The following is a 252,833-nucleotide window of genomic DNA, read 5'->3' on the forward strand; positions in this document are numbered from 1 at the left end:
TCATTCACACAACATTGATAATTGATGTTAATGTTAAGAAAGCGAGAAAGGTTCATGAAATGAACGTATATATTTCTGTATAGAAAGACTTCGACGTAAAAATATTATTTAATCATCTTTGAAGTAATGTAATGCTTATGAGTATTATTCGATAATAAATATTATAATGTTGGACGTGATATGTATATTTGAAAAAAGAACATTATTTTTTTTTGTAAAGTAGAACAATTTGATAAATGTGTTGTATTTCAGCAGTAATCCTAAGCTAAACAGAACGATGATAAAATTTAAAAATGCCTCTGCCGTCAGCCTAGAAAGCATTTACATATTTCGCTTGTAAATATACGCAGGGTATAAATAAAGCTGAAAATTCTGTAGCAAAAGAATCGAACCTCACATCCCGTGGCGGCCTCGCATGCAAACTTCCTGTTTGGCACGACACCACGGCTACTTTTCTCAATACCGTAGCTGTTTTATTCAAAAGTACGTATGTTTATACCATGCCAATTTGCCTAGCGGATGGATATGTTATTACTTTATTGCGTTCAGTTAGGTGTAAATGTTTGAGCTGAGGGATGCGGGTCATTTTGTCGCCGCAACGGATTTACTCATAACATGAAGCTGTATCTACTGAAAACAAAACTACTTTATTATACACAGAATAAAAAATAAAATTCATATTGATATTGTGTTTTTACAGTTATTGAAGAAAATGTAATGTTACAAGAGATTCTATGTTTCGTATTGTAAAAATGAAGGCTGTTGGAACTGTCGTTAGTAGTAGCTTTTTCTCGCGGCTCCGCCTGCTTGAATTGTTTCCGGGATAAAAGCCGCCTTATATTTTCCAGGTATAAGATGGAGCCTATATTTTAAGTTAGGCTTTTAACAATACAGCGGTGAAAACTGCATTAAATTCCATTCAGTAGTTCTTGCGTAACGCGTGTACAAACATACTGACAGACAGTCCATTTTTTTTAAACTGTTTTGCCCTCTATTGCTCTAATAAAGACCCTTCGTTTTTTTTTTGTTTTTCTTCAATATCTATAATGTACAGACATCGGCCTGTTACAATTTTATGACATGTATAAATGAGTTTATTTTATGTAATAGTTACTATAGTTGTTCATTATACATGTTTTGAATTAATTTTAATTACGTCAGTTGTGATAGTTTCGCAGTTGAATAAAAATAATTAATAATCATGGATATTTCGGCCTTTAAAATTTCGTCATATTAAATTTTAAAGGCCGAAATATCCATGATTATTAATTATTTTTACGTTTTTCTTTCAACTGCGAGAACTAATCACTAACTAGACGTGAATTTAAATTCTTTACTTGCCAATACTTGTTTAGTTACCCAGATTAAAGCCGAAACAAAATGTATGAAAATGGACCTTGAGGTATCGCCTTAATATGTTTTGTTCATTTGAGTTGAGTATAAAAATGTGTATCTTATAAAATAAGGTATGTGTAAATGTGTCATTAAAAATATAAATAAAAAATATATGATATTGTAACAGAATTTTATTTAATGCAGATCCATGTCGCACTATAGCCGATATTGTACAAAAAATTATAATATCGCTTTCCATTCATATATAGGTAATGATAGGTTATATTATATTACACAACTTTTCACACAAATACAATCATGAAACACAAACATTTAAATCATTTTCTACGCTAGAATCCCTTGAGGTTTTTAAGTATTCCATTCGTATTACTATATAATTATTTATATTACATTACAATAAATTGGGCCTACCTATTTACGTATGTCAAATGCTTCGTTAAGGACAAAATTTACGTATTACATTCATGAGCATGATTCCAAACTAAATTAATGTATCAATAACACAAACCACTTGTTATTTCAACATGAAAATTGTCAACATGCGACACTATCGTCCAATTGTTTAAATACATATAACAAAATTTCGTATCAGCGAAGAAGCTTTATAAATAATATAATATTTACAATATGTAACAATTTTATAAAACTTAGGCCAAGATTCTTTCAGATGTGCGGTAATAAAGTGCAAAAAATATTTTTTTCATTAAATAATCATTAAAATAATCAAGGAACTATACAGAGGTAATACGATAAATCGATGATATATAAAATCAAAATGAATTTGGCACTTCGAAAGGCAACAATAAAACAACGTTAACCGAAAGAATCTCGACCAAATTTTACGCGCACACCTCTATTATAATGAAGAAAAATTACGTATATGTTTTATAGGAATCCAAAAATATTACCACTACTTGTATCTTAAAATAAATTACATTACATATTAAATTTTAATTAGCTATTCGTATACTGGGCACAACTAGTTTTGATTCATGTCATTTTTAAGTGACTATAGGTAAACTATTTGTCTAATAATAAGTTACGCTATCGACTAATAAATGGAATATTTTTTCGTACTAAAGCTTTTGAAGTTACGTATATAGGACAAGACATGACGCGGGCTGGACAGCCCTGAATATCCGCCGAATCGAAACATTGCAATAACCGAATTGTATTTACTAGCTTAATACATAAATGGCGCAAGCACGTCACGTTATCAAAATTAGTCTGGCGGTTATTACGCAACGAAGGCAATATCACTTTCGGTTTAAACTTTAAGACGTATACAGACGTTGTACATCAGATTTCTGTTACAAAATACATATACACTAATCTTAATCATATTTACAATATAAATTATATTCTTATATCTCATGGATTTGTTTACGCACGACAAAATATACTGTTCGTTTCACAAATTTCGACAAAATTAATCTCATTTGTAACCGACACATTTTTAGGTTATGCGAATGTAGTGTCAAAAGTTTAGTTAATTACTTTATAATTTACTTTAAAAGGATAATAAACGATGTTACATCACTGGCAAGCGTGTCAAAACTACGCGCATACATCGCGCTCGCGATCGTAAGTACGGATTTACAATAAAATAAACAAGAATAGTAACTATAAAGAGCTGTAAAACCCAGGCCGGGTCGACACCGCGTTTTGGCAGATAAAGTGCGATTTCGAGTGAGCGATAGTGGGGCACGATTCGCACGATAAATAAAAACACAATTCCATTTGAAGCTCGGAGCTGCGGCACGGCGGCCGCGTCCCGTGTACCTCAGCAGGCGTTCAAGATTTATATACGGAGATGCGGAACAATATATCACGGCACAGAACAACGTGAACTCGACCTATTCCTAGCAGCCACCGTCCCGATGCAACATGATAGCAGATCAGTCCGACAGATAGCGACAGCCTCGCAACTAACGCCATGTTGCCTCGACGATAACCGTGCGCTTCTAATGGTGCCGGCCGCCCGCCGCCCGCCGAACTCACTCTGTCCCCGATTGCGTAACCCACGCTAATTAAATATTTATATGTTACGAATTAACATAATATATTCATACACAAGTGAAGCTAAGCGATAAATAAGCAAAGATCGAACAGGGTATTTTTCATCCGAGCTTCATATAATTTATGGCCGACGATGATATCGCGACTGGTTCTTTTATTTGTGAAATAGTGATGCGCGGAGTGTGCTCGGTAAGCGTTACTAACGGGAAATTTTGGCGATAAATCACCGGCACTCGATTGCCTAAGCGTTCGTGTGGGCCAGTAAAAATTTATTCGACAGTCGATTTTGATATCTTGATCCCGCGACGTGTACAAAGCATGCGGAGTCGAGCGACAGCGACGTGAGCGAAACACTTCGACACCCGTGTATCGCATGGAGCGCTGACTTACGGACCGTCGGCTCGAGAAGTGGTTTACCATATTCCGAACTTATTGTAAAGATACAAGTCACGTCGCTGGCAAACCGCGGGGCACTTGCGCTAACTCATCTCCCCTAACACCTACCAAAGCATCGACAACGCTCTACACGCGACGGCGACCTGAAACAAAAGGAAAGCGAAATTAATTAAAATGCCAATCACAAAACAAAATTAAAGCTGCATTAAAGGGAAACAAACAAAACATCGCAAACTCGTTCGTATTTCAAACGGTTGTAACAAATCAATAAATTGCGCCAAAGCAGATCTCCTGATATATTATTGACTGGATAGTACGCATTAGAAATCTGAATGCACGGCGATAATTCATTACAACGAAAACGTAGTCATAAACGAAGGACTTCTTGAAATGCAAATAATTTCGCGCGAGCCCCATGGGCATGTTAAAACAAACTCTGTATTCTAACATCCTTGCATTATTTATCGTTCACGCTCACGAAACGGCGATTTCTTTTTTGTACAATTTAAGTTAATTTCTAGCGTAATGCGTATTTGATAAAAGGCCGTATCTCTGGCAGGCAGGCTCCGTCGAGCCGGCTCTGAAATTAAGATGTAACATGATGCGAGAACGAGCAAGAGCTGCTAGATTTATTGCTATACCACTTTGCATATGCTGATTTACAAAGATGTTGGATACAATATGGAGATGTTGCGTGTGTGCCAACGAATATTTTTGTGTGACAAGTAAATAAAAATTTAACAATATGAGTTAAATTTTTGCAACTTGTTAGTTTTCATAATTTAACGCTGAATAAATTAGTTTATGTAATCTTGCTGTAGAAGCCGCATAATAACAAAACATGCAATTAATATTATAATTTTAATGAGGTGCAATGTTGTGTCATTAATAATTATGTTAATTATCTGAACTATATCACGTATCTGGATTTTATATATTATCGTTTATTTGCAATTATTATCATCATAAAATTGTAGTACTGTTAATAACGTATGAAAAATACTTTTAACAGGTTAAAAGGTTGCATCTTTATTTTATAAAAAGCCCTCAATATTTATATGAATGACTTCTTTTATAAGAATAGTTGGTAAAGAGTGTCAAAAGTAATGTCATAGTTTTAATAAATTTTAACAACTACTTTACATTTCCACACATTAAATATAATCTATCTTTCAATATAATGATAGCCCACTCAGGCTGTGAAAACAATGTTGTCTTAAGCTAGATATTTAGAGTAGCTTAGTAGGTAATTAAGAGCATTTACTTTTTAAAAACAAATCCGTAATTAAAATTGTTGATAATATATTACCATATACTTTAACGACATTGGAAAAAAATAGGCAGATCTCGAATAACCTTATTACCCTACTTTCTAACTCTATTGAATTATTTACTGAATTGCAGTAAATATCGCTAGAAAATCAACTCAAAGTATGTTTCCCAAGAATAATTTTGAAATTTTAAAATACACAAGAACAACTCTATAGAGATCCGCGGTTGCTGATGTTGCCCATTCGCGACGCAGCGGGCGCGAGTGGGACGACTGTCTGGCGGTCCGCAGTCAGCAGAAAGAAACATAACAGAATCTCTCGCGGCTACGAGCGCCGCTTAGCTCAGCTATTGTACGGCGCTATTTTAAATCTGTTTGATTCCGTGTTTTTAATAAATATTACTGTATAAATATTAGGTCAATAAGTATTTTACACTCTTTTAAATGTAAATTTAGAGCTCATTATCGAATAAAATAATTTTTACACGAGGTAATGAATTTCGTTACTATTTGTTTGGAAATTGATGTGAAACATAAAATCACAGTAACCAATATATTATTATTAATAAAGCCAGAGCTTTCTTACTTTTTTGTTTCCACAACTGTACTCGACTCTGGAAATAGTTTTCATATATAGCTTCATTAGCCTTAAGAATCAACTACTTTTTATCCCGGGCCCATATCATAATGAGGGCGGATTCGCAAGCAAAAGCTAAGAAACTAGTATTGTTTCTACTTCCTTCGTACTTATTAATATAAAAGCTACGAAGCTAGTATAGCTCCTTAGGTTGTATACTAATAAGTACGTAAGTCAATTCTCCCATCATATTGGTATGAGATGATCTAATTCTCCGTGGTATAACATTTCATTAAACTAGAGACCACAAAGTAGAGACAATGAGAAAGATCTTATTACGGAGACAAGAATACGTTAACATTATGTAACGAGCAATGTAACAAAAAGTCAGAAGCACAAAAAGGTTCACGTACGACTCCTAGTCAAGGAAAGTAGGTAATAAAGAAAAAGGACGCCAACCGAATAATTGATACGATTATGTGTTACTTCTCTAGACGACGTAAGGGTAACCCCATAGTAAGAGAATTTAAAAAAATAAATTAAAAATAACAACCCCGTTAAGATAATTTTATGATTAAATCAGAATTTATTTCATACAGAGAATTATATGTTCAACGAATCGTTTAAAAATCGAAGGTTTCAGAACGTATCTTATGCAGTTTAATAAACATCTTAAGGAAGACGTAATTAGTGTCGGTCAAAGCCCGACAAACATTCTGAAACCTATTTTCGCACGTGGATCAGTATGAACGCGGCTCGAAGAACAATGGAAGAAGGGCGGCGGGCGCTCCGTCAAGTGCGAGAGGCCATAAATCCAACAGGACGCGCAATTTGTTGAATTACAACATGCGCCAGCCAGCCACCGGTCCGACGCAAAATTAGCTCCCACAGAGATAAATTGACGGCGGCCCGCTAAATAAATTATTTGGGAAAACCGAGAAAAAACGGGCGTCTTCTCTTGATAAGGGTTGAGGCTACGCGGTGCAAATAATGAATATCGACCGCTGAATTCGTGCCGATATGTCTCTTGTGATTATTGTACATGACTCGCTCTTTACATGATACGGAATTGTGTTAGGTCTTCTATCGATGCTTGAGGATTCTGTGTTTAATCACTATAGTAACTGTGATTATATTATCATACTTAATGGTATTGCTATAAAGTCTATTACGTACTTTTGGAACATGTAAATTAAACCAAGTATAATTTAATTCCATTTTCGTCAATAAACAAAACTCGAGCATTCCGTTTTTTTATAAGTATAATTGGCTTCTCATTATCAATCAAATAGAGTACCTATTATGTATAACTTAAGTTTGAAATTCGCACACTATATATAGCTTATCAGTTTCTTATTCAAGACGCCTAAAGCAATTTTTCATGCAAGGGTTGCATCACACCCTTTCTTTCAGCGGGATTAATCTTAGTTGTATATTCGAGATTTAGGCGGCAATAAGAAAGACGCATAGGTAGGCTTACAAAGGGAGCGGAGTGGCAAATTGTCTCAGATTTCAACCCTCCGCATAAGGATTTTATTACATTCGTTAACGCAAAAAAGATTAATGTATAAATACTTTATTTGTATGCATTTTAAGGGTTATACTATTAACTCCTATTGTTCTTCAAAAATAATGTAAAAATCGAACTTCTGTTATTTTATTTTACTACTAGCTTTTGCCCGCGGCTCCGCCCGCGTTATAAAGTTTTTCAGGCTAAAGTTTTCCGTTATAAAAGTAGTAGTTTCCCGGGAGCCTATGTTCTTCCCAGGGTCTCAAACTGTCTCCATACCAAATTTCATCTTAATACGTCGGGAAGTTTTTGAGTTTAACACGTTCAGGCAGACAGATGCAGCGGGGGACTTTGTTTTATAATATATTTTTTAGATCTTTTTAAGAGGAACAATCCCGTCATACATCATTGTTGCATAACTTTAACCGTTTACGCAGCGCACGCAACGGAAGCTCTCAAAACTAATAATTTTTCCTCGATTTGCAACATGTTTCATTACTGTTCCGCTCCTATTGGTCATAGCGTGATGATATATAGCCTATAGCACTCCAGGAACAAAGGGCTACCCAACACAAAAAGATTTTTTCAGATCAAACCGGTAGTTCCTGAGATTAGCCATTACTGCTTCGCTCCTATTGGTCATAGCGTGATGATATATAGCCTATAGCGCTCCACAAATAAAGGGCCATCTAACACAAAACGAATTTTTCAGTTGAAACCGGTAGTTCCTGAGATTAGACATTACTGCTCCGCTCCTATTGGTCATAGCGTGATGATATATAGCCTATAGCACTCCACGAACAAAGGGCTATCCAACGCAAAAAGATTTTTTCAGTTCGAACCGGTAGTTCCTGAGATAAGACAATACTGCTCCGCTCCTATTGGGTATAGCGTGATGATGTATAGCCTATGGCACTCCACGAACAAAGGGCTATCCAACACAAAAAGAATTTTTCAGTTCGAACCGGTAATTCCTGAGATAAGACATTACTGCTCCGCTCCTATTGGGTATAGCGTGATGATATATAGCCTATAGCACTCCACGAACAAAGGGCTATCCAACGCAAAAATAATTTTTCAGTTTGGACTGGTAGTTCCTGAGATTAGCGCGTTCAAACAAACAAACTCTTCAGCTTTATATAATAGTATAGATAAATGATTTACTTAACTGCATTTAAAATTCAACTTTAAATCCAGCACCAAAAAAGTTATTTCAAAACTGTAAATTGCCACTGATGTCATCACAAACCCGCGATGTAGAGTACTAAAACATTGATACTTTACTCAGAACTGCGCATTAAATTCGAATGCACTATTTTTACAAAACCCATTTCGATTTGACGTAAGTTTTGGACAGCTCACGTCGGAGTTACCAACATTTTTACTAAACTGCCGTTAAAATTCGCATGATTTTGTAACTTTTGTACGTTAGTTGCCGTACCGCCGAGACTGCGGCCAGACATTTAGTTCCTATATTTGAATTCAACGATATTAACGTCTATGCATATTCAAATAGTTGGTTTTTGTTTCGCGAGTGAGTTGCCTTAACTCAAGTGGAAGCGGTTAAATCAATCTGCTTTTGTTGAATATTTTTGCGTCTTAGTCCATTTTTAGTTTGGCTTGTTTATTTTGTTTTGAGGTATTATTTTGGTGAACACTCGGCTGTCGAGAGATATGACGTGCTTTGTTTATCATATACAAGCTAAGAGACTACAATTAGGTTCCCTATATTTTAATTAATCCAAATTCACCCAAAGAAAATATTCCTTTATGTTTAAGTGTAAAGTGTAAAGTATCTTAAAGTGATTATTATTATTGACGTGTTGATTCTTTCCATATTCATAGAACTAGCTTCCGCTCGCAGCTTCGCCCGCGTGGATTTCGGACTTCAAAAATGGAGCCGGTCGCGAACGTTCGAGAATGTTCGTTTTACGAAGCTACTCGCTAGGTGATTCGCTAGCCTCTAGGTGCCAAGCAAGCCGCCTGCGTGTGCGTTCGCGACCTTATATATATACAAAAATAATCCTTATAGCATGATTCAGTATTCACGCGTGATGGCTTATTATTAGCGTATTTCATGTATAACATTGGTGTTTCTATACCGATTTCTATGATTCTTTTTTAATGGAATATTTAATAATGTTAATTTTTTTAATTAGGGATGACTGAGAGTGTTATAAACGTAAGAGTAGACAAATATAATGAGAAAGCCTCGAACTGCTAAGCTATCGGGAGTTACACGTGTTATTGTGAGTCAACCATAAAAGATAGACATATGCTGTCGTGGGATATTATTACATAATTTTAAGGAGAACATTTCCGTCATACATGATTTCTGTGTAGCTTTAACCATTAAGGTTGCAAACGCGACGGAAGCTTAAAAAATGGAGTAACTTTTCCCGTTTTCCCAACATTTCCCTTCACTGCTCTGCTCCTATTAATTGTAGCGTGACGAAAAGTATACTATAACCAGCACAGGAGTATGACAAATAATTGTACCAAGTTTCGTTAAAATCCGTCGAGTAGTTTTTGTTTCTATAACGGTTATACAGACAGACAGACAGACAGACAGACAGACAGACAGACAGACAAAAATTTTACTAATTGCATTTTTGGCATCAGTATCGATCCCTAATCACCCCCTGATAGTTATTTTGGAAATATATTTCATGTACAGAATTGACCTCTCTACAGATTTATTATAAGTATAGATAACTGTAAATCATTCAAGGGTTGTGAAAGCTTTATGGTTAGAACTATTGCATATCCCGGTTTGCCGAGTAATAAATTCAGTCAAATCCTTGCGCGGTAACCAAAAATTTAAGCGGTTTGGCAAACAAAGGCAAATTATCTTAAAAACCCCGTATTTTCATCAGAACACTAAGTTAAATTAAATTTCAATAAAAACTTATATTTAATTTTAAAACTTAAGGCATTCATTTTTATTGCATATCGATTTTTAAAATTTCAAAAGAATAATTTTGAAATTTTAAAAATCGAACGAATATACAAACCGTCAACTACTCAACACCCCACATACAAAACTATAATCGGAAGGAAATTAAAAAAATCGCCTTAGCGGGGTGTTCCCTCGTACCTGCGCGCTACGGCCATCAATTCATCCCCACCCAGACATGTGCTCGATACGCCATTACAGATCCTATTGTTAGGGGATGGAATTCTCTTATCAAAAAAATGTCGGCCATGATGATTTGGTTGTTAAATGTGAATTTAATGATGGCGCACGGAATGGTTTTGCTATGGGTAATTTGTTTAGCGTTTTGAGGAATCATGAGGTTATTTAAAGTACTACTTAATTGATATAAAATAATAAAATCATAATAACCAGATAATTAGAAGCGGAATAGTGCGTTCAAGTTTAAGCCTTTTAAAATATATAATTAAATACATTTTCCAACAGTTTACTTAACAGATGATATTAATATTAAAAAGGGTGTATAGAAGATATTTTTTGCGCGCCGCTCTGCCCCCCGCTCAGGCTCATTTATCAGGATTTTGGACGGCACAGGCTAAAATTTTGGACGGTTTAAGCTGCGCGTAAATTTCGGAAAACATGACACAATGGAAAAAATTTGACCAAAAAGTTACACTAAACATTTACATTTATACAATTAAAAGTAAGTATAAATTCGCTTCACATATGCGAAATTCTGTTAAACGACTGCTTTAATTCGTGTCGTTTGGTAAATAAATATTTTGCCGTTGCTTACAAGGAAAATATATCCTTACGATAAAATTAAACTACATGCAAAGATAATTCTTATTCCTATTATAATATATTATAGAATAAATTAAAGGAATATACAATTTTCCAGCCATTTTTCACTCAACCGAACACCTCTAAACATACGCAATTAAATCTATTACTATTCAAAATGACACGTATTTCTAGCCTCGACTACATCCCCAACCATAAATTCTCACATATCTATCAAGTGCTCACAATTTACACGGAAGTTTTTAACGTAACTCATTGCGCGCGTATTTTGTCGCCATATTGAACTCTCACACTGCTATATATTAATTTTATTTTTGGGATCGACTAATGCGGTCGACGTGCTCTGAGTAAGTTTTTGTGCCATTTATTTCCGTAACACTGTTATGTGCCACTATTAGTTCGAGTATGCAACTGTACAGGCTATTTTAATACGAGTCGGAAATGACTCCTTTGTAGATTGCATCCATTTGTGCTGATACTGGCCGCTATCAATTACCATGTTTGAAAAAGGAATCAAGTTTCTAAATTTAAATTTCAAATTAACGGTAATGGGTTGAGTAAATATTCTTTTTTTAACACAATTTACGGCCTACACGTATGTACATTATTCGCATAATTAATGTACTACAAGGATAGAGAAATATCAGGCCATCCTATGAATCTAAATAATAGAGGAAACTTTTAATTTTTATTTTATTAAGCAGTAGTAAATTTAGTTGTATTTACCATATTTTACACGAAATGCAAATACATCTAAATCACAATATTATCTTGAAAATATATAATAACTAAAATACGGTAATAAAAAATCTGTGGTTATTGCAAGGAAAAAGTTGATTAAAATTTTATATACCATACGAAAAATTAATCCATAACGCAATAATTTTGTTGGCAAATATCAGAGAAAAGAAAAAAACTATTTAATCCGTAAAGTTTTGTAGGTTGGTACAGCACGATAAATCAGTGGGTCGTCGCCGCGTCGATGCCAAACAAATAAGATGATACCAACTTGGCAACAACGTGTATGGGAAGGGACTTACTAATGTAATCAAAAAATAATTTTCAGTCCTTATTATGTGTTAAAAAGTAATTAAAATCAGTTTCTAACACACATACAAGAATCTCAACAACATTGTCCATTGCAAAGAAAATGGAGCTATTATTTTTAAAATAACTGTATTCTAAATTCGAAATTTAAATTTAGAACTCAATTTTAAAATTTTCGATCGATTCCTTACCAAGTGTTCTCCGTATTTCTAATATAAGATTGTAAGTCGTTATTATCTCAAATATATTGCGAGTGCCAATGGTAGCGGCGTGCTATTGAAATCTTATATTTCAGTGAAGGTGCAACTCCTTGGCTGTCGTTTGCGCACACCTCGTAAATCTCAGTATGATTTGTAATAAAATCTGGACGCCGCGGTACAGTCACGTCCGTTCACTTGGACAACGAATATCTTCTTCATATAGATTACACTGCGTTTATAACTTTAAAATTTATAGCGCTGAAAGTGGAAAATGCGATGGCAAATGTTTCACTTTACTGTATTCTAGAAATTACTTTTACTTCAATATTGCTATCATTATTATATTGGGCATAAATTTTGTTAGAATTTTAACTGAATCCAAAGACTAATAGATATAATTTCCGAACTAAAAGCTTAAGCTATTTTGTTTGGCGAGTGTGTGTTGTTTGTCTTTAATTAGTGTAATAAGTAAGCATTATGAGATTTAACATTTAACGGTATACGGTGAATTGTGCAGTGCTGGTGGAAGGATATATATCCGCCCGGATAGCGACCACCATACACAAGGTTTTAAAAGCCGCTATAGTAGTCTTCGTAAGTGTCGCGTTTCATGATCAGCCTGTGTATATCCGCTTCCCGGCCGGCATAATTTTGTCGATTGCCGAAGGATAATCATTTCGTGTCAGTCGACAATCTATTGGATCCCACGCTATTCACCGTTAGGTGCAGTTCTAAAGATTTTAATACAACAAATGGCTTGTTTTTTTGTCATTTAAAAGCTAATCTATGCATATAAAAGTACTTTGCTACTTAGATTTTAGTAAATCGAAGTTCTGAAGATACAGCAAGTGGCTTCTTTTTTATTTTCAAAGCTAATATATAATGTGTATGTTTACAAATAATGTACGATATTATCAAATTACATTCCGACAGAAAATTACAATCCTTCATACGATAAAAGATGAGGGCGCAAGCGAAAACAATTTTCTGGAGAAAAGATTACATGATGCCTTCTTTATTGCTCCTAATCACGTGAGCTGACAATAAACTATTTCTCACTTATTATTTAGTGAGCTGCTTATTTTTTCTTGTTTGCCTTCTTTTGTCGGCATGAAGTAATTTGGTAATGAAAATGTTTAGTTAGTACTAAAACCAAGAGATTTTCTTTGCATATTTAACTTAAAAAAATATCGATTAAGTCAACTTTGAAGTTGCTCAGAACTACTTAATTATGAATCCGTTAGAATAGAAGTATGTGTAACCACAAAATGTGAATACGCGCAATTACGCGGAAAAACAACAATAATTAAATTTGTTTCATCAAAATATATAAATAAATATACCCGGAACACTTCCCCGACTCCATCAATATCATGACCCAAACCTAGTTTTTTATTTTGGTTAGAAAATAACCGCGGCCATCGATCAACGTCGGCAATGCTCGTTACCGAAATCGCGTTTATCATAGATCACATTTGTCTAAGGTTTTACTTTTATATCCAGCCGGAACGACTTAATGTATTTTAAATAAATCACAAATAACAACCCTAAAATAATAAGTACAGGGTATAATTTCCCCTGGCGGTGCGGAAATATTAAAGCGTTGTTAGGAAAGTGATACGGGGAAAAGTCGCGAGCCACACACGACGAATTACGAGTGAACCCGGGACACGGGCCTGAGTTATGTGACCGCGATATATAATGTTTATGAAATATGTTTTATTCTTGGTAAAATCTAGTTAAGTGTTGAAGAAGGCGAGGGCGTAGAAAGATATCTTTGATACAAGAGTAATGCGTGAAAGTTATCAATCCATACGTACAATTAATTATGGTGTAGAGCTGAGGTTATACAGTTTAGTCTACAAAATGTTTGTTAGAAAAATAATTTCTATTGCACATACAACCTGCATGGGATTTTCTGTCAATAAATGCTTTTTCTATTTCCTATTACAATGCACGCACACTTCTTTTAACAGTAAGTATGGGTATCTATGTACAGAGGTCATTACTTACAGTATACCAGGTGATTTACTAGGCATTTTGATTTACTTTTTTAATAATATGGGGAGCTAGTACATGTTCCACATGGTCAACAAACGAAACGATACATCGGAAAACTAAAATATTAAAACCGCGATAAAATCCGAAAAATAGTTTAATTTTAATGTCTAACATTCGCGTTAACATTATGGTCAACAAAGATATAACGTGTTTTTGCATTAAAACCACTTGATTCAGATCTAATTGTAGTGGCGTCTTTTAACGCTTATCTTTAAGCGTCTTCTGAATGGAATGCCGCAAGCCAGCGGTGGGCGACGCGATTTGTCAAAAGGAAAACAAACATCCCTGAAATAGTTTCAGTTGACAAGTTTATAGCGCGCCTCGCTTTCGTCTCCGGCGTTCTGTTACGAAATTATACTAACAGCTACGCACAGGGCCGTTTGGGGGTCCTGTGTCCCACCAGATTTTGTTTGTCAAATTAGAATGGTTTGGTCCAATACGCTGAGTTTATACTGACATAGGCTATTTTCAGCATTGCAAAATTTTACAATGGTTAGTTTTAAATTAATAAAGTCCACCGTGGCCATGAAGGCTGGAGACTTTGAAACAACTAGAGAAAATTATGATATTAAAACCGCGATAAATAAGAAATCATTAATAAAGCCCGCTACGTCGCTTACGTATATACATAGTAGAGTATAAAATTTGGTATTTCAAGTATATCCTTTATATAAGCCTTTGTTTAACAATACCGTAGAGTTATACACAATTTCAAAATTTTATATCATACCAATTCAACTGTCCATTTCAAATATAATTCAGTACAAATTTCTCAAAATGTTTGCAAGATAAATACCTCTTACTGTATGATAAAACAATTGTTAAATCGAGAGCAGCCGGCTCTGTGCGAAGGAATTTTATACAACACTCAGAACGTTTCCGCTCACTTCTTCACAGATTTACATAGCGTGCTACCATTTTGTTTGTTCAAATCGACCGAACGGCGATGGTAAAAATGTTTCTTGTAATCAGGAGATCTTCGATTTACAAATATGTTCACAATGTGTTGTGAGGCGCCACATACAGATGAATTGGATCAATGAGTTACAATTAATTGGTCGATATAAGGCCGTAATTTTTATGAATAGATATGAGGCGATGAAATCATACGTTTGTATAAACTAAAATTATACAATACAATGGAAATAGTATTTAAATAATGTGTTACATGCAATTAATGTCAGTGAATTACTAAGCATAATCTACCAATATATTCTATATTATTGTGTTATAATGAATAATTTTAGCCCTGTATTATATAATGTCTTACTGCTGGGCACGGCGCTCCTCTATTACTGAGAAGGATTGGGCGTTAGTCAACCACACTGGTCTAGTGCGGATTGGTAGACTTCAAACATCCTCAAAATATCTAGAGAACTTTTGAGGCATGCAGGTTTCTTCACGATGTTTTCCTTCACCATTAAACCAAGCGATAAATCACAAAGAATACACACATAATTTTAGAAAAGTCAGAGGTGTGTACCATTGGGATTTAAACCTGCGGACATTCATCTCGGCAGTCATTATAGTGATGACTAGTCGAAATAAATGTAATCCAAGTATTAAGTATCAAACGTATGCTAAACCTAAAAACAGCTGTGTTAAAACAGACACCAAACATTAAATCATCATAAACTCAGCGAATTTGGCATTATGATATTTTTTATAACTCAACCGATGCAATCAGGTAATACATTAAAGCCTAATCAATTAGTATCGAGACAGAAGGTACCGATAAATATTAAACAGCTGCAGAGTCCGGGCACGTAACTAGTTTGTGGGTATTTGTCTAAGCAGAAGCTTGGCAACAGAGGGATGCTCTTAGGCTGGAGGAACTCCGACCACTGCTGTCAGCGATTTATTTGTCGCACTCCTTTTAATGTAAGATATATTAGATTTGTTATGAGTATATGATGTACTTTTTATCTTATCTTAAACTCACTAATATTATAAATTAAAAAGATTGTGAATATGTTTGTTAAATTATACGCAGAATCAACTGAATGGATTTGGATGTAACTTCGCATGTGGATAGACCCTGCTATGGAAAGGCTTTTTAGCCAGCAAGCCGAAGCCGCGAGCAACATCAATATTTTTTTTATCCGAAATCTAAGCGCATACGTTTCGTAAACTATATTATTATTACTTTATATCCAAACTAGTGAACAAAATTAAATCCATTGTTATGCTAAATCCGATATACCATGTTAATGTTATTAAAATTTTAATGACTGGATTAAAATTAGTACTAATTAAGCAATCCTTAATTGTAGAAATATTACCGCGTTGTACGAATTATTATTAGTGTTAATTAATCTATGAGGCTATTGCACGCACACTACACATTTAATTATAAAACGTATTGTTATTTATGTGACGGTAAAAAATCTGTACATTCGAAATTCAAATGTTATATACTTTTGAATTGGTTGGTTTCAGAACGCTACTTATTAAGTTACAAGCAGATGCAAGGACTTGATTCAAAAAATAATTACAAACATAAAATCGATTATAAATACTCTGTTAAAATTATTTTATATAACGATTAAAATAACCAAAGAAATCAACAATCGCAGATGTGAGTCCTTCAGACAAGACCAATGTTCAAAAAAATTACTTCATACATAAAATCGATTATAAATAGTCTGTTAAAATTATTTTACATGACGATTAAACTAATCAAAGGAATCGACAATCGCAGGTGTGAGTCCTGCCTACAGAGGGTCGTTGGAGTTACGCGGGCAAGAGCGCAACAAGAATAATACAAAATGTTTTTCATTTTCTTTATGTCACCCCCGGTAGTCGTAAAGGCATTAAGCGTGACCAAACTTTTGTTTGATACCAACGATATAAGTATGAACGTGATGTACCTACTGCGCTTACTGCAAATACCAACTTCAAGCATTTCGCAAGTTAAAACTGAGCAAGTTTTCGGAATTTGGCAGGTTAAAATTGAGATATTTATCTTTTGCCTCACGACTAAGTTATTATGGTTTTTTTATTAGTTCTAATAATTAAAGATGGACGAGGTATACGGACATATCGTAAATCAATGCATCGTCTTTATCTTGTAGTAGAACGCTTTGCTATTGTTTGTCTCTTTCATATAATATTTTACTACTTAATATAACTTCTTAGTCTGACAATATATTATTTTAAAATGTTTTCATATGTAAAAGCCCAAATCGCCAGTTCAATGTTACAGGGTGCTGTGTTAATTATTATTTATGTTGGTAAAACTTGATTTAAAAATTTCATGTTAGTAAGAAAGAGAAATGATAATTCATGGTACCTCCTTTGGTTTCGGTATTAATATTTTTTTAATGATCTACATCTAGGGAGATGTAGAGCTCATATTTGTAAATTTTTGAAAAGATACTCAAAATTAAACAACTTACGATGTATCTTACAATGGCGATGTGTAAGTAACTTGTATAATTACTTTAAAATTATATATATTTATGATATAAACTAGCACATAAGTCCATGTTTATTTATTTATAATTTACGTTTAATTAACAAATCATAAATATTAATAAATCGCATAATATATTACATTATTTCTGATGGAATATTAGCAGTTTAAAATAATGATGAATATAATAGCAGGTTATTTTTGATTATTTAAATATTAACCTACCACTCTATAGATATTTACAGCATAAAATTATATCACGCGAAGACTCATGTCATGTTTCCGCTACAAAGATTAATTTTCAAACGTTTCTTTTATAGAAAAACGTATCGAATTTTTTCGTTCACTTTACTCCACAAGAAGCGCAATATAATCTCCCCTCGGATACCCTAAAAATCAAGATTCGTGACAAAATTGGTAACGTCCCCATACATATGTTATGAATCAACCCGGCGGAGAAGCGAAACTTGTGACTAATACATTGTCTGAGGAAGTTAATACGATTTGTATTGTATATCCAAACGCAGTTATAATATATTCGAAATAATAATGAAATTATTTTGATATTTACTTTTCTAAATCTATTGTTTTCATATAAATTGCGAGCTGAGAAAAAGTGGTTTTGTTTTATAATTATCATTCATAAATTTTATAATTTATACTAAAATATATAAAGTTTAATGAAAATTAACCAATCATTGAATGATTTTAAATATTAAATTTATTTAAATACGCAATACCTACTACTTATGTAAAATTTGCTGCTTTAAATAACTTAAAAACTAAAAAAATATGGTCATTACAATCACTAAATAGACAACAGGAGTCAACCCTAATTCGAAGTTGGTAGAACACGGAGGCGGAGAGTTACCCAAGTAATTACTTTATTAGGTGATACCGGAAGGCGGTTCGCTGAGAAATATGCCGCCGTGACAACCCTGCCGAGAAACGAGCGCTTCCACACCGCCTAATGTAACGCAAATAACACTTAAAAATTACTGAGATAAAAAGGATTTTTAATTGTTTATGCCGCGGTTTTATATTTTGCCCCACATTTTATGAAATGTTACTTTGCAAATAGAACAATATAAGTCAGGAAATTGTGATACAGTAATGTAATTAAAAGTAAGTTGTAAATCTGTTGAGCCAAATAAAGAAACATAGGTGATGTTTCGATATATTACCTTCTACTACGATTTACATAAATTTTCCGATTTTGGTCAGCAAAAATTTTACGCCAATATAATTGAATATATAGAATTAATGTGCCTACCTTGCCCAACTGTCGCAAAGCACTACACTCAAACGATTAGCGACACAACCACAACGGCAATGTAATAGCAACTGCAACCCGAACCTACCTGTGGGTACGTTAATAAAACAAGTCATAAAATTTTACGACCTCCTTTGTAAACACGAGTAAAACGGTCTTGTAACAGTTTTTGTCAAAAAACTGTCGTACAATTGCGTTAACAGTATTCTTTTTTTAAATTTGACAATACAAGGACGACGAAGGTATGTTTTAAAATTGGAACAATATGTTATTTTTTTAAATTTAAGTGCCAGAGTTTTGTGAAATTGCTTTTGTTTTTTTAAGATCGTACAATAGTTTTTTGTCTCGTAACTATACTTTCTTTACGAAAATTTTAAGCGTGTTATCGACCCATTTTTTTTTATTATTGGGACAATCTCAAATCCTATTTGCACAGGCTGATGATGCAACATTCTTTGAACTATAATTGGAACCTCTGTAACAATTGATTTGCCAATTAACATTTCAAATCGAATGCTAATTAAAAAGATTAAGCATTAAAAATGTGCTATTATATTATTATCTTATTTTGTATATCGTACAAGGCTGGCTCTACGAAGCTCTACAAAGAGCGTTTACTCTGCACTCGACAATGTATCGGTTATTTTTAATAGACACGATGCCGCGAGAGGAACGTTCTAGGAACCCGCCGACGGGATGGGGATGTGCCAAAAAGAGATAAAGTAGTTTTATTGATCTACACGGACGTTCGGGTGGCGCGAGTGTGAGTTGAATGAAACGAAGATAACTTACCGCCCCAAACGTTTTTTGTCCTTTTTGCACTTAGCTGTTTTGGTTGCATGCGTCCCTCTCGGGCCACGTGACCTAAACAGGGTGTAACTCACCCCACGGCGGCCATAACTTACTCATACCGATAGGCGGTAGGTACGGTTGAGAAAAACATGTCTGTTTATTTATAATTTTTTTACAATTAAAATTGCTTTTCATAAAAATAAGAATGCAAATGCCCAATTTTTATTGTATTAAAATTTATTTTCCTTTGTTCAAATACAAGACCATTAAAAATATTATAATTATAACTGTAGTAATATCCCTAAAAACTGTAGCGTTTGATATATCCAAATTAAAAAAAAATACAAAAAAAATCTTTTAATAGACCGTAACAAAAAATGTAATAACGTAACGTTACCGGGAAATATCTTTTTGCTTGCTGTTGAGCCCAAATGTGCATCTCATAAATTACACCGTTCCTTCACTATTTCTTTTCTCTTGATTTATTTTTCGTCTTGTTCCCCCCTCCGCTTTATTAACTGGCTAGCTTAATTCACCGGGGAATTGTATCTAATTTATTTTTATTCCATCTGCAATAGTATAGCAAAATAATAAACCATTAAAATTAAATATGAACGACACGAGTTAATCGTAAACTTTCGTATGAACCACTAAATCCTTGAAACAACCCTTAATTTCTTTATTCAAATTTTTACTTTATTTCTCACTGTGTTGAGTTCAAAATTAAGTATTTAAAAAATGTGAAATTAGTGACCAACGGTTTGCAGACCTTGCTTTTGTACGACAAAGTGATAGCCCTTATTACTGCGCTATAATCAATTAATGCTGACTCCCCGAACAAAATATCAAAACTAAATTCTCGCCGGCTACTCAAACAAAATTTACAAAACCGCAAAATAATAAGAGTATGAAACATATCCCAAATATTAAGACGTACAAATTTCCTTCAATAAATTCAGATACTTAATAACCAAACGCATGTAAATGAAAATCATAAATGTAACAACAAAAACACCGCAAGATTATGATGTTTACAATATTAATTTAAAATGCCACTAAAGTAGAATCGTGATTGCTAAACAATCACCGTCGGTGGGTGTTAACCGATCGTAAACGTCAACTTAACGATGACTATAATCGTAAAGTTGCCGTAAAACAAATAATTAGCCCGCCGCAGTGCAAGCGGCTTCTGTTTCAGATAAGAACGTTTGAGCGTTTAAAACAGTAGTTATGATTGATTTTTGTTTGTAAAGTTATAATATAAAAAATATATATTAATTATAATATAAAAAAATTCTACGGTAGAGTCTATTGAAAAAAAAAATAGAGTTTTTAACACAAAATTATGTTTAAATTAATTTATAAATAATACATACTTGAATTAGGCCATTGTTGACAAATTAAATAGAGATTGCTGAATTATACGCCTCTTCAAAATGTTAATTGGAAAACATTAAGATTTCAAATTGATGCGCTTGCGCACGATATCAGAGCGCCATCTGTTGGTGAATAGCACTACTAATAACATAGAGTACTCATCGGTATTATTTTGTAAGACGATCGACTATAATAAATAAATTATATTAATTTCCATCGTTTATAATAGATAACAATGTGAAGATAAAGATACATTTTATAAATATGATATACCAATTCAGAACTCGTACCAAAGATTCAAAAAGAACAGGCGAGAGACATACAAAATCAAAACATGTATTCTCTAAATGAAAACCAGTAAATTTATTAAGCTATAAAACATCAGAGCATCAACTTGTATCGCAGATCTGCAGACAGCTAGGCGCCCATTTGAATTTATCTATCTTTATAGCATCGTAAACCGCCACTTGCTTCAATAAAGTGATTTATACCATAAAATAACAGCTGATCGATGTGATTGCGTACAATAAGTGCGAACTCATTATTTTACAGCTAATTTACAAACAATAAAAGTCATTCTCTTGTCTTACACGCTCATTCACCCTCCGATATCTCCATATTCGACGGGCGAACGTCGTAACTTCTAACTTTTATAACCCAATAAAACCATAAACCTCAAAGATTGGAGGCTTGAAGTTGACATGGTAAAGCGAGCGGTTATAGGTGGCGCTAGTCGTTTAGTTGTACAGCGCCATCTGTGAGCCGATGAACGAAGCTTTTTACGAGCTATTTAAGATCATCACATCGTAAAGTAGATGTTTTACGACTTCGTTTGAGGCCGCTACTGCAGCGTAGTTGAACTTTCACTGTTGATACAAGTTATTTATTAGTTAACTGAATGTTGCAAAATATTGTTCGATATTCTATTGCTTTTATCGATGCCTTGGTTTTATCAAATATGTATGATTCAATTTTAGCAATATTATGATTAATTATAAATAAAATACATTTCGTAATCTAATAACTAGGAAGATTCGAAAAAAAAATTTAAAGTAAAAAGAAATCTCTAAAATCCAAATCATTATAGGAATTTAGTATCTAGTATATTTTTACAATAGCGTAAAATTGTGTTTATATTGAACTATAAATATTCCGTCTAGACAAGTACTCGATGGCTTTCCCGCCTTTTGTAGTTACTCAGAACACCGCATCCCTAGCGCGGCGCTAGTACGCACCGCCTAAAGATTGTATTTGGCGCCATCTATGAGACTTACGACGAACTTTTACAGCGTCAATGAAATACGGGGTAATGTTGCAAATTTTATTTTATTATTGTTATAAAAATACGTTAAAACCAATACAAATAATTATGAAAACGAAAACTATTTTGAGTGACTACTATAAATATGTTTTATGTAATTTACCGATAGATGGCGCTACTGTCATTTTGGAATGTTTTCAATATGGTATGGGGAAGTTGATTGTCCCTTTCTGTTATACTAGATATTTTATATTTTAAGAGAAGACATTATTATACAAACCGATTTTTGTTAATTGATTTAATAATATAAACATAATATTTATCTCCTCAGTGTTATTTCCTTTTTGTTACAAGACTTTGATACTTATTACACTAACTTATTAGTCAATTTCCCATGCATTACAACAAGCTCGGTCCTTTAAACTCCGCTATTTGGGATCTCGAAGCCGTATTAAGTAGAGATTATGAACAAACTGTAATATCCAACAACTTCCGAAATCCACACAATTACGTTTGCAAACCAAACACTAATCCGACCAGAGGCCCGGCTAAAGCCTCGTTACAAATAAATTCCGTCTAAAAAGTTACTCCGATATCTAAGTGTAATTATAAATGCGAGGGTGAGTGACAAATCCCCGAATAAAACAACAAGGAAATAATTCCGGGCATAAATCGCCCTCTTAGTGTGAATAGAATAGCAATTATTTGGTTGAGTTGGTGCTATAGAGGCCGTACTATTGGTTTTGACAACTCGAATGCCTTACGAAAAGTATGCATGGGGAATTGTTTAGGTCTTATGCGCAAACTCGAATGAATTACGAAAACGCTTTTGTAGGTTATCTTATGTGTTTGTTCGCTATCTTGTATCTTAATGGTTACTTGAGGTTTGAGAGTTTAGAACGAACAAAATTTAATAATGTAATAAAATAATCGTGACCAATTTGATTTATTGCGCTGTTTTGACGAATTAACTAATGAAAATTTCAATTTTCTAGATTGAAATAAATTCTGTAAAATGATAAATACGTCAAAGCAAAAACTCTACAGGAGTCGCAGAATGCTCTACATATTTTAAATAATATAGTCAACTTCTAAACAGAAAATCATACTTAACCTCTAACTGAATTCTAACCAGGATCTTATAAGCATTTCGTATCTACTTTGATATAATCAAAAAAGTAAATTTTTCGACGTCGGTAACAATTACTCAACTTTTAACAATGGTAATATCTACCCATGGAACAACCATTATTATAAGAGCCGTGCCACACTTCTGTGCCTGAACATTATTTGTCGCCAATAAGTATTTTATGAACTACTAAGAGATCACCTTATCCTGGTGGGTTGTAAGGGGCAACGGTTGAGAGAAAATACCGTTATTTTGTTTAATTAATGCAGTCACGTCTTAAATTTTCCAAAGGGCCATTGACAACACTTTCGTGCCGAGAGAATTTTGAATAATTATGTAAATAAAATAACCATGAATATTTTTTCAATGGATATATTCATATTGATGTATGGCGGGCCTACATACATTAATGTTCTTGATTTTTAATTCACTTTTGCGGAGGTGTTTGGTGATGTATAAGAGTATATAAAACAGACAGATTCTCCTAAGATGTTAGTTTATTTTTTAATTCTTCCAGACGAAATAATAAAAAGCATCAAGAGTTTATTTTCTTAACAATACTCAGTAACATTCCAATATTTCAAAACGTTCCAACTAAAGGACTAAAAAACTTATCTAATTAATGTAAAGCTAATTACGTTAATTAGAAGTTCTGGAACAATAGAACATGTAACCGCTTTTCTAATCACGAAGACAATACCGCGAGAAAGGCATCTCGCAATAAAGAAGTGGGATAAAGATAAATTAACGTATCGGAGATGGATCGGGGTCGCCCGGGCCCCGGGAAAACTTGAGGGGCCAACCCTTCCCTGGCTTTATTTACTTGCAACCCTAGCGTTAGTTTTTATTTAAATATTCACTTGTAATGAAGAAAAAAATTTAGGTGTGCTATTTGGTGGTTGTATGATCGTGATAATTGTTAATAACTAGCTTTTTCTCGCGGCTTCGCACGCGTGTTTTCCGATTTTTTTTCCGACTTACTTAATATGTATCGTTATATTACGACCAAATTACACAATATCATAATAAATTGTAGCCTATGTGTTATTCTGATGTATATCCAATATAACTGTAAAGTTTCATCCAAATCTGTTCAGTAGTTTTTTCGTGAAAGAGGAACAAACATACATCCATACATACATCCTCACCAACTTTCACATTTATAATATTAGTAGGATTATACAGAATTTTAAAAATATTCACGGAGTCAACTGACTTTTGGAATGCACAATTATTCTATTTTTGAATTTAAAGTACGGAAATCTTATTGGATAAGATTATTGGTTTTTCTTACGTGCCTCAGGTAAGTCGTGTAGTTGCCAATAAGAATAATAATAATTAACAATACCACTTCGTATTCCAACAAGCTCGGTTTAAGATAGTAAAAACGTGTATAATTGAAGTGATTGAGGCGGTTTTCCATCCAATTTCATCCCCTATTTGCGTGCAAGAAATGCAGGTGTGAGCTCGAAACGTGAGCTGGCTAGATAAATAGGCAGAATGGTGATAAATCACCGACGACGCATGCGCAAAACACTCCGCACACTGCACTCAATTAACTGCTACGATTTCAATTAAAACGCCTCCGTCGATTTACGACATTTCTAATTTACACACTTTTGTTATTCGGACACGCTGCGATTGTTCAAACGTGTTTATTGTATGTATCGGGTGGGCTGTGCTTGTATAAAATCCATACAAAACAAAATAAAAAATAGCTTTTAAATAAATAGCAGTAAAGACGGTTTTTAGTTTTATGTACCTTCCTTGCGTATAATGAAACAAGTATCTGTTGTATTTGTTTGTCTGAACGCGACAAACTTAAAATCTATAGAACGGATTTCGATGAAATTTGGTACGGAGAAATTTAGGAACACTGGGATGATTATGAGCTTTGTATATCGGGAAAATATATAACGGAACTTTTATCCCGAAAAATAAAATCCTTCACGCGGGCGAAGCCGCGAGCAAAAGCTAGTAAAATTAAAATAGTACATAAATAATGTGTTCGAATAACTGAATTACAGTCGTATTGATCAATAAACTCACTATGTAATAACGATAGAAAGGTATTGAAAATTTAAAGTACCTAAGATAATATGTAAATATAAACGGATTGAAAAATATTTATTCTGCCCCAAACAGTACAAAAATTACAAAAATTTTACTAAAAGTAGTCGTATTCATTTTAATTCTAATAGCATTCTTTCTCTACGGGATGTGAGCATTAACGTAAACGAAGAATTCGTAATTTGATTTTGTTACTTAATTTTATAATTAGTTGTTTTATTACCTAATTATAATGTGGCAGGAACAAGGTATTTGCATTATAAAATTTTGGTTATGTGAACAATCTTCAAATGTCTAACATTATTAAATCGTAGAATTAATTCTTAATAACGTAGAAAATGAACCTTTTATGGTCTAAATAGTAAATGCCATCTATTTACCATACCTACAGCCAATACATGGACAATAATAAACTTGTTATGGTCTAATATTTACCGTCAAATTTAGGAACATATTTACTGCAAATACATAAATGATAAGTAAAGTACTAACTCCTTAACCAATTATGTATGCAATAACTGCGCGTCGACTAATAAAGACTCGGTTTGAGCTGACCACTATGAGACGAGAATCAAACTTGCATAAATACATGACGCCAATCAAGTATCACTTAGTCACACACACACAGGCTTCATACAATCTCAATTTGAATAATTTTAGCGACTTAATCCATGATTTGATGTCTGGTCAATGCTTGGTTGGTTGAAGAATTTCCGTAAGATTCAAATTTGTTTAATGCGTATATAATATTTTAATTTATTCGTTTTACAAATTGATATTATCGGTAAAGTTAAATGTCAAGTTGAAAGTGATTTCTTATTCATTTCTTGGTACTTAAAGTAAATTGAAATTTTAAGGTTACTTATTATAATTATGAGACCACCTACGAAAAATTTACTTTATAATGACATATCGGTAAATAACAAGACATGAGATTATATGAAATCATTTGTTTTTATAAATAAAGTCTGTACCAAAATTGTTCCCACAGACATACAAGCAAAAAAATCATTAAAAATCCAAGTCCATAAATCGATTTTCGATTTAACATCTTAATCAGTACTCCACAAAAAACAACCTTGAATCAATTCACAAACATAAGAATATGCAATAAAAACATAATTCGAGCACAATCACAACTAGTTAGAGTTTTACGATAGTTCGGATGTTGTAAACTCATAAAATAAAAGTTGGAAGCGCGAACAAGCCAATAGATAATGAACTTTTATTGGTCAGTTTTACAATGTTCCCTGAGTGATTGTAAAGCGTGAACCGTGTTAACGCCTGTTAGGTCGGCACTGTAGTGTACGCAACGCCCCTGCACTCTGCATCACTGTTCTATTGTTTGCACCGTGATTGGGTTTTGTAAACGCTGCGATTTCACTAGAGTCGATTTTTGCATGTACAATAATAAATGTTGTATTTGGATCTTTTTAATAGGCTTAATCTATGTTTTGAGTATCTGACTATTCCATGCTTTGTAAAATCGGATTAATTTATTTTTATTTATTTATTAATGCCGGCTTTCCTTTCGTAATTCTTGTAAAATCTAATTAATAATAAATAAATTTTCTGACCGCATTTATACATATTATTAGTACCCATATGAGTAAGTCGGGTTGTCTAAAGGAAAATTTTATTCTTCGCCACGGATGCTTAAGAATGTCATTGTTATTTTAATATATTTAAAACATTATTTAGCAGTTTTTAATACTTCGATGACGGAACAGTCAGAATTTTGAATGTTTGGATTGAGCCGATATTAAACTATAAGTTAACGTTATCAAAAAAATTAAAACAATACTATCTGAATTACTATTTACTCTACTAATTAATAACTGAATATTATTACAATATCAAAAATTACAACGACCGATATACGGACGCGTGACCCAACATTAAAATTACAATCGTAATCTTGTATGACAGCAATTATTGTAAACTGTCCATTAACTTTGGGCCCGATAGCACTTGTTTATTGCATCTAGTGTGCTCCTCGCTTTATGGCTGTATGACAATTAATAATTGTTGTGGTAACCGAATATTTCGTGCGAATCGTAAATTCCGAATTGGCTGCGTAAGGGTTAACTCTGTTAAATGTTTAGCGAACTTTATATGGTAGACGATGTTATTATACAACATTGTATAATGGTTTTATTGTTATGTATTTTGTTGTGGCCATTGACGTATATTCTATAGACACGAACGTCCATATAAACTATTTGTTCAAAATCTGAACTAAAATGGCAACCAAAACGTCACTGTTATAACCTATTTATTAATTTTAACAACAAATAATTTTACTTATTTGACAAATATTTTTCATTCAAATCCAGGTTTACACTTAGACTCGAGTTTTTATATCATGAGCGCCACTCCGTACACAACCAAAAATTTTCAATATTGACCATACTAAGGTTAGTTTGAATAGATTGCAGTTCAATTCAGTTAAACACAATGAATGTTCGGAACGCCAAATCGTAGTACATACATATCGACGGTTGTGGCCCTTTTATGTGTTTTACTATATTTATATATGGATTGATAAAAGAGATTACAATCTCAATGTAAAGACATAATTTAAAGGTTAATTAAGTATATAAATTGCTAAGTAATTTTACTTATATAAACAATATAGGTTTGGGTATATTTATATCATCGTATTTAATATAAATCGACGAAACACTTTTCTTTTACTCAAATACATTTCCAATCAATGCGAGGGTAAACCCGGAACACAACAGCGTATTCTCAGAGGTTACATTGCATCATGTGAAAACAGCTACTCGATACCATCGCAGTCCTAGGACAGCGACTTTTGAACACGGAACTGTTACGTACAGCCAACAGAAAACATTTACTGCTTAAACTTAATAAATAATATTTTAAATATTTAGTTTTAATATAGAATTTTGTTTGCTTGAGCTGGTTCACTGATAACCAAGTATTAATCAAGATAATTGTTATCTAAAAACTTGTATAGAATTAATCTACAAAAAAATATTGAAACTAGCGTCCTTGTTAGTGAGTTGTATGATATATTAATAAGTATTTGATAACGCTTCGATAGAGTTAAAGGTTTTAACTCACCTTTTAGGTTTATTGGTACCAGTAAAACGAAATCCATTTGTTATTTGTGCCGTAAATGATTTAATAAATAAAAAATAATATTACTTTAACAATAAATCTATCTAAATATTTTGATCATAAAATCATCATATTGAACGAATACTTCAACATATATAAATGTGATGTTACTATAGAACATTTAGAACTCGTTTCACAACTTCTAAGTAGAAGCTACTCGTTTCATAAATGTCGAAATACAAAATACTATAATCTATGCTCTCAAATATCGATACTATTGTATAAAGCTGAGGAGCTTCTTTGCTTGTTTGTTTGAACGAGTTAATTTCAGGACCTAGTGGTTCGAATTAAAAAAATCTTTTAGTGTTGGATAGCCCATTGAGGAAGGCTGTAGGCTATATATCATTAGGCTATGCCCAATAGGAGCGGCATATATTTATGGTAATAAAATGAGTCTATATTAGCTGCTTAATACGATGTCAAAAAAATACTTAAACTTGTTAAACAGATCATTAATGATTAATTGTATAAGAAAATATTAAACAATTATATGATAGAAATTTCCGAAACTATAACTTGACTAGACTATTATGTGATTTAAATTAACCCATATTCAGCGGATTTCACATATAAATCTGATGGTACCGTATAAATCTGTTTATATATCGTAAGTGTATAAGCCGGTGAGTTGGCGAGTCGTGGGGACAGGGCAGGTCGAGCGATACTATCACGATCCCGGGCGGAGACCGAACAAGGAGCAGGCCGCTGACTTACGTACACTACTGCTGCTCACAATATGTAGAAACGATATTTGGTACATTTTGTCAGATTTTTAATACTTAATCATTTGTATTTCTTAAATATGTTAATTGTGTAGAACTAATTGGATAGTTAGTTCCTATGTAATAAGGTTGTAATTGGCATTCACCGGTCACAATTCCAGAGTCCGGACTAATGCGCAGAAAAATGAAATGTCAAATTTACTCGGCTTTAATCATTTTATTGGATTTCTTAAATATATTAATTGTGAAGAACTAATTGGATAGTTAGGTCTTATGTGATAGGGAGAACCTAATAGCATTTACCGGTTACAATTTTAGAGTCCGGGCTAATACTGAGGAGAAAAATAAATATCAATTTATCGAGACTGAACCTAAGACCCGAAACTTCTAATACAATATTTAAATGCTGGCAGCGTGGAAACAAATATTTAAAACATGTCCTAAATTGTAGAGTTATTCTTAGTTAATTAAAATTATTTTAACTCATTCCTAACTAATTTAAATATAATTCAAGACTAATTGTAGATTCAAATAAACATTCCTAAATTAATATGCAGTAATTTATAAAATAAAGCAAATATTTGAGATCCCACGAAAATATTTATAATTCTAATAAAAAGAGAATTATAACACAAAAAATGTTAGTACATAATTAACCGATTTAATTCACAAAATAATTACAAATTTTACAAGAGCTCCTGCGGTTTGAAATACCTAAATACTGGGTAATTAGCAATGTATTTAAACAAGTCCAAAAAGTTGAGTTATTATGTAGAAGTGAGCTTAGAATGAATAATTAAATTATAGTTATACTAGTCATTACTACATTTAAATTGATGAGGAATATTTTGTTTTTAATCTTAAATTTTATGTTTAGAAAAGTAAAGATAAATAAATAAATTAAAAATAATATGCGATGAATAATAGAAAAAAAGAATCGATAAAAACTTTAGCGATAAAAATTTATTTAGAGAAAACGTTGTTTTTACCAAACGTTTAAAAGAAATACGGCTTCTTTATATTGAAATCCTATATCTCTCGTATTCTATTAAGTATATAACCAGTATATAAAACTTCTACTAAAAACCCAACCAACTAAAACATTCCTTAAACGATAGTGTACAAAACACTCGCATAAAATGCTAAACTCAAGCCTTCCTGCAGCTGGGCTCGTGTCGACTAGTAAAACTACGTACAGAGGGAGATCTCTCATCTCACAGCTGCCGCGCTGTGTACAATAATGTATGGCTAGGGTTGTACTTATCGGATGCGACGATTCGGACGGCCACCTCCCTAAGGTCCGCTCGTAAAGAATTGCTTTGACAAATATTACGATTAGAAATCCTTGAGATTTTTTAACTTTTGACGGAGGGAGGTGACCGATATTATGTATTTGGAGGTCCAAACACTCATCGAAAACTTGGTGATATACTTATCAATGGCTTTCTAGGTCCAGCTGCCTATCAGAGCTTGGTCAGTCTATATACACTATACATCTTACAAAGTAGATAAACATAGTTATTGCGACCTTAGAGATATAAATTTTCTTAGTAACCATTACCTATAAGTACATATATAAATTGTATTGTATGTTAACTTTCGTTGCACTATAATCACTAATATAAGGGGAATTAAAATTCACAAGAGCTAGTAAAACGTATTATAACATTAGAAAAATATATTATTGATACTTAATATAAAAAAAAAACAAATACTATAACTTAAAGTATATAATTCCTTCTCAAACACTATAGTCAGACTTTATAATTTTCCTTTTATGAAGGATAGTGCGGGTATTTCCTTATTTAAAACGGCAACCCTGCGCTTTTGCTTTATGCACACTCATATGAACGTCCGTGTAAGCGCAGTCGTTTTATTTAAAAACAGGTCCACAGAAGCCTTATATAATTGCAATATTTTAATAAGGAACGATCACTGAATACCAATTAATTAAAATAAAAATAAAAACGTCAGCAGCCTGTATTGATTAATCTCCCATGCATTATTCAAGTTTCGTCCCAATTAAAACGGAGAATATACGCGTCTTGCAGGCTCCGAAACGTTCATATTCATTAACGGGAAAATGCACCTCTGTGCTAGTTCAGCAGGACTTCACTCTTAATAAACTATAATTTAAGAATTATTTAGAAACAATTCAAATTCTAGTTCACCAGGACTTTAAATAAATTATAATTTTAGAAATTCTTCAGAATTAATTCAAGTTGATAAATATATTAAAAAATAATAAATTACATGATTCGTATAAATTAAGTTTAAATTTAAAAAAGAAGGATAGTAGATTATCTATTGTTATATGTAGGAAATAAATAAAATGTTAAAGAAAAAATACATATTCATTTTCTTTCTCCTATCTCTGGATATTGATTATAATAATAATGAATATAAGTTACAAGTTATTTGTGTCCACTAATTATGATAAAATTGTAGTAAATAGCAAAACTATATAATTAAAAGCGAAGCAATATAACAGGCTGATTAAATTGAAAGACCTCATAATTGGCACTGAAAAACATTATTATTTCTTAAGTGTGTAAAAAATACTTGACTTCGTTAAAATACGGAGGCCGTCTGCGAACTGAAATGGACGAATTATCAATATAGTCTTCGTACAAACATCTGCTATTAATGTGTTTAGTACATGAGTATGTATTTATTAAGTGAGAACCATTGTTGTTATTGTTAATTGGCATCGCTCATTGTATAATGGATGTTTATTTTTGAGTTTTTTATGAGTCAAAAGCGCGTTGGAAATTGAAAAAATGATTTCAGATTATACTTTAATATTATGTAAATGTATCAAAAACATAAAACGTTTGGACGTAAAAGTGTTAAGAATTTAAACACATTTTAAAAGGCAGTGGTCTGCATCATATCTCCTTTTTGTTGCTGCATGTTTATAATATATAATGTTGCAGTTAATAATGTAATTTTGTCAAAGTAAAATAAAACTTACATGGTTCGGTAAAATTGAGATGTTCAAAAGGCCCCCCGATACGTGGACGTCGGGGCAACCAATATTTTTTCGTATCGGCTAAATAATTATCTGTTATCGTCGAATTGGCGGAGTAAGGTCGAGGACCGTAAAGATGGCCGTCGCGTGTACTGTCCGCAAAACAAGGGGTGTTATAATTTTAGGTGATTTTATGTATTTTTTTCAATGTTGACTCGACGATGTTTAATAATTATATTAATATTTGGGTAAGTTTTGATATACTCTGTAAATACTCTGGAAGAAAAGTACAGTCAAGAAAGAAAGTAATATAGCATGAAGAAGAGATTTTTGAACAAGAAATAAATTTTACGGTTGAGTATCAATACTCGACGTATATTGCAAATTGCGACCAACCAATAAAAAACTAATAAACCTATATATCATAAAATTTATCGTGAGAATTTCAAACAAATTGCATCTCTACATTCAATAGTCAATCAATTACATCCGAATAATTCTGACCAATGAAAACAGTAAGTACAGGTGAGCATGAAATTTTGATTTGTCCATTACTTACGCTCGTTTATTTTTAAAGACCCAAAGCGTGAAAATACTGTTCTGTATTCCACGACGCTCACAATACACACTCATTGATTTTTTCCAGATATGCTCTTCACGGATTATTTACTAGATAACTATAGTCAGACATTTGTTTCTCGTTTGTAAAATGCCATATAATCTTCGCCATAACTTACGCGCTTCTCGGAGCGCAAACTACGTGATCTACTTTTTACGCTATTTCAACTCTCGAGTAACGTGTATTAAATCCCAATTGATCGAGTTGACACGTACGTATATTGCTATCCGACATTTTTCAACACGAATAGCAACGCCAAATAGGTACGTAGGTATTTGAAAATTTTTTCTTTTGCCGACCGTCCGGTCGAGTGAGGCTCGGAATTTAGTTTTTAGCGACTGTTTGACTCTTTAGATGCCTTATCCGGCGTCGGAGATGGAACGGTCTATGGTCAGTTTAATTAATAGTTCCCACCGGTGGTTCGCCCATAAGTCGATAAAGCCATTATGCATACTTACGAAATATTAAGAGATACATGCCACTAGTCTCCTTTATTTTTTAACACTTAGTTATATAATTCGTTCCTATTCAGTGTTCATTATTAAGAGTGTTGGTAAACGCGTGAGGTGTCATTATTTACAATATAAAGAATAATAAATAACGTTTAATCGTTACGATGCATGATTGAGCAGAGGTTCAGCATTCTACACGTCGCAGCGGCAGACGGTCGGAAACATCAAAGGAACATCGGACTTAGTGAATTAAAACATTGTACAATGGCCGTGCGGCTGAAGGCTCGCTAGGGCTTCTTCAAAAATGGCATCGCGCGTCGACTGGTGACGGCGAGTCAGTTTTTCGCGACTGTCTCCACTCGATAAATAATGGCGGTGACTTTGACAAAAACTCACCTAGTCCTGTTCGGTGGCCTGCAGCGCGCTCCCCTCCGCATGCGTGCCCCCCGCACGTCCCTCGCTCTCCCCTCTCTCGCCTCGCACTCGCCTCGAAGCTTTTTCTGCTCATTCCACGGCGCCGGCGCAATCGCGAACCGCTCACTTCCATTAACGTGGACGTTATCCTAATTATTTACACTGCTACTGGCTAAATAATAACTACTTATATTTATGGCAATTTGTTTAACTTCACCGACTATTAAAACTGCAGGAACACGATCACGTTTACACTATACTTATGCGAGAGTATTGAAGGATTAGATGGCGCGGAAGATGATTCTGTTTCACTCTGTCCGTCATTACATTAGCGGTTAATTAACTTACGACTCTTTATTTACTTAGCGTTACGGGTACGAGACCGGGTCTCTTTGGTAGGCATATTAAATTTGTACAATGTAAATATAGTTCGTGTCGCCATTGGTGTCGAGCGGGAACGCCGCACTTTATATATAAACGCTCTACGATACACCTACGCTATCATACACAGAAATGATTTCTACAAATTGCACTGGTTTCCGAACGCGATCCTCTTCGATGATTACGCGAATTAAAATATTAATAAAAAAAAATCAATAACTCAACAAAAACAAAACATCCGAAACACAAATAATACGACCCGTTTGCAGTCTATACCATTCAACAGTTTATTGTTCGCTTCAATGAATTAAAAAACAATTGCGTCTAATTAATTAATTTAAAAGTAATCACAACAACCGAACAACACTTAAATAACGAAAAAAATAATAATTACAAACAATTTACAAACACAAAGCTAGAGAGTGTTTAGCGAACTGCGATTGTATCACTGGACGACACGTGAGCTAGGCGGTTTAGTGCTCGGGGTGGCCTTGGGCAGCAGCCGCGGCCGCTGCCGCCGCCGCCGCCGCTTTCTGAGCTTGCGCCTGTTTCTCCTGCTCATTCAACTCTTTTATAGCCTGGATCTCTTTCTTTAACTTCATCCTTCGGTTCTGGAACCATATTTTTATTTGCCGCTCTGTGAGACATAACGCATGCGCCATTTCGATGCGTCTCCTCCGCGTGAGGTAGTGATTCGTGTGGAACTCTTTCTCTAACTCTAGCGTTTGATATCTAGTATACGTTTGTCTTCCTCGTCTTCTAAGGCCGTTTGCTCCTGCAACAATAGAAAAAGAAAATTATTAGCTTTTAGATTATTGATAAGAGAATTACAAATTGCCTATTTTCATTTATTAGTGTAATACAAAAGATTATTAAATAAAAAACTTATGACTAATACATTTACATTCACAGAATCTTGTCCTAAACCCTAGGCAATTTTTTAGAATTAACTAGCTGTTGAACTTTCTATTCAAGTACCGGTCCAACCAATCCAATTCTTACTCAATAATTGTTCGCTGAATTTCAAAAGGCTAGGTGGTTTGAAAGCGGTGTCAGCGCCTTCAGCAAAGCGCTTGAATACTGAATGGAATCGGTTGTCCCACGCAGGTTACTTCAAATGACGGTACAATTGAAGGTAACGACAGCTTCATTCGGTTTCAACGTCAATATTGATAAACAGCGCTGGATTCAGCCTTTGAACGCCCGCCACCGCTTGAATTAATACTGGCTCGCAAACTTGATTAAGAAACGCAACCAAGTTTGCAGTCCGTGCAAATTTGTTTTATGTAAAGCCGATACGATCTTAAATGGTTAATTTATAAATAATATGGATTAGGTGTCGGCGTATACATATTAATGTAATTGAAAAAAGTCGTATATTCTGCTGGAGGCATGTCAGTAATATTAATCAACATCGTACCTCCTCGGTACCTGCATGCTTTTTGAATTGCTTACCAAGAACTCGATATTGAAGCATGATAACAGAATAAAGAGGCCAATACCCGTGACTCGTGAAAAATCGACCAACGTAAGGGTTGTCACCATTGATGACTTGAGGATATAAATTTTTAAATATTTTATTTGCGTAGATATTTTTTTAACAATAACATTTGTTGATTCCATAATATTTTCTTCCTTCAAAGGTATGTTAGTTAAAACGATCCATACTTTTTGATATTTTAGATTATAAATCCTATAAATCTACTTATTATTTTTCCGATAGTCTCAAATGGTAAACCATTTACCACATTCTTACACAAATCAATTCAAAATAATTATTTATCTTGAATTCATTACATACTAATTAAAGTAGTGACATCCTTAGCAGTTATATACTGAAGGGCCGAATTGCATCGCTGCCGTTGCGTGCCCGACGTAATGTATAGGTTACGCAGGCTCGTGTTATTTTGTCTTGCTTTTTTATCCAACTGCTTTCCAAATACCTCATCAGATTGAGACGCGTAAGTCTTAATTTACCTTTATATAACGCATATTTACTTGTTTAACTTTGGTTAGTGCATTCGTGTGGATAATTTTGCCAATATTTAAAGTTGTTTTATATTTAATGTAACTGAACATATTTGATTATTGATACTATGTAGGTATCAATTCTTAATGAGTTTCGAAGGGAAAATTCAATACAATTATGTTTATAAATTAATAGAATTTCGAATGGAATAAACAAATGTTTCAACACGGAAAAGAGTTATCCGCTACACATAAAACCTTATATAAAACAATAGTCTATTCAACAAACAATAAGTGTCAGCCACTCCAACGCTGAAACACATTGCCAATGATACAAAAATAAACCATTTCTGTTCATACGCTCATGCGCACTTCTCACAGCGTAAAAGGGTTACCAACCAATTTAATGGCTTAATTATCTCAAGTACTGAGATCGAAGCATTAAGGACCACGGCTTAGGAACACGCGGCTTTCTACATACGGCTTTATCTATTCGCTTTTAAATTATACAGTATACTTTAATCGGAATCGTGAGAATGGTCAGATGAAAAATATGGCTATTGTTTACTTATATGTAACACAATATAATCGTTAAGTTTCTAATCTTAAACCGTTGGATCGTGCGGGACAATTGAAAACGTAAATTAAAAAGCTTGGTTTTTTACTTAAATCTTATTTCATTATTGAACGTCGTCAACTAATTACAGATTGTGCTGATTGTATTGTAAGCATGAAGTAGAAGTAGAGATATTAGTATATTTCTAGTCATATTTTAACTATGCCTTAACATTTAGTAATCGAACTTTTATGGCATAAGAAAATAAAAGTAAAAATAAAAACTGGCATCGAAAAGTGCTTAAAATTAAAATTAAAAAAAAGAAGGTATTGACGATCAAAGAAATTTGAAATCTTTGGATTAAAAGCACTTTGAAAACTGATTGTGACTTGAGTAAAGTGTTCGTTTACTCAGTTTGAAAGTTTCGTTGAAAAATTATTTTTGACCGTATGAACGAGAAGATAATAGACTGAGAAGATAAATTCCGAAGTTTTATAGGTATTAGAGAAAAGCCATAGAATGACGAATACGTAAGCAACTTATTGATATATTATTTAAACATTAGCAATAAATATGTATCTATTAGTAAGTAGTAACTTTACAATATATGTACAGTTAGCCTCAACTTTTGTGACTCCGAATACATACGTAATTAATTAAAATATAATATGTTGGTAGACATTAATTTCAATAAATGAGTTGCGTTCCATGACTGGCAGTAACTGCCAACTAAATATTTAAGAAGTATAGTTTACTTTATAAAAGGTGACGTTTTAAAAAACTTTAATTACAATTTTTACTAGCCTTAAGGTCGAAACTCCAATGAACATCATACCGTAATAAAAAGCAGTAAACAACATACCTAAACGCGTATTTCACTCGAACGTCGTTTATTTCTCTCCCTACCACAAGAACTTAAGTGCAACCTTTTTAATAATTAACAAAAATTCTCCGAGCCCCAGCAAGTAGTAGTTAATTGAGTGACGCTAATTACCTAAGCCGTAAAAGCCTTCTGAGGGCCTTCTTACGTGGGTAAAATAACTTTTATTTTCTTTATGTATTTTATATAGATCAACAGTTTTCTTTTGAGCTTTATTACGAGGTGAGAGAATACTTTTTATTCTGGCTTGAAAAAATTATAACCGAACTTTTTTTTGACAAACGATGTTCAGTAGATTGTTCTCCGACAATTGACCTTACTAAACTTCATCTGCCATTTTTTTATCCTAGCTTTAAATAATTAGACCTAATTATGCAAAAAATGTACGAGCTATTTTTAATCAAGATTTGGAGATGATTATTAGATAAAGCTGGATTTTTTAGGTATAAAAAAAATTTGCGGTAAGATCACACATACTTTTTTGTGTCAGATAAAAATAGATCTTGGCGTGTTTTGCTAGACAGTAAAGTTTTATTTAAACAGTAAAGTATCGTTATTAGATGCATGTTAAATAATATAATATTATAGATAAGATAATTTTTGGCATAACTAGATCCTATTATAAAAACCAACCTTTAATATAATCTATCCCAACTTGAAATTGGCATAAAGTACAACAATTGGCACAAAAATAAATCTATAATAGTGACGATACTCTCAGCAGTTACAGAACTACGTGTCTTAACCCGGCGAGCATGTGGTGAAAAAATGTAACAAGAAGTATGAGGCAGGGTATGACATACCCCTTAAAAAAAATGGCTATAAAACTTGTTTCTGAAGAAGTATTATACTATTTATTTTTTGGTATAATAAGACAATACCATCATAACGCATTGGAAATAAAACAATCGCGCCATTTTAACAATTTTATTTTTTACCTCGATGGAAATAAGTCACTTTGAATTTCAAACAAACACTTTCAGTCTCTTAAAAACTAAAAGGAACTAAAGTAAAACCAGTTTTATGATAAAAAAACTTAATGGTATGATAGAATATGAAATAATTTTCTTTATAAACTAAAAAAATCACAAAACAATTTAGGAACATCTTAGGAACTGGAGATAAAATCTGTGCAGTTTTTGCAAAAAAACATTGCATGCTCCACACTAATAGCCTTTCCTCAGCTTGTTCATGAGTATTTTGTCTTATGATTATTTTTGTTGGGGTAATCTCTACATCTAATAAAATGACCAGGAACATTTTGAGTCGATGAAAGTGATTCGTTGATCTGGGAAGAAATTCTCTGACGTATATAAATCGAAATATATATTTTTTGTCATTTCTTATCTTCAGGTGTTCGTAAACTAAAGCCAAGCCTAAGTTACGGATGAAATCGGTCCATTTAGTGTCTTTGCCCTGATTTTCACGAAACATAGGACCCCTGGGGGCCCGTGGGCCCCTCTCAGGGGATCCGCAAGTAAAATAAAAGTTAAAAGAAAAACTATAAAGTGCACGCTTTTGCACTCTTGTATATCTAAAAAATAAATACAGAAGTAAACTGCTAGTAAAAACAAATTTAAGAATCAGGAACAACATCAACCCAAACATTACGACTTTGGTCGCAAAAAAGGTCGCATAAGGTGGCATTAGTGGTCCGCACTAAATAAAAGTTTGCGAAACCCTGTTCTAGTAAGTACATCTTCTATCATAGACCGAAGTTGTTTTTTTCTATTTTCAACATCCATTTTCTATTAAAATCTACAATTAAACAAAGAAAATAAGTTAAAATAGCAGAAAAAGCAATTTTAGTTTTTGTCACACCAGCTATGAGGCGGGGTATCACGTACCCGAACTCAGTTTGCAAGCGTGTAACTCGAATGCAGGTTGCCGCGACACTGTGATCACCCCACTATTACCTTCCGCAACCCTGTAACTCCAGCTACTCAAAGAGACTATAAGTTTGAAAGTCAGGCACAAAAAATATACGCCAGTAATTAACATGGGGGGTATGACATACCCCGCCACACGCTCGCCGGGTTAAACTTGACTGGAAAATTGACCCAAAGCAAATAAGGTTTATTTTCATACGTTTATGAACATCGTCATACCATTAATAAAGTTTACTGGTTCATACTTAAATTACGTTTAAGTGGTCGAAACCAATACCCAGAATGACGAATGAAACTCGGTCTCAATTCCGATAAGCGAACGCCTTTTAAAACTCATTATAACTGTTCAGGCATCAATGTTAATTTGAGAGCTTTCTCTTTGGGCGGACGGTTATATACTTACATACTACTTACAGCAGTATATAGGAATAAATATGTATATAATACAGCCTCAATTACGTCATTTTTTGTTTATATATTTTGATAGTAATATATAGCTGTGTACTTTTCTATATACTACATAACCAGTGAAATAGAATTATGTTATAGATATAACTACTATATATTATAGATACTCATTGACCTATATTTGTATAGTAGAAAATATATTCTATTTATTAAATTCTTTCATCTCATAAATAGTTATCGTATTCATCACGCAGTTCCGCGAAATACATTGAATTGTTAAAATTATTCGTTCATTGTTGAATAATTTTACGCAGTAATTGCATTCAATGATAAATTATTCGTCATGTGGAATGCGCACTGCTATTGAATGTATAATTTATTTGGCCAAAAATTAAACCTACAAGATACATGATTTAAAAGAGATTATATAAACATCAATGTAGTGTAATTAATGGAAAATAATTTATAGAAATTACTGACATTATAAAAACGTTCGGATACAATGGGAGAAAATATTATGTAAAAAATATAAAAGTAAAAAAAAAAACATTCTGTTTGACAATCATTTTAAATTTCGAATTCGTTTTAAAGCGTAGTGACCAGTACTTTTTAAAAATATAGCGCAGCCTCAAAGAGTAAATACTCTTTGAAATTTATAACCAACGTATTCCCCATAAATTCTTTAAAAATTAAGGTATGACAAAAAGAAGTCTAAAAATATTGCTTCCCAAACCAGTAGCACTACATCCATAATCTTAAGGCAGTAAACTAATCTCTTAAATATATATTTTGACCTTTCCGACCGCACAACACATGTGCCAACTAATTAGACCGAAGATGATTTCGGCGTCAATTTACGCCCCGTAAATTCAATACAAAATCCTAAATGCGCAGTTAAAGCAATAAACATGACATAAATAGCTTCATTAACTCCGAGGGCGGGGTTTTGAGACGCAAAAAAGACGTCACTCAGACCCTATCACATATATAATGAGGGTAAATATTTCCGCTGTGTGATTTTCAAAATACCATCTGCGTAGACGCATTACATGTTCCGGAACGGGAGCGATATTTGGATGAAATGACGCCATTGATGATAAAAATGACATTTTCCAAATCATCTTGAGTGGCCATTTTGATGAAAACTGGAATTAAACTCACGAAGTCGTACACAGCCGTAAGATTTAATAACAAGTTTCTTTTGTAAAATTACGCCACTTAAACACCATGTTTTGAAATAAACATAATGTCACTATGCCCATATTAAATGTCAAATTTCTCACATTACAACTGAGATTTAAATTCTCTAACGAGTCTAGGAATTTTTCTAACTTTAGAACTGAAACACGCTCTTACAATGTGGCAAAGCATGTGGAGAAAACTTGTCAGCAAACAACAATTTCTAACACGTGCGTTACGAGAACATTGGAATTTAAGTACCGACTTCGATGATGTATTTCTCGTAGTCACGTTCAAAGATATCGAAGCCAGTGTTTATATAAGGCGTATGGTAATCTCCGAAGAAATTGTATATAGAAATAAATTGTAAAATTGCTCGAAACACGAATAAATTTTCAAAAACCAGTAATTAACTTGTGACAATGTAAAGCGGTAAGTGTATCGGTTCGATGTTGATTACCCGAAAGGCCCGAAGCGTTCAAAAACAGGTTGCACGAATTTGTGTCCGCAAAGGCGGAGCGGAATAAGAGCGCAAAAATTTTCTGTGAAAAAGGACCAAAGAAAATTACAATAATCTGACTCTCAAAAATTTGTGTTCAAAAGAAAAACGACAATGAGCACTTCCAAGGAAATCGACGTGGCACCGTTCCCTTCGAGTGTCGGTCGCAACCCGTTCTGCAACACGTGTCGCAAACAAAAGAAACTTGTCCAAGTTCCCCCCCTCAACCCGGCCGGCACCCCCGGGGCGGCAAAAGGATTGCGCAAGTTATATTAGTCGTAAAGAATTTCGGACTAAGATCTATAGGTTGTAAACCGGCAGTATTTCACAATGGTCCCGCAATTGCGGGGGACATTTGCAACAACTGTTGTTTGCTTCAATGTTTTAATTGTTCCTAATTCGTGAAACTTTTCAGTTTGATTTACGATTGTTGTTTTAGCGGATCGGTGGCTTTTTGGTTGTTTTTTTCGAAACCAGAAAACATGTGGTTGACAACGGGATGCTTGCATTTACGATGGGATGTGTGAATGGATCTAATGAAAAAACGGGCTTCGATTTAAGTGCGGCTGACACAACACGTGTCTTCACACCCCTTGGTTCTCAAAGGACATTTAGATATGAACTTGAAACGACAATCATATATTAGCCTTACGTACTCGAATATTGATTCAAATCTTGTAACATACGCCATATGTATTCGTTGCGTAACAATGGATTTAACATATCACTTATACATCTACTGAAGACGGCTGATGTAAGCGAGAGGTTGCAGACACAGAGATCGGAGCACCGTTTTTGCATATTTCAACAGAAGGGATACATTAAAACTCTCAAGTAGCCGAGTGTGGTCCCAGTGTACGATTTACTTCGATAAAATTATGTAAAATAGATATTTGCTCGGCTTAATGAAACTTATTAAGATAAGACAGTGTACAACTGCACATTACGTGTTTAAATTCATAAATGTTTACGGCTACTATCTAGAATTGATCCGTGTGTTACAGTTTCGCCTTTATAATTTTCCTGAGGTTCCGTATGTTAATGTTGATTCATGTTTTATCGCGCATATAAATCGCGCCATGACATAACATGCAAAATTCTGTGTCGCTTACATGCTAAGCATGTGCTTTGTCCGAGTTATGTTCTACGGTTTATCGTAAGGAAACTTTTGGATAAGTGTAATATATTTGAAGTATGAAACGCTTATCAACGGTTTGACCCTTTTTTCTAATCGTAACTCAGTGTGTACGACAGTATGCCTATAATTTTCTATTATAAATGTAACTAAAATTGCTCTGATAAGTATTAAAGTGCATTTGAAATTATTTTGACTAAGTTCTTTAAATTATTATTTTAAATTAAATAAATTAAAGATTATGCAATATGCATCTCTATTTACATGCATTATGTTATGATGATTAAAGGGAATCCAATTTTTTTACGAAGCCAAATCACTCACGCCCTTGGATGAGATCACGACTACTTATCAAACGAACTAAAAATAAAAACCCATAAAAATATACATGCACCGTTCCAAGCGAGATGTTTTTAATTTCGTGACGCTATAACACTAACGAATGCGCCAAAACATGTCCAAGGCACATTTTCTTTACATTATCATCTCATTACCCGACGCCATTGGCCGATTTTAAATAATCCCGGCCACTTATTTAAGCGAATTTCCTTATTACATATTCTGAACGGCCGCGGCGAAATCACTCAAATTGGTATTTCGAACCGAAAATTACAAAATTGCTATGAAAAATATGTTAAGGTGGTAGCTCAAGGTCCATTTTCATACATTTTGTTTCGGCTTTAATCTGGGTAACTAAACAAGTATTGGCAAGTAAAGAATTTAAATTCACGTCTAGTTAGTGATTAGTTCTCGCAGTTGAAAGAAAAACGTAAAAATAATTAATAATCATGGATATTTCGGCCTTTAAAATTTCGTCATATTAAATTTTAAAGGCCGAAATACCCAGATTAAAGCCGAAACAAAATGTATGAAAATGGACCTTGAGCTACCACCTTAAGATGAAATTCGTACCTACGAGCGCGCTCCTGCCGCGTTAATATATGTATAGATACAGGCAAGAGGCCGGACCAAACACCTGGGTGGTCCACGGAATCAACTTGACCGATTATAAAGTACATAATGCTTTGCAGGCACCGCATATTGGTCGATGCCGCGCGCTTATTTATAATAACACAGCATGAGTTATTGTTTTAAATAAAAGAATCGTTCGCATGATATATTGTCTCAATGCGCGATGTAATTAAAGAGTGTGGTAGCGTTTACATAAACAATGCTTTTACGTATTCGATAAGGGACTGATTAAAAACCAATTAAGGAATGCAGTTAGACATCCCCGTTGACTTCGAAGCGATGTTTACCCATAAGTTGTTTGCAATTTCTATTGGAAAGGAGGATATTTTTCGATTTTCCAAAGGTGGAAATTCCGTTTCGTAGAAATCAAAGATTCAGTGTCCACACTAGTGCGTAATTTTAATGGACTTTCCGAGGCACAAGCTAAAGCGGCTTTCCCGCTATCTCCACTGCCTTCCAATCAGTCCGCTAGATGTGTATCGACTTGAGAGCCTGCTTGTTATCTCAAAAACACAATATGAATAATACATTAGTGGCCGGCACTGTACAGTCGCGCACTCTTAAATTGGCGAAGCTTAATTGACTCAAAGGTTGAAAATGAAACAGAAGGACTTCGGTGAGTCTCGGAGGTAGGAAATGTCGGAGGCAACTTTTTTATGCAATCTTCACTGGACGGACGGCATAACGGAATCAATTTAAATCGGTTATGTGATTGGGTATAGAGTGGGTGGTAAGGTCGGACAAATCAATTAAATGTATATATATGACTGTTGTCGAATTGTCTATGTTTATTGTATTCATAAATTCCTCGCATTCTCGGCGTATCGAGTAAGATTAGAAGCTTATAAATTTATTTTCAAATAAATGTTTGATTAGACAAGTTAGGATACCGGTGTTGATGTTAGCGAAGTACTAAATTGATTGTTATTAAGCTATGCGGTTGGCCGTAGGCGGGCGGGTCACTGCCGCACGCGTTCCCGCCTTAGCCAGTTTCAATTTCTTGCTAAAATTACTTGTATTAGCTCTAGGTAAATTGAAAATCGTGTACTATTTGCTAAGGGCCTATGAAAATGGTATGCTATTGTCAATAACGAGATAACAGTTATGCCGGCTTTTAACGATGTTTAAAAGTGGGTTGGTTTATAAACGCGCTTATTAAGCATTATGTTGATTAGGTACATAATATTATTTAGAAATGAATAATAGGTTTCTTAAAAAATCTTCTGCTATTTTAATTGACTAATTCAATTAATATTCCGTTAGATGATATTTCTTATCATTAAAATAATGCTAATTTTATTTATATAAACCGCAACTATGTAATCTCCCGTAAAGTATGGAAAACAAAAGCCCCGGTGTGAATTAAATGTGAATATTTAGTGAGTAACCTTTGCTCACATTCTAGCTAACGGTGAGGGAAGACATCGTGAGAAACATTCGTGTAAGCAACTTGTGCCAAACACGACGATTCACGACCTTTCACGTCTATTCTCTATGACCAAAACGGATCGACGTAAGAGCCACTTAGTTCATCATTATTTTGCTTTATCTTGGCATATTGAATCTATGGAATCATATATTTCATCCATCATTAATGTCTATTAGGATTTTAAGCATATGTAGTGTTATTTATGTATAATGTTTTTAATTTGAATAACTGCGATTTTGATAAAGCGCAGTAAACGTAAAAAATACGTTTCATAATTAAAAACGTAAGGGCATTTCATACCTTACATGCGACTCTTTAATTTATAAATACATTATTATCTGAAGGCTGTTATTAAAATAATTACAAAACATTAACTACATGAAAAACCAGATGCCGCGAGTGGCATTTTACTGAGAAAATTATCGTATCGCGCGCCAAAATGATGTCGATTTTTTTGCTTTCCAACCGAGACCCTAGATAATTTCGAATGCTGTTGGGAATTCACATCGCTAAATTATGCTGTTTAACACCGCTGGACCTTTGTAAACGTGGTGTCCAAGCATTTTCTCTGCGTGTTTTTAATCGACGATCGACGTATATAAATAACATTGACTAGGTATTCACATTAAAATTGTTTGTACAGAACAATATCAGTAAAAAGTCTCAACACAAAACAATATGTAAACCCTTCCACTAGCGGTCGTCGATATATCAGACCGATATTAGCTCGTAGATCAGGGTTGAAAGCAATAAAAATTGGACGGCCCAAGAGGATTAAGCAAACCCTGACGTATGTGACATACGAAAGCCTCAGACAATTTCTTTTCTGAGGGGTGGCCGTTCGATGTTATTTAAAAATCAATTTTAGATACCACTTAAAACATCAAAGTGCTTTAGCGACTTTTATACGACGTTCAGAATGGGCGACATGGCGGACGCGGCGCACGCATTATGATGAATACATCAGCTGTTACTCAAAATAAATGGCACTGTAAATCAATAATAGACTGATATTAAATACGAGGTCATGCAGCGTATAATTTGCACAATGCTCGCCCATCAATAATGTCTATATCGAGTAAATTCAACGAGGGCGCGACATAGGTAGAACATTCGCAAAATTCAAAAGTACAAATATTCATTCACGCAAATAATTATAACACAAAGAGCTCTGCTGAAATCGTCGCTAACAAGATGCAGCTGTTGCGATCTCTCAAGCGGACGACCATTTTGAAAAACTCGTTAGAGTTTTCGAAAATAGAATATAAAATATGTCACTCCTTCTGCGATAAATCAGTCGTGATTAATGTATCCAAGTTAGGAGCGGATCGCGCCGCGTGACGGGGCACGCTCTCATTGGGTGGCGCGGTCGCCATATTGCTCCGAGCTTGTACCTGTCAAACTTTGATATATTACTGCTGGCTTTCTCTAGTGTGCGCCTTGTCTTATAACATCCAACTAAATTAAGAAGACCATTGACATCGTGAAATTGCCAACGGATCGCCTTTTTCGAAGGTTTCATTCTTTTGTGCGTCGAAAAAAGGTAATCTTTGATTCCACGGGACATTTTGAGAAATTGATGTTTTGTTCTGGAGGTGTAAAATATAGCGAGCAGACTACCGAGAAATAAAGCTTTTGATTTATATTTTGACACTTGAAACCAAAACATTCGTGTTTTTATTATAACTTTTTGAATTTATTGTCATAATAAATCTGACAGGTCCTAATCTTAGGGCATTCGAGTGATTTTATTCGGCATGGAATAATAATCTCCTTATTTCGATCCACTGAATTCATGTGTATTTCTGTTTGAATGCACTTAATTACCGAATGCAAAAAATATAAATTTACGTTTACGTTAAAAACAGAGGCGATCGTAAATTACTTTTAAATAAACATTTTCTTTGTTCCATAATACGAAATAAGTGAATTATATATTATAAACGTATGAGTTTCATTTGTTTATCAACACATTATAGCGGCTTGTTCACACAATCGGCTTTATTAGCTCATAACTTTTCAATTATTAGTTTATTGAACATTATCTATTACTGAGGTAGGCAAAAGGCGGGGCCGATCGGCTCTCATCGGATTCACAATGAGCATTCACTAACATAATATTGCGTATCACAAAACACGGGATTCGCGATCTTATGAACACGTGGTAAGACGATGAACACTATCCAGTGTACGAACCGTCAATTTGCCATTTAACTTGCAAGCGAATCATACACTGTTGGCAATTTTAGTCAATATCATGTTATTACCATGAAACATCTCGAGTGTGTAGCGTTAGCAAAACTATGAATGAGAAATACAAAATTGTCAGAGTAAAAAAAAACCTGTTTTAATGTCATGACTAAAATATTTTTTCCTTTAATAAAACTATTCATCTTTTTGTGATACGAAATCCAATAAGAAATGTAGAACTTATTTCATAGATCGTATGTGTGATAGAATATTTGATACGCAAAATAAAATAATTATTAGGCCTGGTGTTAATATATAAATTAAGTATATTATAGCATAAGGGATATTGGTAGATGGTAATAATCATTTATAAGATGACCTACATGTCTTCATATTATGTCAACCTAAAAAAAAATAAAAAATAAGTAAATTATTACAATTTAATGTTATTTTTTTGCTATCCGTACCGACAATATGTATTTATAGTGAAATATCAGAACTAAATCGTGGAAGCGCAATCTTTGACTGCGGTTTACTAAATTGATAGTCTCGTATTCTCAATCCATTATGTTGAGTTCGATTTCATTAAACTGCAGTTGAATTTATTGATTTTGCGTATGTGGAGGCTGCAGACGTTAATATAATGTTCTGAGTACATTTATTGTTTATTATTTTCACCGATATATCATTCACATGCACATTTCTTGAGAATAGCATCAATAGCATTTCAAATGTAAAATAACACAACAATATAAATCGTCAAAAATCCTAAACCTGCATTTCGTATTCAGGAAACTTTAAATCCGCGAGCGTACAGAAATACGTTGAAAATTTTAAACACAACAAAACAAAGTCACCTGCAAAGGAGTTGTATTCAAGAGCTTCGGTTACCGAAGTTGGGCGTAGCTTCGTAAGTTTAGTTAGAGTTAAGTAAAGAAACCACACCACCGCAATGTCTGACGACTAACTTAATTCTCTACCGATACTAGGCTTTGAATACAATATTTAATTGATTTATATTTCATTTAAAGTGAAATGGGGATAAGTGACCTATATTTATATTTATATGCAACCTGCGGGAATTCATAGAAATGGCTCATAGATGTTTTGAAATCAATTGTTAAGATTAAGTCTGTATAACATCGCATTAGTATTAACTATTATGGTGTTATAATATAATATGTATAAATAAATAAATATTGAAATATGAAGAGCTTATGATACTATATTATCGTAGCAATATTTTAATGAGTGTAAAATATTATAAGCCGCTATTGATGCGTAAAAACTAGTTGAAATAGCAAGCATAAATAGTCACGATAGTAAATATAAATAATGGTTATCGGTTTACCATATTATGACAATCGAATAAATTAATTTAATCCTCAATATTTTAGCGACAATTTTAGTAAATGTTATTTAGTGAATTGCCAATAAGCAAAATTATACATATTATAATGAAAATATATGTGAAATATGTACTATTTTATGGTATAATGACATGAACTTAAACCACAAAGTAAAACATTAGTTTTTAAGCCCGCAATGTGAACGTAGCTTAAATGCAAATTTCACAGTTGAGTCAAGTATGCACCGAGATTTTACCGGCATTTGAAATAAATATTCTAGATTTGCAGTCAAGACTTCTGTGTTAAAACACTGTTTCATTCAAGACTTACTGTTCGGAATACAGAGAAGAGGCGCAGTTGTAATATAGTTGAACGTTATTGCGTGGAAAACTTATGAGCTGGATTTGGTATAAAAATATTTCAAATATACTGCTATTTTGGCACGGTCATAACATTAAAATGTCGATAACGGTTTTTATTCTGCAAAATATAGCCCTTATCATAAATTATATTTCTGTTTATTCTTTAAATGTGAATAATAAGCTCGTTTCAAAAATAATTATTGGTTAAATACTACAAAACGATAAGTAAGCCTACATATTAATAAAAAAACAAATTGAGATACAATTCCCTGTTATCTATATCGTTTATTCAGCATTTTTAGCATACAAATATCACGACAAAAGTAAATAAAGTTCGCGAACGATTCAACGCGTCACTATACAACACCAATAAAAATGTTCCCTCCTGAAACCTGTGTCAATAAAGATAAAGGAAAACTAATATCAAAACAGGAATAGGTACGTGATAAGAAAACATTTATTCCCTATGTTTAATGCATGATTTGTCATAATTCCCCTGCCTCCCCGCCCTGGCCGTTGTTTTGTTGCTGGCGAAGAAATGGGCGTACATGATTTATTGTTTATCATATTTATCTCGGACTCTCAGAAAAATCGTTTGAAGGGGAGACAGGGGTACTTTCAGGTTTATTAACAACAGCGGGATTGTAAGCGGTTAATTGCACTTTATTGTCTTTGCATATGCAGATTAATAGAAATTGTCTAGACAGATATAGAGCTTAGAAGAAAATAGAATAACCAATAAATAATACTAAATTCTATAAATTATGATATTAAAATAATATTATAAATTCAAAACAAAAAATAACAAATTCATAAACACTTCAATAATGTGTATCAAAACAAAATAAAAATTTTATAAGGTAACAATTCGAACAATTTATTGCCCAATGCACCTTCAATTTTTTCCCCTGCAGTTTCATTGCAGCAATAAAGCCGCGAATCAAAAGTTGCCCGTAAATCACAATATGGCGTCCGCTGCCCCGTGTTTGCTCTCGCCCACATAATCCGTTCATAAGGCGGTAAATCCATCCAACAGTGTCGCGTATACCACTAAATCATCATAAGAGAATCTAACATGTTCATACGTATACGCAACACGTATTGCTTATTGCTTGATAGACCTTTGTGTGACAGTACGCCAGTGATATTTGTAGGAAAGTGGATTAAGATCTCTAAAGTTAATGTGACCTGTCCATATTCAGTTATTATTTTAGCGAACTGGCTGCTAAAAAACACCCGCCAATTTATACAATCCTTTTTTATTCGATTTACGCTCGGCGCACGAGCTACTGAAAAAGTTTGCATCGTAATGCAATCGCGGGGCATTAGTTTTGCCGTTTATCACACCGATCCCAGCGCGAAGCTTTGAGGGATTAATCTGACAGTGCGACGAGGAATGTGGCTGAAATTCAAAAGTTGAGAGCTGGCAACGTTATTGTACTGTACAAGTTTTGTTCTGAATTTAGATGAGCACTCTAAATCCTAATCCATAATGCATTATTAGGCTCCTGTTTTGTTTGGCGTAAGCCCAACACAAAGTTGCACACGAGCCTTTCCGCGAATTGTACGATTCCAACTAAATGGTATACCATTACACAACAATTAAATAATCTAGTTTCGGTTGTAAAACAATAAAACGGTAGCTAAACAACGAGTGCTCATGCAATATTTGTTTTGTAAAACATAACAATTTTTAGTTGAGTGCTGTGCGTGAACCATTGCCGGCAATTTGGCTTTTTCGCTCGATTTATGCGTGTATCACCGGCCGCGGAAAGCGAACAAACAAGCGTTGTAATAAAACTATGTTTTGGCCTCACTACGTTTATATTCGTCAAATGGGTTACTGCAGTGACTGTGGTTTTATGTGGACGTTGCAACATTAATATTGCGTTTGTTGCGTAAGTAACAAAATTCACAACATTCCGTTGGTATGAACTACAGTTCGGTATTCTGCAATGAAATTCGTATGAAACGTACGTCAGCGGTTTTTAGACACTGATAGTTGCACAAAGAGACATTGGTCTGAACGCGTTCCCGATACCAGGAGACATGCGTGCCTGAACAATAGCGGCGGAGATCAGTTACGTTTGTTAAGCCCTGTCTGTCCGTACGTCAGCGGTTTATTGGACACACTGAGATTGAAGCGATAGCTCGCGCACGCCCGCCAACGTCGAGCTTCGAATTAGGAGCCGAGCAAACCGATGGGCTTTCAGTTGTTTTGATTTCATTAAATATACGGGAATTGTTTGTTAATCCAGGAATTAGAAAACAGATAGAAGTGTGGCAGGGTATGTTTGTATGTAAACGTGACAGTAAATGTTGTTTCGCTGAATATTTTATAGCAAAAAAGCTGTTGTACAGTTTGTATGCAGTATAAACGACTTGCCTAAAAACGAGCGACGGCGAAAGACACTAGACATACAGAAATGACTACTTTAACGTTGTTTTGTACGGCCGGTGAAGGCTAAAAACCTGAAATCGACATTCATTTAAGGGTCGGCGTGGCAACTCAAGATTCCTTTGGCTTTTAAGGATGCATAAAATTAATTTACTATCAGTCAAACTACAGTCGAATCCGTTTATAATGACATCGAAAGGAATTGACAAACACGTCATAATAAGCGGACGTCATACAAAGCGTTTTGTGAAAAAAAAACATTTTTATGTAAATGGTATGCATGTATTTAAGTACTTTAATAGAGAAACATAGTAACTTATAAAATGTATGTATGTATGTATGTACATAAAAGTTGTATTTTTTTTAATGTAAGTAATCTGTAATTTTTGTCTGCTTTTGTTTTTTATTTTATTGTAAAAACAGTCTCTAATACTATTATGTATAGAAGACATCGCTATGGTCAAATTATCGTTTTCAATATTGCTATGAACAAATCAGGATAATAATTGTGCAGCTTTTAATGCCTCTTCTGCGGTAGGTAATGGTTCTTCCTCGACTTCTTCTTCCCCATCACTGAGATTCAAAATAAAAACGAGCCACGTGCCGAACGTCGTCGGGCATCAACGAACATTACCGAAGGCGTAAAGAATCATGTCGGTCATTATAACCGGACATAATTTATTAAAAGGGGTCACAATAAGCGACATGTCACTGTAAGGGAAGTCATTATATCCGACTTTTTTATAAAGAATCTTATATGAAAACCAAACTTCGTAGTGTAATTACGTCATAATAAGAGGTTGGTCAATATAGGCAGAGTCATAATAAACGGATTATACTGTACTTGCATACTTTACAGCCCTCTTCTGGAAAAAACCTCATTCACGTTCTTATATACCACGACTCACATTTAATTAATAATATAGGAAATATTTCAACCCAAAATAATTTACATTCTTAAAAAAGATTACAATAATGAGGAAGTATTAATTATATAAAGAAAATAAATAACCAGTCATTTTACCCTCAGACTTTGAAGACGAAAATCATTAACAATAAAGCATTAATGAAATAAAACCTTTCATACTGTTACACCGTCTAATAAGAAATAAAATTTATTATATCTATGTAGTTGTATGATTCAGCAGAGCTTGTAAACAATGCTCCGCATAAAATATTGGCTTCAACCGCGCTCTACATCAAGCCGGCCCGTTTTAACCCCTGCTACGTGTATAGCAGGCTTTATTGATGCTGTATTCACGATACAAATATTACAAAGCATATTTGCAAATGGTAACGTTCTGTTCTAAAAATTGTATGGTTTTGTGATTTTGACTATCAAGGTAAAATAGAGCGTGTTTTTAAGTATATAGGGACCGTTTTTGATTTTTATTTGCTGCCAATCATCTATCTCACAACTGTATTAATTGATAATCTATATTATTTATAAACCAATCATATATTTGGTAAGCATACATTTAAGCAGCCACAAATGATTAAAATATATATATATATCGACCATACTCTTAAACAATAATTAAAAAGTATTGTCACAATACCGCTCAGTTACACGAATGACCAAGTAAATTAAAAAGATAAACAATCTCTATTGGCATAGGACGGCGGACATAACGAAAAGCACGACTCACGCAAACTCCTTCATCGATAAATGGTTTAGAGTATACACTCAGACTGTATCCGGTTTAGACTAAGTACAAAGTTGCTTCAAGTCGCAATGTCGCGATATTCTTGTCTGAGACCTACTAGGGTTGCCAACAACACCCATTGATTGATAATGATTTCAATTGTGTTATTTTTGCAGAGATTGTATTGAAAAAAATCGCTTAAATATTTTGAAAGGTATAGTGAGGTCATCGTCATCTGATGATGAAGTATACATATAAAAATTGGAGACTGTCTAAAAAAGCGGTGGATTTATGTATGAATTATTATTACGTTAACGGTAGTTAAACTTAATTCCATTACTGTTAATTATCTTTATATTCAAGTACAAATTCATCGTATAATTATAATAAGGCTAAAGTATAGTTTGCAGGTATGAAGGAACAATTTTACATTTGTGGTGAATTTATGTGTAAAAAATTACATTTCAAACATTAAATAACCGAGCTGCAGGCAATGCTTATGACTGAAGGTAAAGTCAAACTCAATCTACCACTTATTTATTTTCACATTTCAAAGTTTTGCCAACGTCACAAAATTAGTCACGCCATCATAAGTACACTATGAAATATTGCAAAATTGTTCTAAAATTGACCTATTTATAGGTAATTTCAGAAGTTGCGGAAAAAGTCGCGTGTGGCAACCCTAGCCCACAATACACAAGTACAGTCGAGCGTAGCTTTACTCAGGGATAACGCCCTGTTTCAGAATGCTTTATACGAACATTTCTATTCTGTTAGTTAAGTTAATTGGAGAATATATTTTATTTACATCGACTATTTAGGTTCCGTCTTTAATTGTTCAGATAGCGTAATTACACAAAATTGTCGGGGTTCGTGTAATGAAAAAGAACCTAAATAGTGAATAGAAATATTCCAAGTATTTTTATAAATAAACTACTAATTTAAAGGAACGTGGTCTTATTGTTCTATTTTTAAAATACTAAATAATTCATCCCACTGTGCCTCAGAATTCTAAAACTTATGAAGCCATTATTAAAGTACAATATACAACTAATGCTCTAACATCTAACACTAACACCAACCCAGATTCATATAAAGTCCCAGTAGTAACAAGGAACAGCCTGTTCCCTGCCCTGCACAGCTGTTCAGACATATGTGACACGAATTGAAACACCAATGTCAATGTCTCAATGTTCAACACGGAAACTTGTGAGTATGAACAACTTTTCTGTTTATCGGTAGGGTGTATCGATCAGTACTATCGTTTCTATTGGTGTTACGTTTAAAACTTTGTATGCAAAATAAACAGTAAAAAGCAGAGTAAATTTTATAGCAGTTATAGAACTACGACCTAACATATGTACCTATATACCTATAGTTCAGTGATACGTAGCGCATAATTCTAATCGTGTTGCTACCTTTTATGGTGATAATGACGCTTATTATTAATCGAGGGGGTTGTTCATCTCATTATTTAGTTTTATAAAGGATGAGATAATAAGAGAGGAAGCAATTGCCTCAAAAGACCAACGAACACATTAAATCGCAACTGTCAGATCCTTTGGTTTTGTTTAATACAGTATCATTCTGATCCAGGTGATTCATATAAAGAATAGGAGACTACGACGCTACCAAATTAATATCCAGATGAATTCGAAAGCATAATTCTCGAGCAAACAACTAATATAACATATGCGCACCAAGTAGGCAACTAAACTCGAGGGCCCGAATTTAGCCGTTGTTAATTTGTCACAGTGAATTAGCCATGGACGGGGTAACTGATAGCGTTAGCATGTTGCACCCTGCATGCCGCCAATATGCTCGTAAATGTCGCTGCAGGACAATTTAATACCTAACTATGTATCTAGATGCTTATCTGTTGAGATGTACGACGCTATTCTGTATTGTAAAACAATTGCCGACAAGCAATTAGTGGAAACTGGAAAAATATTTGTACGAAATTTCGTATTTCCGACTGATGTTTAACGAATATATTCTTTTCAAAAATCTTGTACTGATCAATAAAAAAATATATATTTTTATTATCATAAAGATAGTTCGAAGGCATGATTTCTTTAAAAATGTATTCAAACATTTCTTCACACTAAAACGTTATTCATAAGGGCCATAAAACTATTTAGTTCGAGCGATTTGCGTAACCAAAACACACATAAAAAATTAGAAAGTTACCGTAATAAAAGATGACCGATGTATTATCTCAAAATTCATAAAAAGAACACAATACATTTAATGTTTATTTACCTTTGTCCAAAGGATAAAGGGAGAAAGTTGCACAAACGGTCAGCTTTCTAACATTCGATATTGTTCGTCTATTGTTCGGTACAAAACTGTTTCTGGAAAGAAAGTTAACTGTATTTTGAGTAATGCTCTGACTTGAGTTGGCCATGTGTCGTAAATGCGGTTTGAATGTACTTAAAACTTGAAAGAAAAGATGGATTTTATGATCCATTCATCTTTCAGTTATTGTTGTTTATAGGTAATTCGGTTTACATTGAAAACGTAATATAAAGTTGTAAACATATACTTTCAATATGTATAAATGGTCTATATTCATATTTCTTACTAGATTTACAGTCATCAAAGATTTCTTAAAATCACAGTCTGTATAAGTTACGTTTGATATTTTTATAAAAAATGGACATTTGTATCTATACCAAATAATTATAAACTTACGCCATTGATACATTTCATTCGCCATAACTTAACTTAGGCAATACGACATATTAATCAATAATCTAGAATGAAGTAAAATTCTTTAATTATTCCGACATGAGAAGTTTGTACTTATAAGTAAGATCGGTTGTCGTGCCAAGGCGCGGTTAGCCTGGCTTGTTAGCGAACAATGCTGAGGACACAGTATGTACACTATAACGTCTAGATAGAGCTTTCACAGACCGCTGGCACTGGAAAAAGAATGTCTCTAAAGTATTTGCATTTTAAATTACGACTGCTGTAAGAAATCAAAAGCAAACTTTGTAAAGGGAATTGTTTATGTTTTATTACTTTAGACTTTGTGCCAGTGAATTTGTAATCATTCCAGTAGAAGTTCAAAACATTTTAACTTTAGTCCATGAATTATTTGAGCGATTAAACATATATTTATCAACACTTCAATACATTTTGGAAATCATAAAACATAATTCAGACTGAGCAATCTATTACGCACCATGTTTACATGAAGGTATTACTTTAGGAACAGCAGTGTGTAACTAATGTACTAGAGAATACGTGCAAACGGACCATCAACAATAATATAGCACTAATGCAGACATTTACGATGTCTTGTCATAATAATAACACTGTATCAAACCTCATTGAACTAAACACGCTCCATGAATCAACGAATCATATGAAGAAATCAATTGGATATAGCCATGTAAAAAATTGAATACGAAAACGATTTTAAACGTTTCCAGGCGGTGCGGATGATTTTTATTCATCGATGTAAATTTTATTGACATTGTGAAATTTTTATTGCGTCTTCTAACGCATCGTGTCTACATGTTTTTGTTTGTTTACCAAAACTTAAACTTGTTTGACATCTTTCCAGTTGTAATAAAATGATAAAGTGTTTTGGTATCGTTTTTTATACGAACAGTTCGAATGCGTATTTAGTTATATAAACTCAATTTTAATTGGTTTCTTTGAAACTTGGGCGAATAAAGCATAAAGCTCGCATAAATTCTGCAATCGACATGTGATAAATGCTGTAATACTGTATCTACAAAGTTAGTAAGCTTGTTAAAAGGAATCATTTGAATACTGTTTCAAAAATGTAGCAAAGATTGTAATATAAATCAAGCTGAGTGTAGTTCATAAGTTTCTCGCTCGAATGTTGTGCCGTATACAGAATTTCCACCTAATAAAAGGCCATGTTACGCGCAGGGAACGTTAGACACGCAATTACAAGGTAACCAGAGTATTTAGACCCTTGTCTCCCTTCATGAAGGTGTTGTGTGAGATGAAAGAGGGGAAGATATATTAACTGCCGGAGATCTTTGTTGATTGGTGGAGTTGCACGACAAAGTTTCACGTAGAACGTTAATTAGTGCGTGCTTCACGTTCTCGAACATGTATGTATGTTCGAGAGATTACTATGTCTTTCAGTTTAAAAAAGGCGCGACTGAATTTACCAAAATTGTTGAAGTTTGTTCATGCCAACAATAACGAGATTGAATGAATTATTAGTCTGTTGTGGATTGAGCTCATACTTTATTGAAGATATTCTTAGCTCCCGTAGTAATTGATAACGTATGGATATGTTTGAGAGCAACATCGTTTTGTTGTGTTATATGTGTATGTAGTAATAGTGTTTGAAAAATACACTGAAATCGAGTAGACTACTGTAAAAAAATATATAATTATATTTTCTTAACTAATCAATAAAGAAATACTTTTCATAATATATCGCTAAGTTAATTATCTACAAACCAAACAAACACCATTAACTAGATCCAATTTAGACAACTTTACGCTTAATCCGTATATCAAATCGAACGTTCACACGCGCAGTAATTTGATGCAGAGATCTATGTACAGAACAATTTATAGACAATTATAGTAACGAACAGCGCCCAGAGATCAATTAACACAAAGGCGCTATTGCAAATTAGACTAACTGGACACCAATTTAGACGGCCATAGATATTAGATACGCAAGATTGTGTCGGTGTTTATTGAAATTGCTGATTTGATTTGATGATTAGTCAATTGTGATTCTAATGAGTCATTATTTTGTTTTATGCTTGGTATATTTATAAGTATCAACAATTCGTAATGCGTGAAGATATGCTGGTAACAAATATTCAACGTAAACTGCATCTTATAACTCAAGTTTAATTACATAGTTAAAAATTGTACAAATTTTGTTTGCGTGAACGAAAAAGCGAACGTCATGTTCATTTAATTGAATGTATAGAAAACTAAGTTCAAAATTACCGTACCACTCAACAAGCCATTGAACAAGCATTTCCAACCAAGTGGGAACACTGAATTCTTTTATTCCATAAGCCGGACTTCGGGCAGCTAGATCTCTTGATATTAAGTTATCCAACCAATCATATAAAGTGTTATTTTCAATAATTTGATGACTTTTGTTTTTAGCATTTGAACTCAGATTTAAATTTCGAATTGACTAACCCAGTCGCAAGTCGCAATTCTTGAGTTTACCGCTACAAGCCCTTACGACGCACCATTATCTAATTGGTTAATATATTTAGTAAAAGCTTAATAGAGGGCTATCTATCAGTCCATCCCCAGAGGCTTGCGCATCGTAAATACGTCGCTCTGTGAAGTCACCTCGTAGGGGCGAAGGCGTTTTATTTACTTGTAAGTTAAATTCAAATATGTGGGAATTGTGGTGAGCTGTGTATGATTAGGAAATGTTTGTTTGAGTTTTCCATTCATTTTACTACACTTTGATACATATTAAAATTGAAATAAGTTGTATTTTAAGGGCATTGATGTATATATTTATGTGTTCTTTTTCTATATCGTTTAAGTATGGAATTTTATATTATCTTATTAATATTATAAATGCGAAAGTTTATAAGAATGTTTGTATGTTTGTTGGAAATAAACGCTGAAACAGCTGGACGGATTTGGATGACATTTAAACTATGCCCTGGATTAACACGTGGGCTACTTTTACTCATTAATTGGTCCCCATGGCAGATAATCGGGTTTTAAAAATCATTGTAGCGGCAAAAGATTTTCACGCAGGTAAAGCAGCAAACCACGTTTACCTAGGATAGATCAGTATCAAAAAGGAACTAGTAAAAAATGATATACATATAATAATTAACGTTAAAATAAGCCCACTTAATAAATTCCTACGACTTGTACAATACGTGATAATTAAATACTTTAAAGGTGTAAATATACATAAACTGAAGTCATAAAAATAAAGCACATCATTAGACGACAATACAAAGCGATTAGCAATGGTAATATGACATAATGTTGACGTATTCAATAATAATTTTTCCATAACTCAATTGAATAGAATGAGTTAATAACTGACCTAAACGACGTTACTCAATGTCGCAAGTATATTGGACAGGAGTTTCTGTAAAATGTCTGGACTTTATCAGTATTACTTATAGAATGTGTTGTGTTTTCAATTCTTTGTTCACTGCTGCGACAATAATTATTTTTTTACACTTTCAAATACTAATAAATTATGATCATCATTTTTATATAGAAACTAATACAAAAGCAACAATATAAAAACATACTTTTGTTTAATTTTTTTTGTCATATCGGTAAAGTCAATATGCTAAGTGAATTGACATATTATGTAAAAGCGACAAAACTTTAATTTACATTATAGAACTCTTAACATCCGGCTCGAAGGACCACCGGACATTTCGCAAACAGTCTAACCTTGCTCTACACCGGAACATATACATAAAATTAAGAAACAAGACGTGTCCAAGTTAGTGCTGTCACTTCATTAGGATCATTCCACGCGAACCCGCCCCATGGTTTATGTTACACGCACTATCGATCCCATTGTAAAGTCTTACAGCAGGTGATTTTAATTGAGTTTGTATACGAGTAGACTTATAATGAAGTCGAGAATCAAGTTTATAAGTTTCATATATTGTGAACGATGAACGATATGATGAACATCAGTCAATTATAATTTTTTTATATTTTAATATGTTTTCGAAAAGCTTACAGACGCCGTAAAATATGTAAACGCTATAGTGTGGAGCGGTTTTCAATGTGAATGAATACCTGAAATGAACAGATGACCATCTTAATTAAGAGCTACATGCCCTTTCTTCTGTACCATTTATATCATTTTTTTTTCAAACTCTACCACAGTGAATCTACTCTATCATACGATACGTAAGTAATCTTGCGTTTCAGTGTTAATTTCCCAAAACTCAAGAGGAATAAATGAAGTGCAATTGTATAAAACCCGTATTATCTATACAAACTAAATATAATAAAGATGTAAATAGCTTGTAAAGGATAACGTGTCCGAAATGCATACTTGAGGCATTTAAACCCTTGAAGAAAAACAATCGGCATACTTTAAGCCACTGAATCTTAAGATAACATTGAATTTTTACGCGACGAAATATTTCTCACAAAACATTAAAATTCAAGTGGAGAATTAATAAAGAGATAAATAAATTTAAAAGCAGCGGGAATGTGGGTCTGCCGTTACGGAACCAGTTCGCTTTATGTGCATATCGAAGATGGATGGCGCTGGTGTGCGGCGCGGCGCGGGCAAGACGGGCGGCGGGGCGGCGGAGGGTGCGCGCGGGCCGGGGGGCAGCAGCGCTGCTACACCGCATACCGCCCCCACCACACCCGCATTGTAATGGCCGCGACCACTCGAGCCCCGTCAGACGACAAAAATGCCATAATAATGGCCCCTGAATAGTTTTTGCTGCACCGCTCCAAATACTCCCTGAGCCCCCGCCAAGTACGTGACGACACGCCGGTCATCTCTCTTTTATTGAGAAATTCGTCAGTTTTATTTCCTTACGGAAAAACGTACATATCGAAAGGGCCGGAATCCGGTTGTGTCATTTCAAACACTTGATAAGTATCGCTCGGAATTTTTTTCCTTGCAGAATTTCAGAGGAGCTCCACTCGTTTAGTATTCGCTGAATGTAAGCTTTTTACCCGCCTTTGGGATGGCACGGTCACCTTAAGGACCCTTTAATTGTACGCCAATAAGAAACACAATGCCTTATTAATGGCGATTCAGTTTAGAACTGAAGAAAAACGATTGTGAATGTAATTTATTGCCTGAAATAAATCAAATATTTATTAAGAATTTAACTTTCTTACATAAATTTATCTCGCCAAATGCAAGAATCGTTAATGTTAAAATCAAGCGGGTAATTAAATAGAACGATCTGCTAAAATTGATCGTGTTATTATAAAGGCGATATTACGGTAAGCTACAAAAGGTGAACCAATTAAGAATTTCCTCGAATGTCCAAGCGAAAAGTTCAGAATGATAGCACCGTCAATTATGGCTCGCGGACTCGTAGCCCGCTCGACCAATTACCAGCCAACCAGATTGATAAAAAACAGTTTCGAAAAATTCACCCAAACAAATTTGAGTTATCTCGGAAGCACCGTTGCCCGAGAACCTTCGAGTACAAGTGGACCACCAATCCTGCCCCTGATTACACATGTAATTATAACCACTACAAAATTATAAGTTAATAAGTCTCTTGAAGACTTCGGAGGTAAAAAGTCTCCACAGAAATTTAACATTTTGCGAATACGATTTTATTTACGAGCCGAGGACGAGTGGGACTTCGAAAAACTAGTTCGCGCTTCATGTATGAACCATGACGCGACCGCAAGAACAATCACCAAGAATAATTCATATTCCGAGCGCGCTGCAAATACTCGCGTAGATTTACGACCCGCCCGTCTACGTCTCTCTCGATTGGAATCTTAGTTACTTTCAGAAATAATTGGTTTTCGATTTGTGCGACAAAAAGGCATCCGCTCGGCACGTCATTCATTACCAATGCCCTTTTGCAGTCTGAATAAATCGTAATTGGGGATGTGTAGCGCGCTATCGATGCATCGGCCGTGTCTAACGCTTCAATACCAGGCTTAAGGAGTGCTGCCTCTATTTAATTTCCATCAGCGGCTACTGCAAGGGGCGCTCGATCGCGCGACACCTGTATGCATTATTTTGTCGTATGCATTCGATTCTATTCACTTTATACGTAATGGACAGTTCGCAGATTATGGTAAAAGTTTCTTTAATCGTCTTATTTTGCAGGCTTCCATGCATTTCTTGTAGAAGTTCGTGAACCAGTCCTGCGCTCCTCATAATTAATTCAATTCATATCACATCGGTCACGAAACCTGCTGATGCTCCGTATTTGGAACACGATTGTGCTCCAAGATTTTTTCTCACATCTTATACATTTAATATTCTTGCATATTTAAACTTATATTTACATTACGAGTGGAGTAAATTATAATGTCGACGTATCGTATGTGAAATATGTGGCTAGATAGTACGATAGTATTAGCACACAATAAAATTTATCTGAGAAGAATCTCTACTGTTTGCAGCGGCTCTTCTAAAACATCTATTTTGTGTGTTGGCAATGGAAATGTCGTCTGGTCTGGATAAACGGGCGTAAGAGCGCAAGGCGGGAGCGCAGGCGCAGGGGAAGGGCGCTTGTTCTAATGAGGCGCGCCCAGTGTGCGCGGGCGCTGCACTCACGCGCGCGCGCTCGCTATTTATGCGGTTAGGCATGAATATAAATGAATACTTACGCCCATTTCAATTATGCAATACTACCGGTGTATATTGTTTTGTTATAGTATCATGTATTTCAGCTACCCCGCCATTAATTTAAATAGCCTCACGTAGGTGTCCGTAAATTCAGCCTACTCTCAGTAAAAATACTAAAACCTTTCAAGATTTACGGCCAATTTGCGAACTCGTATAAACATTAAGTCAGTTTTTTTCGTACCCTAACCCTATGAGGTGCTTTCACTTAATAAATATTAGCAAAAAGCACTTGGAATACCACCGTACCACACTAGCTTTTAAACGAATTGCTTCGCATAACAATAAAACGCGTATAGGCCCTTTCACACATTCTAATGTGCCCAATGCTCCTTCATTTGTCGGGGGCCAGCACGCAGAGGAAATATTTTCCCAAATCCATACAGCCTTAAGGATCTCATAAAGCAGTCGTTTTCCCTACGCGAAAGTATGGAAGTGAGATTTATATACGGGACTTCGGTCTCGAGCCCGGGGCTTTACTATGATGAATTGACACTTTTTCAGCGCCGCGTACAAATTTCAACTCCAATATACGCACTCTGAATGAACAATGAGAGTAAGAGTTACAGCGGTTATGGCTTGGAAAGTTTTAATGTCTCCAATGAGGTAAGGCGTCCATAAATACTACCATTCGTGAGATTAGTGACTCTTTTAGAACTTGAGCAATGTTAAGTAGATGCTGTTAATTAAGGTTTCATGATTATAATTTATCAGTTCAAGAATCGTTGGATTTTTTAATTTAGTTACCGGAGTAAATAAATGGCAATTTATATTTTAATTTTCTACTCATGATATGGTTTGGAGAGGCATGCTCACGTGTACAGCCGGCCGGCAAAAAGTATAAACACATTATAAACATGAACGGCCCACCGCCATAGCTCCGCGTCACGGAATCTTCTTGCATTTTTGCATACCAACGCTGCTATGATTTGTTAACTATGTATTATCGCGTCATCTTCCCTCAGGAATACTTGAAAAGTGATTTAAATAATACATTCAATTAACAAACATTCAGATTAAATAAAGGCATAAAGCTTTACTAACTATATTAACGTAAGACAAAGTTGTTATTCCACTATAATAAAATCGAAAGCAAAATGTTTCAAAAATGATTTTAGATCTACATATTGTGATGACTTCATTCATTCACCGCGTGCTTTAGGCAATCGTCTAAATTATTATAATAAGCGGGCGTGAGCTCACTCGATAGCTTGTCTTAATAAAGCCATTATAAATATCTGATTCTTCCTTGTACGTCCAGTGTTCGGACGCCAAATGCCAAAGGGTTACCGGTCATAAATATTTCGAGACAACGAATAATTTAAATGTGACTTTAGGTATCTCCACACTTATCGAACACCGCACTCAAAATTGACATGTAATTAAATAATACTTAAGGTGCATCTTCATTTTCTCGTAATATACTGCTTGTATACCATTTACGTAGCAGTCTGTTGGTACGTTCGAGAAATATCGGTCCCTCTAGCGTGCAGTTAAGTTCGTGTCACTACATTCAAAGTTTTTCATGCGACTTATAAATTCTACGAGCGTTTCGAAGTAGTTCCTCTTTAATTCAATAATTTAAATTGACTGCCTTTATACATAAAATGTGGTCACGTCACATAGTCTACGTAAATAACGCTCGGCACTAAATATTTTGATAAATAAATTCATTAAAAACGTGATATATTAACGTGTGTATCTTAATGCGATAGATAACTAGATCGATATGACCGCGGGAGAGTCGTGATTTAAATGGCCACAAGATAACAATAGTCGCTTATGAATAAAACGTATACAAATTTAATCAAAGAGAAATCTATTAGTAAAATGAGAAGTACGGAAGGGAGCGCACCTATACATATTCAACGAGGCATTGCATCACGAACGGGCCAATTTATGCGGCAATTCTTGGGAGTATCTTTACTTTAACCTCCGCCATATGTAAAACTGGAGTATTTCTTTGAACGATCTGATCATCACCTGACTGTGTTTTGCCTTTATGGCCAGTTTGATTCGCATTAATTCGAATTTTAAATATTTAAAAATAAACTAAAATATTTGTTACATTATGATCACTTATTGCATTCAGTACATAAATATTATGTTTTTTTTTTTAATTTAAAATAAGACAATTATAATAATGTTGAAATGGCATAAAACAATAAATAATATGATAACATCACACCCTCTATAAGCAGTAGTATGTGTTTGTATTGCGCGGTATGTGGGGTTTAAGGCTCTCGCCGACTGCCTAGTTCGGTCCGCAGCGCAAGTTTCCTTTAAAGTATTAATCAAGAGCCATGTCGCGTTTTACCTTTCCTTTTTTATTTCGCAAGTGCATCTGCCCTTCTTTATATTGCAACACACTTTATAAAAATATTTTATTTATACGCAACTTCACTCGTCTTCGATGCCTCAGAATGGTCTGAATTTTAACGAATACAATAAATTGATTATCTAGTTTAAATAATTTTTTGTGGGAATATTTTTATACTTTTATTAAAAAATAAACAACTTTTGTTGATCACTGTATCGAATTTATAATAAATTTAAATGTGAATTTCAAATAAATTTTATAGAATCAATAAGAATATAAATTATAACACAATAAACACCGTTATAACAGATAAACATCTGGAGTCACAAAAGAGTTTGCAGACCTGAAATGGAAGGGCCATAAAAATAGCAACTACGGTAAGTACATAACATATTGTTAGAGCGACCTTTAAAGGTACTCCGATAGGCATTATCGACGATCGAACGACTTTATCTACTCACGTTGTTATAAACAGTTAGTTCTGGAAACCAAAGCCGGCTGAAACGGTTTCAATTTTGCTACTATTATGTATTGTCGGATCTTTTAGGGTTATTTTATTTGTTACAGGAAGTTGAATTCGTACATTCACGCCATTATCACCGAAGCAGTAGGTAGGCGCAACTAGTGCACCTACTTTGTATAATATATCGGAAATTCTAAACTCTGGACTGACTAGGAAAACCTGATATCGCTTTGCCCGACCCGGAGATCGAACCCGAGACCTCAGCACTGCAGTCGTTAGTTAAACATTTTAAAAATAAAAACAAATTTAAATTGCGGTGTTATAATAAAAAGTCGGAACGTTACGTGAATAAATGAATGCGACGTATTTTAAAAGTTTCTTACAGTTGCGTGAGACGCCGTAGGGCGGAACCGATGTCCCATTTCGGATCTTAGTAGTGTCGACAGAATAACGTCTACGTTTCAGTTGTTTGATTTTAATTTATACTTTGCGTGGTCTTCGAAAAATACTATAGAAATACGTGTTCGTCTATAAATTTTACCTTAATAAAGCGTTTTGGAATTAATTTCGTACTAATTAAGGTGCAAATTCAACACAGATATTAATAGTTAAGATATGTTTTGTATATAAATTTTGTGTTTTATTCTATACCTATTTATTTTTAGGTATCGATTATTAATTATTTATTAGAGAGTTGACATATTCAAGGGTCACATTCGATCATAAATACCATTTTAAACACGAATCAATAAAATCATTATTATAATTAAATTGATTTATCGCATTAATTAATTCTGTTTATTTATAATGCTATTTTCATATTAATATTAATTAATGATCACCATATTTTTAATTTCAAAAACGTCTTGAATCTTCTTGTCTTCAATTTATTAAAATTAAAGTTATAATAAAACAACTTTAAATAATCAAATTTAATAATTTTTCGTCAATTTTCACTTTAAACATTAAAATGAATTCAAATTTAATAATAAATTTAAAATATTACGTTCATTTTTAATATATTAAACTAAATAGAATTTAATAAACAAGTTTATCATTACACCAAAGAGCGTATTCCGATAAATGTACGCAATATAATAGTGGCCTTAGACATATTTGAATATCTTGGCGCGAATCGGTCGCCGGCCATTGTTGTTGTACCCAGTATGGACTTAATTAAGGAGGGGTATAGGTGGGAAGATCTACTGGAATTTAGAGGATAGCCAGTGGCCGAGGTGACCAAATAAGTATTTATGGCGGGGAGTGGGGTGTTGAATAATTAAGCAGGAAATTCTTCGATTCAACTGTTTGTGAACTAAAGATCGTAAGTAATTCCGCCATTGTCGCATACCGACCCGACTCGGCTTACCCCCATACATTTCTGAGTGATATGCATTTGTGTAATTAAAACGAGTATTCGGTGCAATTAATTAACATCTGCTCGAATTCTTTTAAATAATCGTAAAAGATTTGTAAACGATTATATTTGAATTTACATATTATTATATCGAGCAAAGGCTTTAATTATTAACTCACGTGCCATTTCGTATCGCAATGTATTAATACAGCTTCGTGGTTGTTTATTCGCTTTCAAATTTGGCTGTGGGGAAATCAAGATGGTAAACTTGCAGTACTCGTAGTGGTGACCACTACGACCTTTGGGGATAACATATTTCGCAGTTTGAGAAACTCAGTTTCAGACGTACAAAGCATTTGTATCTACGTATATATCAGAAGACCGACATTTATCGCACATCGTTAGTATAGTATTCCGTTGTAAATAAAGGGAATTAAATTCAATGAAATATAATTCAAATACATTTTGAAATTGAAATAATTCTATGTTGAAAATATTCTATTTTTAAATAAACATCATTATAAATGTTAATAATACGTATCTATTCATAATAATTGTGTAGTGAAATGCGAGCGAAACTAATTAAAATAGTTCATTCTAATCCTGTATTCACCATAGTGAGTTTTTTCACGACTACGCAACGAAAAGGGAATGGCGTTTTGCATAAGCGATGGGCGACAGATACAAAAAAGTGGAACGATTATAACATAGTTGTATAACGTTTCTTGTATAACGTGGTTGAATTTTTATTGAGGCATATCTTAATAAAAATCTTAAAAAAAAAAAACAAAAATATTTTATTTACGTGAGTAAAATTTTGATAGGTATATAATATATTTTTGTCGCTTGAAGACAAAAAATAACAAAAGTTTCTATTGTAATTTATAACTAAAACGTCGTGTAAATTATTTATGATTCGCCACAAATATTTGTTGACATAAATAATATTTAATTGACTATTGAATATAGCAGAATATATAAAAATCATGGTTGAAAAAAACAGCGCCATCTTTCCGCATTCGCGGGAACTACTCTTCCTAGCTCTACACCTACTCTTAACAATTGCACCAGCACAGAAGAACCCGTGGAGTTTACTGCACGGGTATAAATTAAATGCTTGCGTTTCGCTTGCCCCGCTCAGCTAGTTTAATTAAGCGTCTTGCATGCGTAAGAACGGAACATGGGCCGCCGTTGTTCTTCCAGACCACTCACGCATTGTCCCTTAACAGATATGAAATGGGTTTGTTAATTGTATCCAGCAGTGTATTGCGATAACTCAGTGTGCTCCAATTAATTTAATTCAGATTATAAATGCGTTAGTTATTTGCAAGTGTGATAAGCGTCCATTAAGGTGGATAATCATTTTATTTGTATTTGAAAAATTTAAATTAGGAACTCTGTATTGTTAACCCTTCATTAGACTTTTTTAAATGAAGAACTCCTTTTTTATTTTTAATTAGACTATGTTTTTAGTAGTGACGCTAAGAAACATGCGACAGAAAATTTTATTTATTTAGTAATAAAACTTGTCATAACAGTTTGTTTCAACAAGTCGCGCTATTAGAACAGCGACTTTACGTTTTAATTTGAACTCTAATGTATCGGTATTAAAAGCAAAAAAGAAAATATTATCGATTCAAATTGGATATCGCGTATGTACTATACGAATACATAAGTATACATATCTTCTTATTTACGATACCGACGTCCCATTCTAACACAAAAACACAACGATAATTTGTACACACGGTAAGGTACATGGCGGTCGGATTAAATTTTCAAATGCGTCACACTCAATTAATTTTTCCGGAGAACTCTCGCTTTTATCACGTACATGTTTAATCAGGTCGGACGGTTTTAGTTATTTAGGTTATTTTTTGGACGCAATTAATTTTGCTGGTCTTTAGTTGAGGTATAAGTAGTTGTCCATATAGATATAGTAATTATCTCAGTAAATTAAAAAAAAATCTGAGTGGTAAACTCAAGATTTCATGGTGCTCACGCATATATATTTTTGAGTTTAAAAATATAGATAATATTTATGTATAATTCATCTGATTAATAAAATTACTAATAAAAAATCAATACCTGACAGTCTTCAAACGCGATCACTTCACAAGCTCAACGTAATCTAAAGAAACGTTCTACAACAAGGACAGACGAATACTAAAAAACTCAAAACCGTTCGAATCCTTTGCAGGTACAAAACATTTTTAACAATGGCTACTTTCTCTCGAACAATAAAACAAAATTTGTTTTTTAACAGAACAAAACGAACTTTCTCTTTACACTTGCACAATGAGCCGTTACTTTAAAATTGAACAATAATATCTTACATTAAAAACTCAGTCACCTAACACAGTCCAAGCTATCCGAACCACGGCACAATCGTGATGATACTGAAAAACGGTATTCTTTTATCCAGAAATCTCTTAACAAGGTTAGTTTAGGCAAACTTTTGTGATGTGATTTTTTGTTCCGTTTTGTTTGGGTTCATATGAGTATTTTATATTACCCTTTGGAAGCCGATAGCCCCTCGCCAAAGGGTTGCACCGTTCTATCGCATTTTCGATGCGCAGGAGTGAGCGTGATGTAGCGATTTTGTTAATGGCCCTGTCTCAGGTCACAGAACAAGTTTGGGGAATAATTTGAATACCGAAATGCAGATGGCTTCTTTTAACCAAGGGGCCGAGGGACCGCTGTCAAACTACAAGTTAATTAAGGTATGCTCATCAATTAAATATTGGTTTTGATTGTTTTCATTTTGCAGATTAAGTTGTGCTCGTGATTTATACATTAATTGTGTTTTGTTAATTAAGAGATACATTGCGTGTCCGTGAACTGGTATAACCGGCCTGTTTTGCAATGCAAAAAAGAGTAGCCAATAATGAACACATAAATCAGTCGGCGTCCGTCGACTGGATTAAAGTGAAGGACGCGATAGATAAGTTTCCTCAATAAGTTATAATCTCGGCCAAATAAATCGATACAGATTCGTATATGGGACGGTGCATTCGTTCAAAGTGCGGATTCACTGAGCGAAACACCAAAATTTATTGGGTTAGTAGTTGCCATAGGTCGATAAAACTACGAGCGGACGCGAAAACGTCGTAACTCTATAAATCGAAAGAGAAAAAATACGACCTACAAGAGAAAGGAACAGAGTGAACTTTCGTCTGGTGCTTTTCGAAGGCTGTATGACTGAAAAGAGCAATGCGCAGTGCAATTTTGTGATATCTTTTTCGCTCTTTCAATGGCGTAGCCGGGCGACATACGGACGTTATAGTGTTAAATTAGCATATTTATTGCTAGTTACACAGTTACACGACAAACTAAATTTATCTTAGGCCATTGGGCCTGAGCCATATCGTTTTTTTATTCGGCCTAACATAATTCCGCTTCCGTTTCACTTTGGACGCTGGGTACTGCTAAAATTTAAAGGAATTTAGTTACTAACATATCCTTGACGACTTTTTTATATACGCAGCGTGTTTTATTAAAATATATTGTCAAAGAGACATAGATGGTCGTGCAAATCATATATGCAAATTAATTAAAATAAACTTTAAATAAATCTTATTTTATATTATTCGATGAGATTATTCTTACAATGATAGTCGCTTTATTGTTCCTCTGAAACAAGTGAGCTTTATTGTTCCTCATAAATCGAAGAGTTCCATCGTAAAGTAGCTAGCAATTACATCATAGGACGGAAATAGCTTCAAAAATTTTGACCGCAGTAGTGATACTTACAATTATCCTTATTTTGATAAGCATAATCTTATAAAACGAAGGTAATTTAACAACAAAGAATTCAAGTATCCATTTCGGAGTTGAACATTAATTACCTTTATCATTAATTTTGTTTGTTCCGTTGAATAAACTATCAAAATATTTTCAAGGAAACGTTGACTAAGGGCAAATCAGTCGATGAAGCTTTTTTATTGTCGCAGAGAAAACGAGTTATTGCTTCCGTCCAGAGGTTGGCCGGTTGTAGGTGTAACAGGCTTTTATGCCAGCATTTAGTCACCGAGGAAGTTGTTAGCACACCATTTTTGATTTTAATATTTCAAAACTAATTTTGGTACCTAAGTGTCTATGAATCAACTTTCTTCATAGACATTGTTATGTTTGTAATATTTTCAGAACATATATTTTACTATTAATCTATAGAATTGCATTGAAAAGTAATTCCCTAGAAAAATATAATGTAATCAACTGAATCGTGATTTTAATGTTATCTATAAAAATAAATTATTCAGACACACGTTGCGTTACCAAATTAAACCAAATAAAAACCTTGGCGTCGCCTGTGATTCGTTACCTGAAACAAAAAGTAATAAACATTAAAATTGTATTTTTAATACATTGCGATACTCGCGCTGTTCAATCCATCATCATAAATAGGTGGCGCGTTGTACCTGCGGGGCTGCGGCACATAGCCCGCACATACGCACACTCAGTAAACGCCTCTGACAAAACCGGTTCGAAACGCCGCCGGCATACAAATGTACTCCCGTTCCAACACATTCTCCGTCTTTCATCGGCGCCAAAACATCACATAAATCTGCCTCGCTCCCTCATGCTAGCCAACTTCACGGTACTGCGCGCACGGGCCAATCAGCGCCCGGCAAAACATCGCCATATTGCATCGCGCGACGCTAGCGCCCTCTATGTAAACTTGTATACAATGTCTTTGTGCTTTACGCAATGTTTTTTGTGAGTTTTTCCCGGTTTAAAATGAGTTTTCGATTAATTTTATCTATGAAATCAGTGTATTATTGCGTGCTTTTGTTATGGTAATGTTATTTTGATGGTTTTTGCGTAGATTACATGTGAAAACGACAATGACGCCACCGAGCTCTACCTAAAGCTAAGTTCAGTACTCATATCGTGCAATGTTATGATTCCGAATTCAAATAGTATTATTCTATAAATTATTATCAAATATATTGTTTTAGTTTCATTTAAAGTAGTGGTTTGTAATGTCGGGTAACTATAGATACCATTTGTTTTACAAAAAATAATATCCAATAGGAAATTCATTATAAAGCCCATAAATATTTTCCTGGGAGTATTTATTGAGATTTGAACTTTCTTTGTGAATTAAAACATGTTTAAAAACATGTCAAATTGAATGTCAATAAAAATATATCTGTATTTAAATGTCACTCAAGCAGATTTCAACCCAGATTCGTTTTTTGTAAGTTGTTTAATTGAAAAGTTTTTGAGTGATTTAATTGATCAAAATTACCAAAAAATATATTTATATGTAATTATTTAGTGTCTTAAAATATTCTATAATAGAAAGCTTTAAGGTTTTCAGTAAAAACTTTATGAAATAACCGTAAAACCAGCTGTGAATAGGCTCTATCACAACTAAAGAAAATTTGGCCAAAAACATAGGAAATTAGATAAAGCGATATATTTACTATAATTAAAAGAAACAGATAATCTTATTCCAACACTTTTTATATAAAAATGTAACCTGTAATACATGAAAACACAAATCCGTCGGCGCTACACAGAAACGCTCCGACGGCGCATGCGTTAACTCAGCCCCCAGACACGAGTAGGTATTCAGTTCATAAAAAAATATTTATTCAAATATTTTAGATTATATATTTACTTATTTGTGATTAATAAGTTATTACTTGTAATGAAATGTGGAGAGACGACAAAAAATTAAACCTTGTTAAATTTTATAATCTTACAGCACGGGTTTTGTGTATATAATAAATTGAACAAAATTTTATAGTTTTATTGATTTATAATTATTGTCAAATGCTTCTGTACTAGGCGTGGTATAAGATGTAAAAGCATAAAATACTAAATGCGTAAAATTCGTTACATCATATTAATTTACACATAATGCATGTGTATTGCCTATCATTTTCAATTCGTATCAGTTATTAGAAAATATATACTCGGAATTACATTATTTTAAATATTGACCAAAAAAATTTCCTTAATATAAATGTCTGCGAATCTTCCTTTAAAGTTTTAACTTTCCTCGCAATATACAACAATACTTTGGCAATAATTTAACTCATTGTACGTGCAGTATATATTTAGTCCCATTGCAATAGCTCGCGTTACACAGATAAAATACGATGCCAAGTCTTCCGCGGCCAAAAGAAGCGAAACGAAAGAGGAGATTTAGTGTGGAAATTTTGGAAGTCAGCCGGCACTATGTGGCTTACATTAATCATTTGCCAGAAAAATGCTAGCTTCTACTCAATTCCGATTGCTTTACAGTTGAAAATAAAAACATTCCGACATAACAGCTATTAAATAATCCGTATTAGCTAAACGCGTGTAAATTCTAATTTAAAACGGACTTACGGCCTATTTACACAAATTTACAACGATCCTTTCTTCTAAAGGTGACCCAAATTACCATGAAAAAAGTTTAACAGCCCTTTATTTCAGAACAAACAGAGTGTAGGTGGAATCCTGTGTAATCCTGGCCACTTATCACGCGTGCAAAATGCAAATTCAGACCGAGCGTACGTAGTATTAACGAAAACCGGACCGGGTAGGCACGTCACTAAAATTGACAAAGTTTGTAAGTAATATTAACAAAGGCTCTACGTTACCTTGTGATGAACTTGTTGGGAGAGTTATGTTACATATGAGATTATGATGAAAAAGGATTTATAGATTGTATAAAATACAAATTCTTAATATTATGTAAGTTTTTTTTATAATAAGTGTAATGGAAACCTCAAAAGATAACTGTAAAAAACAATAATAATTATACATTTATACATGGATATGGAAGTATAATGTGCTAATAAATCATACAACAGAAGTGATGCAACAATAATTGAAAGCGAAACAATAAACGTTTCCGACGATCTAATTAAATTAATGAGTGTGTGTAAAGATATATTCACATAAAGAACAACAAAGATATAGCGTGTGCAACAGCTATACATAATACTGCCTTTTCAATACCTCTTCACATTATTGATTAGGTTCTGAGAAAAACTTGGCACAGTGATACGCCGGCATACGTCGCGTATGCGCGGAGCATTATAGAGCAATTATTAGAACGCTAGTGCCATTTCATAGATTTCTGTATGGTACTGTGTTTTAGTATAAAATAGGCATTTTTATTACTCTATTATCGAAGATTTACGATCTCAGCTTAATTATTGTTACGTGAGAAAAGTTCCTAACACGCTAAAGTAAACTGAGAGGTTAAATCGTTATAAAATTTCCTGTAACATTTGACATTGTATGTAACATTAATTTGGCAGTACGAAAGGCTAATCTTCGCCGTTTTAAGCGAGCTATGGTCTGCCGAATCCCAAAGCTTAACGCCTGTTTGTTAGCTCTAATACGCTTTTAACACCTGCGTTTTCGGAGTTATGTAATGCGAGCACGAGATAATGTAGCTTTTGTATAGACTGCTGAGTGAAATGTGTGGGCTACGTAAGCTGGCCGGGTAATGCGAACGAATACAAATAGTTTTAGTTGATTGACTGATGCGTATTGATTATTCGAGGAACGGCGAATGGCCGATATTAATAGACGTACATTTGATCGTATCTCAGCAATGTTCTAGAAGAGTTGGATAAAAAATACGTGTACATTACGACTCTTTATATTGAAGATATATTTGTATTAGAATTATTTTCAGTACTTAACTCAACAGATGCAGATTCACATTGAATTTTTGTAGAAATATACGCACTTACTATATGTATAGCTATATACATACTTCATAAATGTACTTAAATTTCAAAACTTGATCAACGAAGATTAGATTAAGGTTTTGCAGTCGTCTTGCCGCAATAAATCATTAGGTTACATACCCAACATTACAAGCAATCCATTTCTGAGAAGTAAACCAGTCTCTCAATTATCTCATCTAGTTACGACTATTTACTTTGCGACATCAAACTAAATACATTACCGTATAGATTTATAATTAGATAATTATCTAAATTAAATGGTAAAACTATTTGAATTAATGTAACTAACGTTTAAGGCGATACCTCAAGGTCCATTTTCATACATTTTGTTTCACCTTTAATCTGGGTAACTAAACAAGTATTGGCATTAGACGTGAATTTAAATTCTTTACTTGCCAATACTTGTTTAGTTACCCAGATTAAAGGTGAAACAAAATGTATGAAAATGGACCTTGAGGTATCGCCTTAATGAATTTGGAGTGAAAGTATATACGAATACAGCTTATTTTAATTGGAGGGGGAGGGTTGTGTACTTCTTCATACCTCTATTTATAGAGTGAAGAGTACTTCAGTAAATATTGTTGTTATAATATTATATGCTATAGTCAAAGAGCAAAATTAAAGTTGTTAACCCGATATAGCGACTTATTGCTTGGATTAAATGTTATACCTACCTATATATTATCTATTATTTTAATTATAGCTTGTGGCCTAGTACGTATGCCAAATGAACAAGGCATCTGGCGTGTGACGGATACATTGTCGAGAGTATTAGTCAAGACTGTTTCCCTTCTCAATATATTATAACGAACCGTTGTGTGCTTGTAGCTATGCTATAGAATAGTGCTGAGATAATAAATGGGTTACAATAACCTACTGTAATTTTTGTTGAAAAGGTAATATTAGTCAGTCAAAGATATGGAGGTATTCTTTTGAAAAACTTATATGTTTGTAGTAAAGTTTATACAGCGATCCCAGAAGATATTTTTAAAAATGTGAGACAATAATACAACCAAATATATTTTTATTTTATTTTACTGCTTATTTTTCATTGTCACAAAAAAATTATCCATCAAATAAATTTTAACGAAGTCAAATGAATATTCAAAGTGAGACAAAGTAAAAACTTTTTACACACAAATGTAATTTTTAATTAATTTATATTGCTCTTTATCCTTTTTTATTTTAATTCATTTGGAACAACAAACAATTGTGTAATAACACTCTGAATGAAAATAATAAATAGGCATAACAATTACACAACTAATACCGTCCAATGAATGAATGAATGAATGAAGATGTCCAATGAATAATCCACTGAGTAAAGTAAAATCCAACGAAGACATTTTATTTGATGTTTGAACAATCAACCCTTAAGGACGCAGTAAGCCTCTGCCTATAAATAGCGAATCGTATATAGAAAGAAAGTCCACAATTCAGAGATTCAAAAGGAATTAAATACAACATTTTTTAAATAACATGAGATCTTTGAAATGACTTAACGACATGAATAACTTATTAATTTCCAATCAATACGATAGATATTCATGCAACTAATTAATTATATTAAACAAACGTAGCCATTTGTCATTAAAAGTTATTTTGTATGTGGAAATATTCAAATTATTCTTTTTATTTATATTTTACAATTTAATAACTTCATGGTAATTATAGCTATAATTTTATATCGTGATGTATAATTTAAATGATGAATAGAATTAGTATGCATTAATATTGATAACTGCCATTATAGCAATACAGATTTATTTTTACACTTCGTATTGTCTATTAAAGAATCAAACAATTTCAATTCTTCAGTTAAAGCTTTGTAATATCAGTGTTTTTATGTATTTAACATAATTAATTTTAAGTATTTGATACTACAAATTTATAATGTGTGAGTATAAATGTTAAATGTTTGACTCATCCAATTTGTTCTTTCAACAGCTCTTTAATTCAAGCAATGCATAAATTACACATTTAACTTTTACAAACAAGTTTATAAACAGATTTGAATTAATATACTTACAAAACAAATCGAATTCATTTACATTACACAATTAATTGTTAACGTTGATTTAATGTGTTTCTCCACTTTTTATAAACAAAGTTTTGGGGTCGCTATTATCAAACAACCACAGAGTATGTAAATAGTATATAGTGAACAGCCACGTCCATATTTTTGCCGTCATGTTAGTTAGCCCGGGACAGAGTCATTATCAGTTAATAACAAATCGTTTAAGGGCCTACGTACACAAACGCGAAATGAACGCGCCACCAAAGCTGCTTATGCAAGGCCATGCCGCCACACAAATCTACTTAAGCACGCGCGATTTATACGTATTTACAATATTTCTATTACGATAAATTGGAACGCTAAATTTTGAGGCTTTAGCCCAGGTGAGGGCATATCTGCATATTTATGGAAACCGCGGAAGCCTTAAGGGGAGCGTCTCGGCTTTAAAAATGGCGGAAAATGTAAACGTTTTTTTACCCCGCAAGTTTTTAACAAGATTCGCCTTATTTATGTTGTACTAGGGCGGGTATCTGGCTCGATTTATTGCGGAGAACTGTGACTGATCGGAGAACTTGCCTCCACCGGTACGGCTGAATATAAATTGGCTGTTTTATCTTTACTCTCTTACCTATTGTCTTTAAAATTTCTATTCATCGTTATCTCCATTGAGTCGGGTGCAATGTTTACAAACAGTTTCTTTAATTGTGTATCATAGGTTATCGAAAAAGTATAGCATTTTATTAGTTGTAGACGAATCTGTCGGTGCTTCATTAACAATGTTTTGGTAATTGTTATCAATATGGACATTTGCAAACTATACAAAGCAATGACCGTGATAATAAAATAGCACCATTAATGTATTCAAACAAGCTATACTCAGACTGGGTTACGCATTACATAACAATTAAATTTCTAATATTAAACGTAAACACTTATATCACAGCAATTAACACGACAATAAAACGTCGGTCAACTAAAGATTACAGCAGTCAGTGCATTTGATCTGTCACAATAACGCTTACTCCATTATACGTTGACCTGTCCTGTGCTTAGATAGTAAAAGGGCCTAGGAAGAGGGGTGAGGTCTGAATTGTTTGGTGTTTGTATCGTAATGTAAATCAGCTAAAGGTGACGAGAGTTCAGCGGTTTGATAAGCGAATGCGTTGACAAGACTGTTGTTGTATGAAACAATTTTGCTATCTCTTTGTATCTGAGTGGAAACTGCTGATAGGATGCAATTGGATCTCAACACATGTTATCCGTGGACATTAATACTACAATTTAAATAAAAAAGACAATATTACAAATGAAATAACGAGAAATTATGTTTAAATATTTTCTGTAAAGTGTCTATGATATGATAAAAAATACATTCTAAAACTGAAGCTGTAAACTAAGAAAGAAAAGAGAAGATATCCAAAAACTTTCCGAGCTAATGAGCGTCTCATAAATAGATTCATGTATAATTTATTAGGAGCCAGCTGCATTTTTTCGGCTTTCTTCGCGTCTAGGGGATGAACGAGACTATTTACTGGGGCTTAAGTTAAGCGCTTGCACTTTAAGGAGAATATACTACGGATATAGATTGCGTTTAAAGATTTGTTAAGTGTACATTAATATGCATCCGACGTATAAATGTGACAGAATCACTTAAAACGTTAAAAGAGTTTTGAAGTGATGTAACAAAATGGAACTCTAACAGAGACCAAATAGTAACAAGAATTAAAGTTAAATACTGCCAAATGTTTGCTGCATTAAACTAACATACGTTTATGCAAAATATATCTAGATTAGAATAATAAGTCAAATCTCTATCTCTATATCAAAATGGTACCAGGACAAAACCTTAAACCCGAAACATAAATCAATGATCCAAATTTCGCCGCTCTTTATCTCGTATATTTTATTTAAAGCAGGTAATTTTTCACAAGTGAGACAATCGTTCGATACAAAACACATGTCACACGTGTCGATATGCAATGAGATTGTGTATGAATTAAAGATTCGCCAGCTGCCGGCATTAGTTGCTGCACAATGAACGAAATGGAACACAACCATACGCCTTTTTAAGTCAATGACACTTCAATTGTATTTTGTCTACGTTAAGAACGGTAAAGCCGTGTTTTCAATTCGTTTTTAAATGTTAGTTCAACAGCTGACCGTTTATAAACATCTATTGAAATATAGAATTTATAATTCAGTTAATTTAATTTATAATATCGGTATTTGTTTTTGTTAATTATTTCTTGCGTTTGTGAGTTGTGTTACGTATAAATGTTTGTATTAAGAATATTAACTCTTCCACTATCACAATAATTTAAAGACAAACTTATCTCGTATTAGAGAGATGATACGTTCTCGAGTGTTAGATTCGCAATTTGAATTTTAATAAAACACAGCATGTTCGTGTATTCATACGTCACATTAATGCTTGTATCCACGGCGTGTACTCGCAATTTACGTCTCTCGCGGGAGACGAAGAGTAATGTCGACGTAGGGTGAAAAAATAAAAAAAATCAACCAGTCGGTCGACAAGTTCAGCCAATTATAACTGACAAGCAGCGCAGGCGCGGCCGCCTGGTCAATTTCAAGCCTCCAAGCTACAAAACACAGTACCTACAACTATGCATGTTTCTCATTATTAGCCGACCAAAAGGGACGCATAAATATCGACCTAATTATTATTTCACGGGTGGATTCAACGTGATCAAACGCTGTTTAATTAAACAATTAATTTAATTGTAATATAAACAGATTTATGATATGTGACTTTTAATTTATTTAACGCCAAATGTGAACTTGAGAACGTAAAATAAAAGAATGAAACGTAATTTATTATTCAGCTTTATACATGCCTAGCTTTGAATTTGTGACGCTCTTATAAATCATTGTGTTAATTTTATAGTCTCTAAATTTTATAGGTATTTATAAATTTATTTTAATCTTCATAATATGTAGGCGTTTTAGAAAAGACAAAAATATTAAATTTTCCGTTCAATAAATTAATAGGGTACGTTCGAAATCAGGTCCAAAAATACATCATCAGCTGTTTTATATTCTATCAACCGTCCACATTCATTACAGGTACGTTCGAAAACTTAAAAAGTGCCTCGGAATGAATCATGGCGTGCGATCCCTAAGAAATATTACACACAAGCTGGCACCATAAAGCAAACGGCGTGGCACAAGCGATACAACGATAGCGACACTGCGCGCCCCGACAGACACCAGAGAACTGGCCTGTCTGGCTGCCACAGGGTGTTTGGATACTGACGATGCCTTTTATATATTATGCGGTATTAAACTTATCGATATATATATTTATTCGGTATTCAACCTTTATGTTTTGCCTAGCTAGGTAGTGAAGACTAAACCACATAGTTTCTCCATCATGCAAGAAATCAGTGTTCCGAGATTGAATTAGATTTAGCGCAGATGGGATAATTAAATTGATAATTAAAATCGACGATAATGCATACAATGATTACTAAAAAGGGTAAACTGTTTACCAAATATTCTGGTTGGTCCTGATATTGTACTCTTGGAGACAAATGACTATCTATCTAAAACTCCCTGTCATATACTTAAAACCATACACGGCTTAAAAAGTCTTATGGTTTGATAATACTTTATCATTGTCATGTTCACAGTAACTACCGTTGAACGCAAGCCATAATTTTATAAATAGTAAATTAATAAACAAAGCTACGTTCCTTTATTTCCAAATGTGATGAACGACTACGAGGCACATTAAAATAATGCGTAGGAAGCATTGCGTATTGTTGAAGATCATTATTATTCCGTCGTAATATTTTTGTTAGTTTTGACGTCATAAATAAATAAATACCTAACTTGCGACTCGTATGTAATATTAAATTGTTAAATTATTAAGTGAATTTAACTGTGATTCGAATAAAATTATTAATCTATGTGATTTCCTATAATGATATAGTAACAGTGGAACTCCTAATAAAATTTTAATTAGTTACATTATTTACTTAATTAAAAGTCCGGCAACATCCGAAAGGGAACCGCCTGTGTATGACTCCCACATATTTTACTCACCAACACAGGGACGTAATGAAGCAATTATATATCGATATTTTTATGCATAAAATACTTGGCGGATATCTGGTCGGGCCGCGTCGGAACGTTCGCAAATAAAACAAAGCGTGAGGTTATTGTTGGCGCGGGTAGGTGTGTGTCCGTCTCGGTTATCGAGCTTTTAACCCGACGCGCGACATTTCGCGACATCGACTCGATTTATCGCCTCACTAGCCCACCACTCATTCGTATTTCCCCGGCAGAATAAATCCGAAATGAACAACCTAAATGAACGAATGCGGATGCCTGGCAGTCCATGCGGATCGGATTCTCGAATTTTACTCTATGCTTGTAACGAATGGTGGAGTAGCTTGAACGTGATATCGGCGGCGCGTCCCTTGTCAAAATAAGGGGCATTTAGACACCCGCTGTGGGCAATTTTCCAGACCGTTTCGGCTATCCTTACCGTACGGATCTCAAAGCTCGGTCATAACGACTATTAAATTTAACACATTATATTTTTAATGCTCTTGTGTACATAATAATGGGTAGGTTAATGGTTTTTTATGCATTCCGTTATGAACATGCATGTTATGAAATTGTGATATGAAAATGTTTGCCTAAGTAAATTATGGTTGGTGTGAATCGTTATACACGCTAACGTATGGCTCGTCATTTATACTATATGAAAGCGTCACTTGTATGTCCGTGTTGTGTTCCGATTCTGAATGATAAACAGATGTAGATTTTATCAATGGACATTTTATAGCTGAGAATAATATTCACTGTATCAATAAACGTACAAAATAATCTTCTAAAGTTGAACGGTGTGAGGAAAGATTATAATACGTGGTAGTCAGTTTAAAGTTTGTTTCGTGAGTCTATTCGCTGTGAATTATCTGTGGTAGTATGTGCATTATAATGGGGATGAAAAGTTTTTAATAGTGAACTAAAAGCCATTCAAATCCATTTAACCTGTAGGTATGTTAAATTTACCAACACATTTAGATTTTAAAAATCATAATTTCTATGAAATAAGCGAAATTGTTGTCGAAAACGGATCTCAATCCTAAAGAATTCGTATTGAATACGATGTAGTCCTTAAAATACAACAATGTAATTCAAATCAATATCTATTGTTTAAATGTTAGCTAATATTGTATGCGTCTTTTTGCCTATATTATTACTGCGTATAGTCTCCTGGTAATCTGAAATAATAAATAAATAAATAAATTATAAATATTTTAAATTTAATTTCATCTGTATTTGTAAAATAAACCAGTACGTTTTTCACTAACAATAACTATGATGTATAAAGTAAAACTTGGCTCAGTGTGCGTGTGGCGGATCTTGGCCGAGTTTGTTCAACTCCTAGTCTTCAGTTAACTCGTTCCCCTGGATTTATGTCTAGAACTTTCAGCTCACAGCTCTTTGCGACACTGACTTCCTTTTGTACGCGATTGTTTCTTTAAAATACTGTATTTTCTTCTTAATTTTTATGCACAGGTAAATGTTCGCGTTCTGTGGTTATAGACTACGAAAATAATAGTAAAAAAGCAATGATTCCGCGCCGTAATGTGTAAGTAAATAGCAAAAATACAGAACCGGAATCTGTCTATAATTAAAATTGATTGCGAAAACATCTACTGGAAATAATAAAATAAAATAGAATGCGTTGTTTTAAAGTTTGTAATTTCACATAACAGTTACCCACCGACATCATTAAACACATTTTGCTTATTTTACTATACGTTCTAAACGACGAAGATGCTTTATTTTTTGTAAAAAATGGCCAATATACGTCTTAATTAAATGTTATATTTATAGAGCTTCTGTTTTAATGTTTATCGATGTAAATTCAACGTTTTATTATACCTACTCAATATGAAAATAAATATTATCTAGCCGGTATCGTTTCAGAAGTATCGTTAGTCTGTTAATAGCGGAACATAAATGGGGAAAAATACCAGCTCTCATACTGAAGTTATTTCCTGCAGTTTTAGTTTGAAGACAGCGTTCAACAACCTTGCAAGTTGTCTCTTGGGACACGTTGACTGGATGTCAAGTAGACAGTAAAATTGGCTGTTGTTATATAGCCGTTTTTAATAAATGATTCTAATTTCAATATTTAATCCGATTTCGAGAATGAACCAATCAAAATAACGTACCTATTTGTACTCATTAGAAAATTTTCGTTGTGATTGGTCCGTTTTTGAGATAGATGAAAGCTATTCGGATCATTTATTGATAATTAGTATTTATGGCGGTATGTCAAAGTACAATACTGAAATTAAAATAAATTTCCCATTGTTTAAAAACTTGAGAATTATATAAATATTAAAAAAAAACTTAACAAATAGAATACTATAGATTTCAGGAGATTTACAGAACAATTTTATTTATTTACTAAAATCTATCTTAGGAAACTTTGTTGGCACAAAACATAGCTACACACAAAAACACAAAAGACTTCCAAAATATAATGACCATTTAGGTATACAAAATAGCACATCCATTCATTCCGTTCTGATAAGATGGGCCGAATAGTGGCTGGACATTTATCTTAAAGATTAATGAGCCAATTTTCTTAGTTGGCTATAAAAAGATTCAGTAGTTCGACCTCCAATGCCATCATGACCACTTACTGGTTAACTTTGGGCCATTTGATGTTTGAATTCCTTTACGAAACGATATTCTATAGTATTAGTAATAAATATATTGAATATTATGTGATATATTATTTTTATATTTCGATTGCCTTATGTTTTATTGCGGTCATGATAACTCGTAAAAGATAATGTAATATTTAGAAAAAATTAAAACGCGAATGCTGCAAAGATATTGCTCTTAAGGGAGTCACTTTGATAAATAAAGAAGGAAAATTTTAAATTCAAAATAACAATTATAAGGACAGAATTCCCCCATCCCCAGGGCGGGATACGAGGAAACAAATTGGATTAAAGTGTCAAAGGTGAAAAAATCCAGTATATAAATACTTTATCACCCACCATGTCTGCACAATATCAAATACGTAATTTGATACGCGAAATTCGACCTCGCATCTTTAAAAATACAGCGTATTTTAAATTTGGTATGCATCAAGAAGCCATGTGATTAAGTCTAGTATTTGCATTTAAAACGGTAAATAGTTTGTGTTTTGTGAATGAACGGGCGCGTGTTTATGACTCGTTTTATGACCTGTTAAGCGAAGGATCGCTCGTAAAACATATCTTATGGCTTTAGTTTTTACAGCGATTTTTTTTATTTCATTCATAATTTGTGCATAGCATTTTTATACAATATGAAAATAATTTTAATAAAATATTCATACGAAGTTGAATGCGGATACGCTTTGTTTTCGCTCACATAAATCGCGTACAACACGGGCGCGTTAACTTATTTTTGTTCGTAGGTACGGCAGGATAGATGGATCCAATTCCAAATTATGTCTATCTTGGGAATTAACGGTGGGACGAGGATTCCAACTTATCCAAAAAAAGTGCGGCGAACACGGCCCGTAGTAGGGGGGAACGGGGACGGATGGAAGTTATTTTGGAATTATGATTCCGGATGCGTCCTGCGAGCGGCGCGTGTTTCACGCCTCGTTTCGTTGTAATATCTGGCTGCAACAGTTTAACTTGCAATTGAACGCAACTAGATTATAGTGTGATTTATTTTTGCCTCCTAGTTGCATTTTAACTGTCAATTTTTGTATACTGTTTGTTAAGTAAATATATTATACAACTATTATGTATTTGGCTGAAGCATACCAACATACATGCTAATATAACTGCATAAATTAAATGTATGTTTATATCTTTATAAAAAACTTATTATAATTTTAAATTGCTTACATAATATTTATTTCCGTCAACTTATTACGCAAGAGAACTTTGTATCATTTAAAAATTCTTACCAACTCAAATGTAAACGAGACTCGCGGGATCGCATCCAGTATCTCGGACCGAAATTAAAATGTTTGGCCAAAAATGCGCGACGTGTGTTTTAATGGGGTGTCACCAGGGTTCTTAAGTATTCCACCGGCCCACCCTATAATACCCAGTCTCCTTAGTCTGCCACGTCCTCCCCTTGATATATTAGTCCCAGTTCGTCGTACATAATTTTGCAGCGGGGTGGCGCCTCCCCTACTCCCTCTGCGAGTGGTGCGATGCTAACAATACCAAGGTTTTGTTTATTGGTCTATAATAAGTGCAAAAACTACACCTTTCATTCCACGTGTTGCTTGGGTTCACCTCTGATAGAGCTTTGCGGCATAAAAGTCTTTCTGGGTACTTCTTCGGATTAAAAGTATCCTATATCGCTGGCTTACAAGGTCATATGTTAATTTTACTTATGTTGCAAAATGGAGAATTAATTTTCTATTGGTAATAATTAGGAAAGACAATAATTCATGGTTCACCTTTTATTTATCTTTCGGGATTATTGGAAGTTTTCACTGATCGAGGCTTAGAATCATGTGATATATATAATATGATATATATTCAATTTGCACATCAAATATAGCTTAGAACCTGGTAATAGTCAGTCAGCAATATGTTATTCTAGAACACGATTTATTTATATACATCATTCCAACTGAATCCATTCTACAACTTCTGCTTTTAACATACAAGCATCCCTCAAACTTTCGCATCTAACAAGTCAAATGTATCAAATCCCAACCAATTTCACGGATGTTTTACTACAAAAACTGTATTAGTTTAGATAAGCCGTGTGTTTACTAATTAATGTCGAAACAAAGAGTTATATATAAACAGTGGCACAAGTTATTTACAACGGTCGCGTTTGTTTTTGCACATGGTGCGACAGAGCTGAAAATAGATGAACTGTACGATCATACGTCCCAGACGTGTTGTGGGACTTGATGTGTCAATTACATTGTCTTTAATCTTTGGGATATGAATAACTATTTTTTATGGCATTAGTTTATTAGAGGGTTTTAAGCTAAGTGAAAAGAGAGGCATTTAGTAATTTTACGGCTGGAATTATATTTAAGTTGATCATATAATCACAGCTATATAATTTTACTGATGAAATAAATCTAATCGCTTCCCACAATTGAAGTTTCGGTTCCAAAAAACAAAGTGACTGTTAAAATTTAATAAACTTTTTTTGGTTATATAAGTATTGAACCTTACATGCGTTCACTTGGAATAATTAATGTACGAACACATTTATTCATTGTATCAATTGCACAAAGAGAAAATTTGACGTTACGAAATTAACCGTACATTGCAATATGCGATTCAATACGTCTTGTCTGTGCCTATATCTGTAAAACTCGATTACAGATACACAAGAGAGCCATCCATCTGTCGCAGTCACGTGGCTGTATTGAGTTAGGTATGTTTAACTTTGTGCAAAATTCTAGGGTAACAAATTGGAATGTATTGCCGGGATACCAACGTAATTTCGCAGGTTAATTCATATGTGAAATTACCTCAATAACTAAATTACATAAAACATAAACTAAGAGAATTGTACCACAAAGCAAAAAAGTTTGCAACATTTATAAACTTTCATTAATCCAGTTGTTAGTAGGTGAATGTCGAAACTTATATAAAGTTACTTTCTCGGAACACACAATGCCCACCACATATTAGACGGAGTATTATATTAGTCCATTAGTTAAATTAAGCAAGATTTCTCTCCCTCTCCCAGAAAGTTGTTTATCATGTGAGTGCCTACTTTAGGGATTCACTTGCAGCAATACATTGTGGTTAAGGCATTTAATTTTGTGTCAGTAATAAATCTTCGTTTTATAATGTTTTATGAAGTCACGTTGAACTTGAGACCTTATTGCTCAAAGTAAAGAGGCGTTGTTAACTTTTTGTTTCACGTATTACGTTATTAAGATTTAATCTTATAACAATGAGTGTTTAAATGCGAATATTTTTTTGTCTTTGGCAGAATATAAAACACTGGGCGTTGTTTGTGACTTCACCTGCCTGAAAGGGTTTTGAAGGATAAAATACTCACTGTATTTTTCCGGGATGATTACAGCCTTTATTATATCAATTCTAGTTATTACAGTCTATCTGGGTGACAGATTTCATTTAAATCTGTTCAGATATTTTTGCGTTCATCTCTAACAAACATACAAACATCCTTAACTTTCGCATTAATAATACAAATATGTATATTCTGTGAAAATTTGGAAGCGAATAAACAATGTACCATTGAACATTGAGTCATTAGAAAACAAAATGGCGGCGCACTGTAGATCAGAGCGCCCACACGCCGTCACAGCCGTAGTTTTGTTTATGGTATTCCAATAGTCTACAAAATAGTAATGATACCTACTGATACCGTGCTTAATGGACCCTTATCAAGTATTCGGATTGGCATAAATCCAACATCACAAATTACATTTCTGAAAACTTAAAACTTGTTTTTTAATACCTCAATTTAGTTACTACATTAAATAGGTAAATACATTTTCTTATAATAATATTGATCTGTGTAAAAATAATATGCCATTTATATTTCATTTTAAAACTAAAAGCGTTTCAATTTACTTCTGATGTGTAATAAATTACAAAAATGTTAAGCTACGAAACTTCTATAAGCTTCGAATAGATTTCTATAAATCAAAGATGTCATATCAACCATGACTATGCGGAAGAACTGTGAAATCTACGCGATAAAATACAACGAATTTATTTTCACAGTTAATTTTGTCTAGAGCTTTTGTCCATTATATTCGCTGGGGCTTTTAAAATATTAATGTATTTGGGTTTTTAATGCGACTAAATTTATTTTTGCTACATGATTTAAAAAATAATAACACCAAATAAGAAAAATATATTTTTTCAGATCATAAAAATTTTGGGCTTTATTCTTTTGCGTAAATGACTTCTAATTTTGAAAGACAGTTAATTACTTCTAGATAACTAGACACTACCTACGATTTACATACAGTATACATTAAAGATTGATTCAAATTAGAATTTATAGCATACTTAACTGTTACGTCACACGGCCACCAACAGAGCCTAGCCGCGGGCGTTGACTAGCCAATTCGTCAGAAATAGCCGGCCTTATAAGTTTTTCATTAAACCCTTCCATTGACGGCGTGAAGCCGCTTATTTAAATACGACACCTTAAACACCGCCCGAGACATTTTCTACCCACCAATTTGCTGTTGTAATTGCGTCGTTACTGTGACAAGGCGAACATGTACCTTTTATGAGTGTTATTATATACAGCGGCTTTATTTTTACGACGAGATAATAAGTTGATTTAATTTTAAATACTTAAATTTGTAATACTTTATTTGTTGCAGGGTTGGCTTCAAGAAAGCTCAAACGAGAAGTTTTTAAAGGCAAAGGCACAAAGCATTTCATTGACATTAAGGGATGTGTTACACAAGACATAGTAAGTAAATATACGCGTATAAAAGTTGGTCAGAACGAGTTGCCGAGCGTGAAGCATGAGTGCATAAACCATCCTTGTATCCGATTAAATTATTTAACGTCTTCATTCGCCAGCACGCATGGGGCACGGCGCGGATGCTAAGATACATCGGGTTAGCGTGTGTAAAGCCTAGGATAGGCTGAATTAATTTATTGTAAAAACTAGCAAATGCATACTTATTTACTACTCTTATTTAGCTCCGGAAATTTCATTCTGATATTCTAACTTTAGTTAATCTCAACCGATTTTATAAGATTGGGATGTTTAAAATTATCTATTTTGGGACTCGACCCCCGCCCTCGTTACCAAAAAGGCTGCAAAGTCTTCGAAACGCCGGGAGAAAATTAAAATATAGAAACCGATAAAATCCGAAAAATACTTTAATTTTAATGTCTAACGTTCACGTAAACATAAGAAATCATTAAGATTGGGATGTTTATTTTGTGCTTTTGAACAGAACTATAGTCGATCAATTCAAAAATTATTTCCATCTTTATCAGTTTCAAAATTTACTTAACCGACTCTAAGGCGAAATACTACAGCACATAGAATTAGATATTAAATAAAGCACAATTTTTTTAAGAATATACGGCAGGCCATCAATTTCAACTAATCTCTTTTTTAAGAGGCACTTAAAATATAATTAACCAGCGAGATTTAGAACAATTTAAAAGCAATAAAACATCGCCAGATAGTACATTTAAGACGGCTTTAAATGTAGTATATTATTTAATATTAAAGATCTTAAGGTAAACGGGAGGAGTGCCTGCAGTTCCGCGATAAGACTCCCCCTGCCTCCCCTGGCTTTTTGGGGGGGTGAAAGACTTAAGAGGCTGCCATACATCAAATTGCGTTTAAGTTAGATAGCTAGTTTGATATATGGCTTCTATTATTGCATATCTGGAGAACATTATCGTCATAGTGTCCTCGAGTTTGGGAATTTTCTTTTATATTTTTAGTATTATTGTGTTTTTAAGTGTTTTATGTTGTGTAGAAATATATGTACTTACTTATACATAACATGTTGATACATAATATGAGTTTATTACCTGCTACAATAAATGGTTAAATTAGTTACGATTTCACACTTAACAGCACCTGACATTAATAAAATATAAAATCATGAATAAAATATATTTTCACTTCACAAACACCTGACTTGAAACTCAACGTGAGAATTTCAAAAACGAACTAATAAAAGCATCTTCAATTGTAGTCAGAAGTAAAGTTAATGTTTAATACAACAATAATTACAATAATCTATACAATACCGTCATACGAAACACAAATGCACGCATAAACAATAAATGGAACGAATTACAATCGCCGCTCTATATCACAGGCACGTAGACGCGTTGTGGCATAAACCGATATAAATACAATAGCGGTGCACTATCGATTTATGTATACTTCCAACCAATTTAGCTACTGTAATCCGGTACATTAGAGTGCTATGGGACGCTAGTCAGCATTATCAAAATATTTTAATGTCATTTTTGTACAAATCCTTTATTGCAGAATGTAGTTAATATACAGGTGGTTTTTAAATATAAAAAATGTATAAATTCTATTCTACGGTGTGCAATACTACTTTAGTACACAGTCCTACTTCTTTTACATCGTTTTTTTATATATAATATACGGTTCACATTATATTTCTTATTTTCCAATATTATATGCACTAAGGCATTCTATGTAGTATATAAGTGCAATGTGCAAATACGTTTTATTTTTAAGTTTTGTGTAGAGCTAATTCAGTGACTATTATGCGAGTTACTTGATCGTCTTGACGGTGTAAAAGGACAAAGCCACAAGATTGCATTTTTCTGAATGTTTGCGGTTGTATGCTACTGATCATTATGTGGGTATAATGGATCGTAGTACCGCAAATGAAGTTTTATTGGATATATGTATTGGTCAGGTGAATGTGATATCAGACAGCGATCTGGAATGCCGCTCTTTCATAAATGTAAAACGACTGCCTTTATTACATTGTATTTAGTATTATAATACAATACCAATTATTGTTTTAGTTCTAATTAAACAGTTGTTCAATAGCTGCTCTAGTAATGTATAGATGCGAGTCCAATCCAAAACGCACTTACAAATTTTTACAATGAACACGAAATTTTTCACCGCACTCTTCGACATTTCTAAGAACCTCGTGACGTCCAGATAATAACTCCTACAGTCAATAGCCGCCGGCGAAACAATATCGCCGCAGATAGATTAAACACCGAACGGCAAATGAACGCGCGATAATTTATCGAACGTACCCCCGTGTGTATTAGCTGTATCCGCCTAATGCCGGCTTTCGATATTCGGCGCTCGGTCGCGATTCGATATTTACGATCGAACGACTCGCATTAGACTGTCCGCCCGTAGGTAAATTAGCACAGATGCTAGCCACCGTTACAGTGATTCATTCCAAATTGGCTTTTCAGCAGGGAAAAATGGACCCGGCTGTGCGGTAGACGCTCTGGGGACGGTTAAATGGGTTTTAAAAGAGTTTCCATTTTATTTCGTTATAGATCGCAGAGCAAGAATGTTGTAAATATCCTTTGAGTATCCAGACACGGACAGATTATAATGATTTCATTCAAAGGATTTTATGTTTTAGGTCTTTTTAATATGGTAGATTTTGCGTCTCGTTACTTTACAAAAAAATAATGTTCTTTTTTTAATTATATTTTTATTTATAATATATAATAATAATAATATAACGCTATATTATATGCTACCCACTACCGAGCAGAGGCCTCCGTTACTATTGAGAGGGTTTAAAGCCGTAGTCCACCACGCTGGCCTAGATCGAGTTGACTTTTAACTTTATTTAACTTTTGAATACTATATTATCATTTATTTTTGAACTTGAATATAATAATTCTTGGATAATTTAAGGCTGACTTAGTACAGCTGTTTTCGAAATACATACAACATACAATAAGAAATATTTTAGACATCTATTAAAAATAAAAGCCATGAAATTACATGAAAATATAAAAAAAAATCCAATCCATAATTTTAGAATATTGTTTCCTAACTTTACGAAGAAAATCCCTTCATTCACATCAGATAAAAACAAAGATTCATTGAAAGTGTAAAGCACAAAATAAATCAAATCCGCAATTAAACATGGTGTAATTTAAGTGTAGAGATCGCTGGTAGCAGCAACGCCTTACGATGGCTATCTCCGGAAGAAACCGCCTTAACGCGTGCTAGAATACCTGATAAAATATTATGCCAGAGAAATTGTATGAGTTACGTTGTGCTAAGTAAGCGTTTGAATTAAACGTGTAATATATTAGATTTATTCCTTTGTTACAGCGGATTGTTCTTTTACGCTGTTTGTAACATTTTTAATCCTTTGTTAGTACATACTTATATCTAACAATAGAGAAATGTGATTCGCAAACCGTGTGCTTTGTTTCTACAAAGCAAATATACGATATTAAACCGTTGTTAAACAATATATCAGTGAATTTATATGATATGAGCGCATATTTTATTTTTAATGAACTGCAAATGATATTCTGTGAAATACGCAAATGTAACAATTCCCAATAATGAACCGGGAAAATTACCTTTAGTATAAATAATCCGTGCCAAAGGGTGGCTTCGATGCTACTGCAAATCAACCCCCTTTACCCAACTACCGACCCCCCCACCGCGGACTGTCGACGATAAATAAAATTCACGTTTTAACAATAAAATGCATTTTCCGCAAATGCTCCCAGTGAATTATTGTTCCAGCTTTACGAGCTTAAAATTATATGGGCACGTGAAATTTTCGATCTCGATAATGCATGATCCGTGTAACACCGAAACTATTTTCAGATTGTTTTTAACTTTAATTTTGTCTTCAAAATGTTACTTTATAAATAAGATTAATCCGGACTACCTACATAACTTAGTTACCGCAAATATGTAATAAGGAGAATGGCATGGGGGTTGCATTTTTTATGCACTTTCCATTTACCGTCAACCAATGCACCCCAGATATTCGACGCCGCGAAATAACACGTCACGTAGCAAACATAAAAATACTTATAAAACATTTCCCGGAGGAAAAACGCAATGTTTTATTCGCAACAAAAATAGATCACACGACCGCTTAATGGAGAACCAATAGCGAGCCACCCCGCGGCACAGATGGCGTCACAAACTCAGAGATAGCAGAAAAATATGAATTGTGGCCTTCGATATTTGTCACTTGAATTACAACTCCCGATGGACACCGGGAATGGCCAAATTGTGACTCGCACCTCGTTTGCTGAATGATCTATTTTTTCAGTGGATTTTAGCGTGGGTAAAGCTTTGTTCATTTGCTGGGGTCGCAACGAAAATTGAGTTTTGGTATTGGAGATTCTAATTTGTGTTGTATATGGGGTTAAATAATTTTATTTAAATTAAAAAATAGAAAGGAATTACGAAAATACAGAATGTAAAATATTAGCTTGCATGACAAATTCTATGTGGAAACGAAATTGAATCAAAGCGTCAAAAATGTCATTTTCGTCAAATTGATCACGATGGAATCCACGCAATAACCAGCAACTGTTCAGCAGTAAGTAAACAAAATGTAATAACACACAGTCACGCCAAGGAAACCAATTTGGGAGGTATTTGTAAATGTCAAATATGTTTGTGCGCACCTATTTATTGCGAGCATCCCTCACGTACTAGTAAATAACGGAGACACAGCGATAAAGTGAAAAGAGATACCCGAAAAGTGCGCAGTGTTACACCTTAAATGACTCCTGTGACCGAGCTACATTGAGCTTTAATCTATGACCGGTAGAGTCCAATTTGGTGTGATGCGTTAAGGTTGTAGTTGCGCTACGTAAGGCCGGTGCGTACACAAGTGGAAACTCAGTGCGCCACGTGCGAATGATTCATGTTAGTCCCTTAATTAAAGAAGATTTTAATTGTATCGGATGTCTGTGAAAGCGAAAATAATGTACTCCTAAATTGGAGTTGGAATTCGGAAATTTATTTTTGTTAGCCGCTCGAAATATTGCTTTGCGTGTTTCGTTTGTGGATACAATCTCTGAGATATTTCCTCACCCCACTGTATTCATTTTAAACGACATTGTTGCATTTTTATATGAATGTCATTTTTTTATACGCAACAAAAATAAATACCAATTAAAAACTAATTACTACCGACGTAGCGCTGTACTCATAGTTTACACCTTCATTAAAGTATTAATATGATACCTAAATAATGAATTATAAGTTCAAAAAAAGCCTACGATTCTATCAATAATATAAGTATATAAATATTTGAGTTTAAGTTACACTTATTATGTTGGTTTAAAGACGAAACGTTGGCGTCTCTTCAAACCACAAAATAGTCATGGATTGTGGTCAACTTATTGCATAAAAAAGAGGCATTTAGCACGATACACATACTACTTACATAATTACAGCGCTTTTAAATAAAAAATTAACACAATTATTCGTTCTTGCAATTACAACTTACAGATAAATTTATTTCACAAATATTGGTTATTAAGATAATAAACTCTAAAAATTTATTGACCTAAGTCATTAAGCAGCGCAAATAAACAATCTCGTCTAACAAACATGAAACACCATTAAATTGAGTAAATTCATTTTGTGTATATAAAGTCAAGCTGCCGCCGGCTTAAAATATCTTTCTTAATTACAAAAGCCTTTGTTGAACGTATCTGATCTATGTAAGTCGGGGTGAATGTTTTAAATAGCAACGCAACAAATAGGTTCCGCTTCAGGGGAATAAGCAAAACTTTTAATGAAACATCATGGCGTTGGATACTATTGAGGTTTCATATCTCACGCATATACTTATGAAACTAGAATAACATATTGCATATTAATAATACATAATATATAGATGAATTTATCTAATTCCGTTAACATGTGTTTTCTTTAAATGATATATTTTAGTTATAAGTTTTATTGTAATTACCACAGGATTTCCTAATAAAATAAAATCTACGTATCCTAAAACATAAAATTGCACATTATGAAGTAATATATAGGTACATGTATCTAAGTATTTATCATGTTTATTCAAAAATACAACATTAACTTTTTATCAGTGCACTTAAAAAATGCTCGCCGTGTTTTGGCCGGCAAAGTAAGACTCATGATTTGATGGGTGTTGCGTTTTATATTTGTGTAAGATCTTAGATTCAATTAAACATATGGGAGGGCTATGGATGGGAATTCACATGTCAAAAGTAGCAATATGCTTGTCCTTTTTCATATCATAGAGGAAATTAACGAATTAGTTTCTGTGCCCGAAATTGGACTAGATTTGCAAATAATTTATTAAATATGTCATTAATTTATGTGTCAATAATTTCCTTTTATTATATTATTTTATAATTAAACAAAAAAATAAATACGGTATAACCAAGTTAGAATATCTTTTATTTTCATATATAATATAATCTTTCATTGATATATATTTATGATACTATGTTATATGGAGAAAAATAATCTTTTTGATCAAGCCTATTGATACTATCATAAAATTACGGGTGTTTGTTTATTTATTTGGCGGATTAGATCCCCTTTTGACAGCCGATTATTAAAAAATATATCAATGCAGTTTAAATTGTTTCAAAAATTAAAATGATGTCTTCTTAAAAAAAAATCTATCTACAATATTAACTTCTCGCCATGCGGCATAGCCATGGCACACCCTGTATATAAGCGTAAAATTATCAAAAAATATCTTACCTACAAACATAACATTATATCGTAATATTATATGAGTTTTCTCACAAAAACTGATCATTAAAACCATGTTACGCTAAAAGCTCCAACTAAAACCATTAAAAAGGCAAATGGCCAATACCGTACGGTCACAAATCGAATTTTCCAACCGTAAAAGGATGACGGAAGCAGTGTAACGATCCTGTAAGCTGAAGCGTACTTCATTTGCCGAACAATGGAGGCCTGGTCCCACCGCCCCGCAGCGACACGGGATAAATTGACTGGAGCCTTAACTCGCGCCCGCCCGCGGAAAATTGGGGAAAATCGATTTAAATATCTTGAATGTGATGGCTTATCTCGATCGGAGTTAACCCGTGGTTCTGTCGACGGCGACATGTGTATCGAAAAGGTTACTGGAAATTATTTACTAGTTGTAATGTAATAAATTAGAATTTTAAACTATAAGGCTCAGTTCAGAGTAGTAAAGTATCGCATAAGTTTCACAGTATTCTACTTTTCAAATGAAAACTTTTCTAAGACCCATAAACAACCGTAGATAATCAAGGAAGCCTTGCCAATTAAAAAGTGTATGGCTGTGAATGGCAAGATCTAGATAGTCGGTGCTGTCCTGAGCGCGCGGTTCTGATGAATCTTGAGCAGCACGCGAATACCTTTCGAAATTCCCATTCTAATTCTTAAACATTTGCGAAATAAATTTCAAACGTAAGTCAATCAAACTAAGGGCCGTTTTGTGAGCCCTAAAGACCTCAGAGCAGGGTAAAGCTACCGCTTAACGTAATCTAATAGAATCACCTCGGATTGCTTTCCGATATTTACTGTTTGATTTTTCCCCTCGTGTCGAGATTTGGGACGTTTACCCAAAAAAGGCGTGTACCGGTTGATAGTAATGGCCGATAGGGTCGTTGTGTACATAACCTTTCTAATTAACAACCCGCCCAGAGTCTATAAGGTGGGCAATTCGGCAAATTCATTCAGCCTTTTCTCTTCATTAATACGAAAGTTAACAGGAAAAATGGTATGAAAATGTTACTGTACAAGATGAAAAAGCTCGGCCGAGTGAAAACAAATACTAAAGTAATAACTCAACCGTGCAGTAAGTTTATTGGATTGATCGAGCGCAAATATTTATCGATGGGGACGCGACATGATAGGGTCAGAATTTATAGAAAAACCAGGAACGGTACATAGGTACGTAAATATAAATCTACATCGGCAATCAGACAAATTGGCTACATCCAATCCCCTAACCGAATTAATCTGGTTTTCTTAGACAAAACCACTTAGCCGGAGAAATATGTGATCATCTAAAGGGAATAGAGACGGCTGATTCCCGTATTATTTATTAATACTTGGCAATGTTGCGATTTGTTGTCGCACGTATTTCGGGAGATAAAAAACTATTTTTGTATCTAGCTTAACAATTCTAACGTTTCAAGATAATTATGAAACATGTAAAAAGCATAAAAGGATTTTGTTCCGGTTGTTGAATACGTTAACGTCGCCCCAAAACATGTGTGTAGTAGGTACCGGAATAAATATTCTGCAATCCACCTTTAAATAAACAGTATGGGGGAATAAAGTTTTTGCCTCATTCCGAGTAAACGATGCTTAAGATATTTATTACGGGATGAATTGAGTTTTTTATATGCATTCCAAAGGATCTATTTCAGAGAGATATATTGCTGGTTTCCAATTTGTCCTGTGAGTGAACAATTTATCGTTGCAAAAACTAAGATTAACGTAATGCGTACTTAAATCAAGATTAAGAACAGCTCAATTTAAACCTTAAAGACCATTATTATAAAATTAATTTCCCACGATTATATGCACAAAATTGAAATATTCTTGTAATTAATTTCATGTAATACGTATGACAATGGTTTGCATGTAACCATTGTGATATATTATATTTGACACCAGTTCCGTGTATATATTAATTAATTTAGCCGAAAACTGAAATTCCTCCAAAGAAATACTGATAATCTAATTAGAAGATAGCCTTCAAAATTCGTAACCATGGCTAATCACAAATTAATGAACGTTTGTACCGCGGTGTTGATAATAATTCCTTGCCACCCCACGGCAAGAGCCTCATCAATAATGACACAGCCACCCCGAACTGTCTAGAAACACTCCTTTGTTATGATAAGGACAGATTTGATTCTTAGTATTTATGATGTTTATTACGTGTTTGGAATTATAATTGCATTTTTTGACTTAATTAAAGATTTTATAAGACGATAAGATACAAACACGCAATAAACATTTTAAGTTATTTATTGCTTATGAAAATCTAACGGTTCACGTTAAGGGAAAAACTCGGTACCTAATCTAGGTATGCATATTCTAAAACAAAGTCCCCTTTTCTGTCTGTATGTTATCGATTTTCTCAAAATCTACTGATCGGATTTTTATGAAATCTGGCATGGTGATAGTTTAAGACCCTGGGAAGGTTATAGACTACTTTCTATCCTGGGAAAAGTCATTCACCCGGACGAAGCCGCTAGCAAAAGTTAGTAAAATAATGTCTCTACATGAGCTCTGTAGATAATTTTTACGTATGTAATAAACCAATATGCATATTCTAAATGTATATAAACGGCATTATGTCCTAACTCTATGTTTCCATCGTATACACTTGATTTGTTTTTCCATCCACAAGTTTTATGCTCAGCGTTCAGAACTGCCATATGGCCGGGGCTCACACCCGAACTTGTTAAATATAGCACAATTTATCGAAAGAGGATACCACTTTGACATTAGAAAAAAAACTAAATTAATGTCCCATCATGGAAGTGAATCATGTAATACGTTTCAAAAGAAATAAAAATGGAGATTAAAATGTTTGGACTGTTACTAATAGACTCACTATATAGATTAGAAAATTGTATATAGAATGTTTCTGCATTAAATCATAAACGCGGTAATTCATTTATTGTATAATCTCCAATGAATAATGGAGTCTTTGATGTTTTATCTCCAATACATACGCAATAAACATGGCGAATCATTATAAATCGCGCCGTCATTGTATTTGCTTATATGTTTAATACGAGTCAAATAACTGGTTTTATTTAGCACGTTACAATTTGAATGATATCACCCTAATAGCCCTCTTGTTGTTGCTATGAATATAAATCGTTATAAATTCCAGGCAGGCGGGGTGCGGGGAGACGCGGCGCGGCCTCAAGGGCTTTTTTCTTAAAAATAACTTTTGTCAGAGTAATTCGGAGGAGACCGGGGATTTATTGCAAGGTGGTGTCACCCCAGTAATTAGTTTTTAACTAGTTGTGATAAGGGTCCGCTGTTTTACGCCCTCTCTCTAATAAGTTTAGACCAAATTTTCGAATGAGTTAAATTCGGAATGGCAGAACACGAACATGAGGACTTTGCGCTGGAGGTATTCATCAAAACAAAAGCGTCCCGAATAATTGTTCTGACATGTCACAATATTTTTATTTTTTCCATATTACGCGCGTTCACACCCGTCATACTGGAATAAGGTATGATTTACGTCGCACAACAAGAAAGAAAAAGAAAGTTTCTTCCAAGTAACTTCTTTTATTCTCGGAGAAAGTTGCGTAAAAAACTGGAGGCGTTTAGAAAAAAGCAATTTTCTAGCTCAGGTGTGTGAGATGTTCTTTATCTAACTTTGCATCCGAACCGCTTTGTTTATGACGACATATTTTTTCAAACTTTTGAACATTTTATTACCTCGCACAATGAAATCATAGTTATGCCTTCCAAACATAATAGACAATGGCTGTTTTGTAGACCATTCATCTAAAAAAACGCTACCTGTATTAACTAAAACAATGTTATCACAAAAAAATTCGCTGCTAATTTGAAATCAACAAATGTTTAATATAATAAGCAAGAAACCGCATCGCGTTTTTAATGGACACGGAAAATATAATTTGAAATACTCTTTATAGCCGCCATAATGTAGCCAAGTGGGCCAAAAAATGGTTGTCACCGTCTGGCGTACTACATTAGCATGAAGGGTGTGAGGCAAGGAGGCTTTATCAGGAGGGCCTTTCCTGCGGGAGGGCCAAATAATGCGATATTGCTCGTTTGTGCGAGCTCCTATTTATCTATTAACCCGGCGTCATTGTGGCTAATAAACAGAACTTGGCCGTTGTGGCCGGGTAAATTTTACCCATGTACATTATTGTACACTGAATCAAGCATATGTCAATATTAGTCTTCTATAATAGGGAAATAGGTAGTTAAATACATTATTAATAAAAATCAAACATTTATTTATCATAAAATGAGCATCTTACTCATCAAATTAAATCTTTTTATTCTGGGATAATTTTTTTAGAACATAACTTAAAACGTTTATTCGAAAACATAACATAATAGACATTTAGAGACAAAACATAAAATTTTCTTTAGAACATAAACATGAAATTATGAACTATATAAAACAAAGCTTATTTACTAATAATATATCGACTTATTCGCTATCGAGATCTACGCAACTTTGGCATAATGGGATAATGTGTTGTATACAAATAGGCTTATTACACTTATTGCAGTTATGCCTAGTTTTTTTGTCTTTGGCAGAAGGACAGTCTTTGCATCTCGTATATGTTTTAGAACTTTTATTCGAAGGGTAGGTCATCATTTCACCGACTTGTTCGTGAATACGTTTACGTAAGCCTCTCGGTAAGTTCTCCATATTTTTTCTCACGCGAAGATGACCTTCAAGCATTGATAGACTGAGTTTTCTAAGGAAATCACGCCGGTTTGTTTTCGAGTTATTATTTTCACGAAAAATAATCACACCATTTATTGCAGCTACATTCATGACCGCATAAAATACTGTCATAGGCCAGCGTTTTGAGTTTCGAGATACATCATAGGTAGCACAGAGCTCATCAACCACATCGACGCCAGCTTTCGTAGAATTATAAAATGTAATTATCTCTGGTTTCCTTTTTCACCACTAGCAGGATCAATGTTTTGGTCATGATGAAGAGAAGACAATACCAGCACCACTTTAGACCGTTTAGGCATGTAGGAAATAAGCGTCATATCTTTTGGAATGCAAACTGAGTGCTGTATACTTCTTTTCTTTGCGTGGTTATAAAGTTTGGTGGGATTTCTTTTTTGTTTTTACGTAATGTACCTGTAGATGTTAGTTTATGATTTCGTTGCAAATGTGTTACCAGTGGAATGCTCGTGAACCAATTGTCCATTGTAATATTTCTATTACTTTTAGAAATAGGATGCACTAATCTGTCTACAACATCGAAAGCTTTATTACTTTGCAAAACGGCCCCTCAGGCTGCTTACCGGGATAAATTTCAAGGTTTACTGTATAAAAGTTTTTGCATCAACCAAAGCATAAATTTTGATGCCATATTTCGCAGGTTTATTCGGGATATATTGACGAAATGAGCACCTGCCGCGAAATGCTTCCAGTTTTTCATCGATTGTAAGATACTCATTGGGAGTATAAGTATTTTTACAGTTTGAGACAAACTCTTCAAAAAATATCTAATTGGAGCCAGATTGTCCAGTTGCTTTCGCTCTTGGCGTGTTGTTGCATCATCAAAACGCAAACAGCTTTGTAAAAAGTAAAAACGCTGCAAAGACATAGTAGTACTAAAAATTTCCACACCAGTACCATCGGTTCTCCACAAGTCGCTCAAATTTTGGCGATTAGAACGATTTAGTCCAGCCAAGTACAACAAGCCAAACAAAGCTGATAGTTCATCTATAGTTGTTTCTTTCAATAAATACTGAAGCGATTGTTTATTGTTAGACAACTGTCTCTGTTTTATCTTAGCATTAGTATGACAAAGTATTTGTTCCAGCATATTATTATTTATAAAGCGTTTCCAACACTCTATTTCAGTCTTATCATTTTGCGCAATAGGCTTTACCCCAGGTTTTTGTAAAATTATGTTTTCTGACCTTGTGCGAACGTTGGTCCGAGGTGGTTGCGAAGACCATTTGGTGGAATTGTCTTTACCAATATAAAATTGCTGGTTACTTGTTGAAACAATTACTTCTTGCTCATCATCGCTGCATTCCTGTTCCGTATTACTGCCTTGACTTCGCTCTGAAATATGGTCGATTTCACCCTGGTCGTCTGAACTGCACTGTTCATTTTCACTGGCGTCAGCTTGTTCAAATAAGGCTAAGAGTCGACGTTGTTCGCTTTCGTAAGACATGGTTCATAAAATTGTGAAAAACGATATGCAATTTATCAATAAACAATAAAAACAACAAACACGCTGTCTTTATAAATGTTACGTGGCCATTGTGGCCGGGTATAACTTACCCGCGCGCTCTTTACACACGTTTAAACTATGAGGTAGCCGGAGCAACACTAAATAGAGAAGAGAATACGCAAATAGAGGTCAACGACCGCAGCTACTGTAAAGGACAAAAGACACGCGCATTTTGTTTTAAAATTATGACAGTTTTAAAATGCGTCGGGTATTAGATACCCGGCAACAATGACGCCGGGTTAAAAAACGCAAGATTTACGACTGAGTATAGGAAACTTTAGGAAGTTTTTATGTTGTTCCACCGAGCCCGGAGCTAATATAAGAGATTGATGCGAGTTATTTTAGCTTTGTTTGGGTGTATTAGGTGTTATTTTGTGTATGGAATATATTTTCGTTATGAAGATATTTTTTTATTGTGAATAATTTTTTTTCTCGCATTATCTGTCTATTAGTATGTTCTAAAAATAAAAGTGTTTTAATATGACATTAATTTGTACCTCATTGCTGTTTATATTTAAATTGTTATTTACATACAGGAATCATAAATCATGACTGTTAAGCACTTACGATTATCTAATACTATTCTGCAATCTCGGCCACCACTAGTTAAAGTATAGTACAGACGCAACGATCTTCATTAAACGAAGTCACGATACACAAGTAAAGGAAAATGTCAATAGAGATTAATCAAAACGTTCGATAAATTCGAAATTTAAATACCGTATTGGAAACTAATGAGAGAAAATACCAATGCGAAGTAACGATGACTGAGTTCGAATGTTAGGTTATTTAAGGTCCCGTACACACGGAAAGTCGTGACTCTCGTGACTGAGCCGCGATCTGACAACGGCCGGCTTGTGTAACACGTCATAATGACGTATAAAGTGGCGCGGCTTTTAATAACACGATTTATATCATGATGTATTGAAATACGGATTTTTATAAGATAAAAACCTGTTTTATACATTTGTGTGTCAATGTTTTTAATACTGGCACATAAAATGACGTAACGCTAGATTTAGGCTACCGGTCTTGTGAGAGTGGTAGTTCAAGACTCATAGAATTTGTGCCAAATATGATAGAAAGACTTCGTTCTTAAAACATATTGTTAGGATGAAATAACTTTTATAAAACAATGTTGCACTTTTGGCGACTGAATATATCGTATATTATGTTGTTATATATTTTTTAGAGAAATTAAGTTCATTAAAGCATTAAAATATTTTAATATTATTCCAATTAATATTTGATATACAAATTAATTCTTTAATCACTTCTATTTACATTTCAAAATAGTAAAAACTAAACAACAATTACATGACGTATCTCGATAAAACGTACGCTAGTTAAATATAGTTTATCCACACAAATGTGTGTTAAGTATCCATATGACGTATGTTTATTATCAACAGGGAATATTGGCTCGAAACATAGTGCTAAATTCGCCCCGGACACCCGATACTGTGGTATTATCTGCCATTATTTGTCATTGTGTGAACAATGCCCGAGCCCTCATAATACACCTACTATCTTACTCAATTTGTCAGCAATTATAATGAAGCGGAAAAACTTGATTATGGTCATAATATATTAATTGGATATAGATATTTGGGATGTTTTTAAAATGTATTATTTAGATATGTCCAGTTTACCCCAAATTCCCGTTTATAGTTTATAAGGATAGGTTCATAATGTAACATAAATCTATTTACTTGATTACTAAGAACACAATGTAACATTAGCTAATGTTTTTTTTTTTTTTAAATATCCATTGAAATAACTCCATAGACACTAAACATTTTTATATTATTATGCACTGAATTCTCAATTGATTTTTTTTAACAAATACCTATTTGTATCACACAAAGTAACTTCCCAATTCCTCGTAAACATTTCCTACAAGCAACTAAGCGATAAAAATACCTCGCTATATAATTACTCTGAGATATTTTTTCTACTTATAGCTCTCGCAATTACGTATTTTGGGCCGGTAATCGCTTCCGAGGCGATACAGATTACATTGGGGTTGCTTGAGGGTTCGCCGCTTGCGTCACCCCTAAAATCAGACATGGCTTAATTTCTTCGTAGGAAGGCTTGTTATATTTTAATAGAGATTTCCATCACTGTTATATAATTGCAACTGAGAGTATCTGTGCTAAGACAGTCTTCGGCTATGAATGATTCCCTTTCTTATCGCGGGAAAAACGTTATTTCTACCATTACTTTGGGTGTGAGTGGAACGGTTATGTTACTTCCCAACTTGTCTTATAGGCCAATGTCGACTCTTGGGAGTATGGCATCATTCGAGTGAGCATTGGACCGAGTCCCTAACCCTATATATTCCCTACACCGGCATACCAACCAAAACTCGCGGTGGCCTTCTTCTGCGGATACGGGACGGCCCCAAGGTATCTTGATGAACTGTATGATAATGAAGGATGCCTTCTGTGTGATCTTCAAAGGTTTTTTTATTATGTCTGGGTGTCGTAGTGCCTAGAGTCCTATGCATTATCTAAGATAGAAGATTTTTTTGACATTTTTACTTGATTTTTTTGAGAGTTTACAACACTGACAATATGAATCGCGCGTCATTAATATCATGGTCACATATTAAGACTTAAAGAATGTTTGTCCATATTACACAACTCGCGTTCTTCGCGCGTTTAATGCCTACCATGTGCACGCAGACTAAACATTTATATAATTGTAATAGTGTTGTACATAGAAGTTATATAAATATTCAGTATCTTTATAATATTATAATCTTAGTCACAGGTCAAATTACTTAGCATTTATGGACAGATTAATAATTTTATATGTAACTTGATATTTTTATTAAGTGATAGTAGCAGTCTATCTGATAAAGTTATTAACTAGCAAACATTGAGACCTGAAAAGTTTTTTTGTATCATTTAATATCCTCAAATATATGTAATATTTCTGTAATACATTAATCTGGTATTAGTAAAATTTAAATTCACGTCTAGTTAGTGATTTGTTCTCGCAAATAAGAATTTAGTGGATTGTAAATTTGCTTTCATGAAACTTAATTAATATCAATACAAATGCTTCATGACCTGTGAAATCACATTTTTTATTCTATACGACTAAATTTAAATTGCAATTCAATAAAATAACAATAAACACGAGCTACTGGCACTTTTTTCACTTGAACAAATTTAAAAATGAATATTAAAATTCTTAAATTAAAAATAAACTTCGACCAAGACCGTCTCAAACCAATATAATCCAGACTTAACCAGTTCAGAGCAGTTCAACAATTAGAAATCCGTGGACAGTGTTGGCCGTGACAGATGTTACACTTAGCGAGAGCTACCGTGCTCCGGGGTTACCTAATAAATAATAGCTGTGAGAGTTAAGACCACCCAGCGAGGTAGCAGCTTGTTTATGACTACCCCAACAGTATTGTGGCTACCTACGCTATATATTTTGCTTAGCAAATTGCTCAGTACGCCTCACGGTGTCTAATAACCCTTTAATGAAGGCAGATTGTTATGTTAATATTGTTTATCAGGGAGTGTTTTAAAATGATTTGTGATTTAAGACGGTATATACGGGACTTTTTAAATTATTGTAACGTCGTGGTGATATTAAAATTATTATATAGGTATATTAAATAAATGCATAAATACGTAATATTTTAACATATTATTATGCATGTAAAGCTGGTTTGATAATCTCAATCTTGGATAGAAGAATGGTTATTAAGTAAGAAATGATGACAATACTTACATTACACTCAGACACGAGCTAACTAGGAATAAGTAAATTACCTGCAACAAATAAAAACAAACAATTAATCACCAATTAATTTAAATTTATTTGATTTTAAAAGCATTCATAAAGAAAATAACAACGTTTCGTGAACCGAAAATAGAAGTAGAATAATGTATTCTGACTCGTATTATTTGACATGATAATAAATCGCGCGTTCGAAGCCAATACAAAACGCCCCCTTAATAATGTAATGGCAGTCAATTATCGTATTTAAATAATGTAACGCAAATTAATTCACGCGAGAGCACGCGACTCGGCCACTTCATTCACAAAACTAAAGAACTATCCGTAATGGCTCATTTGAATACAATCTAGATGGCTATCAGTCCACTCGCCGCTAGAATATTGTTGTTATGTAGTTCAAACCATCATGCTCTGAATATCGCATGACATATCTTTGCAGTTGCGGGCCAGGCGCCGCGGCAATTTTTTATCGATGTTCTTTTTTAAAAAAGTTTTGTTTTTAACTGGCCAGTGACAACAGTGAATTCACATGAAATAGTAATAAAAAATATGCATTTTTTTGTATTATTTTATGTGCTGCAATAATTATAATTATGTATAAAATTATTTGACATAGTAATTGTGTTGAATGCTATGTTTTTCTTATCGAGTATATTATAAGTGTAAACACATAACACTGACATACAGTCATCTATTGACAAGTGAGTTAAGAAATATTTATAAAAATATAACGCACGTAATTTGCCGCATTCGTAGTGTAAAAACGCCGGCTAAATGTGGCTGAGGGCCGAAGTTTGAAAAGTTGTAAGTTTGTCAAATAAAATCTAGTTTGCTCTGGATTGGAATTTGTGCCTGATTTGATAGCGCACGTGAACAGTTGCTCCTTTACCTATCGTCATAGAATTACAAATCATATTAAATAAAATAATTAAAAACATATTATTATTACGAAAATAATTGTGATTTTTATTACTTCAAGAATTGGGGTCAAAACACAATGGGTAGTGTAATTAAAATGGAACAAAAACATGCTAACAATAAACAATATGGCGATTCAAATTAACCACGTATTTCAATAAATTTTAAATTGTAATAAAATCATGCGTTACTATACAATACGTATGTATGTAGGGTCACGCACACATAAACTTCGAACTTTGGCACACTATTATAAATCAAGGGGCGTTATACGCCATGTTTCACGAGCCCAATCTTTCTCTGTTGCTCTAACATATTTTGTGATACACCCATCTCTTTCTAACATTAAGCCGGAGGAGCTCTGAGGGGCTCGGGGGAGGGGGGACTGTCTAGTCGTGACGTATTACTCGGTTGGCGGTCGGTCAGGTCGGCCGCTTAGTACAGTTGGATGATATTTCACACGAATATTTTATAAAATTATGCTTTATTGTTTTTCGCTTTAGGTGTAAAATTAATTAATAAAATAACATAATAATTAAGGAAACTAAAGACGTGGACTAATGAAGTGCCAGATACGAATGTATACTAATTACGTAGCAACCTAGGCGCTATAATAATGTATGCGGAATTGGTTCTCAATGCAAATAGCAAGTTCGATCCTGGAATAGACAATGCGAGCTGAACTTTATTGGACCACCCACACATATTAAATGCATATGTCTATTTTATAGGAATTTAAAACTGCTACTTTGTGATGTTATACTCCGTGCTATGATGAATGCTTATTAATTTTCATTAGTTCTATACAATAAACACTCATAGATATGCAATATATGCAGTCATATCTTACTAAATATTTTAATGTGAATTTGTAATAATGTTTGTAAGAAGTAAACTCAGAAACAACTGAACGGATTTGGATGAAATTTGGCGCACGGATAGGCCATATCCTGATTTACCACACAAGCAAATATCCTGTAAATTTTGCCCCATGGAAATTATTGATTTTTTTTTTATTAAACTCTTGGTGTTAAGTTAAGTGCAATGGATTGCCTGATTTAGAGACTTTGTAGCGAAAAGATTTTACGCAAACAAAGCCGTGAGTAAAACCTAGTATGTTATATATGCTCATAATTATCTACACAGGGGCCGATGGGTACACCAAAATCTTGGCGTCTCATGTTAACGATGCCTGCAAGCGCATATCGTCCTGCTTGTTATCAGGAGTCTTGACCTCATCATCCAGATTTAATAAATAAAGAATTGAATTTTTGAATTATGAGAAAGACGGTTTTCTTCATTATTCATAAAATTATATTTATAAAATCTGTCTAGAAAAACAGTATTATTTTGATCACTGTTGATATTTATAACGTATATAAAGAAGCGAAATTGTAATAAACTCTAATAAAATAATTTAAAAAGGGTTTCAAATATTGCTTACTGTGTTACGGTTATGTATGGTTACTAACCATTTTATTATAACCATTTTAACCGATTAGTAACCATACGTAAAGTACGTATACATTATAACCTAACCATTGTAATTTAAAAAAATCGATATAAAAATATTTAATTATTTATTAATATTAAAATCCATTTGCGATCTTTTCAACGTATGATTACAATCGCTAAAACAAATCAATAGTGCTGCTAATTTCCACATTCCCGCCTCGACGTGTGCCTTTTATTACTATGTTCTTATTTGTATCGACTAATTCGTCGATCGTTAAAAGTATCGCGCCCTTGTACGACATCTGACTGGCTGGCAATAAATACAGTGTTATCTGTAGATATCGAAGTCGGACCGCATTTCGCTCCGCGGCGACCCACCCCTCTCTAATGAATTACACAATGAACTCTCATCTAAATACAGAAAAAACCTTTTAAAGGCACATATCAAAAATGCCCACAAAAGCCTACTAAGACAGGACGCCACAGATTTATAGCCCTCCCTTTGTTAAATCACGTAATCTCCACGTGGAGCCGCGATATAAATGGAGGTAAATGAAAATAAATGTAGTTCCTCATTCTGTTGCCTATTTACATTGTGGCCGAACATAAATTTGACTCTGTTTAATGGTAATCTATTTTAAAAATTACCTGTTAAATCACATTAGGAGAGATAGAACATTGTTTGGGAAATGTGGCGCAGAAAAAAAATAGTTGTCGGGCGACGTAAGAGATTTGTGGCCTTCATGGTGGCATTTACATCATGGCCACTTGGATTATGTTTCTTCACGTTATGTGTTATAATGACCTTAGTTTATAAACACGAAAATATTTACTAATGGTAAATTATCTGCCTTCCGAACATTTTTTTATATTTTTTGACATCACAAATATTTTGCTTGATTCGAACCCACGATCCATCAGTACGCTCTTTAGTCTCGCTAGCTATAAAAAGCGACATAGTTCAACTAAATATCACAGGACACATAACCTAAAAGGCAAATAAACGTGTTTGTTCAGTCAGTTTTCTGTAAAGGGTATGACAAATATTTCACAGTCTTAACTCATCGTTATCGCTAGTGTGGGCGAGTATCGAATTCAAATTAATGATTATATATCGTATGTGTTTCGGACGTCGATGTGGTGTCCCGTCTCTACGTGGCGTAGCGTAGGGCCATTTTCGGCGGTTTCCGGGTACAAGCACTCATACGCCTAATTTGTATGCTCAACAAGGTCCCAGCTAACAGCGTCACACCATATAACATTTAAAAATCAACATTCCATTTGTTTTTGTATTTTTATTTAGTTAGGTAATTATATTCGTGATTTATACGTCAACTGTCCGTGTATAATTGGATTCTAAATTGCCTTATTTAAAAAAACATTTTTATGTCAAACACTAATTAGAAGACAAATTGATTTAATCACTTATGTCTTATGTGATAAAAGACTTAAATACACAAACAGGAATAACTGGAACACTATACAAAACACTCTCTAAAAAGAAACAGTGCCAAGGCCCGAAAGCAAAACCAAAAAATAATAATAAATTCCTACACGAGGTAACAAAATAAAAATAATAATTAGTGACGCGACGTCCCTTGAACTCGACGGACCGCATCGTTCCAATACATTCGTCCGCTAACGAAAAGGAATAGGTGGTGAAAAACCCCGAAGTAATATCTCATCGGCAAATTCGTTCGAAAGATGCTGATCCAGTGGTTTTGTGATGACAAAGCGCGGGATCTACGCCGAACTGATATTGCCAAGGATTTTCTTATTGCAAAAACCTGATTCTTGACAATCACAAGATTTCTCTCAACTAAGTTACTTATTTGATATTTTTCTAACTATTACATAATAAGATACATCACTTAAAACTCGTTGACAAATTCAAATTAGTTTTAAGTTCATTAAATATTCCTTTTATGTAAGAGACTAATAAGTAATAACAATCAATATATTACGTGGCATCGTGTATCGTAAAGCAAAGAGCGATTTATTCGTTCGGTTTATCGATACGTGACGCAGCAATTAGCACATCACTAGACAAAGCGCTCTCGGGTGCGAGCCAATAAATCATACCGATAGCATCTTCTACAAATTTGAATCGGATCTTATTTATGATTTGCCTTTTTCACGGCTACGTTTTGGGGAAAACTCGAATATAAATTATTGATAAATGGTTATTGGGTTTCGTGCCTAATTCCAACTTTGTAAACGCCCACCGCATCGAAAATAATGCCGAAATATTTCGTATGTATCGATATTTACTGTACATTAAAATCCAATCGGAAACCGCAGTAACAGTAAGCCCTAATTCGTAGAAAAATTGTGGAAAATTCAGAAGTTCCCACGGCATCCTTTTCATTATACGTAACAACGTAATAATCATAACAAAAGCATGTACAAACACCATACTTGGTTAAACAGCAATCGCATAAACAAACCCCTACAATAAAGCCAAATAAACACTCGAGCACGCCATCCAATCGCACCTTGAATCGCACATAAAAGCCCATGAACACCGGTGGAATTGAATACACCGCCGCTCAACAGGAGCATCCAAATATTGCATTCCCAACCGTACTCGGTCGGGTAATATCGAGCACGAGAGTAGACTTCGTTAGTGCCCATAAAATCGTTTACGAGCTGCCGAAGAACCCTCTTCAATAAACGTGCCATAAAAGTTCGGTTATTCGACGGTAGATGGCGACACTAGTGGCCGCTTGAAACCTTTGCAACGGTTTTTACTGCCATCTATGGAGCTTTTTAAGCGTTTAAGCGTAGTGAGTGACAGAGATAGAACGCTGTGACTTCTCGTTTTCACGAGTTTTCGATGAAGTTTGTGCGCTACAGACGGGTCAGGCGTGAGTGTTGCGTTTTTGTTTGATTAGGTTTAGGAACGTGACTTTTATTAGACGATTATTATGTTAATGACCTATAAATAGAGAATATAGTTATTTAGGGTAATATTAAGTATAGAATATGGTATATAATTAAATTATTTTTTCAAACTCCCGTTTGGCGAATAAATCAACGAACCGATACTCTACAAATCTCTACCTTGTACTCTTATACCCCATTACTTACCACTCTTTAATAAAGCCGCAAATTAATCTCACGTATCCTTCAATTATAGTAGTTTTTTTCCATTAGCAGTAGGCGAACATAACAGTAACACAAAATACCATAAAAATCAGCGTGGTTTAAAATTACAAACTGAGCGTACTTCACGTGATGGAAGGTTTCACGCGCTTTAACTCGCCGGGAGTGCGTAGGGCTGCCACTAAAGGATTTTTTTTTATTACAAAATCAGTACTTAAAATTTAATACAAAATAATCTTTGATTTATTTATTTTAAATGTTATAAGTATTAGGTATGTGTCTTGTTTTCGTGTAAAATTCAAATTGTAGAGACATTTTAATTACATAAATAAATTAAATAAAATGTATATATGATTAGGTTTATATTATTGTTCTTCTATTTATATTCTAAAAATAAATGTTCCGGTTTGTATTTGCAAAGTTGTCGAAGTTATATCAGTCAGATCTTTAGAAAGATTTATGACCGAGTGCTGATCTGGAAACGCGACTATGATAAGTTATTATAACACTTTCCTGCCATCAAAGGTATATAAAACCACCATAACATCTAACAGACTCATTTATTTCATAACCACATGAACAAACCCATTCAGAATCGATAATTTTGTTTTTTACAAAATTTTCCAATTGAAAATAATATGCAGCCGCATCAGCCCTATTGTGCTTGTTCCACGGTGGTCTCATTAGATCACGCCCTTATTCGTTTTTTTTCACTTATATAAATTATAAGTCACGTGCATTCGACCGCGATCGAAACTCTCCTACTTGTATGAACTGTTAAACGGTTAAACTTTGAAGTATCGGCAGCGGTAAAATGACGCTTGGCTAACGTCGAAGCTATAAATATTTTCACTTAATACGCGCGCTGATATCATTATGGGCAATATAATCTTGGCAATCGATTAACTACGCCTATTTACTTCAAATCCTTAGTAACCGGTGGTGTGGCGCACACCTTATATGAATTTGAATGGACTATTAACGAGTTTTACGATATATTTATATTATACGGTTGTTAATTATGGGCGAAATCTTTTTTCTATTAAGTAATTTATTGGAATATAAAAATGTCATAATATCTAACACTTAGGCTCTCAGGTTCTGGTTTATGACAGTAAGAAATATAGGCACTAGATCTACAAAAATTAATTTTATAAAAGGTAATACAATGCTTAAAAATATTTCCTAAAATTTAAACACGGCCGTTTAAATTGATTAAAAATAAATCAACATGAAACAAAGTTATTAATCAAGTTGTGAATTCTAAAAACGATAATTTATAGACAATGAACTAAATCGATACAAAACATGTTCACAGAATAAATCTTAATAAAATTGATCTCATCTTAAATAACATCATCTTGGAGGGAGACCGATACTGGAACTTGTAAGGTCAGCAGCGCAAGCATAATATTTCACCGCTTACACCCATTTTGTGAGTAACTCACCGTGATCTATTTTTCAACAGTATGAATGAATCTCAAAGAGAATAGCACTGTCTTAAAGAAAACTGAGATTTGAAGAACTGAGGTTGATATGATAGAATCAGAGTCCCAATCAACCATTTCTATTTATTCTGTCTTATCTTCGTTCAAGACAAAAAGAGACAATTATATTTTTGTTACTGTAGGCTAAATGTTCAAATATAACTTAACATTATGTGCCGTATTTACTTACTTGTCGGCATATACTCAAAAAAGTAATTGGGTTCCTAAGAAAGCCAATACAATATATTTTTGATATATTTTTTGGGTTGCTTTTGGTGCTTTTATTATATTTTATAATAATATGTAGTGATATATTGCGGTTTAAATAAAAGCTTTTATATATATATATATATATATATATATATATTCGCATATAAAGCCTTCAAGGATTCCGTTTCCTTACTGTAACTACATAAAAGGTAATTTCTAAATATTGCTTGTTATACAGATGGTAACTACAGCATTCGATATTTTTTTTCATTTGATCATTTAATAAAATAAGCATAGGTTATTATTGACTTGTAATAGTGTGATTATGTACCAGAAATATTAAGCAAATTACAGACCTTGTAAACGCAGTGAAAATAAAGCTATACTCTTTAGTAATACACCTGCTTGTGTTTAAGCTTTTGCATTTCGCATCAAAGTTTTTCTTTTATTAAAAACCGAGCAATGTTTCGAAATTGGTAACAATATGTTAATTACAGTATATTAGACTCGTAAGAATCATATGCGTAAAATACTCAAGAAATATATTAAAATAGCCCTTTAAATTACTTATATACGCACATTCCCTTCTCAGAGATGGCCAGAAGTCAGAATTGTAACCTATATTTTGTCGGCCATGTTATGTCTGATATATTGGGGGACATACTTTTAGTCATTTATTAGACAATGCAAGGCTCTAGGCTAATACTGAGCAGAAATGCCCAATTTCGAATATGCCAAAAAATCCAAACATAATAATATAGATTAAAGGCATTTTTTTGTGAACGGTACGACCCAAAAAACTGGTTTGTTCGGTACCTATACCTACAACTAATGCTAAACGTTTCGTTATCTCTCCTTTCGTCAGAATATTTGAGATTGTTTCGTTTTATTATTCACAAACTATACGCAAAATAAAGATTTACGAACCGACGAGATGTCCATTAAGTATTTCGCCTCCGAGGCTTGTTGGTCCAATTGTTCATTTTGAATATGATGGTCTGGGAGGTATAAAATTCAATACCGGTATGTAGCACACGAATGTGAGTAAATGCCTTAATTTTTATATTTAATAAGTCCTTACGAACTGGAAACGAGTCTTGTAAAGGAGAAATTATGGAAATAAGGTCTATGTATTGGGTCTACTCATCAATTTTATGCTATATTATCGCCATATCGTATCGTATGATCGTATATTAAAATTAAAAAGTATTAGGTATATATTTGTTGCAGTTGGATTGAAATAAAACAATACTTATTTTTTAAATATATTTATTTCGCCATATTGTCTAAGAACAATGTTGCCCTTACAAGAAATGACCTTTAAAATAAATTACAAGCAAATTACGGTAATTCGATCGCTCAGCGTACCATATGCGGAGGTTATAAATAAACTTAATGAGTACAATTATCCGCCATCTTTAAAATGCAGTTTGACGTTTGATCTCTTTCATATAACATTTTTGGACTATATTAAATCCAAAACTTTTGTTAGCTTACCAAAAATCTGTAGTCTTACTGATTGTATTTCAAAAGGTTGAACGAACGAGTTAGTACTGAAATATCTTAGTTATGAATAAATGCAATGACAGACATTTCGAGATTGTAATTCACAATTTAAATATATTAAATAATAGCTAGCATATTCAAACACAAATTTTATTCACTAATTATAAAATTGACATACGTACTGACAAGTGTTCAATCTTACATTTTCGACAGGCACGGATTAAGATATAAGGTGGGGCGAAAACTACCGGAAATATTGACCTTGCGACGGGTAATTAAATATGTGGAAACATCCGCGCCGCGTCGACGCTCCTTTGACATATGTATATTCATAAGATTATAATTCGTTCGAGACACGTTTGTATATGCAAAGTACTACAATTATATTTATGATTGAGCATTGATTGCCAAGTCGATAATGTCTTTCTCTATTTCGAATTTAGAATCGAATAATTACAATAATATATTATATATTTAAAATTAGAATAAAAAATTTACAATTATACTTATAAAACAATATAGCTTTGTTTGGTTTGCATAATTAACATAATGCTTCCTATGCCTTATAGATGAAACATAACCTAAAATTTGTGAACTTAGTTCATACTAGAATAAATATTAAATGACTTACGTTATTTTTCTCAAGTACCTTTACTTGTTTCAGTCGACAGTGGACTAACAGCAATATTTTGTGCAATTATAAAGATGGTTATCAATGTTACTGATATAAAATGCATGCTTGTAACTGGATTGTGATTACATACTCTTAACGCGGTGGCTTTTGTTAATTCTTTTATGAATTTATGATCAATTATACCGTCGTTACTTGGAGCAATTTTATGTTTTCTTTAGCTTTGTATATTTTTTATATTGAATTAAAGAGTTTTTATCAACATTTTCACCAACAAATTATTCTTAAATAAATACGAATATTATATATCTTTGTAATTCATCATAAAATGTAGTGTTATCTTTATTTCAATGAAGTCCCTAATATTAAAAAAAATCTCCTGGTAATATTTTAGAATGAGCATACTATATCATACATATATGACAATCAAATAAAACTTACCAAAGAACAAATACATTGATTTTGCCTTACGTTTGAATGCCATTTAAGCCAAGGCTCCTACTAGGAAATATTCTGTGACACAATCTATAAATGGTTGAGAAAAAATAACTATGAGGAATGTAAAGACGGATGGTACAACTTCCTTGGATTCCACAAATCTTATAATTATTGCGGAAGTCCCTTTTCTAAATAGCAGTTAATATAAATTAGTATTTAAATAATTAATAATACTTATAAAAATTGCAATAAAGCAAAACAGTAATTTTTAAGTTGCAATGATAAGATTAAATACTATAATTATTACAATCACTAATAATTGTACATTTCAAATTAAAAACAAATCTACCAACACAAAGATATTTTAATTCCCTAAAGATCAATCTTCAAAATTATTTAATGTTTTTTTATGGAAAAACATTAATTTTTTTTTTATTTGAATAAGTGTATTCTTACTCAGTAGTAGGAACATTTCATAGCAAGTAGTCAACAACATCGAACATCGTATAATAGCTCCTTACAATGCCTCAATGGGCGCCTAACTGCTTATAATTCATTTTATAGAGTTGTTTATTGAAAATTAATTATATAGACATATCATCGAGCATTTATTATTGACGATCGAAGTTGCAGTCAAACGTGAATGTTTTACTAATAACGATGTGTTTCTTAAAATGTTTAAGGGGGTATATCCTAGCTGCATTGTATTTATTCTTAATTATATTGAGCATTTTTTGTTTTCTACAGCGACGCATAATATTTTAATTTAAATCATGTTCTTATAAAATTCTTAAAAACATTACAAGATACTTAGTTGGGACAGATTTTTGTGTAATTGTTATAATGATGTCAAATATTTTATGTTATGTATGTTTAACACTTTTATTTATTCTAACTCACACCTGCGAACCCGAATGACCTTATAGAAGTGCAATTATGGCTCCCCCATTTTATTTAATTTCGAACATCAGTGACGCCACAGGGGCGAAGGAATCGCCATTTCTATACGAATATATAACGCTGAAGAGTTTTGTTTGATTGAACGCGCTAATCTCAGGAACTATTAAACAATTTGAATTTTTTCACTAATAGGAAACCATGTTACATCTTAGTTCTATAGGCTACTTTTTATCCCGGTCGGTGCCGCGAGCAAAAGTTAGTCTGATATAAATTGCGATCCCGGCAACCCACATTTATTTCTCGAATCAAAATAAACAAATTTCGACTGTTCGATCTAACTTGGAACTCCGAAGTTGGCTGTTTACAGCCGGATCTATACTAGAACTATTAAGCTTTTAAATAACTTATATAATTTAAATTATAAGACACATTAAAATTCACTATAAAGAATAAAATCATTATATTTATTTAAATCTTGTTTCATAAGACAAAATATTCCTGGTATAATCATACGTTTCTTCCAGAACATGTCTTGTCATTATCATCGTTCAGAGCCGATAATTACAGAGTATAATTTTTGCTCTTGTAAGTATGTAGCAAATGTAAAAGATGAGACTTCGATATCCGATTATTCCATAGATTCCCAATTTGCAAATGCCTTAACGCGCCAAATCTCCTAAAACCCAAAATAAACCGATTTGCAACACCTTAAAGTCCACACTCCAATAAATAACAACTGATTTATGAAAATTTATCATACACTTGAGGCTTAATTTTGAAACGGTCTGTGTGCTTTCTTTAAAGAACCTAAACGTGTTTTGAATGACAATGAAAACGGGACCTTGTGTTAAACATGATAGATTAAATTTTGGCATGTTTTGATTCTCAACGAAGACATTTTCCGCCGCAGAGTTCCAAGTGTGTCTGCGTATTGTTTTGATAAGCTGCGGAACGGGTTTGCGAGATTTATGGCTGGTATGATTTAATGCGAATAAACTACTCGCCTTGCGCTCATTGTATTGATGAATGCTCTATTTTTAGTGCAATCACCTATATTCCTGTAAACTATAAAATTATTCGACATACAATTCCTTTGATAGTAAAATAGTCCGAAATGTTGTATATTTCTTAATATATTTTTTAATTGACTCACTGACTACTAGCTTAGTACTAAACTTACAATCCTACGGTTTCGTGTCTTTAACGTTTGCGTGATTTATTGTTTCACGAAATAATTAGAAACTTCATTCAACCAATGCAATTATACAATGAGTAGGCACTACAAAGGCAATATAGGTACTTATGTTTTTTTTAATCCTTCAGTTAACAAAGTCTACATCACATCCGTTCCGTAACCTGCAATTATTGCATTATAATTACAGTGCAAATTTAAGCAAACGGTTTATAATACATCGTGGACATGTCGCTAGCGGCCAATAAGAACGGTGTATAGCGGCGCCTGCGCATAACCGCCCGCTGTGCTATGCGCTCCAGAACATTGCAAACAATGTACAGTAAAATAATTTGCTCATTCTTGCTAACATATCCATCAAACGTTAAAATACTTAGAATACCTAACCCAACCTAACATGACATGTGTACCTATGACGAATGATTATAAAACTTGACTTTGAAATTACGTCATTGTAATTAAATCGGTAAAAATATATCTTTGTCTTGATTACGAAATTATAATCGTATTTGGTACCATTAATCATTTATTAAGTCATTATTGCTGATGTAAACCGCCGTATATCAAAGCAGACAGGCCGATATGATCTATTGTCGCAAAAACGTTTATAGGCGCTTAGACCTGTCCTACAAATGCTATTCCATTACCCAAAAGCGAAACAATTTCAACATTGTTCTAGCAAATCTGATGCCATGTGTATTGATAGTGGCGGAGTCTATCAGAATGAAATTGTTCGGTCTATATTCGTAGGCAAACGATAAATCATGTGCAGTTAGTGGGTATTTGCGTGTCGCAACTGTTAAATTTATAGCGATAACAAGGTCGGCGGTAGGAACACTGTATACCTACTGGTGTTAACGTACACTAGGTCATATTGGAATGGCTAAAATAAATTTAAATTGTTATTAATCATACATGTTATCAAAATAAAGAAGCGTATGGCTATTAATTTTTTTATTTTATACACGAGAATAATCCGCCCGTTGTAATTCATCTGTTTGACGATACAACTTTATTAAATTATTCGTAGCGGAAATTGGTTTTCTTTTTATTGGTAAAGTCATTAATGCAATGTAACTATTATTTTGGGACCGCAATTGGGCTAAATAAATTAAAATGATGTAATTATACATGGATATTTAAATCATCTTTTTTTAATAACATTTGCCATCTTTTTTTAAATAGTTGAAAAAGAACATCGATTTATTTTTACGATGCATAATAAATGTACCAATAGATTGTAAGCTTTCAAATATCAAGACGTCTGCTAGACAGTTGTTTCATAAGGAATAATAATTAGGTCTTGATATTTTTGCAATGCGCCTTCTCTAATGCAACTTCATATTATGTATAAAAGTAAATTAGGTCGATAGACAACATAATAAACTTGCTATATCATCATAAATAGTTCCTATACATAGTAATTTAAAAAAAAAAATACCTATTTTAACCTCCCGTCTTAAATGCCATTTCGCAATTGACTTACTTGATACCACTTCTAACCATAATCGTCTGTACTAAGTGAATACTTATAACCATGACGTAGACTGAAAACTATGGTACAAGTTAGCATGTACTCTGCAATTACTGAACTGGCAAATCATTGGCCCACGGAAATACCATTTCAATTACCTATCGATCAGTTTGAAACAAAAATAGCTGTACATTTAGACGTAGGTACGTAGAGAACTTTGCTGATATTAACAGGAAGTATATTCATTCTAATTATTAATATTATCTAAGGTTGAACTCCATTGATAAAGCAAGAAAATAGGTATACTTTAAAAAAAATGTGAATTTTAACTTTTTAGATAATATAACAACTTGTCACATACGGTTTGCGAGAAGAACAATTTTTAATAATATGTATAAAGAATAATTTGCTATATTTAATTACATACCATTATAATAACTATAAGGACTTTCAATACTGAATTACGTAATCAAAAATGTATAAATGTAGGTTAGCGAATTCCAGACTATGTGATTTCAGGCGTTCAAATTAATGTTTCTTTACTTGAGTTATTCCTTTTTAACTCCGTAAACATCCGAGTGAAATAAAATGAAATCTACGGGCATTGTTTTAAATGAGAAAATAGTTTGTATTGAAAATTATCTAAAATGTATTAAATGTTATTTCGGTTAACGTGCTATTAAATGTATATTCTAGTTTACAGTTTCGTTCTATTTTTAGTCGGCAATTTGTACTTATAAAGGCTAGAAGTATGAAGTTTATGAGCCATATAATTCAATATGTACCAGCACAGATGATGTTTTTTACACGTTTTTCAACTAAGAATAAGACACGTAATTTAAAAATAGCAAATTCAAATTATACGAGGCAATATCCAACAGTTTTACACATAATACTGACGCCATAATGAGAAATATTGTGTTCTGAGTATTAGAAAATAAATCGAAATTTTGGGCGGACAAAACTCAGACCAGAATTTAGTTTTAGATTCGTATAATTTCTCTGCTGACCTTACTAGGTTGATTGTAAAAAGTCACCCATAGCTTGCATAATGCCTGTTTATGCAAAAACAATTGCCTGTTATATAACAGAGCGTGCTAATCCTAAACTACACTTACCCACAATACCGAGATGATGGCAATACATTAGACGTAATAGTCATACTTTATTCCATAAAGGAACATAATTTACCGAAAAATGAGAAATAACTTGAAGATAACAATATAATGCACACAAATAACCCTTTATGAAGCGTCTATGAGAATATTATCAAATTGTTGTGCGGCTCGACGATAGGGCCGGATATGAGCCGGTTACACGCCATGTGAAAGATCACCAATCTATTTGATAGATTATACTTGAGACGAGACCTCTAAACATGTTACTATCTCAGAAATTCTATAGATTGTTTATTAAAAATGAGTATGTAATTTTTGGTAGTTAATTACATTCGTTTACCCCATAAAAAAAGATGGGGTAAACGAGTTCTTGAGTGGAGATCACGGCCCGGCAAACGTAGTGTAGGACGCCCTCCAGCTAGGTGGAGTGACGATCTGAGAAAGGTCGCTGGTAAGAACTGGATGCGACAGGTCGAAGACAGGGTAAAATGGCGCATATTGGAGGAGGCCAATGTCCAGCAGTGGACAAAGATATAGGCTGATGATGATGAAGTAAATTCACAAAATATCTTCTTTTTATAAAGATTATTTTTCATTCAATAAGAACACTGATATACTGTCCTACAATAGCAGTCACAAGACATTACGAGAAAAAAGTCGCGAAGCGTGGGACACGTGTCTGTATTGTTATTCGACACGCAATCTTTGTATAGAGATGTAAAAACTGAATTAAACTTTAGTACCAATTATAATATTTAGGAACAATTACACTTAAATTTATAGCAATAACAAGGTCGGCACTAGGAACAATCTGTATACCTTATGTTAAGGTACACTAGGTCATATTGCAATGGCTAAAAATAATTTTAAATTGTTATTAAATACTAGAGACTGGTAAATACGGGATAATACTTCAATGAAACACAACCGAATAATTTTTTTATTAAAAAACACAACAATAATATAATACATTATCCTTTCCACACTATAACAATTATAATAGGCGAGTAACTGTCTAATTAAGCTATTAGATTATTAAATCGTAAGGAATAAAGTCATTATACAGGGTGAATGGGGCAAGGCGATTATTTGCTAACCTTAAATAATTTGTAGGCGACCTTAACTTAAAAATAGCCTATTTTTATATAATTATACCACTATGAATATAAAATAGGATAACACAGAGACCACATTTTTACTTCAAATTTTACAAAGCTGATTATTTCATGTTAATCAAAAGTTAGTCTAATTATATTTACAAAACATTAAAAAGACATATCACGCCTTTATCCACGAAAGGGAAGGCAGAGACGTACTAAGGTCACGGACTTTTCGCCGTGTGTGTCCCGTGATGTCCCATGTTATATACATTTATTAAGAAAATGTAAGGAATATCTTGTACGGCTCAGGGAAACCGTGGGACCGCAGCATTTGTCCACGAAATATGTTTCGTGGCATTGTATTTCACGTCTAGACACCTTAAACAACGCTGTGTCCAAAGTACATCAGACAGGAAAATATATAAGTAATAAGAACTCTTCACTTTTTACATGTAATTGTTCGTGTAATGAAAACATAATTACGTACTTTGACCATGTAAATACATCTCGGTTAATTAAATACATTTTGTAACATTAAACATTATTTTAATTTTAATTATAACAATATTAAATACATAAATATATTTTTTATATTTCTTTTTATAATCGTTTTTTAACCTAATAAAATAACATCGATGTAAGTGCAAAACTGAAACCTATTTCAATGGATTACAACTGTTTACGATATAACACAGCAATTATAAAAAAACGACGTTCGAAATTTAAATACATAATGTAAATTACAATGTCAATCAGCCAGAATTCAACACTAGGAACACAGTAAACAATAATTTTAACAGTATTCGAATGCACCCGGACACAACAAGCGGTAGGAGAGTTGTAAACAGAACGTTGCTGGCCGGTCATAACTCACTGCCGCGCGAACTACAGAACTAAGGATACTAGAATAGAAATAACAAATAAGAAACATTTGTACCGTTCGAAAGTCTGATTAATAGATAAAAGTATTTAAATCACGTTAGTCGTTTTTAATTCATATTATTGTTATTAAACATTCCTAATGAAATTAGATTATTATCGCTTCGCAATATTTTAGAAACCAACAACACGCTTGTTTGGTACGCGCGTCACTATTTAAATGTAAAGTTGTTAAACGGTATTAATTAACATAATTAAACTTTTACCTAATTCCTTTGAGCCTAGTGATATAAGTTTGAGTTACCTGGTTTTAATACGTGTTGCCAACCGAGAATATAAAAATAATTACGGAACTACAAAAACTATTGTAAATGCCTGTCAATGATATAGCGGAAAATCTAGCGAAAATGATACAAGCAGGATTTTATTCCGTTTTCGTTGATGGTGAACCCCACTTGGGTAAAAATTATGAAATAATTCGTCACGTCCCGTAGCCAGAGCCGCGTACTCACGTGGGTAATTTTTATTGGGGCCTTGAACTTGTATACAATTTGGTCGGTCGATAATTTCGACGCAGTCAGTTACTGGCTCAGATGACTCGCTCTAGTTACATTGCGAGTGATATCATGTCTATTGTGGTAGCGTACTATCGACTTTTGTCACAATAAAAGACTTTTATTTCAATGTCTAACATTCGCGTAAACATAAAGAAATCATTATAAAAGACTAGAATTAAACAAATACTAAAGAATGTACCATTGGATTGTTTCGTTACGTTATGAATTTTAATCATTCACGCACACCTTCCCACGCGTTTTATGACTCATATTTATAGGATAATAACCATCATAATGGTATTGTCTTTTCTGAATTATACAAGATTTTATTTTAATTTACCATTGTGATATTTGCGAAATACTAATCCTGATGCTAACATGCCATAATTCCTGAAGTTATCTGGCTCCTAATTTCGATATGAAACAATAAATGGTCTGCAAATTAACTTTATATTGTGGCGAGTTGTTTCTCAGTAACGTCAATTACAGGCAAGTTTGGGTTGAAACAACTTTGTGATCAGAGACAATCAATTCTTGCGCAAGTACACCGGAACGGAGTAACCGAGCCCTGCGGGTTGAGATAACGGAGATCGTCTTCGTGCCTCCGCGCCGCTCAACTAACGGCCTTTCGCCATCACTTTTTGTAATCAAAATCCGCGACCATTATTGTCATAGGAAAATATAAACAACTAATTTAGCTACAAATTCATATTTTAAGGCAATAAACGAATTGTGTAGGTAAGCTATTAAGGCAGGATATATTTTTTAGCAATCAAAAAACAACTCAACTGTAGACACATAAATCACATTTTTTGTTCGACCTTGCTGGTACAATATCGAAAAGTTTAATACTTAGTAATGCAGTATAGAGGCATGGCATCACAATGGCAAATCACTGATCTTTGACATCGGCAGGAACAATGGGTAGATACAGCAAGCGATTTATGATGTGGCGGGATTGTCGCAGATTCAATATCGGTGCGCGCACGCATCGACCCACGTCATGTGACGTATAAATGATTTGCATGCAAACGAAATACAGGTTGCTCTTAAACTGTCCGTTGAATTAAGGTCAAGTTTTTAGTCTGAGTTATGAAATAGCCAAGGTTTCGTGAACCACGATGGTGGTGGAAACATTGTAGTAATGAAGTCTCGATATAATATTCTTTCTGCTATATCCTTTGAAAGAGAACGTTCAAGATACATGGTTGAAATTGGCTTAGTTTATTTTTAATTACAATTGAATTTTTCTCGCAAATATAGTACGTTTATCTTGGGTTTTCTGTACATCAATGCAATAGATGAAGGGTTTTTAAATTGGACTGTGTATGAAAAAGTATAGTAATTGCTGGTCCACACAGTGTCTTAATGTTTTCCGGTGAAGTCGTGAGAGTCGTTATATTGTCGCCGCCTTATACCAGTTTGTTATTTTATTATTTTACGGTGCACAATTCCGGTTGAACAACCTGTAATTAATTTGATTCACGGTTTATGTATTAAAATGTAATTGTTTAATTAAAATTATTGCTAAACTAAAAATTTGGCTGTTAATTGCTTAATTATTTGAGTAAGTGTATTTTTTGTAAGTGTCTAAATGCGTTAACCATGTTAACACATGATTTATCGTAAGCGAAAAAGGCCTGTATGCGCGTAGTAATTGTACTTATTTACATAATAAAGTTATTACCTTATCTAGTTTAAAATTAGATTCATATTCCCATATGTGGAAAGTTTTAAAAAAGTTTTGTTTTAGAAATTAAAAATAATTTTATTTATGCGAATTTAAGTTGTATCTAAATGTACGCACGAATAAATTTTGTCGTAAAGGTCAGTGCAGGAAGTATGTCGGAAACTTATGTTGAATGAGTTTACTTTTTGATAACACCCTGTACTTGGAATGTGTGAGAGCAATGTTTCATGTATTGGATGTCTAATTAATGCTTTCTCCATACTAATGACAATAGATATACATTTATACAAAATACATGTACATTCTGCTTTTATTATCACGAGGTGTTGCCATATTGTATTACCAAAAAAATTAAGTACTACATTGCTCAACGTACGCATTACAATGTTCATGTTTTACACAAAAAGTTTTTGAATACCATTGACAGTAACAATCGCCCACATAATTGTACAAGTTTTTTGAACGAAATAATATAGTTATAAAACTACGTGAAATAACAATGAGTTTCTTACCTGCGCTCATAAAAACGTTTATTGGTTTCGACGGTTTTTAAACTTTATTATTTTATTGACCAAAAAATTTGTCGGTTCGGCCGCAACGTTATGCTGATTCTCAAAAATTATTTAAAATGCACTTGATTATGTCTAGCTTATGTGTTATGGCACTTGGATTACTTCATGTCTTGCTTGTATGTTAAAATTTCATTTACATTTAAAACATTGGTGCAGAAATGAATTATATTTACTAATTCGGTAATTATAAGAGGGAAATAAATTTAAACATTGCAATAATAAATTCTGCACGAATGCTTAAGCAACCTTAGAACTGGAATACTATCTGAATCTACTTTAATTAACGCACCTTAATGAAAATAGATACAAAATTGCCCGAAATCGGAACTGTAACAGCTGTTGCGACAATCAAACAGCTGATGCTATAAAACGTTGTAAACAGAACCGCTATAAAATGAGCCATAACGCCTTATAATGCTCCGCGTAGAAGTGAATATCTAAACAGATACAAATATAAATCCTCAATGTTACGAATCGAATCACTATTCGCACCTACCTTGTTATTATGCATTTAGTTCTATAGAGTTATTGCATATAAACGAAATTATTTTAAATCGAACATTTTAATAATACATTAGTTAATAATTGTACGAAGGTTATTTAATTCGACATACGTTTGAAAAGTATTCCAAATAAACAAAATTAGCATAAACGAAATAAATTTTAGGAATGAATTCATTAATTAGTTATTGCATTAAAGGATCGTAACAATTTCTCGACTCGGAAAAATATGCCGGCGTACCTAAAGCTTCGGCCGACTGTCGGGGCTTACTCATAAAATGTTGTATGTAAGTGCGTTTAGTCCACAATGCGACGTTTTATGTTGAATCGGGCAGGTGTGAACATTATCTTAATTCAAGTGCTTCTGAACCGATCGAGAGGTGCTTCAAGCTTAAATGTTGCAAATTGAATGTATCGCTTTCTTGTTTTGATTTACATAAAGGTATGTTGTTATGAGAAGTCATGTTTTAAAACTATATTGTTATTTAGAGTTACGTTTTAATGTTATGGATATACGGTATTATCGTAGATGATTTGAATAAAAATACTTAATTCAACGCACCGTAATCTAATTAACATAACGCAATATAATTAAGTGATAATGTAAAAAATTTAAACACATCTAACATTCGAAGCAAGATTGTTTTCTTAATTGCACGAATATTTTCTGTTAGTTTTAAATCGATTGTTAATTTATTTAAATTGGCGCAATCAATTTTATTTAAATGTTCGCGTAATGTTTGTTTCGCTGAAGGTCCAAATGTGGCTCTAACAATAAACGTGATTGGATGAAATGGAAATCACTTTCAAATATATTAAAGGTAGGGAGGGACATTTATTAAGTAGGCTTTGGAGTAACATAAGATTATAAGTAACATAAGTTGGTATTCGACGCATCGTGGAGTATAAAGGTTTTAGACAAATCTATACTAATATTATAAAGAGGAAAAGTTTGTAAGTTTGTTTGTAGGGGCTTATCACTGGAACTACTGAACTGATTTTGAAAATTCTCTCATTAATATGAAGATATATTACTCCTGAGTGGTATAGGTCACATTTTATATAAATAATAATATTAGCCCTGTATTATATACTGTCCCACTGTTGCGTACGGGCCTCCTCTACTACTGAGAGGGATTAGGCCTTAGCCCCCCAAGCTAGCCCAGTGCGGATTAGTAGACTTCACACTTATTGGTAGGTCACATTTTATTACGGAAAAACATTTATCCCGAAAAAAATTCACGCGAGTAGACACTGCTGGAACAGCGGGCAAAAGTAATATACTAGATGTTCTTAATTTAGTCAGATAACGCAAAATCTCATTAGTATCTTCCCACTTAGTATTAGCCATCACTATTCGACATTGTTTGGATTGCGCAACGTAAAACATTCTAAATCATTTCATATTATGCAGTCAACACTTAAGATTCAATATAAAAACCCATATATGGCAAGTCTGTCTCCTAACTTTTACTACTGATACAATCACTTTTATTCTTTATCGCCGATATTATCAAATAAATTATTCATCTAATGTTCTGAGATTTTTCATTGAAAAAATAAGTTAAATATAGACTTAAAAGAATTAAGACTGGTACAGTATGACAGAAAACGCATTGTATTTTTTAATTTACTGAAGTTGTTGGATTTATTGTTTTGTTTATACAATGGTTGAATATAAATAATACGCTATGAATAGATTATATTATGATTATGAAAGTCATTTTTATGAATACTTGATGTGGGTAATTTTAAATATCGGTAGTAATTTACGAGATAGTTCTATATTGTGGAGGATTTCATTGATACTTTATTGCTGTAGCTCTGGACAGTTTTATGAAATATATTTAATAATATCTTTGTCGAGATTTTGATTTGCTTTATTTAATACTAGCTTTGCCTGCGGCTCTGCCCGTGTGAAAAAGTTTTTCCGAGATAAATTTAATGCCTATTAGTATATTCTAACATTAGCGCGTCCAAACAAACAAACAAATTCTTCGGTTATACAATAATATATGTAAAGATTTTTAATTCTATGTTTGCCATGTTTACCATTTACTTATTTAAAATTGTTGCTACATATTATGTTTACCTTTTACTGTAATATTAAAAACGAAAATAAGTATAATATGTAGAGTTAATAAAAATATGTGTTATACCTACATAAAAAGAAAAACATGATTATTAATTATGTCAGATTTTTCTGTAATAATTACGGACTTTATAGTGGAAAATTATCATTAACTATTGGGGGAATGTTCGCAATTTCAGTTTCAGCGGGGTCAGCGGGCCAGGCCGGAAGGACGGGGGTCGCCGCCCCACTGCCCTCAATAGACTATTCAACTCAATAGAACCTTATTAGACTAGTGAACAAACGCTTTGACTGCGCGAAAATTAAAATCTTTAATTAACTCAACACTGGTTGTACAGTCATTGCTAGAAGAGAGGTTACAATTTCATAAAATTTGGTATTGAAATGAGTGAACCTCTAAAAGTCGCAAATAATAGAAGACAAGAGTAGTAAGTCATAATAATTAAAGATTTTCTTTGACAGTTTTTGCATACAGTACCAATGTAAAATAGATAATGAAATTCGTCATATTATACATATGCTAAACTTACATAAACAACAATGTTTCGAACACATTTTCACTAAACGTAAATCATTGAGTAATTTAATACAGAAGTATCATGACATGTGCGTGACGTTAAAAATGTCAACAACAAAAACTTGCATCACAAAGAAGTTACTTTAAATTCATAGAAAAATAACACCCGGGGCCTTAATTGAAAATTAATTGCCATTATTATTTCATATAATAGCGTAACTAAAACAACGTTATTCTGCATTTATGCACGTGCATGCAGGTTTTTGCTCGGCTACTTATTCAGTGCTAAGACTGTGTTTAGTTTCGCCTGTTTGTGGCTACATATTTTCGCGGCGCCGCGGCGTGCGAGCGCATTCATAAACTCGGTGTTTGACCCCTGAAAATTACTTACTGACACATTTTAGGTACATATGCTGGAACGTAAGAACAATCGACGTTCGTCATGTATTAATTTAAAAACAATATAATTCATTATTTAATAATTTAAACGGAATGCGAATCTGCATAACACATTGCGCGCGATTGTACTTTCTGATGTAAACATGACGGCGGGCCGCATAATGTTTATGTATAGCAGACTAAGTGCAGTGCAGAAGGAAATTCTCATCAAAATTCTGCGCGTGCGTCGATGATTCCAACATTCGTGCTTTGACAGTCAAATACAAATCTCGTGTGATGCGTGTGAAAAAGTAAAAGCACATTTTATATGAACGGCGAATATAGACGAATATCACTTTAATAAAACAAACACTGGCCCACATTCAACATAGAAACGCGATTACTGTCGACACGTTTAGATTCCATATTTGGCAGACGACATTCGAGCAATGAGTAAATTGGCAATACGTGTGTCGAATCAAATCACTTGTCCCGAACACTTTGATACAACGCGCCGACGCTTTTAATGCGGTAGGTCGCGACTGAACAATCACTACAAATCTTTGTACACAGCCTTACGTCCGCTAAGCTCGGAAAACTAACCCATACTAAAACTCTGATCAAAAGAATACCGCCGTAGATAAAACGATATCTTAATTTCTCAGTCCTTAAAGTTAATAAATTATAATTTACGATTGTTCGTGGATAGGGAGTGGTAAAAAAGCGGCCTTCTATAATAGAAATGTCGTTTTTTTACAAGCTTGTAACGTTTAAACGAAGCTAGCCTTCGGTCGTTTATCGGACCTTCAGTGGCCATTTACGAAATGAGGAAGAATATCTAAATATATTGTTATCTCTTTCTTTAAAAATGTTTTTCGTAATCCTCAGATTACACGTCATTCGAATTACATAAAAGAGTGTAAAAGAATATTATATTTCGTTACATATACAACCAATAAAGATACAGCTGTGTTTAATCGATTTACCACGATAGTTGCGTCCAGTAATTACGTTAAAGACCGGGACAAACGTGTATGCAGTGTGTATCGTTAAATGGAAAGGTTTATTAGGCGAGTGTGTGGAGGGGCCCCATGCATCATGAACACCGGCGCGGGCGCAGCTTTCCGTTCGATTCCCGCGGTGAATATTTCAATTTTATAACTTTACGATATCAATTCACCCGTAAAAGAATGTTAACGACTTTTAAATGAGTCACAAGTGATTGAATTAACTGAAATATTATTACAAATCAGTTGAAATGCCAAAAGGTTGCCGACTTTCACGAACTTTACGATAAAAAGGCAACAATAGTGACTTCTATAAAATTTTATAGCTGTATAATTATAAAGATTCCTACTGAAATAGTGTGATAAAGTTTATTGGTCATTAGAACGAGACCCGAAACAAATTCGTGAGTGGCGGACCGAATCGTCCCAGATTCGTTATGGGTGGTAATTGAAACTTGTGATTGACCAAGGATAGTTAAAAAGTAGCGAAATAGCAATAAAAGTATGAACAGTCGCGTCCCGCTTAGAACAATATTACGTTAGCTTTTAATTGATCTCACAGTTACTTGGAAATGTATTTAATTTGTCGGTAATGTTTATTTTGAAGCGCATTATCGAATTTCTTTTATGGGGCAATTAATTTTCAAGTATAAATACATTCAGTTCGATTTATTAGTATTGAGAGAACATACCTAATTGAAGAGAATTACTAGACCGCTTTGCTTTCTGATACTATTAAAGACGGCTGGAGCTTGTATTCGGTATGTTAATATAGTATAGAGTCTTAATAAATATTTTTATTTAATTATAGTCAATTGACATTTAGCGACAATTTATTGTATAGAAACATAAGTAAGGAAACTAACAATAGTTAGATAACGTTAAATTGCTGTTTTATGTGAGAATCATAATGGAACCACCGCGATTAACTGAGTTTAAAAAGAAGATGCATGGTTCCGTAAAACGCTAGTTTCGGCACGAAGCGCTGTATATCTGGAAAATAAATTTGAAATATCCTAAGCTTTATGCAACGTTGTGCAATAGTGATCTTTGTACGGTGAAGTTAAAGTTTGATTTACACTGTGCCCGTATATCTTGAGGCGTTTATTGAAAATTGTGCTTTTAGTTGATTGAAATAAAATTTCAATTTGTTAACAGCTGTGCGATTTCGCTTTGGACGAAAGGTATGGCGGTTATTTATAAGTAGTACTTATATGTAACCGTGCACTTTTTACGCGAACTTAAATGTGGTTTAATAGTTTACCAGGAAAGGGTTATAACGAAAATATGTTCCTCGCGCAGATTTGTTTTAACAGACGCGGTTCACATGACAAGCTTAATTTTTAATTTATTGCGATTTTAAGAGCGATTATATATAAAATACTTTTCAGTAATTTATTTTCATTCAGCTAACTAGTTATGAGTCTGATCTCAGATAAGTATATAATTAATGTTTTACAGTTATAACTCAAACCTATATAGTGGAATTACCAACAAGGGTTTTTAGAACCAAAATTATATAAAATTTGATAAATTAGTCGCTTGAATTCTTCAAAATAAAATAGTCAGCAATATATTCCAAATAAAGTTATCAAAATAGTTAACACACATCAATATGTTAATTAGAAATTTCATACAAAAACACCGGTATTTCACTACAGTGTTTCGCTAAGAGTACTCGAATATTCAAATTCACTCTGTGGGGCTCCACCAGTGTGGGATATCGTGCAACGATTAATTGCCAGACAGACATCAACCGGCTCTTAGGGCGGCCATCCATGCGGACCAAAGCGATAATTCTCATGAAAAAAATCACAATGAGTGTATTCTCACTACACACGGATGAGTATGTAGATAACGTAATTAATTAACAGCTTTTTATTTACCTGTGATGTGAGTTAATTTTTTAATGAGATAATTAACTAATAGATATTATTTATATGGTTATTGATTGATACATAACGGTGTAAACCATTTTATTTGGCAATATATTTTATATATAGTAACTTTTTAAAACATACACTTATTTTAAAACAACCTAATAAGAATTGTTTTAATATATACTGATAATTTTTTTCATGAATGAAATTGAATTTATTTAGTCGCGTGATATAGTTATAGTTTCGTACTCCGGGTGGTCCATTAACCTAATGTAACGTTTCCTGCGGGTGCCTGACCAACTTGTAATAATGCATTTTACATACTCCGGGCAAAAGATGAATTACAGCCTTGTCTTTGGTTTTAACTTGGAATAATTTGCTTTTTAACTCGATACACTTTTGATGTTTAACTTTTATGCTTGTTTAGAATTTATCGTTCGATACTTTTTATGAAATTAACTTTAATGATACAGCATAATTGTTGAAGAAACAAAAATATTTGCAATTATATAGCCCAGAAGTCAGGAGATGAAAATTTGTAGAGTTTAATTATTAAATAGGTAGATAGCCATGAATATGCATTTACTTAAACGGGGAACTGCAAACTAAACGATAAACCTTTTCCACGACTGCAGTTTTTCTAAGTAAACACAAATGAAACAAAGACCATAAATAGAAAGTTTTCAGTAAACAAAGGATCGTGAAAAACTGGCTATAAACACTTATATATTGTTGTAATTATACTAAAGATTGTAGCAGAATTAGTAAAATGTACCTACGGTGTAATGTCGGCCCGACAATTTTCAATGTAACGCATAATAACATGTGCTTGCAACCCGCTTTCATTAACGTCCGATATTATGAGCTTAAAGGTAAGGTTTCTTATTACTTTAGCGAGCTATTATCGCCGTTCGCTCGCTATGGATTTCCGTCCTAAAATAACCGACTAATTTTTATATAATTATTTCTCAGTCATTTATGTCTCAACTGTTATTTTTGCCTGTTAATTTTCTGTATTGCATTGGCAGCTTATGATAGATAGTGTTTCTGCAGTTAACAAATTTATTGCTTTGCGATAATGTTTTATAAAAACTGCTTAAATTTAATGAATTTCGTAAGTCGTTTATGTGGGTACAGGTAAAGGAACCTACCCACGAAATACGATTATGTACTTAATTATTTGCAATGAAGTTAATGAGCACTTTTTGATAACATAAGAAAGTAAAATGAAATGATAACTACTGTATAAATTAAATACAAAATAAAGTAATAATAGTAAATGATAAATGTGTCCTTAACAACTAGAAACTCTAATATTATTTATCGCTTAACTTAAAATTACTTTTTGTTTTCCAGATGTCACAGAACAGGCGTTACTCTTTGTTGCCGCAAAAAGAAAATTCACGTAGATGAAGCGACGGGATTCATATTATATTTTATCACTTCACAGCTGCGCACCTATGATCGATCTTATCCAAGATGGCCGCCGGCGCACGCCTGAACAGGCAGGGAAAACATGCGCTTGCACACCTCCTCCGCCATAGTGGACCCGTCAATCTCACGATTTTGAATTTAGAACACCATTAGGTACAACCGTTTTTTATATGCACCAGTGTTCCAATTTTGAATTTTATAAACGTGACAAGCGTGCGAACTCGCTGACGGTCTCTGCAGTACTAAATTAACAAAAAACTCAGTATGAATGTATTCAAAACTTGAAACCCATAAAATATATTCTCCCCCATTATTAGTTTATGGCTTGCGACTGTTACTGGGCTATTATGCTGTTGTGTTTCTGTGTGTTAGTGTTTGTTTTCATTGTGTGCGGTGACGGAGTAACCAATTTGGGATACCATTACAAAATGTCCCTATTGAGTCAGTGAGTGCATTCTTTTTAAATAGCTTTATTATCTTCTTTTTAGTTCGTTGTTTAAATTTTAAGTTTTTGTTAGTTCTAGTAATTTCCCGTTGCGTAATAAATAATTGATAATAATACAGAAATATCAGCAAAATGTTTGAGATTATTATTCAATCTTTATTACATGTGAGGCGCAAAGACACAATTCGGTAGCAAATTTTTTAATTCGATATTTAAATAAAATAAATATTATTCAACCAGAGTACGTACTTAATAATATTATTTAAATAAATGAATGTAAACGTTCTTACATAAAATCGCAACTCCGAATTAATTTGCTTCAATATAAATATTTTGTCGGTCACAACAAAGTCCATACACGAGAATCGAACCAGTAATAATTATTATATACGCCCGACTTACTCACACGTTAAAGAGATTTTTACAAAAATCACTTCTTATTTATTGATTAATTTATTTTTATTTAATTAAGACGCAAAACAGAATACAATTAAGTATGTTTACGAATTAAATAAAATTACAAATAATGTTAGATCAAAAAAATTTACAAACAGCAGTTGACCGATGTAGAGCCACTTTCGTAGCGATGCATCAGACGGTCACGGATGCGCCCGCATTCTGCCAACCCGTAGATGCACCACATAAATATATCTAGCGGCACACACACATACAAAGAAGCGTCAACGTTCATTACGCGGATCCTCTATATTTAATGTATTCGCTATTATGTAGCCAAATTATGTTGTTTATATTCATGACTCTGTGTCATGATGTGGCAAATTGTTTGATAATTAGTTTTTTTAGTATTACCACATTCTGTTTCTAAATTCAAATATTTTTTGAATTTATTCCAAACCGCGAAGTTATTTCAGTACAAAAGATTTAACAATTGTTCAGAATTTAATATAAAAAACCTATTTGGTTCATTTTGAAATGTGAATGTTACTGTTTAAGACTATTTGCCATTACTATAAAAAAAATGTTGCTCCACATAGCTACATAATTATTACCAATAAGGAAGCAAAAAGTAGATTCAATGCATATATAGATATCCAATGATATTGATAGTTATATTTAATTCTTTTCTACGGGAAATTATCATTAAATAAACCACAAAAATAATTTCCGAACAATAAAAAGTTAAGAAACCGAAAAAGAAATGAATACGTGCACTTCTCCGGTAATTTCAATATCACGTTTTACTTAAAGTATGCAAGTGTTATAAGCCCTGAAGGTTGGCAATTTTCGGTACCTGTTTAGAAATTATAGGGTCAAGTCGGGGGAGGTTAGATGGTTCGAAAAATAAGCTCCAATAATAAGGTATTGGAATAAAAGAAGACAACAAGGATTTGTGGTTCAGTACACAAATAATAAGGGTAAATGTTTAATGTTGGTTTTTAAAATAGTTTTGTGAAATATCTGAAGCTATATTTAAAATATAATATATTTATTAATTAATATATGTGCAGGTATTTTTAATTTAAAAGAAACTTATTTTTTTATTTTTAGTTAACTTTAATTTAAAAGATACTTACTGAACTCTCTGAATAACTTAGTGGATATTATAAAAGACTTTGTCTCTATACCGGTTTGTTAGTACAAACTTGATAATAAAGTTGCATCGCTACTCTTAAATAAATATTAGTTTTATTAAATCAAATTGTTATTAATTACCATCGGAAAATAAATTATATCTCAGGTAATATTTTATCTCAATATGTAAAAACGAATATTTAAATTTGTATTAATTTATAAATGTGACTTTGTATTAAATTGCCATACCTTTTATAGTGTTTACTTATCAGTGATCTAGTTACTTAGATTATAGTTTAAATGAGTTTATTACACGCATTAAAATTGGTATTGATTGATTAAATAAAATTATGTAAATTTTACACAGGTGCAGTAGTCGAACCTAGATAATTTAGATTTTAATATTGTATTAAATTTTCAGGTAATATGCAACATTTTTAAGATTGAAAATTGGCTGTATAAAAGAAAACCGACGCGACGATTGCATTAATACTTAATTTATTTTTATTTGATTAAAATGACTCTATAATCATTATTTTTGAATAAAATATAAGATACAAACATTAAATTAATCAGATATCTGGCTTTATAGCATTATAATTGATCATAAATCTAACGCCTCCAAACGCCATCTGACGAAAGTCCGATTTGCATGTAGGAAATTCGCCAAAGCGGCCCGGAGCGTGTCCGCGGACCAGACATGGCGTACAAGGGAACTTTTCATACAGCCCACGTTCAACATGCGTCCTTGTATTGTTTCGCGGCCCGTGTAGCGTGAACCCCGAGTGAAATATGGCTGACAGTGCGACTACTTATTTTTGTTTTATTTTTTTAGCCCGTGTTACTTAATTTTATGAAGTCGCATGAGTTATTGGACCACACGCGTTGCGTTAATTACACGTTAGTAATGTAGATCTGCTGAGGCGCCGCGTTTATCAACGACTTTCCCTTGTCTTCTATTCGATTTAATCATTGACGAACGTAAAATTGTAAGTTTGAATAAAATATGATTGCTGAAACGATCTGTTGCGTTTTTGTTACAATGTTCGTTGAGTCAGACGTGTAAAAATAAAACTCTGGACCGACTCTTGTACACAAAACCTCTGCAAATCCGGTGAGCAGCGCACAAATAACATTGAAGTGATGATTGGAGCAAAGTCAACCAACAGTCAGCCTTGCGACTTTACGACCGCCGTAAAACATGTAATAGATTTTTTATCTATTTCCAATTAGTCTGCTGATTACATTTTTTTTTTGCTAATTGCATTCAAATAACAAGAATCATATCTTGTTTCATGTTCAATGTAATTGTTTTTGTCGACTTATAACCGCGCAGTTGTTTTATTTGTTAATTAAACAATAATTAAGTTTTTTGCGTTAAGAATACGTTAAGGGTGTTATCTTGGGATTTATCTGTGTACCGGCTTTCATCTATCGTCGAACGCATAATCTTATGGTCATTTGTCGGGTGGTCAGTGGCACTCTAAGTTAATAATAATGCGCCCAAACTAGATCGGGCCATTGACCCGGGCGGGCGGCACGGCGGCGCGCGCGCTCCTCACTCGAGCGCCGCTAAAACGTCGCTTATCTCATGGAATTGTATAATATTAATTTAAAATATTTATAGATGTACTAGAATGAAGTGCTAATTAGCAGTACGATACTTAATTTTAAAGAAAATTATTTGTTAAAACAATGAAACGGTATTTTAATAGTACGATATATACCTACCTAGGTCTGTTTTATGGTGTTCGCGTGGCTTCCTACTGACCTTTATAAGTTATACTTATAAGGTAAGAGATGTTCACATTTTCTTTCGTATATTTCCCTGTATTTACAGATAATTATTGGCCCGAGACCAAGTGTATCTACAGCAGTTTAACTTATGAGATAGTTTTGGATATTTTTTTAGTTTAATGTTTTAAAATTGCTTTCATTAAAACTTCAACTTTTTATTAATTAATAGTCTGTTTTTTGGAACCTTCAATATTGAAGTGCTACCTTAAGTATTTGAAATCCTGAGCACAAATAAATACATATTTTATAACTCACAATGAGTGGAACGGGCCTGAAGAAATGATTTTATTTATTAAAAATAAGTTTTTTTTATAATGATTTCTTATGTTTACGCGAATGTTAGAAATTAAAATTAAACTATTTTTCTAGATTTAAAACCGCGATAAAATCTGGAAAAATAGTTTAATTTTAAGTTTTTTTTACTCACGTTGAATGTACTCAACGTGAGTAAAAAAAAACTTAAACTCAATTGCAAGAAACTTTAAACTTCAAAGATTTTCCAATTGTAAACTTTTTAACATCTAAAAATATATAGGTATATAATGGACCTCCGTCTCAAACCTATGTAACTAAAAAAACAAATTAACAACCTCACAAATGTATAATAAAAAATCCATGTATTTGAAACTAATGGAGATAATTATCTTAAAAGTAATGAAAAACGCTATACTATTGAAAACTTCTTGTAACTGAACATATCATGAATGTTGTAATGAGCTTTAAATCCATTTATTGAAACAGAATATTTTCTGTTTTATAAATTCCTAATAAAATAAGAAATTTTCCAATATGTGGCTTATTAGAATTTTTCTTAGAAGACAATGAATTATATACATATTTTACTTTAAAATCAACTAAGATAATTTATACAACGACGGATAATAAATAAAATGGCTTAAATTACAAACTTATACCTTTGTAATTTTCTACTACTGTTATAGATGTTTGTATCTACAGTGAAAAGATACGTATTCATATATTATTAAGACTCAAGGTGGCAAAACAGCTATTGTTCGAGTTTGTGATCTTAATTCATAATTTGAAGCAGTGTGATGGGACATAAGTTATAGGTCTACGATTAGTTTTAATAACGGTTATTTTATTATAATTTCCGTAATTCCGATTGTAATTGAAGTGATTAAGCATTTAATTACAACTTATTGTTTCCAAGCGTAAATTATGTTTGTATAGAATTTATTTTGCGTGAAATAAATATTGACTTTTTGATATAAAAGTGAGCTAAGTTTATAAAATAATAATTTGTTACAAAGGTTTTCATTATTTATCGTGCGATAAATGGTCAATTTACATATTATTAAAGGCAATTTATTTTTACATTTCATAGTAAGTACTTTAGAAAATAAAGGCCTTTTTAATTGGATGGATCTCAAAAATATTGTAAAACACTTTTTAAACTTATAGGAATTACAATTTAATGTATATGTTTGAAACATAAATATATAATAAACAAATAATAGATTATTTTGTATTAAAATTATATTGATTTCATAATTTAACATTAATAAAATTATAAATAAGTGTTTTATTAGAAAACTCTTATATTTTATCAACGCAATACAAATTTGTCAAATAAATCGGGTTTATATTCAATTTCAATACAAAATTATTTTATGTGACAATAAAACGAGTAATTTAACGGACATTCCGAGATTTTGATGTCCGCAATAAAATTATGAATGGCACTCAAATCTGTCCCACTAATAAGGTGCTAACGAGGGTCGTTCGTTTTATGTGCGTTTTATTGACACTTGAGTCGAGCGCTACCTGCCACCGTTCTTATTGGTCTCCTACGAGACTCGAATGGTAATTCTCATTCGGACCGGATTTCGGCGCACCCTTCCAACTGGACAGCGGCATTTTAGACCCGCACAACACTAAGAAGAATTTTGGGTCCAGCTATTTGTTTGTAACTAATGATTAATTGGATTTTTATTCGCTAGAGATAGTTGTTCAATTTACTTTCAACGTGCTTATGAAATAAATTTTGTTGTTTATCGTTTTTTATTTAATTGATATTTGAAGAAAGTTTACTAACCTGCTATGGCCATCCAAGGGTAGAAGGTGTGGTTGGTGGGTTGATGCTGTACTGGCTGCGCTGCTGTGGCTGCAGATCCTGGGAGTGCGCACTGGTTCCCCCACGGCAGGGCTCTTCCAGGACTCGAAGACTCGCTGTACCGCGCTTCAGGCGTGCACGCCGCTGGCCTCACCAGTGCTCCGAGACCCGAGCCCCATGCCTCCTTGCCTCCGTAGCCATTCTGTTGTTCACCCCCTGGCTTGGAACAGTCCGCCTTCGGATACTGTTGTTCGCCAGCGTAGAGCTTGCATGCCGCCGCCACTGAGGCATCGTAAGGCGAGTCCTGCGGCCTGGGCTGGTGCAGCGTATGGGGCTGGGCATACGTGAGGCCCAGGGGGAAGCCGCGGTACTGGTCGCCGCCGCCACCACCCTGGTGAACCCCATGCGCCCCGTAGAAACCACCCTGCTCGAAATAAGAGTTCATTCTGACCGGTCACCGACACTAACGTCACTCAGGGAACACTTATGTCATCGCGGCCCCACGCGCCACGATAACGCGACCTCCGCCAATGTCACTCCAAATATGGACAATGTAATTTAATTTTATTAATTTTATTGCCTCTTAAACGTCACTCAAGCGTCATAATGGGCTTCGCCGGCGATAAAGGCCAGTTGACGTGTGTTTACTTTTTACGATTATTTTACGAGTCGGGAGCGCGTGCCGCGGGTTTTACGAGTTTTTAAGCGGTTTGTTGTGTGGCGCCGGCTCGTCTCGGCCCGGGCCCGATTTCGGCCCGTGAGGACGTGATGTCAGTGGTGGAGATGAGCGGTGCACGGCGCAGACGGCGGTGCAGACGCGTGTGTCGCGAGCGAAGTTTTCGGTCGCGTGTGGCGGGAGCGCGCGGCTGTGTGCCGTGTGCGACCGGCGCGGCTCGGCTCACGCAATCTACTGAGACCGAGACACGCGCGCCGCCCCGCGCGCTGCCAGCCTGCCTGCCATCGCAACGCTCACGATTGTTCCGTCCCCTTTTCGCTAATGACCATAAATATTATCAGTTACGCTCTCTTTTCCCTTTCTTATCACTCCTCCTGAAACACGTGGTGGTCAGCTCTACGGCTACGGTGGTGACCTTTTACATGCCTGCACTAGAAATGTCGATGCTGACCAGTTATCACTGGTCTGCCGGTAATATACCTAATGTTATTGATAAGAATTATCAACAAATCGTTAGTTGAAAAAGTGCTCGTTGTGCAAGTTTTTCAAAGTCATCTACAGGAGCACGTTCGCAATCGACAAAAAAAATCAACAAAACCAACCAAATAATGAACAGCAGTGAAAAGTTAAGCCGCAAAAGTCGTAAACTCATAAACGTACAATTAGTGAAACGGGCAAGTAAAGAAAAGATTTTACAACCACTCCTCGACCGTGCCACAATGAGCGCGCAGTATCGTAACAAGGTGCTGAATAGAGTGAGAAGTCGTAAAGATGATTATTATTTCTTCTACTACCTGTTTTTACGAGTGATATTGCTATCACACTCGCACGTACGCGGCGGGTGTAAGCGAGAGCGCGACGCAGTATATTCATCGGAGCGCTTATCGGCCGCACGGAAGCGAGGCGCATATAGCGATCTCTGTTACGCGCAGAGCGGCGCGTGCAGTGAAGGCGCACTATCGAAGGGTAAACAATAGCGCATTATCGCAAAAGCGCTCAGTTCGCGCGTCCAAATGAAGTCATCAAACGAATGAATGGCTGGTAGTGCGGCCTACCCCGAGACACGCTCGCATTTTTATTATAGTCACCTCTTTAAACAAATATTTACAGATAAAAAGGCCGCTATGCGATGCGGTGATTTTATGCCGCACATATGGTAACCACCCGGTTTTGGGATAGATGTTCCGTAACAGGTTGGTTTAATGAGTAGTTAACGAGATAGTGCCGGGCCATGGCTCGTGATAAAATTATAAACATATTTTTATTATCTGTTCAAGGAGATAATTCTCGGGAGTGTATTTTGGAGTGAGTAATATTTATTTTATCAAGTTTAAATAGAAAATATTCACATAGAGACTAATAAATAATAAACGTACTACAACTATTTAATACTTGTAGTAAAGTTCATGATTATAATATTAAAATTATTAATATTTTGAAATGTAGAGTAAATAAAAATATCATTCATTCATTAGTATAAATTTGAACATCACTAAAAAAACATTTTGAAGAATACAAAAAAGTCATTATTAATTGATATTATTATGAAAACGTATTTAAATAATAAAATTATAGGCATTATATAAATTTACCTTTAAATTAGAAAAGCTTAGAACATGGATAATGTAACATGAAGATATAAAAAGACTTCGTTACAAAATTCTAAACCCGAATGAAACTGTGAATATAGTTATAATTCCTTCCTCTACTATTCTTTAATAATATTTAACAATATCAAATTATACATAACAAGAATATAAGAACTCTATCATCACGTCAAGAAAAAAGGTAAATATCCACTGATAAGAATCTTCAAGTAGGCTAAACTATAAAATTCACACATAGAAAGTAGAGATTAACTTTGCATAGTAATCAAGAGTCAATTATCTTTTTTTTTTGAGTATAGTAACGAGAACTGAAGAAAGACCATTACCTTCACGTAATATTAACAACACGATTACCCACAATGAGTGAGATCGTTGATGAATTAAGTAGGTACCCCTATGGTACCACATAAGTTTCCTTATTGTTAAGAATTGTTGTTGAATCTCATAACAGCTATGATACATCTTAATTGTCCTTGTTGAACAACTATGATTGCTTAATGCGTTTTGGCGCCGAAAATTATGTTGCCTACATAGAAAAGCTTTAGCGTAAGAACGAGTGATCTTTCAATGTAACTTTAATTGGTTAGGATTAAAGGTTTTTCTAATCGATTTCGTGTCAATTCACGTTGCTGTTTACAGCAAACTCATATTCTTTAATCTTAAACTATTGTATAAGTACAATAGTTTAAGAATAAGAATGTAAGATTTTTTTATTGAGGCAAACAAGTATAAGGTTTATCTGATGGTAAGTAATCACCGCTGCCAATACCATGGGGCATAGAGATGATAGATTAATATCTATTGGACTACTTAAAAACCTACCATATCTCAATACTTACGATTTTCTTACATATAAGTGTCAGGGTCCATACATACTATCGCTACTTTTCTCTTCAGTGAGACATACTAGTTGATTGCTACCTTTCTCTTGATTGATACTAAAAAGTACAGAGCCTAGACCGAAGTACGACATTACGTCTGAACATAGAAGTACACAGACAGCTTTGCTGTTAAGTTTCATACTATCAGGGAAATTTCTAAAACTCTAAGCCATTATTTTTTCCACCATTATCTTTCATATATGATACCACGCAGGAATTCTTCGATTTTCTGGATATTTAAGGATGATAGTAACCACATACCATACTTTCTCATACTCTCATAGTCATAATTTAATATTATATTGATTAATGTTATCGTGGTGTGCGATGGGAAGCATATTATTTAAGTAAATATTGAAACAATTAACTATATTACGTTCCAATCCTATAAGTTCATTTAACCCTTTCAAAAGCTTAACACGTTAATTTATTATTTATTTATATAAGGTTTTCCAATTATGTACTTAAATCTCATTATAACGTGCGTAGCAGTTAAAGTATAGAGTATTCACAAATTTAACACAATTTACTATCATTATTATGTGTATGTATTTATTTCGGATACAGCCTTGGCAGTTTAGGGTACTGTAACCTTTATTTCGAATGTCAGTTTGGCATTCGTAGTTTAGATGTGGTCGACTGACTCATCCGTCCACAATTGGCTTGTATAAAATTTATTTGTATAATTCATCCTTTCTAAATGCTCAAACCATTTAAACTTAATACTAATTTTCATTACTTTTAACAATTCATAAAAAGTATACGTAGACTTGGATAGAGTTTTGTGGAGTATGGAAAATTATAGAGGCTTTATCGTATCTAATGTATCGTTTTAGCATTATTAATAAAATCAGAAATTCGTTAAGTCTCCTTAAAACCATCAGAGTAAACGAACCATTAAACTAGTATTAGAATTTGACATGAATATTCAATCTCTACCATCTCTACAGTTCACTCACTATATATTTTAAACAACTATATGAGGCAGCGATTTTCTGATCTATGCATTATACATACTTCTCTAAAGGTAATGGCTACCAATGCTCATACTTAGGAATATGTAAAACTACTGATGTTGGGACTCCCCAGAAGTCTCAGAAGTATATTAGGATCATATTAGGATTACGAATTCTGGCAATAGGCCAGGGTAACAGGCAAAAAAGCCACACACAACTTTGAATAACAAAGCACTGCATGGCTTTGCGCTACGGTCGTCACCCTGACGCAGTAGATTAGTCTCATAATACCTAATTAAACTCGCTTCCGTGTAAGCTTTACTCAAGCTTCGTAATTCCATGCATACGATATAGACACAGGTAAATAGTAATACCTACCTAGATATATTGAATTCTTGTATGTCAATTCTATAAGAAGGCGATTAAATGGTTATAAAAATCCACAATAGATAATAAATGAAATATACATTTCGTAAATCTTCTTTTAGACGATGTGACTCTACCAGCTAAAAAACCTATTATGAAAACACAGTGGATTCAAATATGTCAGAATCAAGCTTGATACAATTATACTGACTCTACATTAGGATGAATGTTGGTGGACGAAGCTGTGTATGTAGAGACCCTGTACTTGTTAGTAGGAGAGCTACGTTGAGAACGAAATATTCACATGAGTTCTTACGATTAGGTATAGTTTAATTATAGATTTTTAGTAAAACCGGCTTTTCGTAGAAATAAACATTGCTCTAGTACCTACGTATCCGGACTCTCTACATACAAGAGATTTAATATTTTATAACATATAGAGATTGGTATTTAATGACTCTCTGGTGTTCAAGACCATCCAAAATACAATACCTGCGTATTACATCCAACTATGTTAATTTATTATGGTCGCTCAATTAGCAGCATCAGTTTACTTCAAACATCGCAAGACATCAAACATTGCTATGGTCCTGAAATCTTTCATAGTTTTAAACAACTTAATGATGAACTGAGTAAATCATTTGGATGATGGTTACTGTTAGAACTTAAAAAGTTGCAAAATAATTGCGAACATAAACAGTACTTACTTGAATTGCTAATGAATTGCGAACACTTAATTAAACTTCATGATACAAATTGGCAACTATAGAGAAAGCGACCGTACCTACTGAGAACATCAAACAGTTAAAGAATTGCCCTATAGTTATATAAAAATATAATCTGGTGACATATTATGTGCCCTCAGCGATTGACCATCTCCATATTTCAATTATCAATCTCACTGCGAAATAAATGCCTCTTAAAAATATACTAAACCTGCTATATTATTTAGTGGCGTCAAGTTAAAAAACTAGATACAGCTCTATCTATTCTACCCTCAAATTCATTCAGAGTGTGACATATTTTTGGATTTGACTCTACCAATAAAGTATGGTAGAGTGTCACAAATAAACTTATTCTGATATTTTATAAGAATAATCAAGCAAGCAGGTTGGTCACTTTATAGGCAGTGATCGCCACTGCCTGAACGTCAACAAAACTAGAGAAATCGTGACTTTATTGTCGATCTTTACTAAGTTATGGGGCGGCGTTCTCATTGGCAGCACGAAGCGCAACAGTAAAGCTGTTTCTTCAGTTCCTTTTGATACGATAATGGTACCACCACGGTTGAGCTGGTCGTTATATGTAATGCAAAATATATAGTATATATATAAAATATTTTTTAATATATAAATTCTATTAGATAGAAATAATTAGGTAGAGTTAAATTTGAGTCCGTACTCTCTGATGTCCAACTAGAATTTTGTGTGACTAAGTTTTTTTTTTTCTAATAAGAATAGATATTCGTATTTGAAAGTCATGTACAAAATGGTCAGTTTTTGATGGATATACCAAATCACCAAAAGCTCTCCAACATAAAACAATTTAAAATTCCAAGACAATCTCTATAGGTTCAATCATATCCCGAAATCATGACTCAAATTAACTACATTTGGTGAAACGTCGCAAAAACTGGATTTGAATTTCTTTGAAAGGGCAAATATGTTCAACTTTGACCCTGACGCTCCGAAATGCGCACGAGCACCACATTCAACTTAAAAGGTAAAAAACCACTATCGACTACCGGCATCGTTATCACAACAAACGTGGCTATAAAAAATCCTAAAGTCGGTCTCATTCACATAAGAGCGACAGACGCGGTATTCGCATGGCGCTCGCGCAGGGCACGCGTTCGCGCTTGCGCCATCGTAAACACGATTTTTACTACCACTCGAACGCTCGTAAACGTCACGTGAATTGCGCCGTTTGTAGAACTCCCGGTAAACACCGCTCAGATTATTTCGTATACGCCTCCGGGGCTAAACCTCGATATAAATTCGAAACTTTATGGACGCGGCCGGCCGACGCACGTGGATTGTTATTATGCCGTTCTTTGGACGTTTATTGAACCATTATTGACTTGTTTAAAGTATCACCCGTTTAATAGAGATAAAGGAGTCGTTGATGGTTTATGACTTCATCGTGTGGGGATAACGATTTGCTCCGTCGACAACTTCTAGATGTCTGTCGGTCTACTCGCTCGTTTTATGACTATAATGTTCCTTTTTATTGAGAGTCGTGTTATGGACGGTTAAGGAGTTAATATCAATCAATGTTGTGAACAGATAATGCTTTATGATGTCGTAATTTATGAACCGGAGAGCCGAGATTAATGTTAAGCCACGCGGTTTGATATAAATTATGCTGATGTACTGAATATTTTAACGCTCTGAACAATTTAATTTATCTATGCAATCTTGAGCTTTGTAATTTTATTACGAACATCGAATGAAAGCAACGATTAAGAGACTTTTTATTTGAGAGAACTGCATAGCTGCTGGCTACACAGTAGCTCCATCTGGAGCGAGGCAACAGAAACATAAACTGCAGCATATATTTTAGGATTTATTCGAGTATGATATTATTTTTCTTATTTGTGATTAATAACTACCAACTAACTTTATGTATAATTTCTAACAATTAATAATTCGTAACAACAAAAGTGAATAAGCGCCATCTAGCAGCATTGTCGTGCAATAAAACAAGGCATAACACTTCGGAAGCTCTCTAACGACCCTGCGGTGCTATTAGGAAGGTCAAACGTACGCTTTAAACATAAAGGAAACTCAAACTGCATTTAATAATATGAGCATACATTATAAAAATAAATTCAAGAAAATGATTCATTCTAAACTCGTAAAACATCAAAAATTATAACACGATAACACTGATTATTAAATTATTGCTCATTAAATCTTTATCAAACAAAACGATACAACAAAATTATACACAGACGTGTTGGAGACGGCTATTTATATTGTAATGATTCAGTTTTACGACCGTGCCATAATGTTACGTAATGTCACGTGTTTGTATGAAAAAGCGACATAAGTGCCAATAGAAAAGCGATAACGTGAACATAAAAGCGAATTTTATTGCTTTATTCATCATCCAGCTATACAAATTCATCAAGACACTTGTTAATCATAAAATAAATCTTATTACAGAGTAAAATGATGTTTAAATTGACGACAAGCGTTTTATTTTCGTCATAACAATAAAATTTATTTTTACGAGCGCGCGCTAGTGTGGTTGTGTTTAGCGCCATCTCGCGGTCTCCGTCGGCATTACGACGTCACGGCACTTAGCTGACGTCATCTGATGGTGACTCCGGAATCGGGCTTTTTACGACGCGCTCACAACGCTTCAATGAATGGACTGCTCGTAAATGTGGATTTTGTGGTTACTATAATGCTTTATCTTATAAAAATACTTCTTTATCGCCCTGTAGTTGCTGTTTAACGCGATTATTTAACATTAACATTATCAAAACAATTGTGTTTATGTTTTCATACCTATTCTGAGGTGTTCGACTCTACGATGTAATGAAAAATATTTTTTACCGCCTATATAACGTGCGTAATGTTAATGATTGCTAAGTAAAAAACATATAAATTAGATAAACGCCAATCTCATAAATAACTTTTGATGGATGGTGTAATTAAATATCGAAATACGCGCATTAGTTATCTTACGTAATAAATTATGCACTGGCAACAACCGATATGACACTAGAAAAATAAAGTTACAATGTATTCCTAACATTTGAATTCAGAATGTCGACCTTTTCGCGATATTTGAAATGTACGATTTATAAATAAAATATTATAGACAAGTAAATTAGGTCACCACGGACTAGTGTGATCGCCCGGCCGCGCTCCCCGGGGACAGAATGAGAATCGAGACGATCTTCGGTGCACACACGAGCGTGCCGTATTGTCCCCACGCACTTTTCCTATCCACATTAAAACTAAACAAACTTTGCATAAATGTCTCATTCACGCACATGGAGTGGTTACGACCGGCGTTAATGGTGCCATCTCACTCGCACCCAGTCCTCAAAATGGCCTCCAAACGAGATATTTTGAAGGAACGACGCCAACTTTTGTTGCTGTAATGGGCGGAGCGTGCATGCACAGGTACGTATTTGGTTTGTGATAAATATTTCCAATGCGCGGCAGATTTTTCAGTCATAAAAAATAATTAATATATTAAATTATAGTGATTCTTCTATTTTGTGTTAGATCTTAGTAGAAATTTTGTCCGATTTATAAATTTTTAATATATTTTTTTTTTGTTAATTGTAATTGTTTTCAAAACTACGAAAACAGCCGTAAATAAAATTGTTAAAATATATCACAAAATTAATTCTGTGTTACTAAAAATGTGCTATATTATACTGAAACGTGAGATATTTTAAAGCTTTATAATAGAAAAAAAAAATAATAAATGAAAATTTTATATTAAGAATAATTAGCAGTATGAAAGAATAATTTTATAGTAAAGAAGTATAAATAATTGTTTATTAATAATTTATATCGCTATAAATATCACTAATGTACCTTTTGTAGAAGCAAAACAAAATTATTTATTATTAGTCAAAATATTCGAATTCAATTTCTAGTATAATGACGACAGACGTGTAATAAGTATAACATTTTGTTTAAATAGGCAGCGTTAATTATCATTAGTATTCTGTATATTACTGTATTTTGGTAATCACATACATTCATGATGCGTTACTGACAATAAAGGAAATAAATATGGTTTACAAAGAAAAATCAGTTTTGATACTCTACTGCTATAAAAAACTTAACAAATATGCTTCGACGTCTATTTTATTGAGGCAATGGTACTATGGTCAATAGTTTTTTTTTATATATTATTTATTTATAAAGAAATATTAAAAGCGTGGTTCTACTGCTTTTAAAACGTTAAATGTTTCAAATATTCAAGTGATTTAAAATAAGTCATGGAGCAATTTTCTTTTTTTTTGTTATATCACTGCATTTCACTATAATTAGAAAATTCCGCTGTTTTTAATGTATAATAGGACTTCCTTATACCCAATCTTAATATCACCAAATATAATGATAATATGATATTGTATTAAACTGTAACAAAAAAATACAACACAATTAAAAAAGACAATAAACAGTTGTAAATTTTTTGTTATAACCACTAAAGGAAACCATTAAAAGTCCATGGAACAAAGTATTCCATAAAATAACCATTTATGGTTTATATTTTAATTATACAAAATTCATAGTTAATATATTTTTTACTGGCAAATTTGGAGTAATAGTTCTTTTCTTTTATTAATTCTAAAAAATTATAATTAATTTAACTTATTTAAATATCTTATACTATAATCAGCCAAAAAACCAATGTCAAAACAACAGAGTTTAATTTAGTTCACTAAAAAAAGGGTATACTATAAAAGACATTTAATAAATCAAATAATTTGTAAATTATCAATCAATTAATATGGCAATAAAATGCTTTCACAATAACGTCACTCGGTTAACCAAATGCGTCCCTGAATGCAAGAATTTGGATATGGCGACCGATGTGCCGCGCAACGAGCATTCAATGTGATTTTAGCTATTTTAAAATATGTCCTTAATGTTTTTAATCGTTTTGTGTAAGTTTAGTGTAAAAATAAATGTTTATTTAGCATACCAATGTGTTAAATTAGTGTGTTGCGTACGAAATACTATTAAATTATTCAAATTGTATTGTGTTTGTTGTACATCCGACGTTACGGTTCTGCGTAGGCACGCGACGGAGATCGATAGCTTGTCTGTCTCTCTCACACTTATTGTAAGATGTAAGTGAGAATTACCTAAAGCGAAATCAAATGTACGGATTGGTTTCCTATTCTTAAATCAAATTTTTCGGTGTTCTATATTAAATTTATTTTTTACGGATGATTTTATTCTTGAATAATAATTACTCAAGAGAAACTGTGGCCAATCTCAGATTGTATTTATTTTCTTAAAGATTGAGAAATGTTTGGCTTCAGTAAATGATTTGTTTGTTTTTAATTTTCTATGACACTTATGGATTTTATTATCCATTAATAATTTTTAAAAGAAATATACATGTAATTTACTCTTTATTTATTAAACTCTTGCTCTGCTTATTGTATTTATGTTTGACTCTATATGCTTAACAATATAATATATATTTTTTTATTTTATCCATAATAAACTTTATAATTATAATTAAGCACGATACTAATACATAATTACAATTATTTGATAAAATCTAGTTAAGTCCTATAATACGATAATTATTCGATAGACACTTCTCATTTTCGCCATGTCGCTATATTAAGTCATTCAACAAATAATTGCACATTGGCCTAATATCAAATGGTTGATATTATACTAGAAAATTGATTGGCCTGTTTAAATTCGGGAGCACGTCCTTCAATCCCGGCCGTTCCTGGCTATTCCCGGCCGACGGACCGCGCTCGTCAATGCGGGATTTCAATTTACGAAAAGTTATGGAATTATTTCCATTCGTTTTAGCCATAAATGACAAAAATATTGATTAACTACTCTAACGGAAAAAACGTCATTTTTGAATTTATAACAATATTTATTAGTGTTCGTTTTGGGCTTTCTTGGAATGATTATATCAGGCATTATGTAAGTTAAATACCAATAAAACTTTAATATTCCGTGTACAGATAACTAAAAAAAAACATAATTTTCTTTCTATGAGTGGGGTAAAAGACTTGTAATCTCTATATATTTGCATAACAATAATATTTGTTAAAATAATAAAATCTGTTATTGTTTAATTATTCTTATATATTAAATATGAATTGGCTTGCCTATTTCACATAAAGACTACTACGTATATACCTACCTATATAGGTAACAGAGTTTAATAAAAGTCAACATGTCAAAATGAAATCTTATAATTTAGCCTCTACATAGTGAAAAACAAGGATATGTAACATCAAATTATGTCTTAAAGCTATAACACAGTAGAAAAATATTTAAAGAAAGTTAAATTTGCAAATATGTTTCTATAAATCTAAAAACGCAAAATTATGAATTTGGCTCCGCTGATTGAAATTTAATTATAATATTTGTAACGGTTATTTATGCATGTAAATAATCATATGTATGAAATAAATTGATGTATTCCTATCACCTTATATAATAACAAATTATATTATCATATAAAGTACTATATTTAAATTTAACAGCTGATTTTAAATATTCTTATGGTATTTGTTTATTTTTATCTTAAAATTTATTCTGCAGTAAATCAACATAAACCTTCTTTAAAAGTTTATATCTACCGTATAAATCTTAAATTCTTTATCTATAGTTAACTTAACCATCTAATTACATTACTAAGCATTGTTAGCAACAGTATTTTAATTACTATTAGGATACTAACCAAATTCCTAGTTTTTGCTGATGATTCACTTTATATACTTACTGCATAATAATTAGACACAGACAGTTGCTCTTGTAAAGCTATTTTTAATTTTATTTGAAGTTTCAAATATAATCTTTATTGAAGTAGCAGTACACTTGACTTATGTATGGTTCCATGAATGTAGTTTCTTCATCATCAGCCCTGTATTTTATACTGTCCCACTGTTGGGCACGGGCCTCCTCTACTACTGAGAGGGATTACGCCTTAGTCCACCACGCTAGCCTAGTGCGGATTGGTAGACTTCACACACCCTCGAAAATTTCTAATAGTCAATTTCTCAGGTATGCAGGTTTCCTCACGATGTTTTCCTTCACCGTTAATGCAAGCAATAATTCACAATGAATACATAATTTTTAGAAAAGTCAGAGGTGTGCCCTTGGGCTTTGAACCTGCGGACATTCGTCTCGGCAGTCCGTTCCACAACCCAATAGGCTATCGCCGCTATTCTTCTAGTTTCTAGGTCGTCCATATGTCGTCCATGTATACATAGAGTCATGTGGGTCAAGAGTGCGCATTTAAACTTTGACGCTTCATAACAACGAAAACTATTTATAGAATAAAACGAAACCGTGTTAATCAGTAAGACTGTTTATTTGTCAACAATTTGGATATAAAACTATTGTTAAAAAAACCTTATATATCAAGATACTATGAAAATCAAAGAACGATCCGAACACGCACACTTACCCCTTTATAGGGGTAAGTGTACGCAGCATCGTGGGTAAGTGTACGCACCACTGTGTGTAAGTGTATGCAATAATAAAAAAGAAATTTTAACCTATTATAGCTAGGCTTAAAAACATTAACAACATTTTTTATTTATATGTACTTATGGTATGAAATTTTTCGCTGGTTGAAGCATCAACATGTTGGTGAAAATGCAGTGGTGGCAGAACTGGTCAAAATTATATCTGTAGCTGAACATGATACAGAGGTGTCCATGATATTTTATTTTCTTTGTTAGCGTTGGATGATGTCAATGTAAGTCCAGTAGTCAACGACACATTTTGTACAGGTTGACTAAATGATATAGGAGCTTTTTCGATCTGCAAAGAAGAGTTTTGCCCGGACATAGAAAGATTAAGGAATGTTGAAGGTGAAGTCGTTCCTGCACTTGCCGAAATTTCTTATGTAGGTAACTTAGAACAGGTGGATGCTATTATGTTTGTCAAAGACTGTGTACGTGATGGAGTTGCGGCTTCTTGGATAGGTCCCTGACCTGCTGTAGTTGGCAAAGACTCTTCTACATTGTAGAAGAGCCACTGAAGAGAGATTGTGAGTTACTGAAGCTGCCGCGAAATCTTCCTCCGACAAAATGTCCCTATCTTTTGGCCAGAATCCAGAAACTTTGATTATACCCAGTCTTGTACAGCTAAATTCGATGAAGTGTTGAAGCGATGCTTAATGTTATTTACTTCAGCATACTCATAAATCAACTGCTGGAGATTCTGTATAGTAAGACCGTAACAAAGATCATCACTTTGTTTGATATATTTGTATATAGGATTCTCTTGATCTTTGGTGAATGTCAAAGAAAATCGTCTCATGCTGGTAGCTGTCTTCGCAGCTTTTATACGTTTTCGCAGAGTACTTTCCTTAAGGCCAACTAGATAGGCAGCTTTTCGCTTACTGGTGCTTTTTGTAATTAATAATTTGGCGGTTTCCAGCTGTTCATCTGTGACAAGGCATCCTGAGCTTTCCTCTGGTAATCTCGAAGCATTTTCTATGTGTATTTGGATTCTGAAACAAAAAATAGCATAACATTTACAAAGCCATACAAGCGGGGTAAGTGTGCGCATGCGCACACTTATACGAAAAGCTTCTGCGCACACTTAACCCAAACCATTGAAACAGAATTTCAGCAATATTGTTACTTATGGGGTCATTATAACAACTCAAACACTGGCAATTATGAAACTAGATATTAAGTAGCACTCGATTCTAAACAACATATTTCCAAAAAGTTTACATGACTAAAAAAAGATTACGTGTCAATTGTAATAAAATATCGTAAGAATTTTAGTAAAAATCTTCACTTACCTGTAAAAATAAAATGGTGCGCATACGGCAGCTGTAACACAAGCGCTACGCAGGATATCGTGCGGGGTACCAAAGAGGACAAATGCCGTCCCTTAGTTATAAATCGTATTCGAGATATTTTAAATGCGCACACTTACTCGCTACGCACACTTACCCTACATTACTCTATTTATTTGTAGGCTCTTTTGTAGTGTCTATTTCTGATGTCAAGTAACATATGCAGGACGTTTATGTTCCTTTGAATCAGAATGTATTCTACAAGTAAATCAAAATATCTGATCACATAGCTATCCATATCTTAAATATAATCTGTCCATGTATAATGATCCTATGCAGGTCAATGTTCTCTTTTGGGCAAGCTACTTCACAAAGTTGCATGGCGTTTGCAATCAGAACATCACAACACGATATCCTGTTATAGTATTTGAATCTACATCAAAACATAGCTTCACAGCTGTTCTCTAACATAGTTTTACTATCAGCCATCTATTCCCATAGTTAAAAATAAATATTTGGGCGGATAGAGCGGCACGTGCGCCGGCGCCGTCTCGCGTTAGCATTCAACCGCGCTCAGTTGTTTGTTTTCACACCACTCTACCGTCCGTGATCAGTTTATTGAGTAGCCCTCTGATTATATGCCCCTCATGATCTAATGCTCATATCCCGACAATTTCAATTCGACTTTCAGCTCATAAAATAGATAAATGTCGGAATTCATTGTCTTGTCCATACGTGTTTACTGGAATGTGTCGGTTTTACCCATTGATAGGTACTAAAGGTAATTCATTTGATATTCATGTATTGAAATTATAATGAAATTCAATCTGTTTACTTTTACTACTGAGATAGCAATGTGGGTCACTCTTGATATGCTCTAAAATACAAAGAGGACGTTTGCATTCAAGTCTTTATTGAGCATTAATTCAATCAGTTAGGCAATGACCTTAGCTCGGCCTTGTAATTCTTGAATTTTATTAACTTAAGTACATACTCTTGTAAGCACAACCTTTTTAAATCATTGACGGGTAGTTAAAGATTGGCTATATTGAATTATCTAGATAATTTGATTTTTAATACACAAAATGTTTCTAAAATATAGTACTTTAATTTAAAATCTTTGTTTAACGATAAAGATAAACTCTGTACAACATGCATACAACACCTTGTTATTCCCATTGTCATCAGGTGCACAAAGCATTAGATTTTTCCCTACCGGCAAAGCAGTAGCGGACATCCCACTATTCCAATGTGTTTTACATACACTAGGAACGCTATCGGGCAAATGGGATGGAAATAAAATAGATATGTGTCTCTAGCATTGTCGAGATACAAAGGATTGCGGCCGCGCGATAATTTTGTACAGACCACCGCCATTGTTCAACGGCTTAGTATGCGATCTGTTACTTGTATTTGTATTGAATGAAAATATTATTCCGTTTCCTGATTCTAATTCAGAGGATGTCGTTGTTAACGTAGTTTGTGTTGGATCAGTTTGTATAAATACGGGCTGTGAGGTGTTAATAAATAATTATTTTTCGATTATGTATTTATCGAAGATTTATTAGTAAAATACATGAGAAATATATATGATACTAACTTTTGCCCGCGGCTCCGCCCGCGTTAGAAAGTTTTTCGGGCTAAAGTATTCCGTTATAAAAGTCACCCTATATATTTTCCCGGGAGCCTATGTTCTTCCCAGGGTCTCAAACTGTCTCCATAACAAATTTCATCTTAATATGTTGGGTAGTTTTGAGTTTAACACGTTCAGGCAGTCGGATGCAGCGGGGGACTTTGTTTTATAATATATTTTTGTAGAACTTTTTAAGAGAAACAATCCCGTCATACATCATTGTTGCATAACTTTAACTGTTTACGCAGCGCACGCAACGGAAGCCCTCAAAACTAATAATTTTTCTCCGTTTTTGCAACATGTTTCATTACTGCTTCGCTCCCATTGGTCATAGCTTGATGATATATACCCTATAGCATTTCAAAAACAGAGTGCTATCCAACACAAAAATATTTTTTTCAGTTCGATCTGATAGTTCCTGAGATTAGCCATTACTGCTCCGCTCCTATTGGTCATAGCGTGATGATATATAGCCCATAGTACTCCACGAACAAAGAACTATCCAACACAAAAATATTTTTTTAGGTTGAACCGGTAGTTCCTGAGATTAGCCATTACTGCCCGCTCTTATTGGTCATAGCGTGATGATATATAGCCTATAGCACTACACGAATAAAGAGCTATCCAACACAAAAATAATTTTTCAGTTCGAACCGGTAGTTCCTGAGATTAGTCATTACTGCTCCGCTCCTATTGGTCATAGCGTGATGATATATAGCCTATAGCACTCCACGAACAAAGGGCTATCCAACGCAAAAAGAATTTTTCAGTTTGGACCGGTAGTTCCTGAGATTAGCCATTACTGCTCCGCTCCTATTGGGTATAGCGTGATGATATATAGCCTATAGCACTCCACGAACAAAGGGCTATCCAACGCAAAAAGAATTTTTCAGTTTGGACCGGTAGTTCCTTAGATTAGCCATTACTGCTCCGCTCCTATTGGGTATAGCGTGATGATATATAGCCTATAGCTCTCCACGAACAAAGGGCTATCCAACGCAAAAAGAAATTTTCAATTTGAACTGGTAGTTCCTGAGATTAGCGCGTTCAAACAAACAAACAAACAAACAAACTCTTCAGCTTTATATAATAGTATAGAAGTATAGATTAATGTCTTAATATAATCTGATGGGCTTTAATGAATCTACAGTTATTATTTTCCTGGTGTAGTAAGTTACCATCACTATAATATTCGTGATGAAAAACTTGATACAGCGGTTCGCTTCGACGAGTGAAATTCCCAGATCAGCTGTTTTATACCCAGTGAGACGGACTGGTAGAGCTCTGCGATGGCTGAGGGGCGTAGCGTTCTTGGTTGACATTATATTGGCCTAGTTCGACACTATTCGTACGTACGACATACAGTCCAAAATAGACAGTGTCGTGCTAGGAAAAATTCTCTATTGCGATGCAACATTGCAAATTATTACGTCATAATATATATGATAATATATTATGACGTCATAGATATTCTGCAGATTTTCATATATAATTTTTCATGCTTTATAAACTTCCCCCTAAAATTATGCTATAAATTCAGCTCTAATTCAAAACAATAAGGTGTTATAATCAAAATCAACTACTACATAGCTCGTCTATACCAATAACATTCACCACTTCAATTCAAACACGCATTTATTCAATCACTCATCTCTTACGTAATAGTTCCTCATTCGAAAGAGTTTTAAGTTAAAAGCTTTTACGATACATGTAGGTGGTAGATAAAGCTGAACGTTAAGAAAGCAAAAGAAATACCGCAGCCGGCGCCGCGCCGCTACGGAAAACGTCGGCTGAAAATATCCAACGCGTCACCGACTTAACAGCAGGCTTACATGGCGCTAGAAGGTTGTGTGGAATAAACTATGGGTGTCATTTTTTGTGGCGTCTGAAACGGATTGAAATGGCGCTGATGGTAAAATTTGTGTAGTAAAAGGCCTGATTTTTCAACCGTCAGATTAAGGGCCATCAAATAAATTATAACCTTGAGCGAATACAGAAATGAAATCATTGAGTACCTTTATGTATAAAACTGTCAAATTTAATTTGTTCGTTATATTAAATACTAAGAATAGTTTTATGTGATGATAGAAAAAATTGTATGTAATCTCAAAATAACAAGATAAGGCTTTTAAAAATTTGTCATACTGTATTGATACAAGCTGACTTCGGAATACGACTTGTGAGAGGGTCTCTCCCTATAGTGGTTTAAAAATTTTAATTTTCGGTTTGTTTTCTTGCATCTAGTTGTCTGCTTCAATTCAAATTTGGTATGCTTATTAATTTCTAATGCTTGGAAATATTTGGTACAAAGTAGAGTTCTATTGTTATAAGATTCTGAGATCTGAATATAATCCAATCAAGTATACAGGCTATAGGTTAATTAATACAAGAAAGGTAGATTACTGTGCACTAAAATATCCAAATTGATATTATTATACTAAAAGCTGCCCGATTTTATTCCAAAGATATTATAATTTATACAATTAATTAACCTCACCGAATTTTCTATATAATTATTTATATTAAGTCATATATAATTCCCCAAACGTTGTACTAAGCCTGTTAAAATATGCAAGAATGTTGTTAAGTGACGTTTGTAACTGGCAAGTAACTAGTTTCAATCGATTAGGAGTCATATTTTACTACATAATGAGTCGTATTTATTTCAAATTGTAATAAAGTAGATATAATACTTAAATTACTTTGAATAATAGGTTATTATTGCATCAGATTTTCTTAGTAAATAATATCTACTAAGTACCTACCTAGGTATGTCTATTTAAAATTAGAACGGTTTATGCATGTTTTTCCTAATTACTTGAAGAAAAAAATTAAAACTTTCTTACAAGTATATTATTATATGTTAAAATAAAATATCTCTTTATTCTTAACATACGTTATATTTGAAAATAAGTAAAATAAATTTATTTATTTAGTATACTATGTAGTTACCCATTTCAAAAGTAGTTTTCCTTTGTGCTTCTTTCACATATCTATTTATAGTAGATACCTAAAATACATTAAATATATTTAGTTAAGTACATCATAAAAATCACAAACAATACTGCCAGCCACAACAAATTTAGAATAATCAATATTTTACTACGACAAAATAAATTATATTTAACCAATTCTTATAATATACAAATTAATAATAACCTAGTAGGTAATAAATACTTTACTCTCCCGACCTACTCACTCGGCCGAGTGTCAAGTTCAAATTGATACAAAAAGTCGGCCATTTTGGAGTTGTGTGAGCCGAGCGCGATCGGCCCCTCCCGCTGTCAACTGGAGGGGAGCGCAAAGATGTCTCAGTCTTAGTCGATACGCTAGCCAAAGAATATGAGATCTTATTCCGTTGCATTAAGGTGTAAAGGTAAGGTTAGGTTAGATTGGTTATAGCAGTATACGGGCTGTTTATGTAGCCGAAACTGGCGCTTCATACACCGACGGCGTCAGTACCATCACTTTCATTATTATTGGGCGATTCACGACGTTTACTCGGCGCTCAGAAAATCTCTGTTCCGCTGTTCAATTAAAATGTTGGTGATTTTTACTCGGTATTTTTATTATTTCCTATACGTGTGAATTTTTTGTGGAGGGATTGTGTTTTGTGGGAATTTGTTTGTCGGCCGCTTTTAAACATGTAGTTTAAGTAAGGTAGAGTTAGCTAATGTAGAGCTTATATTATGGAGTTTTGGTATCTACCTACCGATTAAAATAAGTATGTGGGTATTTATTATTTTACATATTAATATCGATATAGGTAGGTACCTAATTGTTTTTGAAATTGTTATCGGTAATTGAATATTGATTTATTTTCTTTTTGATTAATCTGTATTTTAAATTCTTTTCATTGCATATTTCACATCATAACTATCTTGTTTTTATATAGGTAAGGCATCTTTTTATTAATTTTGGGTGGAAAATGTGACTAGAATGGGTAATGCTCAATAACGCACTCCATGATTACATATAGGTGTCTACCTAAGTATGTACTTTTATTTTTTGTGCTTTATCTGTTATTCTATAAGACTTAGAAAACTTTATATAATCTCTAAAAAAATAAGACTCATTTGCAAAACAGGTTTAATAATTTAGAAACCAAAAATTTTAACAATTTTAAAATTTCACAATGGCCCAAAGACCAACATTCATTTCATAATTCTTAATCTTGGTTAAAAAGTTATGGATGGTTTGTTAGCCTTAAATCATCTATAAATTTTTAGACATTAAATCGTATATGAACGATATATATTACTTTATAACATTGATAATTTTCCAATCGAGTATTTAAAAAACATAATAATATAATTATTTTTTATGTTTACGCGAATGTTAGACATTGAAATTAAACTAATTTTCCGGATTCTATCGCGGGTTTTTGTTTTTTATTTTTCTCCCGACGTTTCGAAGACTTTGGAGAAAAATAAAAAACAAAAAACCGCGATAGAATCCGGAAAATTAGTTTAATTTCAACACAATAATATATTAGCATCCCAGTACCGTCCATACAATATGCATTTAACATAAAAAACATAATAACAAAATATATTTGCATCCAACGCGGTCAATATTATTTAACAAAGTTTTACATTCTGTTTAATTGCTAGGAATTTTGGCTCGTAGAAACCGTAAGTACGGAACTATGGACGGGTCGAAATTAGGTGGTTAGAACGGCGCATGCATCGTTTTATATTACTGGTCTGTGGCTTGCTAGCCATTCTTGGGGATATAATTCTAGTATGTTCTGCCCAGCTTTACCTTCTTAAATATTGAGTCAGGAATTTTGTCTGCGGTAAATAGATATTTATAAAATAATTGGAACATTTTACTACCAAATGCATAATTTAAACAGATTAGCAAATTCATTTTAAAATCAAAATAAATTGTAGGTATAATTTTCAGATTTGGCTTCAACAAATTTTAATTTCAAATTCTTGGTTTTAATAAATTAGACTTGGCTTGTTAACATTCTATTTCCTTTATTTAAAAATTTGTGTATTTGCTACTTGAATATTAGTTTTAAAAATAATAAATCTAATCTAATCTAATAAAAATCTAAAAATCTAATAAAAATAATAAAAAAATAAATCTAACCGCAGAAACTAGAACGACATAGACAAAATAACAACACTTCTTTCTCTAATGGTGCGGTCGTTGTTGAGACGTTTCGCGTTTTATGTTACGAGCATATCGTAAAATAAAAGTGCATCACAACCGGCCTACCGTTTGCATTGTCCCCGATTAAAACGCTGCCAAATTTAAAATTCCACATCTCCCTTTACAAGCCGAAGTTCACGAGCGCACTCAATTTGGTCGCTTTAGCAGGGTTCCTTTACGATTATTTAGTCGTAAAAATCAAAGTTATAGGCTATTTACAGCGGTAACTGTATGTTAATCTTTGTTTTACGAGAGTACGGCTTATTATTTAATCGTTAATCACTTAACACTTAGGTCAGTGAGGCCGGTTTTATCTCGTCTCGATTCTTGAACCGATTATATTACAATGTTGATTTTATGTCGGTGTTGTGTGACTAGACGGTGTTTTTGTTGATAGTAAACAAATCAAGAGTACGGTTCCTTGCTGCTCGAGTTAATGTTAATGAGGTTAATGTAATAAATATAAGTGCTCGGTTTAAATTGATAAAGGCTGTTATGGTAGAGTCGACGTTATTGAATTAGAGATAAGTAAACAGTTTAAGTTCCTCCATGCATTTTAGGTGGACAAATCTAATCAGGGAGTGGGGTTTCCAGTATTTGTTTGGGATTAGGTGCTGGATTGCGACTACCGTACGTATGGAAAACCTGCCATAGTTGCTCGTTTAGAAGCGCTTTCCGGGGTCAGCTAGTATACATCCAGTTAAGTCCTAACTTCGTACTGTCTCTTCTTTATTGACGTATATTTACCCCCTTATTCATAGACGTTTTTTTATTTAAGGTTATAGCTTAAGGTCCATTTTCATACATTTTGTTTCACCTTTAATCTGGGTAACTAAACAAGTATTGGCAAGTAAAGAATTTAAATTCACGTCTAGTTAGTGATTAGTTCTCGCAGTTGAAAGAAGAACGTAAAAATAATTAATATGCATGGATATTTCGGCCTTTAAAATTTCGTCATATTAAATTTCTGTTTTTCAGTGCTGACGACATGGCAGCCTTCGCAGTGCGTAGACATAGGGCCGTTGTGATTGGCTAATATTGTTATATCTGAATAAGGGGGTTAGACTGCATTGTATAGTGATTTTTTTTTCTTTTTTTTTTTAAATACGTTGCTTTTTGTATGCAATAATTTGTTGTTTTAGTTTTTAATCAGATTTGTTGAAGTATGCAGTTAATATTTCAAGTTTTCCGCTTATAATGACCTGGTCTTGCTGCAGTTATTCATATAGAAATCTGGAAACAAGCTGATAGAATCTCAGCTTCAAGTAAACGGAAAATAAACTTTATTCTTATCAACTTTACAGTACGGATAAAGATCTTAAGTTAAAAATATAACGTTTATATTCATTTGTACAGAGAAGAAACATAATGTTTGAGTAGCTTGCCTCCCGTTTACGATTAACCACGATGATACTCTAGATCAAAAGAAGAAATTAAGTGTTCGTTATATACCCGTTATCATAGTTATATAAAATTTATTGCTATGAAAGTTAAACATATCGTAAATACTTTAACACTATCTACTAACAAGTAATGGTATTTAAAAAGTTGTAAATATACAAACATCCCACACCAGAGTCCGCCATACAATGAAAATTTAAAATATTTATTGTATAGATAATTATAACATTAGTTGAATTCAGTCAATTTTTTACCTTATTGCTCAGTTCAGAAAGTGTTGTATATGAATATTTCTTGGAAAGGAAAAAGGTAATAAATCCTAGGGATTTTTCCAAACTACTTGAGTATTATGCGGGTGGTTGGAAGCTGATGAATCAATTAGTGTTCAGCCATTTATAAAACATTGGCCATATGGTCTTAATCAAAGAATATTAATAGATGTAAGCGTTTCGATGGAGAAACTAACAATTTAATTAAAAAAGTTAGTTTAAGGATGCTTGGGTATCTACTTTTATATTTTAAAACCTTTTAGATTAAATAAAAATGTCTTTTAAAATATTTGTTGCCTATACAGCTGCACAAGAAGTAAATCCGACAAATATACAAAAAAAATATATGCAACTTCTTTTTCCATCGGTTCAATGTTTGATCGAAGCGTAATAAATTTTATCAACCATGTTGCAAAGATACATACCTATACAAAGGACTACATTGCTTTAATATAACTAGTCTAGTACCAAATTGTTTGTCATCACAGAGGTCCTATCTTGCCGCGCGTTGACATATCAACTCAAATAAACGACTTCTAGCCACGCTTTCTAAAACGCTCTTAACTTTCTCTACATAAGACTCAAACTCATGGGTCATACAACTTATCATCTAAACAATGATCTTAAAATAACCACCGCTGACTCATCGTATATTGATAAACAAGTAAATAGCTTGAGGACAGTGTTCGACATTCGCATAATTCACCGGATGGAATCTCATTGGAACAAAGACATTAAACACGAGTGTCAGGACCTCAGACAATATTCTATACATCGCTCAATGTCCTATAAATCTGCTTATTTCACTTTGTGCGTTCGAGCGTATATCCAATCTATATTTGAAGGAATATGGACCGAATGTTGAAGCCGTGTGGTGTAGTTTTGATCAGAGTTCGTGCGGAGATGTTGAAACACAAGTTGTAATAGTTTAATGTCGTTGAATTAACTGCGCCGACGCGTGTGATTGCATTGCAATTTGCACTGTTACTCTCTTGAATAGCGAGAGTGACTTATCGTATAAAGACCTTCACTTAGGTACTTGTTTTCAGGAAAGTGTTGGAGAAAAATACAAAAATAAATTCATCCATCAATAACATTCAGATCATTTGTAATCATGCAGAGTTTATTTAACTTAACTATAAAATATACTTTGGATTAAACGGCTTTAACACTAACATACATAACGCTTTAACCTCGAAGGGGCAGGCAGGGTACTAAATTTTGACTAAATGTGTTTCGCTTCATGATGCGACAGGGGTCGAACCTACTGCCTATCGGGTACAAACAGCAATAAGTTCGTTTATATTAACAATATAACAAAGACTTCATCTCTACATAAGAATTTTCTAAGCATAAATAATACGCTTTCTTCACACGAAATACAACACAAGTCGCAACACTCCAGTTTCAATAAAGTATCAAGGCGTATAAAGCTGGTAGTACAGCCTACGAGGTCGTTACGAATACTTGTGAGTTGGCAACTTATGGACACCGTAAAAGGATGTATCAGACGGCCAGCGATAAAACTACAACGCCCTGTGGAGTTTCAACACGGAAACCGAGCCTTTTTGTTTGTATAGTGCCTACTAGCCTAGCTTTCCCGTGTATATGCCGTGTAGTTTTTGAATAATATCACTTGGAGTTTTTCAAGTTTATATATAATTATTTTTATTAGTGGTTGTTCAGTGGTCGAAATTCCTTCGAATTTGATATATTTGAAATACATAATATTATACATACATTTTATTTTTTAACCGACTTAAAAAAAAGGAGGAGGTTATCAATTCGACGTGAATTTTTTTATCTGCAATCCTTCTCTATTTGAAAGTTTATCATGCCAAATCTCACACCGCCGCGTGCGCGATGATCTTAAAAATGGGTACAGCTTTTTCTTTATATATTAAAATATAAATTGTATTTATTTACTGTATTTTGTGGTACATTTTGTATTTATGAGATTTACAGTAATTAGTTTGATCTTATCATAATAGGGACCTTTTTGAATTTAGACTTATTAATGCATTAATTGTGGTTAATGTTGAATATGTCACATCTACAATTTTTATCGTATGATAAAATTTATCCACATTCAAATAATTTATAACATAATTATATATAAAGGTACAACAAATTAACAACTTTATAACATAGAACCGTTAATTTTTATTCGTTTGTGTTGTACTGATCCTACGAATAAAGTTTATTTGATGATTGAAAATGAATCCTTAATTATTATAATTATTTTAATTTATAGGACCGTTCCTACAACGCAAAATTCCACAATTTTTGTTTTTGTATTGACATAGAGGTGCAGTAGTGAAATATGTTATCAGATGACCAAACACAAATATCATTTAATATTCACGAATTATGTTATACAACATCGTAAATTGAAAACTTATTCACGTTATAAATTATTATAATTGCAATAATATGACTTTTATTGCAAACTTATTATGAACTGGGTTACATATTTTAACATAAATAAAACACAAATCCTTTTATTATTCTTGAAACTTGTAGTGAGCTCATATTTTATAATAAATTTTGACCTTTAACTATATATTATATACTCGTATATATTCGACTATACATGGTGACAAACCAGACGTGTTCTGCCATGTTGCAGTCCGGAGTCAGACCATGTTTCAGGAAAATAGGCCTTATGATTCCGGTAAGCCTTAGGCACTCACTAAATCTTGTTGATCGATACTATATTTAGAATACTTATGTACTTAGTACCAGGGTATCCATATAAAAATAACTCTAAACTGAGTTTCTTTAGGAACTTTGTACTTTTCAGTTCGATTTTGTTTTATATTAACAATGAATGTGATTTATATGGAAATATATATAAATTTGATTAACATATCACAACTAATATAAATTACTTATTTAAATAAAATATTATAACATGAAGGGTTATAAAGCCTGTCCAAGGAAGGCCAACAGACGCCACGACATAGCATTGACGCTGTTTAATTATTCCACACACGTAGGTAACTAAGAAAATAAATTAAAAAATCAACACTGGCTGGCAAATCAAAACAATGTTGAAGACAAAATCAACTGGCATTTTGGTCACGTAGTGCAGTCGTGACGTTGTGTACGTCACGTCAGACGAGATAAAAGCCCTTCGTATCGCCTCTGCCTCACGGATCCACAAAAAATATTCTTAGCACTTAGGTGACTTGCGCGTGACTGAGTTTAGGATTTTTGACGATAGAGCTAATGGACTCAAGCTCGAAGGAGGTGAGTATATGCTGATAGGAAGCCTAGGGCAGTGTATGGTGTATATAACGACACTGTAGAAATAAATTGTGGGTTGTTGCGCATGCGCATGATGTCAAATTTATTTAAAACGTATTGGACATTGACATTTATTTACATAGTACGATTATATTGAAACTATTAGAGCAAGGTATTATGTGTAGGTAATTGAACTTCTCTTCATAAACGTGTATCTCATGCCGCAAACGAACGGAAAGGCCACAAACTACTTGTACATAACACGGATAACACAATATAAAATTACAAGAAAATAAAACGGATATCCATTTAGATTTAAAAATCACAGACATTACATCAAAACGTAGCTCAGAGAGGCAATAAACCAACGCCCAGCTAGACACAAAAAGGGTCTCAGCAAACAAGAATAAGTTGACAATAATTTATTCCGCGGTGAGTTATGTAGTATCAAGTTTATGTGGGCGGGGGGAAGCGGGGGCTTATCGGACCACGAAGCACTGACTTACGGCTTACAAAGCTTGATATCGTGGCTCGCCTCTCTGAGATAAAGGTTTGTTTTTAACGTGGACTCACCGGGTTGGCGCGGTAACGATTCGTATCTGGACATTAGTATTTTATTCAAATTCTCTTTAACATATGTATTAATAATTTAGGTTTGATAAATAAGTTAATATCGTGTTTAATGTACTTGAATTTATAAGAAGTGCTCCAATAAATAATCACAAATCAATATTATGTTCAAGTAAAATATAATTAAACAGTGATTCGAGCGCACAGTGTGTACAAGCATTTATATTTTTAAATACAACAATGTTATTAAATGAATGATGTATTAAGAGTTAAAAATACTCAATCCATAATGTATGAGAAGTACCAGTAAAACACTGTTGCATGTCTGAGAGATATTACAGACCTATTGATACAACGCTTCTTTATAGCCTTTCAGATTAAATCTATTACCCGCTGCATGACATAAAGTAAACCTTACCTTATAGATATATTCATATACCACCACTAGAACACTAAACTTTTATGAGTCAAATACTGTTTATATTTATTCACTGATTTATGAATACAATATTGTCTAGATATATAAAACCGAGCGTACACTGGAACGATTTTTTCCAGACTAAATTCCCGACAACAAGCTGCCTCTAACACAATAACCCTAAACGTATATTTAAACATCGATAAAATAAAACAAAAACAAAATGTATAGGCTTTTGTGTGGACCGCGTTCGCAGAACACTCCGAGCGGTAAAAAACTGAAAAACACTTTTTTGTTAACAAAACATAACCCTACTACGAGACAAAAGGCGGTTTTTTAAACGTCCCCAAATGGGTTAACAGTGTGACGGGGCCTTGAAGAAAGTAACGTTTTTAAAATCACCTATTGCGAATATTCGATAAGAAAGAATTCCGCAATGTTTAGCCTTGTCCCTACAGGTTTTATTGGGCCGTAAACCACTAAAAGTACCTTGTTAGAGTACATCTGACATTGTACTAAGGTGTTCCGCACCATTAGCTGAATTAGAAAACAAAGAATTGCGAATAATTACATATAATACGTATTGAAAGAAAGTCTTTCGCCCATTGTTTGCGTTATTGCGTAAAATATTATGAATACACTGTCACGCAATTTGGCAGGTGAAATAAATGAACAATGCTAACATTATTATGAAATATGACAAAGAAAGTTCGATTGTGCAATTTTTGCTTTCCGCTCAGTCTCAATATTTTAGTGGTAGTGTAAAGTTTCGTGTTTTGTTGAATTCTATAGTTAATAATTTAACACTTATTATTAAGAATACACCGCTTGCTATAAATTATAAAAATATGTTAATTCTCACGTTAACCAAGAAGGGTAAAGGACCAATTAAGTAGGTGAGTTTCAAATTATTTAACATATAATTACGACAATGATATAGTAACACCACGCAGAAAAAACTAATTAAAACAGTATTAAAATAGTTAAAAATAAACGTAACGTTCCGGTTGCGGCGTGCGTAAAGCTGAAAGATACATTAGCATATCTAGAAGCCAACACGTTGTGGTCAGAGCCACAAAGCCGGCTAATGGACTGACAATCGGTCCCACATTTCATAATTATAGTCTATTTTGACTGGACAATATCGGAAGCTTACGGCCTTTATCGAGTTACGGACGTTTCATTAAACGTCGAGTTTACATTTTAAATTTCATTACTTTTGCAATGGACTCTGAAACAAATTAGATAGTAGTCTGCTCTATTAATCTATTTTATAATGGAAATTATAATAATTTTATCGCCTATATCACTAATTTAAGTACAAAAATTTTATTTTGAGCAATCGACTTAAATGTGAATGAAACTGTATAAAACTTAACAAACAAAGTATTTCCAAGATTAATAAATGTTGTGCTTTGAAGATTTCGTTGGTTATTTAAAATGCGAATGGCGACCAAACGCAACATATCAAGTAGAAGTAAATTTTATATTATCATGTATGTTTTTTCTTCGACCTCTATGTAACATGTGTCTTGACTGCCATTCTTTACCCATATAATGTTTAAAAAATTCTGCCTTTTGGATTTTGAATAATATAGCACATAATATGTTTTCTTGCATATCAAAGACGATGAAATAGTTTGGAAGACTTAAATTTAGAACTGAAATAAGAAAAGAAATACATGTTACGTGAATTCCGCATGAAAATTGGTTAAAACATTAGCCAGTAATTAATAAAAGAGGACGCATGATAGGGTTATCGTGCTACCTCTTTTACTCCCGCATTTTTATGCCCGGTGACGTCACACCTTAGTAAGGTGTATCACTTTTCTATTATTTTTCAATTGCCTATCAATCATATTAAATAAAATAAATTAGATTTTTTATTTGCTAGATATAAAAGTATTGAAAAAAAAATGTAAATTGTTAATTCGGATCAATAATCGTATTGATTTCGTCGTCCGTAACCTGAAACGCACCAACCATCATTACCACGCGTTTGTTCGACGTATCAGGATCACAATACTGTTGCCAAATGCGTCCGGACTTATGATGGGAATCACTTTTAATGATCCATTTACTACGGGCACTAATAGAACATAATGGTTTGTGTTGCTGAAATATGCCCTTGGACCTTTAGCTTCCGTGTTTCGCCGTGCGAGTTTTTAATGTTTCGTTTCTCATTTCGTATGTAATGATTGGGAATTTATTCTTGTGAAGGGTGGCTTACTTGGAATATGCGGTGACCATTGTTCTCGTGGCGTGGTTCGAATTTTGAATGTGGCGTGGCTAATTATATTATTGAAGAAGTGTGTACTTGTCTCGAATATTTCCTGCGTTGGTTTAGTTGTATGGTGGAAAATATGTGATTTTGTTTATGGAATTTTAGTTATTTTTTTTCGAGCCAACGCTTTGCGATTAATCCAAATAGGTGATACTAAGTACCAAAGATAAAATTTTACTTTGATGATTTCGTACCAATATACCTAATTCTATGTGTATGTCTATAAATAACAATAATAAAAATCATCAGTACCAATCATCGGCATTATTATTCTACCACAAGTTTTTGTCACACCAACAAACCAAGATTACCAACGTTTATAACACTCAAAATGTTTATTAACAAGATCTATTATACTAAACAAGCTACAGACGCATTAGTTCTGCACCTGTGAGATTTGGTACATACGTATAGCGGCTATTACCGAATGTATTATGTAAATGTATGTTCGGCTGGGCCGGCTCATTACACTTAATTGGAGGGCCATTCGCGGACGCACGTTAAGGCCCTGATGGGTGGTTTTAGGCTAAAACAGCCACACTAATGTCAGGACAAAAAGTTACGCTCGGGAAGTATTCGTGTAAAAAATTAAATTTCGCAGAGAACAATTTTCGTTAATCGCTTATGGGTACTGGACTAGCTATGATTAAATAAATGCTAGTTATAGAGATTTTAGGTTTTATTTGAATTAAATATCCGTTAAAAGCATATTTATGTGCTAATTTGAAATGAAAATTGAACATGCTTAATTCAATTTGTTTTTCAATACTGCAATGCTAATAGCCTCCAATATTTAATGGTTTGATAAATTATCACTTTAAATAATTCCTGATGGGTGTATGTATTGAGGAAATAATAAATTGAAAACCAGTAAACAGTTATCTTGGTTTTACAAAAGAGAAACATACGTATGGTGTTATATCACCTCAATCATACAGCAATATTAAAAACCGATTATTTCGCCTTCAGCATCTTCAGCACAATTTACTAATAATGGACATAAAATAGTTACCTTTAAAAGGAAAACAATTTCGCGCTCACTTTGCGCTGAGGCAAGGATACATGGAGGCATAATAGATGATGCAGGAACTCACTTAAGCGCTTTTGTTTCCGAGAAAATATACATTTTTCATACTATACAGGGGCGGTGCGATGGAAAATTACCTGTATCGCTTACGGTACAGCGGTCATAATTGCTTAAATTACAATATTGTATAACAATGTGTACGGAAATTGGTCCCTTTAACGCACTTTGCAGTAATTTACAAGAGTGTTCTCGAGATTGTCCTCTGCAATTATTTTAGTTAAAAGATAATGGTGTTGAACATTGGCTTGAGGAACTCCCACGTAATTTTAAGGTATCATGTACCGCATTACGCCGTTATTTTGATATTATGGCTCATATTAAATAATTACGGTATTTAAAAACCATTGCCTTACTTTTGCAAGGTATGTAATCCATAAGCACTAATTTATTTAATTTAAATAAATTTAGTAATTATAAATTATACATCGTGTTATGTGCAGTTCCTTGGTTGTTGTTCATCACTAGTAACGTAGTACGGTGGGTGAGCGATTATTATATAGGGTAAACAAAACCGCAGCAATCAACGATCGGGCTCGGGTGGATGACCTAAAGAAAAAACGATAATCTCTGTTATTGACTACTTTTACTTACATTAGAATGTATACTATAATAGGGATCTTCATGACAAAAAAGTGAGAAGGCATGACTTGGGAGTAATCTCTAGACCCAATAAACTTATTTGTAGATTATCATCTACAAACAAGTGGAATTATGATACTCTGATATCGAATTAACAATGAACAGCCGTGTTGAGTTGAAGCTATTCGCTTTCTCATTAACAGAACCACGCGTGTACGCCTCGACATTGTTACTGAAACCAATCACACATTTCAAACTCCAGCGCAATCGCGATACAAAATTAAAACTTGCCTCGCTATCACAATTGGCAATAACCGATCTCTTATCCGTACATATCTATACAGGCCATAATATAAACGAAGCGCGGCCGCGGGCGCCGAACGGCGAACTAATCTCCATAACTTTAATCCCTTAACCCTCGCAGTACCAGGAATCCAATCAAACAGTACAAGCGACCCCCTTTTAACTCCCCCCGACGCCCCCGCGCGTCTCGCCTACACAGCCTGTCCCGAGTAATTATCAAAGCTTTAATGACGTCATAAATCGAGTGTATAATCTAATCTGGAAAAGCCCCGGGCTCCAGCGCGCGGCTTAATGGTGTGAAAGCTACCTTATCTCCTCCCATGTGTGAATAGTCCTTTAGGTACATGCACGGCTGAAAGCCCGCGCCGGGAAACTTTGGAAAAATATGTCGTAGAACATTCGAGATAAGAATGTGGGACGTGAAACGCTTTCAAGTTTAATAGAAAATCGAACATTATCGTAAAAGAGATGTCTTTGCTAACAAATTCTTTGAAAGTGTATCTAGTGGAGTGAACAGTTAAGTTCATGGTAAAAGGATTATCATATGGAGAATAAAATAGTGTTACGCGAACCGGCATGCCGAAGTACAGACTATAACTCTTCGCTAAGTGCATTAATAATTGTGCAATATCTCTTACATGTGTGGCATTCGTTATTTAGAGTATTGAATTGCAATATATTGTGCAGTATTAATAAATCGAAGAATCAATATATAAGTACTTTTATAGAATAATAATATAATTTATATTTTGTCTATAAAATGAACAGAAAAATTCTATCATGAATTCAAAAAAATATCCGTTTTAATTACATTAAATAAAATTTTATTTAGAACAAATTGCCTTTACCGTAAAACAAAGGTGAAGAAATAAGAACAAAAAATTAAAACTATAAAATTTTGAAAGTTCACATAAAACATTTAACGATTGCGCTAATGCTTCGCTCTAACACTTCCTAACACGGCGCGCTGCCGCCAGAGCTTTGCAATTTCTTTGAAAAAGGTCGATCTCTCTGTGGCAAATTGTTGATTACAGATAATAGTTTGATACTTGTCTGAGTGCCGCCGGTGTTCCGATGCTATTATTGAATTACACGCCATATTCCATCTAACGCCTTTGTGGAGCTGTCTTTACAATTTTATAACCGCCAATTCGATATAGAGCCACAGAGTAGCAACATTCTTCATTCGAATTAAAACAACTGACTGACGCTAGTCAACAATATTCCGAATGTTTTTTGTGTATACGCTTTAATGGGAATACCTCGAACAATTTGTTTAATATCATTTATGCGACGATTCGATTTAAACTACCAATCGATTATACCGAATCTATCAATGTTTCTCACGTTTTTGTAACTTTAACCTTTCGTGTAATTGATTAATCATTCGTAATAGGTTTTCTATGCTAATATATAGTAATTTGATTGATTGCGAACAGCGCTTATTTCATTTTGAAAGGGGTATATTTGGACACCGCTTTTCTTTTCCATTTTTATGAGAAACATAAGTTTTGGTCTAAAAATAAATTGCATAAATAACACATATAAATTTATGCAGGTTTTTGTTCTATTTAATCGTGATCTGGTAATTAAGTGTAGCACATTACGTTTCGTATAATGAATATGAAAACGATATAGTCCACATAAATGCATTGTTATTTTTTATTGTGAACTGTTTTGAATTTTATTACTTTTAAAATATATTTTAGCTACTTATGAATACTACAAGACGTGAGAAAAGTACAATAAATATTGATGAAGTGTTTTAAATGACGACTGAGTTGTTTTTATATCGATTACTTATATCTTCGATAATACATTTAGTACTTAAATTCAAATTGGTAATATCAAAAATCAGCAATATTTATTAATAATATTTCTTATACATCGGTATTCAATCTAGATGATAATAGACCTTCCGAATGCAATAAGTAGGAATTCTATCTCAATTAAATCTAAAAAATTATACAGTATAAAATTTCTCCTAGCTGATTATTTAGCTTATTTAATTTCATTTTTAACAATGTGATGAGACTTACAAATAGTGTACGTGTATATACGATTTTTTTAAATGAACATATTAAAAAATGATAATAGGTATATTTATATGATTTTCTTTCCCTACTTCCGCTATCCAAAGCTTTTCCGCCACACCATGAGCGTTCATTAGACCCAATTTTTCCATTTTCGTGTGCACCAGCGGCCTTAATCTTAGTTCGAGCACGGCCATTATCCTAAAATTCGTCTCTCGCTGCGATCCCCCGCTTCGCTTAATGAACGAATAAATAAATTGAGCCCTTCTTGTAAACACACGCTAAGGGCCTTACCGTTAGAGTAAGTGGATTTCTGTGTTGTACAGAATCCGTACGGTGAGTACATTTATCTATAAGTGTCTTTGGTTGTATATTAACACCTCCGGGTAACTCGATGTATCGGTTTTTAATTAAAAGAGATTAAGCATTTCCGTATTGGTTACTCCAGTCTGGAAAACTAATTTCATTGTTCAGTTTAAAAAGTATTTAAAGGGATTTTCGCGGTTTTTTTATAATAAGTTTCTCCCGAAGTTTCGAGTCTGCAGACTTCAAGATCACGGTGCGAACTGAAGTGTTGGTCACCCGAAAAGTCAAAGTTACAATTCTTATTCTATAAACAATAATTCTTTAAAAATTATAATATAAAAAATGCCATAAAATCTGTAAAAATAGTTTTATTCCAATGTCTAACATTCGCGTAAACAAAGGAATTCGTTTTAAATATTTTAATTCAATTTTGGTGCCATTATTGACCCACTGCCACTATAATCGGATCGGAGACACTCTGAGTAAATCTTTCTAAGGGGAATCTATCTAATACGCGCTAAGCTTATCACACCACCTTCTTTGGGCATTTTGCAGCATCTTAAAAATGCAAATAATAATAGAAATAGTTAAAGTAAATAAGGAATCCTGAGTGATGTAGTTACTATATCTTGTTTGTTAGAAAAGACTTCGTATGTTTGCATTTACTACCAACAAGCTAAGGTGTAAATCTTATTATTAAGCAAAATTTTTATTTGTGTACTAGGAACTAAAATTTATTTAACAGCTACTATTACAACTACAAATTGCTCAAATCACGCATACTCTACGGAAAATCTTTCAAAACCACATTCCTAGAAGAAACTCATTAATAAAGTTATTAAGATCGTATATCAATTGAAGTTAGACAAGGTATTTACTTCCAACTAGTTTTCATGAATAAAAATAACGTTTAGTCGCCTACACGAGCGACTTTCCTTCTTCGTAATGGGGACGCATTAATATTTTGGACATTATTGTAACCACAAATATAGTGGAAACTCCTTTGTTAATATTTCATTGTGATTTATGGTTTCGTGCATCATATTTAATATCGTGGGCCGCAATATCCACGATAAAGCCGACGACGTGTTCACTGGCTTCACTTCTGGCATAAAGTGCTCTTCAAGGCTTTTTAAATCCGACACACATTAATTTGCCTCGGAAGATATATGCGCTTATTATGATATGACATTGATTGCTATTATTGTAAATAGGTTGAATATTTTTGGTAATGTAATTTATCTATACAAATTTTCGACTGAAATTTCTCACTCCAGTTTAGTTAAAAATTCACAACGAATAAAAGAATGTGTTTCCTACAAACGCTATTCTATCGAGTTCATTGCATCAAGCATTACATAACCAACCGAAACATAAAATGCCGAATATCTTTCGTGCAGTTAAAATAACATTCAGCTTTATAAGGGGATAAAATACAAGACAACAAACCATAATATAGTTATGTACCCACAACAAAATATTGGTGTATAGTAAGTATCAATTTAATGAATAATTCGCTTACCATATCCGTTAACTAGTTTCTCGTTACGGGACGATTCAATGTCAACTTTAATCACTCCTTAATAACGTACCTTGTCAATAATTAATGACCAGTCAATAAATACCCGCGAAAATAACATTGACTAAGAAATTAAACGCCACGGATACCGCCCTATGGTAGAGGCCATTGCCTTAATGGAACCAAAAGCTTAGATTACGTAAGGCGTCCAATATAAACAAGGCTTGGTTACAGAGATAACGTGAGCCGAGATATTTAGTCATCTATTTAAAGAAAGAAACACCATTAATTTCGGTCGGAGCATTATTTACTGAGCTAAGTAGGCACGAAACGGGTTCCTTGTAACACGATAAATCGAGACGAAAGCCCGGAATAAATCTCTCGAATACACCGATAAGAATCGATGTCTCACGCGACGTATTTATTTATTCCTTTAGTATATACTGAACCCGGAAGAGTGGGTGTCGACGAACTTGATATTTTAACGCTTTCTCTTTTCAGAAATATGTGTTGGAAAATATGGATTTGGAGACTTAAAAATGTTAAATACGATAGTGTAGCGTTATCGGGTATGTTGCCGAAAATGGATTCGGTTCTTCGGCAGATGAAGCGAAGGTCTCTTGGATTTATTTCGCACGATTATTATGGTCATGTTTTACAGGCGTTAAGTGTTTCGGGATTTATTGTGATTAAATTTAATAAAGGTCGAGGACGGCGTGCTGTACGATGTACTCCTGTTAAAATGTAGTGTATCATTTCACACACTATTATTTTTTAATGATTTAAGCAAATATAATTTGGCGACATCTCGCGGTACATGCGCAAACAACTTTTAACGTAAAACAAAGGAAAACGCATTAGAAGCTGTGGCGAAGGGTCCATATGATACAGTTTCTGCCGATTTCCCTTTAAATAGAATCCTATTATCATCAGAAAGATTTCCAGACCACATTTATGCATAATAGTATCTATATGTTGTGTCAAGTTCTCTTTCGGAAAATTTCACCTTTTGCCACTGCCAGGAAGTAATTATTAAATTAGGTTAAAATACTAGCCATCTATTATTTATATTTTCATCACATTCTGAACGTAAAATAACGCAGTATTGCTTTATATTAGTACTGTAGTTGATGCCTATTAATTCTATTGCGTATGCGCATGCGGCTACGAACATATCGGCCCGAAGCAATGCCACTTATATTGCGTACTGCTCTTAATACAAGACCGTATTTCTTTTAAAGGTTCATGATTTATTTGTTTTGCTGTCTGAATGCTCAAAAAATAATATACGATGTTATTTAAAATATTTTGTATTTTGAAGTTCGTACATAAATTACTTAATTATTTATTGAAGTATTGTTTTATATTAGAAACGTGGGTTCTGCCGGTGTCTCATTTCATGCCATTAATCAATAAATGGCAGAGATATATAAGCAAGTTATATATTGCAAAATTCCTTTAAAATATAATGTTCATTTTAGCTGACTATTAAATACGTCGAAAATAAATTTAAAACCATAACCAACTACAGACCGATTTTTCAGCATAAATGTATTCGTCTCTCAATCAAACTTAAGAAACACCTGTATCTGCCATACGCTAATATAAACCATATTCCAATTAACATAACGCCATTAGACTATTCTCTTCAACATATCTAAGCAACCGCAGGTGCCATCGCAATAAGCGCACTCATTTCATAACCGAAATGGCGGTCAACGACCCGGGGCTGGGGAGTGTGTCGGTTGGTCGAGGTCGCACAGCCCATTTATCATCCAGACGTAATAAAACGTAGTTACCTACTGACGTGACTCGAGCACAGGCCTAACGTTGACGAACATTTACGCTCTCCAAAATACCAATCTGACAAAATGGTGATCAGAAAAATAGTAATAATAAAAATAATATCAGCCCTGTATTATAATATACTGTCCCACTGTTGGGCACGGGCCTCGTCTACTACTGAGAAGGAATAGGCCTTAGTCCACCACGCTGGTCTAGTGCGGGTTGGTAGACTTCCAAACCCTCGAATATTCTTAATAGAGAATTTTTCAGGTGTGCAGGTTTCCTCACGATGTTTTCCTTCACCGTTAAAGCAAGCGATAATTCACAAAAATACACATATTTTTTTTAGAAAAGTCAAAGGTTATGCCCTTGGGATTTGAACTTGCGGACATTCGTCTCGGCAGTCCGTTCCACAACCAACTAGGCTATCGCCGCTGCCAGAAAAATAGTATTTGCTAAAAAGTAAGAGAAGTCTATTCAATATATTAACCTTTAATGGCGAAAGGTCCATATAACTCGATTCCTGCCGGTTTTCCTTTCGTAATTTATATATAATTATCATTAAAATTATTTGCAGACCGCATTTATGCATATTAGTACCTATATGTTGTGTCAGGTTACCTTTCGGAAAATTTGACAGTACGCCATTGTTGATCTTAGAGCTTGAGAATGTCCTAATTATTGCATTATTAGATCTATTTTATAGCAGTACCATAGAACAGTAGAGCAAATGTCGTTTTTATATACATGAAACAAGTACAGGCATCTAGTTGGCGCTGACGAAATTTACGCTCTCTGAAAATACCTTAGTTCAACTACATTGGTAACGTTTTTAAAAAGAATATATTATTATTAAAAATAATATAAAGTTTCGACCAAAATATGTCTTAATTTAACATCACTGGTGATATTTTCATTCTCATCAGTTTTATAAAATGATAGAGCGACTGCGTAGACAAATATTTGCAGCGAGAACACAATAAATGATCCAAATTTCTGGGGTAGAACTTAAATCTATTGCCCCACAGAAAAAAAAATATAGAAAAATATGTCCTTAAGTAACAGTGGCTATTTACTACCAAACGTTTTCTTTACCCTTCAAAATGTTCCCAACAGAATACCCATGATCTTCCTGGTCAGTTAACGTTATGTTCTATCATTCTCATTAGCAACTGTCAAATAAATTTTGCCACTGGATTTGAAACTATAAACCCTAGAACGAAAATAGAATACATTATGCGCTCTACAAATATCAATCCATACGATTTGTTGAGGTCAGAGCCAACTGGAGGTAATTTGTTTAATTTATAAACTCTCGTGACTTCATTACTAATATTATTATTATATCATAAATTTTCTAACGATGAGATTATATTTTCTATATATCTTTTGCTACTGAATTAGAACAGCATAAACCGGTCTCCTGATGGTAAGTGGCATGATTGTCAGTTAATAGTGGCAACCCTATACAAAACTTTCAAATATAAAGTAATGCGCTGCACTGCTCTGCTCTTGTAACATCATCTTAACATAATATGTAAAGTCTGCTTATAAATACACTTACGACAATATCGTGTATAAATGGAATATAACAAATAATTTAAAAGTTTTAAAATATATAGTTTCATTATCGACTCTATAGTTTTTAGTAACATTTCACTTCTTCATATTACAACCTAAAGAATCTCTTCCGTATTTTTATACTCCTAACAATACTATCGCTTATTAAAACGGGCTAATATCTCTCAATTTATTTGTTTATATATTTTTATGTTGTTATTTGGCCGTTTGCCATAGTTGCGGTGCGTGAGGTGAGATGCAAGAGCGGGGGGTAGGGGGGGCACTGGGCGTTACGAATGGAAATCAATACTAACTGCACACTACTGCATTGCTCCAATATAAATCAGCCCCTCTGCCCGGCACCCTGTCGCTGCATGCAATTGTCATGCTAATACCGATTTTAATTTATATATATGGAAGTTCAATTTCGATTGTAGTTCACAATAATGGTCGCGAATCTATTTGCATCTTTAGACGTTTTAATACGAGTTTCTTGGTAGAGTTTTAATCAGTACTTGTTCTGATGGTAAGTTAGTTAAATGTATTCATTCTAAAGCCACGCAAACCTTACAATAGCATCCAATTTGATCTAATATTTTAATTTTTGATAATGAACATACCTTGACATAAAATTTAATCAGTCCATTTCGTCGCTCAGTCGCACCTTTGTCTCTATAAGTAGGAAATTTCTAGAAATAAAATTGTGTCAATGTCTCCCACTTAGCACCTGCTAATGACGCTGCCATAAAAATATTTAAAACGCGTAAAAAGTAGTTTTATAACCTCGTAAATGTTTTGTAGCGTGTGCACGTGCCTGCATTTTTCCGTTCAAACTTGGACAGCAAGAAAAAATATTGCGTTCCGAGTGTGGCTAAGATCGATGTGTGGAACGATATTTATTTATTCTAGTCTATTATAGTAAAATATTTACATTAAAATGTTTTTGAAATTATACAATCGGAGTATGCTGTACATCTTCTGGATTTAAGATATCCGACGTATACTTTAATTAGCTGATGAAAAGTTAATGAATATGTTTTATATTCGACTGGTTGGGACCGTACATGGTGAAAACCTGGCGTAGTCATTTACTCTAAGGTCTGTTCAGGACTTAAGTACCTACCTCACATGGTTTTTATATAAGTTTTATCATAGCTCCCTTATATGTCGTGTTATCTTCAAATCAGGAATTATTTGTGAGGACGAAATAATGCTGCTATGGTTTATGTTTATCAGTCTGAAAAATGTTGGTGCACGAAAATATTTCAAGTCGCTCTTCAAGTTTGGTTTAAGGTTACCAAGGGTATACACCTCCGAGCTGATAAGGAACAAGCTCTGCCCACAGCAAGCATTAACTCTCCTCTGTCTTATTTATTACGCGCTACGTGCTCCGAGCAAGCCATTCTTGGCCCAAACTTTATTTACCGTCATTTTATAAATAGCCAATCAAAATTAAACCATAACGCCATATAATAGAACGCGAAAATATTTTGCAGTATGTAAGTGTAATGTGGATATAAAGCACTAATTGATAAAAGTCCATGTATCTGGCAGTGTTGTGATTTAAAAGGTTCCTTGGGAAACCTCGGATTTATGGAGAGACTGTGTCATAATTAGAACTGTAAGTTTTGTTTGAAAGTGCTCAAATTATTGCTGAACAAACAAAGACCTTATATATACTGCTTTAAGATTTTATTATGCATAAATATTGCGTATTCTACTTATAATAACATCGATATTTGTATGCAATATTTTTTCTATCTACAGCAATTTTGTCTAACATAGATGCGGCTTAACTAGCGTTATATTACTATGATCGCTTACATCAGGTGCAATCGGATCGTTTGTTCTATTCTGCAATTAAAAAATTTTACGAAAAAATAAATATACATAATTAAATATTTTTCATCAGTCAGTACTCTGGACCCAGTTCACTTACTATCAGGTATAGGGGGATCAAATTACCGTGACTAAAAAAAGTCATAGTGAGTAGAAATAGAAACAAAAAGAAATATTAAAATTACCCGTCAGTTATACGAGTATGTATTTACGTCATAATGCTATGTTTACCACAATTTTGATTTAAAATGTTGTCCTTATCTAACTTCTTACGCAATTTAGGCTATTTATACTACCATCTTTGATTTACTCGTTTTTTCCTAGAAAAATGAAAAGAGCGGCCCATCTGAAGTTTTTAAAGCTTCCAAAAAGGTGCTTCGCAATAATTCTACAAACATCAAGACAGGCAGCGTTCAAGATATAATTTAGCATCGAAGCGGCGGCCATGTTTAAATTCATGCCATGCAAATTAGTCAAGTCCGATGCCAAAGCAATTATCGAACCTTTAGTCCATAGGTTATAAATCGAAAAATGTTTAATGTGCCAGCAACAAGTTAAGAAATAAAACTTGCGGTGCCGGTTTTGGTGGTTGCCCTGTCTCTTTTGTGTGGAATTTAATGTTGTAAGTGGGAGAGAGACGGAAAACAAGATGAATTGTCCGTTTGAAAACCAGTTTATCATCGGTCCAAAACTTGTCCTTTTTTGCGACATGGTAGGCGTCGATGGTTACGCTTATTGTGTCTTCGATGTCCGAGGGTTTAAATCTACCTACACAGTACATACCTACGGTTATTCTATTGGTTTTTGTCACTTAGGTATTTTATCGTTTATTGTTGGTGCAGTTTGCCGCTTTAGCTGTTGAATTATTGATTCGAACGCACCAAAAACAGACTTAGCTATCATTTCATGTGATTAATATCTTCGTATTTAAAAATAGTGAGGTATGATTATACCAAGCGTTTTAAAACTACCAAGAAGTTTAACTGTAGTTAATTTAAAAAAGTTTCGTAAGAGTTATGCCGGCGGGACGTGCCGTCAGGCCGGCTGCCGTTCAATAAAGCAGGCGCCTTGTGCAATTTACAATCTTTCAAAACTTAGCCCTCGCACTGTGGGGACAGAAAAACTACAGAAAACATGTGCCGATTGATTTAGTATCCATTTAAGTATGGCACCTTTATGGCTATTAGATGTCTGTAAACCAACCATTGAATTCTATTTATTTTAGTTATTTTAGATGAATTTAAATATTGTTTAGCTAGAATACAATTTTTTTTATAAAATACGTCGCTTTTGTCAAATTTCAGAAATTCAATATTGTCGGTTAATACATAATTATTTATATTTACTTATTATAAATAATTATATACTAACTTAGCACCTCGTTAAGTTTTAAAACCCATAATCATTACCTTACCATCACCGGTTGGTGATATCGATCAATCCGATAATGATGTAGAGGTTTCTAAATCATTATCGGATGGATCAATATTTTGGAAAAGTGTCAGTTAAAATTTTGAATACGACACGATAAGTCGTATTACACTTACACATTCATTCTAAACATTTAGAGCGGTTCATGCTCGAAGCCAATTAAGAATATTTAATAAACCTACGTACCCATTGCCACTGAAAAAATTAGGAAACAATAAGTTAAGTTTCTCTTTTATTCATAAGAGTTTTTAATTGGATTTTATTTATAAACTACATATTAATGTTAAAATAAAAATTATTATTCACTGTAAAAACGAATCATATAATTAACACAATAAAGTACGTATTTGTAACTCAATAGACATTGAGATGATTTTTTTAATGTTAAGAAAAAAATAAATGACATTATAAAGCAGGATAATATAGTTTAGTCAAAATAGGCATGGTTATAAAATATAACTAGTATGTACTATATTATAAGTATATTTTTTTCTAGTAAATGCTGCTTTAAAACCAGTATATCATTAAAATATATTTACATGGTGTTCGGATCCATTAATCGTCTATTAACTATGCGAGAATTAAAAATAACTCAATAAATTGACACCCGTTGGCTACTTCTGTGAATTTTAATACAAAATGTTAAAAGAAAATACATAAATATTGTACACATTATTTTTTTATGAACTTCAACTATACTTTGTAATTTGAACGCGAGTTTTACCACCTGCATACAATGTATAAAGCATAATCGTTCTTAATAAGGACGAACTTACTCCCGTGGTTCTGTCCCGTTAAATGTACAGTCAGCAATAAAAGTAGCTAAATAAATAAACGCCTTTAAACTTTTATCTCCGTATCAACAAATGTTTATCTTTACTAATATAAACTTCAAAGACTACTTTAGAGACAGAAAAGTTAATATTATTATTGAAGGTAACATGTAGTAACCTTTTGAATTTATTCAGCTACTTTTGTGTCTGACTGTATAATAACTGTACTTTAATACCTTTAAGAGTACCTAGTACGACTTCGAAGTTAAACAGACTATTTTTTTAATTCAAGCTATTAAGCTAAGTCAAATTACGCAATGTATATTAGATACTTAACATTATTAAGTAAAGTTCAAAATAAATTCTCTCACTTATCCTGCTTCTTCCATACGGGATCGGTGCAATACGCAATATGATATATCGCGAAAAGGCTTAATCGATACAATGTATTACTCGACCTGGGAATTGAAACAAGCGACATCAAAGTCAGCAGCCCAAATATTAATAGCCTAAAAACAAAGAGAATAAATTGAAATTGTACAAACGTGTCTAGTAGAATTTCAAACTTACTTACCAGTTTACCAGCACCACTTACCAGTCAACCTGGCAGATACCTGCAACAATAAATTACTTGAAAATATTCAGACAATAACTACTCGCGTTAAAATATTTAAACAATTTAATGTTTTTAGATATATTTTATTCGTAGGCACAATAGACGGCTGATCGCTTTGTATGGAGGCGGCTGAGAAATATGGCGGGTGCAGTTCGATTTATTGATAAATCATTGAGATACCAACAAGGCCTGTGCAGCCAGGTATGGGCCGAAGCAATTATGAGCACTTCTTTTTTATCATGACTAAATACCTATACGTGTGTGTAATTATCGAGCCAATCGATATCAAAAGCGTATCGATATAGTTTGGAGATTAATCGATTATTCGTGCTAATGTAAATGTTAATCTAAAATTAATTATTTTTCTTACCATTTCAAGAGTCTGTTAAATATCAACAGAATCGAGTCTATTACAAATAAACTAGCTAATAAAATTAATAGACATCATTTTTCAATTTTATTTCTTAGTAATATCTATCTATTCATTTGCTACATAAGTATATACTGCGATTACAATATAGTATAGATTTACTTGAATCGAAATCATAATTTGGTGAATCAAGTAGTAAATGAAAGGGCTTACTCGATCAGCATTTCTGGAATCTTTTCACTGCCTTTGGTGGCCCGCTTGGAGATTCAACTTTATCTTGGTTAACGGGAAACCGGTAAGCTCCTTGTAGAGTTTTTTTTAACGGAGCCATTAAATATGCGGGAGTGCTACAAATATGTTTTAATTTGCATTTATTTTTAGATAAACGGCATTAGGAACGTTTACGCAATGTGTAAAATTATTTGAATTTCTGACTTCTATAAGGAATTGGGAAACGTGCGTGCTTGCCTATTAAGTCAATGAGTGATGGCGTTGGTAGCTGTAGATAACATAAAAGGAGAGAGGGATAATTGAGTGATGAATCATATTTGGGATGTAGGTAAAGATTTTATTACGTATAATTTACAATCTATACCCATACTTCTATATTATTATATAGATTGGTGAGTTTGTTTGTTAGAACTCATCACTAATCTCAAAAACTGCTGGTTTAAATTGAAAAATTCTTTTAGTGCTCGATAGATCATTTATCGAGTAAGTCTATTGGCTATATAACATCACGCTATAAAAATTAGAAGGGAAGCATCAATGGGAACTATTGCATAGAGGTGGTAAATTTATTCCTTTTGAGAGCTTACTTTAAAGTTACGCAACAATCATGTATGCTGGATCTGTGCTGACAGATGATGCGATAAATCAAAAACTACCTAAAGGATTACACGGAAATTTCGTATGGGGATAGTTTGAAACGAGCAAAACTTTTATCCCGGAAAAACTTATTCACGGGGGCGGAGCCACGAGCAAAAGCTAGACTATGATAATATAAATACTTTTGTTGCCCCTATACCGACAACTCTAGCTTCTAACCCAAACCTTTGTACTAAAAACTGTCTTAGTCAGTCTACAAAATAAATGCAGGATGTTCGTTCTCCAATTTACTCTAAGTTCTTTTAATGGCCCAGTCAAGTACAAATAACAGTTTTCATGGCCCCAAATGATGTATTATTTCGAAAGTTTCATACATGCCTGATAAGGGAACGGTTACCCAGCGGTCAACGCTGATTGTAGAGAAAAACTATAGCTTTACAACAGCAGTAAAAGGATAACGACGCTTTGACTGACCGTGGCCTGTAGGCATTTTATGTTTATTTATGAGATGCATTGGATTCGCCCCTGTTTTATTCAGTAAATGGAATTGATTGATTTGAATATTATCGCGTAATAATCTGCAATTAATTTTCTTATTAAGCAATAAGAAAATTAATTGCAGATTGATACGCGATAATATTAGCTGTATTGGTACAAACAATGGATTATAAAAATTATCCACTGAATTATGAATATTGACTTAGGATAAGATAATTTTCATTTAGCACAGATTAGTAAGCGATGTGTTCATCAAATAAAACCTTTATTTTTCGTGCCTTCGAGCAATACCGCTAGCGTATATAATAAAATAAATTTCAATGTTTGATCACCAAATTAAACCCCTCAGATAACAAGTGATAGACATACGTTAACAACTTCAAATAGACATAAAAATACATGTATTTTTTTCATTTAATATCATGCGATTAATTCTTTGACTATGAGTAGATGAGATGTTAGAATCAGTACAAAATATGATGTAGTTATTAAAATGTGTTTTGCTACCGCGCGTTTTATGATCGTAATTTGAACGGGGCTTAGGCAAACCACAATATATCCGGTTTCATCAGGCCGACATAATTGTGTCGACTGTAGAGGGGTAATCATCTCTCGTCAGTCGTAATTGCCTGCCTCGGTGTCGTAGTTGTACTGCATGCGCGGTACGGCAGCGCTCTGAGGTCCTGGGTTCGAATCCCGGGTCGGGCAAAGTGATATTAGGGTTTTTCTGCTCAGTATCAGCCCGGAGGCTGGAATTTGTGCCCGATATGGCGATAGGCTCGCCCCCTATCACATCATGGGACGGAACACACTTGGCGAAAAGTGGGTGCCCTGGTTGTGCCTCTGCATACTCCTTCGGGGATAAAATGCGTGATATTGTGTGTGTGTGTGTATGTGTGTGTGTCAGTCGTAATTCTATTGGACCCCCCACTTACCATCAGGTGCAGGGGGGCAATTTGACGTGCCCGTTCAAAAAAAAAAATGACCAAGGCTACAAGCTGTATAGAATCAAACAAAAAATCTATCAAATCGCTAATTGAAATAATAATTGCCTATTTCAATCAAAGCAGTAATTAGGCTTGTTCAAACTTTATAATTACCGAGTGTATGATTGCGAATAACTCAGCAATAATTGATTAAAATGACTAACACGTCCTCGAATATACTTCGGTCACGATTTATCGGAAATGTTTTTAGCATTTAATTAGGCCGTGTCAATTATATTGTAATATGCGATCTTTAGACTTTTAGTAGTATACCTTTAAAACTATATTTTTCTGTTTTCGAAAGTAAGGCGTACAGTCGTAACATGTTTATAGACGATTGAAAATATCAAAATTTATTGATAACGGCCATAAAATAAACAAATATTCATGTAGATTATGCTTTTATCACTCATTAATAATTATGGGTAATGTTAGAATTAAGCCTTACTTTAGTTTACTCAGGATTATTGAAGACTTGGGTAATATTCAGATGGTAATTAACGTAAATTTTACAACTGCCGTAAGCACACATACCCTTACCCAAATAGCTGTATCTAAATCATATTTATGAGCCATACACAAGGCCGGCAAAAGGACTAAATACACAACTAAATCATAGAGAAATCCAATATTTATTGATGGGTCTAACGCTAGAATCCAAACAGTACTGGCAAGAAAGAGCCAAAGTTTATTACTAAATGACGAAGGGGCTGTTAGTTTGGTGAGTCTGTACTATTTATAATCGATTACAATACCAACAAAATTTTAGTTTATAATAAAGGCATGGTGCAACACAGAACTCGTTATAAAGAAAAAAAGATTGAATGATAAAACATTAACTAACAAGATTTACATACAGAAGACCGACGAAGCAAATTAGTCATCTGATGGCAATCAACTACCAACAATCAACATATTTATAGATAATAAAATTGTATCAGGACAATATCTAAACTTCTATTATATATTGAAGAACAATTTTAAGGGTGGTCTTCATTAGAAAAGCAGACATCAAAACAAGTTTTTAGAATTTTTGTCTGTCTGTATGTTTGTTCCTGTATCACGCAATAACTACTGCATATAATCAAAACCAGTTTTCACCAATGTTTTGCTAAAGATCTAACTTAAAATATAGGCAATTTTTTTTCCTGGGAAAACCATAAGGCGGGACTAGTACCTGTATAAAATTTCACGCGGGCGGAACTGCGAAAAAAAATCCTTTCCGATATATTCATTCATTAAACACAAATATTACATGTAGTTCCAAAAACTTGTACGTACTCCAATGCCTAGCAAGCATATATATGTATACCAAACACTATTTACTTGTTGGATCAAACTGTACGAATGTTGCTTTATACGAAAATTATTCATGGCTGTCTCATGGCAACGCGAAAGCCTCTCCGCATGACGCCTGGATAAGCTGGATGAATACATTTAAATAGTAAACGCGACACTACAGTAGATTTAGTGCGTAATGCGAGGGCTGTGGTTACATGGGCAGGTTTTTTTTAAACAACATTTGGTACGAACAGGATGGTACTGAAGATTACATAGCTACTCATAAGTCATAATATTTCACATACGTAAGACTTTTTATATATTTCATTTAATTAGAAGGTCTTACTGCACTATAATTTATTATTATTTCTTTAATTTCTTCACAATAGGGCAGTTGACTACTTTTTTAAATACATTTATGAAAAATGTTTGTAATTTAAATTATAATGGAATAAGAAATTAAAATAATAAAAAATAAGTTATAAAGCTAAGAAATTTGGTGGCAAGGCTCGCTGTCGAACAACGATAATTGCAAACTGTGACGTTACCGAGTGTCACCGGCTGTAACGCTGCGTGCGTGAGAGAGAAATAGCGCGACAACCCCGCCATGCTCCCACTGTTGCCCACAATATTTCAAGTATGAATAACTGCTTTATTTTTCAACCAATTTGGATGTTGATTTCACAGATGAATATCACTTTCGTATTATTTTATGTTACATAAAAAACGAAATAATTCAAACATAGGAAATTATCCTATTCTCTATTAGCAATTTATGAACTTTAGAAAGATAATATATTTTTACCGAAACATGTATTTTGTGTTAAATACTTTTTAAATCCACAAGATTACAAACTAAGTGTAAAAATGAAGTAAACAACACCATAACAAGATTTATACTACTACTACTTTCCAACATTTAACGAGTACCTACAAGTAAAATATTTGTCATAGAAACGTACATAAGGCCCATTATTCATGATCATAACTCGCTTCTGATATAAATATGGCGCGCTCAGCCGCTGAGACATGGTTTAGAGTTGCTTCGCTCGTAAGTATGCCTTCACAAAGGGTTTGTTAGGAGAAGTTATGAAAGACTGCCTTCGTATTTGCCCACGCGCATGAATAGCTCGTCGCAGCCGGACATCTAAGTAATATAACAATTTAATATATTTGAAGTGTTAGACACAAAATAAAGCCCGAGTTAGTTGGTAATATGTGGTCGATGCGTAGGGTACATAAATGAGCTGCTCTGAAGAAATAAAAAACTAAATGTGTTTTTTTTTTAGTTTACCTTTGAACATTTTGTAAAGAGCAACATAAGAGGTGAAAATTGTTTTCCGAACTGGTGGTAGAGTAAAATATTTTTGAATTTAAATAATGATTCATTTCGCGGAGTAGAAATAAATCATTTTATTTAATTAGATTCTAGATGGAAGTGACAAGAATGTTAATATAATCCATTATTTTCATATCTTAGAAATCAATCTATGTACGTTTAGTCAGCTACAAAATAAGCTGAACTAATTTAAAGCTCTTCTCCACAACAACTTGGATCGATTTTTTTTTTATTTATCTAAAAGACGTAAAAAGTATATTAAATGTTAAGATACAAAAAAAAATTACAATACAAATCAAATGAATCAATTATCAAATTATTAACCTGCCTTCCTTCGGTGTAGTATGGTTAAAAGTGTCATTCACTTCTAATAACATAAGTTTTGGGTGAAATGAAATATGTTATTTAACTCCAATTTTATTTTAAATTCTCTCTTTCTCTATTACTTAATTAAGGTGAATATTTTTATATATACTTAAATATAATCGAGCTTAGTTGAAGAAAGTATTAACAAGCTAACGTCACCAATTGAATTTTTATAAGTAAATTATTGTGTACATACAATATGCCAACAAACACGCTTATAATTTAACATTACGTCCGTCATATTAAATGTATTAAACACGTTAATATTTTATACCATACAGAACAATGAACATGAATATTACATTCATACTCCGAACAATGTTTGCTGAATAACTTCCTTTCCCGCTTTAAATTCAGGCACAATTATATTCAAACCATTCTTGTACAAACCTTGGTATAAAATATCAAAGCACGTATTTCCAGATCAGAACAATTGTTTCTTGCAGGGAAATAAGAGAACGTGATGGAATTGGTGATGATTTTTAAATTGATCTGCTAAATGATTAATTTACTCACGACTTGAAACGATTCCGAAGAAATTCTTCAAGGCAGGGTCGAGACAAAAGTTCATTTACGTATACGTATATAGTTCAAGCACCACATTTTATTCCGAATTCGAAACTTAAATATGTTCTTTCTTAACATCGCTTACAATTATGTCAATAGCCACGCAGTAGAATTTAGTGTGCAATACATTGAAGAAGATACATGTAAAAAGAAAACGTTGTTTTAATTTGAATATAATCACTAATAATTAACAAAGAAGTTCAAGAAAAATAATCAAATTAAAATTCTATATATCATTATATTCTATGACAAAACGGCCACCTTTCTCTTATAACAATTAAGTGGCATTTTGTAATACTTGCCAGCAATAGACTTTAGGAATCCCAAAGAAGATAGAGTAGTTCTATAGAACATATAAGTACAAAAAGAAAAGGATTGTTAATTACTCATATTCCTTAACCCTTAAATATAGAACTAAAGCGAGTTTCAAACTGTACCATGTGGTGCGTATATACTTTGTATTGGACATGTTTCAATCTAACCCTCATTTGGCACGCCAGCCCATACTCAATTGATGCCATTAATGAAATGAATCATCGGTTTTGGCACTTCCAACTCACTACACATGCTATTATAACTAATTTATATATAATGTGCCATGAAAGCACCATAACAATGTATTAAATGCCTAGAGATCGAAAGTTTGAATTTAACGTGAAATAAATAGATAGTATTGACACATTTATGCCGTTTTTGTTAGTGCCAATTACTTACAAGAAACAGGATGTGGCGATGACATCTGATTTCCTAGTTATTAGGTGCGATGATTATACAAGTTTATAGCTAGATGAATGATTTATTGTACATGATTGCAATACAGATCACCGACAACTTTCATCTTGTATATCAACTAGTACAGGTATTTTATATAATAAGTTTATAGTTTTTACGTATCGGATAATGTAATTGATTCGTTAGGAAATGACAGGATTTTTTTATCACATTCTAGAAAAGTACCTACCACTGTAGTATCGAAAATATTTTTTTCCGTCCTAACTAAAATATAGAGTAAACTAAATTTCGCATTGTGTGTTGCTGAAGATACGCTGGTTAGTACTGGAACGCGATTCATTAGTATTAATTTAATTAAAATAGAAATTACGGGTTTTTCACAACACAACTAAAGGAAATAAAATACAAGTATAAATAAATAACGCAACAGTCTTTAGAATAATCAACGTTTATTGACTGTATTCCATGAACATTACTTCAGTTCACATCTCAATCATCGTGTATTTGCTTAAAGGGAAAGCAGAGAATATTCTGCAATTAACAACTGAGAATCCTTTGATCCCAGCACCTTAAATGCTCATGAATGTATGACGCTCATGCGTTCAACATGGCCTGGTAGAATAATGACGCGATTTAAAAGCGCTAGCGAATTGAAGCCCCTCATTATTGGTCATTATTTTGGCTGAACAGGTTTCAATTGTAATTATGTTGCAATGGTTATCGTATTTATTAAAACAACTGAGCTTTAAAGGGATATTTTTACTCATGTTCTCGTTTTATGGTTTAATCAGTTTATATCATAGAATCTATAGGTATAGGAATATTTAATTATTAGTAAGAGGTATAAATAATTTTAGTTTATTAATCGATTGTAGTTTTTAATTTATGTTGGTGTTACTGCCTGGGTGGCGTAGTACAACTAGGGCACGGACTGCAGTGCTGAGGTATCGGGTTCGATCCCCGGGTAAAAGAAAAGTGATATAGGTTTGTCTATTCAGTATCTGCCTGTAGATAGGAATTTGTGCCCGATATGGCGATAGTCTTGGCCCCTATCACATCATCATATATACGGTGGAATGTGGGAGCACTAATTTCTTGTTTCACGTCTCTATTATATCATCTTCCTTAACCTTTACACCTGCAATTCATGAATTGGTTTGCGGTGCACAGTCGCTCCTCGCTCAAGTATTGCCCCATCGAAGAGTCTTGCAAATGAAACTCGTGGAATTTATATGAGCCGAGTGCGGGCACGTGTTTCGCGTATATTTTCGCGTTTCCTCGCTACGGCTACGCGTGCCAGTTAGAAACATTAGAATTTGTCTATGTCGTGCAATGAATATGCTCTGTTCCACGCCTCAATTAACTTTTATTTAAATTAAATTTTCACATATCTACACATATTTAGTTACAGCATTATTCGGATTCTGCATATACTTGACCTTTCAAACACAAATATTCTTAGATCTCCTCTACGTTTATTTCTTAATCTTTACGTGCGTTTCTAAGTTCATTGTACTGAACAAAAGAAACATTATAAATAAGAATTATTTGGTAAACTTTTCATCGGCGCAGTTGGGTCACTTTGCGGTGCCCGGATAAGAAAGGGGCAAAGGCGTCTTGAAATTTACAAATGTCCAAACTTCTACAAATTATTATGCCTATAACTTTCATAAGACATTCGAGGTTAATGTTTAAGGCTTACATGTCGAAGTAAATTTATTATCAATTAGTAAAAGAAAAATATAATAACAGATATTCATTAGCATTTAGCTCATATATTGATTGAGATAAGAGATTGTTTAATACAAGAATAAATTTATGATATAACAAATCACCTATTTTATAATTTGCGCATACTTCATTTCTATTATGCAGCTAATAAGCAAACTGACACATAACAATATGTCTTCAAACAAGTCTCGAAACACCGTCTCGAAAACTGCGAAGGACAGACTTCAAAACTTCTATGCTGCGGTAAAACTTTCAGGACATCCGCAATAAGTTACAAGTTAGTTTGGGGAACGCCTGGATTCCTTTACAAACTGACGGCACAACACTGATTTACTGTGTCGACACTGCTAATACAGCGGGTGTATAATGCGAACTTAGTCTGACACAGTGTTTCCAGTTGGAAAACGATGATTGGTCGTACCGGCCGGCATAAACAACTGGGTGTTCCAAACTTATTTGCATTTACACGGGCCGAGTAATTGTGCTGCGCTTTGGGGAGAACTTTAATTAAACTTAAAAGTCTTAAACTTGAGTAGATATAGTCGGTGAAGCACCTAATAAGAAAAGTTTTGTGAATTACCTAGGTTGATACCATAGGTAGCCAACTAGGGTTTGAACATAGTGAATAGGACAAAGGGTCCGTATATTTTTAAAAATATTATTCAGAACGGATTATTTAAATATAGAACTTAATAATTCTTAAAAAAAACAGCAAAACACATTAGACGAATATTTCTATGCGAGTAAATATTATTTATTATTATCTTAAAGAAGTTAATGAAATTAATTCACGGTATATAAATATGTTCGCGTTAGATGTAGATCCCTGATAACATTTTATTATAAATCCGCTGCCGCCCCTTACTATAACACCGGGTCGTCAAACAGATAAAGTTTCTGATTGGTTTTGTTTAGAATATCGGTCGGATTTATTTCCCGCTTGTTTTAAATATAACTGTAGTAGAAAATAATTTAACATTTAACAAATCTATTTTTAATCGAACCACTAAAAGTCAAAGTTCAATATAACCGGACGAGCAGGTGAAAAGAGATTTATAAAAATTAAAACAGCGTTTATAACAGAGAAATCTCAAATAAAGATTGAGTTCGTAATTGCTAACAACACTTTCGAATCAGCTGTGAAATCCATCAAACGATTTGTTATGGTTGTATATTAATAAATGGTGGCCGGCAACACTCGATAATTGGAAATCGATTATATCTACCGCACATTCTATCGGCAGCTGAGATTGTTATTAAGACCACTTTACACTGCGGGGCAGATAGAATTATTACTTATAATACTAAGGACATCAATAACTATGTAATAAAACCTTATTAAAAATTCAAATTAAACACAGAAATAAAACCAGCTATTTAATCGAATATTAGTAGTGATTTAAATGAATTGTTTTTCCAGGAATTTGTTGATATAAATAATAAATGATTGCTAATTATTATCTAAGAAATACAACATATACTAACATAGTATACAATTATCAAGATCAATATCTGTTATAAGTAATGTCGTTCCTAGTTAAGTTCAGTCGTTGATTCACTGGAGCTGATGTATGAGCGCAGTTTACGAGGGTCCCGGACGCAAATTGAAAATTATGAGTTGTCGTGCCGCAATCACTGCGTTACATTTATGCGTTGTTTACATTATATAAAGGTTTAAACACATGCAAGTCGTATGTAATGTTTAAATGTACAAGTGACCTTTGATTCGTAAAATATTGTTCGGAATCATGGACATAATTGACAAATTTTCTGTGAAATCGAATTGAAAGAGATTAATGAAAATTCGTACTCAAAAAACGTGAAATAAGTTAAGATTATTTTAATAGATAAAGTTGTTCTGATGAAGAAAGGACCTTTAATAATTGTAATTGTTCTATTGGAATTTTCTGCGTCAATGTTGCCAGTAATTATAAAATGGTTCAAATCTGAAAATATTACCAATAAATAAATGATATTTATTCTAGTGTGAATCCAAGACTTTTGGGCATTTAGCCCCTTTAGAACGTCTCAAAAAGATGCGACTCGTTAGTCGATGTTGTATAATTTTGATATTGGTGATTGATCGAGAAACTACGTCAATAACTGACGTCAAAGAATTTGAGACCAATCCCAATAAAACTACATGGACGAACTTTTTTGCCACATTCTAAGCTCACGGGCGTCTGCTAAATATTCACTACAACGTTACATAATATAGGTATCTATATATACCATATTACTGATGTGAAATTTGTATGTTTCAGTTTGAATTCAGGTTAGGACTTCGAAATGATTGCAAAAATTCCTTCATTACTATTTGTGAGTAAATAAGCTATATATTATTTCAATTCGAATTGTACATAAAAGAAAATATACTACTGGATGCAAAGATATGAAAAAAATGGAATAAATTGATTTTGTATTTCACGATATTAAAACAATTGAAAACAGTATATTTGGTTTACTCTAAACCAATCTTTCTGATTAGGTTATGCCCCCATGCATTTTATTTTGAAGGTAATTTATACAAAGGTTGCTTACTAAAATGTTAGGTGTACAAAATGTACATATTAGAATGCAGGAATTTCGGTCTCATGATTTATTTATGTGAATGAAATCCCTTTTTTCCGATACTTGTTTTAGGTTTATAGAGATTAAAATTCAACTGATGTGTTAACGTGGCTCGTGTAGGTTTCGAATCTAAGATTCTTGGAGACCCCGGTTTATTGGTTACGCTGGATCTTTCGAGAGGAGTTAGTGGGTTCCTTTTTACTAAAAAAAAAATTTAAGGAAAAAAGTATTTTTATCTTCGTTTAAAAGTCTGCAATAAATCGTAATTGTAGAACATTTCGGATGATTTCGAAGTCTTGATTTTATTGGGTAAGAAGTTTTAAACACTTACATAATATTGCCAATTTATGTTTAAATACACTCGTATTTTTTACAATTTATGGTTTTCGAAGCAACATATCCTCAGAAATTGGAGAAATTTGTATACTAAAACTATTTTCACAAACAAATTGCGCAATAAACTCTTCCAAAGTAATTATGAAAAATATATTATTACTGTTTACATAATAAGTCTAGTCACCTATTTGTTCTGCGTTGGCCTTAATAATTCATCATGAAGTATAGTAACCGCTATTTGTTGTAATAAACTATTTTATTAGCGTAACGAATAGTCTCTGCGTCGGCCAACGAGCAAATTAGAAGTTATTATAGTCTTAGGCCTTCATTATTTATAAGAAACTTATTTAGTTCGCGTCTTATAAATCTTCATTGCGAACTAAAGTTTTTATCATCCTTGACATTTCTCAAGGCTCAAAATAGAATAATTATTTAGTAATTTATTTTATATTGTGTTGTGTTTGATATGTCGTGAAATAATGGCGTCGTGTTCGCCAAGATTCAAACAAAAATACGTCTCGATAGTTTGAAATTCTGTTTTTCATTTTGAATAAAAACAAACAGAATTAGCATAAATGTAAATTTTTTACATTATAAAATATTTTTATCGTAAAATATATTTCTGATCGTTTTGGGTCTGAATATTACGTATTAAACGACATTTATATTAAAAAACGAAAGTAATATTTAAAATTCTGGACATTGTGACATAATATACCTACTTTTAATTTTACTTAATATTTTGTAGTAGTACATCACATACACTCAGTCGTATTCGCGACAATTATTTCAAGGGCTTCATAAAAATTGGTCCATTTTAATAGAGCAAACAAAATATAAAGGAATTTTCTCACGTCTCTTTATGCTACCGCATCCTCAAGGTTAGATCGCAGATAAGTCTGAGAACACAAACGCTGCCACTTAAAATGGTCATTCCAAACAGTGACCACTCGGGTCGTGACATTCGTCGTTTTTCTACGTGATTTCCATTTAAAACAAGCTACTTGACCTAAAATAAGGGGCCGTTTTATTAAATATCATTTGCATTATGCCGTCCGTATATCAATTATAACAGCTCGGTCCTTACTGAGAATTTTATTAACGTTACGTAGGCTTTTTATTGACTTCAAGTTACAAACGGAACTAGTTTTAAAGTAGAACGTAAAAAATAAACTATAACGTGGGTACGTAGCCTCGGTTATGTTTTTTTTTATGAAAAGTGTAGAAAGAGACGATTTACGAGGCTATGTAGCTGGCAACATTTAAAAGCAAAGCAGTAAGTTCTGTGCGTGTTTAATCTGTCTAAAAATATATAATCATTATTAACAATACATACAAATGAACTAAAACTAATGCTAGTACAGTATTACAGAGGCTGTAAACAAAATCAAGAAATAACTATTAGAAAAGTTATTTTTACATCCATATTTATGTTAAGGACAAAGAGCGAACAGTATGATTAATAAAGCGGGTTCAAAGCCCTCAAGGTTGCCGGCAGAGTGATCAAAAGCCAGTACTTCACGACGGCCGCGCAATCCATAACACTTGAGATATCACTTCCATGGTTCATTTGCATTAGCAAACACTCGCACCAGTGTTGATTCCAGTAGAAAACTTCGCGCCTTTGATCTCACAGCTTTGATTAGTGATTGACGTAAGAATCAAATTCATTTTAATACTATAAATTCAATTAATAAAAAAAAAATCAACGAATGTTTAAATTGCGTTTTACTTTTGTATTTCTAATAGATAATTTGTAGTGAGGTTTGCGAGTTGTTATTAATATTATATCTTATAACATGTTGTTTAGTACTAATTATTTCCTTATCTTGTGATTAGTAATGTACATTGTACTTAATCACTTATATGCTTGTGATAACATTACTACTTACATTAGATTAATTAATTTCCAATGACTATCTGTCCTATTTACTATTAGTATAACTATTATAAGAGTATAGCCAATTAGCTAACATAATATTCAGTGAATAAAATCTACGAAACATTTATTAAAAACTTGTACAGATTCCATTCCGTATTGTTATAGTATGGAATGGTTTTTAGCTAACAACTTAATTTGCGGTGTAAAAAATGTGACAAAACAATTTTAAATTTTTTTACACATTCCATCCACTCGCATTGTCCAAACACTGCATATAACGTACCATCCCGATTCGAGTGCCGTATTTCAATTCGCGCATCACACATTAATGCCTTTAGTAAAAATATAGAATGCAACAGTCGTAAATACGTTTGTGCCGAGGCTGCGTGCAGAACGCATCACGTGTGACGTCAATTAGTAGCAACGTACGTGCGTGGACATTTTTATGTGTTTCTTTGGCCCATTCGCGAACTTCGACAAGAATTAACTTATGTTTCCTTTCAAGAAGCGCTATGCAGTCGAGGTGACGCTAGAGTTTTATATATTTTGTATTTTTATTAGAGTTTTATACATATAGTAAACCCCTCAGTAACTCACAAATCACACAGTCCTGTATCTATGTGACATTTGAAACTACAAAACCCAAACAAATGTTTATTGCTTATTTTTTTCCACTGGCAAAAAACCTTTTCGCAGAAGTAGCTGAGAAAACATTACGGACGACTTAAAAATACCTAAAACATATATTCATATCGTCCATTCGCACAAGGGTCAAGTAAATCGCTTGTTTTTGCAAATTAACAAGGAAACAACACATCATATCAATGGCAAGCTGACCTGTGGATTGGTGGAGAGAATGAACTGTGATTCAATTCTAAATTTAGTGTTTATCATGAACATTGGTTATTTATTCTGTTAGACGTAATATTATTGTGAAATCACAGCGTAAAATATAATACAGGAGGTGACTTGATAATTTATAATATTATATAGCGAGGAGGCATCGATCTTGATCACTACTAGGGGTCGCAATACCGGACCATATTTCAAAACCGGTATTTTCGGTATTGACCTAAAATAAATTCCGGTATTCCGGTATTTTCGGTATTTCCGGTATTTGAAGAAATATTAGAAAAATAGGAAATATACATTTAAGTTAGTAATTAAATATCAAATTTTAGTGATAGCTTAGTGGTTAGTTAAAGCATGAATGAAAAGAGATTATTTTTGTAAGCCAACGTCCATACCGTTCTGATTTCTGAGAGCTGGCTCAAACTTCACCTTCCTTCGAACCTTTATCCCCTCCCTGGTTTCATTCTGATTAGAAATGATCGATTTGACAGGAGAGGGGGATGTCCTACCACTGCAAGCTACCCACCATAATATGGATGGTCACGACACTTGGCTTGACATTATCCTCACCTCTGCTCCTTCCCTTGTTTTCTCCCACGGTCAATTTCCCGCTTCTGGCTTCTCTCACCATGATCTCATCTACATGTCTTTCGCCCTAAAACCTCCCAAGTTCCCTTCTAGGATATTGCACTTGCGTAGTATTGGTCGCATTGATGCAGATAAGCTGAAAGGAGACGCTGCTAACTTTAACTGGGATCACCTATTGGTAGCCACCTCCATTGACGATAAAGTCGCAATTTTAACCGCAATGTCACTGCACTCTTTGATACCCATGCCCCTTTAAAGAAAATTAAATTAAAACGTCCTCCTGCACCATGGATTACACATGGGGTTAGATTGGCGATGAGACGACGGGCTTTTCGCCAGTACAGAAAGGATCGTTCGGAGGAGAATTGGTGCCTTATGCGTACTGGTACGTAATGCTAAACGCCGACACATTCTCTGTAATATTTCTTCCTCCTCGCCAGCCAGTATCTGGAGATTCCTCGGAACTCTGGATATTGGCAAAGTTAAAACATAGATTTCCACGGTGCGACTATTGGTTTGGATGACATTAATCAACATTTCACATCTGTTACCATGATTGATCACCAAACTAGGCGTCGTACCATGGATTTCTTAGCGGGTCTATCCAGGCCTAACATTAATACTTTTCACTTTTCTTCTGTGCCGTTGGGTCAAATTAGAAAAGTTATCCTGTCCATTAAATCCAATGCCACTGGCTGTGACAACATCAGTCGTCGCATGATAATCCCTATCCTGGAGCAACTTCTACTAATCATGTCCCATATCATTAACGCCTCCCTCAGCACTGGTATCTTTCCGTCTTTGTGGCGGAGAGCTATTGCTATCCCTCTTCCTAAAATCCCTAACCCATCACTTGCTAAGCATTTCCGTCCCATATGCATTCTTTCTTTTCCTGTGCACACAAGCAATTGTCTGAGCATGTGCACCGAAACAACCTACTGTGCCCACTCCAGTCTGGCTTCAGGCCTGGCCATAGCACTATTACTGCACTCCTCAAAGTGACTGGCGATATTAGGGCGGGCATGGAGGATTCCAAAGTCACTGTTTTGGCTTTGGTTGATTTCTCCAACGCTTTCAATAGTCAGTGACGACATTCTTCTTGCAAACCTCTCCCACCTTATAATTGCGCCTACGGCACTGAATTGGTTCTCTTCATATCTTCAGGGACGCCAACAGTTGGTGCGCCTAGACGATTTTTCGTCTAGCTGGCGTGATATAGACTGTGGCGTCCCTCAAGGCGACATACTCTCCCCATTATTGTTCTCTATCTTCATAAACCTCTTAACACAACATCTTCAATGTGCGTACCATCTGTATGCTGATGTCTTGCAAATTTATTCTCGGGAACAAGTCGATCGTGTGTCCGCAGCTGTCGATAGAGTAAATAAGGACAATTTCGGCCTTTCGGTAAACGCCGCGAAATTGCCATGAAATACCAGGCCATTATTGCAGGCAGCTCAAGGCTTTTAAACATGTTGTATTTTACATCAATTCCCTCTGTTATGTTTCTCAGCTTTGTTTATCTGACAGCTTGCTGTTTGTTCAGCTTTGTTAATCTGACAGCCAACTAGATTCAAGTTGTATCTCAATATTAGTCAATCACAACGGCCCTACGTCTACGCACTACGAAGGCTGCCATACCGTCAGCACTGAGAAACAGACTTGTTATCACAGCAATGCTCCGTCCTTAGATAAATAACGTCTATGAATAATGAGGATAGACTTTAAAGAACAAAAAATATTTCTAATAAGTTCTAATCTAAATAACAATTAACAGTTAACACCGCTATGCTTAGAACAAAACAAAAGTAGCAATATAGCCATAAGCAATGTATTTTGGTCGCTCTTTATAGAATATACGCCTATACGAATGAATGAAATTGCAAGCAGCTTAAATTTTTGCGATTTAAAACTCGAGAAATTAATAATTATACACACATTTAGTACTGAATTTTATTTTTTATAAAATACCGAAAATCCCGGTTTTTCTAAAATCAATACCGGTATTTTGAAGTTCTTAATTTGGGTCCGGTATTCCGGTATTTTCGAAATCCGGGATACCGGTTTGCGACCCCTAATCACTACAATCGCCAGCAATCCAGTATTCAAAGAACAAACGCGTTTGTTTCACACCACAAACAATAGCTTATAAATCATGATGGGATAAGAATATTTGATATCGAGGGTATTATAAACATTATATCCTTTCTATATCTCGTCTGTTTTCTTTTATATATGTTTCTTAGATTTGCAACTGCGCACGCGGCGCCTTAACAACAGATGCCGACGGGTAAACGAGTTTTCAAAATTACACTGGAATCCTGAACTTTGACTGCAGGGCTTCTTATTCAAAATTTAACCACCATAAATTAAGCAGAAGACGAAACATATTCGTCGTGTTTGTTTTTTATAATAGTCGTGTGTTTCTTGGACGGATACGTTTATTGCGCGTGAGCACATAACTTTAATATTAACAGTCGTCTCGAAGAAATTTAATACACATAAACGAATTATCTAGATTAACAAATTCAACACAAATAACACGCATACGTAAAACACAACTCGACTAACAATTAAAATAGTCTGCAAGATAAAAAATGCGCGTTGCTCTGACGGCATTTGTTAAAACAACTCTCACTTTATTTATAATGATTTGATTATTTGAAGAATGCAAAATTCAAAAGGCACAGAAAAATCATGAGTCAGTAGTAAATTTTCATTTCACGTATACAATACAGTATCGAAGTTGGCCAGCGTTTTGCGCGGTAAATTGAATGCGCGAATGCCGTCGATTTACGATCGTCATGCCATCTACCGACTGGCATATTTTTAATTATTTGATCAGAGCTCGCTGATAAATCAACTGTTGTAATTGGCCGGCCAGTGTGTGATTGTAATTAGTTTATTTCATTTCGCTGACGCCCTACAGTAATTAGTTCATGAATTTTAATTCAAACACGGTCTTGGAGGCAGGCGTTAATTGATTAAGGGGCGGCGGATGGACTGGTGAATCTCATTCTTTATTTACAAGCTGTAAGTGGGTATGGCTTTGTGCTCGCAGTTGGATAGGTTAGGTATGTAATCAACTATTTATGTAGCTACTATGGTATGTAAGTAGATAAACGCGTTAGCGTACGTGAAAGAAATCAGGTTTTATGCACGTTCGGTTTGAGTAACAAAAATATTATTCCGTCCAAGGTCTTTAATGTCGAAACCACGTATAATTGTTTGCACTCCCGCCTATCTTATTTATAAATGGAAAATTAATAATATTTGCAAGATACTTTTAGCCTTGTGTTGATAAACACACAGTTCGAGAATTAATCGTACTACATAGTTGTAATGCGTGAAGGATATTTTCTATTTGAGTACGACTCCTAAGTGCGTAGATGGATGAAGCCCACACATTTTTTTCAATATTGCATCTATCATCGTAGTAATACACGAATCTTCGAGCCGTATATCAAAAGATAGACCGCTGGGCGGGTTCTATCTTACAGAGCGGATAGCCGAACTTCGGGCCAGCGTTGACATTTTTACTGCGCTACTTTATTTATCGTCGCGCGATAAATAATGGAATTTGCTTTGCTGGCACACCACTGCCATGATATATTTACTTCTAGAGTGTTCTACGCCTGGTCTAATATATTTTATTGATGGTTAAGAGGTCGTTGCTCTATATTTCCCTTTTTTGATGGTCTATTTTATCGATTTTATTATACTTTCACTTTCAATCCACGTTTGCCTCTCACTAAATTTAATAAACAAAATGTTTAATGGAGTAAAAATGCAAATGTATTTACTAGTTTTTATCAGTTAAAAATATCAAAATCGGTACATCTGTTTGATTGGAAATTTGACAGCTATCAGGTAGATTCCATAAATATTTAAATTAATAGTATAGTATCAAAACTAGCATAAAATATATGACTATAAATTTAAATGTTTAAAAACGTAGCGATTTGTTCGCTTACGAATTTTGTTAAATTGATCTACGTAAAATTTTGTTAGAATTTCATGAATTCTTACTAGTTGTGTTTAATAATTACTAGTACTCAAGTAGTAATAATTAACATGATATAGTTATTTCTGGCTTTAAGATTGTTATCATTGACAAGGCTATGCGAAAGCTTCGCTGAATACATTTTGTGGTGTATTCATTAATTGTAGGATTGTTTATTTAAATTTGTTAAGATATTATTACGAGATTTTGTTAATTTGAACTTCTTTTATATAGATAGATTTTACATAGGGTGGGTATATTCTATAGCGTTCTCCAATAATTACTATTAAGTAGTTAACTGAGTACATTAATTCTTGAAATTAATAACGATGAAATAACTTTTGAAAAAATATTTAATATAATATATTTTTTATATTTAATCCTACTATGTAATAATTATATTCATTGGTACGTACATAAAACGGCACATTTAACGGTAATTATTTCAATTAGAATACAATGAAAATGTAACAGAAACCGCCTAATTAAGTTATAAACATTCCACAATGAAAATATTTTGTTGGGTACTCTAACAAAATATTTACATGGCACAGGAATAAATATTTTAGCAGGTCACACGTTATTAAACTATAGGAATTATAAAAACATTTGTGTTTTTGCGGATATTTTCATTTATTTCGAACATAAATAAGCGAGCTAGTTAATATGTTATGTTTCTTTTGACACTAGCTACGTATTTATAAAAAAATGCTGCCTCGTTGGCGTAGTAGTAATCCGTGCGCAGTTGTAATCATACGAGTACGATTACCGCGCTGAGGTCCTGGCTTCGAATCCTGAGTCAGGCCAAAAAAAATGTGATTGAGATTTTCCATCTTAAAAATGACTCAATCGCAGTTCGGAGTCAGTCAAGTTAGCGGTGTGCCTCGGAAAGCATGTAAAGCCGTTGGTTGTGCGTCTGATTTCTCTCCGGTCATGTCACATTGCTGTCTCACTGGACTATGAAAGTGAAGGAGCTTAGAATGTACCTGTGTATTGCGCACACACTTGTGCATTATAATATCTACTGCGTACCTGGCTGATCTCCATTGAGATTAGTCGCCGTGGCAGAAATTTGGCTCCCAGGGATTCATCCATTTATAAAATGCGTTTAATAATTAAATAGCCTTACGGGTCATGAGATTTAACCACCTTTCGAAATGAGTTTTAAAAATCGTCCCTCGGTGCTCTCTGAGGTTGGTAAGAAACAAAATTTCATACATCTCGAGAAACTTGTTGAGTTGTGCGTTGCCTCTAAGTTTGTTTTAAGAAGATACAAATATTCTAATTTTATTTCATATTTTTTCTATCAAAATAATGACTCAATAAATTTGTGCGTAAGTTATACAGAAACCTGATTTTATTCATTACTCGTACGCACTTTTATCTGATGGCTTATTTATATCAATGTAAAGGCCAACAGTTTTGTCCTTGCCGAAAACGTGTAGGTATCGCGCGTGGGACAAAATTCAAGGTTTGCAAAATTTTATGTGTAGAATTACCCATTACACAAGTTTTAAAATAAAAAAAAAACAAAACAATGGACATCGCTAAATAAATCAGAAAGCCACATGGTCCCCAAGCAAACATATTAAATTTATAAATTAAAATACAAATATTTATTTAAATTTTATGCTACTCAATTATTTCTTAGTAATCAAATAAATACTACTTTCAGTAAGAATTTGTTTCTACATTTGTAAGCACACTCGTACCTACCTCCATAGATTTAAGATTCATTTTTCATATAAAAATATCCTATTTTTCCAATCGTCCCCGTCGCGTGCCGGTGACACGGTAGGGTATCAACAAAGTGTGAAATGGCGCGGAAATATCGTAACCTCTCCCATCCAGACATTTTGTTCCTTGCCGCTAGCCACGCTCATTATCTACGCTCTACGTTCCTCTTTGTTGATTTTAAGTCGCTTTATTTACTCGGTAAGGGTATAAGAAATTATAGGTTTATATATTTCGTAAGAAATAGGTTAGAGTTGATTTTCGGAAAGTAAAGCCATGTTTATTCTAGCTCAATTACTAGATTCTACTTTGAAGAAATCTGGAACATTTTAGGTTAATTGTAACAAACAATAACCCATTTATTAATATTTCAAACGCTTTGTAATCAAACAAATTTGGCATTTAACCACATTTCCTTATATTGATTTTTGTTTGGATGATATTTTCATAGACAAGAAATCACAAACTTATGTAGTTTTAATTATAACAAAATGTGGTCACTTTTATAGTATTAATGTATTTTTTTTTGCATACATTATAATGATTTTATACAAAGTATTTGGGTTTGATTAATTTTAACTAGATCCAGGTATTTACTTTAGTCATTCAAATTATTTAAAATAGAAACATTAAACTCTAGTAAATTACAACGTTAATATTTTTATAGTGTTAATTAAAAACTTTGAAATAATCTACTAATTACTAACAGGCTTGGTCACGGCACAACTTGAGGAATGTTAATTCGAGACAAATAAAATATATTATGAATAATATAGTTAAGCAAAGTGTTAAAAACCTTTTTAAAACACTATATCAGGCAAATAAACTTTATAATCATCGTAACATAATTAATGTCTGCTTTCAAATAATTTATTGCCAATTAATCTAATTATCATTTTTATTCTTTTACAATTTTAATTGGCAACAAAACCAATTTATTATTACGTCTTAATTGATTGATAAATCTTCTTATAAAACACGGCCATTTAATTTTCAAGCGCTACATATTCAAAAACAAAGCATTAATATTAAAATCTCGTAATTTTACGAGATTTTACATTTATTTGTAATGACACAGAACATTAGTATGTCATCGTGAAGGGGGATATAAATAATAAGTGAGTTGTCCCGTAAATAATACGATTCGTTTCCGATGCGGACGGGCTCCCCGTATCCGGTAGGGAGTCGCCCTACGATCGCGACGCCATTTTGTATTTTATATTTGAATTTCGAATGATAATACAATGGAAGTGTGATGAGGGATGGCTTTATTTTATTGTGTTGCTTTGATCTTGGTAAGTTCATAATAAAATGTAAGTATTATCTGCATATTGAAATTGATACATTAACTTTAAGTTACTATAATTCTTAGAACGATTTTATTCAATTTAATCTTTTAGAAGTACCTATTCGACTTATCCATAAAAGATATAGCATGTAGATCTGTATCTCTGTACGTTCTCCAATTGAATTCTTAGAGTGTTTTTTTTTTTTAAATTAATCTTTTATAAATATGTATTCGATGTATCTGTAAAATATATAATATATAACTGAACCACTTTTAACTAGATAAATTATAATATGCATTTAATGATTACAATACAGGGGCAGTAAAGTTAAGAGTATGTGGCTCAATTGGTAGAGGACAAGCACTCAGATAACTACATCACTGACTTCAATTCCCGGTTCCAAATCTACTAGTTTGTTTAATTAATGATATGCGATACTTAAAGCGGCGATAGCCTAGTTGGGAGTGGAACGGACTGCCGCGACCAATGTCCTCTGGTTCAAAACCTTTATTTATTTATTTTTATTTTAATTATTTATTTATTTACATCAACACACAGCTATTACAGGTTACACCCAATTCGACTGGCGGAACTATAATAACATAATAACTTACAACTATATTCTATAACTAAGTAACCTAAGGACACTTCTAACTATTCTAAAGTTATGTCTGTATTATTTATGTATAGCTTGCTTTAACGGTGACGGAAAACATCGTGAGGAAACATGCACACCTAAAAAAATCTCTATAAGAATTTTGACAATGTGTGTAGTCTACCAACCTGCATTAGGCCAGTGTGATGTACTAAGACTTAATCCCTTTCGATAGTAGTGGAGGCCCATGCCAGCAATAGAACAGTATATAATACAGGGCTGATATTATCATAATCCAAATGTTGTAACACTAGCCTTAGCGCCTATATTACTTATAAATTCTAAATAAAACACAAAATTTTGCTTAGTTTGAGGAATAGCTAGCATATGTGCGTTAAGAATTGTTTATATTTTTTATTTTTCACTGTTTTAGCACTGGCCATATATGAAATATAATTTTATAAATAGTTATTTATACTCTATACTACCAAAGGCAAAACAGAAAAATAAATGAATACTCATATTTCAACCAGACTATTATTCCTTCCACGATGAATCAGATAGTTTTTAAACCCTTATCTTAATTAAATCCAATTTTCACTCGTGTTACTAACCTACGCTCCCACATTATTTCATATTACAACTACCAGTGTAAGTTGAGTCGTTCAAGTTCCATTCTTTCATAACTTTTATTATGACGAGACTCAATTCCAATGGGTCTTTTTAGCTGGTTGTTTATATACAGTACGCGGGTGTTGATTTAATTAAACCTTACGATTTATGTAGCGTCCAATTTAGCAATGAAGTATACAGGGGTGATGTGTCCCTTTAAGTGGAAGATGGGCTTCGATGTTGCGATGAGTTTTATTGGGATTATTTGTATGGGGTGTTTCTTTTAATTACGTTGAGATTGAAATAAATGAGCGTGCGGGAATGTTTACATTACTGATTACACCATACATGAAATCCTTAATGGGGAAGTGTGTTGTTGCATTGTCCGCCCCGCAGCAAGGAACCGTCGGCTTGCATAATTTATTCCAAAGCGATATTTAGAGGCCGTAAAGTGCTATAGGTGATTTTTTTTTTCGATAAAAATGGTTTTATGCGGGAGAATTATAATAGACTGTTTTTTTTATTTTACAAAATACAGTTTTTGTGAGATTTTATTCTGCAAAGGTTTACACGGACGGAGCCATGAATGAAACTGGTTTTATTTAAATCATCTAGTAATGATTAAAAATATTTTTTGGTTGATTTTTCCAAAGATTCTTGTGACACAATAAAACATTTCATTTTGAGCTTTAAAATCACTTACATAGAAGATATGTGTATTTTCGTCTACCAGACCTGAAGAATACCAATTCTGTGGAAGTCAAACTTTCTGGCTTACATTTTTCTTTATAGTACAAGGATATTAAACATGTAAAATCAAGGGGGTAGGTGACCCAAAGAGCACACAATACAAAATAATCGTAGAGACTAGAACTATAATGCTCAACTATAAGTAAAAAATTGTTACAAGGTCGTGCCATGCCCTCACAATTATTGCGATGTCCCAATACTTTCCGAAAAACTGATTTTTGAAGCATTGTAACTGTTCGGTTGAGTCAGACTTTTTTCTGATGTCAATGTGGCTACACTATGGCTCTTTGTATATTTAAATAATGCTACTTACTAGCGATATAGTAATATATTCATGTAACATAAATTATAATCTATATTTTTTTTATAACGGTTCAACTTGCTACAAAATTAATTGGTATATACTTTTCTGTATATTTTTACTTTTTTTTATGTAATAATATATGTCACAGAAATTAATATTATTATCACTATAATGTCGACTAAACACTCTGCATACACAAATTATATTTTATATTTGTAACGTGAAAATTATTTTCCTTCCACGTGCTTCCATCTAGCAGTGGAGTTGCAAACTACTTCCAATCGAAGCCTTCTACGCCGCCATATTGATATCCGCTTACAACCTTCGTGGCGCTGAACAAAAGCTGCGATACTTTAGTCAAAATAACATTTTAATAATGATAATTGCCTATTTTAAAATTGTTACATATATTAATCAATGATTTTTTGCTTTACATATTTATATTTGCTGGAAAAAAGCAATTTCGGTTAATAATTTTGCATAAGTAAGAAAGAAAGAAAGAAAGAAAGAAAAACGATTTATTAGCCACAGTCGCAACATAAATAAACACAATAATAATAATATAATAAAAATAACACAATAAACGTTAATTACAAATAATAATAAAAAAAACAACAAAAAAAAAAAAAAATTATAATAAAAAATGGCTGGTCGCGGCTGTGACCGGTAGGTGACCACTCAGCATAATGTTGTGATGTGGTGCGAACCACAGCACAACGCTGTTTTTCAGTTCAGTAAACGCTGTTTAAGTATTATATTATATTGTTTTATATTATTTTATTAGTATTAAATTATGTTTTTTAATATGAATTACTTCTAATAATATTATGGGTGCGAAGTAAAAGTTGTTTCTGAATATTAGAGGACCACCGACATTTATTTATGTGTGCATTTTTATTCTAGCTATAAGATATCTGTATAGGTTTAACAAATATATATTTTCTTATAACTAAATAAATTTTACCATTTATTTCAATTGTGATATACTTACTTATATAGTAAACTCTTGCATTGAACTTGGTTCACTGCCCAAAAGAATATAACATAAGGAAAACAAAATCTTCAAATAAATTCCTTTTTTATAATATAATCAAGGAGATTCTTTCCTTGTGAGAAGGTTTGCTATCAAAATGTCATCTTTTTATGGCCAGTATCAAACTGGTAAATTATGAAATTAAAACAATATGATTCGAAATTTAAATATTACACGAATTAGGCCAATAGAACAAATCGCCACTGAAATAAGCCACAAATGATAGTTCACCCCAGCCCGAACTATCCCAGTTCTAAGTGAGTGGCATGTCCGATAAGGCTTACCCTCGGGTTAGGCCGCGGACAGGTCGCTAGATAACTTTCGATTTAATACGTTAAAAGGTGCCCTTAATGGGGGCGATCCCATTCGTTACGGGGTACTGGCCGATAGTATTTCGTGGACGGTGGCTAGTTAAAATTTAAAACTGGAATGCGTGGAATACTGGATAACCGCATTTATAAATTACTTCATTGAGTTGTTGAGACAAACTGGATTTTCAAAAAAAATAATAATATCATTAATTTAAACTTGCTTTTACTTAAATAAAACTTTACTCATATTTAATTAATTAATACACTAAAATAGCTTTACGCCATAGTTATCTACTCCTGTCTACCTACACGAAATTTATATTATGTAAATCGAAAGTTTATCAACATGGCATTCCCTTGAAACTCTACGTCATAATATGGCCACAATCACTTTACAGCCAATAAATAATGTAAAGTTGTCGATATTTACCACTTTATATAAATGGAAACGTCTATATACATACATAAATAATCGATTACGTTTATTTATAGCTTTATTAACATAACAGTGTATCGATTAAATCCAAATGAATAACTGACGTCATTAGCTAATGAATTATTATTAACGATAAAAGGTATTTAACCTCGCCTTAACACTCTAATATAAATTAAAAATATATTCGTGAGTTAATTTATACATAAAAGCAACGAAATTAAGAATTGTAAGGCTATAACCAAGAAATTAATCCACACGCTGTGTGACAATAATGTCTGTTTGCTGAACTTCAAAGACCTTTTGAATTTATAATTATATCAGAGTTCATTATTTTTTTGTGTAGTCGGTTTTAGCTTTCAGGCCGATTGAAGTGTTTTTGTACGCGAATAAATGAGGTGTAAAATATACCATTACGTTAATTAGCAGATTGTTTTAAAGTTGGTGTTGTATGAGTTAATTATTTAATTTGTTCGTAATGTCAGTTTCCTTCTTCATGATATCATAAAACCAGAATTAATTTCATTATTTTTTCATTTTAATCCTAGTAAGCGAAGTTAAAGTCGTTTAGAAATTTTGTTTTTGGTATTACTTTCCTATGATCTTATTAATAAATAGGGACATTTTAGCATTACGGTACCGTGAAACCGTATATTCGTTTTTACTTCTACAATCATTGTGTCAAATATTATTCATGAATAATATTTTCGTCAAAGATATCGGTGTTAGAATTCTGATATTTATATCACTTTGTAGTTCAGTGCAAATACGGCGCGCGTGAGTGTATTTCTGACTATAACTATGAATTCGCCGCCCCGACGAATTCTCTTAGAATAATAGTAGTATGAGTAAAATTAAATTTACTTTTATTGGTATTTATTTTGTTCGGAATTTATACTAATATAAATTATTATAAAATGTTTTTTTCAAGAACACAAGTAAGTATGTGGTTTTAATTTAGTAACACAAAGTCAACATTACCTTGTATATACCTATAGCTATTTAAAATAGCTATCATACAAGTAATTAAAAGTTAATATTATGTTCATGGTTAGCAGATGTGCCTACTTATATTTTAAATGAAGAATTTTTTTTATTAAATATTTATTTAGGGGTGTGTGTTATAAATTAGAATTTGCTATTAATTTTCAAACAGTATACCAAAACATTTATAAAATTCATTAAAATAATTTATTCGATAACACAACGGTATTTTTATTAGTTTATTTAAAATACTGTACATGTGTCAAGATCTTGATACAATAAATAACTTCTATATAAATATGCATATATTCTAATTTTAAAAACGATGTCTCACATCCTAATTTATTAATAACGAAATATAAACTACAAATAATTGTGAGACGTTATGCGCTATCCTTTTATGTCTTCTGATTTTTATGTATTCATATGCGTTTTATAATACTCTAACTCGTTTCCAATTTTATAATTAGAGGTATGCAATATGCATGAAAGAATTAAATCACAATTCGGCTCATATAAAACACAACCGTACATATCAAACTTACACTAACTTAAAATACACACAAAAATCAGAACAGAGGAATAGATGCACTCCAATTATGCATTCACAAAAATCCGGCGGTGTACACACTGGCTTGACTAATCTTTACGACTCGACTTGTGTCAAGTTTATTACCGAACGGTTGGCTAAGGGGTAATAAAGCGACGGTGTCGGCACACGTCTACTTGAACCGTTATAGATTTTAAATCGTCGCCATAATACAACACTCAATAAAAACAAATCTTTATAACAAATCAAGTTTATTGTATTTAACGAATGTTTTTGTTTTTTCGAGAATCAATTTCTTTGTTGTCATTTACATTACTTGTTATGTAACTAAACAATTAAACTCTTGCTACATCATTAATTATAAAATCATGTTGAGTCCCAATACCAAAATGATCACATAAAATTGAATCCTGAAAAAAATATTTAGAAATATTAAACCATATCAAAATTCCATGTCACCTAAATTATCACGTTATAACTACCCACCCTCATTACTATAATATTTTAACTGAGTAATTGTGTTTTTTTTTTAATGTTTGATAGAAATATAGTGTAGGCTCCGGATATTGGCATTTTGGGCCAATTATTTAGTCGGATACCCTATACTTGTATCCTATCACGTCGTTTAGGGGGTGCCCCCAGTAAAACGACGCCAAATACAAAATTTCTAGAAGCTATCTATTCAAAATTTATAATACGCAAAAAAAATGTAAACATAATATTTTTACAATATGTCATATTTAATTTGGTTGTCTATCTTTTTTTTACAATGTAGATATATTGATAGGTAGATATATTTCGAATCGTTTCATAAATTTCATAATGAAAATGCCACTGAAATTGTTGATTCTGTAAATCTTCTAAAGTGTATATGATTTTAATATGCAACCAACGTTATTTATTTAATAAGGAAACAATTGCTAGCTTAAAATTTGCAGTGACCTATAATTTATTTTGTTAATGAATTTTAATTTGCAACCAACACTATTAGATAGATCATATAATAAGAAAAAAAAATGTTAACTTTAAATTTACAAAATGTATTTTTAATACAATTATTCGTAAATCTTTGCATATAAATATATAAATGTGAGACTGTATACATAACAACGACTCTGACTAGAGTCGACATTCAACTTTGCCGTATTTTAATAAATTTTAAATAAACATGTCTTCAATACCACGTTATTTATTATGAATAATCTTTAATTCAAAACGCTTCCAAATATTAATGATATTAGGAAACGCCAAATAGTAGGAGTTTGTGACACGAAACGAACTGGTTCTAACTTCATCCGTATTAATTATAGATGTTATGTTTGTTTATTTGTTTTAAGGTAAACTATTTTTCGGATTTTATCGGGGTTATAATATTTTAGTTTTCTCCCGACGTTTAGAATACTTTTCAGTCGTCGTAGTCACGGGGGGACTGATGTATTGCTCACCCGCAAAGTCAAAGTTACAATATCTACCCACTTTTTACAATTATACAACTTTATAAATTTTCGCTGTTGGTCCCTGTCTTAATAAAGAAAACTAAATAAACCGCGATAAAATCCGAAAAATAGTTTAAATTTAATGATTTAAGATAAGTCTATATATAATTAGAATCTTTTAGAATTCTCGCCTATATTAGGAGATAAATAATTATATAATACATGTAAGTTTTGTGTTTTTAGATCATTCAACAATCTTCATTAAGAAACGTGCTCAAATATTTTATATACAAGTTTTTTCTCATTTAATTCTCCAAAACATTTACCTTCTCTGTGGACAGATTAAATAAGAAAATCACTCGAATTTGAATGATTCAATTGATCTATAGTTATAAAACTACATTATATCAGTGGTTTTAAATAGAAATTAAAGAGAATTAAGGTAAATTATCAATAATTATAACCACAACGCGGAAGCAACCGCATGAAAAGCTAGTTTCAAATAAGTGAAAGTTGTAACTCAAGAAAATCGATTGCATTAGATATCGAGATATCGGATTCCCTATTATGTATGTCGTAATGGTCTTAAATATACATCCTCCCACTCGGATGTAAAATGTAACTACTTTTATAAATATGATTAAACAAACGTGTGGGCAACGTTTGTTTAATTAATGAGCGATGCTGGTTACCTGACTTAACAATATTTGTTTGGTTGAAGGAAATTTGAGGCTTTACGTATCTATAGTCTATATTATTGGTAGTGGTGGGATATATTTTATATCCGCCCGGATAGCGATTACCGTACACAAGGTGTTAAATCCGCCATATTAGCCCACGTAAGTGTGTCGCGTTCCAGGATCAGCCTGTGTATATGGTTCCACCAGGCCAGCATAATTATGTCGACAGTCGAGGGGTGGTCATCTCTCGTCAGTTGACATTCTGTTGTACACTATTCCACTTACTATCAAGTGCAGTGGGTTCCATTTGCCATGCCTGAAAAAGAAATATTCAGATGACCGAGCCTATGATTATAATCTTTACTCTGTCTACTTTCTATAATTTAAATCGAAATCGTAACAGATTGACTAACGAAATAGGTTAAAATTAATCTATTCATTCTATTTTCTTTCTAAGCAGTTGATGTCATCACCAACTCACGTATAATGTTTCACTAACAACTTACCCAATATTTTAGATAACGGTGTATAAAAACTACAAGTCAGGCAACGCCTTGAGTTAAGTTTATCTTTAGCATTGCTATTAATTTAATTTAATTACTAGTAGTCATCTATTTCTATAGATTACGAACCTACGTGAAAGTAAAATTAAGAAATAATCAAAACACATCCTCTATCATAGCAACTTAAACATTTAACCGGTCTTATTATCGCGGTATTCATTGCATGCTCATAGGAAATCTCAAAATGAATTTTTAATTATCTCCTAAAAATAACCTCGTAAAAATTAATTTTCATAACGTACAATTTGGCAATGTAAAGAGACCGCCGGCCCGTTTGCGGTTGCGACAGCGTATTTTAATTAGCGATACATGAAAATGCTTTGAAACGGGAGTCGGGGCGTGTGCGGGCGCGCATTTAACGCAAAATTATAATCGCCATATCACACTCGTGTGTACGCCCCCTTAGTTTACGTTCATTGTTTGTTGTGCGCCTTTATAATTAGAAATTAAAAGTTAAAAAGCTTGTTCGTGTTTGCTTGGAATTGTGCACCTCAGTTGGCATAAGTGCAAAACTCTACGTTTCGTTAAATTAACTATTTCGCTCACACACTGTCTTTTACACACTTCTGTTTAAATTAGATACCAATACTAACATTGCAATAATGATTTCTCTGTCCATTACTTTTAGGCCTATAATCGCCGCTCCAGGCATCTGTCTGCGCATTAGAGATCTAATTTCGTGACACTCTACAACCCTAATTAGGAGCTCGAAAATCTAATAAAAGATAACTCGAAAGTCATAGCGAAAGCCGCATTCATAAGGAAAAGTTTACCGATTAAAATTCCTCTAACGAGTGCGAACCATCCAGTTTAATAAATACCGCCCCTTCTAATTTTCCTTGGAGAGATTTAAATGGCATAAATTTTGCAGGCTGAAAAGAAACTCTGTGAAAGAAGAGCTTGTACATTTTTACGATGGTGAATCCCATTCGCCCCTCGAGCGGCGACTTGTCTCTCCTTTAAATTAAATTTTCACTCCTAATTTGAAAGTATAATGTCATTTCACTAGAATTCCGTTATTAAAACTTTTAAATCATTCGGAAGTCTCGTTCGGTGCCCGCTGCGCGTGGGCTCTTGTGATTTTTTAATCAAAATGGGATCATTTCTAGTGATTTTTTACGAGTGCGCCATTCCGTCGGCATCAAATTGTCATTAGCCACTTGCGTATCCGATATTGCTTTTCTTTAACAACTGCCTTGATTTTGTCGAATATTTAATTTTACACCCTCCGTGAGTTTTTCATAACCTTTTCTTATTTGCAAACAGGAGACGTATTGTGTTATTACAAACAAAAATACATAAAATATTAAACTCATCCAATACTTTGTAACATTCTTCATAAAGCAAACATATAGCCGCACACCGCCATCTATCAACTTATACAGTAAACAACAATAAAACTTATACACATTTCCGGATAATATTTGAGGAAGTGTTGATTAAAATTTATAGATCATATAAAATAAATCTACCATAAATATTCATAAATTTTACTTGTCTTGTTGCTAAACAAAGCGCATGTGTTCAATAAAACAAAACAATACGGACAGCAAAGAATCCTTTTCTTCGGTAGCAACATCTGTTGAAACAGCCGAGTTTGACGGTTGACATGTTGTAAACTGTCGTAGAGTCGTCATAAACGGTCAATAAAATTGTCTGGAGTCCTTGACACACAGACACACTGCAGACGGAGCTTTTATAGTCCATAAACATTTTACTAGCCCGACCTTGGGTAGGGTCTGCAGCGGGGTCGTTGCACCCAGCTCGGATTATGACAAGTAGAGTTTTGGGGTTCGGAGATTTTTTGTTTGTGTTAAGTATATGTTATAGTTATAGTTTAGGTATTAAGGTTGAAAATCATAGTTACTATTTTATTTTATAGTGAAGAAATAGTTGCTCTTTTTTGTCTTTTTAGTAATTGTTTCAAATGCTCAAATGACCACCGTGAATTAAAACTCATGATAGACAACTTTTTGCAAACTATGTTTTAATATATTTGAATAACTGAAAAGCAATTAAACACAGCTAACTGATAGAGACTGCCCTTGGCATTATGTTCGTCTATATACCATGTGAACAAAGGATTTTAAATAATTATATAAAACATTCCATTATAAGTACATGAAAAAAGTACCAAATTGTAAATGGTTATTTCTTTCGGCCTTTCTATTCATCATTTAACACGGTTACGTTATTAACCTTCAACGGTATAAAACTTACCTGCAGGTAAAAAATAAAACTGTCTTCCGAAACTTCCAAGAAATACGTAAAAATAGTTGCGTCGAAATAACGGACACAAGTTCATTGTTTAATGAATAGAAGGGTTGTTTTTCTTTCCAAAGAATAACGTTACCCTTTCTTTTATTCGACAAAACGTTGCGCAAAGTGCGCATTTTGTACAATTCTTTTGTTTTAATTGTCGCCAAAATGTATTGTCCAGATGTTTATGGGCGGCATTAAAGGATATTGTATAGAAAGCTTTGTTAAATTGTTTTACAATACACAAAAGTTTCTTGAGGTAAGCGGGCAACTAAATGGTCACTTTTAACCCGTACTTGCGATATTCAACTTCGGCGTATATAAAGTTATTTTGAATCATTCAAGTGTGAATGTGTGACCAATTATAATTGGTAAGTGCTTCCAATGGATTTATTTTTAATTCGAAATTTGAAAATAAAAACATAAATAAACCAGTACAACATTGCTTCTAAATTTAAAAATCCAATCTGAGCATGGAATCGGAGCCGCGTCGAGTCCCAACATTCTTTCCTTTTATCCAACCAAGTTTCTTATCCTGTGCGACATAAATCGCCCCGACCCGTATAACTCTCCGAGACCATTAAAAAGATAAACAACTTAATATAGGTATAATAATAAACAAGAAGCGGTGCGGAGCTTAGATCCCCGTACACACCGTTCATAATTTTATTTATTCACGAAACCGTAAATATCTGTAGGAATAATTCCGAAGGCTCTTTGCGGGGATTAAGGGGGCGCTGCGGGCCTGAGAAAATTATATTCGGCTATAACAGTTATCATGCATCACCTGGAAGAAGCTTAATGTGCCTTTTCGCAATCTCCAGGGCGGCGCGCGAGACGCCGAGCGCAAATTACTTTTTCAAAGTATTTACATGTAAATAGAGTTGGAGTGTTTCGAACTTTGCGATGTTGTATGTTGCCCTGCATCTAGATTTAGTTGTTAACGCCGCGGTAATAGCGATTACATTTTCGGTTTACATTTAGATATTGTTATTACAAAAGTAACATAGTTAATCTAAGGGTGCGTGCGTTTGATTAAATTTTGATTTTGGAAAATTCGCGTTCCATATTTTATTTCGATGCAAAATAATTTCAAGCTCAAAAATAATTCAATATCTAAATTTAAGACGGTGCATTTAATAAAAAATATCTAACAACTATTTTAATTTGAACAAAAACAATATTGACCTACAATTTAAAAACCCATTTATACACAACATGTCACCTGTCTGCACAACCCTTTAAAGATAATCATTTTTAATTCGCGATCCAAAAACTCTTAAGGTGATATCGCTGCACGCCCTATACATAAAACCTGTATAATTATCATCCATTCTACTTATAAACTTTCATAACGGCCTATACGTCGACTTAACCTCTACTTTTGGGGATCGGGTGACGGGGGATCCCCCTTTGGGGTAAGCTCACCCCACCTTATAATGGGCGTCTAAGAAAAACGGCAGCACGGTTCGGAATAGAAAACGCTCCTTTGGAAATAGCTTCGGTGGAAAGCTACCGATTTATGCGCGCTACGGGATACGCTCAGAAAATATCCAAGAGCGGATTTTTAATGGCCCCATTGTTTCTATTTTAAAGGCGGCGTGCGAATGGAATACTTAAATTTGAACTTAACGTATTTTTTTTAACTCTATTTTGACATTTGAATATTTTTTAAATTTAGAATCTGCGTAATTGAAATAAGAAATCAATATCCGGGTTGCGTCAGCACGTTATTGTATAATTATTTTATCATCTAAGGATTGTAACATTATTTATTTCTCTTGCCTTTTTGCGTGATACAAATCCAATTATTGCAACAAAAACTCGCAGATTTAAGTGCAAAAATACCCGACCCTGATTATCTATAAATGAGAACTTAGCTTCTTTTTTTAATTATTATTCAATTTAAATATTATTATGCCTGTATTCCTAAGTTCTCTGAATCTCTACTAAAACTCCGTAAAACCTAATCTTGTCCTTCCTTAAAACCTGACATTATTGAACAGCTATATCAGCTTACTCTACTAACATGATGAAAGTACGTAATAACTACATTTAACCCACATGTATATGCCCTCATTAATATAAAGCAGGCTAAACACAACATGAAGCTAAATTGCCGCCTATCTCACGATTCCACGCGCGCTGCGTTTTTACAGCGTATTATAAGCGCTGATATTAGCTTCGTATTTCACTTATAATTCGCTTTTTGAAGAAGGGAGCGTGCGTGTCGCATGACGCAGGTGGCATTACGGAGGCGACGCGGCGAAATGTAATCTCTTTGCAAATATAGTGTGGACACAGCTTTAGATTTGCAATGACTATGTGACGAACAAACGTGAATACCTTTAAAGAGATTGTTGAATAAAAACAACTCGTAAATTACGTGGTAAAAACAGCTACCTACGAAGATTATGTTGTACCTATTATACGCTGTAAAATAGAGTCACTTATTACGTTTAATGATCTATTTTAAATATAAAACGACGCCGGCCTGACTTATTGTTTGAACTATCAAAACTAATCTATTTTCGAAAGGCAATCAGTGAGGAGTCATTTTTTATCTCCGAAAGAGATAAAAATGTCTAAAAATAATGAACTAATAACATAGAAGCGGCTTTCGGCCTAAGCAAAATATATTAGTAGGCAAGTAACACATCGTTCCGTCGGTATAATGAACATGGCTCCCTCTAGCGGGGACCATTAATCAACCCCCGTGTACCCGCGCTCCCTACCCGCTCCGCACCGAGATCCCTTTCAAAAAGGCCCCCTACCCCCCCTCCCGCTTAGAATGTTTCCAATTCATCACGAAACCCCGCCCTTGACAACTCTATATGAGAACACCGCGGCCCAAAACTCCCTTATCGGCATCCCTTACAAGAATTGTAGACGTTTGTTCACTCACTTCTGGACCGAGTCGGTCTAAAAATCGTTGAACGTTTACTAAAGCAGTCGTTCGAAAAAGCGTTCAGTGACTTTGTGGCCGGCCAGTATATTTTCTTGTGATATCAACTCGGTTGTACGGCGGCCATTACAAATAAATATCACCTTACTTTTATTTTTAACACAGATTCGATGCTGTTTCGTCACGTTTTCTTTTATTGCCTTAACAGGCAAGTACTTGAAACTATTTTCATGTTTATTGGACCTTATATATATTAATTTTCTTATTTTAATTTTACATATGGAACGCGTACCATAATTTAAAATAATTAAGCATAAATTATTGTAGACTTCTATCTAATTTAGTTGTAAATTATGAAATTTCTTCTATGTGTTTGACAGTAACATAACAGTTAGAGAATGGTGCTGTAATTGCGTAGAACATTAAATGCATATAAATTAGTATTCATGCGGCCATTTACCTTGTTCCTGGCATCCCTTCTATGTATTATGGCGTTTACCTACTCGTATCAAATTATACTATGAATTTATTTCTGTTAACAATGAGATATCATTGGTATAAACTAGATTCATTCGATAATACTAATATAAATTTCAGAAAATTCATTAGTAACGAAATTGACTGACTAATATACGTAATTAATAGAAAATATAGTTGTATACAGTTCCTATTTTTAATTGCGAAATTAGCATTCCCAATGATACACTATTATTTTGATCCTTAATGTACAGGATTATTTACGATATTATCTACATATTAAGATGTAATTCATGTTTTATTCATTAGAACATTTCTTGATGCTTTATAGTCGTTGTAAATTAGCATTTAAAATACGCAAATACGAAGACAAAACAAAGGAACATCGTCCGTATAAAATGGTTGTAAACAGAACAAAATAAAAGCGGAGAAATGGCGGATACGAAGAAAAATATGTGTTCGTAATTATTCAGTCTCTACGGATGCCGTCGGCCCTCTTCATACGTATGAGAAAAATGCAAGTAAACGAAATAATAACACATCTAAAAAAAGAATGTTCAACATACTATATTTGAATTTCAAATTTAAGAGTAAATAAAGAATCGAATGAAAATCGATTAAACTGCGGACGGAGCATTTCGTCTGGTTCATTGCACTTTAAGTTGTTCTAATCTACGCTGTCGGCATAATGCATTCGCAAGAGAAATAAAAAAATAACTTATTTCATTATATTTGTTACGATAGGCATTATATGAAATGTTATATTATTTTATAATAATAATGCTTGTACCTACAAACAGTGTAATGTATATAACAAAATTATTAAACTTCCTGAAAAAACAATACACACCATTTTGATTTTTAAGAGCAAAAAAATTATTTTAATTTATTTATAAATAATTGTCAGTTATAAATTATTACCGAGATGTTATTTTTGTTTCTTTAATTTTATAATCACAAATTATTAAATGATTGAAAGGTAGCCAAAAACATAATAAGTAGTTTCACAATGTAGCTATTTAAAAAATATTTTAAAGAAAGGCCAAACATACCAAACAGAAAATATTGCAGTATAAAAACAAAATTACTTGCCTTAAATAATGTCTTATGGCTTCATAATAAAGATTATTTCCATCTCTACATTTACAAATTGAAAAATTAATCACACAACAATTAGCTTATCATCATAAGACCATACCACTTACCACCACGAAAGGCTTATCAAAAACTAAACAGTCGAAATAACGTGGGTATATCAAAGTTTTTTGGCCGTTTCGAGCCGTAATGCCTGCGTTAGACCAACGTTTGGAGATAAAATGGCCCATTACAAATCGTTTCCAAAACACTTTCAGTAATGAGTACTATCGTAAGTAAAACCGGTAAATTACACAAGTACTATCTCCGATCGTTGGATTCGAGACACGGGAAGCAGCGGACAGATTTCTGTGGACCAGAATATTGCCAAATATATCAGTGGACTGAACTATGTAGACACCTAAATATGCTTAAAGCTCCAAAAATAGAAACGATAAAGGCTATAGCGGTTAGGATTATAATTATGGATTATATCAACGTAACCGTGTCGACATGACGAATGAAATGAGCGAATGAATTACACTATGGTATTACCTTGCTTCTGTGCTAATAAAAACATTTTATTTTAATTTCCAAATCGCCAGCTACTAGGTTATGAACTTATGATCAATAAATACTGCTAAAACAATCGCAGAATGATCCCTATGCCATTAAAAGTGTCATCTCTATTTCCGCTGTTTGTTTATATTTCATACCGCATAGCAAGAACAGCACCAGTGCGGGACTAGTTTATTCGCAATAAAGAAAGTGGAATCCCGGGTTGCGCTCCAATTACCGGGATATACGCGGCAATCCCAGTGACGTGTAGCCTAGTGCCGAGTACGGCCTGGCAATTATACATATTGCGAGCACAGCCGACCCAATTGGAATATATCGTCAACGTGGCATGACTCCGAAACTATCGGTTCGTTTTTATTTGTTTAATATATTTTTGTTCAGACTGCCATTGCCAAAGGACTGTCGGTGATAGGATTTATTTTCGAATAAATATTTTCCCAATAACCATACATAGCAAGTTGGGATATTTATGCGCTTCTATCAAGCTCTCGGTTATAATAACAAATGAAAATCAATCTGTGCTCGCCCACAAACGTCATCGAAGCAATTTCAGCGTTCATTTATTTGTGAACTGAATCGGGCACGTAGTTTTTCTTAACCCCGCAACGGCGATCGGAGGACGGAGAGGCCCGGTAGTGCGCCCATGGGACGCATACACTAGTTTTTCGGAGCATATCTTATGGCTCTTTTGTTGATACCCGGGGCCGTTAGTTTCATCGCCGAGGGTCACGGGTCTTGTCTCGGAGCCGAGTTACGCACCCATGCAACGAATTGCTTTACTTCAAAACTTAAAAACGGACTGTGCTCGGGGCTTTAATATTATATGGTAAATTAGAAAATTTAATATCATTGGAGAGCATTAAACCCAGCTAAAATTATAAATGCAAGTTATAGTTTATAATATAAATTATTTTAAGCGCATCTCGGAAATAATTTATTCATTTTGCGTTTTTAAATATTAGACATTCTTATTATTCGAATTGTATAAAAACATATTATTTTACAAATATCCAACGTCTTTGTAAAAATAACAAGTTATCCTTATTGTTTACCGAGGAGTCGCATTGATATTGCCAAGTTAAAATGTCTGTACACAGTTAAACAATGTTACTAATCTCATCTCTAGAAATTTCCGTCTAATATTCACAACATTGTCAGCAGTACCTAAATTATTTCCATAAACGCCTAATCAGAATAAAAGCAATTATTGTAACCCATTCCATCTGAGACCAAGATTTCGAAAGGATTAAAACATGCAAATCAACAAGGCACAGTTTCAAGGGGACAATCCCTCGTACTGCGACCCTCCTTGTCTTATTTATTCATCCGAGTTGGGAAAAAGTTGTTTTGTTTACTTTCTCTTTGAAGGGGAGGTCAGATATTCGCTCTGGAAGCGACGTTTTCGATTTATTGTCGACTACTGCTTGTTTTTTCCACTAGAAAAGATACTGTGGGGATTATAAAAATGTGTGTGGAAAATGCAATTTCCAAAGAATGTCTGTATTTTCTTTAAGAAATTCTTCTACTAGGTATCATAGTAATTCTAAACATCAATCAGGTTACAGGACTGAGTTTATTTTTACCTTTCACAATATCAAATAATTAATATTACATAATGTTAGTGTTAGGACACGACTTACCAGAAAATAACTAATTTTTTCAAATATAAAATCTAAAATAAGATTTCCCTTTAACATAAAGTAAGCTATTCTGAAAGAATAAGTTACATAATTCAGGTAAATTAATTTGCGCTTACTGTACAAAATACGTGGTTAAAAAACAAATAATTATTATACGATAATTAATAATTAATAATATTATACATACTTGACATTAAAAAATCAATAAGTAGGTATATATAAACGCAGCAACATTCTCCACCCAGATACCTAGGTACCTATTATGTTGTTCACAATAATATTATTATAGTTATTCGTATCTTACAACTACATGCATTATTTTATTTAATGTAATGTTATATCTTATCGGAACACGTCTCTGGCGAGCAAACATGGCCCTGAATCACCGCTTTACAAGTTTATTGTTGGTAACTAAGGAAATTACTCAAGGAATTATGTGTCTATTCACTGGAATATCTTTATTCGATTCCATTTTGGAAATAATATTTACCTTCTTAACTTTGTGAATAAGTATGATTATTTTTAAACTTACCTACGGGAAATATTAGATTTTATTTGTATTTATTGGTATCTTTTAGTTCTTCTGTTTTTTGCTGCCATACGCAATAAAAAAAGTTGACTGATATATTAATTAATACAAACAATTAATTTTTATGTAGTACGAGTAGGTACTCATCCCTTTACAAGAGACTACGACTTATTCTACATAACAATAAATTTAATACATAAGGCCTAAAATAAACACTATTCTATAAATATATTTACTATTTTTATGTTCATTTTCTTTACAAATAATTATAATCCTTATTATAGCGTATTTATAATAGAAGAATATTCATATATTACAGTGCTAACATAATTATACTCAAAATCTAAGTATAATACACAAAAGTCTACAATTTATTTGTACAATAGGTATACTCGTATATGCAGTTTATTAAATAACATTGTATTTTACAGAACTTTTAATAAGAAATCTTCAATGTTTGCATCAAAACAGGAAAATTAATTTGAGGCTGTTCGTAGAAAAGAAATTTCTTATTTAATTTCCTTTACGAATTTTGAGGGCTGTCGGTTGCTTTTATTCTCCCCCGCGTTACCCTTTTTAAGGGGATTTCTTTATGTTGTGAGAGCTCATTCATAGCGTCCATCAGGACGATTCCAGCCATCGTTACGGTCGCGGCAAATGTAGCGAAATCATCGCTTCACTGCGGAACACCCGTCGGTAGAAGCATATTGTACCTACCTAGATATTGTGGCATATCGGGGTATTTGATTCAATTTGGACTTTTGGTGTACGATCATTGGGTTAGTTTCTGTGTGTTTTATATCAAAAGTTTTAGATTTTATTTAGTTTTTTTGTTGAAGTTATACTTCGGTCTTGAAATTATGCCTCATAATACAATAAACATTAATAAATGATGTGTTATTTTTTTAAACAAAACATCAAAATACATTCACACCTAATGTACATACATATAATATTCATTTGCATTAGACTTTATAGTAGGTATTACATAAGTGTTTGTCAGTGTAGAATGTATATCTTGTTGGTGTGTCTTATTAAATAAAATATAATCAAAAAAAATGATTTTAATAATTTAAACTGCGCACAAACTGTTTCGAAATATAGAAATGTTCCGACAAGCTCGTGGACATTTTGTGGCCAGAATTTTGTTTTAATAAAGGTCCTAGTGCACCGCAGCCGTCGCCATGCGCTGATATTACTCGAACGAACACTCACTAATGTTCTCTTTGATATTACTCTCAAGCATTATTATGTGTTTAGGGTTGACAATCACATACGACAAAATTAGATTAATATGTCTGTTCTAACATAGGTTTAACACAGTTACAATTTTCAATCACTACCTCTTGTATTGCAGGAAATGAAACAAAGGCGTATTTTACTAACCCCTAATAGAAGATCTTTCGCCTCGCAATGGAAAATTGTATTTAAATAAATTAGTTTATGCCAGTAAAAATTAAATTAAATTAACTACACATAGTCTCCAACATACCCCAGCCATTCGCTAAACAAGCGGCCATACTCAATTATAACCTCCTAAAACAAGAGCTCATATAAATTTAACTTCACCACCACATTTACTGCAACCGCACATAGCGAAACATTTAGTCAACCCTCGTAAATGAGGCGTACAAGCAAAATAATGTAGTGCAGGTCCACAGGTCACAATGACCACGGGCGCTTTGTGCTCGCAGAGAACGTTGGCAATTAAGATTGGCGACTCCCTACACAGTTAATCCGAAAATACGTGCGTTGGGTGTTTATTGACTGCCGTCGACATTTACGGGTTAGTTTATTTTGTTGAGAGGAAAAGCGCTGTTCATTACGCAATCTGTGTATAATTAGTCATCTACATACGTATTATTAACATCGGTATATCTGTTCCTCTAAAATTAATTATTGCAGTACTTTGTTTATGTATTATAATAATATATAATTGCATTAATATTATTAAATTGACCTAATTAAAATCAGAAATATATTCTCCCACTGTCCTAAAAAAGAATATATCTTCCAAAAGTTTTACTTAAAAAGTTAACAAGTAAAACTGAATGGAAATCGTGAGTACCTAATAAGGAGCATAGAGTGGAGACTTCAGTCCGGCACGTCGACTTTATGGACCGTTAGTGCTACTGAAATCAATAAAAGTACCGGAATGTACCGCACATGCGCATTGGAAGCACCCTCGCTACTGACTCAGCTACATTCATTTTATAGCCACTTATATTTGTGTCTATGGCCATTCCGTACTCGTTACTGTTGACGAAGTAAAAAAGAAGGGAAAATTAATTGGCGCAGGTCGTAAATACCGCCAGCCGCTGTTTAGGGTTGACTTTTTGTACACACATTTTTGCATGTGTGTTTATATGATTTATTTTAACGTTTACATAACGTGATGCTCTAAAGGTTTACAAACAAAGGGAACACATTTGTACCTATTTTTATTTCTAAATATATTTCATATTTACATATGACCTGAAATCATTCCATTATTAATAATAATTCGTTGTAAAAGGTCATTATTGTAATATATTCCTTTTTTATTTTCCCGCAAGTTAAGGGAATTTAAATGTACAAACTACGTTTATAAGATTTGAGACGCCGGCATACGTAATTTTGTTTTTGAGGTATAAATTTAAGAATGTTTTATTTATTACAAGGGCAGACACCGGTAAGGTAGAATAGACGGGCCCCAAGCTGTGACTAACGATCGTTCTTTCATACAAACTTGTATAATTCAACATTAGTTTAAATTTATAATGAAATGAAGATATCTTTGTATCCGCCCACCGAAAACCGGATAATTGGGTGTTTCATTAAAAATATACGTCGATATATGATTAAATCCGATTAAGTTATTATCTACTGTTCATATAGATAAGTTCAGACATGTTAATTAAGTTATTTTTGTTACAAAGTTTATGTGAGATAAGACGGAAGTAATTCAAATATTTAAAGTTCGATTAATACAATACACTTTACAGCATAATAATTATAATAAGTGAATATAGCTACCGCAGCGCAGCACAAAGTCGGTTAGCACAAAAGCTCTATAAATGTCGTAAATAAGTTACACAAACCGTAAATCACCGCAGAACGTAATTTACGAACTAAACGATTTACAACGACCATTTTACGAGATTTTTATGAACTGTTCTGCCATAAAATAACATTTTATTATTAAATCACTAGTCGGTTAACAATTTTCCAGCCATCGGCATCAGCGACAAAGCTGATATGGTGTTTAACGGCATGACAATTAATTAAAAAGGCATAAACGCCACTTTTATTCTCCAAGAGCCTATAAAGACTAACTTTTATGCGTCGTAAACGCGATTGTCCGCGGACCCTGACGATTTCGATACTGCAGCGGTTGTGAGCTTTATACAAGGATGTTCGATGGGATTTAGGAATGTAAATATGATTTTAAGTTATGCGACATTGTAAAAATTAAATTGTGTATAAATTATGTAAAGATATTTATTTTAGTGTCAGTCATCTAAATTGATTTATTGAGCTGTTTAGAATTTCAAACTATATTTAATAGACCTAAGCGACATAATAAATCAGTTGCATAATACAGTACTATTAAATAAGGAACACACAGCCTTTCTATTCAAACGGCCGATCATAAAGGCTTTCGTGTCATCCAGAACATAATGTTAAATCACAGAAACGTTAAGATGAGCAAACATCACATAAAAGCAATTCCGATCAAAAGCTAAATGTCTCTGACGGCGAATAAAACAGATTTATTGGCTACCCCCAAAGGAAACTTGGAATGAAAATTGTGAGATTTTTTAAATAAACCATTAGAGAAAAAGTTCCGGGCCATTTGAGGCGGTTTATTGTACCACTATCGGGCGCCATTGTTGACTGCAACGTGGCTTTTGTACAAGGAATTAAAGAGCGCTGCTATGTCAAGCGGGATTACTTATTTTTTTTCTCGTACGGCAAAGTTAGTACACTAGATTGTATGATGTTGTTTAATATGTGGTTATAAGGATTTCTTATGTTTACGTGAATGTTTGACATCGACATAAAAGTAGTTTTCGGATATACAAAAAACCGCGATAAAATTAGAAAACTAGTTTTTTTATGTTATTTGGATGAATCACATCCACAACTGAAAATACAAGAAATTTTATTGAATTTTCACAAGCTCATAGATTATTAAATGTGATTTTTACGAAATGATGACAGTTTAAAAATATTTTTGACATCATTTATAATGACTAACTAACCAACAACTATTATAACTCGCAATCACACCGTCATACCTGCCATATCCATTTTAAATAAACGAACTTTTGATCCACGTTCCCAACTTGCTACTCGAGATTTGTCTTCAAGTTATATTTGTCTAAAACGGAGTGTTTGTATTCATTAATTTTTATATCTCGCCGCATCCTTTAATCTTGGTGTAAAGAAACAAATATAGTAATTCGTCGATTCCTTATTCAAGCTTTTATGGTTTATGTTCGCACTTTTAATGAGTAGCTCATTTTGTATGCAAATATGCTTTTATTTCCGAGGCGTTTTACGTAAAAAAATTATAATAGAGAAGATAAGACTTTAATTATTTATTCACGTACGTGCTTTGTGAGAAATAGTTAATTATGAGAGTTAAACATTGTGTTTCGTTGCTCGGTAGATAAGGTTTTTCTTACATAACATTGAATTACAAATATTAAATGCCCTCATATGGGTAATTTAATTATCTCCGTGTATGTTAACAATCGTAAATTTAATTATGTTTTTTTTTTATTTAAACGTATTTTGTCAACACTAACAGAGTTTTTCAGCTTAAAAGTTGTGTCTTCTTATTAAGAAGTAAAATATATGTGTCATGTATTTTCTTACATAATATAATACAACAAAAATAACTATCTCACAAAAATATGTATGTGTGCCAATTTTATGTAGGGATCTTGCAGTTATTCTAATATAATTTACTGTTCGGTTTTTTATTACAGGATCTAACGATAAATGATCTACACTATAATGAAGAAACAAGAAGTAATCACACCAATGCACAACTAAAATATTTATTAAAGTTAAAATTGATAAAGAAGACAGTTCTGAAGCTTAAGGAAGAATTACACTACTCAGTTATTACACTGTAGCATAAAAGAAAACAAAGGTGTTTCAAAACAAAATATTTCCACACCATCCAAAGAATACGAGAATAACAGTGTATAAGAACATTTTCCTAATCGATTTATTTTCGGTGTGTCTACGCGGTATTTATTTGTTGAAGCAAGCAGTACGTCAAAGGTGGGGGGTCGACCCTGCCCGGGGGAAATGGCAAACACAGGAAACGGATCTGGCGAACTTTCCCGCCGAGCCGGCAAAAGGGAGATCGAGTATCCTGTGCGGATGGGGTGACTGTATTTTTTAATAGTATGGACATGAAAAAAGAAATAATGAGGATTTTATTTAATACTTGCTGACCCGACAGATGTTGTCCTGTCTTAACTATGTATGCACGCGCGCATTCTGTCGATCGCTGACAGTTATTTCAGTCAGACAGTTATGTAAAATTAATATTGTCGTTCAGTTTTCTTAAATTTTCTAATTTTCCGTGAAATTTTTGATTTTTTTTCTTCCATAAGAACCATCTCCTGTCAATAACAAACACAACAAAAAAAAAATGATATCGGTCCAGCCGTTCACGCGTGATGGCGTGAACAAGGGAAATAGGGATTAATTTTTATATATATAGATTTATATTTAATTAAGGTCTTGTGAACGCTAGTGAGATGGATTGAAAATCTAGTAAATTAATATTCGCAAAGATATAATGTCGCAGGAACTCGTTGGATGCAGGCTGTTTTCGACAGGTCCGTCTGGAAATCTTTAGGGAATACCTATGTTCAGCAGTGGACTTTTTGTGGCTGATGATGATTATGATGATGAAAGATATAATGTACGTAACTTAAATATCTCATACAAAACGCAAATAAGAAACATAAGTACTTCACTAAAGGTAAGAAACTATTATAAATTAAAATAAATAAGCATACCTCTAAGTAATTGTAAGCGTCTCTGCAATTTATAAAACGAATTTTTACTCCTAGAAGCAGACTCAAATATTCAATAATAAACTTTAACAAAATAAAATCAATTAACAGTATTTTATAGCAGTAATAAATTGTTGTTAAATCATCCGCAACTGCGTACTTCAAACGTAAATAATCACTTTAAAATAATTTAAAATTTACGTACAACTGAAGGTGATCATGACATTAACGTATGACATGTGACTTCATAAATTTATTTTATCTGATGCTATAACTCAGGGCGTTCATTTTCTTTAATAACTTTGCAGCCGTAGACAGTACTAATTTTATTTAAAATTCCATTTCGTGAATGAAATTTCATTGGGGTATTTTGGTATCTCACAAATTAATTGCATTTGAAAAATGATTTATTGTATTAAGATGAATACATTTATATTTTCTTCGGTCAATTTTAAATCTAAATATTTTCATAAAAACAAAATCTTCACAATTTTGATTGTGATTTTAAGGTTAGTCCATCAAATAAAAGAAATAATACATCATTGTATTAATGAATGAATGAAAACAATAACTTACTAGGTACTCAGCATGTCAAAATAAAATTATACATTTCACATAAATTCCACATAGACTATACGAATTAAGATTTAGATCTTTCATTAACGTACGTTAAGATGACTTTTAAGCATTAAATAAATTAAACGTAATATGTTCTAAGTAGAAATAAAACACAAGTCCCTTTAAAAAATCTAACGAAAACTTTTCCTAAACTCAGGGCCACCCTATCGTCTCTTTCTCTTGATATATTTATATGCATTAATACCGTTTTATAGTTGCGAGATAAGTATAAATCCAGCGGTAGGCGGACCGCGACGTATCTACATCCCACTTTATTGTAATGCCGTTTGAATTTATTTATGAACGGCCAAATTGTCTGAGTAAACGTAAAAAGATAAACATTTTTTTCTATATTGTGACGTTTCTGTATTGTTACCTTGTATGTATTTTTCAAAGTAAAATCTATGTAGTACAAAAAAAATCGACTAAGTATGTATGTAAGCTTGGGTATTGTATCTATACTAGTCAAACTAAAATATTTTTTCTGGCAATACACGCACACCGTTTATCCCTGAAAGGATAGGCAGAGGTGCAACTATTGCACCCATTTTCCGCCGTGTGTATTCCTTCCCATGATGTGATGGCCGGAAGCCTATCGCCATATGGGGCACAAATTCCAGACTCCGAGCTGATACTGATTCTTAGCAATGTGGTACAAAGTATGGACCTTGCATATATTTTTAGAGTTTCAATACGAGAATGATTCTCTGTATTGAAATCAAGTTACGTAAGAAGCAGATTGTAACACGAAGTACATTCTTACATTTACCGACTTAAAAAGACTAGAATAAAATACGTAAATAATTTTCAAACCCGTTACTCATTCAATTTTTGAAAATAGGATAGAAAAGGTAGATATAAATGTTATTTGAAGGATCCATTTACCTATTCTTTGAAAACAATAATAGTCATACAAGATATAAAAAGTGTTGCAACATTTCTATTCCCTTTCCAACGTGACACATAAATATAAAAACCAGTAAAATTAATATAACAAGCCCTAAAACCTATAAAACACATGCTTGCCGGGATGTTTTAAACATTTATTGAAGATATAAGGAAAGCAATTTTGATGTTGGAATGGCACAACTGGAACGTTTCGGTAGGTTACTTTCACGATACGGATCTATTGATACTCTACTTAATCTTCAAGGAGGTTTAATTTTTTTTATATCAATTTTAAGCTGTAGTAAATAGTAATATAATTAAAGAGATTAAATGCGTTAATAATAAAATGGTATTATTAAAATTATAATACAGATTTTCAATGAATCAAAAATTATCGAATTAATCAGCAAACATTTAGATTTTGTAAAGTAATTTTCTTGATATATTCTGTCTAAGCTAATGTTGTATTGTGTTTTTAAAAGTAGAGCAACATTCAAAGCGTTCGAATTTCTCTTTCAAGAAGACGCGAGCAAAGGGAGGCTCGAGTAAAATATGAATTCAGAGCGACTCGGCTGTTTCGCGCACACGTTACTTGTTTATCCTTTTAAGGGAGACTTCTCATTTCACGCAACTGCTATGATTGCTATATAATCGCCATTATATCAAGACCCACCTCTCCCCTCTACGCAAACAACTTACCAGACGAATGAGACGAAAATAAAGAGGACTCAGATATCAACATATACTGGCTGTTCCGTTAAGCATTTCGGTAATAGCGTCTCACGAATGAAAGCAGATTTTCGCCAACTGATTATGAGTTCTAATACGTTTGTTATGTTAGTTTTGTTATGTTTACCAGTTGCTTTATAGCGTGTTTGTGCTTGTTTGTGTGTTTATTGTTCCGTTATTACAATTTCGTAATAGACAAGTACATAAACATATTCATAAACACGACGGTAGTATCGATCGGATTCTAATTTTATTGGGAATGAAGTATAAAAATACTCGAAACTATTATTTTTCTTTTTGGAATGGAAAGCAGACGCGTGACTTGTCGCAATATTTTTTAAATGTACATAAACGGCGTCCCTAATGCTTATTCAAACGCGACTAACTACGCTTTAGAATAAATAATAATATATTTCGTTTATTTGAGAGTCTTTTAATTTAAATGCCCCAGTGCTGGGTAAAGGTCTCTTCTCTCTTCTCATTATTAAATAGCCTTTGATTACCAAGTTGGTCCAATGTGGATTTATGGGTCACTAAAACCTCATACTATTGAAACTTACTTAGTGAGGTCCCTACTCGCATAGACCAAACTACGATAGACCATATTAGCTCAATATGCATTATGTTATTTTTAAAAACTCATTTACATAGTGAAAATATCAGCAAAATATCTACATTTATAATGTTACAAAACGAAACAACAAACACTCGAGCACTAAATCTAACTTATTTTTTTGTCTTTTATTTTCAGATATTTAGGTCAAGATTGAAGAAGATTGTATGAATAAGAATGAGAAGAAGGGGAGGAAAATTGTCTCTGAATATGCACTTGTCACGAATACTCATCAAATTGGAGTGTCTGCACACCCCAAGACATGGCAATATTTTGAATTATTCGATTTTATTTAGAATCAGAACCTTCAATAGTTGAATAGATAAAGTATTTTGATATATTCGACACATAATACTAAAGAGTCTCGTAGAAGAAAAAAATAGGCAAGTAAAATTATCTTAGCATCGTCCAAAATAATTCCTAGCAAAATACTTAACGACAATATATATTTTATTTGTAACTCCACTTCTTCAATTAGAAGATTGCACCTACTTTGGAAATTCGAAAATTCCTGCACCTAAGCCAACAATTTGTTAAATTAAAAACTATGTCATAACAAGTCGGCGAGGTATTTTATGCGTGTGTTTTCGTGTGCTGGCATCGTGTCAAAGTATTTTTGGCTCCGGTCGCCACTTCATGAATGCACTCGCTATTGCTAGCTACATCTAGAATATATTACCATTATGAACTGCACTCAGCCTATGTATTGAGCGTAAAATATACTTCTGAATATATCCTTGCATTGTTATACAATTTTTGTTTAATATTACATTAATAGTATCTACATGAAGTTCAGACATTTCATTATGAAATTTAGCAGATTAGCCTAGTACTATAATATATAATTGTATCATACTTCATATCTCTTCCTTTCCTCATAGCATTAGCTCTGCCATTCCATGATTTGACAATCCCCAAACCATCGGTATCGGTACACAACAATAATTTACATTTTCATAATTCTACAGGCATGAGCAATACTAAAAAACTGTATTACTTGTTAGACAACAAAACACATTCCGATATCGGCAGACGCTATAACTTCAAACATGACCGAGAAAAAAAGAAATAACACCAACAAAATTGAAAACAAGCCATTGTTATGTTATACGAAGGTTGTACGAGAAAAAGGCAATCTACATGGAGGGTTCGCCGGACGCCTCGAGATGAGGAAATAAGAATTCATCCTTTCTCGCCCCGGGGGGAGACCGGGGCAGGGGGGCACGGAGGGGGGTGACGGACGACGCCATTCCAAAAAGCCATTATACGAGCGCTGGAGCTGTTTTCTATCTCGGGAAGGAGCCCGTCCCACCCCAGCCTCCCCGCGCCCGTCTTCGGTATTCTCAACTTTGTTTATGAAAATTACCCATTAAAGTGGCTATGAAAGTAACGCTTTTGCCACTGCCGAAATTAATAAGGAAATTGATATAGATTATTTTTTCGCTCGTTCACTAGAGTTCATGATTGGGTTGTTCGTTTTAATTGTTATGTTTCAAGGACAGGTTGGAATGTATTTATTAACGTTTTAAAATAAAAATAAGTATTTTTTTTTATTTATGCATACTTAAAATAGGTTTTAATGCATTTATAACTGCGTTATATTATCTACATGGTCCATAGTAAATGTTACAATTTATTCCATGGAATATTCTTACCGTGCACATCTTTGACGAATGAAATGTATTTGTTCAATACTCAACGCAATTTTTCCTAATAAAATGTAAAATAAAACCCATAAACCATGTACGACACTTCAATCTCGCCCTAACAGAATTTATAACGTCATTAGAAATTAAATTAAAAAACAAAATTATTACACTTGAACCAAAATTTAAATACACATTACAGCTCTCCCCTCTTTATTGAGAAGTCTTCCGCTTTCTTCAGCCTTGGCATTATTGCCGTCTTTATTCTGCATTGTAATACGGTAAGTGTTAGAGAGGGATGTAAAATAAATGCGGTTGCGGCTCGTAGCTCGGTATAAAGAAAGATTATCCGAAGCCCCTAAGGAAGTTTGAAATTGCTATTGTAGCGAAAAGGATTATATGTTAGTGCTACGACGTAGCTGCCGAGTAGCTGGGGACGGATTCAGAAGATTGTATATCGATGTTTTATGTACACGTGTAGATTTTCTTTACATTTCGTAACTTGTAGGGTAAATTCAGAGTGGAATTATATTTTTAGCTATGTAGTTGAGTGCGTGTTGTACTAAGATGAATGCTCGTGTTATGTTATGTTAATTACACATTACATATTTAAAATAGAAAAAAACATTGGAAAATCTATTTCACTGTAAAATAAATACATTTAATTTTATTCGTATGCAATGATAATAAAAGCTATTTGCAGTATAAAACTTGAAATATACAATAGAGTATCGCGGGGAGAGCAGGCAGCGCGGTCGAACGGGATTAATCCGGTTAAATCCCGGTAAATACGGCGAAATCCGGAGCGGTCCGGGTGTGCCGCCGGCGATACGGCCCGGCCTAGCTGTTCGGTGTTAATCCCTATTTTAAATTCTGATAAAAGCTTCACCTGTAATTCGTGCTTTAATATAAATATGGGATGACTTTTATGGTATGTTATTGACTATAATGTAGGTATAGGACATTAATAGGGGCATTCGCACAAATATCTATAGGATATGTAAAAATATTAATATATTTTTGAAATTATTAAATAATGATAAATCTGTATGACAAATAATTATGTAATTACACTAATTGCTTTATCGTATATCAAAATATTTTCATGAGAAAAGTACTGTTTTCTTTAATACATTTTTTTTTTACTTATTATGGTGATCTATTAAAATAAAAAAACTGATAATTGGCCATTACTCTCTATTATTTTAGGATACTTTGAAGCGAATTATAATTTTTTTATCATATATTTAAAGGTTAATAATCAGGCTCTAGCCTGGCTGATAGTTTTATATTAAACATTATTTCTTTTAGGTATTACACAACCCTAAGCCTTCAAACCCGTTGATATAACATTATAAATTCACATATCTAGACGCATCACCATTACGAATTTGGAATTGTAGGGTTGCACGCTCGCATAATCCGACTGGCATAACGGGATCGAAAATGATACATAAATTGTCGAGACGGACTCGATGGACGATTAAACCCATTAACGTGCCGTACGGGTCACCGGGGCCCGGTCTCCCCGTCCAATCAACAAACCCTTTTATGCCAGCTCTCCCGACTTATGTTTTGGTCGTGAATTGTTTCATCCATGTTGGTCGGTTAGTAAAATATTTATTTTATTTTTTAATAATTTAAGTGGACGTCTATTAGTTATTTACATACTAGTAAAATATATTCTAGATGATAATTATTGATTTGGAATAAATGCACACGTGTGAAAAATATGAAGGAGTTATGTAAGAAAATTTGTAACATAAAAACGCATTTTATAAAAACTCTTTTTTATTTCAAAGACTACACACCCAGACAGCAGTATTCTCCTACCTAATGTTTTCAATAGATTTTGTTTAAATCATATATTTTTGTACGCCCTTCACATTTCATTAATATATCCAACCATAGTAGATATGTTTAGGTCTTTCTCTACCAACATAGACGTTACAATAACTAAGCACATATGGAAACACCAACGCAGTTAAAAAGCCGGCTTCCAATAAACCGCTGGTGTATGAGGATTCATGATAGGGCGCTCCCATACGCCCCCGGGATATACGGTAACGATCGCACCACAATACCGTTCACAATAAATACAAGCACACACGGCCCGGTACAAACAGTATTTGTATTGTTTATGCCGTATTAAATTGTTAGAATGTTACCCGGTTATTGCCGAAAACGTATTCGGTTCGCGTATTTGTGGGCGTAAATTGTTTCGCCAACGTTTACTGCCTAGTTTTGCTGTTATAATTTGTACCTTATGGGAATGTCGTTTCTAATGTATTTCAATTTCCATGTAACAAATTGATGTGAATTTTATGTTAGTAAATGGCGATGATAGCGCCATCTATCAGCGATGTTTTAATGCTGTCAGCTAATAGTAGCAATTCGTCAATGTAGAAATTAGTACATAATTAAATATAATTTTGTAACCTACTTCAACATTACATGAATAAAACACGTTTTTATTTATTTCCAGAATTAAATAATAATAATATGTTGATACTGGAGTTATTTTAATTTACTTCCATTGCAAGCTAATATAATAATATAATATAATGTACAGAAAACGTATACAGATGTAGTTTCCTTTGAAATATCGCAAAAGATAATTATTTGACACACTCTGCCACGAATTTAAAGAAAAAAAATCACAACTTCTAAAATCATTTATACAGGGTCAATTTGACATAAGGTTATTAACTAAAACCACATAGTTATTTTCTTGAAAATAACTGTAGATGTAAAATAAAAAAATACAAGTTAAATACAAACAATAAAAGAAATACAAAAAAAATGTTATTTTAATTTTACATGCCCTAAAAGAACTACTCTAAGAGTATTCGTCACATCGGCAACATCATACTTTTAGTTAGAAATATACCCACCATATTCGTAATAAAGTACAAAATAATCAGAAAAGTGAAACCAGGATTTTGGTGAAAATATATTATGTTATTCATTAATTATTTTTGGCACACTGTTATCAGAGATACAGAGGAGCAAGTGGTTTCATTTATTAACGCAATATCACATGACTGTATAAATACATAATCTCGAAACTCGGAATCATATATTCTGAGTTCCTTATTACCAACAGATGCTCACAATCTATTAAAAAAATATTTCATTATCGGACTAAAAGCTTTCACGTCATTACCAGGGCATTCCATGTTGCGTGTCAAACTTCAATAAATCAAAGCCCATGCGTGCCATACTTCTGAAATTATATAATAATCGGAAAATATATGACTTTATTTATATTTTTCTGTGTCAAGTAATATTTTAGACGTTTTATTAACTATTTGGAATTTAAATGGCGTGGTTTTAAAAATAATGTTTATTAAATAGGCTTGTGTTTGGGTTTTGAAATTCTAAAGATTTTAAGTTTAATTTAACGATGCGTTTTTTCTTCTTTATTAATTTACGATGGTGTTTCGTGATTATTTTAATCAAACTGTTTTTTCTTTTGAAATGAGAGGAGATTCATAATGATCGTAGGATGTCAACTGCTAAACATGGGCCTCCCTCAAAGATTTCCAGATCGACCTATTGGAAGCCGCCCGTATTCAGCGACATCCTGCGATTTTTATTATGTCATCTGTCCACCTCGTGGGTAGACGTCCGACGCTGCGCTTATCAGTTCGCGACGTCCACTCCAGAACCTTCGTGCCCCATTGGCCATCAATAAAAGGAGACTACTGGATGCTAATTTTCATTAGGCATGTAATATCTTCATAAAGGAAAGTCTTGCGCAATCTACGAATCTACTTAAAATATTAGAATAAAGAAGTAAATCAAACATTTTTTCGGATTTTATCGCGGTTTGAATATTTTAGTTTTCTCCCGACGTTTCGAAGACGTTGCAGCAGACTATGAGAAAACTAGAATTTTAACACCTGATAAAATCTGAAAAATAGTTTAATTTTAATGTCTAACATTCGCCTAAACATAAGAAATCATTTTAAAGAGGTAAATTATTTCAGCAATACGTTTCAATCCTAGAAATATGGTTCTAAAATAAAGTAATTACATCGCTCTCAAATAAAACTCATGATCGCAAAAACTGCAACTTTATATAAAGCAATGTGACTTAGAAAAATCCACGCAACACTGATTTAAAAAAAATATTCAATAACGTATACTTATAATATTCCCAAAAGGCGCGACGGCCGACCCAGGAAGACGTAGGCCTTATGGATAAAGCTATATCGATAACAAAGATCGGATGCTGTACACCGACACCTTATTTCAATATCAACGACTCCTCACAAAGGAGTCCTATACATATATATTTATTTTACCTGAACCCTTTCCATGGACGCTGAAATACACTGGAATGAAACTAGAGATTTTACTTTTTGCTTTTTATTTTGTATATTAATTGTTGTCATCTAAAATAAATAAGTGTTTAATTTATCAGAATTAAAAATTCGCAGAAGTAAGAGCTTCATAAATAGATGGGAAAAGTAGGAGTTATAATCGGTAAATCAGCATAAAAATAAGATATTTCAATAAATTCTAAATTACTTCTTATCAGTTCCGTACAAACAAACTTGAACATTCCGTCATCAGATCATTTCGTATTTCTAGAATATATCGAGCACCAACCATGCAGGTTCATATCTTTAGTGAATAATTCCTACAGGTCCTTTGAGTGACTTGTAGAAGCAATTAGGCATGTCGGTATAATTGTGCCAATCGTCAAGAGATACAACAGCCCGTACTAGTTCACAGTTCCTTAGGTTTCATTTTACTGTACCATCAGGTGCAGTCTCTATGTCGTTCAAAATGTAAATTTTCACATTTAGAGTAAAATCTCTTCCATTCAGTGTAGGTGCGTGTAACCAAGTTCCGCCAGTGAGCCGTAGAGGCGATGTTGCGGAGATCGTAAAAATAAAGCATTATTCAACAAACATAATAAACGTCACACCGAATGCCTACTTGGAATAATTTTCGCCTGAACACCTAAAAAGCATTTACATGCATAATGTAACGTGGAATATGGAATTTACTGTAACAAGTTCACAGGTTACTTCGATTAGATGTGACTGAAGTCTATTGGTTATCCTATAAAATATTTATTTGACGTAAAATTTTAGTTCGTTTAATATTATAATGGAAGTTGCGATGGCGCATGATTTACATTTCTTTGCTACCTCTAACGCCATCTTGCCAATAATGGTGAACAACTTTAACAACAAAAAATATTAAAGAAAGTTTTTGTGATTTTAATACGTAATTCTTTATTGTGTTATTAATATGATATTTTATATTAAAACTCAATAAAGACATTAAAATATATCTACTTTAATAAAATTAAAGTTATCTATGCGTAACATCTAACATGTAAATTTAGTGTCTAATTGTTTGCGATACAATGTAAAATCAAACGTACACGTAACGCTAGAACCATAAAAAACGTTTTAATGGCTTATTCTTAAACAACAAAATTAATAAATATATATTTTTGATAAATCAGATTAAAGACTACTTCATCTGCTACCAAGTTCTATAAATTAGTTGAAGATACAATAAACGGAAACCAGTGGAAACAAATAATCCGCTCTAAACGCTGTGATAACCACGTACCTCAGTCATGAGGAACCGACTAAAGATAGAGAGAATCCCTTACAAAGTAAAATTCACAAAGAGAGACATCGAGTTCAAAACAAACACACTACTAGAGAACATCGTACGACGCCATCCACGCGTGTAACAACCCGCGCTCCGTTAAACATAAATATCTCTATACCAAACCGCCGTTGCTGACCATGGGCTGTATAAATACATCCTTCTTACATTTTAGCTAGAAGAGGAGATAGGAGTTAGGAACTTGAAAACTTTTAAACAGAGCCATGTGACGAAATTGCATCAAATTAAAGTTTAGAGTAAAGACTAGAGGCTACGTAGTTCAGTAGCTCAAAATATGATACTGGTCTGCATTAATGAATGGGGACTGGTGGTCTCCATGATTCGACAAGGCTATTAAATTGGGGCAATTAAAAGATTTTTAGTAAAGAAATATACACGATACCATTAAATTGCCGATGAAATCATGAGACCATCTACTAATCAATTATTATATAATAGCACTTAATAATATGATAAAATATTCACTGTTAAAAAGCAAATCCAATTACGTTGGTCAGCATCAAAATCCTTACACGCGCGTAAAAATTCATAACAATAAATATGAGTAAAAAATTATAGCTTTATACATTAGGGTGGGTCACTGGGGAAATTTAACAATGTTTCAGAATTTGCATGGATGCTGACCCTTCCATCTAGCTGTTAATATCGCCCTATTCAAATTAATATTTGCATCTAATTGTAAACCATTGTTGTGCCATGGGAATGGACTGTAGATAGATTCAGTTATGGCCACGGGTCATGTACATTGTACATGTTTGTTGCTGGTATGGTTTGAATATAATTACTTAACGAAATGTTTTGAATGTATCGATTTAAAGGGGGTTGGGGCGAAATATTTGGTATCAATATTAATTCAGTATTATATTTTTTGGTATTGAAAATATATTTAATCAACTGAACATCAGGAAGCATTACCTGATTAAAAGACAGTATCGATTACGATTGAAACATACATCTTTAAGTATAATATTATTAGCTGCCAATGATAACTTACAAAACATAGTCCACATCTATTCTCCAATACAAACACAAAATCGATCCGAAAAAAAAATTAAAAACACATAAAGACATTTGTCCGCGCTGATGCTGGGAGCGGGCCGAAATGCGCATCTTCCGTTTTCCGCGGCATTGGGCACAATTTGAAATATTTTACTGCTGTTGTAACGACTTGATGGCGCTGCCGAGGGCCACTTATATATCTCTTTTATCTTTTGTTGGCCCTCGCCCTCTTTGCCCTCTGCCGGATAAAAGTTTTCACGATAGAGTGTTTTTTTTACTGAAGTGGATTATTGGCAAATAACAGTGTGATATGCGTTTCGTTATTGCTTATCTGATTGCGGAAACAAAGTCCATGCTTTGATTTCATGGAAATGATGTGGTCTATTGGTAAATATTTTTCAAAATTAGGTATCTACATATAATATGACTTAAAATATAAGTACCTATGTCCATGTTTCAAGAATCAATTTTATTTTTAATTTTGATATACTTTTATTATCTATGCAAGGCTATACAAGATATTTGTAGTCTATATTAGTGCAACAACGTTGATTTTGACATCGAATGGCTTCGAATTAAGCAATACATTTCCCATCGTTTTGCAATAAAGTATATGTTACCAACAAGATTTTGTTTATACGGTACATAAAATACAACAGCACTGTGTTATTGTAACACGAAATATTAAATCAAGTATTATGAGCTTTACAACACAATTCAAAATTTATACGTGATGTCAACCCTAAATAATTGGCTAATGACGCTAGCCTTTAGGTCATCTGAATATTTATTACTGACGTTAATATTATTATATTTTGTAGCTTTACATAATGTTATTTGGTAGAATGGCCTTTTGAAACCTTTTGTAATCGGAATGTACGAGTTATGTGGAGTGACGATGAATGTTATGAATGCTAAAGATCTTGAATTCAGACAGGTATTTGTGATGCTCTATTTAAGAAATTATGACACTTAGACAGACGCTTAAAAACAAATTAGATTAATCAAAATACAAGTCGATCACCTGTGTATAGAAAAAATTATAGGCTTTAGAATTAATTGATAAGCAAATAAAACTTCTCGTATTTTCTGCAAATACTTCTTAATTACTGTCTTGTCACAAACAAAATAAAAATTGACCTCCATTACAACTTTCTCTTATATAATAAATATAAAAAATAATATGAGCCCTGTATTATATACTGTCCCACCGCTGAGCACGGACCTTATCTACCAATAAGAAAGAGACCTTAGTCCACCACGCTAGTGTAGTGCGGATTCACACATCTTCAAAATTCCTATAAAGAACTTCTCTGGTATGCATGTTTCCTCAAGATCTTTTCCTTCACTGTTAAAGCAAGCTTTAATTCACAAAAATGACACACATAATTCTAGAGAACTCAGAGTTCGTCTTGGCGGTCCGATCCTCTACCGACTAGGCTATAACCGATTTCTCTCACAAGTGGCCTAAAATTGCATTAATTAGCCTCATCAAGACGGATAAAGTCGTACTACAGGAAAATTTTCAAACATTCCTTATAATGTACTACAACGCCACGACGGAATGCCGTCCATAAACCTATCCGTCGGATGAATAAATCTGAAGGGCGAGATGGCTAAATCAAGCTTATCTGAAATGCGATCTACAGGCTGTAAGCAGATATTTTATCGTCTCTGACTTGGGAACAACTGTTTTGCTCGCGACCTTTCATTTGCCGCTTACTCGGTCTATTCTTGTTGTAGAGGAATTTCCTAGTGTATCAGAGTTGTTTAGTGTTTTATTCAACGGATTGCATTTACTGTGGTCCTAGAATTACTTATTTTATGTGATAATTGTACATTACTAGATTCATTACATTTAGTCCTCCAATCATACTTATACTTTGTTTTAAATTGTTGCATAACTATTCAAAATAATAGTCATAAATGAAATATGTTGTAATTATATAAACTTTAAGTACAGTAAAACAAGACTGTGAGAGGTGATTTTCACTTGAGTTTCTTATAAAACGGCAAATTAATGTATGGAGGTTTCGTTTTCATAACCTACGTGGGTTCCGACACAAGTGTCATCTAGGTAAACATGAGCTGATAAATTATGTATGTAGGCAAATAGGTCAATATCCAAAATCCATCGGACGCACTCCACCCGTGACCGTCCTTTCGGTGTTCATATATAATTCATATCCGTACGTACCTATTAAATATGCATTTGTTCGCGTTATTAACATGTCATAAGGCTATTTTATTGCGCACGGCCGGTTACCGCGTCTCCACTAGTTTATTGCTAATATATTCATTATAACATACGTCTTTCCCATACATTCAAATGTATAAATACGAACCGGGCCTAGCCTGTATAACTCAAGTCGTACACAACTATAATTCAAGCAAAAAACAAAATATGGCTGCGTGTCCTTTTTCATTTTTTTATTTTCGGGTAACGTCTTGATTAAGTAGGGACCACCTGCCCGGACCCTCTGCTTTGGGACACAATAAATAAGTCTTGAAAAAATATTAATGGTCACATAAAGATTATGTTGAAATTCAAGTATGGCTCTATGGTTGTCTTATAATGAGTCGGAAGGATTATATTTATATTGTTTTTGTTTGTGCCGAAAACTGTTCGAAAATGAGATCACAATGACCGAACGATTTTGATGCTATCAGTTGAAGTTTTATGTGCTTGACGTGTTTCAAGATTTTCTTTTTTAAATTCGAATAGCTAAGATTTTTTCAATCACAGATTTTATCATGTTTTAAAATACTAATTTAATTTATGTAAATTGTGCATAAAAGTTATCAACTCATTATATTTTGTCAAAATTATTATACAAATACTCTATCGACTATTACAAGCCATTAAAGATTCTATATCTAATTGTTTAATGAAACAAAAACCATCGCATTCCACTTTGCCGCCACTAACAAAGGGAACGTGAAAAATTGCATTTCACACACATAAAAAGAAAGTATTTTTTGCGCGGCATTGTGGTCCATTTTAAATTACCCCGAACTTGCACAAAGCCACTTCAGGTAAATAGTAACAAAATGGCATCCCCTTGCATATATAAATTTCGCTAGACACATTTCTGCTTTATATCTAATCGTAAATTTATTGTTCCGAGGCTCGCAGTGGTACGAATTAACAATGAACAAAGTATTATTACAATTGAGATATATTTTGGTATAAATCAAGCTCATTGTACATGAGAGCGTTTATGGCAGCCGCGTGTGATAATGAAGCAATTTCCACTACCGCATAATGCCCTCGATAGTTGTAAATTGATTTTTATATTTTGTTTGACGTAAATGATTGACATGAGAGGATGTTTCCCGAAAGGGAGTCACTCGACGGCTTTACTGCCTCGGTGACACTTAAGCACCATAAATTTGTATGTTGTGGGATATTTGGGCAATTTTATGAGTCATTTGGTGATACTAAATGTCGTGTGGATTGTTGACGCGGATCGTGTTGCATCTTTTAATTGTTATTATCGCTACTGTTTATTTTGTAACGGATATTGAACGCCGATTAATTGTAGTAATAGGGAGCGCTAAAAATAAACTATTTGATGAGTGAAACGAATGGCTCTACGTTCTTTTAACGTGTCGAAAACGATGTTTTTTTTATTTTCTTTTGTATAGCGCATCTTTTTGTTACTAAAATTATTAAGCTTTATGATACCACATAACTATACTTAATATTATCAAGTATTATTAGTGTAATGTTAATAATAAATCCTCTATTTATATCAAATTCACCCAAATGATCGAAAACATAACTGAAAGACATGTACTCAAATCGATTTGATGGGCGATTTCTGTAAATGTACGAATCCCACATACTGATTTAATAAGTTGTAATAATTATAATTAATAATATTAAAGTATTTCTCATTCTCCGACCGCGGCAAAGTGTCTCTATTGCATCTGATGGTAAACGCTATTCTGTATTATGAAGTAAGTGCCTTATAGTCAGATAGATTATTCATTGACAAGAGATGATTATCTGTCTAGTAATGCTTTCTCCTGGCTCCAATAAATTATAATTGTTATTTTTGTCTTTTATGGTGTAAAAATCTAAATGGAATAGGTAATATTTCTACCAAATCTATATTGTAACCTATTTGATAAAAACCTACTAAATTAAATATATACTTGAACAAGTTCTTTTTATATTTAAATTTCATGGCATTAAACCACTTATATTGTCTCAAACCTAATCCAATCTAAATTCCTTTAATATTTCCGGATTAAACCAATAAGCATTCCTAATTCCAATAAGACGAAAATTTAATCGTAATACGATTTTTCTAGGCTCTACCGACGCGGCGTCCGCGGCGGAGGCTTCGACGGAACAACATTACTCTCACAGCAAGCGCCGCCCAGACTCCGCTCTCCTCTCCCATTGGCCGCTGGCAGCCCGCCCAGCAACACGTACAATTATATTTATAATGCACACGCTGAAATAATTTACATTTCAGCTGAATTTGCGACCATTCTGGGTAATTGAAAATTTGTTGTATTGACCCTAAACGGCCTAACGGCAATTGGGAGATTTAAGTGATTAGTTTGATGCTTTGAGGTATATATGAGTTGTTTTAATTGGTATTCGAAACATATGTATTTTTAAATTAAAATCATTAAAGAATAAATATTAATAACAAGTCATGAAAAGTGTAGATGTAAATTCAGTACTATTAGGGTTTTCTGAGACAATTTCAATAAATATGTAAATTATCAATACATGTTCAGAAATATCATGTTGTTCAAACTAACCTATAAACTTCCATAAAAACATTATTTTACTGTATGAGTCGATTTTTTCATATTACAATCAACATCTGCCCGCTTAAACAAAAATAGCCTTATAAAAATATCTACAAAGCTCTAAGCACATATCTCTATTTAAGGCGAATGTATTTAATTAAAGTAAATAGCCAGCCCAATAAAACAACAATGAAGTAATCGAGAGTCAGTAAGTCACGTATCTAAGTAAAGGACCGGTCCAAACGCTACAAGGCGATAAACACAAAGTTCCATACTAATAAACTAACTGCGGTTTAATTGGCCTCACGATATAGATTTTAATTGGTCGTAAATCGACGAACGCCCCTTAATGGCGATCGTATCCGCTCCCCGCACAAATCTTCGCCTTAAATTAAGATTTTTCTTACAACTGTGGGGCTGTGTTGCACACCGTTTTTAAATGGCGGTGCAATGTGTTATGAAGATAGTTTAATTTTAATTAATTACTGGTAGGTCTCTGATACGTAAGAGTCCGCCTGGGTAGGTACCACCGCAATGTCTATTTCTGTCGCCAAGCAGCAGTGCAGCGAGTGTAACTACTGGATATAATAAGACTTAACATCTCATGTCTCAGGATGGCTAGCGCAATGGAATGCCAAACAATACTTCTTTAAGTCAAGGTGTTGGATGGTGTTACTACTGTTTATTGGCGGTTGTGATGCTTACCAACAGGCAATAGGCAAGCTCGTCGCGTCATTCAAAGCAATAAAAAATAATCATTTAGACATAATAAAAAAAAGTAAAGTCGGAACACTGTATTGTACTGAACATATTCTCCATTTCATAGTATTTTTTAAAATGTATGTTCATTCATATTAAGCAAGTTAAAAAGTATTATTTTTAAGCTAGATGATTTGAAATTATTAACAAAAAAATCATTGGCCTAAATAACTATGCTATGACTACGTATCTACAACTTATTCAGGACACTACTGTTGTAGTGCTACGTGACACTTTTTATACATGGCTATGGAATATACATATGTAGTGAATGCAGATTCATTTAAAACAGTAAAACATTAAGGAATTTTCTCACTCTGGTCAATCTTTTGCTTAAATAAAAAACATAATGAGCTATTGAATTCATTGCACGACACCGATTCAAATGTTGATCCGTCAAATAAATAATTAAAGCTACAAAAATATTTCATAATCGGCTTAAATAATTTTACATGACTGCACATATAAAATTATTGTAAGGATTCAGATTTTATCTGTGTGAAGGATTATAAAATATACCAATTAATTAACCGCATTCTTATAATTTACAACGTAAATTATATTAAACAATAAATATATTTTTTATATTTTTCTGTGTTTTATTTAATAAGTATATACAGCCTGCATATGAAGAAGAATATACCTGCATAGTACATAATATTATACTTTAGAATCAAAATGTAAATTTAGTAATATAGGAAGTATTATAGTAAAATATACGCATTTTTTTTAAAAGTATTTGTGAAGCGGCCATTATCAACGTTTACAAACCATTACGAAATTTTTTATTGATTCTATTGACCCTATTCTTCATCTAGGATTGGTTAGTCTCGAAATTGGAAAATGTAGTGCAATATAAGTTTAATAACGGCCAGTTAGATAAACTATCCTGAAGCGTGTGTCGGTCTGTTCTTCGGCAATGCAATGGACTTAGGCTTGCCTAATTATTTCTTGGAATTCCGTTTTTAGGGCGTCATTTATATAAATGCTTCCCGTGTATTCGCGATCGCCTAACTAGAATTTGGCTAGAAATAAAATATTTTGTATCGTAATTTCTAACCAGGCATGGTAATTTTGAAGGTAATCTATAATAATCATTTATGCTGGATGTTTCTCCTGCATGCCAATGCTCTTGAACCGTCTTGTCATCACGTACTTTAGGACTGTAGTCTTTGGCATTTTGAGAGCAACATCATGTTAAACAGTATGCTAATGATATCCGTTGTTATATACTACATAGACCTTGTAGAGACTAAACGGAATTTTCGTGCATTTCGGGTCTTTTCCATGCCTATTTTAGGAATCAAATCCAATAGCTTATTTGATATGACAATTAATTATTATTCGTGGTGCTTTACATTCAGCTGCTTCAGTTGTAACGTCCCTATAGTTATGGTTAAACTGCCTCCATAGTTCATTCTATGTCTCCTGCTTTGTTATAAAGGGAAATGGACAATTCATATTTCCAATGCCTCATTATTCTCACTCATTCTCCTCCCTATCTTTCAGTTTGATTAATTTCGTTGCGGGATGAGGATCGATTACTTTTCCCCGAGACTCGTCGAGCTTCACAGTTCGGTGTCAAAAATACGTACACTTCTGATCCGGGCAAACAGGAATTGTAGTGAAGGCGGAAAAGTCTTCAATTCTGATTTCATTGTACAAAATTACTAACATATATGATTCATATATTTTAGTAATTTTGCGGGTGTATTCACACCACCATCACTGTATTCGGTGTGCAGTACACCCGCATCGAAAAATGTTACCACAATCACAACTTTGTCTTCGATTACTTTAATGGAAATATCAGACAACTATCTCATTGGATAATAACGTTCGCACAGGGATTGTTTATTTTATTTCGCATCATTAGCGGCTTCTGTTTTATGTTTAAAATAAAGCTTGTGATTCACTCATCGACGTTGAAATACAGCGATCAGTGATGATAAATTTATATAAGCACCTGTAGATTAAGATACACCGGTTAAAAACTATTTCAATGTTAAGTAACTTGCGTTGTTTGATGGTTATCGTATTACGTATTGGAGAGGATGGTATTAATATGTTTTGTCATTATGATAATGCAACTTTGCTATCGTATTTGTAAATGCGACGTGAATTTTTTTAACTATATAGCAAAAATATAAACCTCAGTGATTTTTATGTACGTCTAATTGTAATCACAAAATAAATAAAAATTAATATTTTTATCCATGTATTTAGTATTTAGTGGAAAATATAATTATTCTTATGTCTAATTCGATTGACTGCCTCGGTGGCGTAGTTGTATTGCATGTCCGGTACAATAGCGCTCTGAGGTCCTGGGTTCGAATCCCGGGTCGGGCAAAATGATATCTGGGTTTTTCTGCTCAGTATCAGCCCGGAGTCTGGAATTTGTGCCCGATATGGCGATAGGCTCGCCCCCTATCACATCATGGGACGGAACATATTTGGCGAAAAGTGGGTGCCCTAGTTGCGCCTCTGCATACCCCTTCGGGGATAAATGCGTGATGTTATGTATGTATGTAATTCGATTGTAAGAGCATAGTTTTACCTTACTTCACTTGATATGTCTGTATATTAACAATAAATGATAAAACTGAATATTCCATAAAATAGAGAGCTTAATAACCTGTACGCACGTATAAGTAATTGTTCAATATATCTACGGATCATCGTGAATCATACAAAATGACCACAAAAAACCAAAAAAACCCCAGAACGGTTCGTCACGCGACATACTTTTATGGAGTTTAAATAAATATAAAATTTAAGAGTTGTAATAATATTTCTCGTAAGTATTATAAGTATGATTGAGATAAATCATACTGCTTATTTTCCATCACATCATTAAATGTGCTAAGACCAATACATCCCTTTAACTGCAATTCCTTTTGTATTGGATATGATACTGCATTGGACTATTTTATATATTGTGATAATACTGTGAATTATTACTTCTATTGTTACCTTATGCGCTTTTCCTAGAGTTTCGCTTCTAAAAAATATTATTCTAAGATAAAAATACAAATGTTTAAAATATTGTAGAACCTTTTATCGATATAGCATTACACTATGTGTGAATAACAAAATATTTGGATGTCATTATAAGGTTAAAGATGAAACAAATTCAACATAAATCACGTTATTTCGACATTTTTATATTCGTGAATAATCAAGGTAAATGGTTTTGTGGATGTTAAACCAGTATCAATTTATCTTGTCTACAAAATATTAATATTATTTATTGTATATAAAAGTTGTGTAGAGACGATATACTAATAATTTAATTTGATAATCCGTTATTTATGTGATTAATTTAATTGAATTTCGTAGTTCTGGATGATTTCGTAATGCAAAATTTATACATAGAGGTAATCCTTAAGTTTATAAATGTATATTGGTATCTTGACATATATCATTACTTATTAATAATATTATAATGCACTGAATGTAAATTCACTTATTTTGACTCGATACTACACAGTTAGCGGCGATAGCCTAGTTGGGTGTGGAACGGACTGCCGAGACGAATGTCCGCAGGTTCAAATCCCAAGGGCACACACCTCTGACTTTTCTAAAAAATCATGTGTGTATTCTTTATGAATTTATCGTTCGCTTTAACGGTGCAGGAAAACATCGTGAGGAAACCTGCACATCTGAGAAGTTCTCTATAGGAATTTCGAAGGTGTGTGTAGTCTACCAATCCGCACTAGGCCAGCGTGGTGGACTAAGGCCTAATCCCTCTCCGTAGTAGAGGAGGCCCGTGCTCAGCAGTGGGCAAGTATATAATACAGGGCTGATATTATTATTATTTATATTTTAACAACATTATTCTCCCATGCGAATGGGGTAAATCCATTTAATGCGGGCTTTTTAGCCAAGCGAAAAATGGTTGTTTGTAAATTACTGGTGAACAATCTATGTGGACAAAAATTTTCTAACTATTCTGCAAGTGTTAAGAATTGTTGCTTTTTGGAGGGGTATGTACGAGAGCTTATGCATTCCAAGGGATTGGAGACTGGTGTGTAGGGAGTGAGGTATGACACCTGTGGAAGAAAGAATGACAGGAACAGTTTTAACTGTGTTTACTTTCCACTGGTTTTTGAGTTCTATGGATAAGTCTGCATATTTGGCAATTTTTTCTGTGAATGTAGATGCGAGGTTGTGGGTGTTAGGTATAGCAATGTCAATTAAGTATATGGTGCTATTAGTTTTATACAATATCTACATTCTATCTGTCTATCTAGGTTTTTATTAGTCTCGAAACACACGTAACTCAAGGAAAACTATTACTTAGGTACTATTTTTTTAAATACAAGTGATAAAGAGCCAAGTGTCACTTAATTTGAAGTATTAGGTCATAGGATCACAATTGAAAATCCGCCTTATCAGAGGAAACGCAAGGCCACAAGTCCGCGTAAACATTTAAAATAAACGCCTTCAGATTTTATCTTATCGGTAAAAAACAAACAACATACGATAAACCATCATATATACTGGCAATAAAGGGGTAGCTAGCAACGATTTAATCAACCGATAAAAATTGTCGAGAGTCCTCGCTAGATGGCGGGGCTTGATAACAGTTGGCTCCATCCATATAAATAAAAGGGACGTGGATGAACCCGGACTTTTTACTCATTAAGAAGCGATGCAAAACTAAAATAGATAATTTATAAGCTTCGATAGTCAACTGGTAATGGATAATTAGATAATTATTGATAACTATTTTCTCCTCGCGGCTTCGTGCGTGTGAAAAAGCTTTTTCGGGATATAAATTCTGTTTTATATTTTCTTAGGTTAAAGTGGAGGCTATATTTTAAATAATACCTTTAGCAATAGATTGGTGAAGACTGTATTTAATTCAAAGCAGCAGTTTTTGCGTGATGCGTGTACAAACATACAGGCAGACAGAAAAAAAATGTAAAAATAGTTGTTTTAGCTTTTATTGTTCTAATAAGACCACCCATAATATTTTATCTTCAATATCTATAATGTGCAGACTTTGGCCTGTTACATTTTTTTTATATAAACTATTAAAATGATAAAACAAAATTCGCTTCGAACAGAAAATAAGAGCAGTAAAAACATTGATTACAAGATACAGTCTTATTGATTAAGCCTGGTTTAAACTACGACATTGTATACCATACACTCAATGTATTAAGCGTATATATATTTTTTATAATGTCATGTCAAAGTGACCCCAGTCTATGTTTGAATACGGGTGTAAATGCATTATATTATAACGCTGAAGGGTTTGTTTGTTTGTAAAGACGCTTATCTCAGGAACTACTAGTTAAAATTGAAAAAAAAATATTTTAGTGTTCGATAGCCCATTTATTTAGGATGTCTATAGACTATGTTACATCACGCTATGACCAATAGGAACGAAACAGTGATATCACTATAAGAAACAACTGTATTTATTAGATTGATTGATTCTTAGACAATCGGTGTGTACACTGAGTGTGCGGCGTATAATGTTGTAGGTTAAACTAGGCTTTAGAATAATCTCAGTTATTTAAAGATTCCATGCACAACCACTAATAGTTGTTACCCACGTAGGGGAAGTAAAATTAGTAAGAAATGACTATCTTAAAAACTAAAGTTAAGTCTCTCTAACTCTACTCCTGAGACTGACGTTTGTGCTCGATAGGTCATTAGGATAATAAGCTGAAGCTATAAATGAAAGCATCCATAGCATAGCAATGTAACATACATCTTGTGGAGAGACGCCCTAAGAATCTCCGAGGGAGATAATATTATCATGTCTTGAAATAGTCATCATAATCAATACCTACTTACACTTAAAATATATACCTACTGTAGACTTATGTACCTAAGTATATTATGTAAACAAAAAACAAGACAAAACTATGTAGATATTATGTAAAACTTATATAAATATTATTATAAATGTTTATTTATCTGACAAAACTATGTAGATATTATAAATGTTTATTCATGTTTATTTATATCAATACGTAGTACTCAAATAAACAGTTATTAGATTTACTTTAGTTTATGAATATGGGACTCCACTTTTAAATTAACTGTTGTAAATATTTAGTTTACTAAATAAATAATATATATTACTCACATTCGTGAACATGATTGCAAAAACATTGAGAATATCTTTATCATTAACTTTTTTCTCGTTAACTTCCTTGACCTGCTATCTGTATCAAATAATAAAATACAAACTAATACAAGACGTTCTGATATATTTGAACTCACGTTTTCTCATCGTCGCGTCGGTTCCTTCTCAATGTCTGAAACAAGACAAAAAGTATCATAAGCTAATTGACCTTGTAACTTTCTAGTTTGTGGCAATAAAGCGGGACCTTAAAAGTCTAAATTGGTTGTAATAAAACAGAAATATTATTGCCGTCATATAAATGTACAGTTCCGCAAAATGAGAAGGAAGTTGGTTAAAATTTGTTAGTTTTATTTTAGACTTTCAAATGCGAACTACGGGGTTAACTTTCTAGGGACAAAAAAATATTGTTGTGCAATGTGTGTGTGTGTGTGTGTGATTTTTTTAATTGACTGTATTTTGAGGAACAAGGAAGTAAGTTATACATATTATTTGACTCTAACACAACTTTGACCAGACTCGTCATCTATAGCTTATTTATTAAGAATAGTTTTTGCCCGCGGCGTTACCTGCGTATAATGAAAAATAACCTATAATGTCCCTTCGTAAAGTTCAATCTTACTCCGAGCTTTTAGGAATTTTATGAAGATCAGTTCAGTGGTAGAGCTGTGAAAGCATAATAGTCCGACAGAGTTGTTTTACATTTATAGTTTCGTCACACTGGTAACTGTAAAAATGCTACATCATTGTTTCTTTATACATCGTGTATCCGTCGCTGGAGGTTCTTAAATGAATAATTAATTCTTGTTACATATTAGTATGAATCTGTTAATACCAAGAGAACAATTATTTAATCAAATCTATAACTAATCAAAGTTTATTATAACTAATGCGAATATTAATTAACGTATTCGATATCTGCGAATTTAATTAGAATTGCCGGTATTAGATGTGTATATTTAGTTTATAGCTCACGTTTACCTCTTAAAAAAGGAGGCTAAGTTAAAATAGGAATCAACCATAATTTATACGTACCTCTAAATACTTAAACGGTTTTTGAATTGAAAAAATACAAATGTATGGGTTAGTATGACTGACGTCGGCCTCTAGTGTCCGTCTAGGAACTTATAATACTATAGTACTGTTACTATGTATGATGGAAGAATTTTCTATAAGTTTTACTTATTTAAATGAATTCATATTATATTTGTAAAATGTTGATACTTCTCCATTTATTGTTACCAAATTCTCTGCAATATGCTCTACTTAGCTGGAACATTTTGATGACCATAATATTTTTTTTTATTTAATTTATATTGTAACCGTACCGAAGCAGATAATTAAAAAATCTATAACTTATATTTTTTTTTACATTATTTAATACAGCACCATCTATTAGTGCTATTGCAATTTAAAAAGAGAAGTAAGTAACTGGTTTTTAACTAATACACTCTCGTATCGCCATCTATGAGCATGCGCGTGCACTTCGTGGTGTGCTCGAGTATTTACGTAACGTTGTTGTGCATTTAGTGTTCGCAATATGCGAAAGATGTTAGTAGTGTATCATATATAATTGTAATAAATCATTTTTCCTCTTTCAATATATTGAGATAAAAATATTTCTTGAGTTTTAATTATTAGCACTAGCACAAGAATTGTAAACACTATTCTTTGATACTTTGGAGATGTTTAATATTTATTTCACTTGCTTAAAATATTTTTCTTAGATAATAAAAAATATTGATCCCTGAATTTATAATGATGGTAACGCGTATTATACCAATAACTTAATATTTTAATGAATTAACTTAAAATCATAAGCATATTTAGGTATTTAATTATATTTTAAAATATGGGTACCTAAGTATATACTTAAGTATTTATTCTTTTAGTATTATTATCTGTTTATTTGAATTAATTATAAAATCATTAAAATGAGACTATACCAACTCATAAATTTTGCTTACACATTGTATCCACCTAACCATTTCACGCCATCCCGCGCAAGTAGAAATCGGAGAATTCCAATAAAGAACAATAAAAACAGCCCAAATTGATGTCCAAATTGACGCTTTGTTTACACTGGTGCAATAAAATAGTTACGATGTGTTGAATAATCGTTTCCAGTTTGAGTGACCATAAATTTGTATATTTTTAAAGTCACGTTGTTTTGGAGTCAATAAAAATTTAACGATTGCGAGGGTGCCCGAATAAAATTGTTACGCATTTTAAGGTGCTAACTGCTAACTAGGTGGGATAATAGTTTCACGGTAATATACATTCTATTGTTGTCCTCTATGGCAATCTTTTATTTACTTAATTACTTTGCTAATCTAAGATTTATCTTTGTGAATGTGATGGAGAAAACAAATCTGTCTGTTTGTTACCTTATTTTCGGTGGTTACATAAACATTCCATTACACATTTATTGCCGCGAGAAAGTTATACTATCTACTTACACAATTCGGCATAGCCTCATAAATAGACAAACGTCAAGAGGTTATTCCTAACCTAACGTTCCTAAAGTAATCTATCTCGAGGCCTCACCGCAATATCGGTTTCTGAACGATTAACAGAGGGCGTGCGTGCCCTTCGCTTTTATGGCATACTTTTACGACGTCGTAAACTCGGCCGTATAATGCCTATAATCTTTTCCTGCAAGACTCCGCGCGCGCGCAATAGATGGCGCTTAACACAAAACTCGAAATCACTGTCACCGAACCAAATGTTTAAGTTTTATTGTGTGTTTCGCTAATGTGGTGTGAAATTAATAGGTAATAATGTTTTTATGGGTGCTTGTGAGCTTTATAGGGGCATAAACTCATGGCAGGTGAATGTGGTACCCGATGTATTTGTTTTAAATTGACCGCAGGTGTTCCGCGCTAGCATCCGACAATTTAAAATGATGTGGTATTATAAAAAGCACATAAAAATGAGGGAGACCTATGGTCGTATGTTTGTTACAGCCTTATTACTATGTTATATGAGGATGTGTTTTCAGGACGGCGATTTTGTTAGTGGAAAGGTTTTTCTATGCGAGAACGCGAATGTCTGTCTGGGTAGCTATTTCCACTGTATTTATTATCCGCAAATATGGGCATTGTAAATCATCTCAGGGATGCGACTAGCGAGTCAGTCTACTCTTTACATTTCTAAATGGAACCTGTTAAGTAGTTTTGTATTTACAAACTTGATCGCTCCTTCATTCAATTCTATTAAAAATACAATATACTTACTGGTTAATGTTGCTTAAAACTAAATAATGCTATGTGTAACGATCTTTACGTAGGTCTGGACTGCACGATTACTGGTTGTAGTTTGCTATAGTATTTTGTTCAAGCTGTCGGCCAAAGCCTTAGTCATACAACAAATGTTTGCGTATTAGTTTGTTGAATGTATCGAGGCAATTTCCTGTATACAGTGCTAACTTGATTGTGAATTTTGCTCGGATTTTTGTTGAGCGATTGCGAGGGTTTATTAAACAAGTTAAGCAAGTAAATCGTGGTACCACAAAAATGGCACGCACAGATTAAAATAATAAATTCGTACCTACTTAAATAAGATCTATTTAGGTATACATAAACTATACTAGGTATGTAGTTACTCATGCAAACTAAACCTAACTGAATTTGTAATATGAATAAGTACATACATAATCTTAACGTAATATGAATCAAATGTTATAGTCAATGAGTCTTATTCATTTGGGATTTTATAAAATTCATTGTAATTTTTATCAAATTGGCCAGCTGAATCAAGTTTCATAGTCAATAAGTCCTACTCATATAAGATTTTATAAAATTCGTTGGTATATTCGTCAAACTGGCCAATATTTCTTCCGAAAGCCCAGTTAACCTCCTTCAGTTAATACACACTAAGTAGTACTAACCACGCAAGATCTAACTACACAAATCAATTGACTAAACCATACCAACTGCCATCAAATACTCTTCAGAAAGAACCTATTTATCATTTCTCGATTACCTACCAACAGTTTTCCTGAATCAGTTTCCCTTATATTAACCTTATTACATTTTTATATGAATACCCCATCAAATCGTTACCACAGTACATTTTAACCATTGAATGTACCGTAACACTTTCCGGGACCTGTAACTTACTACGTCTAGACTGAAACTATTGTATATTACCTTCATTCATTACTGTCGGAAGTCCTTTTCTGGCATACCCATTGTGTGCGTGAGGGA

General features: G+C 33.4%; 1 protein-coding gene and 1 long non-coding RNA gene across 2 annotated transcripts; one reads left to right on the top strand and one right to left on the bottom strand.

Moving 5' to 3' along the window:
• Positions 1 to 3,644: 3,644 nt before the first annotated feature.
• Positions 3,645 to 138,308, bottom strand: LOC115441266 (homeotic protein ultrabithorax). The gene is made up of 3 exons (XM_030165996.2): positions 137,324 to 138,308; positions 33,800 to 34,973; positions 3,645 to 3,914 (listed from the first exon to the last, which is right to left on the bottom strand). The coding sequence occupies exons 1-2, from the start codon at positions 137,784 to 137,786 to the stop codon at positions 34,672 to 34,674; spliced, it is 765 nt and encodes a 254-aa protein (XP_030021856.2). The 5' UTR covers positions 137,787 to 138,308; the 3' UTR covers positions 3,645 to 3,914; positions 33,800 to 34,671.
• On the top strand, positions 71,198 to 135,605 carry LOC115441267. The gene is made up of 3 exons (XR_003938454.2): positions 71,198 to 71,310; positions 87,582 to 87,673; positions 131,415 to 135,605. It is a non-coding gene; the product is annotated as an uncharacterized LOC115441267 (long non-coding RNA).
• Positions 138,309 to 252,833: the final 114,525 nt, after the last annotated feature.

This window comes from Manduca sexta, chromosome 21, assembly GCF_014839805.1.
Source record: "Manduca sexta isolate Smith_Timp_Sample1 chromosome 21, JHU_Msex_v1.0, whole genome shotgun sequence".
Taxonomy (NCBI): Eukaryota; Metazoa; Arthropoda; class Insecta; order Lepidoptera; family Sphingidae; genus Manduca; species Manduca sexta.

What these genes read in the sequence shown, in the direction of transcription:
- LOC115441266 (XM_030165996.2), bottom strand. Translation starts at nt 137,786, where the DNA reads ATGAACTCTTATTTCGAGCAGGGTGGTTTCTACGGGGCGCATGGGGTT. An exon ending in CCCTTGGATGGCCATAGCAG is followed by an intron (nt 34,974 to 137,323) that starts GTTAGTAAACTT and finishes CTATTGTTGCAG; the next exon opens with GAGCAAACGGCCTTAGAAGA.